Genomic DNA, 288,358 nt, shown 5'->3' with positions numbered 1-288,358 from the left:
AAAGGTTTTAGTTAGGCTCAGAAAAGTTTAGCCAGGGTGTCCCAGGCTAACCCAGGTTCAAAAGCCGGGGGCTAAATCTACCCCGTACAGTCGGTTGCAAGGGAAGCCAGGCGGAACACGGTACCTTATGTGGAAAGGATCCTCCAGCAGGGGGCAGTTGTTCCTGGCAGTGGGTGCAAGTCGCGGCGTCGTCCAGAGGAAGAGAAGATCTCGACGTGGAGGAGAGATGAAGGTCGTTGCACTGCCAGGGAAGAAACCAGCCTCTGAGTTTTCCGGGCAAAGGTACTACCCTTTGATTCACGGTAGTGGTAAAACGTGGTATCCCGGTTGCCGGGGTGCTTGGCACAGGCAAGGCGGCCACGAGATGCTCCAGGAAGTGAAAAAGGAAGCAGACTGGTTATCCCCACCAGTCGAAGGAAGAAGACTCTCCGGGCTGGAGATCTCCTCTGTCGTTGGGAAAAGTGGTGAGACGGTCCAGCAGGGCTCCACCGGTGGTGTCGTCGTAGCAGGTCGGCTCAGCTTCTCCCTCGTCAGATTCTTAGGTCCTGTGGCGACTTCTAAAGTTCCAGTCCCCAAAGCCCTGCTTTTATGCAGAAAATCCCCATTCACTCAGCCTAGCTGTCACTCAAACATGCCACTTGGGCCAATCACAAAAGAGTGTGACTTGAGTTACCAAGGTAACTCAGTCCAGGGTGCCTAAACCCCCTCCCACACCCCCTGTGGTACCCAGACAGAGTGGCACCACTTTTGGAGGCTTCTGTGGAGAAGCCTGCCAAAAAGTGGAACAAAGGGCTCAACTTGGGTTGGAGTCACAGAAGCGAACACAAACGCCATTTTAGAACCGAGTTCTGGCAAAAAATAACAACCAGAGAATTAATATTAAATAAATAAACCGGCGGTATGTTCGAGGCTATAGGAATTAAATAATTAAAGTAGGTAGCCTCGAACAATGGGAAATCCCATAGAGATATATTCGCGGTCGAACATAAAAAGTAGTATCCACTGCCACCAGCCAAAACTCGATCAGGGGGGACTGAGACGTGCCCCCTCGACTAACAGACCCCGGGGCAATCGAATTGCCCTGGCCAGTACATCCACAATATGATGGTTTGTACTGGTTCATGTTCAGAATTTGAGACTAGTAAAGTCAATGGTGACTTTACGTGCCCTGGGAGACAGTAGTCAGTCCCAGGGTATGGAGTCTATATTGGGGGGTCACTATGACACCCCTGTGTTACTGCACTGAGAGTGCTGTGTAACACACATCACAAAAGCACATGAAGCCCTATGGAGTAAAAGACCCCATAGCCCATTAAACACATCTAGAGTCAAAGAAAGACCCTCAAATCATGCACAAGAATGAGGATAAAAGAGTCTCACTCTTGGCAGGAGAAAAAAAAATAAACCCCAAAAATCCAGCAAAGCTGCTGGGGGACTCACTAGGTTAGGAAATTCAGCCTAAAGAGAGAATTCTACCTAACACTGCTCAACCCAGTGGTATTAGTAGAGGCCAGGCCCCTCATGCGTGTGCTAATAATAGCGTTGATTTGGCAAGCTCTGTCTGTCGACCCCACTGACATTAGTAGTGACCAGGCCTCTCTGGGGTGTGCTAAAAGGGTTGATTTGGCAAGGGCTGTCTGCGCTACCCAGTGGTATTAGTAGAGGCCAGGCCTCCTGGCGTGTGCTAATGGGGTTGATTTGGCTAGCGCTGTCAGGCCAACCCACACACCTCGCAAGTATTGGTGCTTGGTGATTTCAACCTAGGCCTGAATGATCCTTCGGATTAAACAGGCTGTGCAAATAGCTAATTCCCTTAATGCACTAGGACTAACTCAAAAGGTGAACGCTCCCACCCATATTAAGGGTAGAACCTTGGACTGAGTGGCCGACCACAATTGTACTGCCACCATCACCTCTATTTCTCCATTTCCTTGTGTCCTTGACACTCTCCACCACCAGACAGAAACTTATAGCACCCCAAGTAGCCCCACCTTGTCTGACCAGATTAAAAAAGAATATAACGGTGGACAGTGTGATCCCCAATATTCTGCCCACCCTAAATTCCCTGCCAGACAACCTTGACCCAAGTACCTTGGTACTAGAATATAATAATATTATGCTCTCTACCTTGGACAAAGTTGCCACCCTCAAACTGAGAGCCAGTAAAGCTAAATTACATCTTAACAAATGGTTCACCCCACAGTTAAAGGACATGAGACTCTTAAAGAGAAAATGTGAAACTGACTGGCGTGCCTGCCCCTCCCACGAGAACAAAAAGAAGCTAGCGACCACTGCATCACTCTATAAAAGAGAAATATGCCAGGCTAAAAGAAACTCTTACAATGAACAAATAGCGAACTCTAACTCTAGTATGAAAGAATTATTTACAATCCTCAAAGAACTAGAGTCCCCTATCTCTCCTCCCGATATTTGCATCAAAGACAAGAACTGGTGCTCAGAAATACAACAAGCACTAACTAATAAAATCAACACTCTCCAAACTAAAATAAAAAACAAGAAAGATTCTCTGAACTTATCTCAACCCGACAACCACCACTCCCCTCCAAATGTAAATATCTCTGACCCAAACACCACATTCAGTTTCACCAAAACCACAATCCTGGAAGTGGAAAAAAAACATCCTCTCTCTCAAACCATCTAACTGCAAAGGAGACATCTGCCCAGTGCACATCTCCAAATTGATCAATGCTTCCTTCGCCTCCGGCACTGTCCCAGATAATCTCAAACAATCTTGGGTGCTCCCGCTTCTGAAGAAGCAAACATTAGACCCACTCATCGCCACCAATTACCGCCCCATCACAACGGTACCATTTTTACTCAAGATCTTAGATAAAATTGCTTATCTACAAATCCAGAAACACCTTGAAAAACATCAACTTCTTGGAGTCTGACAGTCGGGCTTCCGAGCACTGCATGGGACAGAGACCGCACTGATCGACTTGAAAACTCAGATCGATGAGCTGAGAGATCAAGGGAAAACAGCATTATTGCTGCTACTTGATCTTTCAGCTGCATTCGACCTGGTCGACCACAGGGTCCTCTGCAGGCATCTAGTTACAGCAGCCCACTTCTCCACAGGCGCTGTTAAGTGTATAGAATCATTCTTGAGTGATAGAACTAGTAGAGTATTCTCACCCTCTGCAGCTGCTGATCCTACCCCTATTATGTGTGGGTTCCCTCAGGGCTCTTGCGTGTCCCCGACTATCTATAATATATTTACCAAGCCACTGTTCGATGATCTGGACCTTCTGGGTGTCACCTATACTAACTATGCAGATGACACTCAGATTCTCCTCCCTCTTTCTGGGGATCATGGCAGGGACCTGGCCTTGGTGAATAGAATGTATTTCATCATTCAGGCATGGATGGCCACACACGGCCTATGCCTGAATGATGACAAGACAGAGTTGATAATCCTCGGCTCTCCCTCCCACATCTCCAAACTAGGGCACGATTATGCCTCCTTCATCATCGACGGTAATAATACCATTGTCTCTAAAGAGGTAAAAACTTTGGGTTTCCACATTGATGCAACGATGTCCTTTATCAAGCAACTAAACTCCCTGGCGTCCACTACAGCTTACACGTGTAAGCTGATCAGAGCAGGTAGACCTTCCCTCTCTAATGACAACTGCCTTATACTGGCCAGAGCATTAATTCTATCAAGACTAGACTATTGCAACACCCTCTACAGCAGTGCTAACAAAACTATTATCCAAAAACTCCAAATACTACAAAATTACACCATTAGAGCCGCTCTAGGCATCAACAAAAGAGTGCATATCTCTGCCATCAGACGTCACCACAAATGGCTATCCACCCACAACAAAATACAACTAGAAATCGCCTCCCAGACTCATAAGGCATTGCATGCCCAGCCCACCTCCACCAATACCAATCAGAAATGCAGTGCTGTTTCAAGTTCTGTATGTGTGCCACCTCCTCATGCCCAGCCCACCTCCACCAATGCCAATCAGAAATGCAATTCTGTTCCAGATACTGTAGGTGTGCTGCCTCCTTGTGCCCAGCCCACCTCCACCAATGCCAATCAGTAATGCCATGCTGTTCCAAATACTGTATGTGTGCAGCCACCTAATGCCCAGCCCACCTCCCCCAATGCCAATCAGAAATGCCATGCTGCTCCAAATACTGTATGTGTGACACCTCCTCATGCCCAGCCCACCTCCACAATGCCAATCAGAAATGCAATGTTGTTCAAAATACTGTATGCGTGCCGCCTCCTCATGCCCAGCCCACCTCCACCAATGCCAATCAGAAATGCAATTCTGTTCCAGATACTGTAGGTGTGCTGCCTCCTTGTGCCCAGCCCACCTCCACCAATGCCAATCAGTAATGCCATGCTGTTCCAAATACTGTATGTGTGCAGCCACCTAATGCCCAGCCCACCTCCCCCAATGCCAATCAGAAATGCCATGCTGCTCCAAATACTGTATGTGTGACACCTCCTCATGCCCAGCCCACCTCCACAATGCCAATCAGAAATGCAATGTTGTTCAAAATACTGTATGCGTGCCGCCCCCTCATGCCCAGCCCACCTCCACCAATGCCAATCAGAAATGCCATGCTGTTCCAAATACTGTATGCATGCTGCCTCCTCATGCCCAGCCCACCTCCACTAGTGCCAATCAGAAATACAATGCTGTTCCAAATACTGTATGCGTGCCGCCTCCTCATGCCCAGCCCACCTCCCCCAATGCCAATCAGAAATGCAATGCTGTTCCAAATACTGTATGCGTGCCGCCTCCTCGTGCCCAGCCCACCTCCCCCAATGCCAATCAGAAATGCAATGCTGTTCCAAATACTGTATGCGTGCCGCCTCCTCATGCCCAGCCCACCTCCCCCAATGCCAATCAGAAATGCAATGCTGCTCCAAATACTGTATGCGTGCCGCCTCCTCATGCCCAGCCCACCTCCACCAATGCCAATCAGAAATGCCATGCTGTTCCAAATACTGTATGCGTGCCGCCTCCTCATGCCCAGCCCACCTCCACCAATGCCAATCAGAAATGCAATGCTGTTCCAAAAACTGTATGTGTGCCACCTCCTCTTGCCCGGCCCACCTCCACCAATGCCAATCAGAAATGCAATGCTGTTTGCAGTTCTGCATGCATGACGCCTCCTCGTGCCCAGCCCACCTCCACCAATGCCAATCAGTAATGCAATGCTGTTCCAAATACTGTATGCGTGCCACCTCCTCATGCCCAGCCCACCTCCACCAATGCCAATCAGTAATGCAATGCTGTTCCAAATACTGTATGCGTGCCGCCTCCTCATGCCCAGCCCACCTCAACCAATGCCAATCAGAAATGCCATGCTGTTCCAAATACTGTATGCGTGCCGCCTCCTCATGCCCAGCCCACCTCCCCCAATGCCAATCAGAAATGCAATGCTGTTCCAAGTTCTGTATGTGTGCTGCCTCCTCATGCCCAGCCCACCTCCACCAATGCCAATCAGAAATGCCATGCTGTTCCAAGTTCTGTATGTGTGCCGCCTCCTCATGCCCAGCCCACCTCCACCAATGCCAATCAGAAATGCAATGCTGCTCCAAATAATTTATGTGTGCCACCTCCTCATGCCCAGCCTACCTCCCCCAATGCCAATCAGAAATACAGTGCTGTTCCAAATACTGTATGCGTGCAGCCACCTCATACCCAGCCCACCTCCACCAATGCCAATCAGAAATGCAATGCTGTTCCAAGTTCTGTATGTGTGCCGCCTCCTCATGCCCAGCCCACCTCAACCAATGCCAATCAGAAATGCAATGCTGCTCCAAATACTGTCTGTGTGCCGCCTCATCATGCCCAGGCCACCTCCCCCAATGCCAATCAGAAATGCCATGCTGTTCCAAATACTGTATGTGTGCAGCCACCTCATGCCCAGGCCACCTCCCCCAATGCCAATCAGAAATGCCATGCTGCTCCAAATACTGTATGTGTGCCGCCTCCTCATCCCCAGGCCGCCACCACCAATGCCAATCGGAAATGCAATGGTATTTTAGGGCATTGGAGAGGGAGGGGGTGTAAAGAGCACTTCCTGTACCTTCTCAGGCTGAGGCAGGTATGTTAGGGCACTGGAGGAGGGCCAGGGGAGAGGAGGGGTGTAAAGAGCACATCCTGCACCTTCTCGGGCTGAGGCAGGTATGTTAGGGCACTGGAGGAGGGCCAGGGGAGAGGAGGGGTGTAAAGAGCACATCCTTCATCTTCTTGGGCTGAGGCGGGTATTTTAGGGCATCGGAGGAGGGGGGGGGAGGGAGGTAAAGAGCACTTCCTGCACCTTTTTGGGCTGAGGCAGGTATTTTAGGGCATTGGAGGAGGGCCAGGGGAGAGGAGGGGTGTAAAGAGCACATCCTCCACCTTCTCGGGCTGAGGCAGGTATGTTAGGGCACTGGAGGAGGGCCAGGGCAGAGGACGGGTGTAAAGAGCACTTCCTCGACCTTCTCGGGCTGAGGCGGGTATGTTAGGGCACTGGAGGAGGGCCAGGGGAGAGGAGGGGTGTGAAGAGCACTTCCTGCACCTTCTCCAGCTGAGGCAGGTATTTTAGGGCACTGGAGGAGGCCCAGGGGAGAGGAGGGGTGTAAAGAGCACATCCTGCAGCTTCTCGGGCTGAGGCAGGTATTTTAGGGCACTGGAGGAGGGCCAGGGGAGAGGAGGGGTGTGAAGAGCACTTCCTGCACCTTCTCCAGCTGAGGCACGGTCTCTGGGCACCCGCAAACCTCACATGCCATGGATGTAACTCTACCCATCAAACACTTCCATTACGCCAACCCTGCATGACCCATCCTAAGGCGATTCAAAATAGTTACCTCTCTTCGTGTCAACTCTACCCCCCCTCAAACGCCCAAACCCGCACTTCCCTGCACACAACTGCCGTCCCTTTGAACTCATATCCCATTGATCCTGCCACATATCCTTAATTTGTCCACGCACCATCCCCTGTATCTCAGCCACACTCAATGGAACTTTCACATCCACCTCCCCCGCAACGTCGCCCCATACGCAGCCCAATCCACCAACTCATTACCCAAGACCCCACAATGACTGGGAACCCAAGCCAACTCCACCACGGTTCCCCCTGCAACACACTCTTCTAATCGCTGTCTAATGAGCACTACTTTATCTCTCCTATCAGAATTCCCCTCCTTGATAGCCAACAACGCACTCATCGAATCCACAAACACCACCACCACAGCCAGCTGTTTCCCTATAATCTGAAGCACCGCCATATTAATAGCCATTAATTCAGCCGTGGAGATGGATACATCATCCGACAACCTAGCCACCCAAAACTCCTCATCCGCCTGAAAATTGCAAGCCATACCAACCCTGTTCCTCTCCGAATCCCTGGAACCATTCGTATATACTTGAGCGCCAACTTTACCCTCCACATACTGCACCGCAAATCTCTTAATCACCCCTCTATCACCACCCTTCTTGGTCACCACCTTGGCCAGATCCAAACAAACAATTGGATCATGCTGCGTCCAAATCGATCCTACAACCCTATCCACATCTTCCACCATACAAAACCCATCCACCCCCAATCGTTTCACCAGCCTGTCCACATGGAATCCAAAAGCCCCCCTTTTCCTCTCCCAACTCGCACTCTTATAAGCATGCATCCAATTAACCTCCAGACACTTCTTCACAGGATGCCACACACGGAGGGACTTACAACGCAGCCAATACCTAGCACTCAGCTCCTCCCTTCTCAAATCCATTGGCAACATCCCTGACAACACTTGCACAGCCTCTGTGGGGGATGACCGAACAGTCCCAGTCACAATTCTCATTGCTCTTGCCTGGACACCATCCAACACATTAAGCTGAGTCCTGCTATAACTGCACTGCAGCTGAACTCCGAACTCCAGCACACTCCTGACCAACCCCATATACAACATCCTCATACTCCTCTGCCCTCCACCCCACTCCTGAACTGACACCGCCTTCAACAAATTAAGACGCTGTTTACACTTGGCCACAGTCTTTTCCACTTGCAACTTCCATGACAGAGGCTGATCCAAGAGCACACCAAGATACCGATATTTCGTCACTCGAACAACCTACACACCATTTTAGAGGAGCACACCTTAAATCCCCAATCCTGACACCACCTTTCCATTACCTCCGAAGCCTCCTCCAACCTTCCTTGAATCACTCCTCTCACCTTACCCCAAACCCAAATCACTCCATCATCTGCATAGAATCCCACCCGACAACCACACTCCCGAACTCTCTCTATAAGGCCATCCACAGCTGATAACACTACCCTGAGGCGTCCCATTTTCCATCAAAAACTCTCGGGACAAGGCGTCCCCAAAATGCACTATTCATCAGAAAATCCTGAATCCAGGAAAACATCTTCCCTTCAACACCTTTCTTTCGCAACACAAATAGCAACCCGTCCCCCCACACCATATCATACGCCTTCTCCATATCAACAAAGATTGCCCCCACCATTTCCCGACAGGACAATGCCTCCTCCACATCTGTTGCCAATCCCACAACCACATCCATCACAGATCTAGATTTACGAAACCCATGCTGATACACACTCAGTCGCTGCTCCGACTCCAGAAAGTGCTCCAGACGGCCACACACCATTTTTTCCGTCACCTTGCACAACACGGATGTCAGAGCAATGGATCGATAGGACCCGCACAAACCAGCTGGCTTCCCCAATTTCAGAATCGGAAGGATGACAGCCCTCTTCCACCCATTAGGCAATGTACCGTGATCCCACACAACATTAAACAGCCGCAACACCTCCAGCAAGCAAACATCCAGCAAATGCTGCAAATAAATATACCGTCCTCCATCCTCCCCCGGACTTGAATCCCATCAGCCCCTTAGCACAGCCCGCAACTCACTCAAAGTGAAGGACATATCCATACTGGATGTCCATTTGTCTACAACATTCAGCGCACCTTGATTAACAGCCATGAACTCTGCCATTTTCCGTCTGGACACCAGGGAATAATTTTCCGTGCTGTGCACACCGCAAAATACTTTCCCAATGCCTCTGCTTTACCACCATCATCCACCATGTCACACCCCGCATCTGTAATCACTGAAATCCGATTGCCGCCTCTCGCCTGCCCGGACATACGCCGAAACCTTTCCCACACCTTTGATAAACACGTATCACTAGAGAGCGTACTACAAACATTTCTCCAATACATCCGCTTATTACATCGAATCACCCTCTTCACCAGTGCCATAGCCTTTTTATATGCGACAATGTCTGCCACTGCTTTAGTATGCATGGCCTTCCTCTGCTTCCTTTTCCTATCCTGAACTACCACTGTACATTCTGACGACCACCACGGGACCTCAGGTTTCTGGAAGATCTTACCTCGAGCCGGGGCCAATTCTGCCACAACACTCCGAAAGATATCTTGCAGAGCCAAATTCATTGCATCCAGTGGGTGGCACCCCCACCCCCTGAGCATCACCCAAACCCATCATACCCATCAACCTGCTACACCCCTCTCCAAACATCGCCCAACCAAATTACAGAAGTTACACCCCCTTGGGGCAGGACTTGCCGACGTCACCACCCTGCCACCTACATCTACGGATATAGACCCGTGATCACTCCCCATCGTCCTCAGTTTCCAAACACACTTAGAAACCATAGATGCTGATACCCATGTCAAATCCAAACAAGATCCCATGCCGGTATGAACATCCATCCTAGTATGCCCCGACGAGTTCAATAAAACAAGTCCGCACTCATCAGCCAGCACCTCCAAATTAGCCCCATTAACATCTGTCACAGCACTATTCCACAACGTATTGTGACAGTTAAAATCCCCACAAAGAATATATTTGTCACGCTGGCCCAAGGCCTGCTGCAAAGCCCCCACGTCAAGAGGTCTACACAGATTGTAGAAATTCAAAATCACCAACACATCAGAACCCGTAAATAACCTCACTCCAATCAATTCCAACTCCCCTCCAAACTCAAGGACAGAACATTGAATACCAGTCTTCACCAAAATGCATACCCCTCCCCCACGACCCGCCTCTCTATTTTTCCTAAACAACACATATCCCGGAAAACGAAAATTAATACCCTCTCTTAACCATGTCTCCTGAACACATACGACGTCAACATCACCCACTTTCACCAACTCCTTCTTCAACTCCTGCCCATTCACCAACAAACTCCTCGCATTCCATTGCCACAACCTCAGACCCCTGAACCCTCACGCGGGACATCACCACCACTCATCATCTTATGTACATCCTTATCTGTGAGATTTCAAATCCTTAAATACATCTTTGCTGCCTTCACCACCGCCTGTAACCTGTCCAATTTCGACTGACAGCCAGCTATCATGTTAATAGTTGCGATAATAAAACACAACAAATCCGCCATTCTGATATTAACACCCCCTCCAATCACTCCCTCAACCCCCAAAGGCTGAGCCTCCCCTACCTCCACCTGCTTCACCACTGCAGCAGGACTACCCACCATGACCATCTGCTCCTCCCCTACCTTCTGAACTGCTGCTGCATAACTGATATTTTGACTCACCTTAGTGCTCACAACCTTACAGGCCTCCACCTGTGCAGCACACCCCGTAAAAGAAGCAACATGATCCCTACCACAATTGCAACACTTCGGTGTACAATCCATCACACGCTCCTTAATATCATGGGGCCCACCAGACTTCCCACACCTCCTCTCCCTTCTACAAGACCGTGCTACGTGACCATACTTCTGACACTTATAACACCTAAAGGGGGCTGGGACATATGGCTTCACCCGAAAACACTGAAACCTCAAATACACATGCTCCGGCACCTCACTCCCCCTAAACCGAAAAGCCACAGTTGTAGAAATTACACCGCCATCAGGATCTTTCCTCCCCAACCTCCACACCTCCTGCAAGGAATTCACCATATCCCTATCATGCACACAAAGAGGTACTCCATAAATCACTCCCTTACATACCGCACCGCCCTGTTCTGACACAGTAACAGGATATCTCCCAAGACATCCCAAATCCAAAGCCTTGTTCCTAGTCACCTCACCCACACCCTTAACCAACAAACGCCCCCCACTAATTACCTGAACAGACTGCACAGCACCAATTCCTTTCCGGACCCACTCAGATACCACAAAAGGGCTAACACCACTAAGATCTTGTTCGGGCTTCGCCGACTTTATGACCACCTGCCATCATGACTCTGCCTCCGTGGATTCAACCGCAGACCCACTCCTATTCACATACTGCTGTCCACCACCAGAACCCCCACTGCACTCGACCCTCCGATCCACAGGGGATCTACTACGAAGTAATGCCCCACTGTCATCCCCAAGAGACCCCAACTTCCTCCTCCCAACATCAAGACCAACTCCTGCCAAACCCTCCGCCAGAGACTGGTGACCACCACCTGTACCCAACTTCCCTTTCCCACCATCACTATTGCCATTCTTCTTCCCACCTTTCCACCCTGAATTCCTAATGGACCCCTTGTCAGATGCACCACCACCAACCCCTGCAGACCCATCGGTCCCCTTACCCCCCAATTTATCACCCGTCCCAGGCACAGGCCGTACGCCATCTTGCACCCCCACACCACCGCCCGCAGCCGCTGTCTCCAGAGTATTCCCCTGCCCACCGATAACGGCGGGCAGGGACACGCACCACGCACGTACCAACCACCAACTATCATTTCACTCTCACCCTCCCCAACACCGAGCACACGCAGCCCCTCTAGCAACAAAGCAGCCCCTCGGGCAACAAAGCCGCCCCTCGGGCAACAAAGCCGCACCTATAGCAACAAAGCAGCCCCTCTAGCAACAAGGCTGCCCCTCTAGCAACAAGGCCGTCCCTCGTGCAACAAAGCCGCCCCTCGGGCAACAAAGCTGCCCCTCTATTAACAAAGCCGCCCCTCTAGCAACAAAGCAGCCCCTCTAGCAACAGAACCGCCACTCTAGCAACAGAGCCGCCCCTCTAGCAACAGAGCCGCCCCTCTAGCAACAGAGCCGCCCCTCTAGCATCAAAGCAGCCCCTCTAGTAACAGAGCCGCCCCTCTAGCAACAAAGCAGCCCCTCTAGCTACAGAGCCGCCCCTCTAGCAACAGAGCCGCCCCTCTAGCAACAAAGCAGCCCCTCTAGCAACAGAGCAGCCCCTCTAGCAACAAAGCACGCTGCTTTGGCAAACATGCACCTCACCCTTCTTCCAGGAAGGGCTCCCTCCTCGCCTCCCGCGCTCCCAGACGGACTGGAGATCCGCCCACTCTCTCCCCTGAGAATGTGGCCTGCAGCGCCCTCTCTCACACGGCAGCGTCTAGTTCCCTGCCCATGTGAAACTTAATCCTGTGTCATGATCCCTGCTTCCAAAAGGTCAGGACTTACCCAACTCTCTTGGAAGCAGACCCATAACCCAGGTTCCGAGTGCCAGCCAGTCCCAATTGGGACCTTTTGGACCCTGTCCTGGCGCCAGTGGCACCAGGCTCATAAATATGCACAGTCCCAGCGCTGGAAGCGCCGGGCTCATAATGCTTGGGTGGACGTACCTGCAGCAGATCATGCTGCTTACTTACCTGCCAGTTGAGCCCCTGATCCTCTTCTGTTTGGGACTACTTTTCCTGTTGGGTGGGGCAGGAGCCACTCCCTAGGTTCAGAACACTGGAACTCTTCTGGAAAGCAGGAACTCTTTTCTTACTAGGGCGAGGCTGTGGAAGGAGACACCTAAGCACTACAGGAGGCTATTTATACCACACCCGATGGATGAATCTTGCTTTGCGTTATTCTGCATCCTCTGCAGCAGAACGCTCATCGTGTCTTCTGCATCTGATCCTGGGCCTAAGGAAAAAAGGCTTACCATTCAGAATCCAGTCTTCTGCAACATCTATAAAGACAAGAAAGAACAGGTTAGCACTACGGTCTTCTGTGACAGCGCATCTCTTACCTGGTCCATCGGCTGTCACCAACGCCTCGCGCTGCATTCCGGCATCTGGAAGATAAAGGCTTACCTACTCTTCGCATGCTCCGGAGGTCCTCGCACTGCATTCCGGCATCTGAAAGACAAAAGCTTACCAACTCTTCGCACGCTCCGGAGGCCTTCGGCGCTGCATCCCGCATCTGAAAGACAAAAGAAGGTGCGTTTTAAGACATTGGGTAACTTCATTACTCACGTGCCATTACTCCTTCCCACGCTGAATCCAGTGGGTATTCCGGCACCCTTCAGTAGCTCCGAACTTGTACCTGCAAGATAAAAGGACAGTTAGTGCACATCGTGAAGCAGGCAACAAGCGCTTACTTACGTGCTTCCAGGCGCTTCTTTTCCTCACACGGGTTCCATCCTCAACTCACTTCAGCCCGTCATCCGCCATCGCCGGAATCCTGCAAAACAAGGGACAACATTACAAAAGACTTTTAAAGACATTTGAAGTACCCAGAACTTACCGTTCGTGCAGTAAACGACGGATAGCAGTCCTCTGAGGTCAAGAGGCCTGCACCCTTATCCAGTGAGGAAACTGGTTACGGCACCCTGCCCCGAGGCAGATGGAGAGCTCGGCGTTCACTTACCTAAGGTGAGAGCGTTAACCTTTGGGGTACTACAGGAGAAGAGAAAGGGAAGAAGAGAGAGAGACACCCAATAACCCAGTTCATTAATCCCATATTTTCTATCTGCAGACATCTTACTCTTCGAGTCAGACATACAGTGTACAGAGGTCCAGCCCAAAGAGCCAACCGTGTGTTACACATCACCTTTGAAGATACGGTATTCGCCCAGCCAAGACCGGCGCCTCTGCGGGAATCAGGTGAGCGTTACAGAACGCAAAGCCTACCGCAAAACCCCCGCCCAGGCGCTATGGAAACCTCAGATACCGACCAGCTAGCCCAGTTACTTGGGGAACTAAGAGCAGAAGTGCATGCAGCCCGTCAGGAAACGAACGCTCTAAGAAGGGAACTGATTATTTCCAAGGAGCGAACAGACGATCTCGCTAGACAATTGCTACAGTCACAAGCCGGACAGACCCCGTAACCCGCATCAGGGGCAAATCTTCCTTCAACATCCTCTATGAATCCAGTGCAGATCAACCTACCTGGGAATGTACCTCTGGCTCCGCCCGAACGATTTTCTGGTGACCCAAAGAGGTTTGCAGTATTTATTAATCAGTGCCGGTTGCATTTCTTATGCCGGCCAGCAGCCTTTCCAACTGATCAAGCTAAAGTAGCTTTCGTGCTTTCGTACCTTAGTGGCAATGCGGCAGACTGGTCGATCCCTCTAGTTAATCAAGATGATCCGGTTCTCCATGATTTTCAAGCTTTTCAGCTCAGTATGGAAAAACTGTTCGCAAGACATTCACAGGGGCAGGCCTTGGACAATGAGCTTCTTTCGTTGCAACAGGGTAATCAAGACCTTTTGGCTTATATTGCGTCTTTCAACAGACTGATAGTGGAAACTCAATGGCCTGAGGACAAAAGGATTACGCTGTTTTATAGAGGTCTACGTGGAGAGCTCAAAGATGTGTTAGCCCAAGTAGTGAATCCCCCGCAAGACTGTTCGGACTATATAGACTTAGTTGTTCAAATTGATCACAGACTGCAGAACAGGAAGGCCGATCGTTCCAAGTTTGATGCTCGGGTATTTTCCAAACCACCAACTCCTTCCAAAGGGGTAGACTCCGGGAAACCCATGCAAATAGGGGGCCTGAAAGGACCACTAACACAAAAAGAGCGGGAAAGGAGAAAACAGCTGCAATTATGCCTCTATTGCGGAAACTCGGGGCACTTTCTGCGAGACTGTCCGGTGAAACCAGCCAAGAAGGTAGTAGGAGCTGCAGTTACCAAGGTCACAAACTCTGAGCAGGGAAACGACCTCGCCCGACAAGAATAGAGGTCCTCTTGCCGAGCGTTAAAACCAGTTCCGTGACCTCGCATTTCGTGATACCTATGGTCCTCATTAGCCCTGATCATCCGGATCGATTACATGCGATTGAAGCTTACGTCGACAGCGGTGCCATCGGCAATTATGTGGATCATGAAATGGTTTTGAGGATGAATCTGACTCTTTGTCCAAAGGCTGTAAAGGAAGTCATTACTACGGTGGATGGTACGGAGATAGCCTCCGGACCAGTAACGCATACCACCCAAGAAGTGACGCTAGTAAGTCAAGATGGACACCATGAGAAGATCGTGTTCGATGTGATCAAGGCTCCTCAGTTCCAGATTATTCTAGGAATACCTTGGTTAGAGAAGCACAATCCTCAGATCGATTGGCGAGCAAGAACGGTTCAGTTTCCAGAATGTGTCTCTACTTGTCACCCTCAACCTGGTGTTGCACTGGCAGCAATTTCTTCGGAAACTCCCCAGTTACCTCCCGAATACCAAGAATTCCAAGATGTTTTCCGGAAAGATCAGGCTAACTCTCTACCTCCTCATAGGTCTTATGACTGCCAGATAGACCTGATACCTGGATCTACTCCTCCTTGTAGTAGAATTTATGCCCTCACCGAGCCTGAGAATCTGCACCTCCGACAATACCTGGATCAATACCTAGCGAATGGGTTTATTCGTCCTTCCAAGTCCCCTGCTTCCTCAGCTTTGTTCTTCGTTCCAAAAAAGAAGGGGACCTTAGAACTTGTATAGATTATCGCGCCCTGAACCAGATCACCGTTAAGAATAGATATCCGTTACCTTTGATCCCTGAACTCCTGGACCAAGTCAGAAAAGCATGCATATATACAAAGCTGGATCTTAGAGGAGCCTACCACTTGGTACGAGTAAAAGAAGGCGATGAATGGAAGACGGCCTTCCGCACCAAGTATGGGCTATTTGAATATCAGGTCATGCCCTTCGGACTTTGTAATGCCCCGGCCGCCTTTCAATATTTTATGAACGATGTCCTCAGAGAGCTCATAGATGTGTGTGTTGTTGTTTACATTGATGACATCCTCGTTTATTCTTCATCGGAATCTGAACATCGGAAACACGTGAAAATGGTCCTCGAGAGATTGCGTCAACACAAACTTTTCGCTAAGTTGGAAAAATGTGTTTTCAACGTGACTGAAGTTGAATTCTTGGGATTCATATTATCACCTAGCGGAGTGCGAATGGATTCAAAGAAGGTCGATGCAATTCTCAAATGGCCATCGCCATCCTCCGTAAAAGGTGTTCAAAGCATGTTAGGCTTCGCTAACTTTTACCGCAGGTTTATCCCTGAATTCTCTCGAATAGTCCAGCCCATCACCGCCTTGTTAAAGAAAAACAAACGTTTTGAATGGTCTACCGAGGCGGCACAAGCTTTCCAGAATTTGAAGTCAAAATTTATCTCTGCACCAATTTTAAAACATCCTCGCCCAGAACTCCCCTACATCGTGGAAACTGATGCTTCGAGCCTTGCCATGGGGGCAGTTCTATCACAAAAGGACCCAGTAACCAACCAGTTGCATCCCGTGGCATTTTGGTCCCGCAAATTCTCGCCTCCTGAAATCAATTACACCATTACTGATAAGGAACTTCTGGCTATCAAGTCCGCCTTTAAGGCTTGGCGGCATTATCTTCTGGGGGCTCGACACACTGTTACTGTGATTACAGATCACCGAAACCTGCAATATTTGAAAACCGCAAAAGCCCAATCCTCTAGACAACTCCGTTGGGCACTATTCTTTGCCGAGTTTGACTTCATAATTACCTATCGGCCTGGTACAAAAAACGGTAAAGCTGATGCCCTATCTCGGATGGGAGTGGAAGAACACTTGATCAACCCTAAACCTGTACCTATCATTCCCGAACAAAGAATTCTGGGTGTAATCGCCACACAATCCATAGAGGAAGTTAAAGATAAAGCCAGGCAACTTGTAACTCCAACTGACATACAGAATTGGCATCTGCAGGGAAAGGACTTTGTAGTGAAGGACAACTTATTGTATTTCCAAGAACGATTATACCTGCCCAGCACAGATTTACAGAAAAAGGTAATCTCTTGTTATCATGATTCCTTAATGGAAGGACATCCCGGTATGGCCAAAACTTCAGAAAAGATCAAGCGCTACTTCTGGTGGCCGTCTTGGAAAAGAGATATCAGAGACTTTATAATGTCCTGTGGAGTATGCGCCCAAAACAAGAGTCAAAAGGAAAAACCAGCCGGTCTCTTACGCCCTATTGACATCCCACCTCGCCCTTGGCATACGCTTTCTATGGACTTCATCACCGATCTACCTCCATGCTCCGGATACAACACGATCCTAGTAGTCGTGGACCTATTCTCCAAGATGGCACATTTCATTCCACTCAAAGGCTTACCAACAGCAACAACTCTGGCCCGAGAATTTCTCGAAAACATCGTCCGGCTGCATGGTTTTCCTTCAGTTCTAATTTCGGATCGAGGTAGTCAATTTATTTCTCATTTTTGGCGAAGTTGCTGTCGGTCGGCTCAAATTGATGTGAGACTTTCGACCAGTCACCACCCTCAAACCGACGGACAAACCGAGAGGACCAATCAAACTCTGGAGCAGTATTTACGCTGCATGCTGCAACAAACTGAAAAAACTTGGAAAGATATCCTTTGGATAGCCGAATATGCCTACAATAACTCTGTCCACTCGGGAACTGGGAAGACCCCGTTTTTTCTTTTATACGGCAGTCACCCTCGAACCTCAGAATTGGATCCACTCCAAGATCTTGGAACACCAGCAGTAGACCACCTGCATTCTACAATCACCCAAGCCTTTAAGGAAGCCGTTTCTCACCTTCAAAGGGCTAAAGAACAATACAAGAAAGGAGCAGATCAACATCGGAAGGAAGCCCCCCAATATCAAGTAGGAGATCAAGTTTGGTTATCCACCAAATATCTACCTCTAAAAGGACCACGCACATTCAACCCAAGATACCTTGGTCCCTATTCCATCACTACCATAGTAAACCCAGTAGCGGTCAAGTTGGACTTGCCCCCTCACATGAAGATACATCCGGTCTTCCACGTCTCTCTATTAAAACCCGTGCAACCTCAAACCCGACTAACCAAATCTCCAAAACCCATCCTAGTTGATGGAGAACTCGAGTTTGAAGTCAAGAGCATCCTGGATTCCAAGATCTCCAAATCTAAACTATTTTACCTAATTGACTGGAAAGGCTACGGTCCCCAAGAAAGATCCTGGGAACCTGCAGAATATGTCCACGCTCCTCGTCTAATCAAAAGATTTCATCAAACATTTCCTGACAAGCCCAAACCCCCGGAGAAGCCCGGTTTGGGGGGGTGCTGTCATGATCCCTGCTTCCAAAAGGTCAGGACTTACCCAACTCTCTTGGAAGCAGACCCATAACCCAGGTTCCGAGTGCCAGCCAGTCCCAATTGGGACCTTTTGGACCCTGTCCTGGCGCCAGTGGCACCAGGCTCATAAATATGCACAGTCCCAGCGCTGGAAGCGCCGGGCTCATAATGCTTGGGTGGACTTACCTGCAGCAGACCATGCTGCTTACTTACCTGCCAGTTGAGCCCCTGATCCTCTTCTGTTTGGGACTACTTTTCCTGTTGGGTGGGGCAGGAGCCACTCCCTAGGTTCAGAACACTGGAACTCTTCTGGAAAGCAGGAACTCTTTTCTTACTAGGGCGAGGCTGTGGAAGGAGACACCTAAGCACTACAGGAGGCTATTTAAACCACACCCGATGGATGAATCTTGCTTTGCGTTATTCTGCATCCTCTGCAGCAGAACGCTCATCGTGTCTTCTGCATCTGATCCTGGGCCTAAGGAAAAAAGGCTTACCATTCAGAATCCAGTCTTCTGCAACATCTATAAAGACAAGAAAGAACAGGTTAGCACTACGGTCTTCCGTGACAGCCCATCTCTTACCTGGTCCATCGGCTGTCACCAACGCCTCGCGCTGCATTCCGGCATCTGGAAGATAAAGGCTTACCTACTCTTCGCATGCTCCGGAGGTCCTCGCACTGCATTCCGGCATCTGAAAGACAAAAGCTTACCAACTCTTCGCACGCTCCGGAGGCCTTCGGCGCTGCATCCCGCATCTGAAATACAAAAGAAGGTGCGTTTTAAGACATTGGGTAACTTCATTACTCACGTGCCATTACTCCTTCCCACGCCGAATCCAGTGGGTATTCCGGCACCCTTCAGTAGCTCCGAACTTGTACCTGCAAGATAAAAGGACAGTTAGTGCACATCGTGAAGCAGGCAACAAGCGCTTACTTACGTGCTTCCAGGCGTTTCTTTTCCTCACACGGGTTCCATCCTCAACTCACTTCAGCCCGTCATCCGCCATCGCCGGAATCCTGCAAAACAAGGGACAACATTACAAAAGACTTTTAAAGACATTTGAAGTACCCAGAACTTACCGTTCGTGCAGTAAACGACGGATAGCAGTCCTCTGAGGTCAAGAGGCCTGCACCCTTATCCAGTGAGGAAACTGGTTACGGCACCCTGCCCCGAGGCAGATGGAGAGCTCGGCGTTCACTTACCTAAGGTGAGAGCGTTAACCTTTGGGGTACTACAGGAGAAGAGAAAGGGAAGAAGAGAGAGAGACACCCAATAACCCAGTTCATTAATCCCATATTTTCTATCTGCAGACATCTTACTCTTCGAGTCAGACATACAGTGTACAGAGGTCCAGCCCAAAGAGCCAACCGTGTGTTACACATCACCTTTGAAGATACGGTATTCGCCCAGCCAAGACCGGCGCCTCTGCGGGAATCAGGTGAGCGTTACAGAACGCAAAGCCTACCGCAAAACCCCCGCCCAGGCGCTATGGAAACCTCAGATACCGACCAGCTAGCCCAGTTACTTGGGGAACTAAGAGCAGAAGTGCATGCAGCCCGTCAGGAAACGAACGCTCTAAGAAGGGAACTGATTATTTCCAAGGAGCGAACAGACGATCTCGCTAGACAATTGCTACAGTCACAAGCCGGACAGACCCCGTTACCCGCATCAGGGGCAAATCTTCCTTCAACATCCTCTATGAATCCAGTGCAGATCAACCTACCTGGGAATGTACCTCTGGCTCCGCCCGAACGATTTTCTGGTGACCCAAAGAGGTTTGCAGTATTTATTAATCAGTGCCGGTTGCATTTCTTATGCCGGCCAGCAGCCTTTCCAACTGATCAAGCTAAAGTAGCTTTCGTGCTTTCGTACCTTAGTGGCAATGCGGCAGACTGGTCGATCCCTCTAGTTAATCAAGATGATCCGGTTCTCCATGATTTTCAAGCTTTTCAGCTCAGTATGGAAAAACTGTTCGCAAGACATTCACAGGGGCAGGCCTTGGACAATGAGCTTCTTTCGTTGCGACAGGGTAATCAAGACCTTTTGGCTTATATTGCGTCTTTCAACAGACTGATAGTGGAAACTCAATGGCCTGAGGACAAAAGGATTACGCTGTTTTATAGAGGTCTACGTGGAGAGCTCAAAGATGTGTTAGCCCAAGTAGTGAATCCCCCGCAAGACTGTTCGGACTATATAGACTTAGTTGTTCAAATTGATCACAGACTGCAGAACAGGAAGGCCGATCGTTCCAAGTTTGATGCTCGGGTATTTTCCAAACCACCAACTCCTTCCAAAGGGGTAGACTCCGGGGAACCCATGCAAATAGGGGGCCTGAAAGGACCACTAACACAAAAAGATCGGGAAAGGAGAAAACAGCTGCAATTATGCCTCTATTGCGGAAACTCGGGGCACTTTCTGCGAGACTGTCCGGTGAAACCAGCCAAGAAGGTAGTAGGAGCTGCAGTTACCAAGGTCACAAACTCTGAGCAGGGAAACGACCTCGCCCGACAAGAATAGAGGTCCTCTTGCCGAGCGTTAAAACCAGTTCCGTGACCTCGCATTTCGTGATACCTATGGTCCTCATTAGCCCTGATCATCCGGATCGATTACATGCGATTGAAGCTTACGTCGACAGCGGTGCCATCGGCAATTATGTGGATCATGAAATGGTTTTGAGGATGAATCTGACTCTTTGTCCAAAGGCTGTAAAGGACGTCATTACTACGGTGGATGGTACGGAGATAGCCTCCGGACCAGTAACGCATACCACCCAAGAAGTGACGCTAGTAAGTCAAGATGGACACCATGAGAAGATCGTGTTCGATGTGATCAAGGCTCCTCAGTTCCAGATTATTCTAGGAATACCTTGGTTAGAGAAGCACAATCCTCAGATCGATTGGCGAGCAAGAACGGTTCAGTTTCCAGAATGTGTCTCTACTTGTCACCCTCAACCTGGTGTTGCACTGGCAGCAATTTCTTCGGAAACTCACCAGTTACCTCCCGAATATCAAGAATTCCAAGATGTTGTCCGGAAAGATCAGGCTAACTCTCTACCTCCTCATAGGTCTTATGACTGCCAGATAGACCTGATACCTGGATCTACTCCTCCTTGTAGTAGAATTTATGCCCTCACCGAGCCTGAGAATCTGCACCTCCGACAATACCTGGATCAATACCTAGCGAATGGGTTTATTCGTCCTTCCAAGTCCCCTGCTTCCTCAGCTTTGTTCTTCGTTCCAAAAAAAGAAGGGGACCTTAGAACTTGTATAGATTATCGTGCCCTGAACCAGATCACCGTTAAGAATAGATATCCGTTACCTTTGATCCCTGAACTCCTGGACCAAGTCAGAAAAGCATGCATATATACAAAGCTGGATCTTAGAGGAGCCTACCACTTGGTACGAGTAAAAGAAAGCGATGAATGGAAGACAGCCTTCCGCACCAAGTATGGGCTATTTGAATATCAGGTCATGCCCTTCGGACTTTGTAATGCCCCGGCCGCCTTTCAATATTTTATGAACGATGTCCTCAGAGAGCTCATAAATGTGTGTGTTGTTGTTTACATTGATGACATCCTCGTTTATTCTTCATCGGAATCTGAACATCGGAAACACGTGAAAATGGTCCTCGAGAGATTGCGTCAACACAAACTTTTCGCTAAGTTGGAAAAATGTGTTTTCAACGTGACTGAAGTTGAATTCTTGGGATTCATATTATCACCTAGCGGAGTGCGAATGGATTCAAAGAAGGTCGATGCAATTCTCAAATGGCCATCGCCATCCTCCGTAAAAGGTGTTCAAAGCATGTTAGGCTTCGCTAACTTTTACCGCAGGTTTATCCCTGAATTCTCTCGAATAGTCCAGCCCATCACCGCCTTGTTAAAGAAAAACAAACGTTTTGAATGGTCTACCGAGGCGGAACAAGCTTTCCAGAATTTGAAGTCAAAATTTATCTCTGCACCAATTTTAAAACATCCTCGCCCAGAACTCCCCTACATCGTGGAAACTGATGCTTCGAGCCTTGCCATGGGGGCAGTTCTATCACAAAAGGACCCAGTAACCAACCAGTTGCATCCCGTGGCATTTTGGTCCCGCAAATTCTCGCCTCCTGAAATCAATTACACCATTACTGATAAGGAACTTCTGGCTATCAAGTCCGCCTTTAAGGCTTGGCGGCATTATCTTCTGGGGGCTCGACACACTGTTACTGTGATTACAGATCACCGAAACCTGCAATATTTGAAAACCGCAAAAGCCCAATCCTCTAGACAACTCCGTTGGGCACTATTCTTTGCCGAGTTTGACTTCATAATTACCTATCGGCCTGGTACAAAAAACGGTAAAGCTGATGCCCTATCTCGGATGGGAGTGGAAGAACACTTGATCAACCCTAAACCTGTACCTATCATTCCCGAACAAAGAATTCTGGGTGTAATCGCCACACAATCCATAGAGGAAGTTAAAGATAAAGCCAGGCAACTTGTAACTCCAACTGACACACAGATTTGGCATCTGCAGGGAAAGGACTTTGTAGTGAAGGACAACTTATTGTATTTCCAAGAACGATTATACCTGCCCAGCACAGATTTACAGAAAAAGGTAATCTCTTGTTATCATGATTCCTTAATGGAAGGACATCCCGGTATGGCCAAAACTTCAGAAAAGATCAAGCGCTACTTCTGGTGGCCGTCTTGGAAAAGAGATATCAGAGACTTTATAATGTCCTGTGGAGTATGCGCCCAAAACAAGAGTCAAAAGGAAAAACCAGCCGGTCTCTTACGCCCTATTGACATCCCACCTCGCCCTTGGCATACGCTTTCTATGGACTTCATCACCGATCTACCTCCATGCTCCGGATACAACACGATCCTAGTAGTCGTGGACCTATTCTCCAAGATGGCACATTTCATTCCACTCAAAGGCTTACCAACAGCAACAACTCTGGCCCGAGAATTTCTCGAAAACATCGTCCGGCTGCATGGTTTTCCTTCAGTTCTAATTTCGGATCGAGGTAGTCAATTTATTTCTCATTTTTGGCGAAGTTGCTGTCGGTCGGCTCAAATTGATGTGAGACTTTCGACCAGTCACCACCCTCAAACCGACGGACAAACCGAGAGGACCAATCAAACTCTGGAGCAGTATTTACGCTGCATGCTGCAACAAACTTGGAAAGATATCCTTTGGATAGCCGAATATGCCTACAATAACTCTGTCCACTCGGGAACTGGGAAGACCCCGTTTTTTCTTTTATACGGCAGTCACCCTCGAACCTCAGAATTGGATCCACTCCAAGATCTTGGAACACCAGCAGTAGACCACCTGCATTCTACAATCACCCAAGCCTTTAAGGAAGCCGTTTCTCACCTTCAAAGGGCTAAAGAACAATACAAGAAAGGAGCAGATCAACATCGGAAGGAAGCCCCCCAATATCAAGTAGGAGGTCAAGTTTGGTTATCCACCAAATATCTACCTCTAAAAGGACCACACACATTCAACCCAAGATACCTTGGTCCCTATTCCATCACTACCATAGTAAACCCAGTAGCGGTCAAGTTGGACTTGCCCCCTCACATGAAGATACATCCGGTCTTCCACGTCTCTCTATTAAAACCCGTGCAACCTCAAACCCGACTAACCAAATCTCCAAAACCCATCCTAGTTGATGGAGAACTTGAGTTTGAAGTCAAGAGCATCCTGGATTCCAAGATCTCCAAATCTAAACTATTTTACCTAATTGACTGGAAAGGCTATGGTCCCCAAGAAAGATCCTGGGAACCTGCAGAATATGTCCACGCTCCTCGTCTAATCAAAAGATTTCATCAAACATTTCCTGACAAGCCCAAACCCCCGGAGAAGCCCGGTTTGGGAGGGGCCTTGAGGGGGGGTGCTGTCATGATCCCTGCTTCCAAAAGGTCAGGACTTACCCAACTCTCTTGGAAGCAGACCCATAACCCAGGTTCCGAGTGCCAGCCAGTCCCAATTGGGACCTTTTGGACCCTGTCCTGGCACCAGTGGCACCAGGCTCATAAATATGCACAGTCCCAGCGCTGGAAGCGCCGGGCTCATAATGCTTGGGTGGACTTACCTGCAGCAGACCATGCTGCTTACTTACCTGCCAGTTGAGCCCCTGATCCTCTTCTGTTTGGGACTACTTTTCCTGTTGGGTGGGGCAGGAGCCACTCCCTAGGTTCAGAACACTGGAACTCTTCTGGAAAGCAGGAACTCTTTTCTTACTAGGGCGAGGCTGTGGAAGGAGACACCTAAGCACTACAGGAGGCTATTTAAACCACACCCGATGGATGAATCTTGCTTTGCGTTATTCTGCATCCTCTGCAGCAGAACGCTCATCGTGTCTTCTGCATCTGATCCTGGGCCTAAGGAAAAAAGGCTTACCATTCAGAATCCAGTCTTCTGCAACATCTATAAAGACAAGAAAGAACAGGTTAGCATTACGGTCTTCTGTGACAGCGCATCTCTTACCTGGTCCATCGGCTGTCACCAACGCCTCGCGCTGCATTCCGGCATCTGGAAGATAAAGGCTTACCTACTCTTCGCATGCTCCGGAGGTCCTCGCACTGCATTCCGGCATCTGAAAGACAAAAGCTTACCAATTCTTCGCACGCTCCGGAGGCCTTCGGCGCTGCATCCCGCATCTGAAAGACAAAAGAAGGTGCGTTTTAAGACATTGGGTAACTTCATTACTCACGTGCCATTACTCCTTCCCACGCCGAATCCAGTGGGTATTCCGGCACCCTTCAGTAGCTCCGAACTTGTACCTGCAAGATAAAAGGACAGTTAGTGCACATCGTGAAGCAGGCAACAAGCGCTTACTTGCGTGCTTCCAGGCGCTTCTTTTCCTCACACGGGTTCCATCCTCAACTCACTTCAGCCCGTCATCCGCCATCGCCGGAATCCTGCAAAACAAGGGACATCATTACAAAAGACTTTTAAAGACATTTGAAGTAACCAGAACTTACCGTTTGTGCAGTAAATGACGGATAGCAGTCCTCTGAGGTCAAGAGGCCTGCACCCTTATCCAGTGAGGAAACTGGTTACGGCACCCTGCCCCGAGGCAGATGGAGAGCTCGGCGTTCACTTACCTAAGGTGAGAGCGTTAACCTTTGGGGTACTACAGGAGAAGAGAAAGGGAAGAAGAGAGACACCCAATAACCCAGTTCATTAATCCCATATTTTCTATCTGCAGACATCTTACTCTTCGAGTCAGACATACAGTGTACAGAGGTCCAGCCCAAAGAGCCAACCGTGTGTTACACATCACCTTTGAAGATACGGTATTCGCCCAGCCAAGACCGGCGCCTCTGCGGGAATCAGGTGAGCGTTACATCCTGGGACTAAAAGCGACTCTGCAGACAAAGTTTGATGAGGTACGAGGTTAGCAATGTCTCTCCACTGCGCATGCCCAGTACCACATAACTATAATGCGCATGTCCAGTGCACATTATTAGAGTTTGCATGCCCAGTAGCACCGAATTTACTACGCATGCCCAGTACCGCAGACCTGGACTGCATGTGTTCAGAATGAGAAGCCCGCATTGCACATGCGTATTACCACATAACCGTATTGTGCATGTCCAGCAACAGCCTGACTCTGCGCATGCTCCGCATGCTCTCTTTGGAGCACGAACTCGATAGCCAACAGGCGGACGCCTCAAAAGATCAGGACGTGTCTCTCCACTGCGCATACCCAGTATTTCACCAGTCCACGCTGCGCATGCCCAGTATCCAATGACTTCACACTGCGCATGCCCAGTATCCAATGACTTCACACTGCGCATGCCCAGTATCCAATGACTTCACACTGCGCATGCCCGGTATCCCTTGACTTCACAATGCGCATGCTCTGCATTACGCGCACTTCAATGGAAGGGATACGGTGGTGGTTCTACAGGCATGCCTAGCACCTCATACCCCTCACACTGGCATGCTCCTCATTAAGCACACCTCAATGGATGGGATACGATGGTGTTTCTACAGGCATGCCTAGCACCTCATACCCGTCACACTGCGCATGCTCCTCATTAAGCACACCTCAATGGATTGAATATGAAGGTGTTTCTACTGCGCATGCCTAGCACCGCACACCCCTCACACTTTGCATGCTCCTCATTAAGCACACCTCAATGGATGGGATACGAAGGTGTTTCTACTGCGCATGCCTAGCACTTCACACCCCTCACACTGCGCATGCTCCTCATTAAGCACACCTCAATGGATGGGATACGAAGGTGTTTCTACTGCGCATGCCTAGCACCTTATACCCCTCACACTGCGCATGCTCCTCATTAAGCACACCTCAATGGATGCGATACGAAGGTGTTTCTACTGCGCATGCCTAGCACCGCGCACTCCTCACACTGCGCATGCTCCTCATTAAGCACACCTCAATGGATGGGATACGAAGGTGTTTCTACTGCGCATGCCTAGCACCTCATACCCCTCACACTGCGCATGCTCCTCATTAAGCACACCTCAATGGATGCGATACGAAGTTGTTTCTACTGCGCATGCCTAGCACCGCGCACCCCTCACACTGCGCATGCTCCTCATTAAGCATACCTCAATGGATGGGATACGAAGGTGTTTCTACTGCGCATGCCTAGCACCTCATACCCCTCACACTGCGCATGCTCCTCATTAAGCACACCTCAATGGATGGGATACGAAGGTGTTTCTACTGGCATGCCTAGCAACTCACACCCCTCACACTGAGCATGCTCCACATTAAGCACACCTCAATGGATGGGATACAGTGGTGGTTCTACTGCGCATGCCTAGCACCGCACACCCCTCACACTGCGCATGCTCCTCATTAAGCACACCTCAATGGATGGGATACAGTGGTGGTTCTACTGCGCATGCCTAGCACCGCACACCCCTCACACTGTGCATGCTCCTCATTAAGCACACCTCAATGGATGGGATACGGTGGTGGCTCTACTGCGCATGCTTAGCACCGGACACCCCTCACACTGCGCCTGCTCCTCATTAAGCACACTCAATGGAGGGGATATGAAGGTGTTTCTACTGCGCATGCCTAGCACCTCACACTGCGGATGATCCTCATTAAGCACACCTCAATGGATGGGATACGAAGGTGTTTCTACCGCGCATGCCTAGCACTGCATACCCCTCACACTGCGCCTGCTCCTCATTAAGCACACCTCAAAGGAAGGGATACGAAGGTGTTTCTACTGCGCATGCCTAACACCGCACACCCCTCACACTGCGCATGCTCCTCATTAAGCACACCTCAATGGATGGGATACGAAGGTGTTTCTACTGCGCATGCCTAGCACCGCATACCCCTCACACTGGGCATGCTCCTCATTAAGCACACCTCAATGGATGGGATACAGTGGTGGTTCTACTGCGCATGCCTAGCACCGCACACCCCTCACACTGCGCATGCTCCTCATTAAGCACACCTCAATGGATGGGATACGAAGGTGTTTCTACTGCGCATGCCTAGCACCGCATACCCCTCACACTGGGCATGCTCCTCATTAAGCCCACCTCAATGGATGGGATACGAAGGTGTTTCTACTGCGCATGCCTAGCACCGCACACCCCTCACACTGCGCATGCTCCTCATTAAGCACAACTCAATGTATGGGATACAGTGGTGGTTCTACTGCGCATGCCTAGCACGGCCCACCTAATTCAGGATGACTATCTTGATGGCATGTTTGAAATTTTTGTATTTTGTGGCGTGGAATGTTGTGCAATGTGTATGTGGATGGATGTTTAATGTTACTAGACCTGGAATGTCATCTGTGTTGTGTAGCTTATACTTGCATGTCGTTTCATCTCAAGTATGTTGCGGCCTTCCCAGATGGACATTGGTGTACATCTGTATGTGCATTTTGCCGACAGACGACAAGCCACACCCAGTTGGAGTATGTATCCCCCCCCCCAATCACACCCAGTTGGAGTATGTATCTCCCCCCCCAATCATACCCACTTGGAGTATGTATCTCTCCCCCCCCCCCCAAATCACACCAAATCAGTTGGAGTATGTATCTCTCCTCCCCCAATCACACCCAGTTGGAGTATGTATCTCTCTCTCCCCCCAATCACACCCAGTTGGAGTATGTATCTCCCCCCCAATCACACCCAGTTGGAGTATGTATCCCCCCCCCCCAATCACACCCAGTTGGAGTATGTATCCCTCCCCCCCAATCACACCCCGTTGGAGTATGTATCTCTCCCCCCTCAATCACACCCAGTTGGAGTATGTATCTCTCCCCCCCCCAATCACACCCAGTTGGAGTATGTATCTCTCCCCCCCAATCACACTGCCATGTGCTTGCCATGCTACTCACCGAGTAGCCACGAACGTTGTCCGGCTTGTCGCTCCATGTAGCGTGGGATAGTTGATTTCTGCAGGACCATGGAATCATGGGTTGATCCGGGAAATCGGGCACAGCAATGTGTGATTATCTTGTTGACGTCACATACCATTTGGACATTGATGGAGTGGAATTGCTTCCTGTTTCGGTAGACTACTTCATTGTGATGTGGGACCACCAATTCCACATGTGTACAGTTGATGGCCCCGATTCAACTTGGGATGCCTGCCAGTGAATAGAAGCCAACTTTGGTGTTTGCAATCTCCTGGGCAGTCCGTGGCATGGATATGTGTTCAGGTGCATGCTTCAGGAGGGCATCGAGTACCTGGTTCAGTGTGCGGGAGAATACTGGTTGTGAGATGCCATGCATCTGGCCCACTGTATGCTGGTAGGTGCCTGTGGCCAGGAAGTGGAGCACACTCACCACCTTCAGTAGCGGGGGGATGGCAGTTCTGATGTCTATGAGGCTCACAATGTCCTTGTGTATCATGTCCACGATGCTGGTGATGGTATCCCGGTCCAGGGGTTAGGTTAAATGGACTGGCTCTGATCCTGGGGATTGGTGGGTGCCTCTGTGGTATGATTAGGTGCCGTGGTGGTGCTTGCTGTGCATGTCTTGCCCTTCTCCTCCTCCTCCTGCATCTCCTTTGTGCTGCCTGTTGTTGCAGCTGCGCTGCAATCATGTCCTCCAGCCCATGTAATGCTGCTAGTATTGGAACCATCTTGGTGTGGGAAGGGGTGTGGGAAGGGGTGTGGTGTGCTCCTTTTGAGCTGCCACAGTCTCCATTGCCTCCACCTGTGCTGATTGTGTCTACCTGTGGCAGGTGGGAACACTGCTCAGTTCTCTTAACGTGTGGTTCGCGATGCCGGTATTAGCACCATGGCGGTAAGGGGAATGGGGGGCTTTACCATGCCCCTATTGGCATGTCCACTAGCCTTGTGATGCTGTGCTAATAGCGGCATGGCGTAATTTACGGGATGGAGGATTGCGTGCACGCGGCCTGCCCGCTATTAGTGGCACCGTACTTAGCGGTGCCGCTAATAGCGGTGAGCCGGGTCGTAATCCGCCTGGGGATTTAACGTTACCGGTATTCTGTTACCGGTAACGTTAAGTCTAGAAACGACCCTAACCAAGTATAGAAGGTATATTATGTTGGCCTAAAACCAATCGCATCATATGCCCTACATCGCCAACAGAGAATTGTCAGCATTACCATAGGGCGTCCATTTTGTGTAACATCCACCATTTGCTTTCTCTTCCCTTCTGTTAAACGCTCTGCAAAATGTATTTTTTCCGAAAGCTCATGCACGGAGCGAGGCCACAGTCTACATGTTGAGAGATCGGCCCAGACAGAAATGCCAAACAGTACAGAAATACATTGTTTTCCTCCCTCACAAGTCCTTGAAGGCGAGCAGAGAGGTATTTGATCAGTGGCCCAGGTGCCGGCTGGTCTCGCTGAAACTGAAGAAACAGGCCATTAAACATGAATTATACTTTTCTAGCGGCCCTCCTTCGGGGCTCTTCTTAGAGCAGACTGACCCCTAGTTCACGAATAGAAACCAGTAGATAACACGCTTTGGAATGTGTCTTTCCCACAAACACAGTATCCTTGCCGAACAAGTGCCTTATGTTCTTCATAACAAAGAACTATGTCTGCAAGCTGCAAATTGCAACTGTTGCTAAAACGAGTAATATAGATTGAGTAAGAAACATGTCATAATGTGTCATATTTGTCATAATTGTCAATTACCGAACCCTTGCTCGAGAAGGTCCATTATGGGCGGTTTTGATGTGTCACAAAAGATTGTATGATTGCAAGTTCATATACATGATACTGTTGTAGAATGTGCGCTCTCTTGCGTCTCACGAGGTCTGGGTGACACACGTTGCGAGACGTTAGACCCAGTCGGCCGACTGAGAATATATATTTGCTTTGCAATAAACCCTAGTACTTGGAAATCGAACCTTGTGTCTGTTGTATCAATAGTGTATGGTGATTGTGCCTTGTTTCCATATGCGAATGGTCTACAGGGTCTAGCAGTAGTAGCAAAGAAAAAAGGAGAAAAAGGATTGGCAGGGGTAAGGGACAGATGCAGGTGCCCCTAAAATACAAGGAGCAGGATAGGCCGCAGTATGTGCCATGGGCGCGGATGGATACACATCATTTTATAAAGACGCTCCAACCCCTCACGGCGGTCGCTGGTAAGTGGATTTTTGCATTCAAACATCCGACAGCTGGGGGGCCCCTGGCAGTTGACGACATGAAAAGCTTACTGGTAGCGACTATTGGAGACCATGCTGTGAATGTGTGGTTAAAAGCAGGATACCCGGGAGTGACTCTGGGGAACGATGCACATAATGAGCATCATTCAACGAGATCCAGGCACAAATATGGAATGCATTGTGGTGATCGTTCCCTGACAAACCTGATCTACAATCAATAATGCAATGTACCATGGTTGATGACGAAGACCCCTCTCAGTTTACTCTTAAAGTTCAGGAGATGTGGAGAGCGGGAATAGGTGACTCATTGGACCTGTCAATACCCTTTTTCTACTTAATTTTTTTAAAAGGCCTGCCAAAAGAGGTGCAAAAAACAGACAAAATCATGGGCATCGAGCTGGAGGGGTGGGCTGAAAAACAGAGCATAATAGTGCACCATTATAAGAGGATAAAAGAGCATGACAAGGAAACGGCTCAGAGGTGCAAAGCAGACAAAGCAAAACTAGTACAAAATAAAAGTGCCTAAATTGCTGTGGAGGCGCCAGTGTCCACTCCAGTGCATACAGAGATGGCAAGAAACGCCCAAGATTTTGCAAACGCTAGATCAGCTGCAGTTTGGTCAGAAGGTGGGCAAGGACAGTGGGGCGGGGGTCCACAGTACCCTGGCCCACAGTGGCAACAAGGTGGACAGCAGCGAGATAGAGGTGGGTTCTGAGGAGCAAGGAGAGGTGGTTTTGGAGGAATGGGGCCCAGAGGGGGAGGAATGGGGCCATCACAATGCTGGAAGTGTGGGAAGTGGGGGAATTTCTCAAGCGAATACAGGAGCAGACAAGGGATGGGGTATAACTACTGCCCATCACCCCAGGGGGCGACACAAGATGGGCACCGCATGGAACCAGTCTACCGCCCTATTTTATTTCATCATTAAACAAGGCCTCCCAAAGGAAGTACAAAAGGCCCTTGACAGAATAGCTGGGATAGAAGCCAAAGGTTGGCCTGTGATTCAGAGCATTATAGTACAGCACTGCAGGAGGCTCAAAGAGAGGAAAAAGGAAACAATTCAGAGATTAGCTGAAGAAGCGAAGCTGGTGCAGACGAAACTAGTGAAGGTTGCGGCTGTTACAGAGCAGTTAGGAGACGAGGTGGGGGTGTCGGTAGCAACTCAGAACGGACAAAGAAGTATACCGTGTAAGCAAAGTTAAACAAATAATTTGTAAACTGCCAGCATTTACTAGAATGGTTGCTGTAGTGAGTAAATCACATGATTTAATAAAGATATGATACCTGTCATACTATAGTAGTGCAGTATGTGCTTATTGGCACAAGTGCGACAACATAAACAAATCTAGAACACATTCAAACCTATGTTTTATTACACCAATGATCCACAAAAAATGATAACATCCAAGGAGAGATGACAGATATATAAAACAGAGAAATATGTTTAGTTGAAACTAATATAACAAATATGACAAATATACAAAACAGAAGATTGTCTGGAGCTGATGTGTTACAGAAAAACATCAAACAATTCTTAGCAGAGTAAAGAAATGTAATTAGAGAAATGAACTGAATTCAACCAATGTAGCTCAAGTTCACACATCTGTTCGTAGTTCTAGTTGTAGTCCACAGACTAAATTTGTCAGTAGGGCTTCAAGTCTTGGCTGTGCCGTAAAAGCTATCTGTCCCTGACTTAATTAGTGCTGATTTCATCACTCTATAATACCGGATAGTCAGTCAAGGCACTGTTTTGTAGTTTGATGCTACACAAATGCTTATCTCAGAGTTAATAAGAACAAGGCTAATGCACAAGAAGAATGAGGCTGATACACAGTACTACGCCATCCGCTGGTGTGAGTGGTAAAAAGCGTGATGAGCCACGTTCACTTGTCACGGGTGTGATCCAAACCCCCGTGCATGGACAGTGGCAAAACTGGCGTTTCGGAGGTGAAATAGAAAAAGTATACCACCTTCGTCAGGTAAATCGTTTGTTCAGCCCCTAGAGAACAAGCAAACAAAGTTAATAAATGGGTTGTGTCTACATTAATGTACAAACAAATATAAGTATGAGAGGTATCAAAAAAAGGGGTAGTTGGCATTTTGACATGCATAACCGGGCATTCGCAGCTCCTGAAACGGCATCACCAGACCAGTTACCAAAAAGAAAAACACTGCGTTCATTAGATTAAGAGGTCTCGAGAAAGAACCAGTGTAAGCGGCATGCATAGAAGAGCAAAGTACTCTAGGTTATTTGTGAAATACAAATAGAAAGAAAAGATATACCAAAATGGTATTGAACAGGTGCAAAAAATAGCAACTCAAGTAGGGCGCTGTTACCTACCGAAGGTATTGCTCCAGTGTCAGACATACGAGTGCGGTGGTGCCATTTTATAAAGTCCCTCTGAAGTGCCTTTGAAACTCTAATGAGCTTCAGTGTCATCTAATAAAATAGACCAAAAATAGTATTCATTGTTTAAGTATACAAGCGTGCCCTGCGTGTAAAGTCAGGGATCAGTTGTTAATTTAGCCGTAGCCCTCAGTGAACTTAACCTACCTGCTGAAAGTGCTGCAGGCTTGCGACAGGGAATGCCGTCTGTTTTGGATGTGCCCGTGGATAGAGAAACGGCTTCAAATAGCTCACTCCATTGCCGCGGGGAACTGGCAGAAGAAAAAGTAAACAGACCATGGGGAAAGAGTGTACACTTGAGTACGGGAGCTTTACTTAATTTGGAAAAGCTAATAGCACCATGGGTGCCTCCAAACTCGTAATGAGGCCCAATGTATTGTAACATAATGCCAATTAAATGGGATTCACAAATGTTGGATAAAATAATCCCTATACATGATTATTTTAATCCAAGCTCAATTAACTGTAAGGCATTTGGATACGGACAATGAAAGGCTCCAATTAAGATGAGAACTTAATAAACTTTGATAAAACCACAAGGAGTGTATAGTGTCTACAAACTACTCTATTAATTGTATCGGCTTCACAGTAACTCATATTTTTGTTGCTTTTAGCATTACATGAGTTACAGATTTGAATAACAAAATCATCCTGAATGTACTGTATAGAAATTCATAACTTTTAAAAATTCTTCCTTTTATACTTAGAAAACATGCATTTTATAAGATTGTAATTATTGATGAAATTTTCAACAATTGATTTTATGAACTGCTATTTATTTTTAATATATTAGACTTTCTTTTTTCTTTTTTTTCTTCTTTTCATTTTTATTTAATGTATGAAACATTATGCATGATTGATTTGTAAGAAAGAATAATACTGTAAGATTTGTCTGCAAATTGAAAAGGTTGATTTATTCAGCCAAACAATAAAATAAAAAAACTAAAAAAACATGAAGGGCTAAGTGTTCCAAGCTGTGTCCTGAAAGTTGAACACACATTATTGTGGTGTGGGCTCAGGGGTGCAACAAAACCTACATTTCAATGGGGTGGGATGGTAACCCTTCAAATGTTAGGAGAGGCACTAACTTCACAAGACGGTTGGTGAGGGGCATACTTATTGTGTGGGATGCATCTAACTTCTTTATGCATTTTAATGAGACTATTCTTATGGAGCTTCAATGTTACAAGCACTTAAATCTATTCTTTAAGTCTGAAAGCACCCACTTAAGGACTGCTGTGAGAATGAGTGGTCTCTTGTCTCCTCTCTACCCTTGCAATCCCTCCACTGGCTTACAAGTACGAAACGCACATGTCTATTTTGATGCCAATACTAACCTAACCAAACAGATCAATATGACTGCCTCAGCCACCGCCTACACTGGCAAGCTGATCAGGGCTTGTAAACCTCTACTGTCTTCAATAGCTGCCTCATACTGGCCCGAGCACTTATTCAGTCCAAATTGGACTAATTCAATGGCCTTTACCTAGGAGCTGATGAATCCATAATTCACAAACTACAGGTTATGCAAAATAATGCGCTCAGAGCCGCCTTAAACATACAGAGAAGAGAGCACATTTTGCCTACCAGAAAGCTTTGCAAAGGGCTCTCCATACAAGAAAATATTGACCTAAAAACCATCTGCCTCACCTACAAAGCTCTGAACCACAAAGCCCCTCCTTATCTAATGGACAAATTCACTTTGAAACGATCTGCCAGATTCACAAGATCCACTAACACCTCCTGCCCAGGTACAACCTAAAAAGAGCTGGCGGAACTAGTTTCCCGGTTCTAGCCGCCCATCTATGGAATACACTTCCACAGGATATTAAAAACAGCCCTACCTTCAAAAAACTCAGAAGCCATGTCATCACAGGGTTACTGAATAAAAAGTAACTACACCTATCTCACAACTAATGCCCCTGTTACCCTCCTTCATACTTATGTACAGCTCTCTCCCCCTGTTCTTGTATCCCAGCTTTGTATAGTCTTCCCTTTTATATCTATACATTTGCAACATGTATCTGTAAACTTTATCTGTAAATTGTATTTTACTTGTAACTACAATCTGTAATATGTATATATATAATGTCTCCTGTAACCATCATCTTCACCTTAGTGCCCAGATACCCCTGGGTCAGGCGCGCTATATAAATAAAATAAACAAACAAAGAAAACATCACTATTTCAGTTGCCTAAAAAATTATGCTAACAATGAAATGCTTTACATTAGTAATTTCAGGGCCTTTGTTAAGAGTAAATCCCAGGTCTCGTTTAACATCTGTGTCCTGTTCTGTCTGGCAATGGCTGTTTAGGTCAGCCAGGTCGAATCAACATAGCCCACAATTTTGCGCGATTGGTGCTGGGTGCTGAAGCCTGGTCATCTCAATGGTATTGCATCACTGCGTGGGCTTAACTTGTAAAAATATCTTGCCTATATAGGCTTGCTAAGCACACGTGCAAAGCATCAATTTGTAGGGCAGCTGAAGCAAGGCAGCAAATACATTTTAGAATATTGAGAACTGGAGCAGATCAAAGACCGACCTTTCTCTACAAATGCCTAACAGCAAAGGCTATTCACTTCATCATTTGGAAGAATGCTGACTAGGCATTTTTCAGCACGAAGCATGAAGGGTCTCTTTATCTAATGTTGTGTCTCAATTGTTTCCCAGTGCTGTGACTCTGCGCTATATCGCCTCTTCACTAGTCCCTCATGATGCTGGTAGTCAGGCGGCCGGAATACAGGCAGACGCAAGCGTCTTTTTTTTTCTTTTAAATTGAAGGAGTGGGCGAGCACCTGGTGGGGCTCATGGCCGGCCCCTGTTTGAGGCAGGCACTGGCCCGAGAAGGGGGGTTAGGCAGGAGCCCTAGGTGGGGGCTTTACAGTAAAAAATGCCATGTCACAGTGAGACAACATGTCCAAACTGGATGCACAATGCAGGGCAGTCTAGACACATGATAACACTTATCATCAGGCCTTGCTGAAGAGGTATGGGGGCCTATTTTAACGTGATGGTTGGGGGACCCCTTGCTTATAGTGGAAAACAGTCTCAGGCACCTGTGTGGTGGATACATTATAATGGAGAGAAAGAAATATAGCCATGGGTTAATAGCTGTAGCTTTTCATGAGATGGCCAGACAGAGGGAGCTGAAACACTAAATTCCCACTGAAAAGCTGCACATTCTTCTTTGTTAACAAGTGGCTAATGTAGAGAAACCTATGTCAAAGGGCAACAAGGTAATAAGAACACTTCTGTAAACCCTGAGGGAAGTGGCGGACAGAAGGGCTCCAGCAAATGCAGCTTGTAAGACAAGCGCTGAAAAGCACACATTTAAAGCCCCAGAATGAAAGTAAAATAGAAAGGAATATATTTCCATTTTAAAAGACTGCTGGCTAGCAACATGGGGCAGTTGCTGGGGGCTCCCCTGACCACCGCCAGAGCATAGAGTCTAATCAAGGACCAGTTATTGATATTGATAGTTTATTTGTATAGCGGCTATACACAATGGGCCTCATTACGACTTTGGAGGTAGCCATGCCCTTATTAAGGGCATGGCTGCCTCCAAAATCGTGTCCGGGTCCGTGTTCCCTGAATGGGGAAATACCGGGCCATTCCGAGTATGGAGGGCCTGGTATTTCCTCCTTCAGGGAACCCGGGCCCGGTCCTTCCCCATTCCCATGGGGAGGGAGCTAACAACATGCCCATTACGAACGGGCCCGTTGTTATCTACCTGGTCCCCTCGCGGGACCCGCTATGGACGCCTGGATAAACCAGACGTCCAGAGCGGGTCCCGCGAGGGGACCTCGTAATAGTGGGAATGGGTTTAACAGCGCCGGCACCATTACCGGCGCCAGTTAAACCCATTCCGCACTTGTTGTAATGAGGCCCAATGTGTTTCAAAGTGCTTCAAGGTAAGGGAGGGAACAGGGGAACAAACAGTGACATTCTTACTAGTCCTTGATACATTCAAAATGTGAAATTAACTATCACGCTATGCCTGGCGACACTTCAGATAGTGGAAGAGCTTTGACAATGATGAGGAGGGGAGGGAGGGGGAGAAGGAGATGAGGACAGACAGGCGCTACCCTACTAGGCCTGATGACATTTCTGGTAGTGTTGGAAGGGGGGAGGGGGGAAACAACAGTGAAGGAGGGGAAACAAAACAAGCTGCTATCATACTGGGTCAGGTGACATGTCTGATAGAGTAAGTGCATAGTATATAATATGGTGAGGGGGAAGAGGAGAGAGGAGGGGACAACAGAAAAAGGATACAAATAGACAGACAATACATGCATACAACAGGGGGAGCGAGTGTCAGCAGAACAGCATATAGGACAACAGTGGCGGGGAAGAGAAAAGGAGAGAAAGAAAGACGGGTAGGAAAAGGCAAAGAGGATGAGTATGGTGTGAAGAGGTAGGGCAAGTGAGAACAAATCATGACCAGGAGCATATATACAGATGGATGGTGATGCCGGGATAGAGAGAAAACCTCAATACAGAGGTCCATGAAACATAACGAATCTCAGCATTGGTGTTACCTCAATAGTTTAATGTCCGTAATTTAGGCAGTCTTCGAAGGTAGGAGCAGCAGGCTCAGTGCTGATGGGTGAGGCCTGCCGCAGGCGAGAGATCATTCAAAGTGCTCAAAGAGGTCAAGCAGCAAGGCAGCAAGGGGGGAAGAGGACCATAGAGCATATAGTGGCAAGGGGGGAAGAAGTCCAACAGTGCCAGACACAGGAGTTAAGGGGGCATGGCACGCTCAGGCAATGACAAGGGAACAAACAGGGGCCTTAGAAGGTGGGCCTTGGGGAGGGGGGCCAGCGTCCACCTGTCGGTGTTTGGATTGGCCATTTCAGCATATCAATGGCCAATCACGCAACAGCATCAGCTGTGGTAGGGGGGCACAAAGGAAGCATTTCTGCGTGCCCCCATCTTGGAAGTGGTAACATCAGGCAGCAAAACAGGTGATAGCCGTTGCACGCTCTCACCATACAGATTGTAAAATGCTGACAGTCGTGGAGCATTGCACGTGGTGCTATTAAGCACAATGGGGTCATTGAAAGTTTGGCGGTACGGTGACAACGGTGCCGGTACGGCACCGTTGTCACCGTACCGCCAAACTACGAGTTTTGCTGGCGGGTGCCTGACAGCCTGCCAGGTCTGACGTGGCAGGCTGTGCGGCATCTGCGAGCAAAATTTGCGGGTGCACCGGCACCGTTATTAACAGTGCCGATGCATCCATGCTCCCCATTCCCATTCTGCCCTATGCGGCAGAATGGGGATGGGGAGCGCGGCATTACCGGCACCCGCAAATGGGCAATTACCGGTCTGTCAAACTCGTGATGGACCGGTAATTGCCCATTCGCGGATTCCGGTGTCAGATGCGAGTTTGGCGGTAGCCATGCCGGAAAAACAGGCGCGGCTACCACCAAACTCATAATGAGGCCCAATATCATCTCCGGCATTACTGCACGAACGGTAAGTTTCGAGTAATTCTAGTGGAGCCAACCGGGGTCGATGAGAAGTAAGCAGTCGTCATGTATCGACAGATTGGATAGCAGGTCCCCAGGGAATAGAAGGAGGTCCAGATCAGAAGCAGGATGGGGAAGAAGTGGGGAAACAGTGAACAAGCAGGCGCCTTAAAAGGTGGGCCTTGGCGAGGGGGGCCGGAGTCCACCTGCCGGCGTTCGGATTGGACATTTCAGCAAATCAATGGCCAATCACGCAACAGTATCAGCTGCGGCAGCTGGGCGAAGGACCACAAGTGAAGGACCAAAAGCCAATGATGTGCTTTTATAAGTGACACACATTCAAGAAATGAAAATACAAATTGTCAGACAAATAAAATACATTTTTAATAAATGCATTTTATTCTTACATATGGCTGTGTTCTGTTTATGTATGTTGCTGCTATTGTGCTAGGTTTCTTACTTTGGAGACCTATCCACACTGTTTTTAGTACTCATTTGGAGGGGAATCAGCTTGTTTCGGCCTTGTTTTGAAAGGGCGTTCAGCTTATTTTTCCCTGGCGGATTGAGATTGGAGCGTGGGCCAGGGATAATAAAAACAAGCCACAATAAAGGTAATAATACATTTTTGGCCCAATTTATTTGTGATGGTTTAGACCAATAAAATGAGGCAGATGATCAAGATGCCTTCCAGGGGAGTGGGGAGGGTTTGGGGGGTAATCCTGCCCACGTTATTAAACAGAAGGATGACAGCAGCAATTCCAAATTCCTGCCTCTCGCGCTAAATGGAAGTAGAAGACAGGGCTGTAATATAGGTGAAAAGCACCACCATCTCGGCAGAGTGTCTCTTCCAAGTATTACATAAAAATGATAATTATAACAAAAAATGGGGAGGTGAAGACAAACCAACTATGCCTTGTGAGGGTTCAGAATGTGCAAGTGCAGAAGGGAGGGTGAATGGGATAGGTGCTGGGGTACTCAAGGGTGAGCAGCAGGTGCAGTGCCATGTAGGTAAGTTCAAGCCTCCAAGGGTGGAGGGTGAGCAGAGGCAAGTGCTGAGGATAGACAGCAGCTGGGATGATACAGTGTGGGAGGTCTGGGCCCTGAGGATGCATAAGGGCCCTGCACACCAATCAAGCTACTGTGCGATTAGCAGTGGAGAGAGGGTGGGAAGGAAGAGGTAAAAAGTAAGGTCTTGAGGCTCTTCTGGAATTTAAGAAGGTCCTGCTCAGGACAAAGAGGAAGGGGGAGGCTGTACCAAAGAAGGAAGCCAACTGAGGAAAGCGCTCGACCAACAACCTGCTTAGCGAACCGCTTTACACACAAGGAGTTGGTGCCAGAGAAGCACAGAGGTCTAGAGCGGGAATATTTAGTAATTAAGAGTTGCAGATAGTGTGGCCCCCGGCCCCAGGCAGCCTTGTGGATGATGCAGAGGGATTTGAATTTAATCCGTTCAGCAACCGGGAGCCAGTAAAGACTTTGTAGGGCAGGAGAGATGCGGTACCTGGGCTTGAGGGCAAGGATAAGTCTTGCTGCCCTATTCTGGATTAGCTGGATGGGTCGCAGAGAGGATGAATGTAGATTCAGAAGGAGGCTATTGCAATAGTCAAGCCTAGAGAGAACCAGAGCCTGTGTAACAGTGAGCCTCTGGGGGAAGGTGAGAAAAGGGAGAATTCCTTTGAGAAGGAAGAGCTGAAAGTGGGACTTCTTGGCAATGTCCTGAGTGTGTCGGAGGAAGGAGAGTGATGAGTTGAAGATGACTCTGAGGTTTCTGGCTTCAGAAGAGGGAGCAGGGGAGAGCCCATGAAAGAAGGACAGGGTGAAGGGAAGAAGTAGGGTGTAGGGGTCCCAATAGGAAGGATCTCTTGTCCAGTTCCGAGTCCACCTCCCCCTTCTCCTCACCTGTCTCCTCCGAGGCACGTACACTAGTTTCAGTATCAACTTTGCCTTGCTTCTTTACAGTCCTTGGAACCCTGACTTTCGGTTTTCTGGTCTTCTTTTCGTGAAGATAAGGTCTGGCCCCTCCGGAGGCCACCTTGACAGAAGAGTGAACCTATCACCGGGGAACCCCAGGGGGCCAGCCTCAGTTCTAGGGAAAAAGCCCAAAGGCGGAAAAAACCCTAGTCCCTAGATGGGTTCTTTAGATGGTATGTTTCAATGATGTCAGAGTTGATGAAGTAGTCAACGTGTGAGATGGCAGGAACTCAAGAGGCCGGGAACCAGGACACGGAGGGAAGGTATAGAAAAGTAACGGGATACTGTGAGTAGAAGAAAAGAGAAGAAAAGAGAATGAAAGAGAAGGAAAGAGAAGGACTGCCGAGAGAAGGCGTAGTCTGGAATAGTACTAACCCCTGAATCCGGCGAGATGAAGGGAACCCTTCGCCGGCAGGTATACGCCGAAGGGGACGTAAAGGTAGGAAAGGGATAAAGGCTCTAGGAATCTCGGAGGCGACCGGTACCACAACCGGCACAGCGCTTCCGTGAGAGCGGAAGAAACAACCAGTCAGAAGGGCTGAAGGAACAGCAAGTCACGTAAGAAAACTCCTGCCTCCGGACGCGGAACACAGTGCGCGAGCATCTTCGTGGCCGGAGAGCGAGGGTGAAGTTTAAGGTAAGGAGGAAATAGAGAAGCGGAAGGGTACCGCAGCTGTAGTAACCGCGGAAAAAGGTGAGTGCAGAGCAGACCGTAGCAAACACGGGATAAAGGGAAGGTAAGGCAATAGGAGTAAAGAGAGGGAACCAGGGAGTTAAGAGGAGTAGGAGAAATACACAGGAAGGCAATAATCCGAGGTGGGAGCGATGAGAGCGTGAAATAACAGATACAACGCGCCGAAAAGTGGGCGGAGCCGGATATATATAGGCTCCATTGTCCTGTTGGGCGCCATGTTGGATGAGGACTAAACCGTTCACCGTCTGAACCGCCATCGATACCAATGCTTCCAATCTTGGTTCCTGACATCTCTGTTTTGCTGGATTTGAGTCAGAGATCATTGGAAATGCACCAGGATTCGATGCAGAGAGGCAGTCATGGATGACGGAAGATGCAAGAGGGTCAGCAGGAAGTTTGAAGAAGAGTTTGTGTAGAAACCTCTTTGTTCCTGATGATTTTAGGATGACTTGCTGATTACTTTAAGAGCATCAGCATTTTAGAAGACTATTTGTTCCTGATGACTTGGGAAATTGTTTTGGTACAATGGTGAGTACATGAGGTTATTTCACATCCTCTTCCTCCCGCATCCCGTTCCCATTCCTTCATAGGATGCCACACTCGCGGGTGGTATGTGACCTGGGAAACTTTGTGCAGCAAGAAAAGCTTCCAAAATGAAGCATGAGTGTATATGCAGCTTTACCTAAGAGCAGCCCGTCTCTATCTTGTCCTCACACTGGCCCACAACTGGAAAACACAAGCAATTATCTGCAATGCCAGCATATCTGTGCTGAAATGGACCAAAGTCCTCACAACAACAGAAGCCCATTACAAAATAGAATTTAAACTACCACGGGTGGCCACATCTTTCATCCCAAAATGAACACAGCTTTTATCTGCAAATAACCATGAGGAACGTCAACATCCAAAACTCAACCTGCTGAAACAGTTCAGCTGGGAAAACAGCACAACATAGAAAAGTGACTCCACACACTCAGCCCCAAGACCAGTCAGGAACCTGAATACAAGGGTCACAACTCATGCTCACAAAAAGACAAATTCAGAACAATCAGCCAGATCAGAGAAGCTCTCCAGCTGAGAATAGGATGCACTGCCCGTAACCAAACATACTCTGACCGAGCACAACACAGACAGACAAGACCTGCTAATAGAATGGGGAACTGCCATGATCCTCATCACTAGAAGGTGGTAGCACACACAGCCGTCCCAACCATCTTCAAGCTACTACGCATTAATGAAGAAGGAAAAAGACGAAGAGTAATTTCCGTTGTTCATATGGATCAGCTTTGGGTAAGAACACAAATTATCACTCTGCCACTTCAACCTAAACCGATAAACAAATCAATTATTCTTGCTAATTTATCAACGGCCATATGTGGCAAAGCAGAAGGAGTAATCTATCTGTCCCAACCACTATCCAAAAATAACCTAAATGCCAGGACACTCTGCTTCTGGCTAAGGCTGCACTTGGTTGAAGTCACTGGGATTCTTCTCAGGGTAATATGCTAAGCTCCAAAGAAAAAAGGGTTTTTGAAAGTCAATAAAGAAGGTTTCTTAATCTTCCTTGCACACTCCTCATGAGATTCTGTAATTTGTGGTAAACATATTTATATGAAGGAATCCTTCTTCTATCCTTTTTCTTACTTTCTGTATGCTTTTCTTGTGGTTACTCCTGTAATAAGATGAATCCTCCAGATTCTCTTCTAGTAACCACTTCCACAGTATCTCTTATAGGGCTCTCCAGACCCTTGTGATTCCTTATACTTGACAACACTCTGGCCCTTGCCAATGTTCATATTCCGGGTTTCTCGTGCTCCCGTAACTCACTTTCACAGTCAAATCACTTGTTTCCAGTTGCCTCCTTCCCTGCTAACTTCTTCAGCATTGGGTTGGTTCCCAGACTATGGTGTTTCGTCAAGAAGTCTTCCCCGGGTTCCCCTCTTCGTTCTATCTAGTCACTCGGCATTTCTGTTTGTGGGAATAGACAGAGAAGGTCTGTCTTTTTGTTCTTTCCTTCCTACACCAGCGTAGTTCAAGTCTGCACATGTCCACATCAATATAACAACCACATCAGAATCACATCAAATCCATATTACACTTACTCCAAAACCACACCTTCATCACAATCACATCACAAGCGCACCCTATCCACATTGTATTCACATCAAAATATGTGAACACTGTTGGGAAGGGAGCAAGCCAATCCCACCCCCTAGATGCTTTAAGGTTAGGCGAGCCCCATTGAAAGAACTGTAATAGACGAGGGGGGAAAGGGGTGTTCTAAAAATCCCCACACGATCATAATATTGTATGCAATGTAGACATTTAGACATAGTGCATGCATACAAGCAAATAACATTTGTGAGCCATAGTTAAAGCACAGGGCCTGCACAGCCATGCAGTATTTAGTCAGTTAGACGCAGGCTGCAAGCTTGAAGGGGAAATCTGGATAGGCCCAAGCGCTGATGAGAGAGGCCCACACCACCAGCTTCCACAGACACCCGTCTTTGTTTTAAGATTGTTGCCAATCTGTTTGTTTTAAAAAGAATGTGACCTGCAAGGCCATGAGGCAGAACTGGGTGCCCTGGTGTACATGCCATCACAAACAGGCTGAAGCAGGTCTCCAACCCCCACCCAGATAACTATCAGTTATAGTCCCTACAACTGCTCTAGTCCAGAGACCCCGGAATTCCAAGATACTAGTTGATCGCAGACCACCGACCATAAAGATCTGAGAGTATGCTCATCCCACCATTATTTTATAACGACATGGTTTGTAGAGTGAAGTACATCATAGTTCAAAAGCAAGGGTGGAAGCCTGGGGTGCAAATGACACGATCAGGAGTGAGTGAAGTATGTGTGGGTCGGTTTAACCTTGAGACTCCCCCTATGCCAGTCATCGAGCCTGCCAGGTACACTGTATAATGATAGAGTATCATTTTTCACTAAAGTAGCTAATTGATTCTGTGGCCTTGGTACCCTGGAGACGATGTGCCCAGCAGAACCAACGTGATAGAAGATAGATAGACTGGGCTGGGACCAATGACCTGGCATCCCCATGGAGCATACCAACCATGTATAGGGTCGCACCAAGCAGCCACTCAGGTTTGTACTGTATGTGATGATGTCATCTATGACGCTGTGTCTCCTTATAAGATTCTGCTTATATATATTTCGGCAGAACGTTCCGTGGCAGCAGAGTTCTTTGCTGAAGCCCCTATTTTTGTAGAAATAAATACTTGTTTCACTTGCAAGAGCATATTGGGCTTTTTTTTTCCTAGTGGGTTGTATTTTGTCTGGTTTGAGCATTTAGGGCAGTGCCTTCAATGGTGACCCCAACGTTATCCCAGCATCCCTTGTGCCCTCGATGGACCCTGGAGGGGCCGCGCCTACCTACAGCGACCAGTCCCGAAAAACACATATTATCGAGTGGTTTTACAGGAGCCATATTTGCAGAATTCCTGTCTGCTCTTTGAAGCCAGGCACAGCTCCAAGGAGAGTGAAGGCAAGTCCCTTTATGCTCACACCAGAACAAATACAACACTTTAGGTAAACCAGGGCAAGAGATTGCTTGCAAGGATAACAAGGTTTAATTGTTCAAAAGATAAGGGTGTCAGCAGAGGCTGCTCGAGTTCTTCTGCCTGAATTTTCATGAGCAGTACATTGTAAAAGTCCATTGTGTCACTAATGACATCATTAAATATGGTCTAAACCCACACAGCTGATGGTGAGACCATATACATGGTTCTGCTCCATAAGGGATGCCAGGATATGATTGGTTCCAGTCTCTGCTGTCTGTCTTTTCCCGTGTGGGCCAGCTGGGCTCATCTCTCCAGGGACTGAAGGTCAGGCTCTTGCTCTTGCTCTTGCTGTTCCAAGGCTACTATTGTAAGCTAATGCTACTACTGAATCATTATGGCATGCACCTGGGAGTCTCGGGGACTCGCACCAGGGTGAGGGGAGAAACACGATCATGCTGACCCACACATTCTGTGCTCTGACTATATCGCACCCAAGGCTTCCACCCTCGTTTTGATCTATAATTTATCCCTCCCTGTACCTGGTACTACAAATGGTGTATTTACGGGAAGACATGAAATGTGTAACGCTCACCTGATTCCCGTAGAGGCGCCGGTCTTGACTGGGCGTATACCGTATCTTCAAAGGTGATGTGTAACACACGGCTGGCTCTTTGGGCTGGACCTCTGTGCACTGTATGTCTGACTCGAAGGGTAAGATGTCTGCAGATAGAAAATATGGGATTAAGGAACTGGGTTATTGAATGTCTCTCTCTTCTTCCCTTTCTCTTCTCCTGTAGAACCCCAAAGGTTAACGCTCTCACCTTAGATAAGTGAACGCCGTGCTCTCCATCTGCCTCGGGGCAGGGTGCTGTAACCAGTTTCTTCACTGGATAAGGGGAGCAGGCCTCTTGACTTCAGAGGACTGCTGTCCGTCGTTTACTGCACGAACGGTAAGTTTCGAGTAATTCTAATGTCTTTAAAGTCTTTAGTAATGATGTTTCTTGTTTTGCAGGGTTCCGGCGATGGCGGATGACGGGCTGAAGTGAGTTGAAGATGGAGCCCGTGTGATGAATAGAAGCGCCTGGAAGCACGTAAGTAAGCGCTTGTTGCCTGCTTCACGATGCGCTCTAACTGTCTTTTTATTTTGCAGGTACAAGTTCGGAGCGGCTGCAGGGTGCCGGAATACCCACTGGGTTAGATGTGGAAAGGAGTAATGGCACGTGAGTATTAAAGTTCCCCAATGTCTTTAAACGCACCTTGTTTTGTCTTTCAGATGCGGGATGCAGCGCCGAAGGCCTCCGGAGCGTGCGAAGAGTTGGTAAGCTTTTGTCTTTCAGATGCCGGAATGCAGTGTGAAGACCTCCGGAGCGCACGAAGAGTGGGTAAGCCTTTGTCTTTCAGATGCCGGAATGCAGCGCGAGGCGTTGGTGACAGACGATGGACCACGTAAGTGAAGAGCTGTCACTGAAGACCGTAATGCTAACCTGTTCTTTCTTGTCTTTATAGGTGTTGCTGAAGACTGGATTCAGGATGGTAAGCCTTTTTCCTTAGGCCCAGGATCAGATGCAGAAGACACGATGAGCGTTCTGCTGCAGAGGATGCAGAATAACGCAAAGCAAGATTCATCCATCGGGTGTGGTTTAAATAGCCTCCTGTAGTGCTTAGGTGTCTCCTTCCACAGCCACGCCTAGGTAAGAAAAGAGTTCCTGCTTTCCAGAAGAGTTCCAGTGTTCTGAATCTAGGGAGTGGCTCCTGCCCCACCCAACAGGAAAAGTGGTTCCAAACAGAAGAGGATCAGAGGCTCAACTGGCAGGCAAGTAAGCAGCATGGTCTGCTGCAGGTAAGTCCACCCAAGCATTATGAGCCCGGCGCTTCCAGCGCTGGGACTGGGCATATTTATGAGCCTGGTGCCACTGGCGCCAGGACTGGGTCCAAAAGGTCCCAATTGGGACTGGTTGGCACTCGGAACCTGGGTTATGGATCTGCTTCCAAGGGAGTTGGGAAAACCCTGACCTTTTGGAAGCAGAGATCATGACAGTACCCCCCCCCCAAGGCCCCTCCCAAACCAGGCTTCTCCGGGGGTTTTGGCTTGTCAGGAAATGTTTGATGAAATCTTTTGATTAGACGAGGAGCGTGGACATATTCTGCAGGTTTCCAGGATCTTTCTTGGGGACCATAGCCTTTCCAGTCAATTAGGTAAAATAGTTTAGATTTGGAGATCTTGGAATCCAGGATGCTCTTGACTTCAAACTCGAGTTCTCCATCAACTAGGATGGGTTTTGGAGATTTGGTTACTCGGGTTTGAGGTTGCACGGGTTTTAATAGAGAGACGTGGAAGACCGGATGTATCTTCATGTGAGGGGGCAAGTCCAACTTGACCGCTACTGGGTTTACTATGGCAGTGATGGAATAGGGACCAAGGTATCTTGGGTTGAATGTGCGTGGTCCTTTTAGAGGTAGATATTTGGTGGATAACCAAACTTGACCTCCTACTTGATATTGGGGGGCTTCCTTCCGATGTTGATCTGCTCCTTTCTTGTATTGTTCTTTAGCCCTTTGAAGGTGAGAAACAGCTTCCTTAAAGGCTTGGGTGATTGTAGAATGCAGGTGGTCTACTGCTGGTGTTTCAAGATCTTGGAGGGGATCCAATTCTGAGGTTCGAGGGTGACTGCCGTAAAAAAGAAAAAACGGGGTTTTCCCAGTTCCCGAATGGACAGAGTTATTGTAGGCATATTCGGCTATCCAAAGGATGTCTTTCCAAGTTTTTTCAGTTTGTTGCAGCATGCAGCGTAAATACTGTTCCAGAGTTTGATTGGTCCTCTCGGTTTGTCCGTCGGTCTGAGGGTGGTGACTGGTCGATAGTCTCACATCAATTTGAGCCGACTGACAGCAACTTCGCCAAAAATGAGAAATAAATTGACTACCTCGATCCGAAATTAGAACCGAAGGAAAACCGTGCAGTCGGACGATGTTTTCGAGAAATTCTCGGGCCAGAGTTGCTGCTGTTGGCAAGCCTTTGAGCGGAATGAAATGCGCCATCTTGGAGAATAAGTCCACGATTACTAGAATCGTATTGTATCCGGAGCATGGAGGTAGATCGGTGATGAAGTCCATAGAAAGCGTATGCCAAGGGCGAGGTGGGATGTCAATAGGGCGTAAGAGGCCTGCAGGTCTTTCCTTTTGACTCTTGTTTTGGGCGCATACTCCACAGGACATTATAAAGTCTCTGATATCTTTTTTCCATGACGGCCACCAGAAGTAGCGCTTGATCTTTTCTGAGGTCTTGGCCATACCGGGATGTCCTTCCATTAAAGAATCGTGATAACAAGAGATTACTTTTTCCTGTAAATCTGTGCTGGGTAGGTATAATCGTTCTTGGAAATACAATAAGTTGTCCTTTACTGCAAAGTCCTTTCCCTGCAGATGCCAATTCTGTATGTCTGCTGGAGTTACAAGTTGCCTGGCTTTATCCTTAACTTCCTCTATGGATTCTGTGGCGATTACACCCAGAATTCTTTGTTCGGGAATGATTGGTACAGGTTTAGGGTTGATCAAGTGTTCTTCCACTCCCATCCGAGAAAGGGCATCAGCTTTACCGTTCTTTGTACCAGGTCGATAGGTAATTATGAAGTCAAACTCGGCAAAGAATAATGCCCAACGGAGTTGTCTAGAGGATTGCGGTTTTCAAATATTGCAGGTTTCGGTGATCCGTAATCACAGTAACAGTGTGTCGGGCCCCCAGCAGATAATGCCGCCAAGCCTTAAAGGCAGACTTGATAGCCAGAAGTTCCTTGTCAGTAATCGTGTAATTGATTTCAGGAGGCGAGAATTTGCGGGACCAAAATGCCACGGGATGCAACTGATTGGTTACCGGGTCCTTTTGTGATAGAACTGCCCCCATGGCAAGGCTTGAAGCATCAGTTTCCACGATGTAGGGGAGTTCGGGGCGAGGGTGTTTTAAGATTGGTGCAGAGATAAATTTAGTCTTCAAATCCTGGAAAGCTTGTTCCGCCTCGGTAGACCATTCAAAACGTTTGTTTTTCTTTAACAAGGCAGTGATGGGCTGGACTATTCGAGAGAATTCGGGGATAAACCTGCGGTAAAAGTTAGCGAAGCCTAACATGCTTTGCACACCTTTTACGGAGGATGGTGATGGCCATTTGGGAACTGCATCGACCTTCTTTGAATCCATACGCACTCCGCCAGGTGATAATATGAATCCCAAGAATTCAACTTCAGTCACGTTGAAAACACATTTTTCCAACTTAGCGAAAAGTTTGTGTTGACGCAATCTTTCGAGGACCATTTTCACGTGTTTCCGATGTTCAGATTCCGATGAAGAATAAACGAGGATGTCGTCAATGTAAACAACAACACACACATCTATGAGCTCTCTGAGGACATCGTTCATAAAATATTGAAAGGCGGCCGGGGCATTGCAAAGTCCGAAGGGCATGACCTGATATTCAAATAGCCCATACTTGGTGCGGAAGGCCGTCTTCCATTCATCGCCCTCTTTTACTCGTACCAAGTGGTAAGCTCCTCTAAGATCCAGCTTTGTATATATGCATGCTTTTCTGACTTGGTCCAGGAGTTCAGGGATCAAAGGTAACGGATATCTATTCTTAACGGTGATCTGGTTCAGGGAGCGATAATCTATACAAGTTCTAAGGTCTCCTTCCTTTTTTGGAACGAAGAACAAAGCTGAAGAAGCAGGGGACTTGGAAGGACGAATAAACCCATTTGCCAGGTATTGATCCAGGTATTGTCGAAGGTGAAGGTTTGCAGGCTCGGTGAGGGCATAAATTCTACTACAAGGAGGAGTAGATACAGGTATCAGGTTTATCTGGCAGTCATAAGACCTATGAGGAGGTAGAGAGTTAGCCTGATCCTTCCGGAAAACATCTTGGTATTCTAGGTATTCGGGAGGTAACTGGGGAGTCTCTGAAGAAATTGCTGCCAGTGCAACACCAGGTGGAGGGTGACAAGTAGAGACACATTCTGGAAACTGGACCGTTCTTGCTCGCCAATCGATCAGAGGATTGTGTTTCTCTAACCAAGGTATTCCTAGAATAATCTGAAACTGAGGGGCCTTGATCACATCGAACACGATCTTCTCATGATGTCCATCTTGACTTACTAGCGTCACCTCTTGAGTGGTATGCGTTACCGGCCCGGAGGCTATCTCCGTACCATCCACGGTAGTAATGACGTCCTTTACAGCCTTGGGACAAAGAGTTAGATTCATCCTCAAAACCATTTCATGATCCACATAATTGCCGATGGCACCGCTGTCGACGTAAGCTTCAATTGCATGTAATCGATCCGGATTATCAGGGCTAATGAGGACCATAGGTATCACGAAATGCGAGGTCACGGAACTGGTTTTCACGCTCGGCAAGAGGACCTCTATTCTTGTCGGGCGAGGTCGTTTCCCTGCTCAGAGTTTGTAACTTTGGTAACTGCAGCTCCTACTGCCTTCTTGGCAGGTTTCACCGGACAGTCTCGAAGAAAGTGCCCTGAGTTTCCGCAATAGAGGCATAATTGCAACTGTTTTCTCCTTTCCCGCTCCTTTTGTGTTAGAGGACCTTTCAGACCCCCTATTTGCATGGGTTCCCCGGAGTCTACTCCTTTGGAAGGAGTTGGCGGTTTGGAAAATACTCGAGCATCAAACTTGGAACGATCGGCCTTCCTGTTCTGCAGTCTGTGATCTATTTGAACGACTAAGTCTATATAGTCCGAACAATCTTGTGGGGGATTCACTACTTGGGCTAACACATCTTTGAGCTCTCCACGTAGACCTCTATAAAACAGCGTAATCCTTTTGTCCTCAGGCCATTGAGTTTCCACTATCAGTCTGTTGAAAGACGCAATATAAGCCAAAAGGTCTTGATTACCTTGTTGCAACGAAAGAAGCTCATTGTCCAAGGCCTGCCCCTGTGAATGTCTTGCGAACAGTTTTTCCATACTGAGCTGAAAAGCTTGAAAATCATGGAGGACCGGATCATCTTGATTTACTAGAGGGATCGACCAGTCTGCCGCATTGCCACTAAGGTACGAAAGCACTAAAGCTACTTTAGCTTGATCAGTTGGAAAGGCTGCTGGCCGGCATAAGAAATGCAACCGGCACTGATTGATAAATACTGCAAACCTCTTTGGGTCACCAGAAAATCGTTCAGGCGGAGCCAGAGGTACATTCCCAGGTAGGTTGATCTGCACTGGATTCATAGAGGATGTAAAAGGAAGATTTCCCCCAGATGCGGGTAACGGGGTCTGTCCGGCTTGTGACTGTAGCAATTGTCTAGCGAGATCATCTGTTCGCTCCTTGGAAATAATCAGTTCCCTTCTTAGAGCGTTCGTTTCCTGACGGGCTGCATGCACTTCTGCCCTTAGTTCCCCAAGTAACTGGGCTAGCTGGTCGGTATCCGAGGTTTCCATAGCGCCTGGACGGGAGTTTTGTGGTAGGCTTTGCGTTCTGTAACGCTCACCTGATTCCCGTAGAGGCGCCGGTCTTTACTGGGCGTATACCGTATCTTCAAAGGTGATGTGTAACACACGGCTGGCTCTTTGGGCTGGACCTCTGTGCACTGTATGTCTGACTCGAAGGGTAAGATGTCTGCAGATAGAAAATATGGGATTAAGGAACTGGGTTATTGAATGTCTCTCTCTTCTTCCCTTTCTCTTCTCCTGTAGAACCCCAAAGGTTAACGCTCTCACCTTAGGTAAGTGAACGCCGTGCTCTCCATCTGCCTCGGGGCAGGGTGCTGTAACCAGTTTCTTCACTAGATAAGGGGAGCAGGCCTCTTGACTTCAGAGGACTGCTGTCCGTCGTTTACTGCACGAACGGTAAGTTTCGAGTAATTCTAATGTCTTTAAAGTCTTTAGTAATGATGTTTCTTGTTTTGCAGGGTTCCGGCGATGGCGGATGACGGGCTGAAGTGAGTTGAAGATGGAGCCCGTGTGATGAATAGAAGCGCCTGGAAGCACGTAAGTAAGCGCTTGTTGCCTGCTTCACGATGCGCTCTAACTGTCTTTTTATTTTGCAGGTACAAGTTCGGAGCGGCTGCAGGGTGCCGGAATACCCACTGGGTTAGATGTGGAAAGGAGTAATGGCACGTGAGTATTAAAGTTCCCCAATGTCTTTAAACGCACCTTGTTTTGTCTTTCAGATGCGGGATGCAGCGCCGAAGGCCTCCGGAGCGTGCGAAGAGTTGGTAAGCTTTTGTCTTTCAGATGCCGGAATGCAGTGTGAATACCTCCGGAGCGCACGAAGAGTAGGTAAGCCTTTGTCTTTCAGATGCCGGAATGGAGCGTGAGGCGTTGGTGACAGCCGATGGACCAGGTAAGTGAAGAGCTGTCACTGAAGACCGTAATGCTAACCTGTTCTTTCTTGTCTTTATAGGTGTTGCTGAAGACTGGATTCAGGATGGTAAGCCTTTTTCCTTAGGCCCAGGATCAGATGCAGAAGACACGATGAGCGTTCTGCTGCAGAGGATGCAGAATAACGCAAAGCAAGATTCATCCATCGGGTGTGGTTTAAATAGCCTCCTGTAGTGCTTAGGTGTCTCCTCCCACAGCCACGCCTAGGTAAGAAAAGAGTTCCTGCTTTCCAGAAGAGTTTCAGTGTTCTGAATCTAGGGAGTGGCTCCTGCCCCACCCAACAGGAAAAGTAGTTCCAAACAGAAGAGGATCAGAGGCTCAACTGGCAGGCAAGTAAGCAGCATGGTCTGCTGCAGGTAAGTCCACCCAAGCATTATGAGCCCGGCGCTTCCAGCGCTGGGACTGGGCATATTTATGAGCCTGGTGCCACTGGCGCCAGGACTGGGTCCAAAAGGTCCCAATTGGGACTGGTTGGCACTCGGAACCTGGGTTATGGATCTGCTTCCAAGGGAGTTGGGAAAACCCTGACCTTTTGGAAGCAGAGATCATGACAGTGCCCCCCCTCAAGGCCCCTCCCAAACCAGGCTTCTCCGGGGGTTTTGGCTTGTCAGGAAATGTTCGGTGAAATCTTTTGATTAGGCGAGGAGCGTGGACATATTCAGCAGGTTCCCAGGATCTCTCTTGGGGGCCGTAGCCTTTCCAGTCAATTAGGTAAAATAGTTTAGATTTGGAGATCTTGGAGTCCAGAATGCTTTTGACTTCAAACTCGAGTTCTCCATCAACTAGGATAGGTTTTGGAGATTTAGTTAGTCGGGTTTGAGGTTGCACGGGTTTTAATAGAGAGACGTGGAAGACCGGATGTATCTTCATGTAAAGGGGCAAGTCCAACTTGACCGCTACTGGGTTTACTATGGTAGTGATGGAATAGGGACCAAGGTATCTTGGGTTGAATGTGCGTGGCCCTTTTAGAGGTAGATATTTGGTGGATAACCAGACTTGATCCCCTACTTGATATTTAGGGGCTTCCTTCCGATGTTGATCTGCTCCTTTCTTGTATTGTTCTTTAGCCCTTTGAAGGTGAGAAACAGCTTCCTTAAAGGCTTGGGTGATTGTAGAATGCAGGCAGTCTACTGCTGGTGTTTCAAGATCTTGGAGGGGATCCAACTCCGAGGTTCGAGGGTGACTGCCGTACAAAAGAAAAAACGGGGTTTTCCCAGTTCCCGAATGGACAGAGTTATTGTAGGCATATTCGGCTATCCAAAGGATGTCTTTCCAAGTTTTTTCAGTTTGTTGCAGCATGCAGCGTAAATACTGTTCCAGAGTTTGATTGGTCCTCTCGGTTTGTCCGTCGGTCTGAGGGTGGTGACTGGTCGATAGTCTCACATCAATTTGAGCCGACCGACAGCAACTTCGCCAAAAATGAGAAATAAATTGACTACCTCGATCCGAAATTAGAACCGAAGGAAAACCGTGCTGTCGGACGATGTTTTCGAGAAATTCTCGGGCCAGAGTTCCTGCTGTTGGCAAGCCTTTGAGCGGAATGAAATGCGCCATCTTGGAGAATAAGTCCACGATTACTAGAATCGTATTGTATCCGGAGCATGGAGGTAGATCGGTGATGAAGTCCATAGAAAGCGTATGCCAAGGGCGAGGTGGGATGTCAATAGGGCGTAAGAGGCCTGCTGGTCTTTCCTTTTGACTCTTGTTTTGGGCGCATACTCCACAGGACATTATAAAGTCTCTGATATCTTTTTTCCAAGACGGCCACCAGAAGTAGCGCTTGATTTTTTCTGAGGTCTTGGCCATCCCGGATGTCCTTCCATTAAAGAATCGTGATAACAAGAGATTACTTTTTCCTGTAAATCTGTGCTGGGTAGGCATAATCGTTCTTGGAAATACAATAAGTTGTCCTTTACTGCAAAGTCCTTTCCCTGCAGATGCCAATTCTGTATGTCTGCTGGAGTTACAAGTTGCCTGGCTTTATCCTTAACTTCCTCTATGGATTCTGTGGCGATTACACCCAGAATTCTTTGTTCGGGAATGATTGGTACAGGTTTAGGGTTGATCAAGTGTTCTTCCACTCCCATCCGAGAAAGGGCATCAGCTTTACCGTTCTTTGTACCAGGTCGATAGGTAATTATGAAGTCAAACTCGGCAAAGAATAATGCCCAACGGAGTTGTCTAGAGGATTGCGGTTTTCAAATATTGCAGGTTTCGGTGATCCGTAATCACAGTAACAGTATGTCGGGCCCCCAGCAGATAATGCCGCCAAGCCTTAAAGGCAGACTTGATAGCCAGAAGTTCCTTGTCAGTAATCGTGTAATTGATTTCAGGAGGCGAGAATTTGCGGGACCAAAATGCCACGGGATGCAACTGATTGGTTACCGGGTCCTTTTGTGATAGAACTGCCCCCATGGCAAGGCTTGAAGCATCAGTTTCCACGATGTAGGGGAGTTCGGGGCGAGGGTGTTTTAAGATTGGTGCAGAGATAAATTTAGTCTTCAAATCCTGGAAAGCTTGTTCCGCCTCGGTAGACCATTCAAAACGTTTGTTTTTCTTTAACAAGGCAGTGATGGGCTGGACTATTCGAGAGAATTCGGGGATAAACCTGCGGTAAAAGTTAGCGAAGCCTAACATGCTTTGCACACCTTTACGGAGGATGGTGATGGCCATTTGAGAACTGCATCGACCTTCTTTGAATCCATACGCACTCCGCCAGGTGATAATATGAATCCCAAGAATTCAACTTCAGTCACGTTGAAAACACATTTTTCCAACTTAGCGAAAAGTTTGTGTTGACGCAATCTTTCGAGGACCATTTTCACGTGTTTCCGATGTTCAGATTCCGATGAAGAATAAACGAGGATGTCGTCAATGTAAACAACAACACACACATCTATGAGCTCTCTGAGGACATCGTTCATAAAATATTGAAAGGCGGCCGGGGCATTGCAAAGTCCGAAGGGCATGACCTGATATTCAAATAGCCCATACTTGGTGCGGAAGGCCGTCTTCCATTCATCGCCCTCTTTTACTCGTACCAAGTGGTAAGCTCCTCTAAGATCCAGCTTTGTATATATGCATGCTTTTCTGACTTGGTCCAGGAGTTCAGGGATCAAAGGTAACGGATATCTATTCTTAACGGTGATCTGGTTCAGGGAGCGATAATCTATACAAGTTCTAAGGTCTCCTTCCTTTTTTGGAACGAAGAACAAAGCTGAAGAAGCAGGGGACTTAGAAGGAAGAATAAACCCATTTGCCAGGTATTGATCCAGGTATGTCGAAGGTGAAGGTTCGCAGGCTCGGTGAGGGCATAAATTCTACTACAAGGAGGAGTAGATCCAGGTATCAGGTTTATCTGGCAGTCATAAGACTTATGAGGAGGTAGAGAGTTAGCCTGATCCTTCCGGAAAACATCTTGGTATTCTAGGTATTCGGGAGGTAACTGGGGAGTCTCTGAAGAAATTGCTGCCAGTGCAACACCAGGTGGAGGGTGACAAGTAGAGACACATTCTGGAAACTGGACCGTTCTTGCTCGCCAATCGATCAGAGGATTGTGTTTCTCTAACCAAGGTATTCCTAGAATAATCTGAAACTGAGGGGCCTTGATCACATCGAACACGATCTTCTCATGATGTCCATCTTGACTTACTAGCGTCACCTCTTGAGTGGTATGCGTTACTGGCCCGGAGGCTATCTCCGTACCATCCACGGTAGTAATGACGTCCTTTACAGCCTTGGGACAAAGAGTTAGATTCATCCTCAAAACCATTTCCTGATCCACATAATTGCCGATGGCACCGCTGTCGACGTAAGCTTCAATTGCATGTAATGGATCCGGATTATCAGGGCTAATGAGGACCATAGGTATCACGAAATGCGAGGTCACGGAACTGGTTTTCACGCTCGGCAAGAGGACCTCTATTCTTGTCGGGCGAGGTCGTTTCCCTGCTCAGAGTTTGTAACTTTGGTAACTGCAGCTCCTACTGCCTTCTTGGCAGGTTTCACCGGACAGTCTCGAAGAAAGTGCCCTGAGTTTCCGCAGTAGAGGCATAATTGCAACTGTTTTCTCCTTTCCCGCTCCTTTTGTGTTAGAGGACATTTCAGACCTCCTATTTGCATGGGTTCCCCGGAGTCTACTCCTTTGGAAGGAGTTGGCGGTTTGGAAAATACTCGAGCATCAAACTTGGAACGATCGGCCTTCCTGTTCTGCAGTCTGTGATCTATTTGAACGACTAAGTCTATATAGTCCGAACAATCCTGTGGGGGATTCACTACTTGGGCTAACACATCTTTGAGCTCTCCACGTAGACCTCTATAAAACAACGTAATCCTTTTGTCCTCAGGCCATTGAGTTTCCACTATCAGTCTGTTGAAAGACGCAATATAAGCCAAAAGGTCTTGATTACCTTGTTGCAACGAAAGAAGCTCATTGTCCAAGGCCTGCCCCTGTGAATGTCTTGCGAACAGTTTTTCCATACTGAGCTGAAAAGCTTGAAAATCATGGAGGACCGGATCATCTTGATTTACTAGAGGGATCGACCAGTCTGCCGCATTGCCACTAAGGTACGAAAGCACGAAAGCTACTTTAGCTTGATCAGTTGGAAAGGCTGCTGGCCGGCATAAGAAATGCAACCGGCACTGATTGATAAATACTGCAAACCTCTTTGGGTCACCAGAAAATCGTTCAGGCGGAGCCAGAGGTACATTCCCAGGTAGGTTGATCTGCACTGGATTCATAGAGGATGTAGAAGGAAGATTTCCCCCAGATGCGGGTAACGGGGTCTGTCCGGCTTGTGACTGTAGCAATTGTCTAGCGAGATCATCTGTTCGCTCCTTGGAAATAATCAGTTCCCTTCTTAGAGCGTTCGTTTCCTGACGGGCTGCATGCACTTCTGCCCTTAGTTCCCCAAGTAACTGGGCTAGCTGGTCGGTATCCGAGGTTTCCATAGCGCCTGGACGGGAGTTTTGTGGTAGGCTTTGCGTTCTGTAACGCTCACCTGATTCCCGTAGAGGCGCCGGTCTTGACTGGGCGTATACCGTATCTTCAAAGGTGATGTGTAACACACGGCTGGCTCTTTGGGCTGGACCTCTGTGCACTGTATGTCTGACTCGAAGGGTAAGATGTCTGCAGATAGAAAATATGGGATTAAGGAACTGGGTTATTGAATGTCTCTCTCTTCTTCCCTTTCTCTTCTCCTGTAGAACCCCAAAGGTTAACGCTCTCACCTTAGGTAAGTGAACGCCGTGCTCTCCATCTGCCTCGGGGCAGGGTGCTGTAACCAGTTTCTTCACTGGATAAGGGGAGCAGGCCTCTTGACTTCAGAGGACTGCTGTCCGTCGTTTACTGCACGAACGGTAAGTTTCGAGTAATTCTAATGTCTTTAAAGTCTTTAGTAATGATGTTTCTTGTTTTGCAGGGTTCCGGCGATGGCGGATGACGGGCTGAAGTGAGTTGAAGATGGAGCCCGTGTGATGAATAGAAGCGCCTGGAAGCACGTAAGTAAGCGCTTGTTGCCTGCTTCACGATGCGCTCTAACTGTCTTTTTATTTTGCAGGTACAAGTTCGGAGCGGCTGCAGGGTGCCGGAATACCCACTGGGTTAGATGTGGAAAGGAGTAATGGCACGTGAGTATTAAAGTTCCCCAATGTCTTTAAACGCACCTTGTTTTGTCTTTCAGATGCGGGATGCAGCGCCGAAGGCCTCCGGAGTGTGCGAAGAGTTGGTAAGCTTTTGTCTTTCAGATGCCGGAATGCAGTGTGAAGACCTCCGGAGCGCACGAAGCGTAGGTAAGCCTTTGTCTTTCAGATGCCGGAATGGAGCGTGAGGCGTTGGTGACAGCCGATGGACCAGGTAAGTGAAGAGCTGTCACTGAAGACCGTAATGCTAACCTGTTCTTTCTTGTCTTTATAGGTGTTGCTGAAGACTGGATTCAGGATGGTAAGCCTTTTTCCTTAGGCCCAGGATCAGATGCAGAAGACACGATGAGCGTTCTGCTGCAGAGGATGCAGAATAACGCAAAGCAAGATTCATCCATCGGGTGTGGTTTAAATAGCCTCCTGTAGTGCTTAGGTGTCTCCTTCCACAGCCACGCCTAGGTAAGAAAAGAGTTCCTGCTTTCCAGAAGAGTTCCAGTGTTCTGAATCTAGGGAGTGGCTCCTGCCCCACCCAACAGGAAAAGTAGTTCCAAACAGAAGAGGATCAGAGGCTCAACTGGCAGGCAAGTAAGCAGCATGGTCTGCTGCAGGTAAGTCCACCCAAGCATTATGAGCCCGGCGCTTCCAGCGCTGGGACTGGGCATATTTATGAGCCTGGTTCCACTGGCGCCAGGACTGGGTCCAAAAGGTCCCAATTGGGACTGGTTGGCACTCGGAACCTGGGTTATGGATCTGCTTCCAAGGGAGTTGGGAAAACCCTGACCTTTTGGAAGCAGAGATCATGACAAAATGGTCATGCATGTTCAGATCTTTTGTGATCATTGGTTTTATCGCTGGTGGGCTGGGGTCACTCACTATCGTGGAATGTTGGGTTTGAGAGCTGGGTCTGTGATAGGTGCCACCAATCTTGAATTGTTGGTGGAGGTTAGGGGGCCTGCAGTTGGCCTAGCTACGATGAACATGCTTTGAGGAGCCTGGAGGTGTATTCGTGGGCTTGCATGGGGCATCCTTTCTCAGGGATTACATGTAATTGCAACAGTTTAAAAAACAATGGGAGATTTCTGTGGGTATTTAGCAGCGCAACTTTTCTTCCCTCCGTGTTCGAGTCTGCTCACGTCTCTTTTCTAGGCCTAGATTTTACCGCGCAGCCATGTAGGTCTGCCTGTGTCTTCCATGTCTACAAAATGGCATCTCAGTATATATACACCCTACGATTATGGATCTGTTATTTAGCCAATATTATGTGCGTGCTGGGTGTCTTAGCACAGCCTTCTCCCCCATGGTATATCGCATGGCTACCTATGGGATTTGCCACACTCTAAAGTGCCCAGTGGGGTGGGACAGACTAATTTCCATCCCAACATTCCCCCCTTTCGTTACTTCTACAGTAACCAATTCTTCCCCATATATGCACTCTTTTTCCCTTCTTAAAACAGCTTCAAATGGAGGTGTTCCCTTTATTGGCATCCATGTTGTGAGCTTTCTCCTGCTCACGCATACGTTTCAGGAGTACATGTCATATAAATGCAGCCCCCGTCCCCTGTTGAATCTACCCATATTTCCTTATAATTTGTGAAGTCTGCAGAAGGGACAATTGTTGTTTGGTATAGACGGTCAACTTCATCTCCGAACGGGATAGTGACCACTTGGGGAATGGGATGGTCAGTTTGGACTTCTATCTCCCTTGTGCTATGAGGTACTTTTGGACCACCAATAGAAACCATCATCATTGCGCTATTGGGCACTGCTTGGCACAACACCAGAGACCTAACTGGCACGTGCAGAACATGACCAAGATGAGAAAGATGGCAGGTACCAGCTTCTTCACCAGTTCTCCCAGCCATGATGGAGCCCAACTGAAAGTCATTGTGCACCAGTCCTCATCTTAAACGCCAGCATTGTTTTTCATTTTAGCCCCTAGGTCATGCACTGCAGCGATGAAGTCTGGTCATTTTCAGCATCTTTGGAAGGTAGGAATGTGCTAGATGAATGCCCTATCTTTTTGCACACACAACCTTCCATCGCCGTCAGCATATCCAGAATGTACCGGTTCTGCATCGTCATCAGCCTTAGGGCGCGCAGCTGGACCATTATGACATTGAACCCCTGCTCGGTATCGTTAGCCAACTGGACCAGTTCCCAGCGCACAATTTGGGGCCATTTGGTATTAGCTTGCGCGTGTACACCGGGTAGCAATAAGGATGCAAAAATATTCTCTGCTGTGGTCTGCTGTGGTGAAGAGCTTGTGTTCCTCAGTTATTTCTTCAAGCAATTCCGATGAGTCTTTGGATAGATAGTTTGATTTTCTCTTTTTTCTCTTCAGCTGTTTTTTGTTCTGCGATCGTAGGGGGCACTGTTTGTGCTTTGTCGGGCAGTGGCACCCCTTTCAGGTGTTCTTCTGGGACTACTAATAGGGCTGAGTGTAGCGTGGCCAGTGCACAATAGCCCCTCCAAGATGGTGGTAGGTGCAAGAACGCTTATTGGCCACACACCCAATAGTAGTCCATAAGTGCTGATGTGCCCCTCTTTAGATCTGGAATCAACCAGAGTTCGAAGTGGGCGGGAGCAGTGCTCCCATACTTTTTATTTTAAGTTTCACTGTTCCTATACTTTTATTTTAAAAAGAAACCGTTCTGGGATGGTTTCATTTTAAAATAGAAGTGTAGGAAGAAGTTGCAGCTTGCACTTCAGTGCAGTGCACTGCACATTCCCATAAACAGCAGGTGTGTTTGTTACGGGGTTTGGATTCTGTGTGGGTGGGGACGCAGGGATGGGGTTTGTGAGGAGCGGGGCATTGTTCCACTGCTTCTTTTCGTCCACTTCGACCAATGGAATCAACACTGTTCTGTTGCATTGTTCATTTGAGCTGACAAAGACAGTTCCTTTGCTGAAAAAGCACAACTCATAGTTATTTGCTTGGTGCACTTTTACTGGCTTCTCCATTGCTGCAATCCATGATAGTTTTGTGACGTGCTCTGTCCATTTGTGTGCGCACGATGGTTCCACGTGAGCCACAGTTTTATCTTGAAACCCCAGGAGTCCTTCGGCTCAGCAAGTGAGGGTCATTTCCTGCCACCTGTTAACATACTTTGCTCCTTCAATCACGAAATAGGGTTGCTTTAGACAGTTGGGGCCTCATTACGAGGTTGCCGGTAAGCGAAAAACGATGCTGGTAAAGGATTACTGACATTGCTTACCGCTCCAGTGTATTATGACCCGGCAACCCGCTATTAGCGGCACCCTAAAGAACGGTGCCTCTAATAACGGCATGGGCACGTAAACACGCCCCTTCGGGGAGCAAATACCGGCATGCCGGTAATAGGAGGAAATCCCAACCCATGCGGACGTGCAAATACCGGCATCGCGAAGCCAGTAATCACGTTCTGCACGATGCCAGCCATACAGGCATTGCGGATCACCAGCAAACAGCAATCTGGAAACAAGCCAACTGCCACAGGTGCACACAATCCCCACAGGTGAAATCAATGGAGGCTGGGCCAGTATAAAATGAGCACACCCACACACCACACCCCTTCCAACACCAAAATGCTACCACTAGCTGTTACAATCATGGGGCTGGAGGACATGCCAATACTGCTACAACTACAACAACAACAACTACAACTACAGCAGCAACAACAGGCAGCACAGAGGAGATGCAGGAGGAGAAGGAGAGTGAGACAGGCTCAGCAAATACCACCAGCGCAGCCAGCAGTGCCTCGTAGGCAGCCACCAATCCCTGCACCAGACCCAGCCCATTCAACCTAACCCCTGAGCAGATTCACACCCTGTACCAGTTGGACCGGGACACCATCACCACCATAGTGGACATGATACACAACGACATTGGCAGCCTCATAGAAATGCGCACTGCCATCCCCCCGCTACTAAAGGTGGTGTCTGTGCTCCACTTCCTGGCCACAGGCACCTAGCAACACACAGTGGGCCAGCTGCATGGCATTTCACAACCACTATTTTCACGCATGTTAAACCAAGTGCTGGATGCCCTCCTGAAGCACGCAAGCACCCACATATCCCTACCACGGACTGCCCAGGAGATAGCCAACACCAAAGTAGGCTTCCATGCACTGGCAGGCATGCCCAATTTTGTTGGTGCCCTGGACTGCACCCATGTCGAATTGGTAGTCCCCCATGCCATAGAGGCGGTGTACCGCAATCACAAGCAATACCACTCCATCAATGTGCAAATGGTATGAGACTCCAGCAAGATCATCACACATTGCTGCACCCGATTTCCTGGATCAACACATGATGCCATGGTACTGCGCAACTCCAAGCTACCCAGTTACATGGAGCTACATGCTGGACCACGTGCCTGGCTGCTTGGTGAGTTGCACCACTGGCTCAGGGCAGTGCTTTGGGGTACTGATGTGTAGGGATGCATACTGCACCTGGGGGGAAAAGGGGTGGGTTGCATACTCCACCTGGGTGGGAAAGGGGGGGATGCATACTCCACCTGGGTGGCAATTGTTAGTGATTGGAGAATGCATGCAGAGCTAAATACTCCAGACCTGAACCCCCCAAACGGAACATGACACATCACTGGCACAAATATCACAAATCATGCATATCGATGACAACAAGTAAGAGGCACAACCAGGCCACCATGGTGATGGCAAGCAATGCACGACTTTACAGGATGGCAACTGTGCCAATGTGGCTAGTGTGACCATGCATAGAACCAACTGCTTGAATGGGAGGCTAAACATTGTTGTACTACCACAGTACATCCGCCTCAGCATGCATGATTACACCCTGTATCATCTATTGAACACCATCCAGACTACCACACCTCATAACAGTATAGAATGCATCTAGGTGACAACTTTGCTAACGTACAGGGACATGTGCATGTCCACACCAAATAGCTCCCGCCATGACTGTGCTTCCTGAAGGTGGCAGCTCAGAGTGACACAAACCTATTTGTATTTGCTTGCAGGTGATGGAGGATATCCCTTGAGGCCATGGCTACTTACTCCTGTGCGGAACCCGCAGAACAGCCATGAAGAGGAGTACAATCGTGTGCACACCCGTACCCGTGTCGTGATTGAGCAGACCTTTGACCTGTTGAAGGCGCGGTTCCGCTGCCTAAGCAGGTCTGGTGGGGCACTCCTATATAGGCCTGAGAAGGTGGCAAAGATCAACATGGCCTGTGTCATGCTGCACAACATGTGCGTCCGGAGAAATGTACCACTGCCACCTGACATTGACATGCATGCACCGGGTGAGGATGATGAGGGTGGAGACGGAGGTGAAGTAGCCACCCTGCCAGCACGTGATGCACGGGATGGCCATGCAGTACACCAAGCACTAATTCACGAATACTTCTGAACCACAGGGACTATGTCAGGGACATACTGGCTCCATGTGGACATGCAAACTTGGATTGTTGGGAGTTGGCCACTGAACACCATCACACATTAAAAGGATATACACAAAATGAACAATGTCTAGCCATTGAAGTTTTTGGCACACAACGGGTGTATTTTTTCAAACAGGCAAAAATGTGCACACACCCCCGCCAACCCTACAAGCCCCAAAACCCCCCAGTGAACTCCCTAACCCACCCTACAAGCCCCCAAAACCCCCAGCATAGCTCTCAACAATTTGTGTCGCAAAGGCGGGTGAAATCACCCGATTTTGTTTTTGGCGGGTGAGATGCCCATTGGAATGAATGGGCGTGGAGGAGGTTTGGCGGGTGAGTCAGCCCTTTACACGGCGGGTGACACCCGCCAAATGCATATGAGTTGAGAGCTATGCCCCCAGTGAACTCCCTAACCAACCCTACAAGCCCCCAAAACCCCCAGTGAACTCTCTAACCCACCCCACAAACCCCAAATGTACTCCAAGAAATTGTTCCCTTCACCCACAACCATGTGTCCCACTCCCATTGTCAGGGCACTCTACTTCCTGGCCTTTTTGTTGTCCGGGGGTGGCATCTCCGAGTGCTGTGAACTCCTCCGGGTCATCCACACAGGGCTTGTGGGGACTGAGGATGCAGGTGTTGTAGCAGTGGATGTGTCCGAGGCAGGTTCCACACCTGCTCCAAGGCGTGGCCGCTGCATATGGAGCTGGATGGAAGTTAGGACTTGGGTTACTGCCCCCAGGCAGTCCCTCATGAGCAGAGCCGACGCATTCACGGCAGCTGTGTTCGCTGCGATGGCCGCTGTGGTCCCTGCAATGGCAGTTGTGGTCCCTGCAGTGTCCTCCCCATCGGCAATATACTGCCGCATGAGATCCAGCATTGCCTCCTGTCGTGCCTCCACCCTCGACAGGCGTGCCTCCAAGGTGTTGGTGGGAGCTGGAGTGGTAGGAGCTGGAGTGGTGGGAGCTGGAGTGGTGGGAGCTGGAGTGGTGGGAGCTGGAGCAGTTGGAGCTGGAGTGGTTGGAGCTGGAGTGGTGGGAGCTGGAGTGGTGGGAGCTGGAGTGGTGGGGGCTGGAGTGGTGGGAGCTGGAGTGGTGGGAGCTGGAGTGGTGGGAGCTGGAGTAGTTGGAGCTGGAGTGGTTGGAGCTGGAGTGGTGGGAGCTGGAGTGGTGGGAGCTGGAGTGGTGGGGGCTGGAGTGGTGGGAGCTAGAGTGGTGGGGGCTGGAGTGGTGGGAGCTGGAGTGGTGGGAGCTGGAGTGGTGGGGGCTGGAGTGGTGGGAGCTGGAGTGGTGGGAGCTGGAGTGGTGGGGGCTAGAGTGGTGGGAGCTGGAGTGGTGAGGGCTGGAGTGGTGGGAGCTGGAGTGGTGGGAGCTGGAGTGGTGGGGGCTGGAGTGGTGGGAGCTGGAGTGGTGGGGGCTGGAGTGGTGGGAGCTTGAGTGGTGGTGGCTGGAGTGGTGGGGGCTGGAGTGGTAGGAGCTGGAGTGGTGGGGGCTGGAGTGGTGGGGGCTGGAGTGGTTGGAGCTGGAGTGGTGGGGGGCTGGAGTGGTGGGAGCTGGAGTGGTGGGAGCTGGAGTGGTGGGAGCTGGAGTGGTGTGAGCTGGAGTGGTGGGAGCTGGAGTGGTGGGGGCTGGATTGGTGGGAGCTGGAGTGGTGGGGGCTGGAGTGGTGGGGGCTGGAGTGGTGGGAGCTGGAGTGGTGGGGGCTGGAGTGGTGGGAGCTGGAGTGGTGGGAGCTGGAGTGGTGGGGGCTAGAGTGTTGGGAGCTGGAGTGGTGAGGGCTGGAGTGGTGGGAGCTGGAGTGGTGGGGGCTGGAGTGGTGGGGGCTGGAATGGTCCGAGCTTGAGTGGTGGGGGCTGGAGTGGTGGGAGCTGGAGTGGTGGGAGCTGGAGTGGTGGGGGCTAGAGTGGTGGGAGCTGGAGTGGTGAGGGCTGGAGTGGTGGGAGCTGGAGTGGTGGGGGCTTCAGTGGTGGGGGCTGGAGTGGTGGGAGCTGAAGTGGTGGGGGCTGGAGTGGTGGGAGCTGGAGTGGTGGGAGCTGGAGTGGTGGGGGCTGGAGTGGTGGGAGCTGGAGCGGTGGGGGCTGGAGTGGTGGGATCTGGACACTCAGAGAATGGTGCATTGCAACGTATACGTCAGACGCACACAATCCTGCATCCCGCCATCCATTAGAAGCTATTGAAAGGTTGTGGTAAGTTACCACTTACAGGCTACCTGCATTTCACTTGCTATTCAGTAGGGAGGTAAGTTGCTCCTGAAATTTTGCGCACCAGGTGTAAAGTTTTGATTCAATCTCCTGCACATTGATACTGTCTCTCATAGCGGTAAAAGATGTGGACGCATCGTCTTGAAACACAATTGAAATCATGAGAATGCCTCATGTTCTGGTGGCCTTTTTCTAGCCATATCATACACCTGACTAGAATACCTGCAAAGGTCAGTACAGCCATCTATATGATAAGAATGTGTATTTATGCATTGACCACTCACACAGAAGTAGTATATTATCTATATGCCCTTTTTGAAGGGGGAAGTCCTCTTTTTGAACTCATAAAAATAAAGGATTAGTTCCTTGTGCCCAGTGAGGGTCACTACGCAGGATTCCAGGTAGGGCTCGTTGAGTCTTTCCTACTTGTTTAGTACAAAAGAATAAATCAGGAGACATTCATTTTCCATATGTTTCCGATACTTGTTCATGTTTTGTTTTTAGCTATTTGGCCACTTACTACTCGCCTGCCTTTGAGAAAGTTCCACCACTTCGCTTCTAGAAACACATGTGTACAGCCGCGTTATAAATGCCATATATCATATCACGGCCTGATAAGGAACAAAACCTGTTAGGCTGCTCTATGAAGCTGATGGAACATCAATCCCCCTAGAACTTGTAACACTAAGCAGGCTTTGAAGATATTCCATTATATTGGGTTCTACATGAAGCTCATTAAGCCTTGGGACACATAAGCCCAGGCCGGCAAGACATTGTATACAGAGGCAATAACGCAGTCTATGCAATAAATATCTGTTCACTGTCATTTCAAAGTTTACCCTTTTTTCACAACCAATATATGTATAAAAACAAAAATTCTTTCATACACAAAATTTTTGTTATATGTTATACGTCTTTTATAATTATGAATGTGGACTTGTTGAAATAAAGTTTGTTAATGTTAGTACTGAACTCTGGCTTTGAGTAAGCATTCGGCTGAAATTTACCGAAAAACCAGGTATTTAGCTTTTTGGCCGAATACTTACTTGAATCCTTACTCAAAGCCAAAGTTACACCCTGAGGCCCTGATTCATGGAATTATTTGCGTGGAAAATAGGGTACTTGCGCTCCAAACTGCACGCAAATCTGTGTTTGTGGATTAATGGAATGAAATGCACGGTACATTTCCTGGACTTGCGTGGAGTTCGCGCAGGCTCCACACAGAGCATGGGCGTGACTTACACAGGGGGCTGGGAAGGGGGCAGAACACCAAAAATGGGGAAGAACTTGCTAAAAAATGTACGTTCTAAGGGACGGCCTGCATACAACCCATTGCAGGTCCACAATTGCACTGCACCAGACGTATTGATAGATTTGATTGTGCAACCTATCGGCTGGGAAATGGGCATGCAAGGCCTTCACACTTTCCACCACCCAATGGCAGACCTACGTACACCTGCACGTAGGAATCACAGCGCAGAGGTCGGGTTGCATGTCTGATATGGGAATTCATGTACAAAACCGGGGTTCCAATCTAACTTAGGAGTGTGCGTATGCAGTTCAGTGGGTTGCAGAACCGGTTTACGGGGGTTCGTGTGCAGATGTCCCGAGTAATTACATAGGTACAATTTTTTTAATACGTGGTGTCTGGTTGCTGGATACAATAACGGGGTACCCCATGCTGCGTCTCTGAGCTGCAGGCCTGCTTGCGTGCGACTCCACGCACTGTTTAAAGGGTGCATGTATTTGCAGCCGGGGAAGGCACGAAGGTGGCTGTTCTGGCTATTTTTGCTTTGCTTGCAGGCGTTTCGGAAGCATTCCGGCCACTATTTGCGATTACATTTACTTTGCACTGTAAATCCCATTTTACTTCTGCATGCAGGCTGGTGCAGTGTCCTTCTCGGCGCGTGGCCCTTGCAGGATTTCTGCACACATTTCCATGGATCGGGTCCCCAGTATGGATGTTTCTGGTATTTGGCTGCCACCGTCTTGCTCACGTGATGTGTAGAGATCTTAATTTTCTCCTCTCCCACGCCCTGACCTGGCTGCTGGGCTTAGCTGTCACCTAACTAAAGCCAGTGCGCCACTCCAAAAAGAGATGCAGCCGAAGACAGGGGGTGAAGTGAAGACCGCACCCAATCGGGGCAATGGACGCAAGGAGGCAGCGATGCACAGGCTGCACAGATGCATGCGTGGTGATTGATGGACCCGAGGAGGCAGCGATGCACAGGCTGCACAGATGCAGCCGTGCTGATTCATGGACCCGAGGAGGCAGCGATGCACAGGCTGCACAGATGCATGCGTGGTGATTGATGGACCCGAGGAGGCAGCAATGCACAGGCTGCACAGATGCATGCGTGGTGATTGATGGACCCAAGGAGGCAGCGATGCACAGGATGCACAGATGCATGCTTGGTGATTGATGGTAGTACTGCATTATTAAAACTACTCTGGCCGGTCATGCCTGTACAACGCCATGGAGAGCACAACTTTTAGGTGATCCATGTCTAATCTTGTGCCTTACTTATAAAAGGCCATGGATATGTCCATTATCTCTGGCCTTCATAAATCACATTAATGTTTGCAGACAGGCCCTGTAGTTAGGATTGATATGCCAGCACTGCCAATCATCCACTGGCATCCATATTGCTTCCCTTCCCACCTCAGACATTACTGCCCCTACTGCTCCATTACCCTGGCTGGACCGATCACCGCGCCACACCAGTATTATTCTGTTACGCCCACCTGGTTCCCAAGGGGGGATCGACCGGAACTGGGCCGCTGTTATTTCCACCAGCATGACGTGTAGCGCCGAGATGACTGACTGGACTGGCCCGCTCTGCCTAGTTTTCCGGCTCGCAATATTCTTCTGCAAAGGAGAAGAGGAATTAACCACCCGTGGAATTGAGTGTCAACCCACCTTCCCCACTCCCATTGTCTTCCCACTGATCTCTCTTGATGTTCCCTCCTTAGTCTCACCTGATGGTTTGGAAGGATGAGCTCTCCATCCTGCGTCGACCGCAGGGGCGCGTCGATGACCAGTTACTTCACTGGCGTAGAGGAATTGGTGAGTTCCAGTATTGACTCTAAAGTCCAATTGTTCATAAGAGTTCAAATGTCTGCTCTTCACTCTGTCCGATTCCTTGCAGGTTGCCGATTAATCCACTCGAAGATTTCCAAATGGCACTCGGTAAGATTCAGGTAAGTCTATTGTGTTTTTCCCCTTAGGGGCCGGGGTACGGCGATGAAGCAGAGTTGACTGCGCCGACCCGAAATTAGGTGAGTACCCCCCGTGGTAATCAGGTAAGTCCTTGGGGGTAGCTTGTATGGCCTTGGGGAGTCCCCTCGCTCACCTTGCTGTCTTTGTCTCCTTAGGAGTCGGAGGGCGGCCGCGAGATGGAGAGAGCGTGATGGAATGCTGAAGAACCACCAAGCAGGTGAGTTCAGCGCGGCGCCGTAGGAATGTGAAGCGATGCTTCAAAGACTTCTGTCTTTCAATACCGTGGCGAAATGGATCAGGATTCAGGTAAGGATTAAAGTTAAAACTCCTGTTCTAAACCTTTATCCTTCTTTTCTTCTTGTTTCAGGAGTCCCAGGACTGAAGCGGGCGAGGCTGAAGACTGGAGCTGCTGAAAACACAGTGAGCATTACGCTGCAGCAAGCAGAATAACGCGAAGCACGTGTGGCTGTCTGGGCGTGGTTTAAATAGCCTTGGAAGAAGATCCAGGTAAGTATTCTTCCACAGCCCCACCCAAGTAACAAAATAGTCCCTTCAGAAAAATAGTCCCTCCTAAACCTCATTTGGCTTGAGTCTTCATGCAGCATGGTCTGCCTCAGGTGAGTATGCAGCATGGTCTGCTTCAGGTAAGTTATCAATAATGAGCCTGGCGCCCATGGCGCCAGGACTGACTTTATCTTTATGAGCCTGGCGCCATAGGCGCCAGGACTGTACCCAAACAGCCCCTAACTGGGGCTTTTGGACATGCTCCAAGTGGCATGATGCCTGCTTCCGGGGCTGCTGGGCCTGGTTTGCTCTTCCGGGGGCAGGCATCATGACATATTCTGTATTTGCTTAAACTGGCAGCCATCATGAATCATGTCTCTCAATGGTCTTTGAAATGTTGGTCTTGATGATGGCCGCCAGTATGAGCAAATCGATTCTAGCCTCACAGTTTGAGCACCATAGCACCTGGGATTCAGCCTGCCACTTTGCCCACATTTACAAATATCACAATTTTGAGACATTTGCGACAAGTAAACAACAGAAACACGCATGCAAGATCACATGTCCCACCTTCCCACATTCCTAGAGTGTCCCAATGAAAACAGTATCTCACATGTGTGGATGCATTGATCTGGGCGCAAAGGGAACATGCTAAATCACTGGGACACTGATCGTCCTTGAGAAACGATATGTAGCGTGAGTTTGGCCTTTTGGTCAACCCACAAATTTGGGCCTGGGGTTTTGCAGCCACCAAAGGAAACAGGGAAACTCATGCATTTCTGAAATTAAGACAACTGTGGAAATCCAATTAGGTCTCACTTGCATGTGTTGCGCTACAATCTGTTACCCAGGATGCCTTGCAAAGTACAAAATGTACTGAAAAAAACATAATTTGAGACCTTTTTACGACCAACAAACCAGACTGGATTTTGCCTTCTGGGCAACCCTACAGATTTGGGCCTGGCATGTCTCAGCCACCAAGGAAAAAAGGGAAACACATGCATTCCTGGGAAGAAGATACCCGTGGGAATCAGAAGAGGTCCTACTTTCATGTGTCACGCTACAGTGTTTTACCCACAATGCCTTGCAAAGTACGAAATGTAGTGAAAAAAGCTGTTTCGAGATATTTGCGACCAGCAATCCACCGAAACATGCTTATAACTACACATATCCTACCTTCCCATGTTCCCACAGGTGTACCAATGAAAACGGTATCCCACGCATGCGACATGGGCACAAAGGGGAAAGGCTAACTCACTGGTACACCCTGGGGAAGACTGCATTTCACCTTCTGGACAACCCACACATCTGGTCCTGATGTGTTGCAGCCACCAAGAAAAACATGTTACCCAATGCAGTTCTGAAAAGAAGACACCTGTGGTAATCCAAAGAGGTCTCACTTGCATATGTCACTCTACAATGTATTACCCAGAATTCCCAGCAAATTCCAAAATGTAGGGGAAAAAGCACAATTTTGAGAACTTTTCGACCAGGAAGCAACTGAAACACGCCCCCAACAACACATGTCCTACCTTCCCTCGTTCTTACAGGTGTCCCAATGAAAACAATACCTCACATGTGTGGGTGCACTGAGGCACCTGGGGACACATGTCCTACCTTCCCTCGTTCTTACAGGTGTCCCAATGAAAACAATACCTCACATGTGTGGGTGCCCCGAGGCACCTGGGAGCCAAGAGAAAAGGCTACACCAGGGGTACATGGAACACCCTTGGGAGATGATATTTATGGCGTTTTTGGCCTTCTGGATAACCCACAGATTTGAGCCTGGGGTATTGGAGCCACCAAGGAAAACAGGGAAACCCATGCATTTCTGAAAAGAAGATACCCGTGGGAATCCAAAGAGGACTCAGTTGTGTGTGTCGCACTACAATTTATTACATAGAATGCCTTGCAAAGTTCAAAATGTAGGGCAAAAAAGCACAATTTTGAGACATTTGCGACCAGGTGTCCTGATAAAAAATGTTAAAAATGTATCATGTGTGGGTGCATTAACCCAGGCGCAAAGGATGAAGGGCAGAGTGGTGGCGAGTGGCAGTCCTGCAGCTCCCTATTCTTCACAGACCTTTGGTCTGCTTTCCCTGTCTACCGCTGTTCCTGGGAGGAGGTGTGTCTTTCTGCCTCCATAAAGACTGTATTTGTTCGTGGAGGGGACGCGGAGTGGCAGTCCTTCAGCTCCCAATTCTTCACAGACCTTTGGTCTGCTTTCCCTGTCTACCACTGTTCCTGGAAGGAGGTGTGCCTTTCTGCCTCCATAAAGTCTATATTTGTCCGCGGAGCAGACGTGGAGTGGCGGCAAGTGGCAGTCCTGCAGTCTTGGCATGGCTGCCACGGCTGCTGAAACTGCCTCCTTGCGGTCTGGCCAGGAGGAGGAGGGACGCCTGCTTCGTAGCGCGTGCTCTTGTTCAATTCACCAGATCACTATCTGCTGATTCTCACCCGACCCTGGACCGACCAGCTCTATGGCCAAAACACGGAGGGCGCCAGGCTCTAAGAACCACGAGGAAAGAAACACCAACTTTGTCGGCGGCGGCAGAAGAATCCACACAAGCTGCTTCTCTTACCTTGGAAACCGCCGCCGAGGACCATGGGACGGCTGCTCCAGTAAAGACATGAGCCACAGCCGACTTTCCCCTGGAGAGTGGAAAACTCAGGCGACTCGTGGTGGCTGTGGCCCCCGTCGGCCCCATGGTTCCTTCCCCTCCAGCCCGCCCGCCGGACATCTCCGAAGGGGGGCCAAATGGCCAGAGCAGGGGGGGAGGAGCCTGGAGGCAGACGTTGCCTGCGAGGTGCGCCCCATTGACGAGGAACGTCTGGATTCAGTTAAATCCCCCAGCAGTGCCGCGCCAGACACAGGCCGGGAGCAGGAGTTATCCAACAAAATCGCTGCTGAATCGAGGGGTGCTGTGACTGTGCCCCAGTCTGTGCAGTCTTTGGATCTGGCACAGAGAATTAACTCAATGAATTATCTGCTGGCCTGCGGAATGTTATCTCAACGTCACTTCAAGAAACAAACAGAGCCCGCCTAACCCAGCAGAGGCTAGTTGTGAGGACCAAAACTTCAGCAACCCTCGAAACTCATTCAAGGTAAACGTGATGGTTCACGCTGAGTAAACAAATAAGGGTTCCCTCCTTTTAGTCCATCTAAGATTAGATCTCACCAGGGATGGGTGTACTTAAAAAACTCCTTTGCACCAAGCAGCCTTAAATCTACAAAAAACTGGCCCAGGAGAAGGAGGTACTAATACAAATTCCCAAAACAAAAAGCGAAAAAAGAAATCAGATGGACTCCCCTGTTCAGGGGAGGAAGCGACAATTAAAAGCAAAAGTCCAAAGTAAAACTAGTAGACAGCGACTGGGTGTTACACAAAAACACGTACCACCCAAAAATGGGCGGCAGAGTTCCAGCAAAAGAACCTTGAAGTCTGACTCAGGCAAACCATCAGCACTGAGCCTAGTGACAGACTTCTTTAATTCTTACACTCACCAGTCTACAGGAAGTAGAGAGGACCTCTCAGATGCAGAAACCCTGGAACTGGTGAAGGTTTGCCAGCCACTACATAAGCACAGAAGGATGGATCCCACTTCTGAGAAACTACCTATAACCATCTCACCCCTAGCACCCAGCGAGGGGCGACGTTGCAGGCCATGGAAATTGTGGGAGAGGAGGGACCTTTTGAACCCCTCCTACTAACCTGTGAGAGTTTCCGGGACATAGTGCCCCCACTTGCCTCCCCATCAAAATTGCTGAGTCAACAGCAGTCCTACGGGAGGTACCAGTGCCTCTGAGACCATCACTACAGCTCCATCAACGATGCAGGGAGAAGTTGGTTTTACCAACTCAACTCCCTACACTGAGAACGTGTACACCGGAGCCTCAGTTCGAAACGAGTTTTGGAGAAAAACTGAGATGATCAAAACAAGACCCAACTCTCGCCATCTCCAGGTTGTTCTGACACTCCCATCAGGGACAACAGCCATTGGCCACCCCGAGAAAAAACAACAGGTTGGAGAGCTCCGAGCAAAACAAAATCGAAACTCAGTCTGGACAACGACCGTCAAAGTTCACTGGACACCTACCATGGAGTGTCTGTCCGTAATGAGCCAACTCGGGACGTTCAACATCTTACTTGACCTTCTAGAAATCAGACTCGACCTTCTCTAAAGCCAAAAGAAACACCTTAAAAAAATGGACATTCTACCAATTATGTCGGCAGTCACCATCGCCCTGGCACCTTTCACCTAGTTGTACGAGTCAATAAATGAGACTTTAAAGGACCATACAACCATCCAGGCTATGATGCATACAAAACTAATTTACCTGGAGGGTTACATCACCGCGCTAGAAGAACGATTGAAGACTGCCAACATAAATTTGAGCCATCTGTCTGGACACTCGCCTCCCCTAAAAGATGATCCAGTACCTTCGGCGATTGTTCCCATCATCTCAAACATCGCCTCAGAAATTTTTAAAACTACCGCAACATCTGTCACATCTCAGAAAGCCTAAAGAAGATCGACGGGCCGATACATGTGATCTAATCCTCATTGTCGATGACCAGCACCAAAAAGGGGCCTCCAAATCCTCCAGGACAAGTGGCCAGGAGCGGGCTTACTCGATTTTTGCAACAACAAAAGTCAGTCAGGACGAAAACCCTGACACCCTACATAAGACTGGAAGTGCCTCACGGAAAGAGACAAGGACCTTGAGTTCCCGGCGCCCGTCAAACCGAGTAAACACATTGGAAACCACATAGTGCACTTTAAATCGAAAGCAATTGAAAAAGGTGCTCAAAAAGCCACCCTGGCAAAAGTGACAAGCATAAACCTGTGCCTGAATCACCTAAAATGACAGAGGTATTTTTTGCAATTGACCATCTAATGAATATAAGCCAACATCTTGAAAATGCTTCTGTCTTACCTGCTACTGGTCAGGAACAGGAGGAAACAGAAGAGCACAACATGACCACGTGCCCCGAGGCACCTGTTTCAAGCTTGGGCCCTGAAGATAAAGAGGACCCTGTTCCTTCCTTTCTCACATTGGAGGACCATCGTAAAAAACTCTTGCAGGCCAGTAACTGGAGGTTAAAAGATCGAACTCCAGTCAAACAAGTCTCTCAGCCATCCAGAAAAGACAAGTCGCCAGACCACACATGACACCACAGCCACAAAAGAGTTCTGATCATGGTTTGAAGGATAGGAAACGTCAAGGAGTGGAACCTCCCAAAACAAGAAAACCTCTGAGAGCTGACGAAAGACAAAACTCTCCACACAAAACAAAATCCCAAACTTTCCACTATAGGTCCAGAACTGATGCCTACCACAAGCCCCTAGTAAGGCCAGAGAAAACAACATGGGCACTAAAATTGGAGCAGATCCCTGAAATTCATAATGAAATTATTCTAAATAGGAGAGCAGTCTTAGCTCTGTTCTACCTTATTCCAACTCTTCGGCAGATTAAATCAGACGAAATAAAGATTTTGGACTCAAGCAACAGACACCACACAGCCAAAGCCTACCTACATATTCCCTCAACAAGGGTGAAAACTTTAATAAGACAGGAGTCTCATGAGCTTCTAAAGCTGGGCTACGCACTTATGGAACCGACACCCAGAAAACAGGTAGCCCGATTGTCAAGAGCCCAAAGCATACAAAATAGACTAACATCTTAAAATACCCTTCCCACCAACTCAAGGAAGCAAAAATATAAGGAGGAAGAAGACCCTCCTAAGAGTATCCAAGAAAAAGTTTGAACGAAGGAGAGAAAGGACCTTAAAATTAACTCAGTGTCCCCAATGAAAACCGATGCTCACCACACACCTCGCCCAGACCGTCGAGGGTGCAGTGTAAATCAGTTTCACCCTCCCAAACCTGAGGATAGGAAAAACCTAAGCTATTCCAGCCGGCAAGGGTCTGACTGAATTTCAGAAATGAAAAGATCCTTTACACAAAGAATCGGGACAGGAAAGGACCCTGAAACACCAAGGACAAAGGAAAAACTCAGCAAGGCATATGGTCCTGGCTGCCGAAGGCATTGATATTACATCGCAAGAAATAGCAATCCGCCTGTCTGACAGGCGATAAAAGAGACGACTCGTCAGCCCACACACCCCTCAATGACTTAAAACTATGTTCTTGGAACACAAGAGGGCATCACCACTTAACAGCCTTGGGAGACGCAAACCTTGGCTCCTTTGATATTATTTGCCTCCAAGAAACCTGGCTTATAGAAAAGCCAATTTTGGACGGGTATGACCTCGCTGTAGCTCCAGCAAGAAAAGGCCCATTAGGCCGCCACTCGTCAGGCCTGCTCACAGCCTGCCTCAACGGGCAAGGCCTTTTGATAAAAGAAATTCTTCAGTCAAATTTGTCATCCTTGATAGTATTGATAAACTGGTCCCAAACAGCAGCGGCGGCAACAAACCCAACCTCTCACACACCAATTGCAATTGTAAACACCTACTGAAACCCAGCAGCTGTAGACGCAGTGGTCTTCCTCGACATGATCGAGAAGGAGATCAATGAGATCCAGACAATACCTCAGGTATCTTTTTTCTAATCTGTGGCGACCTGAGTGCATCCTGCCAAACGGTAAACACCATAAAGGAGTCAATAAACAAATTAACAGGGACCCCCTACAGAGGCCACTTATGGTCCAAGCTAATGACATTGAGAAACCTGGTCAACCTTTTCTCTGTGTTTGAAAACAAAAACCGCCTACCAACATGGAAGCAGGCTGAAATGAAGGCCACCATAGATTACATTTATGTCTCTCGACCTTTCCTGCAAATGACCATGTCCTTCGAGGTCTGTGGCATGACGGCCAGCGACCACAATCTGCTAGCAATGTCCTGGATGAATAGCGTCAACAAAACTCCAACTTCGAATATCCGGATAGAACCAAACAACCAAGGAAATTGTCTTAAACTCACCTCGGACTCAATCAAAGAGCTGACCAGGAGATATACCAACTTTGGAAGCCCAGATCGCAAAGGCAAACTAGACTACATCCCTTTACTTCTATCTTATACTGCACAGGGCTCAAAAGAAATTGAAACCCAGTGCATATAACCTCCACTCATACGACACCCTGCTAGTAGCTAAAAGACGAGAACTACGCAAAACCAAGAGGCACGCAAAAAACCTAGAACCTGAACAGGCCACAGTAATAACAATGGTAGCCACAAAAATATACCATAACTGGGTGCAAAACCATTGCCGAGAGATTTGGAAAAAATTCCGAAAGCAATCTGCGGCAGAAACGCTAGAGAATTCTGGTCGCTTCGAAGATCTACAACTCCTATGAGTAAAAATTTGATCTTCAATAGTATTGGCGTACCTGTATGGACTAATCACTTCAAGTCGCTCTTCAAATCACCTCACCAATGCACAGAACCAACTTTGGAGTGTGATACTTCTGCATGGGTAATACTTAACGATCATGAAAAGATCTCAGACCAAATAAAAAAACTAAAATATTCCAGATCGGCTGGGCCTGATGGCATTACCAACTTGGACCTTAAAAATCATCCAAACGAATGGGCAATCATCCTAAGTAAAGTCTTCACTAGATGTGCCAAGCAAAAATCAATACCACCATATTGGACTTCGGCAACAATCGTGCCAATTTACAAGAAGGGCAATAATAGCGATCCATCAAATTATCGCCATATATCGCTCCTGGATTGCATTGGGAAAGTTTTTGGAGCCTTATTATTGAAAAAATTTCAGTCATGGGCAACAAGTGCGCCCTGCAATGACATCTTCCAGTCAGGATTAAAAAAAACACAGGCAAAACAGCAAAGGTTTTAACAATAAGTATCCTGAAAAGCAAGGTACTGGGGGGAGGCCAGAAACTATTTGTGGCTTTCATTGACTTAAGACAAGCGTTCCACCTGATCTATTGAACCAGCCTCTCGTCGGAATTGGCAGAGTGGAACTGTCCGAAAGAGATACTTCTCCCTATAAAGGCTTTACACAATGTTATGACTCTTAGAGTGAATTTAACTCAGCAGGGGGTCCTTTCTGCTGAAGTTTCCGCCCCAAGAGGGGTTACACAAGGATGCCCCTTGGCTCCAGCCCTTTTCCTAACCTACATGGGTGAATATATACAAACGGAAGACTCCATCAGATTGTTTCCACCAAAATTGGCCACTACAAAAATCAGCCCACTCCTGTATGCGGGTGATCTTATTCTTTTTGACCAGACGCCTATAGGACCCCAGAGGCAACTCAACGGTCTATTTCACTACATTACAGAAAACAACCTTGAAATGAATAAAGAAAAAACAAAGTAATCATACTCGAGAAGGCACCTAAGAAAACAGAAAACCTTTGGTGGTACCTTTAAGAGAGTGAGATAGACAAAGTAAAAGAGTTCAAATATCTCGGTGTAAACCTCGACAGCTCCAAACAAGAAAGCACGATGCAAGAGGTTTTACAAGGAAAAATAAAGAAATTGGCTACCCAATGCAAAGCGATTGACTTAAAGTTTGGCCGATTTTCCACCATTCCGGCAATTAACTTTTATAAAATGAAAGCCATACCAACTATCACATATGGAGCCGAGGCGATGCCATCAATACCAAATAAAATCTGGCCGAGGTTGGAAGCATACTTTTGGAGGACCGTTCTGTCTCTCCCCACGTCTACACCGTTGTCATCGATACAACGACAGTTAAGCCTCCTCTCCCTATTAGGAACCATCAACTGTAATTCTCGACTGCTCTACAGGAAATGCTTGCTTCAACCCAGACAATCAATCTATACTCTGATAGGAAGCGAAATGCAGGAGGAAAACTGCAAAATGTTAACATCTTGGAGGAATGACAAAAAATTCTTACTGAATTCCGTCGTATGCAACGGAGACGACTTGATTGCCAACCTAGTCAGAGTAATAAAGAAACTTAAAACTTTGGACGAGTGTATGACTGTAGACACAGCTGCAACAAATAAACTTACGACACACCTTCCCCCAAGCACAAGAAAACTCAATGAACTGCAAGGTTACATAGCAAAAATTCAGAGCAGACCGGCACACAACTATCTTCTAAGGGCCAGACTGAATTTATTGGAAACAAATGAAATTCTGACAATATGAGGTCTTTCCTCAACCAGCGATTGCCGGTTCTGCAAAAAAGAAAAAGAAAAAGAGACAATTCGCCACATGCTCCTTTCTTGTCCAGGAACTTGCACTGTAAAATCTGCTTATTTAAAATCGTTCCACATCGATCCTCAATGGACGGAAGAAGAACAGTGGTGGTTTAGGATGATGGGAGGAGACGGAGCTTCTTGGCAAATGGCGCTAGTCAAAATCCTTCAACACATCTTTGCATCTAAGTCCAGAACATCAAAAGGCATAGATAGCACAATCAAGGAAGCTATCTGACTCTTGAATCTGGCTGTCTTCTTGACTTTGACTGCCTTTCTTTTTCTCTGCTGGATCTCCAAGACTCTATTTTTCTACTTGTCTTTTTGTAAAAATCAAATTTTTGATTAAACACAAATAAAATAAAAAATAAAAAAAAGTTATGGGAAACAAGCAAATTTGTGAGACATTTGCGACCAGGAAGCAACTGAAACACGTGTGCAACAACACATGTCCTAACTTCCTAAGTTCCCACAGGTGTCCCGATAAAAAATATATTGAGTGTGGGTGCACTGACCCGGGCGCAAAGGATGAAGGCTAAACCATTGTTATACCGAAAGCCCTGGGAAAAAGTGGATTTGGCCTTCTGGACAACCCACAGATTTGGGCCTGTCATGTTGCAGCCCCAATGGAGCACAGGTAAACCCATGCATTTCTAAAAACATGACGCCCGTCAGATTCAAAAGAGGTCTCACTTCCATGCGTCGCGCTGCAATGTATTACCAAGAATATCTAGCAAAATTCAAAATGTCGGTAATCTAATTTGTTTGAACCTCATCTGGCCATGTTGAAAGGGTGTGAGGTACCTCGACTTCCGGATGGACTGGAATCGAGAAGAATATGGCTTCTTTGGGGATGCTGTATAAAATTGTTGTAGGATTCGGGATGACTGGAAATTCTTTCTGTACCACATCATTTAGGGGGCAGGGCACAAGTCCTGGATCATTCTCCAATTGCCCCCCCCCATTGATTTTTTAACCAGATATATTACCGTATTGCATGGGGACGTAGATGGCACAGTAATCCCCTGGTCCAGTAGCGCCTGTATTGTTTTTCTAATGCCCTCCTCCACCTCCCTTGATAGTGGATATTGTCTCACCTTGGGCAGCACTGCACCTGGCTTCAGGGTTATACGCACAGGCGTTACTTCTTTCCTTAACCCTACATCATGTGAATTTGTAGTCCACAACTGCGAGGGCACGTGCTGTAACTCTTCATCGAAAAATGGGGATGGAGTTAATGCCGCCATCAGGGGGGCGCTGCGCTCTTCGGTACTGCATCATTATGTCACTCGGGACGCACATCTCCAGTATTATTTCCCCCTCTTAGTCGTTATTCTCAAACAGTTCGTCATCCGTCGTCTCCTCTAGCTGAAATATTGGGTCTACACAGAGCACAGTGTGCCACTCACACCCATCCTTATCCATTCCTAATAGGACCGTCCTTCTGTGTGAAACATACAACTCCTGCAGGTCCAGCGACAATATCGTTCCTGACACCGCCTTGGGCGACACAGCTGGGCAATGAATTAAAATCAGTCGGCACTCTCCAGCACTGCTTGGCAATCTGAGGCACCGCCTTCACACGCACTGTAATATTATAGATACACATGTCCGGGTCTACGGGAATCCTGCAGACTACCACCTCCCTTGTCATTGTGTGTATTATTAACATCGCCATAACAGCTCACATCACAGTTGTGGAACAGACTACTCCATGATCTGTAAAGAATATAGTCATGTTCAACTTACTGAGCAGGTCCCTACCCAGTAAATTGACAGGGGAACTCACTGAATATACTAAGGGTGCCAGTATTCCGTTCCCTCCCATCTTTACACCCAACTCCTTAGTGTATGGATCCTTTGAAATCACCCATAGAATCCCTGCGCACCAAGATATGTCCCTTATAGTCGAAAGCTTCCATCCATGATACATGATTTAGTTGCACCAGAGTCCACCATGAATGTGAACTGCTTATTTCCTATCTCTGCCCCCACCAATGGTTCCTCTTCAGGGTGGATAGTTGCCGACAAGACCGGACATGCGTGTGCTCTCTGTGGGCTGTCCTAATCGGGATACGTGTTTGTTCTAGGGAACGAGAAGGGCCTAGCTCCTACTACTGCTGCTCCCCAAAGGGAGCGGCAGTCCCAGCTGTCATCCGAATTAACGGGGCAACACTGTCCTGCTGTTGCTGTGATGGGTGCTGTGCTTGTGTGTCCAGCGCTTGGGCCTGTTGATTATAATTTTGGTATTGTCCCTGTGGGTTCACCTGGTTCTTGTACCCTTGACCCTGTTACTGGTACCCTAATCCTTCGGCCCTTGACCCTGTTGTTGTGGCCCATAATTATACCCGACTGCAGACCTGCTCCTGCACTCCCTTTTGAAATGCCCCCACCTTAAACAATTCCAACATTGAGACTGTCTGAACCGACCTCCCCTGGGTCCAAACCCTCCTCCTCTTGCTCCTCGAAATCCCCCTCTTTCTTGCTGGGGCCCTCCTTGCTGCCACTGTGGGCCGGGGAACTGTTGCCCTGCGCCCCACTGTCCTTGTCCTCCTTCTGCCCAGAGTGCCGCAATAGTGGCACTCATCACTTGCTGGTTACTCTCTGTTCCTTCCACCTGTACTGGTGTCGGCACAGGCACCTGAACTGCCACCTTTGCTAATTATTTCTCCACCAATTTTGCTTCGTCCCTCAGACACCATTGCACTGTTTCCTTCTCCTGCTCCTTAATCCTTTTACAGTGATGCACTATTATACTCTGTGTTTCCACCCATCCATTCGCCTCAATACCCACAATCATATCCAGCGCATTCTGCACTTCCTTCTGTAATCCTCTCTTTACAATAAAATAAAATAATGGTATTGATTGATCCCACGGCCCTCCCATCTCTGCTCTTCATTTCTCTTGCATCTTAAGAATAAATCTAGCTGCAAATCGGGAGTGTCCAGGAAGGCCCTCCCTAGTGCGTCTCATACCATTACCCTAACTCCATTAAATGATGCTCCATCATGTGGTTCATCCACAGGGTTACTCCCGGGTATCCGGCTTTAACCCACACCTCCCCTGCCTGATCCCCAATTACGGCAACAAATAGACTCTTAGGATCTCCTATTGCCAGGGGCACCCCTGCCCCCTGACATATTTTTTGTATTCATGTATCTACTTGCTCACCCCTGCTGTGAGCTGTGGGAGGTCAATTTGGGGCGAGGGCACATGTATGAGGGGCATCTGCCTCTTTGCTCTACTTCCCACATGCTTCTTCACCACTCTTCTCTTTACTAACGCCATCCGACCGGCCCTGTTCCTCAACCTGCCCGCTGCCCATTGACCTCTTACCTGGCGGGTATTTGCAGCCACCTCTTAACCCCTCCCTTCTTCTTCACTCCGATCCTCCATGAACGTACCAGCACCCACTTCCTCCACATCCTCTCCCAACACCATATTTTCATCTCCCAAAATAATCCATCCACCCGGACACCTTACTTTCCCGGACACCTTTCTTTCCCGACCCTTATACGTCTTATACCTTCAGTATCCATCTTAAGCAGCACTTCCCCTGACTTTCACTCTCCTGATCCTTCTCTGAATGCACTTATATCTGTGACAGCTGCAAGCCACCCATCATAGGGTTAAACCACAGCACAGGGCCCTAGCCATGTTTCTTCCCTCTGGCTGCACACCAACCTTAGTGAGCTATGACAGCTGCAAGCCGCCTATCCACAGGTTATACTACAGCACAGGCGCAGGACCGTAGCCATGTTCCTTTCCTCAGGCTGCACACTGCCCTTAGCAAGCTGTGGCAGCTGCAAGCCACCTATCCACAGGTGACACCACAGCACAGACACAGGGCCCTAGGCATATTTCTTCCTTCTGGCTGCATACCACCCTTAGCAACCATTGTCAGCTGCAAGCCATGCATCATACGGTTACACCACAGCACAGGCACAAGGCACTAGCCATGTTTCTTCCCTCTGGCTGCACACGGCCCTTAGCAACCTCTGACAGCTGCAAGCCACCTATCCACAGGTTACACCACAGCTCAGGTACAGGGCCCTCGCCATGTTTCTTCCTTAGGGCTGCATACTGCCCTTAGCAGGCTGTGATAGCTGCAAGCAGCCTATCCACAGGTTAGACCACAACTCAGGCACAGGGCCCTTGCCATGTTTCTTCCTTCTGGCTATACACCACCCTTAGCAGTGCAGGCACAGGGCCCTAGCCATGTTTCTTCCTTCTGGCTGCACACCATCCTTAGGAAGCTTTGACAGCTGCAAGCCGCCTATCCACGGGTTACCCCCCACAGCAAAGGCACAGGGCCTTGCCATGTTTCTTCCCTCTGGCTGCGCCCTGCTGTTAGCAAGCTGTGACAACTGCAAGCCACCTATCCACAGTTAGACCACAGCTCAGGCGCAGGGCCTTAGCATGTTGCTTCCCTCTGGCTGCACACCGCCTCTAGTGAGCTGTAACAGCCGCAAGCCGCCCATCCATAGGTTACAACACAGCACAGGGACAGGGCCCTAGCCATGTTTCTTCCCTTTGGCTGCGCACTGCTGTTAGCAAACTGTGACAGCTGCAAGCGCCTATCCACAGGTTACAACACAGCGCAGGCACAGGGACCTAGCCATTTTTTTTCCCAATGGCTGCAAACCAATGTTAGCAATCTGTGACAGTGGCAAGCTGCCAATCCACAGGTTACAACACAGCGCAGGGACAGGGCCTAGCCATGTTTCTTCCCCCTGGCTGTGCACTGCTGTTAGCAAGTTGTGACAGTGGTAAGCTGCAGATCCACAGGTTACACCACAGAACATGCACAGTGCCCTAGCCATGTTTCTTCGCTCTCGCTGCACACCACACTTAGCAAGCAGTGACAGCTGATAGCTGCCTCTCCACAGGCTGCACCACAGCACAGGCACAGGGCCCTAGCCATGTTCCTGCCCTCTGGCTGTGCACTGCCCATAGCAAGCTGTGACAGATGCAATCCACCTATACCCAGGTTACACCACAACGCTGGCACAGTGCCCTAGCCATGTTTCTTCCCTCTGGCTGCACACTCCCCTTAGCAAGCTGTGACAGCTGCAAGCCGCATATCCTCACTTTACACCATAGCTCAGGCACAGGGCCCTAGCCATGTTTCTTCCCTCTGGTAGCACACGGCCCTTAGCAAGCTGTGACAGCTGCAAGGCACCTATTCCCAGATTACACCACAGCACAGGCTCCTAGCCATGTTTAATCCCTCTGGCTGCACATCACCCTTAGCAAGCTGTGACAATTGAAAGCCGGTTCGCCACAGGTTACACCACAGCACAGTCACAGGACACTAGCCATGTTTCTTCCCTTTAGCTGTACACTGTCCTTCACAAGCTGTGACAAATGCAAGTTGACTATCCCTAGGTTACACCACAGCACAAGCACAGGACCCTAGCCATGTTTCTTCCCTCTTGCTGCATACCACCCTTAGCAAGCTGTGACAGCAGCAAGCCGCCTAGACAAAGGTTATACCACAGCACAGGCACAGGCCCTAGTCATGTTTCTTCCCTCTGGCTGCACACGGCCCTTAGCAAGCTGTAAAAGCCACAAACCACCTATCCACAGGTTACACCACAATACAGGTGCAGGGCCCAAGCAACGTTTTTTCCCTCTGGCTGCACACGGCGGTTAGCAAGGTGTAACAGCTGCAAGTTGCCTATCCACAGGTTACCCCAAGGCACAGGCACAAGGACCTAGCCATGTTTCTTCCCTCTGGCTGCACAGTGCCCATAGAAAGCTGTGACAACTACACTCCGCCTATAAACACGTAACACCACAGCGCAGGAACAGGGCCCTATCCATGTTTCTTCCCTCTGGTTGCACACGGCTCTTAGCAAGCTGTGACAGCTGCAAGCCACCTATTCCCAGATTACACCACAGCACAGGCACAGGTGCCTAGCCATGTTTCATCCCTCTGGCTACACACCGCCCTTAGCAAGCTTTGACAGCTGCAAGCCGCCTATCCACAGGTTACCCCCCACAGCAAAGGCACAAGGCCGTAGCCATGTTTCTTCCTTCTGGCTGCACAGCGCCCCTAAAAAGCTGGGACAACTGCAATCCGCCTATAAACACATAACACCACAGCGCAGGCACAGGGCCCTAGCCATGTTTCTTCCCTCTGGCTGCGCCCTGCTGTTAGCAAGCTGTGACAGCTGCAAACTGCCTATCCCCAGGTTACACCACAGCATAGGCACAGGGCCCTGGCCATGTTTCTTCCCTCTTGCTGCACACCACCCTTAGCAAGCTATAACAGCTGCAAGCCGCCTATCCACAGGTTACACCACAGCGCAGGCACAGGGCCGAAGCCATGATTCTTCCCTATGGCTGCACACCACCCTTAGCAAGCTTTGACAGCTGCAAGCCGCCTATCCACAGGTAACCCCCCACAGCAAAGGTAGAGGGCCCTAGCCATGTTTCTTCCCTCTGGGTGTGCACTGCTGTTACCAAGCTATGACAGCTGCAAGCTGCCTATCCACAGGTTAGACCACAGCTCAGGCACAGGGCCCAAGCCATATTGCTTTCCTCTGGCTGCACACCGCCCTTAGCAAGCTGTAACAGCCGCAAGCCACCTATCCACAGGTTACACCACAGTGCAGGCACATGGCCCTAGCCATGTTTCTTCCCACTGGCTGCACATGGCCCTCAGCAAGCTGTAACAGCCGCAAGCCACCTATCCACAGGTTACACCACAGTGCAGGCACAGGGCCCTAGCCATGTTTCTTCCCTCTGGCTGCACACCACCCTTAGCAAGCTTTGACAGCTGCAAGCTGCCTATCCATAGGTTACCCCAAAGCACAGGCACAGGGCCCTAACCATGTTGCTTCCCTCTGGCTAGACACCGCCTCTAGCGAGCTGTAACAGTCGCAAGCCACCTATCCACAGGTTACACCACAGTGCAGGCACATGGCCCTAGCCATGTTTCTTCCGTCTGGCTGCACATGGCCCTCAGCAAGCTGTAACAGCCGCAAGCCACCTATCCACAGGTTACACCACAGTGCAGGCACAGGGCCCTAGCCATGTTTCTTCCCTCTGGCTGCACACCACCCTTAGCAAGCTTTGACAGCTGCAAGACGCCTATCCATAGGTTACCCCAAAGCACAGGCACAGGGCCCTAACCATGTTGCTTACCTCTTGCTGCACACCGCCTCTAGCGAGCTGTAACAGCTACAAGCCACCTATCCATAGGTTACACCACAGTGCAGGCACAGGGCCCTAGCCATGTTTCATCCCTCTGGCTGCACACCGCCTCTAGCGAGCTGTAACAGCTGCAAGTTTCCTATCCATAGTTTACCCACAGCAAAGGCACAAGGCCCTAGCCATGTTTCTTCCTTCTGGCTGCACAGTGCCCGTAGAAAGCTCGGACAACTGCAATCTGCCTATAAACACGTAACACCACAGCGCAGGCACAGGGCCCTAGCCATGTTTCTTCCCTCTGGCTGCGCCCTGCTGTTAGCAAGCTGTGACAGCTGCAAACTGCCTATCCCCAGGTTACACCACAGCATAGGCACAGGGCCCTGGCCATGTTTCTTCCCTCTGGCTGCACACCACCCTTAGCAAGCTGTAACAGCTGCAAGCCGCCTATCCACAGGTTACACCACAGCGCAGGCACAGGGCCCTGGCCATGTTTCTTCCCTCTGGCTGCACACCACACTTAGCAAGCTATAACAGCTGCAAGCTGCCTATCCACAGGTTACACCACAGCGCAGGCACAGGGCCCAAGCCATGTTTCTTCCCTATGGCTGCGCACCGCCCTTAGCAAGCAGTGACAGCTGCAAGCCGCCTGTCTCCAGTATACACCACCGCTCTTAGCAAGCGGTGACAGTTGCAAACCACCCATACCCAGGTTACACAACAGCACAGGCACAGGGCCCAAGCCATGTTTCTTCCCTCTGGCTGCACACCTCCCTCAGCAAGCTGTGACAGTTGAAAGCCACTTATCCACAGGTTACACCACAGCACAGGCAGGGAGCCCTAGCCATGTTTCTTCCGTCTGGCTGCTCACCACCCTTAATGAGCTGTGACAGCTGCAAGCCACCTATCCAAAGATCACAACACAGCACAGGCACAGGGCCCTAGCCATGTTTATTCCCTCTGGCTGCACACCGCCCTTAGCAAGCTCTAACAGCCGCAAGCCGCCTATCCACAGGTTTCACCACAGTGCAGGCACAGGGCCCTAGCCATGTTTCTTGCCTCTGGTTATGCACTGCTGTTAGCAAGCTGTGCCAGATTCAAGCTGCCTATCCCCAGGTTACACCACTTCACAGACACACAGGGCCCTAGCCATGTTTCTTCTCTCTGGCTGAACACCACACTTAGCAAGCTGTGACAGCTGCAAGCCACCTATCCACAGGTTACTAAACAGATCAGGCACAGGGCCCTAGCCATGTTGCTTCTCTCTGGCTGCACACCTCCCTTGGCAAGCAGTAACAGCCGCAAGCCGCCTATCAACAGGTTACACCACAGCGCAGGCACAGGGCCCAAGCCATGTTTCATCCCTCTGGCTGCACACCCCCCCTTAGCAAGCTGTGACAGCTGCAAGCCGTCTATCTACAGGTTGCACCACAGGCACAAGGCCCTAGCCATGTTCCTACCCACTGGATGCACACCACCCTTAGCAAGCTGTCACAGCTGCAAGCTGCCTAGCCACAGGTTGCACCACAGCACAGGGCCCTCACCATGTTTCTTCCCTCTGGCTGCACACCGCCCTTAGCAAGCTGTGACAGCGGCAATTTGCCTACCCACAGGATACACTACAGCACATGCACAGTGCTCAAGCCATGTTTCTTCGCTCTCGCTGCACACCACACTTAGCAAGCAGTGACAGCTGATAGCTGCCTCTCCACAGGCTGCACCACAGCACAGGCACAGGGCCCTAGCCATGTTCCTGCCCTCTGGCTGTGCACTGCCCATAGCAAGCTGTGACAGATGCAATCCACCTATACCCAGGTTACACCACAACGCTGGCACAGTGCCCTAGCCATGTTTCTTCCCTCTGGCTGCACACTGCCCTTAGCAAGCTGTGACAGCTGCAAGCCGCCCATCCCTAGGTTACACCACAGCACAGCCACAGGGCCCTAGCCATGTTTCTTCCCTCTGGCTGCACACTATCCTTAGCAAGCTGTGTCACCAGCAAGCCACCTATCCCCAGGTTACACCACAGCTCAGGCACAGGGCCCTTGCCATGTTTCTTCCCTCTGGCTGCACACTGCACGTAGAAAGCTGTGACAGTGGCAAGCCGCCTATCACAAGGTTACACCGCAATGCAGGCCCAGTGCCCTAGCCATGTTTCTTCCATCTGGCTGTGCTCTGCCCTTACCAAAGCTGTGACAGCTGCAAGCCACCTATCCCTAGGTTACACCACAACAAGGGCACAGGGCCCTATCCATGTTTCTCCCATCTGGCTGTGCACTGCCTTTAGCAAGCTATGACAGCTGCAAGCCGCCTATCCCCAGGTTTCGTGCACAGGCACAGGGCGCTAGCCATGTTCCTTCCCTCCGGCTGCACACCGCCCTTAGCAAGCTGTGACAGCTGCAAGTCGCCTATTCCTAGGTTATACCAAAACGCAGGCACAGGGCCCTATCCATGTTTCTTCCATCTGGCTGGGCACTGCCTTTAGCAAAGCTGTGATAGCTGCAAGCCGCCTATCCCCAGGTTGCACCACAGCACAAGCACAGGGCCCTAGCCATGTTTCTGCCTTTTGTCTGCACACCTCCCTTAGCGAGCTGTGACAGCTGCATGTCGCCTGTCCCCAGTATACACCACTGCTGTTAGCAAGCTCTGGCAGCTGCAAGCCGGCAATCGCCAGTTTACATCACAGCACAAGCACAGGACCCTAGCCATGTTCCTTCCCTCTGGCTGCACACAGCCCTTAGCAAGCCCTGGCAGCTGCAAGCCACCTATCCCCAGGTTACACCATAGCACAGGCACAGAGCCCTAGCCATGTTTCTTCCCTCTGGCTTCTCACTGTCCTTAGCAATCAGTGACAGCAGCAAGCCGTCTATCCACAGGCTACACTAACAGCACAGGGCCCTATCCATGTTTCTACCCTCTGGCTGCACACCACCCTTAGCAGACTGTGACAGCTGCAAGCCGCCTTTCCCCTGGTTACACCACAGCACAGGCACAGGGCCCAAGCCATGTTTCTTCCCTCTGGCTGCACATGGCCCTCAGCAAGCTGTAACAGCCGCAAGCCACCTATCCACAGGTTACACCACAGTACAGGCACAGGGCCCTAGCCATGTTTCTTCCCTCTGGCTGCGCACCACCCTTAGCAAGCTTTGACAGCTGCAAACCACCTATCCATAGGTTACCCCAAAGCACAGGCACAGGGCCCTAACCATGTTGCTTCCCTCTGGCTAGACACCGCCTCTAGCGAGCTGTAACAGTCGCAAGCCACCTATCCACAGGTTACACCACAGTGCAGGCACATGGCCCTAGCCATGTTTCTTCCCTCTGGCTGCACATGGCCCTCAGCAAGCTGTAACAGCTGCAAACCACCTATACACAAGTTACACCACAGTGCAGGCACAGGGCCCTAGCCATGTTTTTTCCCTCTGGCTGCGCACCACCCTTAGCAAGCTTTGACAGCTGCAAGCCGCCTATCCATAGGTTACCCCCAAAGCACAGGCACAGGGCCCTAACCATGTTGCTTCCCTCTTACTGCACACTGCCTCTAGCGAGCTGTAACAGCTGCAAGCCACCTATCCACAGGTTACACCACAGTGCAGGCACAGGGCCCTAGCCATGTTTATTCCCTCTGGCTGCACACCGCCTCTAGCGAGCTGTAACAGCTGCAAGTTTCCTATCCATAGTTTACCCCAAAGCACAGGCACAGGGCCCTAACCATGTTCCTTCCCTCTGGCTGCACATCACCCTTAGCAAGCTTTGACAGCTGCAAGCCGCCTATCCACAGGTTACCCCCCACAGCAAAGGCACAAGGACCTAGCCATGTTTGTTCCTTCTGGCTGCACAGCGCCCCTAGAAAGCTGGGACAACTGCAATCCGCCTATAAACACGTAACACCACAGCGCAGGCACAGGGCCCTAGCCATGTTTCTTCCCTCTGGCTGCCCCCTGCTGTTAGCAAGCTGTGACAGCTGCAAACTGCCTATCCCCAGATTACACCACAGCATAGGCACAGGGCCCTGGCCATGTTTCTTCCCTCTGGCTGCACACCACCCTTAGCAAGCTGTAACAGCTGCAAGCCGCCTATCCACAGGTTACACCACAGCGCAGGCACAGGGCCCAAGCCATGTTTCTTCCCTATGGCTGTGCACCGCCCTTAGCAAGCTGTGACAGCTGCAAGCCGCCTGTCCCCAGTATACACCACCGCTCTTAGCAAGCGTGACAGCTGCAAACAACCCATACCCAGGTTACACAACAGCACAGGCACAGGGCCCAAGCCATGTTTCTTCCTTCTGGCTGCACACCTCCCTCAGCAAGCTGTTACAGTTGAAAGCCACTTATCCACAGGTTACACCACCACACAGGCAGGGACCCCTAGCCATGTGTCTTCCCACTGGCTGCTCACCACCCTTAATGAGCTGTGACAGCTGCAAGCCACCTATCCACATGTAACCCCCCACAGCACAAGCACAGGGCCCTAGCCATGTTTATTCCCTCTGGCTGCACACCACCCTTAGCAGGCTTTGACAGCTGCAAGCCGCCTATCCACATGTAACCCCCCACAGCAAAGGTAGAGGGCCCTAGCCATGTTTCTTCCCTCTGGGTGTGCACTGCTGTTAGCAAGCTATGACAGCTGCAAGCTGCCTATCCACAGGTTAGACCACAGCTCAGGCACAGGGCCCAAGCCATATTGCTTTCCTCTGGCTGCACACCGCCCTTAGCAAGCTGTAACAGTCGCAAGCCGCCTATCCACAGGTTTCACCACAGTGCAGGCACAGGGCCCTAGCCATGTTTCTTGCCTCTGGTTATTCACTGCTGTTAGCAAGCTGTGCCAGATTCAAGCTGCCTATCCTCAGGTCACACCACCTCACAGACACACAGGGCCCTAGCCATGTTTCTTCTCTCTGGCTGAACACCACACTTAGCAAGCTGTGACAGCTGCAAGCCACCTATCCACAGGTTACTAAACAGATCAGGCACAGGGCCCAAGCCATGTTTCATCCCTCTGGCTGCACACCACCCTTAGCAAGCTGTGACAGCCGCAAGCTGCCTATCCACAGGGTGCACCACAGCACAGGCACAGAGCCCTAGCCATGTTCCTACCCACTGGATGCACACCGCCCTTAGCAAGCTGTCACAGCTGAAAGCCACCTATCCCTAGGTTACACTAAAACAAGGGCACAGGGCCCTATCCATGTTTCTCCCATCTGGCTGTGCACTGCCTTTAGCAAGCTATGACAGCTGCAAGCCGCCTATCCCCAGATTTCCTACAGGCACAGGGCCCTAGCCATGTTCCTTCCCTCTGGCTGCACACCGCCCTTAGCAAGCTGTGACAGCTGCAAGCCGCCTATTCCTAGGTTATACCAAAACACAGGCACAGGGCCCTATCCATGTTTCTTCCATCTGGCTGGGCACTGCCTTTAGCAAAGCTGTGACAGCTGCAAGCCGCCTATCCCCAGGTTACACCACAGCACAAGCACAGGGCCCTAGCCATGTTTCTGCCCTTTGTCTGCACACCTCCCTTAGCAAGCTGTGACAGCTGCATGTCGCCTGTCCCCAGTATACACCACTGCTGTTAGCAAGCTCTGGCAGCTGCAAGCCGGCAATCGCCAGTTTACATCACAGCACAAGCACAGGACCCTAGCCATGTTCCTTCCCTCTGGCTGCACACAGCCCTTAGCAAGCTCTGGCAGCTGCAAGCCACCTATCCCCAGGTTACACCACAGCACAGGCACAGAGCCCTAGCCCTGTTTCTTCCCTCTGGCTTCTCACTGTCCTTAGCAATCAGTGACAGCAGCAAGCCATCTATCCACAGGCTACACTAACAGCACAGGGCCCTATCCATGTTTCTACCCTCTGGCTGCACACCACCCTTAGCAGGCTGTGGCAGCTGCAAGCCGCATATCCCCTGGTTACACCACAGCACAGGCACAGAGCCCTAGCCATGTTTCTTCCCTCTGGCTTCTCACTGTCCTTAGCAATCAGTGACAGCAGCAAGCCATCTATCCACAGGCTACACTAACAGCACAGGGCCCTATCCATGTTTCTACCCTCTGGCTGCACACCACCCGTAGCAGGCTGTGACAGCAGCAAGCTGCCTATCCCGGCGTTACACTAAAGCATAGGCACAGGGCCCTTGCCATGTTTCTTCCTTCTGGCTGCACACCATACTTAGCAAAGCTGTGACAGCAGCAAGCAGCCTATCCCCAGGTTACACCACTGAACAGGCACAGGGCCCTATCCATTTTTCTTCCCTCTTGCTGCATACCACCCTTAGCTAGATATGACAGCTGCAAGCCGCCTATCCACAGGCTACACCACAGCACAGGCACAGAGCCCTATCCATTTTTCTTCCCTCTTGCTGCATACCACCCTTAGCTAGATATGACAGCTGCAAGCCACCTATCCACAGGCTACACCACAGCACAGGCACAGGGCTCTAGCCATGTTTCTTCCCTCTGGCTGCACATGGCCCTTAGCAAGCTGTGACAGCAGCAAGCCGCCTATCCCCAGGTTACACCACTGAACAGGCACAGGGCCCTATCCATTTTTCTTCCCTCTTGCTGCATACCACCCTTAGCTAGATATGACAGCTGCAAGCCGCCTATCCACAGGCTACACCACAGCACAGGCACAGAGCCCTATCCATTTTTCTTCCCTCTTGCTGCATACCACCCTTAGCTAGATATGACAGCTGCAAGCCGCCTATCCACAGGCTACACCACAGCACAGGCACAGAGCCCTATCCATTTTTCTTCCCTCTTGCTGCATACCACCCTTAGCTAGATATGACAGCTGCAAGCCGCCTATCCACAGGCTACACCACAGCACAGGCACAGAGCCCTATCCATTTTTCTTCCCTCTTGCTGCATACCACCCTTAGCTAGATATGACAGCTGCAAGCCGCCTATCCACAGGCTACACCACAGCACAGGCACAGAGCCCTATCCATTTTTCTTCCCTCTTGCTGCATACCACCCTTAGCTAGATATGACAGCTGCAAGCCGCCTATCCACAGGCTACACCACAGCACAGGCACAGAGCCCTATCCATTTTTCTTCCCTCTTGCTGCATACCACCCTTAGCTAGATATGACAGCTGCAAGCCGCCTATCCACAGGCTACACCACAGCACAGGCACAGAGCCCTATCCATTTTTCTTCCCTCTTGCTGCATACCACCCTTAGCTAGATATGACAGCTGCAAGCCGCCTATCCACAGGCTACACCACAGCACAGGCACAGGGCTCTAGCCATGTTTCTTCCCTCTGGCTGCACATGGCCCTTAGCAAGCTGTGACAGCGGCAAGCTGCCTATCCTACTATCCCTCAACTTGTAGACATGTTGAGGATGCTCCACCCATTAGTGGGGGATTACTCACCTCACGTGGTGATGCTCTCTAAACACATGTCAGCTGATGGGTATTCTGTGATATCTAGTGGGTTGGGCCGCCCCTCTGGTGGTCTCGCAATATTGATCAATAATAAGATTAACACACATTACAATGGAAAATATTCATCAACTAATATCTTGGCTGTTGACATCAAACTAATTGTGGGGAAGAAAGAAATGATCTTGTTCATAAACATGTATTTCAACCCACAGATGCAGGAGATTGAAGAATTTATGAATAGTTTGTGAAGCTCTGAAGCCAGACTGATGGTCATGAAGACAACCAACAGATTCAGCATGGAGGTTAAGCTGGGAGATGGCCAGTTTCTCCAGGAGCTTGCCCAGGAAGGGAGTTATGGAGATTGGGCGATAGTTAGCCGGGCAGGAGGGGTCGGCAGAGGGTTTCTTAAGAAGAGGGTGCACAAGGGAATGCTTCAGGGGGGAAGGGAAGACTCCAGTGGCGAAGGAGTGATTGCAGAAATCTGCCAGGGCAGGAGCTATGGAGTTGATGTGACCCTTAATAGTTTTGGAGGAACAGGGGTGAACCTGTTTCGACGAGACTTTCATAGATCGGACTTGTCCAGAAACCTTGTCTGGAGAGAAAAGGGGAAAGGTAGAGAAGGAGGGAGATGGGGTGGCAGCAGAAGGGCCAGAGGAAGAGCAGGGAATAGTGGGAGGGGGGGTGGCTGAGAGGAGGAGAGTGAGGACAGGATGTCCTGAGGTTTAGAAATGAAGTGAGAGGCCAATGCCATGCAGAGGGCCTGGGAAGGGACAGGAGAGGTACAGACTGAGGCAGGATTGGCCAGTTCCTTTCAGATTTTAAAGAGTTCAGCCGAGTTGTTAGATGACGCAGAGACGCGGGCTTGGATATGAGCTCTCTTCTTGGTGAGGACGGAGAGCCGCTATTGCCTTTGCAGAAGGCGGCAGGCCAGTTTGTCAGAGGATGAACTTGAAGCACGCCATTTCCTCTCGGCAACCCTGCACTTACGTTTTAGGCTGACGAGGTCTGAGTCGTACCAGGAGTTGCACTTGGCTTTCGGCTTCAAGCGGATTCTCATGACAGGGGCAAGGATGTGAAGAGTATCAGATATAGCAGAGCGGAGAGTGGAGAGGGCTGCAACAGGGTGTTAGGCGGAAACCTGTGCAGTTCCCTCTGGAACCACTGCAAAAGATTTAGTACTACAGGCGTTGGCGGTGAACCCACTTGGTAGCAGTCTGTACCACACAGATTCACTTGGTAGCTGTGGCTGAGCAGTCAGACTTCTCTCAAGAAAAGTTGAGCAGTATGTGGAGTATACAAAATAGGGCAATTCTTCACAGCAAGACAAGCAAACATGCAACGAGGCTTAGTGTGAAGATATCAAGGTATTTATTTATCACACAACATCTATGGAAAACACTAAAGCAAATCACGGCAAACAAATCAAACACAATTACTCTACGAAGTAGAAAACGATCAATCCCCCTAGCAAAATATCGACAACTCTAGGTTCTACCGGTACCACTTATTTTCAGACAGAGGTGTATACCTCAACCTAGATGACACTTGAATATTAGTTAGGAAGGGAGAGAAAAAGATAGGCAGGTTTTGAAATCAACACAGTTCAATCCTACGTGGACAAAATGCAAGGCAGGAAGGCAAGAATCGCAATAGATCATAAAGTTCAGAGGCCAGGCCCACTCGGAGAGAGACAAGGCCCAATGTCCCGAAAAGTCTCTAGTGGAGATGCATTCAAGTCTTTATAGCAAATTGTTATCGGCAGATTGAACCAGTTCAGAACAAAGAATGAGCAAAGCTTGGAGGCGACCCAGCGGAACGGAGAGGATTAAGACACCTCACTCGAACCGAACGAAAGGGAAGCCAGGCGGACACGGTACCTTGTTGTGGAGGGCAGCTCCGGCGGGGGAGGTTGTTCCTGGTGGTGGATGCACGTCGGGTCTTGGCCAAGAGTAGAGATGATCTCGTCGTCGAAGGAAAGTAAAGTCCGGTGCACCACCAGGGTAGAGACCAGCCGCGGAGTGCTCCGTCACAAGGCACCACCTTTTGGTCGCGGTACAAGGGTAGTGGCTATCCAGTTGCCGAGGTGCTCTGCACGGGCAATTCGACCACTGCGTCCTGAGGCGAATAAAAAGCAAAGGGGACTGGTTGTTCCCACCAGTCAGGGGAAGAGACTCTCCGGCAGGGAGATCTCCTCTGTCGTCGGGAAGTGGTGAGTCGGTTCCATAGGGCTCCACCGGAGGTGTCGTCGTGCAGGTCGGCTCAGCGTTACCCTCGTTGGATTCTTAGGTCCTGTGGCGACTTCTGAAGATCCAGTCCCAAAAGCCCTGCTTTTATGCAGAAAACCCCCATTCATTCAGCCTAGCTGTCAATCAACACATGCTAAGTGGTGCGCGGGAACGCTCACCACTTAGGCCAATCACTCCAGAGTGCGACCTGAGTTGGCAAGGCAACTCGGTCCAGGGTGCCTAAACCCCCTCCCACACCCCTGAGGTAACCCAGACAGAATGGCACCGCTTTGGAGGGACTCTGTACAGAGGCCCGCCAAAAGTGGAACAAAGGGCTCAACCTTTGGTTTAGGAGTCACAGAGACGAACACAGACGCCATTTTAAAACCGAGTTCTGGCAGAAAATGCCACTCGATAAACTTATTTAAGATAAGTAGATCGGTGGTACGTCAGAGATTAATGAGAAAAAGTATCAATCTCCAACAATGGGACGAATCCCATAGGGTTATGTTCGGGATCGAACATAACAAGTAGTTTCCACTGCCACCAGCCAAAACTCGACGAGGGGGGACGGGACAGTGCCCCCTCGAGTAACAGATCCAGGAGTAATCGAATTACCCCTACTAGTACGTCCACAATAGGATGGTTTGTACTAGTTCTGTTAGTAAATTTAGGTCTAGTAAAGCCAATGGTGACTTTACATGCCCGGGGAGACAGTAGTCAGTCCCCGGGTATGGAGTCTATGGTGGGGGACCCGCTAGGGCGCCCCCGTGTTACGACACATAGGGTGCGGTGTAACACACATAGAAAAACATATGAGACCCTATGGAGTAAAAGACCCCATAGCCCATCGAACACATTGACACTTCAAAGGAATTACACACATACATGTCCAAGAGTGGGATAAAAGAGTCTCACTCTTGGCAGGATGGGAAAAAACAAACTCCAGAAATCCAGCAAAGCTGCTGGGGGACTCACTAGGTTAGGAAATTCAGCCTAAACAGAGAATTCTCCCTAACACCCCTGCACCCCCACCCCCCAGCACTGTGGAGCACCCTCCACCAGGCCCCCACTCATGTCCCCCTGCACCCCCACCCCCCAGCACTGTTGTGCACCCTCCACCAGGCCCCCACTCATGTCTCCCAGCACCCCCACCCCCCAGAACTGTGGGGCACCTGCCAGCAGGCCACCATTCATGTCCCACTCATGTCCCCCTGCACCCCCACCAGCCAGCAGTGCAGAGCACCCTCCACAAGGCCCCCACTCATGTCCCCCTGCACCCCCACCCCCAGCACTGTGAGGCACCCTCCACCAGGCCCCCACTCATGTCTCCCAGCACCCCCACCCCCCAGCACTGTGGGGCACCTGCCAGCAGGCCCCCACTCATGTCCCCCTGCACCCCCACCACCCAGCACTGTGGGGCACCCTCCACCAGACCCCCACTCATGTCTCCCAGCACCCCTACCCCCCAGCACTGTGGGGCACCCTCCACCAGGCGCCCACTCATGTCCCCCTGCACCCCCACCCCCCAGCACGGTGGAGCACCCTCCACCAGGCCCCCACTCATGTCCCCCTTCACCCCCTCCCCCCAGCACTGTGGTGCACCCTCCACCAGGCCCCCACTCATGTCTCCCAGCACCCTGTTAGGGAGAATTCTCTGTTTAGGCTGAATTTCCTAACCTAGTGAGTCCCCCAGCAGCTTTGCTGGATTTCTGGAGTTTGTGTTTTTCCATCCTGCCAAGAGTGAGACTCTTTTTCTCCCACTCTTGGACATGAATGTGTGTAATTCCTTTGAATGTCAATGTGTTCTATGGGCTATGGGGTCTTTTACTCCATAGGGTCTCATATGTTTTTCTATGTGTGTTACACCGCACCCTACGTGCCGTAACACTGGAGCGTCCTAGCGGACCTCCATCATAGACTCCATACCCGGGGACCGACTACTGTCTCCCCGGGCATGTAAAGTCACAATTGACTTTACTAGACCTAAATATACTAACAGAACTAGTACAAACCATCCTATTGTGGACATACTAGTAGGGGTAATTCGATTACTCCTGGGTCTGTTATTCGAGGGGGCACTGTCCCGTCCCCCCTCGTCGAGTTTTGGCTGGTGGCAGTGGAAACTACTTGTTATATTCGACCCCAAATATAACCCTATGGGATTCTTCCCATTGTTGGAGATTAATACCTTTTTCCCGTTAATCTCTAACATACCACCGGTTTACTTATCTTAAATAAGTCTATCGGATGGTATTTTCTGCCAGAACTCGTTTTTTTAAATTGGCGTCTGTGTTCGTCTCAGTGACTCCTAAACCAAAGGTTGAGCCCTTCGTTCCACTTTTGGCGGGCCTCTGTACATAGACCCTCCAAAGTGGTGCCATTCTCTCTGGGTTACCACAGGGTGTGTGGGAGGGGGATTAGGCACCCTGGACTGAGTTGCCTTGCCAACTCCGGTCGCACTCTGGTGTGATTGGCCCAAGTGGTGAGCCTCCCCGCTCACCACTTAGCGTGTTTTGAGTGACAGCTAGGCTGAATGAATGGGGGTTTTCTGCGTAAAAGCAGGGCCTTTGGGACTGGATCTTCAGAAGTCGCCACAGGACCTAAGAATCCGACGAGGGTAAAGCTGAGCCGACCTGCAACGACGACACCTCCGGTGGAGCCCTGCTGAACCGACTCACCACTTCCCGACGACAGAGGAGATCTCCCTGCCGGAGAGTCTCTTCCCCTGACTGGTGGGAACAACCAGTCACCTTTGCTTTTTCTTCGCTCCAGGATGCAGTGGTCGAATTGCCCGTGCAGAGCACCTCGGCAACCGGATAGCCACTACCCCTGTACCGCGACCAAAAGGTGGTGCCTTGTGACGGAGCACTCCGCGGCTGGTCTCTTCCCTGGTGGTGCAACGATCTTCAACTTTCCTTCGACGACAAGATCATATCTTCTCTTGGCAAAGACCGGACGTGCATCCACCAGCAGGAACAACTGCCCCCGCCGGAGCTGTCTCTCCACAAACCAGGTACTGTGTCCGCCTGGCTTCCCTTTCTGCCGGATAGAGTGAGGTGTCTGAATCCTCGCCTTTACATTGGGTCGCCTCCAAGCGTTCTTTAACTTTTTGTTCTGAACTGGTCCAATCTGCCTATAACAATTTGCGACAAAGACTCGAAGCGAATTTCCACTAAGATACTTTTTGGGACATATCGCCTTGCCTCGCTCCGAGTGGGCCCGGCCTCTGAACTTTGGAATCTACAGTGGTTCTTGTCTTCTTGCCTTGCATCTTTGTTCTTACAAGTATTGGTATCGAGTTGATTTCTTAACCCGCCTTTTCTCTCCCGTCCTATTGAATACTAGAGTGCCATCTAGGTTAAAGCATACACCTCTGTCTGCAAATAAGTGATGCCGTTGAACCTAGACTTGTCGAACTATTGTTAGGGGGATTGATCTTTTTCTGATAGTAATTGCGATTGAAGTTGTTTTGCCGTATTAGTGCCAGAGTGTTTTCTATAGATGTGTCGTTATAAATAAATACCTTTATATCTTTACACCGAAGCCTTGTTGCGTGTTTGCTTGTCTTACTGTGTAGAATTGCCCTATGTTGTATACTCCACATACTGCCTAACTCTTCTTGAGAGAAGTCTGACTGCTCAGCCACAGCTACCAAGTGAATCTGTGTGATACAGACTGCTACCAAGTGGGTTTACTGCCAAACACCTGTAGTCCTAAATCTTTTGCAGTGGTCCCAGAGGGAACTGCACAGGTTTCCGCCTAACACACCCCCACCCCCCAGCACTGTGGGGCACCTGCCAGCAGGCCCCCACTCATGTCCCACTCATGTCCCCCTGCAACCCCACCACCCAGCAGTGCAAGGCACCCTCCACCAGGCCCCCACTCATGTCCTCCTGCACCCCCACCCCCCAGCACTGTGGGTCACCCTCCACCAGGCCCCCACTCATGTCTCCCAGCACCCCCACCCCCCAGCACTGTGGGGCACCTGCCAGCAGGCCCCCACTCATGTCCCCCTGCACCCCCAACACCCAGCAGTGCAGGGCATCCTCCACCAGGCCCCCACTCATGTCCCCCTGCACCCCCACCCCCCAGCAGTGCAGGGCACCTGCCAGCAGGCCCCCACACATGTCCCCCAGCACCCCCACCCCCAGCAGTGCAGGGAACCTGCCAGCAGGCCCCCACACATGTCTCCCAGCCCCCCCACCCCCCAGCACTGTGGGGCACCCTCCACCAGGCCCCCACTCATATCCCCCTGCACCCCCACCCCCTGGCACTGTGGAGCACCCTCCACCAGGCCCCCTCTCATGTCCCTCTGCACCCCCACCCCCCAGCATTGTGGTGCTCCCACTACCAGGCCCCCACTCATGTCTCCCAGCAGCCCCACCCCCCAGCACTGCGGGGCACCTGCCAGCAGGCCCCCATTCATGTCCTACTCATGTCCCACTCATGTTCCCCTGCACCCCCACCACCCAGCAGTGCAGGGCACCCTCCACCAGGCCCCCACTCATGTCCCCCTGCACCCCCACCCCTCAGCAGTGCAGGGCACCTGCCAGCAGGCCCCCACACATGTCTCCCAGCACCTCCACCACCCAGCACTGTGGGGCACCCTCCACCAGACCCCCACTCATGTCTCCCAGCACCCCCACCCCCCAGCACTGTGGGGCACCCTCCACCAGGCCCCCACTCATGTCCCCCTGCACCCCCACCCCCCAGCACGGTGGACCACCCTCCACCAGGCCCCCACTCATGTCCCCCTGCACCCCCACCCCCCAGCACTGTGGTGCACCCTCCACCAGGCGCCCACTCATGTCTCCCAGCACCCTGTTAGGGAGAATTCTCTGTTTAGGCTGAATTTCCTAACCTAGTGAGTCCCCCAGCAGCTTTGCTGGATTTCTGGAGTTTGTTTTTTTCCATCCTGCCAAGAGTGAGACTCTTTTTCTCCCACTCTTGGACATGAATGTGTGTAATTCCTTTGAATGTCAATGTGTTCTATGGGCTATGGGGTCTTTTACTCCATAGGGTCTTATATGTTTTTCTATGTGTGTTACACCGCGCCCTACGTGCCGTAACACTGGGGCGTCCTAGCGGACCTCCATCATAGACTCCATACCCGGGGACTGACTACTGTCTCCCCGGGCATGTAAAGTCACCATTGGCTTTACTAGACCTAAATTTACTAACAGAACTAGTACAAACCATCCTATTGTGGACATACTAGTAGGGGTAATTCGATTACTCCTGGGTCTGTTATTCGAGGGGGCACTGTCCCGTCCCCCCTCGTCGAGTTTTGGCTGGTGGCAGTGGAAACTACTTGTTATATTCGACCCTGAATATAACCCTATGGGATTCTTCCCATTGTTGGAGATTAATACCTTTTTCCCGTTAATCTCTAACATACCACCGGTTTACTTATCTTAAATAAGTCTATTGGATGGTATTTTCTGCCATAACTCGTTTTTTTAAAATGGCGTCTGTGTTCGTCTCTGTGACTCCTAAACCAAAGGTTGAGCCCTTTGTTCCACTTTTGGCGGGCCTCTGTACAGAGACCCTCCAAAGTGGTGCCATTCTGTCTGGGTTACCACAGGGGATGTGGGAGGGGGTTTAGGCACCCTGGACTGAGTTGCCTTGCCAACTCCGGTCGCACTCTGGTGTGATTGGCCCAAGTGGTGAGCCTCCCCGCTCACCACTTAGCGTGTTTTGAGTGACAGCTAGGCTGAATGAATGGGGGTTTTCTGCATAAAAGCAGGGCTTTTGGGACTGGATCTTCAGAAGTCGCCACAGGACCTAAGAATCCAACAAGGGTAAAGCTGAGCTGACCTTCAACGATGACACCTCCGGTGGAGCCCTGCTGAACCGACTCACCACTTCCCGACGACAGAGGAGATCTCCCTGCCGGAGAGTCTCTTCCCCTGACTGGTGGGAACAACCAGTCACCTTTGCTTTTTCTTCGCTCCAGGATGCAGTGGTCGAATTGCCCGTGCAGAGCACCTCGGCAACCGGATAGCCACTACCACTGTACCGCGACCAAAAGGTGGTGCCTTGTGACGGAGCACTCCGCGGCTGGTCTCTTCCCTGGTGGTGCAACGATCTTCAACTTTCCTTCGACGACAAGATCATCTCTTCTCTTGGCAATGACCGGACATGCATCCACCACCAGGAACAACTGCCCCCGCCGGAGCTGTCTCTCCACAAACCAGGTACCGTGTCCGCCTGGCTTCCCTTTCTGCCGGATAGAGTGAGGTGTCTGAATCCTCGCCTTTCCATTGGATCGCCTCCAAGCGTTCTTTAACTTTTTGTTCTGAACTGGTCCAATCTGCCTATAAAAATTTGCGACACGACTCGAAGCGCATTTCCACTAAGATACTTTTTGGGACATATCGCCTTGCCTCTTTCCGAGTGGGCCCGGCCTCTGAACTTTGGAATCTACAGTGGTTCTTGTCTTCTTGCCTTGCATCTTTGTTCTTACAAGTATTGGTATCGAGTTGATTTCTTAACCCGCCTTTTCTCTCCCATCCTACCGAATACTAGAGTGCCATCTAGGTTAAAGCATACACCTCTGTCTGCAAATAAGTGATGCCGTTGAACCTAGACTTGTCGAACTATTGTTAGGGGGATTGATCTTTTTCTGATAGTAATTGCGATTGAAGTTGTTTTGCGGTATTAGTGCCACAGTGTTTTCTATAGATGTGTCGTTATAAATAAATACCTTTATATCTTTACACCGAAGCCTTGTTGCGTGTTTGCTTGTCTTACTGTGTAGAATTGCCCTATGTTGTATACTCCACATACTGCCTAACTCTTCTTGAGAGAAGTCTGACTGCTCAGCCACAGCTACCAAGTGAATCTGTGTGGTACAGACTGCTACCAAATGGGTTTACTGCCAAACACCTGTAGTCCTAAATCTTTTGCAGTGGTCCGAGAGGGAACTGCACAGGTTACCGCCTAACAAACCCCCACCCCCCAGCACTGTGGGGCACCTGCCAGCAGGCCCCCACTCATGTCCCACTCATGTCCCCCTGCACCCCCACCACCCAGCAGTGCAGGGCACCCTCCACCAGGCCCCCACTCATGTCCTCCTGCACCCCCACCCCCCAGCACTGTGGGGCACCCTCCACCAGGCCCCCACTCATGTCTCCCAGCACCCCCACCCCCCAGCACTGTGGGGCAACTGCCAGCAGGCCCCCACTCATGTCCCCCTGCACCCCCAACACCCAGCAGTGCAGGGCATCCTCCACCAGGCCCCCACTCATTTCCCCCTGCACCCCCACCCCCCAGCAGTGCAGGGCACCTGCCAGCAGGCCCCCACACATGTCTCCCAGCCCCCCCACGCCCCCAGCACTGTGGGGCACCCTTCACCAGGCCCCCACACATGGCTCCCAGCCCCCCCACCCCCCATCACTGTGGGGCACCCTCCACCAGGCCCCCACTCATGTCCCCTGCACCCCCACCCCCCAGCACTGTGGAGCACCCTCCATCAGGCCCCCACTCATGTCCCTCTGCACCCCCACCCCCCAGCATTGTGGTGCACCCTCCACCAGGCCCCCACTCATGTCTCCCAGCAGCCCCACCCCCCAACACTGCGGCACCTGCCAGCAGGCCCCCACTCATGTCCCACTCATGTCCCCTGCACCCCCACCACCCAGCAGTGCAGGGCACCCTCCACCAGGCCCCCACTCATGTCCCCCTGCACCCCCACCCCCAGCATTGTGGGGCACCCTCCACCAGGCCCCCACTCATGTCTCCCAGCACCCCCACCCCCCAGCACTGTGGGGCACCTGCCAGCAGGCCTCCACTCATGTCCCACTCATGTCCCCCTGCACCCCCACCGCCCAGCAGTGCAGGGCACCCTCCACCAGGCCCCCACTCATGTCCCCCTGCACCCCCACCCCCCAGCACGGTGGTGCACCCTCCACCAGGCCCCCACTCATGCCCTCCTGTACCCCCACCCCCCAGCACTGTGGTGCACCCTCCACCAGGCCCCCACTCATGTCTCCCAGCACCCCCACCCCCCAGCACTGTGGGGCACCTGCCAGCAGGCCCCCACTCATGTCCCACTCATGTCCCCCTGCACCCCCACCACCCAGCAGTGCAGGGCACCCTCCACCAGGCCCCCACTCATGTCCCCCTGCACCCCCACCCCCCAGCACTGTGGGGCACCCTCCACCAGGCCCCCACTCATGTCCCCCTGCACCCCCATCCCCCAGCACTGCGGGGCACCTGCCAGCAGGCCCCCACTCATGTCTCCCAGCACCCCCACTCCCCAGCAGTGCGGGGCACCTGCCAGCAGGCCCCCACACATGTCTCCCAGCACCCCCACCCCCAGCACTGTGGGGCACCTGCCAGCAGGCCCCCACTCATGTCCCCCTGCACCCCCACCACCCAGCAGTGCAGGGCACCCTCCACCAGGCCCCCACTCATGTCTCCCAGCACCCCCACCCCCCAGCACTGTGGGGCACCTGCCAGCAGGCCCCCACTCATGTCTCCCAGCACCCCCACCCCCCAGCAGTGCGGGGCACCTGCCAGCAGGCCGCCACACATGTCTCCCAGCCAACACGTCATCACAATCCAGATCCCAGGCTCCTATGCCCACCCAAATCCCACCCCACGCCACCTCAGTCCACACACCCAACCAAGCTTTACATCCATTCAAAATTGAAATACCCATTACATGATAGATAACAAATAAGCAGTATGCGCATGAGTACAAGTCCGTCAGACCCACACAATGGCAACACATGACTGTGAAAACCCACATTGTGACAGGCATGAAACCAATGAGAGAAGTCCACACATTGAAGTAATAAACAAAAAGGTATTACAGTGTAAATGAAGTGAATGAAATCAAAACAAACAATAATAGCAACAAAAATCAAAATGCAGCATGTCCACAAAAATAATAAATAATGAAAATGGGAATCCAAAATAACCGTAATGAAATTGTGTCCAAAGTCACCGTCCAACAAAGCAAATCCAAAGGGAAAGTAAAGTGAAAATCCATTGCTCCATGGTGAAAAAATAATAAAAGATGAAGGCCACAAATCCACTGTCAAACTATGTACAAAGAGCAAATCCAGGGTCCATGATCCCAACGATGTAAATGAAACCTACAATAAAACCCACCTAACTAATAACTATATACAAAAAAGTGGGGCATAGTTCAAGCGCCCCAAATTTAAAAAAATAAATAAAACCTATCACTAATTAACTATATACAATGGCAGCAGGCTAGTCCAACAGCTCACTTCTGGATGTTGCGGGCCAGGGCATCATCGAACTCCTGTCCAATGTCCCGGAGGCGGTCCTGTTCCATGGCCCCGAGGATCCGCAGGGACGACGACATGTTCTCCTCCAACTCCCTGCGGATTGCCTCGAGGCACTCGGCCCGCCTCAGGGCTCTCCGCATGGAGTTCTCCGCCCTGACCATCGTGAGCCGTGCCTCTTCTGCCCGCTACCGCTCCGCATCTATGGCGTGGCCCAACCGCTGCCACACAGAAGACACTTCCCGTCCTGGGTCCTCCTACCCTCTGGCCGATGCCTGCCCCTCTGATGTCGAAGGCCCCGAACCATCGTGGCTCCCACCTACAGCCTCCTGCTGCTGCTGCTGTCCATGTGCCCTGTCCGATGGTGCCTGCACATCCTGCTCCAGCTGGGCCCTGCACTGCTGGGGAGTGGGGGTGCTGGGAGACATGAGTGGGGGCCTGCTGTTGATGTGGCCACCCCTGCTGGACGTCCGACCCCCGACTGTGGCAGGGATCTGTTGTCCACCAGCCTGGCCGCACGGTCAGAGGCAGCTCCATAGGGCACCCAGGTGATACATGGGTGGGAAGATGGCATGGAGGACGACTGGGGCATAGGGGGTTCCGTTGAGGAGGGGGTCGGAACAAGGTCCAGGAAACGGAGGAATCCGGCCATGGTGAGCTATCCCAGTGGGTCAACGCGGTCAACGAGCCATGCGAGAAGACATGCAGTCTCATCATGGAAAGACTGCAGGTCAGCTTGCATGGCCCGTTGACGCAACGCCACCCCACCCTGGACAGGCTCAACCTGTTGCAGGATAGCCACATCTGCAGGTGGAGGAAGGCCAGTTGATGTAAGCCAATACCCTCCCTGAGAACGGGTCTGGAGGTAAGCATCCCTGCTGGTGCAAGATGATGCAGTGACAGGAGCAGGGACAGGATTTCACACAGGCACCTCCGCGGCGGCCTGTGCTGCCACCTGTCCCTGGTCCTGCACTGCACCACTAGCACCAGTGGAATCCCCCCCTCCAGACCCCGCCTCTGTTGCTTGCACGGCCTCCTCCTCCACCAAACCCCCCACCAACCTGGATGACTCCATGCCATCTTCCTCCGTTGGGCCCTGTGGGGTCCCAGCTGACCCTTCTGCTGCCGAGGAGTCCAACTCCAACGTCCGCCTCCTGGACCTCCCCTCGGCAGCTGCAGCCTCGGACGCGGCACCGGACTCCTCACTCCCCGACGAGATCACAACCTGGGAGGGGAGCCGGGCCTTGCGTCTCCGGCTGGTGGTGCGACCCCTGCCGCTGTGCTCCACAGCACCTTCTCCGCCCTCTTCATCAGTTGACGCTGCAGACAGGGAGAAATAAAACACAGGCATCAGGGCACTGTATAATGGACTCATAAACACATGACAGTTGTACATGAGTGGCATTGGCAAACCTCAGACATGGCATCACAATCCCCAACACACATGTCATTTCAACTTGCACACATGAGCTATACCACAGCCATTTCGCAACAGCCAGCACCATCCATACACATACAACAGCATGAGCAGGCAAAGACATCACATGCGACACAGGGAGTGCACTACACATGCACACACACCACCACACTTGCATGCATGTGTACACCTCCGCCAACTGTCGCAGTGTTCAGATCGGCATCCATGTCACACCTGCCAATCATTCTTCCACATCCTTTGCCATGCAAGCCTACACAAACAAGCACCATCCATGTGTCACACATGAGAGCCCTTGCATGTGTTAGCCTCAGGGCCCTGTACCCCCCCCATACTTGGCCACATAGAACCACATGTGCAACCTGCACACTCCTGCCACACCACCACACGCACAGCTTACAATCAGTATGCATGTACACTTACCGCTCGACTCCAGACGGGTCTGCCTCTCAAGGACCTGGACGTGGAGCACTGGGGATATGCGTTCCAGCACCCTCATCTGATCTTCCGACAAGTGGCCCCTTCTTGAGGGTCCTGGACCGGAAGTCCTCCCAGCGCTTCTTCACATGATGGAATAGTCGGACTGCCACACCCTCCGCTTTGATGGCAGTCATGATGTCCGTCCAGATCCGAGTCCGTCTTTCCTTGTCGGCGCGCAACCTTCCGAAGAGGGCATCATACTGCCCCAGGACTTGCTCCACCAGGACTCCAACTTCGGTGGCAGTGAAGCTGGTGCCCCTCTGCCTCTCTGGCCGGGGGTTGCCACTGGTGCCAGATGTTGCAGTGCCCGACATGGCAACCCCAGAGGCAGGAGTGGGTGGGCAACTGGGTCCTGGGGCTGGGCTGTGGAGTGATGGTATCCCAGTCGGGAGCCTACGGTTCCAGCAGGGGTGGTCACAGCAACAGCACCCCTGGCTGATGTGCAGGCAGCAAATGGCAGGACACGTGGGCAGCAGGCAGTCAGGCAGCAGCAGATGGCAGGTGGGAGCATGCTCGGGGCTCTGGGGGGCAGTAATTCAGCCTTCTGGGCAGGAGCGTGGTCTTCCGTGTGCTTACGCATGGCCAGCTTGATACGGAGTGATTTGGCACGTGAAAGTCCAGCACGTCTGCATGTAATTCGAGGAAAGGCCCTTAGCGCGTAGGCGCGTCAGCACACGTACGTTAATTCATTGGCCCAAAGGCCCCCAGGCACGTCTATGACGTCACGCGCATGGCCGTTGAGAATGGCGCGTGTAAAATACACGTCCGAGTGTCAAAGCGTGTAATTGGTGGAAATGGCCCCAGCGCGTATGCGCGTCTGTGACGTGTGTATAAAAGGTACGTGTAGAACACCATTTCCTTGTACGTGCTTTTTGTGGAGAGCAAGTGGGTGAAATCTGTACTTCTTGTCAGTTCACACGCGATTTACTTCACAGCGTTTCAAGTTCGTACTCCCTATTACCTCTAACAGCTTTTTCTCTTTTCCTCTTTTTCCTGGGCCTGTTTCCTCAAACAGCGTTCCCTTCTACTGTTGTCCTGTCTCCTCAGACAGCGTACAATTCTTCTTTTGGCGGGGGTGTTGCCAACGCACACACGCGCGTCTTTTTCATGCTTTGTTTCCTGGCAGACGGTGAGTCGCGCACGTATTTAACATCTGTGCTTGCCCCGTGTGTCGCGCACCCCTTCAGAGGTCATTCTAGGCTGCGTGTGACACGCATACGTTCATTCTTGTGTTTCTGGGTGCCACAGTGTAGTGCAGGTTTATTTTTCCACACACGTGGTCTAGGAGGGGTTGCGTGCACCTTACTTCCCTTTTTTGGGGTGCCTGTGCATTGCGTGACCCGTCATCTTTCCCCAGGGGTGACATACAGCCTTGCTAGAGCTCTAGGGTACGATTACCATCTGGTACTCAACCCCTTTGACCCCCAATTGCCCAGGACAATAGTTTACAGCAACTCCCATACGCACAATAACATCAGTGCCATGGTTGGGAGGCGACCAAGCCGTAAGGGTGGCAAATGTGGCCGAGCCCCAAGTGGTGGCCGTGGTGGATCCGGTAGGGGACGTGGCTGTGACTTGCAGGGTGCCCCTAGCCCCCCCATGTGTGGAGGACCAATCAGGGACACCCATGCCCTCCCCCCCCCGGTTGAGGGTAACGTGGCTGACACCATCCATGCTCAGCCCTTGTTGGACCAGCCCACTGTGGCACCAGACCTGGCACAGGGTGACTCCATGGCTGACTTCCAGGTCAGCAAGTCTAGGCCACGTGTGCCGGTGCACGTTGGTGTCATCAGGCCACGTGGATCAGGGGCAGCTAGGTCATCTGCTGCCCCGAGAAGGCAGGGTGGGGAGGCTGCAGGGGCAGCTGTGGCTCCATCCACCCCACCTCTCACACACCCAGCCAGGACAGTGTTGGTCCTAGTCCATCCTGCTGACATTCCCCCTGACACCATCACACTTGAGCTAATGCCTGCACCAACTCCCATGCTGAGTGTGCAATCCCACACTCCTAGTACAGAGTCCAACGGGGCTCCTGCCCCTAGTGTCCAGAGCAGCGTAGGACACTCAGGATCCCCACCACCTTCCAAGCGGAAGAGGAAGAGTGCTCGTCCAGTAGAGGCTGATGCCCCAGACACGGCTACACAGTCCGGCCCGTTAAGGAAGCCCAGCTTCAATGAGGCCGAACTGAAAGCACTTGTAGAGTATGTGTCCGCACATGACCGCGAAATGGTGATTATTGCAGGATCCAAGACCACACCTGCACAACGTCTGGCACACTGGCAGACCATCGCGGACATCATAAGTGCCCTTGGAATCGTGAGGCACACAGCTACTGAATGCTACAAGCGCTGGAATGACCTGAAGCGCAGGGCAAAGAATAAGCTGGCCTCAAGTCATGCTGCTACTCTAGTGACTGGAGGTGGGTCTCCAGCAGAGGACATAGAACTCACTCCACATGAGCATGTTCCTGGGACCTACGTCACAGAGGACAGATCCAAGGTGTGGGAGAACTGCCAGATTATGAGGCATTGTCCGGTGAGTGCACATGCATGTGTGTGTCATCCTTGTGCATGGTGTGTGTGTGAGGGCTTCTGTTTGGGTGCCAGGTGAGGGTGTGTTTGCCTGAGTGGTTTGGGTCACCCATGTGCTTCATCCAATACATTCTGCGCACCAGCATTTGGGTATAGCAGTATCCCTTCTGCCAACAGTAGACATCTAGCCCAACACCACGCCAGTTGCCCTTGAAGTGTCATCTTGCCACAACATTGTTGCTTATTTTTCTCTGTTCATTCAGGCAGATTGTTTGCATTTCACCACTTTTACTAGGCATTTCTCAGTCCTATTGTCACATGTCTGACATGGCTATGGTAAAGTGGACTGACTTTGTTTCCTGGATATCATTTGTTTAGACATGTCCCTGTGCTATAGGACCATTTTGGACTGGCAGCTCCAGGTTAACCATTTGAACTATTTCAATGAACCTGCCAATCACAGGCCAATGTGTGATGCCACTGCTAGGCAGCATGCGCAAATGTGTTCATCTTCCATCTTGGTGTCATCAATGTGTGCCATCTGCCTCCCCTTCACACGCAGTGACGGTGCATGCATGGGAGGGTTTTAGTCATGTGGGACATGTGTCAATCAAGTACTGGTTCTGTTGCTTCTCAGCCCTAATTTGTGCCATGGTGCTAATGCCTGTTTCCATTTCTTTTCTTTAATGTCTTTGCAGGTGATGACGCACTTGATACTGCTGGGGTTGTGGAGATGGTGCAGACCCAGGAGGGGTCTCAGGGCCGACCGACCACCAGTGAGGGACGTGGTGTGGTGGTGGGTGAGAACCCACAACTGCTGCAGGTCATGCTCTCAAGGGGTGTCTCTGGGTGCACCTCCCCCGAGCTGTATTCGGGTGTCGATTCTGATGATGAGACCTATGTGCCATCGCAGGTGAGTGATCCTGGGAGGGATTCTGTTCTGTCCGACCCACCTGCACCAGGGGTAGAACCCTCAATGGGGATATCAGTGTTGGCAGGTCCGCCTTTGGTGGTTACGGATGCAGGGTCACACTCCGCAACATCTGATCCTGTTCCTGGGCCAGCAGATCAGAGGGGGAATGCAGTCCTGCAGCCTCAGGCAGTGCCGGCACAGCAATGCGCAGTTCGCCTTGCCCCAGACAGGTGTGGTGCGTGCCGACATGGTGGCCGTACGCCACCTGGCAATACCGCATGGGAGCAATCCATATACGGTATGGCAACCCAACAGGCAGCATCATCAGAGATGATTGCTCAGGCCATGGATAGGGTGGCCACTTCCATTGTCCCCCCAGAAAGGCTGATGGAGCGACTCCAGCAGGCAACAGACTCCATCTGCCAGTCACACAGGAAGGACATGTTGGCGTCCGACAGGGACAGGCGGGCGGCACTGGTGACTCTGCGGGAAGCCATTTCCATAGAGTCCCAGGGCCACAGGGAAGCCCTGAGGGTGGAACTCCGTCACCTCAGGATGACTCTTGTTGAGCTTGAGGCTTCAACAAACACAAGGACAGAACAGCAGCTGGAGCGTCTCACACGTACGCTCTCAGCTGAGATGCAGGCAACTCGTGAGGAGGTCCGGTCATCCTGTGAGTTATTGCATGGGGACCTCCGCACAATTATCCTCCAGAACCAGACCTACCACACCCGCATGCTTGCTGCCATGGAGGACCACACTAGGGCTTTGCGTGGGCTGCCTCCCATAGTGCTACCACCTCCTGAGGCAGCTGCTGGGGAGAGCGACAGCAGTGATTCTCTCACAATAGGGTAGCCGTGAAGGCCATGAGCCCATGGAGGTGTTTTTTTTTCCCATAATCCACACAGGTGGGTTTTGGTGTGCATCCTGTCCTCGGACCTCCTGGGTGGCATCCCCCACCCCCTGTGGCCCATACATTGCCATTTTTCATTTTTCTTTTTTTATTTTTCATTTTTGATTTTTCATTTTTGATTTTTGATTTTTCTTACAGTGTGTTGCCTTGTGTGGCTCCCGTGGGCATCCGCTGTATTGTGGCTGGGCACATGCAGGCTTGTCCTGAATTTGGGTTAGATGCTTGGGTTTGTGAGACACACACCCCTCCTGCTTCCCGTTTCCATGGGCTTGCAAAGGGTGTGCCCAAGTGACATTGACTTACACAGTGACGTTGGACTCCCATGACATTTGTGGGTAGTCTGTAGTCAATACTGTGGATACATTCCTAGTGCATATTGTTGTTGTATTGTACACTGCCTGGTGTATTGATATGTAACTCTGCATCCATGTCTTCCTCCTAATTTGCAGGTTCATTGCTCATGTCTTCACAAGGCCCTCTACTTTGGAGATGGAGTCCATGTTGTCAGCAGTGCACCTACACTTTTGCGTGGCGCCAACACTGTACAGGTGGAAGTGGTCGAAGTGCAGGCATTTTCAGGTGGTGAGACTGCCAATTTTTTGCATTCGTACTGTCATGTTAATGGTAGGTTTGAGGGTCAGTTGCTGATTAGTTTTGTTGCTAAATACCTGCTCATGTGTGTTGTTGGTCCTGCATTACTGTGAGCATTTCATGTGTTGCCAGTTACCTTTAGGGACACTGTACTTTGTGACACTTGTTTCATGTTGTAGGGATTACTTTGTTTGCTCTCACATACCATGACATGGCATGGTGTGTCGTGTGGCGGTGCTGGGGAGGGGTTGGGTGACATGGCACTGTCCTCATGTTGCATTTTACAAGTGGGTATACATTTTAGCTGCATAGAAGTGTGTCTTTTAATGAAACTGCATTGGTGGTGTCTGTGTAGGTAGGGATGCACACATTGTAACACTTCCATGTGAACAATCTCAGACTCATATGGTTCTGACAGTTGATTCTCCCTTCATACACGATCATTGTCAGGTCGAGTCATCATTGCTTATCAGATGGTATGTGCCAGGGCTGTGTGCACTCCACAGGGGTGTGATTTCTATGTGAAGTAATTAGCCACCAGCTGCGTACGGGCTGCCTCACCCCGTGCCCTTTCCCCTCCCATGCGCAGCGGGCGTGCATGTGGTTGGGGATGTGGGGGCACCACCATGTCCACAGCCAGGCCCCGGCGTGTTGCAACATTGTGCAGGACACATGCTGCCACTATGATCCTGCACACTACTGGGGGTGCATATAACAGCTGCCCGCCAGAACGGTCAAGGGAGCGAAAGCGTGACTTGAGCACTCCGAATGTGCGCTCCACTATGCCCCGGGTTGCAATATGGGCTGTGTTGTATCTTACCTCGGGAGGCGTGATGTGGCATCATCATGTGGGTGCTCAGAGGGTAGGCACTGTCCCCTGGTGAGGAGGTGATGGGTATCATTAGTGGGGTAGTGACATAACTCTGCATCTGACATGCATGCATGTGCAGTGGCATTCATACTCACCAAGCAGCCATGTATCGCCATGTCGCCCAGCTTATAGGTCCCGGCTTAGGGTAGACATTCAGTAAATGAAGCTGTCGTGGGTGGACCCTGGACAGTTGGCATATACTGAGGTGATGATTCCCTTGGCATTACATACTACCTGCAGGTTGATGGAATGCCAGTGCTTGCGGTTCCTATAGATGTGCTCAGATGCCCTGGGGGGACGTAGTGCCACATGGGTGCAGTCAATGGCACCTAGCACTTTGGGGAATTGTGCCACACCGTAGAAATCCAGGGCGGCAGCCTGCCTTTCTGCAGGTGTTCTGGGCAGGTATATGTGCCTGCGGACTGATGGGTGTGCAGTGATGATGTTCAAGACCTGGTGTAGGCAGCGTGACTGCGCGCCTTGAAACACCTGTGTATAGGCGCGTTACAAATACCATATCATATCATATCATATCATATCACCCCACTTGTCCGCTGAAATGATCCAGTGGCCAAGAAGTGCAATACATTAAGGACCTTCTCCAGGGGGCTGAGTGCTTGGGAGCACAGGGTGGGTGATGTGAGGTCATCCTCCCACTCACTCACCAGGTCCAGTATTATGTGAGGTGGAAACCTGTACCTCCCATACACCTGGTCATCAGGCATCCCAAAAAGGCTGGTTCTGGGTGTGAAAATTCGGGCCCTCACTATCCTCCTCCTCCTCCTTTGGTAACCCACAGCCACTGCTGCTAGGAACGGTATATTCATCCTGGCGTCTGAGCTTGTTTGTTGTTTGCACGCACTTTTATGCTGCGCGGGTCGGCGTACGCCTGCTTCCTGCTGGCGTACTTGTTTCCGGATTAGCACGTTTTTTTTGTGCGCATGCCTTAGCCCCGTTCAATTCCATGGATACGTGTTGTTGGCGAGCGTGTAAAACTTCCTGCGCCCCCCTGTAATACACATACCCAAGCAAATCGCGTGTGAGAATTCCCGTGCACCCCTGCAATACACGTACCCAGGCCAATTGCGTGTACGGCACTTTCCTCCAATTACACGCGATGATACTCTGACGTGCAGTGTTTCCACATGTGCTCTGTCATCACGTGCTATGAGGGAAACACCCGCGCGCGTCACGTCACGGACGCGCTTATGCGCTGAGGGCCTTTGGTCCAATGGAATCGCGTATGCGTGCTGACGCGCTTACGTGCTAAGGCCCTTTCCTCAAATTTCACATTGACGTGCAGGATTTTCACGTGCCAATTCACTTCGTATCAAGCTGGCCACGCGTAAGCACACGGAAGACCATGCTCCTGCCCAGAAGGCCGAATTACTGCCCCCCAGAGCCCCGAGCAGCCTCCCACGAGCCATCTGCTACTGCCTGCCTGCCTGCTGCCACCATGCCCTGCCATTTTGTGCCTGCACATCTGCCATCTGCAGGGGTCCAGTTGCTGTGTCCACCCTTGCTGGAACAGAAGACTCCCGACTGGTATACCATCGCTCCACAGCCCAGCCCCAGGACCCAGTTGCCCACCCACTCCTGCCTCCGGGGTTGCCATGTCGGGCACTGCAACAGCTGGCACCAGTGGCAACCCCCGGCCAGAGAGGCAGAGGGGCATCAGCTTCACTGCCACCGAAGTTGGAGTCCTGGTGGAGCAAGTCCTGGGGCAGTATGATGCCCTCTTCGGATCGTCACGCGCCAACAAGGAAGGACGGGACAGGATCTGGGACGACTTGGTGGTTGCCATCAACGCGGAGGGGGTGGCAACCCGCAACATCCAGAAAGTCAAGAAGCGCTGGGAGGACTTGAGGTCCAGGACCCTCTTGAAGGCCCGGCGCCTCATGGAGGGAGGCTGGGGCCGCATGAGTACCATCCAGCTGAGGGTCCTGGAACGTGTAGACCAAGCGCTCCACGCCCAGATCCTTATGAGGCAGACCCGTCTGGAGTTGAGCGGTAAGTGGGCAAGCATTGCTGTGTGAGACAGGGTATGTTGCAGTGTGCTGGTTGTCTGATACTTGCCTGTATGTGTGACATAGGCCATGTACGTATGTGTGTGTGCAGGGACATCATGGTCATGCATGTGAGACCAGTAATGTGTGAACCACATGGTTGGTGCATGTGTTTAAATGCAACATGGGGAGCCCTATGCGGATTGGACACATGAGAGCATGCCAGTCTCTGTTCCTGGACATGGGTGGGGGTGAGGGATGGGTGCTGATGCCATGTACATGTATGGTATCCATGTCTGTGTGTCTGACCTGCGTGTCTGTGACTTGTAAATGCCATGGATGCATGACACATGTCTGTGACAATGTACAGATTCACAGATGCTGCCTAGTTATCCTTGTATCCACTGTATCTGGGGTGTACAAGGCCAGATGGATGAAACTACAGTGATGTGTGTGCATGTGATAGGCATGACCCATGATGCATGTGAGTTCCATAACAACATTGTATGTTTCAAGAGTCCCTTGGACATGTATGCTAATGTCCATAGCATGCGCCATGCCTGTTACTGCATGTGTTTTGCCTGCACTGACCCATGTGTTGTGGAGGGACATGATGGAAGTGTTCTTTGACAGTGCCACTCATCTGCTATTGCTTCCTGTCTAGGGGACCATTGTACAGTACCCTGATGCCTCTGTTCTATGTCTCCCTCTACACAGCGGCAAGTGAAGAAGAGGGCGGAGACGGCGCTGTGGAGCAAAGCTGGGGGATGCCCCCACGGCTGCAGCGGAAGGGGTGGGTGAGCCCCCACAGGGGCTTGCAATGGCGGAAGACGGTGTGGAGCCATCCAGGTTGGTGGTTTCCACAGAGGAGGAGGAGGCTGCTACTGAGGCGCACATGGGGCCTGGTGGGGGCATCCCTGCTGGTGCAAGTGGTGCTGTCCAGGGGCAGGGGCAGGAGGCAGCACAGGTCGCCGTGGAGGGGCCTGTGCATGTCACTGTCCCTGACACTGTGACTGCACCACCATGCACCGGCAGGGATGCCCCATCCCAGGCCCGTCGGCAGGTAGGGGGGATGTCCATGTCATCTGACTCCCCTCCACCTGCGGACGAGGGGGCCCGTGGCCGTATGGAGAAGGTCCTGATTGGTGTCGCGTTGCACACGGGTGTCATTCGTGATGACGTGCATGCTTCCCGGGTGGAGCTTGCACGTCATCACGAACAGCACCGTGCCGACGTGGCCCAGTTGGGATCGGCCGTGGTCGGGGGTTTCCTACATGTGTCGGCCAATCTGGCGGCCCTCTCCTCCTCTGTTGAGACTATACGCCAGTCGTTCTCCATGCCGTCTTCCAGCCCAGATGCCACCAGGGCCCCCTGTGGACCTGCCCTGACCAACGCAGCCAGCTTGGTGGGGATCCCATCCCTGCCACAGTCGGGAGTCGGAGGTCCAGCATGGGTGGACACCACAGCAACTGGACCCCAGCAGATGGAGGATGTGCCGGCATCATTGGGCAGGGCACGTGCACGACGGCGTCGGTGGATTCCATCAGCCTGGATGCCGTCGTGCTGGCAGAGGCAGTTGCGTGGGAGGCAGCAGCGGAGTCAACGTGGGAGGCATCATGGCTCGGGGCAATCTACATCGGAGGGGCAGGCATCGGCCGGAGGGCAGGAGGACTCAGGACAGGAAGTGTCTTCCGTGTGGCAGCGGTTGGGCCAGCAGATAGGTGCGGAGAGGCGGCGGGCGGAAGAGGCGGGGCTCACGATGGTCAGGGTGGAGAACTCCATGCGGAGGGCCCTGAGGCGGGCCGAGTGCCTCGAGGCAATCCGCAGGGAGTTGGAGGAGGACATGTCGGCATCCCTGCGGACCCTCGGGGCCATGGAACAGGACTGCCTCCGGGACATCGAACAGGAGTTCGATGATGCCCTGGCCCGGGACACCACGGAGTGAGCCGCTGGACTAGCCCGCCGCCTTTGTATATAGTTAATTAGTTCCGGGCAGAGTTCCAGTCTGCTCCAGCTCGCTTCACGGGAGGACGTGTCGGCTGCTTTCTCTGCTTCCTCTGCTTCGTCTTGGACTTTTCCAAAAAACAAGCCCAACCTCCATAAAAACCCCACTTCCGCGCGGAGCGCGCGCGGAGTTCCGGGCAGAGTTCCAGTCTGCTCCAGTCCGCTCCGGGAGCTCCGGGAGCTGCGGGGTGACTAGCTGACCGCTGCATCAAGCGAACTGCAAAAATACAGAGATGGAGGAAGACCCAGATCAACGTCTACTAAGGAGCCATATGAAAAGGACCCCACTTACCTCGAACAAGCCCGAATCTCTCTCCCGCAAGGTCTCCTCAGTCTCAAGCCAGGGTCCTCTCTCAGACCAACGAGAAGGCCCGGCAGCACTATCCGGTGATGGCCGCCCCCTTACCGCCTCGGCGAGTGACCCATGCTGTGCGGGAGCCGGAGGGCCCCTGCCAGGGGGTCTGAGGGTGGCCACACCGGTGACGGCAGCCTCGCACGAAGTGCACCTTTCTCCGCCCCCGGCTATCACCCTAAAGCCAGCGGCCACCTCCGATGGGTTAAGCATCCAAGCAGGAACAGGCGGATTTCCACCGGCCCCGCTTTCCCCAGAAGCCTTGAGCTCTACCCAGCCGAACACCAACCTACCCGACCTGGATCAACACCGTAACCGGCTGAAGAGCCCGACCCTCCAGACCATCACGGCCCAGATCCACCTGGCTCAGGAGGACCAACTGGGCAGACCCGGCCCGGCCGGTGCAGCTCACTTACAGAACCTAACTACATCCAGTGCCACTGAAGAGCCCTTCCTCTGTCCGACACCCAGCTTGCCCGCGTCGCCTTGGATGGCAGAGGCCGCAACGCCCCCCTCAGACTCAGCTGGAATCCTGGATATAAGGGCTTGTCCTGTCACGCCCTTAGATACCCATAACCAACCCTCGTCTACGAACCCCCTGCAAGAGGAGAGTCGCGACTCAGATTCCGACAACTCCCCTGCTGCTTTGGATAATCTCAGCTGCAAACTTTCTACTAATCAAAACAAAAAAAGACCAACATATAGGAACAAAGGCAAATTGACACTTAAGCCAATGGCTGCAGTAGCCACAAACACCAAAGCGGCTGTCTCTACAAAAAAACAGCAAAACCCAGCGGCTAGCCTTCAAAAAGCTAACAGCCAAACTAAAAAGGCTGTTTCACAACAAGGCCAAAGGAAAAAGGGCTACGCAAAATTCGCCCTCTCCACCCCGCTCTTGTCAAATGCATTGATGAACTTTTTCAAGACACAAGGCAAAAGAAAATTATCCAATGATTCCGAACTGTCAGACGCGGAAATCCTGGAAGCTTTTGACGAGACCCCTCCAGCGTCTAAAGCCAGAAAAACTACGGGTCCTATTGACCCTCAACTACTCTCAGTCGGGCAAGCTCCACCACAGTTAACTCCCCTCCTCGGATCCACATCGGACGCGCCAGTCCCGCCCCAACCGGGTCCTGGTCGCCCGCCAAATAACATTTCAACTTCGCCTTTAGATCCGCAGGCGCAGACCCCGCTACCACCTGCCGCTGAGCGGGTGGTCTCCGCAAATGCTGACTCGATTAACACCACCCGTCTGCCACATCAGGGCTTTTCGGACATTTTTGACCTACAGCAACCTATAGCGGGGCCACAAAGAGAACCGCCCCCCATCCGCGGACAAAGATCCATCTAACTCCTGCCTTGTTCGCGGCTAACCAGCAAGTCCCTACATCCCAGTCTTCATGCTGGGATGACCCCAACTTCCAAACGAGACCAGCAGCACCAAGGCCATCCACCTCGCTTGACATTGGAGGCCCTAACCCTACGCGTAGGCACTCCTTGGCGAACCCTGCCTCCCTAGGTATAAGAGACACGCCACTGAAGTCTGGAAGAAGATGGGACCTCCCCTCACCACCTCACAAAGAGTCCCCTAACAACAGAAAGGACCTGACCACAATTATGTCTGCCATAACCATCGCGATGGCCCCATTCTGCAAACTGTATGAAACGCTAAGTGACGTCTCTAAGGACAACACGGCCATCTTAGCAAACATACAGTCAAAGCTTACCTTCTTAGAAGGATACATAACAGCCATTGACTTATTCTTCATCAGACATACTATTGCACAAATCAACCCAGACTTCCCAGCTCAAAAACCCTAACGAATTTGCAACAATATTCGCATCAAAGCAACAACCCTCGTCAAATACAAACACGACCACATGCAAGAAAGTTCTAAAACTAGCAACGACTGACCAACCACCCGCTCCAGCTCGCCACCCAACCCAACGCAAGCTTGAATCTGGAGCTCTGTCGCCGAACCATCATACCGCTCTCGGAACTGCAGCCCAGGGTCCCACTCGAGCGGGCTCCGTGATGGACCTGACCAAGTCCCCGGTCTTAACAGCAGATTCCCTAAACTCAAGTCTTATACTGCCGGCGCCGTCTCACATTGCTCAAGCAGCGCCTGAGAAAGGTCCCTTCAAAGGCAACCTCCCACCAACACCTCCTTCTACCTTCAACCTTAAGTATACAGTAAACCCTTCACTCCAGTCATCGCTGGCCCAATGCCCTCACAAGTCTTCCCTGGGCCCTCACAACAAAGACCCTCCAAGCCCTGCGCCTGTCGCACAAAGACGATCAAGACCAAGAACCAGATCAACGAGATCCCCTACGCCAGGGGCACGCTCAACCCGACATCAAACAGCAAAACATACCGATCACACGAGTGACAATTCCACCCGTCTTTTCAAAATAGAGCAAATTTCCAGTAAAGACAAACACGTCATCTTGAACAGAAGAACAGTGCTAAAGATAACATCGTCTCTACCCTCTCTAAAGAACCTAAATTCGGCAGATTTTAAGTGGATTGAGCCTTACCACAGAGACAACAAGGCTAAAGCTTACTTCACATTTATTCCTCCGCAATACAAGACATATGCCGCCAAGCCGGTGAAGATTTAAAAGCGCAAGGCTGGTTGCTTTCTGAACTACCAACTGAGGATCCCAAGAATTCCATCAGGGAAATATATCCCAATAACGGGAAAATCACCAACCACAGCCCATCTCAACGACATGCAGATCGAAGAAACGAACTGAAATCCTACTTCACATCTCTATCCAGGTCTCCGAAAACGCGTTCAGACTCTCCTGCCCGCCCACTGCGCCCACCACGTGAACATTCAGATCTGAATCGATCACCACAGATAAGCCACTACCGTAGCAATGTCAGACAAGACCTAGCTAAGAACCGCCTGCCCTATTCCCAAATCCACAGATCCCGTCCAGACCAAAGAAAGCAAAGCTGGAGAGAATATTCCCCGCGAAGAGACACGGTCAACCATAGACACCCCCAAATCCAAATCACCCCTGCCGATCGCCAGCACAAACTCAACAACCCCATCCGGCCCATGGGAATGGATAAAGGGTGCCTTATCCTCAAAGCCCCTTAGATAGCAACTACCGAAAGAAGCCGATGCCCAATTTCATCAAAAGTCCTTATCGCTGGCCTCTTGGAACACTAGAGGACACACCCATCTAACTGACCACAACACGTTGACCTGGGCCTATTTGACATATTCTGTCTCCAGGAAACATTGCTCCAGGAAAAACCGTCACTGGACGGATACGACATCGTGATCTCGCCAGCTACTAAAGGTCTGCTAGGCCGCCCCTCAGCAGGCCTTCTGATTGGAATTCGGTCAGATCAAAACCTAAAACTCATCAAAACAACGGCAAGATCATACGAAGTGCTGGCGGTCTTAATTGAATGGAACCATGCGCCTGAATTCCCGAATCAACATGCAAAGCAGCCCTCAGCACTACCGCTCGCTCTGCTTACTACCTACTGGAACCCTCAAAGGTCATCGACACCATCCTTCTGTCAAACTATGGCTGAGGCAATCGACGAGATTCTTACTGAATGGAACACCCCTTATCTACTTATCTGCGGGGACCTCAACGCGAAATGTACCCAACCGCGAAACAGCCCCGTAAAGTCCACCGTCCCTACAGCAGCGGAGCTTAGGGGTCAAGCCTGGATGACCCTAATGACATCCAGGAACATGCACAACGCCGCCTGGATTTTGGAAGGGCAGTCCCACCTACCGACATGGGAGAGAGGCCGGTCTTCAGCTACTCTAGACTACATCTTTGCCTCCCCAGCATTGTGTGCAGTAATCCAAGATTTCCGCGTAGTCAAAACTCTACCAAGCGACCACAACATGCTAACGGTATCATGGCCCTCGACCGGCCGCATTCCATCTCGCTACTCTGCCCTGGTCGAAACGAACGCTCAACAAACACGCCTTCGCTTGACATCGGCAAACATCAGATTCATCACTCAACAGTACGCCTCAGAAATTGAGTCAGATCTGGCTCTTGAGCCACCACCAAGGCCGAATTATCTGCCTATGCTTCTCAAGCACCAGTTTCATGTCACACCGGGCTTGGTGACCCCAAAAGCCTACATTCACCAGTACGACAAACAAATAGCATTGAAAAAAAAAGCACTGAGACAACTCAGAAGACGCGCCAAGGCGGACAACACCATTGCTACATGGGACCGCTGGAAAGACGAAAATAAAATCTACAAATCATGGATCAGAACCCGCCGAGCAGCACTATACCAACACGACGCCGAATCAATGCTGAGAGTCTTAACGACAAAGAAAACAGCGGACTTCTGGTCCCTGATAAACGCCTCTCAAGGACTTACAACCTCAAGTATGATTAACTCAGTCCCGGAGCAAGTCTGGGTCACCTTTTTCACCGACCTTTTCGCCAGTCCGACCTCTGCTACACACACGTTCTTTGATACCACTGTCGCCCCCTGGATCGACTTGTCAGCCCCAGCAGACATAAGTGCAGCTATTCAAAAACTAAAAGCCTCACGAGCCCCGGGCCCCGATGGCCTGACGAACATAGCCCTAAAGAAACATCCTACTGAATGGGCCACCTTTATCGGCATTTTGTTTGATCATTGCAGAACCACCAGAAAGATCCCATCATCATGGTCTAAAGCAACTATCATCCCTATCTTCAAACAAGGCAGCAGGGAAGTGCCCGAAAACTATCGCCCAATCGCCCTACTGGACATCATGGGCAAACTCTTTGCGACTCTTCTCTTGGACCATTTCAATCGTTGGGCGAAATCGGCACCTTGCAGTGACCCATTCCAACTAGGCTTCAAGAAAGATGGTGGCACTGCACTGAACATCCTTATACTCACCATCTTGAAAGCCAAAATAAAACAAGGGTCCCCCACAGTCTATGTGGCGTTCAACGACCTCTCACAGGCCTTCGACAAAGTCGAGAGGTCCAGACTGTGGAGAAAGCTGGAAAATTGGAACTGCCCGAAAGATATCCTACTGCCGATAATAGCCCTCCACACCGATACTACACTTAATGTCCGGCTGAACAGACAGGGAGCTCTGTCCAAAGATATTCAAGCTCACAGAGGAGTAAAACAAGGCTGCCCTCTAGCCCCGGCGCTCTTCGTGGCTTTTTTGTGGGACTACAAAGACTCGGAAGCCCAGGTCCGTAGTTTCCCGCCGAAGTTTGGCAACAGTATCCTCTCCCGTCTTCTCTACGCTGACGACTTGATTCTGTTTGACCAAACCCCGATCGGCCTCCAGCGGCAGCTGGATAATCTGGCAGTCTACATGAGCACCAACAACCTTCAGATCAATCAGACAAAAACGAAAATCATGATCCTTTCCAGATCGGGTCGCTCCCAGAAAAATCCTCGATCTTGGTCAGTGTGCAAAACCAACATCGAAGTGGTCCCGCACTTCAAATATCTAGGAGTGATTATCGACGGGTCCTCACAGGAACTTACAATGCAACAACGGCTGTGGTCTAAAACCAAACAACTAACTTCCCAACTTAAAGCGATTGACAGAAAGTATGGCAAATTCTCGCTAGTGCCGGCCATCAATTTCTATAAAGGAAAAATGGTTCCGGCCCTGACCTACGGCATGGATGCCATGTTCACTGTTCCGTCCAAACTATGGAGGACGCTGGAGAGCTACATTTGGAAATCCCTTCTAGGCCTACCCAACGCCATTCCAATTGAAGCCATCAGACGTGACCTGGGCCTCTTATCACTGTCAGTGGGTCCTCACTTGCCCTTTTCAGGAAGACTCTTATCAAAGACGGCCTGCCAATCTCCAACATCATTGGACAGGAACTCGAATCATCGAACTGTAAGGCTGTCCAACAATGGACAAACCTCCAAAAAACCAAACTGGAGGACTTGCAATGCACACTACACGACCTGATCTCGAACCCGCAAAGAGTCAGTGAAAAACTGAAATTGCAAGACTGGATCAACACTATCGACAAAGCGGTCGCAACCAAGTTCCTCAACCATCTCCCACCAACTTACAATAAATTGAAAATCCCCATGGCGTACTGTCAGATTTCCGGATAAAAGGCTTCGTTCTACATTTCTAAGAGCACGCCTAAACCTGCTCCACACTCGAGAAATCCTAGCGATCAGAAGGCTGTCACCACATGTAGACTGTGTAAAACTCCGGACTCTACCGAGACTATCCGCCACCTTCTCCTAAACTGCCCTGTTTTAACTCAAGTGCGTACAGCCTTTCTGTCTCCCCTATGGCTCGATTCAGTTCTGATCGACGAACAAACATGGTGGTACCGTTTGATATCTGGTGAAAAATCCCGCTGGGCTGTCGCCACGGCCAAAATACTGGAAGCTGCCCTCATCAAAATCAACGCTGCAGCCTAGACGTTTCTCTGGCCATCGAACTTCAGTCCTCGGGCCCCCAGCAACTGACGTCTGCCCCATAGATGACTTTTGAGATCATTTCTCCACCCGATACGTCTGGATCCAGACTGCATAAATTCCAAGCTGTCTTCACTTCATAGAACGCACCCTTGTAAAAATCACTTTCTTTGATTATACACAAGTAATAAAAAAAAAAAAAAAATAGTTAATTAGTGTTAGGTTTTATTTCTTTTTTTTAATTTGGGGCGCTTGGACTATGCCCCACTTTTTTGTACATAGTTATTAGTTAGGTAGGTTTTATTGTAGGTTTCATTTACATCGTTGGGATCATGGACCCTGGATTTGCTCTTTGTACATAGTTTGACAGTGGATTTGTGGCCTTCATCTTTTATTATTTTTTTCACCATGGAGCAATGGATATTGACTTTACTTTCCCTTTGGATTTGCTTTGTTGGATGGTGAATTTGGACACAATTTCTTTGCGGTTAATTTGGATCCCCATTTTCATTATTTATTATTTTTGTGGACATGCTGCATTTTGATATTTGTTGCCATTATTGTTTGTTTAGATTTCATTCACTTCATTTACACTGTAATACATTTTTGTTTCTTACTTCAATGTGTGGACTTCTCTCATTGGTTTCATGCCTGTCAGAATGTGGGTTTTCACAGTCATGTGTTGCCATTGTGTAGGTCTGACGGACTTGTACTCATGCGCATACTGCTTATTTGTTATCTATCATGTAATGGGTATTTCCATTTTGAATGGATGTAAAGCTTGGTTGGGTCTGTGGACTGAGGTGGCGTGGGGTGGGATTTGGGTGGGCATAGGAGCCTGGGATCTGGATTGTGATGACGTGTTGGCTGGGGGACATGTGTGGCGGCCTGCTGGCAGGTGCCCCGCACTGCTGGGGGGTGTGGGTGCAGGGGGACATGAGTGGGGGCCTGGTGGAGGGTGCACCTGACTGATGGGGGTGGGGTGCAGGGGGACATGTGTGGGGGCCTCCTGGCAGGTGCCCCGCACTGCTGGGGGGTGTGGGTGGAGGGGGACATGAGTGGGGGCCTGGTGGAGGGTGCACCTGACTGATGGGGGTGGGGGTGCAGGAGGACATGTGTGGGGGCCTGCTGGCAGGTGCCCCGCACTGTTGGGGGTTGTGGGTGCAGGGGGACATGAGTGGGGGCCTGGTGGAGGGTGCCCCTGACTGCTGGGGGGTGGGGGTGCAGAGGGACATGAGTGGGGGCCTGGTGGAGGGTGCCCCTGACTGCTGGGGGGTGGGGGTGCAGGAGGACATGAGTGGGGGCCTGGTGGAGGGTGGCCCTGACTGCTGGGGGGTGGGGGTGCAGGGGGACATGAGTGGGGGCCTGGTGGAGGGTGCCCCTGGCTGCTGGGGGGTGGGGGTGCAGGGGACATGAGTTGGACATGAGTGGGGGCCTGGTGGAGGCTGCCCCTGACTGCTGGGGGGTGGGGGTGCAGGGGGACATGTGTGGGGGCCTGCTGGCAGGTACCCCACACTGCTGGGGGGTGTGAGTGCAGGGGGACAGGGGTGGGGGCCTGGTGGAGGGTGCACCTGACTGCTGGGGGGTGGGTGCAGGGGGACATGTGTGGGGGCCTGCTGGCAGGTGCCCCGCACTGCTGGGGGTGTGGGTGCAGGGGGACATGAGTGGGGGCCTGGTGGAGGGTGCCCCTGACTGCTGGGGGGTGGGGGTGCAGGGGGACATGAGTGGGGGCCTGGTGGAGGGTGCCCCTGACTGCTGGGGGGTGGGGTGCAGGGGGACATGAGTGGGGGCCTGGTGGAGGGTGCCCCTGACTGCTGGGGGGTGGGGGTGCAGGGGAACATGAGTGGGGGCCTGGTGGAGGGTGCCCCTGGCTGCTGGGGGGTGGGTGTGCAGGGGGACATGAGTTGGACATGGTTGGGGGCCTGGTGGAAGCTGCCCCTGACTGCTGGGGGTGCAGGTGCAGGGGGACATGTGTGTGGGCCTGCTGGCAGGTGCCCCGCACTGCTGGGGGTTGTGGGTGCAGGGGGACATGAGTGGGGGCCTGGTGGAGGGTGCCCCTGACTGCTGGAGGGTGGGGGTGCAGGGGGACATGAGTGGGGGCCTGGTGGAGGGTGCCCCTGACTGCTGGGGGGTGGGGGTGCAGGGGGACATGAGTGGGGGCCTGGTGGAGGGTGCCCCTGACTGCTGGGGGGTGGGGGTGCAGGGGGACATGAGTGGGGGCCTGCTGGAGGGTGCCCCTGACTGCTGGGGGGTGGAGGTGCAGCGGGACATGAGTGGGGGCCTGCTGGAAGGTGCCCCTGACTGCTGGGGGATGGGGGTGCAGGGGGACATGAGTTGGACATGAGTGGGGGCCTGGTGGAGGCTGCCCCTGACTGCTGGGGGGTGTGGGTGCAGGGGGACATGAGTGGGGGCCTGGTGGAGGGTGCACCTGACTGCTGGGGAGGGCGGGTGCAGGGGACTTGAGTGGGGGTCTGCTGGAGGGTGCCCCTGACTGCTGGGGGTGCGGGTGCAGGGGGACATGTGTGTGGGCCTGCTGGCAGGTGCCCCGCACTGCTGAGGGGTGTGGGTGCAGGGGGACATGAGTGGGGGCCTGGTGGAGGGTGCCCCTGACTGCTGGAGGGTGGGGGTGCAGGGGGACATGAGTGGGGGCCTGGTGGAGGGTGCCCCTGACTGCTGGGGGGTGGGGGTGCAGGGGGACATGAGTGGGGGCCTGGTGGAGGGTGCCCCTGACTGCTGGGGGGTGGGGGTGCAGGGGGACATGAGTGGGGGCCTGCTGGAGGGTGCCCCTGACTGCTGGGGGTGGGGGTGCAGGGGGACATGAGTTGGACATGAATAGGGGCCTGGTGGAGGTTGCCCCTGACTGCTGGGGGTGGAGGTGCAGGGGGACATGTGTGGGGGCCTGCTGGCAGGTGCCCCGCACTGCTTTGGGTTGTGGGTGCAGGGGGACAAGAGTGGGGGCCTGGTGGAGGGTGCCCCTGACTGCTGGAGGGTGGGGGTGCAGGGGGACATGAGTGGGGGCCTGGTGGAGGGTGCCCCTGACTGCTGGGGGGTGGGGGTGCAAGGGGACATGAGTGGGGGCCTGGTGGAGGGTGCCCCTGACTGCTGGGGGGTGGGGGTGCAGGGGGACATGAGTGGGGGCCTGCTGGAGGGTGCCCCTGACTGCTGGGGGATGGGGGTGCAGGGGGACATGAGTTGGACATGAGTGGGGGCCTGGTGGAGGCTGCCCCTGACTGCTGGGGGGTGTGGGTGCAGGGGGACATGAGTGGGGGCCTGGTGGAGGGTGCACCTGACTGCTGGGGAAGGGGGGTGCAGGGGGACATATGTGGGGGCCTGCTGGCAGGTGCCCCACACTGCTGGGGGTGTGGGTGCAGGGGGACATGAGTGGGGGCCTGGTGGAGGGTGCCTCTGACTGCTGGGGGGTGGGGTGCAGGGGGACATATGTGGGGGCCTGCTGGCAGGTGCCCCACACTGCTGGGGGTGTGGGTGCAGGGGGACATGAGTGGGGGCCTGGTGGAGGGTGCCCCTGACTGCTGGGGGGTGTGGGTGCAGGGGACATGAGTGGGGGCCTGGTGGAGGGTGCCCCAGACTGCTGGGGGTGGGGGTGCAAAGGGACATGAGTGGGGGCCTGGTGGAGGGTGCCCCTGGCTGCTGGGGGGTGGGGGTGCAGGGGGACATGAGTGGGAGCCTGGTGGAGGGTGCCCCTGACTGCTGGGGGGTGGAGGTGCAGGGGGACATGAGTGGGGGCCTGGTGGAGGGTGCCCCTGACTGCTGGGGGTGCAGGGGGACATGAGTGGGGGCCTGGTGGAGGCTGCCCCGCACTGCTTTGGGTTGTGGGTGCAGGGGGACAAGAGTGGGGGCCTGGTGGAGGGTGCCCCTGACTGCTGGGGGGTGGGGGTGCAGGGGGACATGAGTGGGTGCCTGGTGGAGGCTGCCCCTGACTGCTGGGGGGTGGGGGCGGCGGGGGACATGTGTGGGGGCCTGCTGGCAGGTGCCCCTGACTGCTGGGGGGTGGGGGTGGTGGGAGACATGTGTGGGGGCCTGGTGGAGGGTGCCCCTGGATGCTGGTGGGTGGGGGTGCTGGATGACATGCGTTGGTGATCAGTAGTGCAAGGTGACATGTGGGTTGGCTGGGGGGCATGGCCATGGTGGATGGGCTGCCTGCGGGACATGAGCAGGGGTGCAGGGTAGTCCCCTGTGGTGTGGGCTGCCTGCAGGGGCCGTGGAGGGTGTAGAGGGAACACCTGGGAGGACCCACACGGCCAATTCACGAAATACACGTACCCTGCTGCAATCGCGTGTGGAACTTCCCGTGCACCTCAGAATACACGTACCCTGAAGAATTAGCGTGCGGAACTTCACGCGCACCACGGAATCCACGTACCCTGCTGAAATCGCGTGTGGAACTTCCTGTGCATCCCGGAATACACGTACCCAGGCCAATCGCGTGTGGGACTTCCCGCGCATCCCGGAATACACGGACCCAGGCAATTCGCGCGTGGAACTTCCCGCGCACCCTGGAATACACGTACCCAGGCCAATCGCGTGTGGGACTTCCCGCGCACCCCGGAATAAACAGACCCAGGCAATTTGCATGTGGAACTTCCCCCGCACCCCAGAATACACGTACCCAGGCCAATCGCATGTGGGACTTTCCGCGCACCCCAGAGTACACGTACCCAGGCCAATCGCATGTGGGACTTTCTGTGCACCCCAGAATACACGTACCCAGGCCAATCGCATGTGGAACTTTCCGCGCAGCACAGAATACACGCACACGCTATTTTTCACACAGCGGGTGTCCGTGTTTGTCGCGTACCCCTTTGCACGTCATTTGTCTTAGAGAGCCACAGTATGTGACATTCATCATAGCTGTATATAGGTGCTTTTTGTTGGCGCACATTTTGGCGCACATTTTTTTCAGGGGCAGGGACACTACCGCCTGCTTTCTTGTGGCAGACGTGTTTGGGCCCGTGTGCTGGTTTGACCGTGCGCTGGTTTGCCCTATTGGATTCCATGAATACGTGTTGTAGGCGAGCGTGTGGGCGTTCCGCGCACTTGCCTCCTGTACTTCCCCCGTGATGCCCACATTTTGACGAGTTGTTCCCCATTCCGAGTGTTCCGCCTATTTTTGTTGTGTGCGCCATGCTATGTGCGATTTCGCTGTGGCTGTGGCGCACGCCGTTAGATATCCTATGCGCCGGCGTGTGCCGCGCACTTTTTCAGCGCACATCCGATATTTTTCTCGCGTACGGCCATCCATGAATCGATGTGCGCTGGTTTCCCTGCGATTTTCGCAGTTGCACTGCGATTTTCGCACTTTTACTGCGAATCGCATGTTTTGGCACCCCTGCGCGGGAATTTTCGGCACACATTAATTCCATGAATCGACTCCATAATATCAAAGGAGGACCAAGTCAAATTATCTTTGTTAAACAGATGGGTAAATTCCCCAGTGTTCCAGGAGCCAATCAGGAATGAGTTCCTCATCTCTGTAGCCTTGCATTAATTTTCTTTCACAGAGGCCAGGGCTGTCTGGATCCAGTCCCAGTCTTCACCACTCGGCAAGTCCAAATTGTGATGATTTTTGGTGTCCTGGAAAATGTGATTTTCAGGCGAGTAGCCACCTTGGTCAGAATGTTTGCATTAGGTTCCTCTCCACACCCTTTAGCAAAAGCTCGTCTCTGGGCTACAAGCCCTCTAACGCTTTCCACTTTTGTTTTTGGGGCTTCCCTTTGAAGATCTCTGAATTTATGACTTGGCACGCAACAGGACCCCCCACAGTTTAATTCATGGGTTAACTCATAGCCCAATGACCAGATCTCTGAGGCTGCCTCCCACAAAGTTATTTTGATCCGCTCTGATCTTACATGTAGCAGGACTAAATCAGTGCGAGTTTCTTTCACAAACTCGACCACAGAGATATCATCAGAAGATTTTCCCTGTACTGCAGGTATATGGTGGCGTAGGATCATTACGTTCCTCCTATTCAGTATAGGATCGTCATTTACTTGGGAACAACGCTCTAGAAAGAAAGTACTTGCGACTTGCTTCTGCTTTGTTATTTAGCAGGCTTCTTTTCTATCTTCGTTTGATTGGCCCGCTACTGTTTGGAGAGGTGGCGGTTCGTGGGGAAGCATTTTTTTTCTGCCCTCACTCTTTTTTGGGCCAACGTTAATCACGCTTCCCTAAGAGTGCTTTGAGCCTTACTCCACGTTGGTTTGAAGGGTACCAAAGGCTCCTGCCTGTTCCGTTCCAGGATGACCTCCCACTGCTGTTCATTAGCCTGTCCCTGGCTCCTTTCAAATGCCTCACTGGTCGATTCAATCGAATAAACTGAGAATTCAAGCTCATATATTAATCCATTATCTTCGTTATCCGGACTAACCGGATCAACATCTCTTGAAGAGCAAGGTCCGGGCCGGATGCATTGTCTTGTTACCATTTGAGGGGGCTCCACGGGCTTTACACTACCAGTGATCCCCGGATTGGGCGGCTGGTTAACAGGTTGGGGGAGAATCTTTAGATTATATTTGAAAGATCTTGCAGCGTTAGATTTTGGTTTTTTAGTTGAGACCATATTTTTCTATTTCTTTTGTTGGACGGGGAGTCCAAGCGCATAACTTTCAGGTTTTTCCCAAAAATTGTAAACACTGGCTCTGGGACAATGGGATTGCCAAACCCTTGTCCGCCCTCTTCAGCCTGAGTTCTTTCTATGGTTCCCTGATTGGGTGCCGCAATCATGCATGGCTGAGATGGTAGTATAAAAGTTGCATTGTTGAGATCACGATGGGTTGGCATCACAAGGGGCTCATGGGATCTTACATCGGGTTTCTGCGAGGGATAGCCTCCCTCGCTAGCCTCTTCTACATTGATAATGTCCATTCAGATATGCGGCCACCAGCCGGTTTGCTTTATTTTCGGGATGTGGAACCTGAGGCTTTACGTTGAGGTTTTAGTTTCCTTCCCACGTCCCTATTTCAGATATTTTGTCAGGTTTGGCAATAGATACTGTATCCCTATTGTCTCCCACTTCAGTCATTACTCTGATCCACCTTTGGGATTTGAGGATGGCGTCCATCCTTGATGTTTTATCAGCAGGTCCAGCTGTTGTCAAGTCACAGAGTCTGCTTTGCCATTTATTGGATTGCTCTGCTTCATAATTGAGGCTGTTTTGAATTGTTGTTGTGAAAGCCTCTAAGTATATCAGTTTTGAATGAACCATTGCTAAGAGGGTGGGTTGGTGCTTGAAGTCTTCATTAATTCATTCATACAATTTAATGAAAGGAGACAGTGAAATAATCAGTGCTGAAATGATCATGGATTGAATTTCAGAATTCCGAGCTTTCCCTCCCTGCTTCTCTCTCACTGGAATGTCTGGAGAAAAAAACAACTCATTGAGGCTAGGCTCAGACAATGCAGGCGTGGAGTTCGATGGAATTGCAGATGGCAAGGGAGATCTGCGCAAGTCAACTGTGGTGATGGCAGTGGACTCCATTGGCGAGGAGTTGACAATACGTGGCTCCACCTCTTTTGCCCCATCCGCACTGGCAGATTCGTCTCCCCATTGTCACCCCCTCGTGAAGCTGGGAATGGAGAAGTTAATGAGAAATGTTTCCCCAGGGGATTGGAGAGGCGAGCTCTGTTAACAATTCCACCACTTGAGAAGAATGGTTGTTCAGTTTCCAATTAGCTTTATTTATTTTTTTTGGTTTATTACAAACCTTCAAAAATAACAATAATTTAAATAGTTTTAATACACAATTCCCAATTTGCAGTTTTTCACAGTGTAAATTTTTAAAATCTATCTACACAATGGGCCTCATTACACGGTAGGCGGTGAACCATGGTGCTATTAGCGCCATGGTTCATGCCGGTAAATTACTGGCACCGCCTTGGTGGAAAGGGGAATTACAACCCTATTCCAAGGTTGGCGGGGCGGTAATTCCCCCTTCCCCATTGCCCTTCCCCATTCCCATTTTTGCCCCATAGGGCATAATGGGAATGGTGAAGGCGCTAATTACGGTACCGCAAATTGCGGTACCGTAATTAGCTCCCTGGTCCCTTTGCGGGTTGGTTTTTAACGCCTGCCAAAAGCAGGCGTTAAATTCTCCAATCCGCAAAGGGACCTCGTAGTAAGGCGGTAAGGGTTTACCGGTACCGGTAAAATACCGGTAACGGTAAACCCTTACTGCCTACTGTGTAATGAGGCACAGTGTTTTTATCATCATTTCAGATTTAGAAGACGACATAGGGCCTCATTACGAGTCAGGCGGTAAGGGGTTTACGGCGGCGTAAACAGCGCCGACCCTTACCGCCTGATTCCGAGGTCCCTTAGCGCCATGGAGGACTTAACACCTGCTTTTAGCAGGTGTTAAAATCCATGGCGCTAAGGGACCTTGTTGTTAATTACGCCACCGTAATTTACGGTGGCGTAATTAACGCCTTCCCCACTCCCATTATGCCCTATGGGGCAAAAATGGGAATGGGGAAGGGTAAATGGGGATTGGGGATTTACCGCCCCGCCAACCTCGGAATGGGGCGGTAAGTCCGCCAACCACCATGGCGTAAACATAGTTTACGCCATGGTGGTAAAGGTACGACCCAGGCGGTAACTTACCGCCTAGGTCGTAATGAGGCCCACAGACTCGGACATTTTTTCACAAATTCTTCTATGGAGAATGTCAAAGCAAATGTCGGTTTTCATTCAATTTCATTGAAGCATGCTTGCCACCTCTCTTCCGCATCAAGATTCGGTCTTTCTAACATAAAATGTCCCAAATGTTTAGTTCTTTCTCACCTTAATGCCGGGCAAAACAATGTTAAATGCTTCAATGTCTCAAGTTCCTTTTTACAAAGTCTGCAGCTCAGATGTATTGTATCCTGGCTTACTCACTGGCTTAGAACTTTTGGTTTTAAATTGGTTGAGTCGAAATTTCATGAATATCAATCTTCGGTGTCTATCAGGAAACTTCTCCAAGTCGTTTTGAACTTTGTTTAGAGCTTTCATTTCACTAGGAACATGTTGCATGACTTTGTGTGTTTAATTCTCTGATCTCCTGTACCTATCCGGTCCTGCATCCATTATGTTTTCTTGGCACTATTTGGATTTGTTTGCAAGATGTTATTACCAATCTTAAGATCTACCAGGGGTTTTTCACAGTGCAAGAATGATGTCTCTATTGCCACTACTTGGATCTCGTAAGAGTTTAAATTGAGGGCTTATAGGTTCCATGATCATTTTGCGCATAGCTCTCAACTCACACGCTTTTGGCGGGTGTCACCCGCCTTGTAAAGGGCTGACTCACCCGCCAAGCCTCCTGCACGCCCATTCATTCCAATGCGCGTCTCACCCGCCAAAAACAAAATCGGGTGATTTCACCCGCCTTTGCAACAGAAATGGTTGAGAGCTATATTTTGCGATAGAGTATAAGTGTGTTCCATATTATTCTAGCATTTATGGACACCAGACTTTTGTCCAGAAGATGTGTTCCAACGTGGAACACATATTGTTTAGAGTGGCTTGAATGAGCGCAATGTCATGCGATAAACTTAGGGCCAACATGGAGCTTGACATTGGGGTTTGGTAAAACAGGCAGGCTGCCGCCGGACCCGTAGAGATTTACCGGCTCCGGACTTGCCGGAATTTCCAGGGCATTACAACTACAGTGATCTGGTAATTCCGTAGCGGGCATTCTGTAAATTGTTAGGCAGAATCATGCGCAGTACCCTTTGGGAACACTACACACAATTAAGACTATGGGCCTCATTATGAGTATGAAGGTAGCTATGGTGCTATTAGCGCCATGGCTGCCTCCATACCGGGCTCCAATACCGGGTTCCTGCAATGAGGACTTACCGGGTCATTCCGACATAGGAGGACCTGGTAATTCCTCCATGCAGGAACCCATCCCCATTCCCATTTGAGCCCCCATAGGGCTCAATGGGAATCGGGAGGGAGGTAATAACGGGCACATTACAAATGGCCCGTTATTACCTCCCTCTTCCCCTCGCGGGAGCCGGAAAGGACGCCTGGTTTTACCAGGCGTCCTTACAGGGTCCGGCAAAGGGAACCTCGTAATTGTGCATCCAGTAATGTACAAGTGTAAGTACAATTTCACCTGTGTTACAAGCCTGTACTACACAGTAAAGTGGTAGCGATGGCTGAGCAGCCAGACTTATCTCAAGAGTAAAGTGAGCAGTAGAACAAGTTACACAAAGGACCCACAATTACAGTGATTCAAACAAACACTTACTTAAGGTTTCTTGGTAAAAGAATATACATTTATTTACACAGTCAGTTTGAAAACATTACACTAGCAAGCGCACCTCTATATCACACACTAATAAACCACAAATACACAACCGATAAGTAAATGAACAAGTTTAGCTCCCCTGAAGTGGGAGCAAAATGCACTTCAGATACTTTCAAAAGGGGTAGAAATACAAGGTTATAAGAATTAATTGCACAAATACTTGCATAGGCAGGGCAAAGGGTTTCAGTAAACTACAACCTGCAATTCAGTTCATAGGCCTGGGCCAAAGTCAATGGTTCAGAGTCTTTGTATAGGATAGCACAGTTCTGGTAGTCAACGGTTAAGTCTTTGCCACAGAGTTTAGAAGAATTTGGCTAGGAGAAAAGTTAGATGAATGTTTAGGGAAGGACAAGCCTTCGAAGTTGAGAAAGTTTCTGCGAATTTAAGCAATGGCCGAAATGATTTCCGGACCGCGTTTGCACAGTACCTTGAAAGTGAAGAAGAGCGGTAGCTGAGGCAGTTGTTCCTGGCAGTTCGAGCAGATCTCACCGTTCCTGAGCTTCAGTCGTGGGGACAAGAAGGAGGACGTCGGGAGGTTCCTGCACTGCCCAGGGATGAGGCCAACAGCTTTAGCAAGATGTTGATTTAAGGTGTGAGTGCCTTAAAGTCCAAGTGCTGGTTTTCTTCCCTCTGGCTATCCAGTCTTCAACAGCACTCTATAGAAAATTCGACCAGATGGGGACGGTGTCCAGGTGGCTTGCGAGTTGGTTGTTCCCGCCAAACTCAAGGGAAGAAGTTAACCTTGAAGGGCTTCTGTGTCGATGGAGTTTCAGGCAATTTGGACCTGCAGCAGGACTTCACTGGTCGTCCAGGAGTTGCAGCAGTCCTCTTCATTCAGCTCATCTTCGGTTCTTTCGTTCCAGTGGTCGACTCTGCTTTCCAAGTCCCAGAGACCTGCTTTTAAACAGTTTTCCCCCATTCATTCCAGCCTCGCTGTCACTCACACAGCAGGGTGTGTCCTTGCCAGACAGCCATCTGGCCAATCACGCCAGAGTGCATTCAAGTCTCCTAGCAGACTAAGCACATGGAGTTTCGGGCACCTCCCTCACACCCTGTCCACCCCAGACACTCAGGCGCCAGAGGAGGGCTTCAGCACTGAAGCCTGCCAAAGGCCAATGAACAAAAGGACCAAACCTGGTTTGGCGTGCAGAGACAAACACAAGAAGGACCTTTCTTAAAAGAAATGGGGGAAAAAAGTTGACCAGAGTCTGTTTTTAAAGATAGGTCTTGGGCGCCATATTGAAAAACATGGCTGACCTGATTTTTAGCTACCGTTGTTCGCGGTCAGGAAAAATCATGGTAGTTTGATCTAAACCACTGCCACCAGCCATTTAAAGTAAGAAAGGGTAACATTTGACTGTAACAGGAGTGTTTTGACTCAGGGGAAGCAAGGCAACCCCTCCAGCGCTCTATAGGAAGATAGTGTGTGCTGGGTCTGTAAATTTAAAGAAACTAGTGAAGTCAATTTAACTTTACAGGCTCTGGGAGACAGTAGTCAGTCCCAGAGAAGGTATTTAAACCTTGGGAAGTCTGAAAGACATCCCTGTGCCACTGCACTGAAGGTGCTGTGTGACATACAGAAAAAGATGATGCCGATGGAGATGTTTTAAAACTCCATAACCAAAGAATACAAAAATAAAACACACTGAAAATGAAAAGTTCAAAGCCCCAAAATATAGCAAAAGAGCTGGAGGGCTCTAAGGTAGAGGGAATTTAGCACTTGTGTGAGAAATCTCCCTAACACTCGCCCCCGCCCCCAGACTAAGGGACAGGGGGATCTAATCCCCACCAGGATGGATCTCCTGTTGCAAGTGGGTTAAATGGCCTGCTGAGTACACCAGCAAGCCTTTGTAACCCTTGCTATGACACTTTTTATCATTTGGTTTTCATTTGTAAGCTATTTGACCTACAAACTTGTGGTGGTACATCTCTCTTCTTTAAGGTACAGGGGATCTGAGTTAACAGTCCCTCAGAAGTTGTAACAACCTCTAAACCTACAATAGGCTTTTTCAAGGGGTCATTAGAAAGTAATTCCATAGATCTAGAGGGGCCTCCAGGGTTCCTCTCCACCTCTCTCACAAGAGCAGGTTGGGTCTCAGGTATCATGGTTGGAGGGGCTGTGGTGAAGCATGGTACATGCTGCCACTTGCCTTGAGATCTGTCCTTACCTATTTTAGAAGTTTCCCTCCTAATACTAGGATTTACCTTGGAGTCTTCAGTAGAGGTAGAGTAGAGGTTCCTGCAGTCTAAAGGTGTTTAGCCTTAGACCTATTGTTCCTGGTTTTCCACCAGCTTTGAGAATTACCAGTTCTCACAGTCCTAGAGAGGGGACCAATTTGTCCATCCACCTCTTCCTCAGAAGCAGGGGGGGGGACAAGGACTTTACAATTGGATGGGCAATGATGGAGCTTGGTTGGGGCTCCCATTTCCCTACTATACTAGCCTCAGATTTGCCTGGGTTAGACGTCAACTTACTAACACCAGGGCTTGCAGTGGGGTTCTCTTTAGAAGTTCCCACAGGCTCAGAGTGGTCTCTTAAGGCTGTCTCTTTAGCCAATTTGGTTTGGTTCTGTTTCCTCTGACTGGGAGGCCTGTGGGTACTGGATACTATCCTAGAGTTTTTAAATCATTCCCCAACAGGACTCTCCCAGGCACCTCAGACTGGACACTGACAGGAATCTGCACTGTCATATTATTACAATGAATGAGAGCTGGTAGAATTGGAACCAACTGGACAGGGCCTCCAGAAAATTTAGTGGGACCTTTGGGTGCCTTAGCAACAAACTCAGGCTTGAAAAAGCTTTCATCCACTACTGTTCTGCTGGCCCCAGTGTCTCTCCTGGCAGGGCTATCCTGGCCATTGACAAGAACACTGACCATATAATACCCTCTATAGTTCTCTGGAATGGAGTTGTACACATCCATATTCTGTTTCTTACCCAGAACCATAGACTCTAAGGATACAGTGGCCTGAAGACCCAAGGGTGCTTCAGCAAATAGTTGGAAGTGGGCACTAGCCATTTGTACTTCTTCCTCTGGGGAGAAGGTTAAGGAGGCTGTGCTTATCCCTGCAGGTTTACCATTGCACCTGGGATCTCCGTTCACATGGTCAGTTGAGCCACAGACATAGCATTTATCAAATGCTCTCTGGAAAGGGGGTTTCTGCTAACCTCCCTCTGGTTTGGCACCAGAGGATTCACTAGCCCTATTTGGTTTCCCATGTGGCTTACCCTGGTTATGTTTGGTTGGATAGAATTAGATTTATCTGTGTTCTCACCTGTGTGCTGCTTCCCCCCATCCTTTTTGGGAGTTGCATCAGAATCCTTATGAGTGGCCATGTAGGCTACCCATGAGTCAGCTGCTCTAGATATTTTTTTGGATCTAATTCCTTAGAGTCAGCCAAGCATACATGCCAACATTCAGATGCACCTGGGAGGGAGATTTCCACAGGGAAATCGGGAGACACATATTTCCCCATAAGAATGCATTGGGGCTACAGTTATGTCGGGAGAGTTGGCATGTATGACCAAGTGCTGTCTCAGCTCAGGAGAGCAGGCATCAAAAATAGTTTCCAACATAAACAGATTTCTCATACCTTCGTAAGTGCTAACTAACTCTGTAACCGTTAACCCAACCATCTAAGTTTTTCAAACATTCACACTCCCAGGTAGCCCAAGGGGTACCATCATGCTTCTTGAGGGTTCTAAACCTCTCAAGATACTGAGAAGTGGTCTTCCCAAATCTAGCTATCAAAGCTAGCTTCACAGTTTCATATTCTTTTCTGTCTATATCCCCCAACTCCATTACCACATCAGTTGCAACAGGGGGTAGCCTAGAAAAAGGCCAAGGGGTCTCATTACGGCCTGTGCGGAATGGGTTAACGGGTCCCACTAATGGGTGCGGACCCGTTAACACCATTCCGCAGGATTACAAGGTCCCCTCGCGGGACCCGGTAAGGAACACCTGGTCAAACCAGGCGTCGTTACCGGGTCCCACGAGGGGAAGAGGGAGCTAACAACGGGCCGGTCGCAATCGACCCGTTGTTAGCTCCCTCTCCCATTCCCATTGAGCCCTATGGGGGCTCAGATGTGAATGGGCAAGGTCCGGGCCCGGGTTCCCAGAGGGAGGAATTACCGGGCCCTCCGAACTCGGAATGGGCCGGTAATTCCTCATTCTGGGAACCCGCTAAAGGAGCCCGGTTTGACAGCAGCCATGGAGCTATTAGCTCCATGGCTACCGCCAAACTCGTAATGAGGCCCAAGGAATCAACTAATTCCCTCTAATGTCTTGAATCCCATGGTTATATTCAAAAGCAGCCAGTCAATCCAAAATATCAAGCTTAACCTCATACATACTTACTGGGCCTCATTACGACCCAGGCGGTAAGTTACCGCCTGGGCCGTGACTTTACCACCATGGCGTAAACTACGTTTACGCCATGGTGGTTGGCGGACTTACCGCCCCATTCCGACCTTGGTGGGGCGGTAAGTCCCCAATCCCCATTTACCCTTCCCCATTCCCATTTTTGCCCCATAGGGCATAATGGGAGTGGGGAAGGCGTTAATTACGCCACCGTAAATTACGGTGGCGTAATTAACTCCATGGTCCCTTAGCGCCATGGATTTTAACACCTGCTAAAAGCAGGTGTTAAGTCCTCCATGGCGCTAAGGGACCTCGTAATTGGCGGTAAGGGGTCGGCGCAGCTAACGCTGGCGTAAACCCCTTACCGCCAGGGTCGTAATGAGGCCCACTGCATCTTTGGGCATGTGAGGCCTCTTAAGACTGGAAGACCTAGAGGACCCTGGGAGAGAACCAGTTTCAAGAGACAACTTTTTTCATTTCAAGTGCATGATTCAACTCTATTTATCTGAGTTTAAGTTCTTGGTGTTTGCTTTCAGATTGAGCTTGGATTCTTTTAAACTCTAACTCAAGTCTCATTTTTTCTAAATAGACTAATTCTGGACTTAGGGCCTCATTACGACCCTGGCGCTCCCGTAATGAAGGGGGCCGGTACGGGACCGGCCCCCTTCATTACGGAGCGCCTATTACGAGTTTCCCTTTGCAGCACCCGGATCAGACGTCTGGTAAAACCAGACGTCTTTTCTGGGTCCGGCGAGGGTAAGAGGGAGGTAACAACGGGACACTTGTAATGTGCCCGTTTTTACCTCCCTTCCCATTCCCATTGAGCCCTATGTGGGCTCAAATGGGAATGGGGAATGGTTCCTGCAAGGAGGATTTACCGGGTCCTCCTATGTCGGAATGACCTGGTAAGTCCCCATTGCAGGAACCCGGTAATAGAGCCCGGTTTGGAGGCAGCCATGGTGCTAATAGCACCATGGCTACCGCCAAACTCGTAATGAGGCCCCTAGTGTTGGACCTGATGGGGTCCCTGTGGTCAAAGGTCAAGGCCTATGAGCAGTTAGAGGTAAGACAGGGTCTACATTCTGAGACTCTTCTGCCTCATCTAACTCTTCCATAACATTAGAGCTGGGCTCTGACTTATTATCATCTTCATCAATATTTTCCACATTTGCTGCAGGGGTGGGGGGTTTCAGACCCACTCCTCAGACTTTGGTATTCTAATAACTTTTCTATCAATTTCACCTTCTTGCCTTTTACAGTGAGATTTCTAGCTTTACACATATCCCTCAATTGATCAACTGTTAAAGTGGCTAGGGTCTCCTGTCTGTAGCTTTCCATATCGGGCATGATAAAAACAATTGCTTTTCTAGTGTTGTTTAGCCTTTTGAGGATTATTTGAACAAAGGTAAAAGTAACACTCTAAATGTAACAAGTATACTTTATCCCACCGCTGCCACCAGTGTGTTAGGCAGAATCATGTGCAGTACCCTTTGGGAACACTACACACAATTAAGACTATAGGCCTCATTACGACCCTTGCGCTCCCGTAATGAAGGGGGCCAGTACAGGACTGGCCTCCTTCATTACGGGAGCGCTGATTACGAGGTTCCCTTTGCAGGACCTTGTAAGGACGCCTGGTAAAACCAGGCGTCCTTTCCGGGTCCCGCGAGGGGAAGAGGGAGGTAATAACGTGCCAGTTGTTATGTGCCCGTTATTACCTCCCTCCCCATTCACATTTGAGCTCTATATGGGCTCAAATGGGAATGGGGAATGGTTCCTGCAAGGAGGAATTACTGGGTCCTCCTATGTCGGAATGACCCGGTAAATCCTCATTGCAGGAACCCGGTAATGGAGCCTAGTTTGGAGGCAGCCATGGTGCTTAAAGCACGATGGCTGCCTCCAAACTCGTAATGAGGCCCTAAAAGTGTAAGTAAAATTTCACTTTTGGTACAAGCCTGCACTACACAGTAAAGTGGTAGCAATGGCTGAGCAGCCAGACTTATCTCAAGAGTAAAGTGAGCAGTAGAACAAGTTACACAAAGGACCAATAATTACAGTGATTCAAACAAACACTTACTCAAGGTTTCGTGATAAAAGAATATACATTTATTTACACAGTCAGTTTGAAAACATTACACAAGCAAGAGCAGCTCAATATCACACACTAATAAACCACAAATAGACAACCGATAAGTAAATGAACAAGTTTAGCTCCCCTGAAGTGGGAGCAAAATGGCATTTCAGATAATTTCAAAAGGAGTAAAAAGACAAGGTTATAAGAATTAATAGAACAAATAATTGCATAGGCAGGGGAAAGGGTTTCAGTAAACTACAACCAGCAATTCAGTTCATAGGCCTGGGCCAAAGTCAACGGTTCAGAGTCTTTGTAAAGGATAGCACAGTTCTGGTAGTCAACGGTTAAGTGTTTGCCACAGAGTTTAGAAGAATTTGGCTAGGCGAAAAGTTAGACGAATGTTTAGGGAAGGACAAGCCTTCGAAGTTGAGAAGGTTTCCATTAACTTTCGCAATGGGCGAAAAGATTTCCGGACCGCGTTTGCACAGTAATTTGAAAGTGAAGAAGAGCTGTAGCTGAGGCAGTTGTTCCTGGCAGTTCGATCAGATCTCGCTGTTCCTGAGCTTCAGTCGTGGGGACAAGAAGGAGGACGTCAGGAGGTTCCTGCACTGCCCAGGGATGATGCCAAAAGCTTTAGCAAGACGTCGGTTTAAGGTGCGAGTGCCTTAAAGTCCACGAGCTGGTTTCCTTCCCTCTGGCTATCCGGTTTTCAACAGCACTCTAGAAAATACGACCAGAAGGGGATGGTGTCCAGGTGGCTTGCGAGTTGGTTGTTCCCACCAACCTCAAGGGAAGAAGTTAACCTTGAAGGGCTTCTCTGTCGATGGAGTTTCAGGCAATTCGGACCTGCAGCAGGGCTTCACAGGTCGTCCAGGAATTGCAGCAATCCTCTTCCTTCAGGTCGTCTTCGGTTCTTTCGTTCCTGTGGTCGACTCTGCTTTCCAAGTCCCAGAGGCCTGCTTTTAAACAGTTTTCCACCAGTCATTCCAGCCTGGCTGTCACTCACACAGCAGGGTGGCAGTTCTTGCCGGACAGCCAGCCGGCCAATCACGCCAGAGTGCATTCAGGTCTCCTAGGAGACTAAGCACAGTGAGTTTCGGGCACCTCCCTCACATCCAGTCCACCCCAGACACTCAGGCGCCAGAGGAGGGCTTCAGCACTGAAGCCCGCCAAACGCCAAGAAACAAAGGAACCAAACCTGGTTTGGCGCGTAAAGACAAACACAAGAAGGACCTTTCCTAAAAGAAATGGCGAAAAAAGCTGACCGGAGTCTGTTTTTACAGATAGGTCTTGGGCGCCATATTGAAAAACATGGCTAACCCCATTTTTAGCTACCGTGGTCCCGCGGTCGGGAAAAATCATGGTAGTTTGATCTAAACCACTGCCGCCAGCCATTTAAAGTAGGAAAGGGTAACATTTGACTGTTACATGAAGCTAGGCTACCCCTCCAGCACTCTATAGGAAGATAGTGTTTGCTGGGTCTGTAAATTTAAAGAGACTAGTAAAGTCAATTTAACTTTACATGTTCTGGGAGAAAGTTGTCAGTCCCAGAGAAGGTATTTAAACCTTAGGAAGTCTGAAAGACATCCCTGCGACACTGCACTGAAAGTGCTGTGTGACACACAGAAAAAGATGATGCCGATGGAGATGTTTTAAAACTCCATAACCAAAGAACACAAAAGTAAAACACACTGAAAATGAAAAGTTCAAAGCCCCAAATTATAGCAAAAGAGCTGGAGGGATCTAAGGTAGAGGGAATTTAGCACTTGTGTGAGAAATCTCTCTAACATAAATCTCCATTACATAGCTCTCAACTCACACGCTTTTGGCCCGTGTCACCCGCCGTGTAAAGGCTGACTCACCCGCCAAGCCTCCTGCACGCCCATTCATTCCAATGGCCGTCTCACCCACCAAAAATAAAATCGGGTGATTTCACCCAGCTTTGCGACACAAATGGTTGAGAGCTATGCCATTACCATGGAGTCCCATAGGACTCCATGGGAATGGGGACTGCGGAAACACCGGCACCATGCGGTAATGGTGCTGGTGTTCCCGCGTCCGTCTGCGGCGGGTGGCATCATGCCCGCCAGATCAGACCTGGCGGGTGTAACGCCAACCGCCCGCAGAACTCGTAGTTTGCTGGTCCGGAAAACGGTGCTGGTACGATTTTACTGGCACCGTTAATTCCGGACCGGCAAACGTAGAATGAGGACCATTGTCTTGGGAGTTTCAACCATTTATTTCCCCTTAGGGTTGTGCGCCAAAGGACTCATAGGAACTTGGGAATTAATTCTGAATGATGAAGATCACCTAGAGCCGTCGGGGAGCTGTACGGGGAGATAGAGTTTTGGGGGGGGGGACACCTCTCTGTCCGGGTGTGCGATGGAGGCGATGGCTTGATCATCTATTCGGGGTGTAGAAGTAAGGGGAGATAAACACTTCCCTTTGGATTTGGATCGTCGTCTTGTTGGGCTTGTGTCCAATCTGGGTTGGACATTTCCTTTGCGCAGTGATCACTAATGCCAACCCCCACAGTGGAGCAGTTGGGACCACCTTCCGCCACCAACTGCCACTAACTGCTAGGCTCAGCAGACTCTACGGCGCTCCGTGCCTGAAGGCAGGTTTTGTACTGCCTCCTTGCAGTACCAACAAACATCCAGCGAAAACAGACTGCATACACTGTGGCGCACTGCGTCTGAAGGGAGGTTTTGTACTGCCTCCTTGCAGTACCAACAAACAGCCAGAGAAAACAGACTGCAGCACCTGCGCATTCTTGCCAATCCTACTGATTTAGGCAGTAGACTACCGCTTTTTAAGCCGTCCTACCACCTACATTTTGGGCAACAGATCCTACTGCTTTTTACTGTGGGAGGTAAATTATGTGACTCTAAGGCAATTCATTTGACTGTGCCGCCGGCGGGTAAGTGATACATTTGAGTGATGGGCTAATATCAATCCACTGACCTGACAGCTACATGACTCTGCCCTGCACTCCTGACAGGACAGACCCTAGGGTGCACCACCAGTGAAGGCAACTAGCAGAGTGTACCACCAACACACAGCATCTGCCTATCAGACTGAGGAGGGTATCAATCTCCAATGTCGTTCAGTCTTCAACTTGAACTGCAGGAATACATATGTACTGCCCGGGCTGCTGCTACAGAGCAGTGGCAAGCGTTGCCTTACCAGTTAAGTGTGATTAACTTCTGTGAAGTTAGGAAATTGAATTTGGTGTTAACTTGCCAATCACAAATATACATGTTAAACATTTGAGCATCTTTCCATGTTGTTCTGTTTATGGGTTGTACATTTTAGAATGCTCCAGTGGTGCCAACAATGTATGTTTTGTAATTTCCTGTGATGTCATTGTTATGCTGAGTATTATTTTTGAAACTTGAAATATCCTACATCTTTTTGGTCATAAAATATTGGCAGGTATGCCACGTTCCGACTCCACTAACTGCTAGACTCAGCAGACTCTATTGCAACCTATGGGAAGATTAATTTTTCGCACTTTCTGTGGTGAAATCTTCCTCCCACTTGCCCAGAATGTTGACATGCTCTTTGGATAATTGTGTTGATATTGTATTGTGCTGTGGTGACTTCTGAGTCTGCCCTGGGGCATCACTGCGCATGCTCTTTCCCGCCGCTCCTTACTGCGCATGCGCAGATCTCATAGTCTAGCACTGCGCATGTCCGTGGCTCTCTCCCGAGGCTTAGATCATGATGGAGAGCTCGGCGATCTCCGTGAGGGCATGAGTGAAGATCCCAGCGCGCATGCGCTTTCACTAACCCCTATATGCGCGTGCTCCGATCAGGGTTTCTCAGCACTGTGCATCATGGTTTATAGAAATAATACATTTTTGGATCATATTAGTGTCTCCTCTGATGCCTGCCTTTCCCGTACGGATGATTTCGGAGTCTTATTTAGTAGTAGTGCGTCAATGGGCATGCGCCTCTCCTACCCACTTTCTGCGCATGCCCTTTGCGTCCGTTCCTCTTCCTGTTTATCTGCTCTGCGCATGTCTGTTTCTGTGCCACACCTTATCTGCTCTGCGCATGTCTATCTGCTCTGCCCGTGTCTCTCTCTGTCTGCTCTGCGCATGTCTGTTTACCTGCTCTCCGCGTGTCTGTTTATCTGCTCTGCGCATGTCTATCTGCTCTACCCGTTTCCTTTCTATGCTTTGCGCATGTCTATTTACCTGCTCTGCGCATGTCTGTTTGCTCTACCCGTTTCGTCTGTTTGTCTTCTCTGCGCATGCCCTTTGCGTCCGTTCCTCTTCCTGTTTATCTGTACTGCGCATGTCTGTTTCTGTGCCACGACTTATCTGCTCTGCGCATGTCTCTCTGTCTGCTCTGCGCATGTCTGTTTACCTGCTCTCCGCGTGTCTGTTTATCTGCTCTGCGCATGTCTATCTGCTCTACCCGTTTCCTTTCTATGCTTTGCGCATGTCTATTTACCTGCTCTGCGCATGTCTGTTTGCTCTACCCGTTTCCTTTCTATGCTTTGCGCATGTCTATTTACCTGCTCTGCGCATGTCTGTTTGTTTCCTCTGCGCATGTCTGTTCGTCGGCTCCGCGGCTTGGAGGCGCTGCTGGAGTCACGTGTCACTCTGCGAAGGTCCAGGCGTTGGATTGGTTCCCTCCTCCGGTTTGGCCGTGAATCATCAGCGCGCATGCTCTATCGAGTATCCCCTTTCTACGCATGCGCTGCTGATGTGTGTTCCTGCTCTGCGCATGTGCAGTTATCGGCTCCACCGCGCGGGTTTTCTGCTTTGTCCGGGGTTCTCATCTCAGTCGCTCTGTGAGGGTCTGGACGGCGGGTGCCCGTCCCCCCAGCCCCCCCCCGTCCCTTGCCCCCCCCACCCTCCTGTCCTGCTCATTTACATCTCAAAAGCTGAATTCTGACATGGAAATCACTGCCCAAGTGAAGACCCAGTAATGATGTCATGATTTACTGGGGGTGAGTGACAGGGGGCAATTGTGCACTTTTGCAGTGAGAACATCATATGATATGTGCGGGGAGGGCGGAGGGGGCGGCGGTGGGGGTTGAAGGGAAGGGGGCTGTGCAGTACATGGGATTGACAGTAAAAAACAATAGAATAAATAAAAGCAATAAGTAAAAAGTGCAAGAGTAACTGCACACATCAGGTGTCAAGGGCTGGTAGAAGCTGTAGGGAAACAGTCCCCAAGTGAGGGGGATGCCAGGGAGGCAGTGCAAGGGTGAAACTGGCGGGAGAGGGAAACTGGGCCCGAGATTGGAGGGTTGCCAGGTGACCAGTGCAGTTTCAGTCAGAAGTTCAGCAGTGGAGAGGAGGAGAGAAAGCGGAAGCTAAGAGGAAGGTTTTGAGGTGCTTCCAGAACCGGAGGTGATTCTCGAGTTTGAGGTAGGCTGTTCCAGGGGGAGGCCCCAGCCGAAGAAAGTGATCTACCACCAAGTCGCTGCTTGGATAAGTGACTGACCCTGAAGGAGTTGGTGACGGATGAGCGAAGAGCACGAGAAGGAAGATATTTCGGAAGCGAGAGTTGAAGGTATTGAGGCCACAGGCCCCAGAAGGCCTTGTGGACAATGCAGAGGGTTTTGAACTTAATCCTTGCAGCCACTGGGAGCCAATGCAAAGATTTCAGTCCTGGAGAGATGCGATCCCTTGGCTTGAGGCCAAGGGCAAGTCTTGCAGTCCTGTTCTGGATGAGTTGCAGAGGGCGGAGAGTAGCAGGCAGATTTAGAAAGAGGCTGTTGCAGTAATCCAGCCTAGAGAGAGCAAGAACTCTGGAGACAGTGAACTTCTGCGGGAAGGAGAGGAAAGGAAGAATACCTCAGAGGAGGTGCAGCTGGTACTGTGACTTCTTATAAGCATCAGAGATGTGAGGAGAGAAGGAAAGTGTGGAGTCGAAGATGACCCTGAGGTTTTTAGCCTCACAGGTGAGAGCAGGAAAAGAGCCAAGGGAGGCCGGCCAGAGAGAGACAGGAAAGGAGGGAGCGGGTGTGCCGATGAGGAGAATCTCAGTCTTACTGGCATTAAGGCAGAGATCATTGGTGGCACACCACTCCTAGATAGCAGACAGACAGTCGGAGATGAGGTGGCTGAAGGGAGCCTGAAAATAACCTGAGTATCAACTGCATAACACTGAAAGTTGGGCCAGAGAGCGGCAATGCAGTGGCTAAGCAGTGGCAGGTATTGGTTGAACAGCCAGGGAGAGAGGTTGGACCCCTGGGGAACACCACAGGTAGAGATAGAGATAGAGGAGAGGAAGGACCCAAGTTGGTCCTGGGAGGGTCAATCGGAGAGAAAAGAAGTCAGCCAAGCCAGGGCCTGATCGGTGATACCCAGGTTATCACAGAGATAGTTGAGCTGGAAGGCATGGTTGACCGTGTTAAAGGCAGAAGAGAGATCAAGTAAGATGAGGACACATGGGGTGTTGGAATCAAGGTTGGAGAGCAGGTCTTCACAGATTTTCATGAGAGCAGTTTCTGTGCTTCTGGCAGGTTTGATGTCAGACTGATGGTCATGGAGACAGCCAACAGATTCAGAGTGAAGATTAAGCTGGTAGATGGGCAGCTTTTCCAGGAGTTAGCCCACGAAAGGAGTGATGGAGATTGGGCGATAGGCGGGCACGACGGTTCGGCAGACAGTTTCTTAAGAAGAGGGTGCACAAGGGAGTGCTTCAGGGGGGAAAGGAAGACTCCAGTGGCGAAGGAGTGGTTGCAGAAGTCAGCCAGAGCAGGAGTTAGGGGGTCTATGTAGGCCTTCATGGTTTTGGAGGAAGAGTGGTGAACCTGTTTTGACTAAACTTTCGTAGACCAGACTTGTCTAGAAACCTTGTCTGGGGATAACAGGGGAAAGGCAGAGAAGGAGGGGGGAGAGGTGGCCGAAGAAAGGCTAGAGGAAGAGCAGGGAGTAGAGGTAGGAGGGGGAGAGGAAGAGAGAGAGGCAAGATGTCCTGAGTTTTATAAATGAAATGGGAAGCCAGAACCGTGCAGAGGGCCTGGGTGGGGACAGCTGAGGTAGAGACTGCAGTATGATTTGCCAGCTCCCTGCAGATTCTAAAGAGTTCGGTCAAGTTGTTAGATGCCGCAGAGACGCTGGCTTGGATTTGAGCTATCTTCTTGTTGCGGATAGAGAGCGGGTATTGCCTTTGGAGCAGGCGGCAGGCCAGTTTGCCAGAGGATGTACGGGAAGCACACCATTTCCTCTCAGCCACCTGGCACTTGCGTTTGAGGGTGACAAGGTCTAAGTCGTACTAAGAGTTGCACTTGGCTTTGGGCTTCAAGCGGATCCTCGTGACAGGGGCAAGAACATCAAGAGTATCAGATATAGTGGAGTGGAGCATGGAAAGGGCTGTGTCAGGGTGTGAGTCAGCTGAAGGGGGAGGGGGAGTGAGAAAGTGGCGGCGAAAGCCTCAACTGACATACGCATCATGGTTCGGATAACCGAGAAGGTGGGTGGCAGTGCTGGAGGTGGCTTGGCCTGAGGGGTATAGAGAGTGAGCTGGGAGGAAATGAGAAAGTGATCACTGCAGGAGAGAGGAGTGGTGGGAAGTATAGAAAGGGGAAGGTCTGAAGAGATCAGAACATCCAGAGTGTGCCCTGCAGAGTGAGTCGGGCCAGAGGGGAGAATAGAGAGTGAGAGAGAGAGTTGCAGAGGTCACAAAAGAGTCCAGAGGAAGGACAGGAAGCATCCAGGTGGATGTTAAAGTCTCCAAGAAGGAAGAGGTGAGCGGTCGAGACCAGGAGGGAAGAGGAGAGGTCCGTCCACCCAGAGAGGAAGGAGGAGATCTGACCAGTTGGCCGATAGATGGTAACCACAGGAAGGGAATGGCTAGGAGAGAGAGAGAGCCTGCAGATGAGGCATTCGAAAGAAGAGTAGGCCAATGTAGGAATGACAGAGGCAGGAATCCACTCGGGGAAGATCAGGGCTTCAGCCCCTCCGGAACGGTTGGACCTGGGTGCAGAGAGTATCTTGTAGCCGTCAGGGAGTAGAGTGTCAAAGCTTGTGGCAGAGCTGACCGTGAACCATGTCTCGGTGAGACCGAGGATATCGAGGTCAAGTTCTTCCAGGAGGCGGCATATATCAGAGGAGTGTTTGACAGCTGAGCGAGAATTAAGAGTGGCAATATAGATAAGGTTGCGGTCCTTGAAAGACTTCCAGGGAGGGGTACAGATGAGAGGTACGCCCTGCGGAGGTGTAGAAGAAGCCCGGGGGGGCAAAAGAGGAAGGAGGAGAGGGCAAGGTAGCCAAGCAGGGGAAGGCAAGGAAGCCGGGGACAGCAGCAGCAACAAGAAAGTTGTTGAGGCGTGTTAAGCGTCTATCAAAGAGGAGCCTGAGGGCCTTGGACCAAGACAATACCATTCAGGTAAACATTTATGATGACCTTAGAGGAGTCGGAGGAGATCAGGAGGGCCTCACACCGGGTGCCTCCATTAATGGAAGAAGACGAGAGAGGAAAAAGCACAGATACCATATGTAAAGTCCATAGGTCTGGTGAGGGAACGACAAAGAGGATGTCGGTGAGGGTTTGCCTAGAGGAGGCACTGGTATAGGTGTCAGGGATAGGTAGGCCTGCTTTGGAGACCAGGTTATCCTTTTTAAACTTCTTCCTACCAGATTTAGAGTGGAGAGCAGGGTAGTCGATACAGAAGCAGTTGGAAAAGATAGGAGAGACAGAGAGCACCATAGAGTAGGTGGGGAGAAAAGAGAAGAGGAATGGGGGAGAACACTACAGAAGGACGCAGGGAGGGGCGCAGGCAGGCTAGACAGAGAGAGACAATAAAGTTGGACAAGAGGACATGCGCTCCGACTATGGTAGAAAGTTTGCTAGTTGAATACCTTGCTAAGAAATCAGAACCCCAGAGTGGCACCACTTTCACAATTTAGTTTAGATACTGGAGATAAAACACACCTAAGTCTGAGAGTCCTGTATAGGGGGAAAAGGCCTACGTTTCACAATGCAATTTCAAATACTTTCAGAATACAATTTTGTTTTAACTACTGGAGAAACACACCTAAGTCTGAGAGTCGCTATGTGGCAGGGTTGTCCAGGTAGATAGCAGGCTCTATTCCTAACCTGGGCAACTCCTAACTTGCTTAGTCGCTGCTGGTTGACGGCTGGTCACTGGCTTCCCATGCCAGTGACACAATAAGGAACTGCCTCTGCAGGAGCTGCCCTGTGCCTTGGGGCCCTTTGCATAGGCAGGGAGCTGCCCAGGGGAGTTCGTTAAGTGGAGCAACCAGGCCAATAGGGGGAGGAGGGAGGGGCAGGAGGAAGGAGGGGAAGGGAGCCTAGGTGAAAGAGGGTTGGGGAAAGAGAAGGTGGCTGCCAGGGCTGGGGGCCTCTAACACCTTTACAAATATGGGCAATCAAGACCCTGGAGGGTCAGAAAAAGCGCAGCACTCACCTGGAGGACCAGGCCGAAATGCTGTTCTCGTGGATGTGCATCGTCTTTTCAGGATGCAGCCTCCCTTTCACCACCCACCATTCACACCTCTTAAAGAACATGCCCAGCTACACATACCCCTCTCGTTGCCTGCAAACAAGGCGGGGCCTGCAGCCATTCATACGCAGATTGCTGTAATGCAGTGCTTTGTGGCTGCCTGGGAGTGGGTACAATCTATTGAAATAAATAACCCTGAATCCAGCACCTTTAGATAGCTCAGTCCGCCGGTGCACTGGTTTGCTTTCCTCTGGGCTCTGGTTCGAGTCCCCTGTATATAGTTGAAGTAAACAACACAAGGATTTTTTTTAAGTTGCTTTCCTGGAACAGTATTCTCAGTTGCATAAAGTATGGGAACGATGAAGGATTGCACAGGAAAGTAAGGGAATGTCATACCCTTTAGTTCTCGCCCACTTTGACCTCTGAATGGAGGGGGCGTTATGATAGTGGGGGCAGGAGGTGGGGGGTGAGAAACGCAACTCTTTCTTTGGACATTCCAATGTTCTATTTTCTCTGTCATGTAAATGAATGGAGTATTTAATTAAGATTATTCTTATTGTACATGAAGTAATCATAAGATAATGTTTGCTTTCTCCAGACCTGAACACTTTACTGTTGTGTCCTCGTGTTCAGCAAAACATCAGGATCACAGGCTACAAAAGGTAAATAACTTCTGTGATATGTTTTGCTCTCTGATCTTTGTGTCTGAGGTGGCTTGTCTCCTGGCCTACGTCCCCGTGCCCTCATTGTCTCCTCTTCCCTTTCTGTACAGTAACCCCCTCCCCCACCTATCTTACCCTATCCGTGGACTAGAAACCAAAACACGCCCTGGAAAATCTTTTCAAAGAAGCATAACAAGCAATCCCAACCCTCAAGAGAAAGTTTGGATGAGAGCAATAGTATGGATTTTAAATATTTTAAACTTATTTTAGGGGCCCCTTAGAGACCCATTTCTCTTTCCACTCGATCAAACAAAATGTAGAGATCCAAAATTCTGTCGTCTTACAGTCAAGACTTTGTGTGTGCAATTTATAAATGGTCACTGATATATATATATATATATATATATATATATATATATATATATATATATATATATAATTTGAACAAAGTCACACACTATATAGGGGGGGTCCCAAAATGTGAGTTTTTACCCATAGACACAATGGAAAATTATTTGCTCACACCTACAGCCGAAACCGCTGAATGTTTTTTCACCAAATTGGTTGCAGGAGCAGCGGTTTGGTCCCGAAATTGTGCTTTTGTAAATTTGTTGTACATCCATCCTGTAGTTTTTTTCAAAACGACCAAAAAGTAGGGCTCATTCTTTTGTGATATCTGGGTTTGGTCCGCATACTCACTTCCCTGTTCGGTCCACGAACGGGCCTCCTATTGATACAGGGGCCAGCGTGAGGTCTGCGGACATCGAACGCTCCCACTGATTGAATGGTGAAAAGCATGAGGTGCGTCAGAATTTTGGAAATGCCCGCCCTTGTCTGCGAACATCACAGTAAAAACATATTAAAAAACACAACATTGCACTTGTCAAACTTATCAAACAATCTCTGGGGAGATGAGGGTGGTATGGGATATGGTCTTAAAAAAACAAACAACTGGTGTTTTCCTTCCCCGATGTCTGCTAACGATCCAGGACATTCCTGTGATGTCCGTGAACATCTTGGATGTTCCGGGGCTTCTATGCTTAGTTGTGAATTACATGGTTGGTGAAAAGCCGTTTTTGGATGGCTTATAACTTTGGCACCACTCAATGAAACTGCATGAAATTTTGGAATGTCATTCTTGACCTGATTTTAAATGGTTTTGGAAAGTGTGGTGCTGCCAAGAGGAAACAAAATTAGAGGGGGTGTTCCAAATTTTGTAAAGGCTTATAATCTGGTGCGATTTGCAAATCTGTACAAATGTTTGCAAAAAGATTTTGGGGCCGATTCATGGAACAAACGTGCGCCGAAAATCTTGGCGCAAGCAGGCGCAAGCGTGAAAAAATAGGCGCACGCGTGCAAATCATGGAAGTCCCTGCGCGTGTTTTCCTCGGGATGTGTGCCAAACCCATGCGTGGCGCCCACGGGCGCTCACATTATTGCAACAGCTCGAACGCCATGCACGACGCGCACAGGGAAAGCGTACAACGTCCGTGCACACACCAAAAAGGGGACGGGACACGGGGCGTAACACGCGGAATGGGGAACAACGCGTGAAAAAGAAGGCGTAATCGGGGAAGTACTGCAAGGAAATACATGGAACGCCCACACGCACGCGAACAACCCGTGTTCATGGATTCGAATATGGGAAACAGGCGCACGGCAAAAGACGCGCACAGGCGTCAACACGTCTGCCACACGAAGGCAGGCGGAAGCGTCCCCGCGCAGAGCATAAATGTGCGTGCAAACAACAAACACGTATATACCGCTACGATGGATGCCCCATTTGTCGCAGCACTGATCGTGGGACACCACAGGAGGAGGAGAATAGCCAGAGCCCGCATTTTTTTTCCACGGACCAGCCTTTTTGGGATGCCTAACGACCACGTCTATGACAGGTATAGGTTTCCACCTCATATCATCCTAGACTTCGTCAGGGAGTGGAAAGATGACCTTACATCACCCACCCTGTGCTCCCAAGCATTGAGCCCCTTGGAGAAGGTGCTCAATGTCCTGCATTTTTTGGCCACTGGGTCATTTCAGCGGACAACTGCCATATTGGGGGGGGTCTCACAGGCCCCGCAGTCACGCTGCCTACACCAGGTGTTGGCAATCATCACTGCACGCCCCTCAGTCCGCAGGCACATATACATGCCCAGAACACCCGCAGAAAGGCAGGCCGTGGTCCGGGACTTTTACAGGGTGGCACACTTCCCCAAAGTGCTCGGTGCCATAGATTGCACCCATGTGGCCCTACGTCCACCTAGGGCCACTGAGCACATCTATTGGAACCGCAAGCACTGGCATTCCATCAACATGCAGGTTGTATGCGATGCTAAAGGAATCATCACCTCTGTCTATGCAAACTACCCTGGCTCCAGCCATGACAGTTTCATATACCGAATGTCCGCCCTAAGCCGGGCCCTGGAAGCTGGGCAGCATGGTGACACACGGCTCCTAGGTGAGTACAAATGCCTGTGCACATGCATGCATGTCACACACAGACAAATACCAAAACCCTAATAATCACAACTATTATCACCTCCGCAGGGGACAGTTCCTACCCTCCGAGCAACCGCATGATGACGCCAATCTGGAACCCCACCACACCACCTCAGGTAAGATACAACGATGCCCATATTGCAACCAGGGGCATAGTGGAGCGTGCATTCGGAGTGCTCAAGTCACGCTTTCCCTCCCTTGACCGCTCTGGTGGGCAGCTACTATATGCACCCCCAGTAGTGTGCAGGATCATTGTGGCAGCATGTGTCCTGCACAATGTTGCAACACGGCGGGAGGTACCGGTGGACATGATGGTGCCCCCACATCCCCAACCACAGGTACAGGCACTGCCCATGGGGGGGGGGACAGGGCACGTGGCGAGGCAGCCCGGACCCAGCTTGTGGCCACATTCTTCACCTAAACTCCCACCCCTGCAGAGTGCACACAGGCCTGGCACATACCAGGTGACAATCGATGATGACAAAGAGCCAGTCAACTGTCACAACCTTACTACCCTGAGAATGTTGCCACGGAAGTGCTACAATGTGTGCATCCCAAGCTACTTAAACATAACCATTCCTGTGTGACCAAAAAAGGAACACATGCAAGGTGTGTATCACACTCCCCCTCCCCCAAACAGGCCATGACAATCCCTGGTATGTCACCCAAACCCTCCCAACCCACATCACCCTTGTCTGCCACACCATGACATGGCATGCAATAGCAAAAGCCCAACACATGCCCAATAAGATACGAAGTGACATGTGATAAATGGAAAGTGTCCCGAGACAATGACGCCTGGCATGGAATTAGATTAAATGACTGACCAACAGCCTCCCACCCATACCAAGCCATACACAAATGCTATCCACCAGTCCTACCATGAACACAACACTGAATGCCTGTTCACATGCACATTGGGCAAGCCAAAATCCCTACTCCTGAACCCATGTGCTCTGTGTGTCCCCTGCAACACACTGCTCAGCACACAGCACTTTGAGCAGCCATTGTGTTGCAGATACACCTTGAGCATCACATCACATGAAAAAGACTAATCACATCCACAACCAAATGACACATGTACATGATACACGAATGATAATAGATCATGTGCTGCATGGACACAGCGAGCCTGAGAATGCAATCTGTGTGCACCTGTGGCCATGGAAGAGTGGTTGTACGTGTGGTGGATCATTGTGCAACTGTGTGTGTCATTAGGCACATGCACTCAATATATGCCTGTGAAATCAAGTGACCCCCAGGGTCCTGTACACATCACATGTGAACATTGGCCATGTGATCCCCCCAGCATGTCAAACCACACCAATCCCCTGACACCTGAAAAGTAAACACAACACAGGGACAGGCATTGACCAGCACAACACATCATGTACATAGTACCCCACAATTACAATGCCAGAGTGCCCAAAACACTGTAGCCCAAGCCAACTGTCCAACAACAAGAGGCCCTCCCTTACAGATCACCTTGACCTTCAGAACATCTGTCTCTGGGGCATGTAGCCTTCTTCCCGCAGGTCTACCTGGCTACAGGATCACCCTACCCCTTGCTCTCCATGTTCAAGCTTGCGTGTAAATAGGGTCCAGCCCCCTCAGAGGCCACCTTGACTGGTAAAAATACCAAATCGCAGAGAACTCCAAGTAGCCAAACCCCCAAACCAGGTAAAAAGCCTGTAGGCACCAAAAAACCCAGGAAGAGTTTCCAGTAGATGACTAGAAGTAGCAGGAAATGTCAAAGCACATGTACAAGCACAATGATAGAACAACCAAGGTAGCACAGTTGCACAATGGTCCAACAGGATGGGTACCATTTATGGTACATAACATACAATGATGATGCAATAACTGATGGGTAGTGTCACAGCTCTGGTGTCCAGGCGCTGGAGTTGCACGAACCAAACACCCCCTCCGTGGTCTGTGCGCCTGCAAGGTCAAACTTACACAGGCCTCTGAGACCCCGGCGGGGAAGGAGGGCCAGGGATATGTAGCATGGACAGGCATTGGTAATCAGGAGAACCGGAAAGAGGGGCAATAGAGTGGATGTGGATTTGCAAGGGAAAGTAGGGAAAATACAACTATTCACAAAAACACATACTCAATTAGATAAAACATGTTCATCATGCACATTGTACCAAAACAGTCAAATGCAAGCCAAAGAGAGACTTATCTCTGGGGTGAGTGCTGGCCTCCTGCCTGCGCACTCTCAGGTCTGGTAACAGGAGCACTTCAATGCTGCAAAGAGAGCGTGAGTTACTAATCTGAATGTGTGATTACAACACACACACACAACCCCATCCATGCCCCAAAGTAAGTGACTTCTCCACAAACAAACACCCCTGTGTGCTGCTTTGTACCCATACGTTGGCTTTGCCCACCGATGGTTCATACACTGTCAATGCAGTAAGGCAGGTGCATGTGGCCGTGTGGGAAATTGAGCACCAATGAGTCAATAATCACACATGATACAATGGTCCCTGGGTGAGCTGCTAGACACGTATAACAAGGTGCAACTTCAGTACAAGTTGTGTTCTGTCAGCCGCATATTTCAATAGGTAGTGCACCTGGCAATTAGCACACGCAAATGACATGCACTGGCCACGAGTCTGTGCCTCGCTGGGTGTCCCTGTGCGTCATATCAGTATCTGGCTAGAAATGCTACTACCCTAATAACTATGCTTCAGTGGAGCAGGGGTACTACAGGAAATGTTTGATGGCCCCTGTGTGTGCCCCTGACAACTTGTAAAGCCACATGGCATTTGGCCCTCAACGCATGCCAGCTGTACTGTGTGCTTCTCCAACAATGCCTGGCAAAGCTCCCCAGCACTGGTGCCACTTAGCATGCATGTGCAAATGGCCTGGTGGAAGGTTGGCTGCGTTATCGACCCTTGTGCTGCTCACCTTGGCTGGAGATCCTGGAAACACGTCTGCTTCTGTTGGACGTCTTCGCACAAGCCCTGTGCCTGTGCTTGCGCACACATCCACACGTCTGCACCACCAAATGTGCCCAGTTCTCTGGATTTGTTGTCCCTGTGTCTGCTGGCAAAGGTAGTCTGGAGGCTCATCTTCCTGCAGAAAGGGCATTAGAGAAATCAATAAGACATGAAAGTTCCCTGTGTGTGTGTCTTCATGCTGGTTGTGACTGGTCCATGTTACAGAGCTACATCCAAACTCCTCCCACCATCATTGACAGGCCAAGGGTGCAGGCTACTGTCTACAGCATGAAGTGCATCAAGCACATATACAGGCAAGAAAATGACATACATCACAATCCACATCAATTAATGCATAAATCAATCACATACTCACCCAAATTCATTACAGACATTGGGTGGATGAAACGCAACCAATCCCCACTAGGGGTGTTAACACAAGTACAACAGCAGCAGACAGGCCACAGTTATGAGGCAAGTCCAAAGCCCTTGTGTAATATTTTGTAACACCGAACCATCCTAGCGAGCCCATGGATAAGGGAAGCAGGAGTGGTCTATGTGAGTCAGGACCCCAAGCTGCAAACACATACACAAGACAAGCTTGAAGGGCCCAGCTGGAACAGACAGTGGATGCTTTCAAAAGCCACAAAGCACCACCCTGTCACATGAATGCACAATAGACAAACAATATTAAACTATATTAACTAATTAAACTAACTATGAACAACCTACATAACCTAATTAAAATAACTATCAAATAGTGAATATGAACTAACTAACCTAAAAGGAAAAATCAAAAATGGCCACATACGACCCGGGGGGGGAGGGGTGAGGCACCCAGGAGGGGGAGGTACAGGGTGCACCTCAACACCCACATGCGATGATGTTGAGACAAAAAAAAAACCTCCATGGGCTCAACGCCTGCACACCACGACCTGTGTGGAAGATAATTTGTCGTCCGAGTCTACCTCTTCCTGTAAAGGACGACGTGGGCCAGGAGCCTGAGCACGCCTAGGCGCAGCTTGTCCCTCGTCGGCCGCAAGTCTGCCCGACGGGTGAGCTTGGTTCTGTGCAGCAATGACACGCATGTCTGCATGCAGAACCTCCCTTGATACACGTGCTTCCTCTTGCAAGGTAACACGTGTAGCACAGAGTTCTTCCTGCGTGGTCTGGCTTGACAACCGATGCAACTCCCGGCAAGCATGTAGCTCAGCCGAGATGGTACGCTCAAGCTGCTCAAACCTCTCCTCTGACTGCACCCTCTGGGACATCAAGAGAACACCCAGAGTTGATCGGAGGGACGCATACTCACCCTCCATGGCCTTAATGTGTGCCTCCGTGTGTGCAGCAATTGCTTCACGCAGAGACATTTCAGCCTGGCGTGCCCTGTCAGAGGCTGCCATGCCCAGCCTGAGCGAGCGGGCCTTGGACTGCGCCGCCTGCCGCTGGAGAAGCACCTACCTAGCGGGGGGAGCACGGATTGGGCCACACGTTCCATACTCGCAGCAATGTTATCAAGTGCTGCCCCCTGACGTTCTGAATTGGCAGTCATGTCTTCCTCCCACTCAGTATACCTCGGTGGCACGCGGCCCCCGTGTTGCTGGGCTTGACACCTGCGGGACCCAAGCACTGGCCGTCCTCGTAGGCTTGGCACCGCCTGCGGCTGCACGGCTACATGCCCCCGTCTCCGTGATGCCCCAGGCACATCAGCAACTGGTGTGGAGGGTGACCCTGCGTCCCGATCCATCACAGGCGGAGGTCCCACCACTGACTGGCCCCTCAGTGCAGGTGTCGCGGACAGAGTAGTGTCCATATCAGAATCACTCACCCCTGACGCCTGGACCTGATGCTCATTCAACTCGACATGGCTGTCAGAGTGGTCATCTGGGCTGGACTCATAGCCAGCCAAAGACAAGATGGTCTGAAGCACACGTGTGTTTTCGCGGACTACCACCCCACGACCCTCACTTGTGCCGGGTGGTGGTTGTGATGACAACCCTGTGCCTGGCATGACAACACCATCCTCTGGCTCCATTGCATCATCATCTGAAAAGTGGAGAGAAAGAATACATTAGTACACATGTCAGAAGCACATGACACACATACACATAGACATCACACAGACAGCCAACACATGAAGCAGACATGTCACACTCAAAAGATAACCTGTCATGCATGCCTGGTCAATTTGACATAGTATCAGTGAGTAGGCATGTAGAACAGTGTTACATGGCTCCGAAGCGAGTTGATGCAGTGCACAACATGTGTACGTTACTCACTATCTACATTAACAAGTACTTCATGATGTGTATCAATAACCTTGAAGCCAGTGGAAGGGCTAGTTCAGGCATCACTTGCAATGTGCATGCAATGGGTTGCATGGCTACAAGCAAAGCCCCACGCCCCCAGTGAAAAATCAGGGATGCCTTGCTTGGTAGCAAAAGGCTGAACAGACACCTGTGTATTGGCAGACAGTGTTGACTGGCATCTATGGCATCATCTGAGTCAACTGACAACACAGCAGATGATGATGGGACAGTAAGCAGGACCCATGACAAACCCTCAGTAGTACACCCGAGTGTGCAAAAGCCACTACACCAGTTTTACAGAGTCAGTGGGCCTGAAAGTGGGGGAGGACTGTGCCCCACACAGACTGTGACACCCTAAACATGTGTGTGATGCAGGACAGGGCCAGAGTGGGCATGGGATGGCTGAAGAAATCCCATGAAATGTTGCACATACAAGACACGTACTACAATGATCATCCAGGCGAGGACACATAGGGGCATGCATGGAATGCACATGGAGTATGAATGAGCACTCATGTCCCTGCGGAGCATCTGCCATCTGCACAGTCCAAGTGAGACACCCTGCATGAAGGGCAGAAGATGTACCCCACTGCATGTGACTGGCAGGTTGGCTGGTGGAAGTTAGCATGTACACAGGAGGCTTGAACAGGCCATTGCAGTAGCGCAAAAAGTTAAACAACAGTGCATTGGTGTAATTGGGGTGCAGGTGGGTGGAGGGGCAAGGGGGCATGCCCATGTGGAGTACCCGCATGCAGGCAGAGGGCACATGCACGTCAGTCATGCAATGACATAGTCCCAGTGCTGAGAGGAAAACCACACCAGGCTACATGCAGAAGGGCCAGAGAGCAGGAACATGGACCGGAGGGGCGTCTGAGTGACTAGCATGTGAGTAGGGTGCAAGTGTGGTGATGAGGACAGTCCCCTTCTGCTCTACATGTACACCATCCTGCACAGCAAGCACGCATCTGTGAAGCATTGCAGGACTAGCACATGAGAACCATGTACACATAGCATGTAGTGGCAGTCAAGCACAACACATCACACAGGCAAACCATACATGGGCCGCACATACACGCAACAACACTCACTGGACTGGGCATCAAAGTCCTGCATCTCTCCCACTCTTTCGACCATTTGTTCTGGTATGAACTCTGCAACGAGTGCCTCGTGCGGAGTGAGGTCATCCTCCTCAGGTCGTGGCCCACCGCCAGTCACCAGAGTCATGGTGTAATTAGAGGCACGCTTGGCCTTAGTGCTGCGTTTGAGGTCATCCCAACGCTTCTTGCACTCGGCAGCTGTGCACACCTCATGGCCGAATGCACTTACATTATCCGCAACATGCTTCCAGTGGGTATTACGATGGGCAGCCGTAGTCTGACAATTCAGCCCCACTATCATCTCACGTCTGTGAGCCCGCACGTAGTCCACAAGGAAGTCCAGTTCCTGCCTGCAGAAAGGCTTCTTCCTTGATGTGAAGGAAGCTGTGGCTGTGTCTGGGGTCCCAGCCTGTGCTGCAGATGCAACCTTCCTCCTCTTGGGTAGTGGCGCGGACCTTGGCTGGCGAATGCCGCCCTGATCACTATGGCCAGTGGGACCGTTGGATTGAACCAAGGGAGTGGCAGGTTGAAGGACGACCGAAGGGCTGACTTGCGTCAGTGGCTGCTGGGTGCCCTGGAATGGACCCTGCGCAGCAACATCCGCTGTGCCAGGGTCATTGACCGCGACTGTCCTGGTTGGTAGTCTCACAACCGGGGTGTTGTTGGCTGCATCTGCCCCTGCAGTTGCCAACACCCGGCTGTTCGGGGCAGCAGATGACATTGCTGCCCCAGGGACATGTCTCTCGGTCAGGGCAGCCCTGCATGCACCTATGGTGTTCCTCCTGACCTACTGGAAATCTTCCAGTGACTCTTCAAGTGACAACGCAGCCTGCACTGGCAGACCCTGAGCCTGGGTGGTGGTGTCCACAGCTGCACCTGCAGCTACCACTCCCCTTGGTCCCGTGGCAGTCGATGAAATTGACTGCCGGGTCACATGGGCGCCAGTGCCAGATGCAGAAGCTGCATCTCCCGGAACCACAGGGGGTGGTGGCATGACAGCACCAACACATGGCACATCATTGTGCTCAAGTGGCGCACCCCTGCCTCTTCCACCTCTGCGGCCACCCTGGACACCCTGGAGTCCCCCTACTCCCTGGTCACCCCGGCCGCGTCCCTGTCCATGCCTGCCACAAGGAGTACGCCCAGCAGAGGCGCCCCTCACCTTTGGTGGCCTCCCAACCATGGCACAGATGGAGTAGTGCCGGCACAGATGGAGTAGTGCCAATGGGAGGTGTAGACCACAATTGTCCTGGGCATTTGGGGTGAAGGGGGTGGGATGCAAGATGTTAACAGCACCCCTGCACCTGCAAGGCTGTATGTGACCCCGGTGATGTAGTGACGGGTACTGCAATGCTAAGGCACCCCAAAACTGCAGTAAAACTGTGCATTCAACCCTTGCAGCCTACGTGCGTGGAATTAACCTCCCGCAGTACGCGGTGGCACCCAGGAACACGAAAAACGCGTATGCGTGGGACACGCAGGCTACTATGACCTCGAAAACGGGTGCGATACACAGGGGCACCCACAGTGGGAAAATAGCATGTGCGACTCACCGTCTGACTAGCGCAATGCAGAAAAACACGCGTAGCCAATACCCCCGCCAAAAGAAGAGATACGTCCTTGATAGCTGTGAAGTTGTGATGGTGGCGAAACAACACGAAGTAGCAACACACACGTCGGTCTCCACGAAAGGCACGTACAGCGAACTGGCGGGACCTGCTCATATTTAACCCGCGCTGAGGGAAACGAATGCGCGCGTCACGTCACTTACGCGTTTAGGCCCTTTCCTCAGATTACACACATTCACACGCCGACGTGCAGTTTTTTCACTTGCTGAATCACTATGCACCCATCAAGAGGGAAATGCCTGCGCTCATAACGTCAGAGGCGCTTACGCACTAAGGGCCTTTCCTTGAATTACACGCTGACGTGCAGTTTTTTCACGTGCCAAATCACTCTGTATCAAGCAGGCCACGTGTAAAGACACGGAAGACCACGCTCCTGCCCTGAAGTCCATTTTTCTGCCCCCCAGAGCCCTGAGCACGCTCCACCTGCCATCTGCTGCTGCCTGACTGCCTGCTCTGCCCACGTGCCCTGCTATTTGCTGTCTGCACGTCAGCCAGGGGTGCAGTTGCTGTGACCAACCCTGCTGGAACTGAAGACTCCTGACTGGGATACCATCGCTCCACAGCCCAGCCCAGGACCCAATTGCCCACCCACACCTGCCTCTGGGGTTGCCATGTCGGGCACAACAGCATCTGGCACCACTGGCAACCCCCAGCCAGAGAGGCAGAGGGTCACCAGCTTCACTGCCAGGGAAGTTGGTGTCCTGGTGGAGCAAGTCCTGGGGCAGTATGATGCCCTCTACGGAAGTTTGCGTGCCGACAATGAAGGACGGACCAGGATCTGGATGGACATCTTGACTGCCATCTGCGAGGAGGGGGTGGCAGTCCGCGACATCAAACATGTCTGGAAGCGCTGGGAGGACTTCAGGTCCAGGACCCTCGACAAGGCCCGGCACCTCTTGAAGGCAGCGGATGCCAAGGGGTGCCGGGGCCACCTGTCCGACCAACAAATGGGGGTCCTGGAGCGCATACACCCAGCACTCCACGTCCAGGTCCTTGAGAGGCAGACCTGTCTGGATTCGAGCGGTAAGTGTACATGCATGCTGATTGGGCGCTGTGCGTGTTGTGGTGTGCCAGTAGTGTGCAGGTTGTACATGTGTTTTTGTAGGGCCATGTAGGGATATGTATGAACAGGGGGGTGGGGTGCCACATGTGGGTCCTCTCAGGTGTGAGACACATCGATGGTGTATGTGTTGGTAAGCATGCTGGGCAAATGCAGGTGTGGGAGCACACATGTTTGAATTTCTGTGTATGTACGTTGGCATGGTTGGGGTGTCACACATGGATGGTGGTTCCTGCTGCATGTATCTGAACTGTGTTCATATGCATGTGTGTGTATTTGACAAGTGTGCAACTGTGATGCAACATGGATGCATGTGACACTGACATGTAGAAGGCTGAATGCCAGATGTGACATGGATGGCGATCTCATCACTGCGACAGTTGTTGGAGATGTACACATGCATGTAAGTCTGGTGGCGTGTGTGCATGTGTGGTGCACTCCCCGTGTTTCATGTGACGTCAGGCTCACCTTCGGCTGCTGGTGCTGTTGTTTGTGTATGGATGGTGCTGCCTGGTGCAATATTGCTGTTGAATTGCTCATGTGTGTGAGTTGAAATGACATGTGTGTTGGGGAGTGTGATGCTGTGTCTGAGGTTTGACACTGCCACTCATGTGCAACTGTCATGAGTGTATCAGTCCATTGTACAGTGCCCTGATGCCTGTGTTCTATCTCTCCCTGTCTGCAGCGTCAACTGATGGAGAGGACGGAGAGGGTGCTATGGAGCAAAGCGGCAGGGATCCCACCACCAGCCATAGACACAAGGCCCGGCTCCCCTCCCAGGTTGTCATCTCGTCGGGGAGTGAGGAGTCTGGTGCCGCGTCCCAGGCCGCAGCTGCCGAGGGAAGGTCCAAGAGGCGGAGGTCGGAGGTGGACACCTCAGCAGCAGAAAGGGCAGCTGAGACCCCACAGAGTCCGACGGAGGAAGATGGCACAGAGTCATCCAGGTTGGTGGTGGGTTCGGTGGAGGAGGAGGCCTGGAAAGGACACACACGGGGTCTGGAGGTGGGGATTCCACTGGTGCTAGTAGCGCAGTGCATGGGCCGGGACAGGAGGGAGCACAGGCCGCCGCGGAGGTGCCTGTGTGTAATCCTGTCCCCGATCCTGTGACTGCATCATCCTGCACCAGCAGGGATGCCTACGTCCAGACCCGTTTTCAGGGAGGGGATCCGCTTACAACAACTGGCCTTCCTCCCCATGCGGACGTGGCTATCCGGGAACGGGTTGAGCCAGTCCTGAGTGGGATGGCGTTGCGTCAACAGGGCATGCGAGGTGACCTGCAGTGTTTTCGTGAAGACACTGCACGTCATCTCGAATGCCTCGTTGACCACGTTGACCTACTGGGACTGGTCACCAGGGCTGGATTCCTCCATATGCTGGACCTTTTTCTGACCCCCTCCTCACCTGAACACCCTACGCGCCAGTCGTCCTCCATGCCATCTTCCACCCATGTATCACCTGGGTACCCTGTGGAGCTGCCTCTGACCCAGCGGCCAGGCTGGTGGAGGACACATCCCTGCCATAGTCGGGAGTCAGACGTCCAGCAGGGGTGGCCACCACAACAACTGCACCCCAGCCGGAGGAGGACGTGCAGGCAGCAAGAGCCAGAGCACAGGCACAGCAGCAACAGCAACAAGGTGGGAGCCATGATGGCTCGGGGCCTTCGACATTGGAGGGGCAGGCATCGGCCAGAGGGCAGGAGGACCCAGGATTACAAGTGTCTTCCGTGTGGCAACGGTTGGGCCAGGCCATAGGTGCGGAGCGGCGGCGGGTGGAAGAGGCATGGCTCACAATGGTCAGGGCGAGTGCATCGAGGCAATTCGCAGGGAGTTGGAGGTAAGCATGTCATCGTCCCTGCGAACCCTTGGGGCCATGGAAGAGGACCACCTCCATCGGGAAGTGAGCCGTCGGACTAGCCCGCCGCCATTGTAAATAGTTTTTAGTGTTAGGTTTCATTTTCGTTTTCATTTCTTTTGGGGTGATTGGACTATGCCCCACACATTTGTATATGGTTCTTTTCTTAGGTCGATTTTTAGATAGGTTTAATTTCTTTCGTTGGGCTCATGGACCCTTTCAGAATTCATTGTACATAGTTGGACTTTGGATTTATGTGTTCATTTTCTTTGGATTTAAGCATGGGGTAATGGATTTTGAATTTTACGTTTCCTTTGGATTTCTTTTGGTGGACAATGATTTTGGACCAGTTTCCTTCAGGATTTATTTGGATTGCGTCTACATTTCATTTTTCATATTTTTGGACATGCATTTCTTTTCATGTTTGTTTGATTTTTTTGCCTTTCATATAATTGCATTGATCTTGTTAATAATACATTTTGATATTTTAATTCCATGTGTGGTATTTGCTCATTGGGTTCATGCATGTGAAATTGTGGTTGGGGGACATGAGTCAGGGCCTGAGCCTCACTGCTGGGTGGTTGGGGGTGCGGGGGGACATGAGTCGGGGCCTGCTGGCTGGTGCCCCCCCTCACTGCTGGGTGGGTGAGGGTACGGGGGGACATGAGTCGGGGCCTGCTGGCAGGTGCCCCTCACTGCTGGGTGGGTGGGGGTGCGGGGCGACATGAGTCAAGGCCTGAGCCTCACTGCTGGGTGGGTGGGGGTGCTGGGGGACATGAGTTGGTGATCACTAATGCAAGGTGACATGTGTGCTGGCTGGGGGGGCATGCCCATGGTGGATGGGCTGCGTGGGGAACATGACCAGGGGTGCAGGGTAGTCCCCTGTGGTGTGGGCTGCCTGCAGGGGCCGTGGAGCGGGTAGAGGGCACACCTGGGAGGACCCACACTGCCAATTCACGTGTGGGACTCCCCGTGCACCCCACTGGATACACGTGCCCTGCTCTGACAGTGAAATCGCGTGTGAAATTCCCCTGAACCCCAGTAATACACGTACCCCGCTCGCACAGGGCCAATCGCGTGTGAACCTCCATGCGAACCCCAGTAATACACGTACCCCGCTCGCACAGGGCCAATTGCGTGTGAAACTCCACTCGAACCCCAGTAATACACGTACCCCGCTCGCACAGGGCCAATTGCGTGTGAAACTCCACGCGAACCCCAGTAATACACGTACCCCGCTCGCACAGGCCCAATCGCATGTGAAACTCCACGCGAACCCCAGTAATATACGTACCCGGCTTGCACAGGCCCAATCGTGTGTAAAACTCCACGTGAACCCCAGTAATACACGTACCCGGCTTGCACAGGGCCATTCGCGTGTGAAACTCCACACGAACCCCAGTAATACACGTACCCCGCTCGCACAGGCCCAATTGCGTGTGAAACTCCACGCAAACCCCAGTAATACACGTACCCCACTCGCACAGGCCCAATCGCGTGTGAAACTCCACGCATACCCCAGTAATACACGTGCCCCGCTAGCACAGGCCCAATCGCGTGTGAAACTCCCCGCGCAGGGGTGTACATGTATTTGGAGGGGGCGCAGGGTGTTTTACTGGCGTTTTCGTGGTTGGGGGGCTTTATGCTGGTCCACTGGCCTGTGCGCCATGTACTGGATTTGTGCGCTGTGCATGGTACATGGGGAGGGGTTGGGGGCGTAACTGGCACTGCTGCAGGGTCGCTGCGCCACTCTGTGCCATGGCTGGTAATGGATGTTGGAATCCATGAATACGTTGTGCGTGAAAATTGATGTTGGCGCATGCGGCTGGCACAGACTGTCGCACGCGCACACTGTGCGCCAGCTGCGTGTTAGGGAGAATTCTCTGTTTAGGCTGAATTTCCTAACCTAGTGAGTCCCCCGGCAGCTTTGCTGGATTTCGGGAGTTTGTTTTTTTCCATCCTGCCAAGAGTGAGACACTTTTTCTCCCACTCTTGGACATGTATGTTGGTAATTCCTTTGAATGTCAATGTGTTCTATGGGCTATGGGGTCTTTTACTCCATAGGGTCTCATATGTTTTGACAGAACAGAACTAGTACAAACCATCTTATTGTGGACGTACTAGTAGGGGTAATTCGATTACTCCTGGATCTGTTACTCGAGGGGGCACTGTCCCGTCCCCCCTCGTCGAGTTTTGGCTGGTGGCAGTGGAAACTACTTGTTATGTTCGACCCCGAACATAACCCTATGGGATTCGTCCCATTGTTGGAGATTGATACTTTTTCTCGTTAATCTCTAACGTACCATCAATCTACTTCTCTTAAATAAGTTTATCGGATGGTATTTTCTGCCAGAACTCGGTTTTTAAAATGGCGTCTGTGTTCGTCTCTGTGACTCCTAAACCAAAGGTCGAGCCCTTTGTTCCACTTTTGGCAGGCTCTGTACAGAGACCCTCCAAAGTGGTGCCATTCTGTCTGGGTTACCACAGGGGTGTGGGAGGGGGTTTAGGCACCCTGGACTGAGTTGCCTTGCCAACTCCGGTCGCACTCTGGAGTGATTGGCCCAAGTGGTGAGCCTTCCCGCTCTCCACTTAGCATGTGTTGATTGACAGCTAGGCTGAATGAATGGGGGTTTTCTGCATAAAAGCAGGGCTTTTGGGACTGGATCTTCAGAAGTCGCCACAGGACCTAAGAATCCGACGAGAGTAACGCTGAGCCGACCTGCACGACGACACCTCCGGTGGAGCCCTGCGGAACCGACTCACCACTTCCCGACGACAGAGCAGATCTCCCTGCCGGAGAGTCTCTTCCCCTGGCTGGTGGGAACAACCAGTCCCCTTTGCTTTTTATTCGCCTCAGGACGCAGTGGTTGAATTGCCCGTGCAGAGCACCTCGGCAACCGGATAGCCACTACCCCTGTACCGCGACCAAAAGGTGGTGCCTTGTGACGGAGCACTCCGTGGCTGGTCTCTTCCCTGGTGGTGCACCGGACTTCACTTTTCTTCGACGACGAGAACATCTCTACTCTTGGCAAAGACCCGACGTGCACCCACCACCAGGAACAACTGCCCCCGCCGGAGCTGCCCTCCACAACAAGGTACCGTGTCCGCCTGGCTTCCCTTTCGATTGGTTCGAGTGAGGTGTCTTAATCCTCTCCGTTCCGTTCCGTTGGGTCGCCTCCAAGCTTTTCTCATTTATTGTTCTGAACTGGTTCAATCTGCCTATAACAATTTGCTACAAAGACTTGAATGCATCTCCACTAGAGACTTTTTGGGACATCGCGCCTTGCCTCTCTCCAAGTGGGCCTGGCCTCTGAACTTTATGATCTATTGTGATTCTTGCCTTCCTGCCTTGCATTTTATCCGCGAAGGATTGAACTGTGTTGATTTCATAACCTGCCTATCTTTTTCTCTCCCGTCCTAACTAATGTTCGAGTGTTATCTAGGTTGAGGTATACACCTCTGTCTGAAAATAAGTGGTACCAGTAGAACCTAGACTTGTCGAAATATTGCTAGGGGGATTGATCATGTTCTTCTCCGTAGAGTAATTGTGTTTGATTTGTTTGCCGTGATAGTGCCGTAGTGTTTTTCATAGATGTTTTGTTATAAATAAATACCTTAATATCTTTACACTAAGCCTCGTTGCGTGTTTCCTTGTCTTGCTGTGAAGAATTGCCCTATGTGGGTGCGATTTCTCGCCGTCACCATAACCAGTACAAGAGGGACCCTATAAAACTCAAACAGAAAAGAGTTGAGTAAACATTGCTTTATTAACACACAAGCATTTGCGAATGGGCCACAAGTTCAACCGTCTCGCAAAGCAAGTCGTCAAAGTGCCGCCCTTTTCCCTGCACATCGTGGTCCTTTTATACCCATCTGTTTTACATTGTCATACATTGCTGCACATAGATTATGTCCAGTCATGACTTTGCATCAAGGTCAACAGTTCAACATCTGCTATTGTGGTTTCCTGTTATCTGTTATTCGCTCTCTCTCGTGCCCCTCTGTGTCCTTATCTCTGTGCACGAGGCTGTGCTTACTCATTCCTTCCCCCACCCATATTTTGCAGATCGTTTCAGCATGCTCAGCATGCTTCGACATACAGTGACCAAACACAATTCTTCTGTTAAAAACAAGTTCTTGCCAGGTCAGCAGGTCTCTTTCCAATTGCTATTCATATATGGGCATTAAACGCCGCCGTATAAAAGAGAAGGCCTCTTCTTTTAGCAAAAAGTACATTCATTTAACGCATATGGTGATTAGTACAAACTCCAAGTGTGAGCACAACGTTACATATGCATGCGTACCTTCAATCCACCCTTTGCTCACACTTGAGCATCAATCTAAGCAGTCCTAGCATAAGCAGATGGCAGGAAAGCAACATCATCACATAATGTATGTACCATAATCTTCTCCAGGCCTCCCATGTCAAAAAATTCCTGTTGTACATGGCTTTTGTTTGTTGCATTTAGGCATGTTACGGTGGAGGAACACATGGAAACACAGCACGACACACATACCGGGAAACATTGGATGCAGAGACAAATACCTACAACTATTGCCGCTAGAACCAGTATAGGCGTAAGAAGTTGCCATCCAATTTCTTTCAGGAGCTTCATCCACCAGCTATCTCCTGACCCTTCCTCCTGGTGGATGCTATCCGCCACTTTATGCAGTTTGTTTACTCCATCCAGGATTCATGTACTCCCTTCTGGTATGTAAACACAGCATTGGGATCCCACCAAAAAACAGACTCCGCCCCTTTCTGCAGTGAGTATGTCTAAGACATACCTATTTTGGAGAGCCACTAGCCGAATTGCTTTCATTTCATAAGTGATGTTTTCCATTAGGTCTGCAGATTCTTCGATTACGAACTCAAGGGCCCTGCTTAGCTTTTGGATTTCTTGACTGTTCATAAAGATGCCCGCTGGAGGAACCAGGACCCCCATCAGATCTATAAACGTTTCCCATCCTGTAGGTTGATACGTAGGAATTTTTGGGTTTACTGCTCGTTTATTTCTGCTGTGTGTTTCTTTATGCAGAGTAGACGGGGCATATACCATCACAGCCGGCATTATTCTGGCTATGTAACATACCCCAACAAAATCTTTGGCTAACCACAAATAAGCCCTCTTGTTACAGACGTAGGCATGTCCTTCAATCTGTAACAATCCCTTCGTGTAGTTATTTAGATTCATCATTTGACTGCACCCCGAGATCATTCTTTGATTACCTCTTGCGCTCCTCTTAAAACATATATTCTTTGGCCTAAACTCTTGTGTGATGGTGATAGGGGGAGGAGGTTCTCTTACTATCTGTACCATAGCAGGTGCAAGCCCGATTCCCTCAGTTTTGATTTTATAGCGTATCTTTTCCTTTAGAAGGGTTTTGTTCTCTCCTCTAACATAACAAGCGGTATTCGGTATCATGTATTGCTGTGCTGACACTATTCTCATGTAAATTAATGTACACCCGGCATCCTCAGTAACTGGCGATGCGTACACTGGGATGCCTTCACTGCTATGTCGGGGCATGTGGGTGCAGATCCAGCAATCAGTTTTATTCACTACCCCATATGTTGTGTTTATTATCTTCACGTATTCATTTTTAGCATAGTCTTCCGGGTCGTGTTGGTCATAGGCATCTCGATTCCTGCTCTTGACCCAATCTGTTCTCCCTGTTTCATTTGACTCGGGCAACAGGTTCTTTAATTCATATCTAGATGGATGTTCCAGATACCAGAATATTATGGCAAATGCTATTAGTACTACTATCGTGCATACAGAAAACAAAATGTTGCCTCTTGTGGTACAAACTGGTATTTTCCTCTTACCTTCTGTGTTTGAGGAGCATACACTTATCCGTTCAGGGACTAAACCAGCATACACGGGTGTAGACATAGTTCAGTATATGGCTCAGTATACAGCGTATATCAGTTGCAACCTAGCGATATAGCAATATCCCCTATTTAAAGCACCAGTGTCCTTATTACTCTAGTAGTGGTAGGTCTCACCGAAAACCTTCATCCGATCTGTCCCACGTCTCGTAGTGCCTGTCCCAGGAGGGGAACGCCGAAGGCCCTTCAGGCTACAAGCCCGTCGTCTTCAGTAAGGCACAATTCTGCTAAAACCAACAAGAGAGTCCAAATGTTCATCTCCCTAATGATCAAAGTTCAAAACAGTGTCCTTACACGTTGCTTGGCACATACACGTCACGGGATCGGAGGCGATGGGCACACCTGTCACTGGCATCTGGCAGTACACTTGCAACCTGCGGTTTGTCGGTTCCTTTTTCTGGAGGAATCAATAGTGGCAGCGTCTTCTTAATATGATTCGCGTGGTACAAGTGCGGTTTGGCATCAACATTTACCGCAGTTTGTGTCGCGAGGAGCACCTGAAACGGGCCCTTCCATCTCGGTTGCAGTCCGCTGGTGCGATCGAAGGCTTTTATAACAACCCAGTCACCGGGCTGCACGTCGTGACCTTCTCCTATCAGAGGAGATGGAGCTACTGCGTTCACCTGTGCATTAATAGAAATCAGTCTATTAGTTAACCCAATACAGTACTGTTGTAATGCAGGCCATGCTTGCTCAGACAATCTCTTAGCTGATATGGGGGTCCCAATACTTGGTGGGCGCCCCATAACAATTTCGAAAGGAGATAAACCATGTGTACGCTTAGGCATAGTACGCATACTCAATAATGCAATAGGCAATGCATCCGGCCATTTCAGTCCCGTTTCAGCACAAGCCTTTGCCAGTTTGTTCTTCAGTACCTTATTTGTGCCCTCTATAATCCCAGCTGATTGAGGATGAAAAACTCCATGGAAACGTAGATCAATACCAAGGGCCTTGCAAACTTTGCTTACTACTTCACCAGTAAAATGAGTCCCATTGTCAGACCATAGATATCTGGGGACCGTATACAAGGGCACCCAGTGTTTCAATATGCATTGTGCTGTGGAGGTGGCACTATTGTCCCGCAGGGGATATGCTTCCACCCATCCTGAGAACCCACATTTCATCACCAAACAGTAGGAATGTTTATTTACAGGCTCCAGCTGTATAAAGTCCATATACACCACCTCAAAAGGGCAGGTGGGTAACTTACTGTGGCCCGCCGGGGCCGGTACACCTTTCCCCACATTATATAAAACACATATTTCACATTGTTTTGCCCATTGGCGACAATACATTCCCAATCTTTTGTTGTACCACACAGTACTTAAAACTTCTTCCATAGTTCTTGCGTTAACGTGGGTTGGACCATGAGCCACGCTCACTATCACAGGTAAGTATGCGTCAGGTAGTACCCAGGTGTTCGTTTTGGTATGTGCCCATAGCCCATCTACCGTCTCCTCATATTGATCATCCTTGTGCCAAGATAGTCTTTCTTCGATGGTTGCATCTGCTTGGATTTCCTTTACGCGCTCCTTCGTCCCTTCCATAGTCACATCCCTCCCCACTATGAGCTGTCGGGCTTCCCACCGAGTGTCCCTTGTGGCAGCTAGTTTAGCCATCTGGTCAGCCAAAGAATTTCCCTGCGTGACATAATCCAGTGTTTTTTTATGCGCTGAGCACTTCACTACGGCCACCATTTTGGGCAGCGTAAGGGCTTGCAATAATTCAGCAATCAATCGGGCATGTTTAATAGTATCACCTTGAGAGGTTAAGAAGCCACGCTCTCCCCAGAGTTTACCAAAACTGGAGACCACCCCGTGCGCGTAGGCTGAATCAGTATAAATTGTCACTTTCATGCCGCTGCTTAACACTAATGCTCTAGTTAGCGCAATCAATTCTGCCGCCTGCGCCGATTTCTCACACACTTTCCCACTCTCAATCAACCGTTCCCCTGTAGTTACTGCATACCCTGCTGTTGTCTCCCCATTTGGCAGTTTGAAACAGGAACCATCACAGAATAATATACCCTCATTATCAACCAGCGGGGTGTCTTGCAGGTCTGCTCTACCCTTAGTGTGTTCTTCCATTTGGATCACACAATCATGCCTAATGTCATCACGTGAGGTGGGCAAAGGAAGCAGTGTCGCTGGATTCAAAGTGTTACACCGTTCAATTTTTACATTACTGGCAAACAGGATCATCTCATACTGTGTGAGTCTAGCTGTAGTCAAATGCTGTGTATGCACTCTATTCAGAAGAACATCTACCGTATGTGGAACCTTTACTGTTACTTCACTCCCTAAGATGATACCTGCACTTTGTTTTAGGGCTGTCGCTGCTGCAGCTACTGCTCTCATGCATGGGGGTAGGCCTCGAGCTACTGAGTCCAGAGTGCTAGAAAAATATGCACATGGTCTCTGTTTACCCCCTTGTTCCTGTGTCAAGACTGACACAGCGCAACCTTCCTGTTCATCAACAAAAAGGCAAAATCTCTTAGTATAATCAGGTGTGCCTAAGGCCGGTGCGTGGCATAGAACATAGCTGTCAGGGCTTTTTCCATCTCAGGTGTCCATTCTAATGGGCCGTTTTCTTGTACTTCTTTTAAGGCTTTTAGCATGGGCTGGATCAATACAGAGAATTCAGGAATCCAGTGCCTACAGTAGGATAAAACACCAATTATCCTTCGGAGACCCTTTGCCGTGTCTGGACCTTTTATGGACTGTATCAAAGCAATGCGATCAGTAGACAGGGTTCGCCCCTCTTCGGACAGCTCAAAGCCTAAATAATGGACCTTTTGTTTTACATACTGCATTTTGGCTAGGGCTACCTTGTGCTTATTCTCTGCTAAGTGCATTAGCACCAATCTGGTCACATAATGGCATTCCTCTTCGGTGGCTGCACATAATAGCAAGTCATCAACATATTGTATCAGAGCAGTGTTAGCGGGTAGGGCTAGGTTATCCATCTGTGTTTTTAGTGCTTGGCTGAATATGGCGGGACTTTCTGTATATCCCTGCGGGGCTCTAGTAAATCGATACTGTCTATCTCGAAGAGTGAAGCTAAACAGGTACCTGCTTTCTTCGGCAATAGGAATGCTGAAGAAGGCATTTTTCAAATCAATTACCGTAAACCATTTCGCTGTTTTGGGAATTAAAGTGAGTACACTTGAAATATTAGGGACAACTGGATATCTGGGTTCTACTATTTTGTTTATTTCTCTCAAATCAATAATAAAACGATAGGGTATGGCTTCATCACCTTTCTTGTGTACTGGAAGGATCGAAGAGTTACAAGGGCTATCATTTGTTGGCTCTACCACCCCTAACCGTATCATATCCTGTACTATTCGATATAGTGCCTGCTCTCCCTCGTGTGATATGCGATATTGTTTTATCCTGGGCAACCTGGCACCGGGCTTTAGTTTGATTACTACTGGGGAAACATCCAACACTCCTACATCATTCCCATGAGTGGCCCATAGTTCATTCGGGATGTCTTGGAGTTCCGGGGGCAGGGTTTGCATTACTCCTATCATACTCATAGGTTTGCTTATGGTCATTCTCACTCCCTGGGGGGAGCAATATATTGTGGCCCCTAGCGTTTTTAATGCATCAATACCTAACAAGTTTTCTGGGCAGTGATTGGTCAACAGCCACCCATTCTCCCATTTTACCCCATGAAGTTCCGCTTCTACTATTTCACTTACAGGAGTCTTTATTGGATTTCCCCCAAATCCAACTGATACCTTGCTTTTATCCGATAATGGGACAGCGGGGACGGCTCTGATATTCACGGAACTGTTTCCAGCTCCCGTGTCTACCAGACATCTCAAGTTTCGGTGGGGGCCGATCCTAACAGAGGCATAAGGCCCCCTTTGGTCTATAGGAACCTGCACCACTCCCGCTATCTCATTCCGGCATCCTCAGGACATATCGCTTGTGTTATCCTGAAAATCATCGTTATAGTATACCCCTTCTCCACATTCTTCACCCTGGCATACACCTTGTACTTGTGTTGTTTGTCGTGGCTGATACAGTAGATTGGGGGGAGGCGGGGCCGGCCAGGGAACATCCCCTCTTGCTTGTCCGTCAAAGGCATTGGGTTGAGGGGGTTTAAACATTCTATTGTCTTGGTTGCCATACCCACCAGTCCTATTTCCTGGGGCAAATGTTGTCTGTGAAGGGGGCCATACGCCCCTTCCTCTCCCACCACTCTGGGGACACTGGGATTTCCAGTGTCCGGGTCTCTTGCAGAAGGCACATACATCTTGGGGTAGCCCATCACTCCTCCCATATAGCGCACCTCCTTGCACTGTACCTCTTCCTGTCCCTTGGCCCCCTATCATGTTTCTGCTATAGCCCTGTGACGGGCCGTTATTATTGTAGTTATACCTGCCTTGGGGCCCTTGATGCAACTGTTGCATCAACACTTTGGTTTTTAAATCCTTCTCTTGTCGTGCCTTTTGTTGTCCCTTCACTCTTTCCCCTCTTTCGTAATACCTAGCCATTTCGAGGAGATCCCGGGGGTTTCTAGTCATCCATGTACTTTCTGCCCTCCTAATGTTCTCCTGAATTGGCCCGTGGAGCCCCTCTACAAAGTTTGTGGCAAAGTACCGTTGGCCCGTTTCAGACCGTATCTCTAGCCCACTGTGCGCTTTGAATGCTGCTTCATAATGCAGAAAGTACTGTGCAACTTCCTCACTTGCACCCTGTATCACAGCGGACAGTTTCTCCACATTCACATCAAATGGGGGTAACACCTTTTCTAGAGCCCTCAGGACTGCCATGCCATGCCCTCTTAGGGGTTCAGGATATTCCTCATGCAGTTTTCTATTTTTGCTCGCATCCATTACATCTTTCCATTTTATTGTTTCATTGTCTTTGGCACGAAAGGGGGTCCATATTTCTTCTGGGACAATGGCTAACAATATGTTATCTACATCCTCTACGGTAAATAACCCTGGTCTGAATAACTTTCCTACTTCTTTGTAGAATCCTGCCGGGTCTATACGGGGGTCCGGGATGGACTTGGTGATATGCATTAATTCAATTCGGGATAAAGGGACATACACATAGGTGCGCATCATGTTACCAGTGGCTGCCTCTATGGTGGGTTGGCACTCTCTCATTGGCATTAATAGTAACTTTTCCGTATTTGTTTGTTCACTCACAGGGGCCTGCGCTGGTGGCGAAACAGAGGATTGATGACTAAGAGCTTTCTCTTTTATTTTTTTATAATCTTTTAATAGTTTCTCCACCTTAGCCATCCTCCATTCTTCCGCCCCTGAATCATCCACTCTTATATTAGATAGCAGTTTCTTATCCAATTCCGTCCTAATCCTATTCCACTGGGACACATATCTAGGCTCCTTTTCCTCTTCTATATCATCCACCCTAATAAGAAGATATTTAATTACGTTTACTTGTATAGGCCAGCCAAGGCCCTCCATCAGACTCACCAGGGTGGACATGGACTGCGAGTGTATGGATGCTATCATACGATTAGCTACGTTTTGGCCCGCCTGGTCTGCATCTTTGAGTTTAGCCTCTCTTTCCCTCACCTCTCTTTCCCATGCCCTCTTTTCCTTCTCCCATTCAACACCGCCCCTTATGACTTCCGCTATTATGTCGGACATACATCCCCATAACTGAACACTGGACGCAGTCACTGGTAGTAACGCGACAGCGTCCTGATATGCTGAGGGCAGATCCGCAGTACTCTGTCCTCTCAATTTACAGTTACCCTCATGAAAGGTATATAGTTTAGTGGCCACTGTCCTAAATTCCAAAGGTGTCAAACGCCCCAATTGGTCCCGTAGGCTGTCATTGAGGGGTGTGCCATACAGCCCGGTCATAAGGATTTGCAAGTCTCCATCTCTATCCTTTTCTACAGTAGTCGTTCTCCTATGGTCTATCAACCTATCTGGGTCTCCATACTTCATTGGGAATTCCACCCTTTCACCCTCACTGTCTGCCGGTGGAGCTGTAGCTCCTGGAAACAATAATTCAGTCGTTGTTTGTTCTGCTTCTAGCCCTATCACATCTTCATATCGAGGCACCGGCACGGCAGGATACATACCCCCACTGTTCTTAATCATCATATGTCTATCCAACTGATCTAGCCTCTCACCCTTCTCTTTTATCTCTAGATCATGTAATTTTTGATTTACCGTTCTCTTCTGCTCCTTTGCTTTTTGTTTATTCTGAGCATTGCGCCTGCGCATTGCTTCTACCCTCCATAGTCGTATAGCCTCAAACTGTGCGGGTCTAACCCGTCTTTTTACTAACTCTATTTCTATTTTGGATATGCGGTCTATGTCAAAGGACCCGGTATCTGGCCAATTATGTTCAATCGAATCTTTTGTATATTCAGACCACTCCCTTAAAAACAATGTCGAGTTCAATCCATGTTTAATCAACAGATCAAATGCAGGGGTTCCTTCAAGAGGGGCATAGTGTCTCTTGCCTATACCTCCCTTGTGGGAAGCCGTTTGACCCATCTTGGCGGTATACCGCAATTGCCTAAAACACTCACCTTTCCCAAATATGCACCTATTGGCTAACAATAATAATACATCCTCCTGGCGTATCTAACATATCATATCATCATTTCAACATTACTTCTTCATAGACGGACCTACCACCGTCCTCTTCACAAACCCTGAATCATTATTTCCTTATTCCATCATGCATCCGTCCATACCACTTATCTTAAGGGTCCCGCCAGAGTGTTCCGGACCCGAAGGGCGACAGCCTGCTGTTCCACCGCCGACGGAGCCGGAAAAACAAGGATGACGCGTTGGTTGCAATCAAAGGTGCGGATTCAGTTGTTGGGGCCCCGTGATCAATTCCTTCTCCGGTTCCGCCGCGGCGTTCCTCACCCAGTGACGGACTGTCGCTCCTTCGCATCCCACTTCTGACACCAAAATTGTGGGTGCGATTTCTCGCCGTCACCATAACCAGTACAAGAGGGACCCTATAAAACTCAAACAGAAAAGAGTTGAGTAAACATTGCTTTATTAACACACAAGCATTCGCGAATGGGCCACAAGTTCAACCGTCTCGCAAAGCAAGTCGTCAAAGTGCCGCCCTTTCCCCTGCACATCGTGGTCCTTTTATACCCATCTGTTTTACATTGTCATACATTGCTGCACATAGATTATGTCCACCACAAGGCGGTTCCTCCCAGTCATGACTTTGCATCAAGGTCAACAGTTCAACATCTGCTATTGTGGTTTCCTGTTATCTGTTATTCGCTCTCTCTCGTGCCCCTCTGTGTCCTTATCTCTGTGCACGAGGCTGTGCTTACTCATTCCTTCCCCCACCCGTATTCTGCAGATCGTTTCAGCAGGCTCAGCATGCTTCGACATACAGTGACCAAACACAATTCTTCTGTTAAAAACAAGTTCTTGCCAGGTCAGCAGGTCTCTTTCTAGTTTGCAATTGCTATTCATATATGGGCATTAAACGCCGCCGTATAAAAGAGAAGGCCTCTTCTTTTAGCAAAAAGTACATTCATTTAACGCATATGGTGATTAGTACAAACTCCAAGTGTGAGCACAACGTTACATATGCATGCGTACCTTCACCTATCTTGTATACTCCACATACTGCTCAACTCTTCTTGAGGGAAGTCTGACTGCTCAGCCACAGCTACCAAGTGAATCTGTGTGGTACAGACTGCTACCAAGTGGGTTCACCGCCAAATGCCTGTAGTCCTAAATCTTTTGCAGTGGTCCCAGAGGGAACTGCACAGGTTTCCGCCTAACACTGGTGTACAGCGGTGGGATTTGTATCGAGTATACAGTTTAGAGTGCTTTTCAACACTGTAGGATAACTAACCACAAAACTTTGCACAAAAAGCAACTTTCAAAAAACATGTCTACGATGGAAACTTACAGTCAAGAGTCCTTGTCAGGTGAAAATACTGAGAGTCTGCGAGCTCTCTGTAGGCAAGAGAATCTTCCTGTAAGAGGCAAGAAGTTAGAACTAAACAAGAGATTGCTGGCGAACCAAAGTCTGGGTACTGGTTCAGAGGAACCAATCTCTCCAGCGACTGTAACAGTGATGGTGATGATCTGAATCGTAATTCTGATGATAGCGATGAAAAGGCTGACGAGGACGGAGAGGCTAACGAAATTGTCTCCCCTGCTCCTCTACCTGCCTTACCAGCTGTGCCTACGGGGCCCATACCAGGTCCCACAAGTAACCCTGCTTATTTTGAACTTGAAAAAATGAAGCTCGAACTAGAATACAAACGGTTCTTGGCTCAATCTGAACGAAACCAAGAGCTCGAGTTCAGACGGATGAATGCCCAGGCTGAGCAGAAGCAAGCTGAGTTAAGACTCAGGGAAATAGAACTTAAGCACGAGTTAGAGATGAAAAAGTTGTCTATGGAAAATGCTTCTCTCTCCTCTGGTTCCTCTAGGAGCTCCAGTCCCAAAAGACCCCGGATGCCGAAGGAATTAGTGGGTATGTATGGACCGAGATTGGATGTGTTGGATTGGTTGAAACTGTTTGAATACAATCATGGGCTCCAGGACATCACAGGGAATGCTTTGCTGCCCTGGTTGTTCTCTAGGCTCACTCCTGTTGCGACTGATGTGGTAATGGAGTTGGGGGAGGCGGATAAGACGGATTACGAAAGTGTGAAACTAGCTTTAATAGCTAGATTCGGGAAGAACCCTTCCCAGTATCTTAAGAGGTTTAGAACCCTCAAAAAGCATGATGGTACCCCTTGGGCTACCTGGGTGAGTGAAGGGTTGAAAAACGTAGAAGGATGGATTAAGGGTTACAAAGTGAACACTTATGAGGGTATGAGGAATCTTTTTATGTTGGAGTCTATTTATGATGCCTGTTCTCCTGAGCTCAGACAGCACTTGGCTGATTCGAAGGAATTGGATTCCAGGGAGCTAGCTAAGGCTGCTGACTTGTGGGTTGCCAACAGGGCTACTCATAAGGATTCTGGGGCAACTCAGAAAAAGGATGAGGGAAAACAGCCTAAAAAAGACTCAAAAGAGAATTCTAATAACTCACATTCCAAAGAGGGCCCCAAACAAAACCAGAAGGGTAAGCCACCGGGAAAACCACAGCAGAATAGTGTGTCTTCTAGTGCCAAACCGGAAGGAGGTCAGAACAAGCCACCATTCCAGAAAGCATTCGGTAAATGCTTTGTTTGTGGCTCGACTGACCACGTGAAAGGCGATCCCAGATGTAAGGGTAAACCTTCAGGGGTCCAGCTTGTCTCCTTAGCCTTCGCTCCAGAGGAGGAAGTCCAAATGGCAAGTGGAAACTTTCTACTGCTAGCTGACAAACCCATTGGAGTCTCAGTCAGCGTTTCTTTAGTATCTCTGGGGTTGTGGGAACAACAGAATTTAGATGTCTATAATTCTATCCCCGATAATACTAAAGAGTATTATAAGGACAGTGTCCAGGTGAATGGTCAGGAGACTCCTGCCATTAGGGACACTGGGGCCAGCATAACTGTGGTGGATAAATCGTTTTTTCAGGCTGAGGATGTTGCTAAGGCATCCAAACGCCTCACCAAGTTAGCTGGAGGGCCTGTGCAGATGCTTCCCCAATTACCAGTTCTCATCCAGTGTAACGACATGAATGTGAAGATACCTGTCAGCATACAGAGTGAGGTACCAGGACGCGTACTGTTGGGTAACGATTTGAAACCTCTCGGAGTTGTATCGCATACTCCCAGACCTCCTAGTAAACGGTTACAGGAGCTAACCAGACCTGCAAGAGAGAGGACCATGCACAGTACTCTCCAGGAGATGATGAAGAAAGATATCACTCCTGCTCCACTGGACTTGTCGGCCGCTGTCTCCAAGAAATCAGAAGCGAAAGGGAAACCTAAGACTTCTATCCCGAAACCAGCAGCCAGCATTCCAGTGCAGCCAACACAGACTTCCCCGCGGTTGTCCAAAGTTACACCCGTAACTCCACCTCCAGCCGAGGCTGAGAGGGAGGTACAACCCTGTGTGGTAGAATTAGACTCTGAGGAAGAGCTAATGGAAGGCCAGGAACTCATTGGAGATCTGGATCCTGTTGACCATCCTGAGCTGCAGTCTTTACTGGCAGAAGGTGGACCCAGCAGGGCAGACTTCAGTAAGGGACAGAGAGAATGTCCAACTCTGGAAGGTCTTCACCACCAGGCAGAAGCTCAGGCTGAAGGGCAAGAGCCTGGGAAATACAGGTTGCACTAGGAAGATGGCCTCTTCTACAGTGAACCAACCGAGTCTGCACCTGGAGACTACAAACGACTTGTAGTACCCCAAGAGAACAGACCACAGTTCTTGCAGTTAGCCCACAAGATTCCTTTGGCTGGTCACTTGAGTTTCAAGAAGACTAAGGAAAGGCTCTCTCTCTACTTCTATTGGCCAAAAATGGGGGCCGAAGTAGTAAAACACTGCAGGAGCTGCCGCACCTGCCAGATCTCTGGTAAGGTTGGCTCCAAGAATGGGGCACATTTAGTGCCTCTCCCAGTTGTGGGAGTCCCATTTGAGAGAGTAGGGATTGACATCGTTGGTCCCCTTGATCCTCCAACCTCCTCAGGCAACAGGTTTATCCGTGTTGTAGTAGACCATGCTACTAGGTATCCTGAGGCAATTCCTATGAGGACTGTTACAGCTCCGGCTGTGGCTAAGGCCCTCCTTGGTATTTTCACCAGGGTCGGGTTTCCTAAGGAAGTAATCTCTGACAGGGGGTCAAACTTTATGTCCCACTACATGAAAGCCATGTGGAAAACCTGTGGAGTTACTTACAAGTTCTCTACAGCTTACCACCCACAAACCAATGGGTTGATAGAACGGTTCAACCGAACCATGAAGAGCATGATAGGTGCTTTAGAGGAACCCCTTAAGCGTAAGTGGGACCTTCTACTGCCATGCCTTCTCTTTGCTTATAGGTTACTCGCCCTTCGAACTCCTCTATGGTCATCCCGTCAGAGGTCCATTGGCCCTGATTAAGGAGGGGTTGGAGAGTGCTCCTTCCCCCAAGCCAGTCAGAGTGACTGACTACGTGATAGGTCTCCGGAGGAGAATGTCACACATGATGATGGAAGCAAGCGATAACTTGACCATCCGGGGGCACGATCTCAAAGCTAGTGAACATCCCATCCCCATATCTGCTGGACCACGTACAATTCAGCGAGGAATGAGCATGAGTCTTTATCCACCAAGGCGGTCAATTTGTCCATCAAGAACATGTTCTTAAGTTTTTTTGTCCAATCTTCTTTGTAAGGTGTTTCCAGGCTCTTCCACCTCTGGGCTAGGGCCACTCTGCCTGCTCTCAACATAGTTTCCCACATCCTTGGGTACCGGTGTATTTCCGCTTCCTCCGGGGGGAGGCCCAGCAGCATGGTCAGCGGGTTGAGGGGTAGAGGGTCCTCCGTTACCTCCGCTATCCAGTCTCTCACCGATTCCCAATAGGTCTGCACCTTCGGGCATAGCCACCACATGTGACCTCTAGTCCCTATCTGGCCACAGCCCCTCAGGCATTCAGGTGATACCCCTGTGAAAATGTTCGAGAGTTTTGCCGGGTCTCTGTGCCTCCCCTGCAGGATTTAAAAGTTGTGTTCCATATCTGAGGTGAAGAGATTGCCATGAAACGATATCCTGAAAATGCGAGCCCAGGCATCCTCTGATATCTCCTCCCCCGCCAGATCATTCCAAAAGCCCCGGAAGTCTCGCCTAGCCTGGAGGTCATGGGTGTTTAGGACAGTGTACATACAGGAGACCGCACCCTTTCTGGAGGTCACTGAGTCGAGGAGTTTCTCGAAGGGCGTTAGTTGACTCCGCAGGTTTGGGCCCCATGCAGGGTCCTTGAGGATGCCCTTGAGACGGAGGTATTCGAATATGGAGAGGGTCCCACCACCCAGTCCCTCCCGGAGGTCCTCATAGCTCAAGAATTCTCCCTCCTTGAACAGCTGGCCCGCCCATTCCAGTCCCGCATCAGACCAGCGCTGGGATTGTCTAAACCCCCTGCTGCCCAGTTTCAGGGGGGGGCCCCCACAGGGAGGTCATGGGGACGGCCACGAAGATAGATGCGCCGTCCGGGGCATTCCCTCCAGATGTCCCAGAGAACCCCCAGGGTCGGGTGTGACAATACTTGTTTTGGGATAGACCTGCGAGGGGCCCACAGGAGGTCACAGACTTTTAAGGGGTGGACGTCCATGTCCTCCAGATATGACCAATATGTCCGTAAACCTTCCTTCATGTGTTCTAGGAGGACCCTCAGTTGTGCTGCGTGATAGTACAATTGGAAATCTGGGAGACCAAAACCTCCCTCCTCCCTCGGGAGCGTCAGAGTGGCCCTACCAATCCGCTGGGTTTTCCCCTGCTAAATGAAGTCTTGGACACCCTTGTGTAAATCTATGATGGTTTGAGCGGGTACCCGGGTAGGGAGGGCTGTAAAGAGGTATAAGAGCCGTAGTAGTATGTTCATTTTGACTGCCGTCATCCGACCATACCATGAGAGGATCATTCTTCCCCATCTCCTTAAGTCAGAGGCGATCTCAGTTAGCATGGGTTCGTAGTTGGAAGACCCTAGTTTTGTTAAATCCCTACTGAGGAGAACCCCCAGGTATTTTATAGAGTTCTTGCCCACCGCTATCCCGTGAAACCTAGTCAGGGGGTCTAGTACCGGGTCTACCAGGCGCATCGGAAGGAGGATTGACTTGGCAGTATTTTTCGAAAGAGCTGACCAGGGACAGGAGGGAAGGGATCGAAGAGCTCGGGTCCACTAGGTATGCCAGGATATCGTCTGCAAACAGGGATAGCTTGAATTCCACCTCTCCCCTTCCAATACCCCTGATATCTGGGTGGGACCTAACTGCTATAACCAAAGCCTCTATCGTGAGGACATACAGAAGGGGGGAAAGGGGGCAGCCCTGTCTGGTCCCTCGGGTAAGAGGGAAGGATTCTGACAGCACTCCGTTCTCCTGGACCCTGTCAGGTACTGTCAGGTTGGAGTGACATATTCTTTACATACAGTATCATATACTCACTTACATTGGGTCAGGGGAGACACATATTTAGTATAGAAAGGTTTTAGGAAGTTATTATGGGTTATATTTTTATACAGCCAATTTTGCCCTTAACCTTCATTGCAGTCTATGGAGAATGCCCCAAGCCAAGATGGAGGTTCTCAGTCAAAATTCTGATTGGCTGGAGATTGTTTATAGGGAGGACAATGAACATTCTAAACTGCCTTTCATCGTCCTAGCCCAGCTGAGAGGTTGTGTGCCAAGTTGCTCCTGCTTAACTTTGTCAAGGGTGACAAGTTTCTAGCGGTAGAGCGGAAGATCTGAAAGTGAAACAGGAGTCATGTTTGGAGTTTGGTGGAGACACAGGACAGGAGTCAGAAACTTCTGAGGAAAGAAGTTTTCCAGTCTTTATCAAGATAAGTGACTTTCCAGATTTGTTGAACGTGTAAAAAGGTTATATTTATCTATGAGACTGAAATCAAATCTGTATCAAAAAGATTGAAGCGCATACGTTTGTTTTTATTGCTACAAGTTAAATCAAACTAGCGCAAGAGTTTTTTGTCCGTTACTTTTCACCCGCGCGTGTGTCTCTGTGTTTGAGAGTGAAGCGCAAGCGTGTGCTTTGGACTCGTGGTTACTGTTCGTTTACGCAAGGGTTTTTTTTTTTTCCGCGAGATAATATAAGCGCGTGTGAATGTTGCGCGTGTACTTTATCAATTCGTAAGTTGGACATTAGCGCGAGTGCGTTTACCCGCGAATTGAGTTGTCAGCGCGTGTGCGTGTTTCCCGCGACTAGGAGGAAAGCGTGTGTAATTTTTATTGCGTCTAGGACATCAGCGCGAGTGCGATTTACCCGCGAATTGAGGCGTTAGCGCGTGTGCGAGTTTCCCTCGACTTGGAGGAAAGCGCGTGTAATTTTTATGCGTCTTGGACATTAGCGCGAGTGCGTTTACCCGCGAATTGAGGCGTCAGCGCGTGTGCGTGTTTCCCGCGACTTGGAGGATAGCGCGTGTAATTTTTATCGCATCTTGGACTATAGCGCGAGAGCGTTTTTTACGCGTGTGCGTTTTTCCTGCAATTTGGAGAAGAAGCGCGTGATTTTTTTCCCTTCCCGCGGTTTCTGGCTTTCCACGTGAAGATTTCAGCGCAAGTTTAATTCGTCTAGAGAAAAAGACGCTCTACAAAGAAAACATTAAAGCCAATACCAGAACTAAAAAGAACTTCATTAATCTTACTTGAAGACCTTGTTCAAGAATCTTGATTTGAGCAGACTAAACTACAACTACAAAGTTAATTTACACTCATGGACCTAAGGAGAAGGCTGAGTTTTCTATAAGATTCTGGTCCCCAAGTAAGGAAGTCTTGTCTGCTTTTCACTTCTCTGGGCATTCTGTAGAGAAGAACCAGGTATGGTTTTTAAACTATTTTGATTATGGATTTAGAGTTTAAGGTTAGTATAGTAATCAATGAGTAATGAGGAATATTGCATGTTTGTGTTTTAACTACAGGTGAAGAACCAGCGAGTTGATAGCTTCCAGCCTGGTGTTTGTTTCTTTGTCTCTTCCCCCTTTCCCCTGAAAGTGAGGTAAACTGAGCAGTTATATTTATGTCAGCTCAGAGTGCCACATTTTGGGTGGATTGTCGGGGGTTCAGCAGCTTCTGCAGACACCAGGTTCTCTGCATGACAGACCCTCGCAGTAGGGGCTCTGTTGAGGGCGGCAACCCAGCTCAGGATGTGCGTCCCAAAGCCCATTCGTTGGAGGAGGAGGGTCATGTATCTCCATTCTACTCTGTCGAAGGCTTTTTCCGAGTCCAGGGACAGGATGCATGCCTCGAGGTTTGAATTTTGGGCGAAATGAACCAAGTCTATCGTTTTGCGAATATTATCCGATCCCTGCCTGCCTGCTATGAAGCCCACCTGGTCCCCGTGGACTAACTTCTGCATTATCCCCTCCATCCGCCTGCCCACCACTTTGGCCAAGATTTTGACATCGATGTTGAGCAATGATATGGGTCGGTAGGACGAAGACTCCCTCAGGTCTTTACCTTCCTTGGGGAGGACCACTATAATGGCTCCCATCATGGTGTCGGGGAGAGTGCCCCCTTCCAATACCGAATTGAAAACTTTCGTCAGGTATGGGGACAGGGTAGATCGAAATCTCTTATAGAAATACACCGAAAAGCCATCCTCCCCCGGGGAAGTCCCCACCTTCATCCCGCTGATCGACTTCTCCACCTCATCCTCGGTCACCCGACCCTCCAGCCCCTCTGCCTGCTCCCGTGAGAGAGACGGTATCTGTATGGAGTCGAGAAACTCTTCGATTTGGGCATCACCACCGTCATATTCGGAGGCATATAATGTCTCATAGTATTGACGGAAGGCTTCGCTGATATGGGGGTGTCATAACCTAATGTTCCCCCGCTGTCCCTCACCTCCTTCACCATCCTGCTTCTCTGGACCTCCCTTAATTTCCAGGCCAGGATCCTATCCGCTCTGTCCCCCTTCTTGTAGTATTTCTGTTTAACTATTTGGAGGCTCTTCTCCGTTTTGTGGAGGAGTAGGTCTTTCAATTGGAGCCTGTAGTCCTCCAGGGTGGCCACGTGATCTCGCTCTAGGGGTTGGAGGCGCGCTATTTTATCCCTCAGGTTCCTCTCCTGGGTCTCCCTTTCCCTCTTCTGTCTGGAGCCTATTTTTATAAGCACTCCTCTTAGTGTCGCCTTGAAGGCGTCCCAGAGAGTGTGCGTGCCCACCTCCCCGTTGTCGTTTAGCTCGAAGAATTCTGTAATGGCCTCCAGTACAGTCTGGGCATGGACCTCGTCTCTCACAATAGCGTTGTTACATCTCCAGCGTCCCCTTCGTTCTCTGCACCAGTCCCCCGCTAAGGTGACCTTAACCAAGTCGTGGTCCGACCAGGGGACAGGGTCTATCCTGTAACCCACTATGTGTGGTCGGAGTACCTCGTCCGCGAGGATATAGTCTATTCTGGAGAAGGCTTTGTGGGTGGAGGAGTAGTACGAGAAAGAGGGGGTCCCTGCTCGGGGGGTGGGTAGCGTGTCCACTAAGTTCAGGTCATCATTCACCCTTTGGAAGCAGCGTGACGTGACGTCCCCAGCGGGTCTGGGGTTTGATGCACCCACCCGTCGTCTATCTCTGGATGGGTCTAGGACCATATTGAAATTGCCTCCCACCACCAATGGGCCCTGGACAAAGGTTTTCAGCCTTTCCCCCACTCCCTCCCAGAATTGAGCTTGACCCTCATTTGGGGCGTATACTACCGCCAAGGTTATGGGCGATCCCTGTAGGGAGCCACGTACGAAGAGGTAGCGGCCTTCGGGGTCCCTTAGGATGGAGTCTTTCACGAAACCCAACCCCCTAGCGGTCAGAATTGCGACCCCTCTTTTCTTTCCTTTGTGGGAAGCGTAGAATGTCTCCTCGATTCCGCCCCCCCACAACCTGGGCTCCCTCGCCCAGTGTGTTTCCTGCACGAACAGAAGGTCCATCTTAGCCCTCCTAAACTCTCTGCTGATTAAGGATCTTTTCGTGGGGGTGTTCAAGCCCCGTGCATTCAGGGTTCCCACCCCCAGGGCCGGTCGGTCGTCAGCCATAATCGCTGTCGCCTTTCCCCTTGGTCACCGGTGTTACATAGTCGCTCCATCCCTGCTTACCATGTTTCCTTGTTTGGATCTCTTTGAAACGTTTCCCCAACATCCCCCCAACTCTTTCCCCGCCCTAGAACCCCCAACTTGTAAACAAACCCCCACCCCTCTCCCCGGCGTCCAGCCAATTAGTTTTTCCATTCCTGGATTGTTGGCTGGACCACCAGCCGGTTCCCCTCTGGCCAGGCGTCAGATCCAAAGCTTGCTAACGTGAGCCCCCCCCTTTCCCCTCTCGTCACTCCCCCGAACCTCTCAATTTGGTCCCTCTCCCGGGCCCTGGTTGATGCTTCTCTCAATTCCCACAGTTGTGATCCCCCTTATGCCCCCTTATACTTGCAGTTCGAGGGGGTGCAGCAAACCAAGCGTCTCCAGAGTCCTTCTGGTTTCTAGTCCCAATGATCTGCGTGGGGTCGCTGGAGTCACCCCTCTGAGTCGGCCCGGTCTTCCTCCATTGGTGTTGGTGGTGTGTTCAATGTCTTGAACATCCTCGTGCCGGTTTTTCTCCTTCTGGGGTTGGGTTGCCCGGGGGTGCCCCCATCTCAGCGCCTCCGGACCCACTGGTCCCCTCCGGGGGGCGGGTTCGCCCACATAATCTTGAATGGCGCCCTTAATGTCTTCCTCCGTTACCAGCGTTGTGCGTTGGCCTGAATATTCAAAGGTCAGGGAGAAGGGATATCCCCATCTGTAACTGACGCCCTTCTCTTTCAATTGTTGTGTCAGAGGGCGGCACATCCTCCGTTTGGCTAGGGTGTAAGTGAGAGGTCTTGGAAAATGGCGATCTGTGCGCCGTTGTAGGTTATCGCCCCCGCCTTCCTCGCAGCCTCTTGAATTTTGGCTTTCTCAGTATAATAATGGAAGCGGGCCAGGACCGTTCTGGGGCCCCCCGATATTCCCCGGCCCTGTGCACCCGGTCGAACGTGAGTTCCGTCGTCATTTCCTCAGCAAACAAGAGGGTGATGATGTCTCTCACCACTCGAGTCAGCTCTCTCTCCGTCTCACCCTCCGTCTCTGGGATCCCAAAGAACCTTAGATTGTTCCGCCTTTTCCTGTTTTCATAGTCGTCCATAATCCTGGCTCTCTCTTCATCCCTCTTCTCCAGAGCCGCCAGCCGTGTGTCGAATTGGATTTCCTGAGATGTAGATGACGATTGATAATTTTCCATTTATAGGACTCTATCCTCAATTTTGTCTACCCTTTGGTCCAGTTTCTCGAACTTCTGGGCAATGTCGGATCTCATTTCTCTGATCTCCTGAAGGATGGAGGCAAAGCCCTTTTCCATCATCATTGCGGGTTGGCCTGCGGGTTCCGTGTGGGCCATGGCTCCGGAGACCGTAGGGACCTCGATCGTTTTCTCTGTTTCTTGAAAGCGAAACGTTTGTAGGGCTTTCTTCCAGCTCATGGGGTGTCGTTGATCCTCTGCCACAGGGTCCGCTGCGGGCCGGGGGGCCTTAGGGGGGAATGCTGTGCCGTCCCAGGTCCAGTCCGTAGTGCGTCGCTCCGGTGTGGTTTGTGGTCAATGGATTGTCCCCTGCGGGGAGGGTGGGGCAGCCCTCCAGGCGGGCACTCGCCCCGCCAACTGAGGACGGGGGCCTCTCACCTGGGTTGCAGGCAGCCTGCGAGATCATGGGGGGCTGGGGGAGCGGTGATGCAAAGGACGCCGGAGGTGTGTGTCAGTTCTCTTGAGGGGCGTGATCGTGGGGACTCCTTTCGGGGCTAGGGTGTCTATTGCCCCCCAGTTGCTTGGTGCGTCGTGGCCCAGTGGGCCCCTGGGGTCGTGCTGCGCTGACCCGGGGTCGGGGTCGAGTTGTTATGGTTCTCCGGTGCGTGAGCTCTGGTCCTTATTAAAGGTGGGGCCGCCCCCCAATCGGGCCCGATATGCGGGAAGAGGCCTCTGGGCGGGCACACGCCCTACCGGGTCCTGGTGGGGGCCACACACCCGGGTCTGTCTCCTTGATCAGCCGAGTCCTGGGTGGTTGTGGGCAGGCACACGCCCTGCGAACTAGCACAGGGGCCTCCACCCACTGGGATCGAGCGCCAAGTGAGGCCTTCTCTCCCTCCGACTCCTCTGTGCTGGAGAGGTGGTGTGGATCCTTGGCCTCTTGGGAGGGGGGGCTCCGTGGACGCGGGTCATGGCGTGAAAGCCCGCGGAATCCCAGCCGCCGGCCGCCGATGTTTGTCCTCCCCCTGGCTGCGGGCCACGATAGCCCCGATGCCCCTCTGCAGAGGGGGGGCCGCGCTCCACCCACGAGGGCCGCTGCGTCCTGGGTCTGGCTGTGACGATTTAGCCCTGGGCGGGCTCTCCGCGGCATTTGCTGGGCCCGCTTTAGGTGGGGGGTCGTGGTCACGGGGCTGCTGCGGCCCTGGGTTTGCAGCAAAAGTGAAGCGTGGGGGGGTGCAAATCCCCGACCCGCCCCACCGCCAACAAGTCACCTCTCTGGGCCTCGGGGTAGCGCGAGGATCCCGTGCTCCTTCGTGTCTCCGATGGGGGCGGGGCGGCCAGAGCCCGCAACCCGCTCCGGGACCGTTGTGCCCCGCACTTGTTCCCCCCTGCGGGAATGGGCGATGGGCCGACAGCGGGGGCCCGGCACTCCAACGGGAGTCCCCCGCGTCACCGGGCAGCGCCTCTTCCCTCGGGCCGCGACTGAGGGATCCTCCCTCCAGGCCCGCTCCTCACATCGTCTCCGCGAGGTCCGTTCTCCGTTGTTCCGTTGCCACTGAAGACCGCTCCTTTGAGCCAAGGGGGCACGGGGGGTTCCGTCAGCCGAACCGGCACTTTGTAGTCGCCGAGGGGGGGGTCCGGGGGGGCTCAATCCCCTTCGATGGCTCAGCTTCAGTGGGAGAACTGCGCTCAGGCTGCCATGTCATGCGCGCCCCCTGGTGGCCTCCTGTGTTGTTTTTTTAATGTATAAATAGTAAGTACAAAACATAGTGATATAACCTTGGTGTCGGGGCAATGGGCCTGGCTGTCAGTAAGGAGAAATGTGTACCGTCATTTTCTTATTGGGGCATGTGCATGACCAAAGCGGTAGGTTTGAATAGGACAAAATATTCTGCTTGCGGTTACAGCCTCAAGTGGTGGACTAGAGTACAACAAACCTGCCCGACGATCATTAGCAAGGACCTGCTGGCATGTTTTGGGAAATATGTCTTGTGTTTTATTTTTCCGAAGTGTAATATTGTAAGTAGGAAAACTAGTGATATACATTTGGTAGTTGGGTAGAGGGCCTGGATCTCAGCAAACACAAATGTGTACTCTGATTTGCTTATTGTGGAATGCATCATGGCCGAAGCCTATGCCCTATGGATTTGGAGACTGGCCATCTCTGACATCCAGGAGCACTGGCCAGGTGTCCAGTTAAAGTACCGAATACAAAAGGAACGAATGCCAAAGGGTCGACTCAATTTGACCTAAAACAAAAGGGTTGAATGTTTTTTTTTTAAATATATATTTTTGGGGGTTTCCGTTTTGGAAAAAAAGTGGGTTTTACCACAAAAAAGGGGGCTTGGGGGGTGACCCACCCAAAAAAAAATTAAAAAGAAAAAAAAAATACTACAAAAATTCGACCCTTTGGTTTTCGGTCCTTTTGATTCGACCCTTTGGTCATTCGATCCTATGCATTCGAAACTTTGACCTGTAACCCACTGGCCATTGATTACAATATTATGGTATAGTGACACTGAACTAGGATGCAGGGTAGGTGCAGTGAATAATAGTGGTGGGTTGGTTTGGCTGTGGTCAAGGTGAAGCCTTATGCCGTGGGCAATTTAACAGTGATAGTCACCCCCAGCATGCCCTGCTGATAAAAACAGATATAATTATGTGTTGCAAAATATTTTTTTCTTAATGGAGCTTTATAGTTCTTTTATATATGTGAAAAGCAGAATTATTAATAACTTATATACAGTGATATAACACCATCACACATTTTCACTTATACAAACCTATTAAATTGACAGAAAAAAACTTTGTTAAAGGGATGTTATGGACCATTTCTCCAACCTCTAGAGAAGGAAGAGGGAGGTCGAACCAGCAGGGGATACCATAGTGAACAGAGAGGGTGATAAGAAACTCTTATTCAGAATCGAGGATGTAGCGATAGCCATCAAGCCACAGAAGGCTGGGAAAGCGACAGGCCCAGATAAAATACTGATAGATTTATACAGGGAAGAACCCAGAGAGGGTGATAAGAAACTCTTATTCAGTATCGAGCATGTCGCGATAGCCATCAAGTCACAGAAGGCTGGGAAAGCGGCAGGTCCAGATAAAATACTGATAGATGTATACAGGGAAGAACCCAGAGAGGGTGATAAGAAACTCTTATTCAGTATCGAGGATGTAGCGGTAGCCATCAAGTCACAGAAGGCTGGGAAAGCGGCAGGTCCAGATAAAATACTGATAGATTTATACAGGGAAGAACCCAGAGAGGGTGATCAGAAACTCTTATTCAGTATCGAGGATGTCGCGATAGCCATCAAGTCACAGAAGGCTGGGAAAGCATCAGGCCCAGATAAAATACTGATAGATTTATACAGGGAAGAACCCAGAGAGGGTGATAAGAAACTCTTATTCAGTATCGAGGATGTCGCGATAGCCATCAAGTCACAGAAGGCTGGGAAAGCATCAGGCCCAGATAAAATACTGATAGATTTATACAGGGAAGAACCCAGAGAGGGTGATAAGGAACTCTTATTCAGTATCGAGGATGTAGCGGTAGCCACCAAGTCACAGAAGGCTGGGAAAGCATCAGGCCCAGATAAAATACTGATAGATTTATACAGGGAAGAACCCAGAGAGGGTGATAAGAAACTCTTATTCAGTATTGAGGATGTAGCGGTAGCCATCAAGTCACAGAAGGTTGGGAAAGCGGCAGGCCCAGATAAAATACTGATAGATTTATACAGGGAAGAACCCAGAGAGGGTGATAAGAAACTCTTATTCAGTATCGAGGATGTAGCGGTAGCCATCAAGTCACAGAAGGCTTGGAAAGCGGCAGGTCTGGATAAAATACTGACAGATTTATACAGGGAAGAACCCAGAGAGGGTGATAAGAAACTCTTATTCAGTATCGAGGATGTAGCGGTAGCCATCAAGTCACAGAAGGCTTGGAAAGCGGCAGGTCTGGATAAAATACTGACAGATTTATACAGGGAAGAACCCAGAGAGGGTGATAAGAAACTCTTATTCAGTATCGAGGATGTAGCGGTAGCCATCAAGTAACAGAAGGCTGGGAAAGCGGCAGGTCCAGATAAAATACTGATAGATTTATACAGGGAAGAACCCAGAGAGGGTGATAAGAAACTCTTATTCAGTATCGAGGATGTAGCGGTAGCCATCACCTCACAGAAGGCTGGGAAAGCGGCCGGTCCAGATAAAATACTGATAGATTTATACAGGGAAGAACCCAGAGAGCGTGATAAGAAACTCTTATTCAGTATCGAGGAAGTAGCGGTAGGCATCAAGCCACAGAAGGCTGGGAAAGCATCAGGCCCAGATAAAATACTGATAGATTTATACATGGAAGAACCCAGAGAGAGTGGTAAGAAACTCTTATTCAGTATCGAGTATGTAGCGGTAGCCACCAAGTCACAGAAGGCTGGGAAAGCATCAGGCCCAGATAAAATACTGATAGATTTATACAGGGAAGAACCCAGAGAGGGTGATAAGAAACTCTTATTCAGTATCGAGGATGTAGCGGTAGCCATCAAGTCACAGAAGGCTTGGAAAGCGGCAGGTCTGGATAAAATACTGACAGATTTATACAGGGAAGAACCCAGAGAGGGTGATAAGAAACTCTTATTCAGTATCGAGGATGTAGCGGTAGCCATCAAGTCACAGAAGGCTTGGAAAGCGGCAGGTCTGGATAAAATACTGACAGATTTATACAGGGAAGAACCCAGAGAGGGTGATAAGAAACTCTTATTCAGTATCGAGGATGTAGCGGTAGCCATCAAGTAACAGAAGGCTGGGAAAGCGGCAGGTCCAGATAAAATACTGATAGATTTATACAGGGAAGAACCCAGAGAGGGTGATAAGAAACTCTTATTCAGTATCGAGGATGTAGCGGTAGCCATCACCTCACAGAAGGCTGGGAAAGCGGCCGGTCCAGATAAAATACTGATAGATTTATACAGGGAAGAACCCAGAGAGCGTGATAAGAAACTCTTATTCAGTATCGAGGAAGTAGCGGTAGGCATCAAGCCACAGAAGGCTGGGAAAGCATCAGGCCCAGATAAAATACTGATAGATTTATACATGGAAGAACCCAGAGAGAGTGGTAAGAAACTCTTATTCAGTATCGAGTATGTAGCGGTAGCCACCAAGTCACAGAAGGCTGGGAAAGCATCAGGCCCAGATAAAATACTGATAGATTTATACAGGGAAGAACCCAGAGAGGGTGATAAGAAACTCTTATTCAGTATCGAGGATGTAGCAGTAGCCATCAAGTCACAGAAGGCTGGGAAAGCGGCAGGCCCAGATAAAATACTGATAGATTTATACAGGGAAGAACCCAGAGAGGGTGATAAGAAACTCTTATCCAGTATCGAGGATGTAGCGGTAGCCATCAAGTCACAAAAGGCTGGGAAAGCATCAGGCCCAGATAAAATACTGACATATTTATACAGGGAAGAACCCAGAGGGGGTGATAAGAAACTCTTATTCAGTATCGAGGATGTAGCGGTAGCCATCAAGTCACAGAAGGCTGGGAAAGCGGCAGGTCCAGATAAAATACTGATAGATTTATACAGGGAAGAACCCAGAGAGGGTTATAAGAAACTCTTATTCAGTATCGAGGATGTAGCGGTAGCCATCAAGTCACAGAAGGCTGGGAAAGAGGCAGGTCCAGATAAAATAAAATACTGATAGATTTATACAGGGAAGAACCCAGAGAGGGTGATAAGAAACTCTTATTCAGTATCGAGGATATAGCGGTAGCCATCAAGTCACAGAAGGCTGGGAAAGCGGCAGGTCCAGATAAAATACTGATAGATTTATACAGGGAAGAACCCAGAGAGGGTGATAAGAAACTCTTATTCAGTATCGAGGATGTAGCGGTAGCCATCAAGTCACAGAAGGCTGGGAAAGCGGCAGGTCCAGATAAAATACTGATTGATTTACACAGGGAAGAACCAGTCATATGGGCCCCGATACTCTGGAAGCTTTTTAATGCATGTAGCACAACTAACTCTGTCCCATGCAATGAGTTAAAATTGTACCTGAACTCTCAGAAAAAAATCAATGGTTCTCAGGCCCCGATTTGGTAAAACAATGAATCTGGGGGTCGACGCAGGGGTGCAGCCACTAGAAAAGGTAAGCCACTATGACTACCTGGGCATACGGTTTAGTGATAGTGGCAATGGGACAAGCCAAAGCGCGAGAGCCACTATTACGCTGGAAAAATATAGTGGGGATACCCACTGTTTCTTTAACACACATGGTAGGGGTGCAGTTTCTCCGGCCCTGGACCTGTTCAAGAAGCACGCCACGGCTGTCACACTTTTCATGGGGCAGAGTTATGGGGATTTGTTGACTTAAAATCATTAAAAATAGTAGAAAATAAGTTTCTGAAGAGATTACTCTGCCTCCCCTCATAGATGCCCAATGCATTGTTGCACCTTGAATTGGATCTTTGCCCAATAGATGCAATTGCTGCCACAAATCCAATTCTATATTGGCTGCGACTCTGGGGAACAACAGAACTTGACTCATTTAGAGCAGATGTGATCCACTTGATGAATCAGGAGTGGCCACATCAGAAAAACAAGCATCTTAGACCTAAATGAGCAGGAAGCATGAACCCAACTACAGTTGCTGAACAAATTAAAGTGCAAATGTATAAAGGCAAAAATACATGAAGAATTATACAAAGGGCGTATGGTCACAGCATGTAGCAATCTAAAGTCGCCGCCAGAGTATATATGATTTAAGGCAGACTTTGGCTTCAGAAAATACACAGACTGGATTACACCACCATATGCCTGGACACTTTTTATTAACTTCAGACTGGGTTCCCTAAAGGTAGCTACATTTACTGCCTCATGGAGGCCTGTAAACGCAAGTGAATGCCCCCTGTGTAAAGCAAAAGTTGAAACAGTTGTACATTTCATGTTTATTTTGCCCTGCCACCCATGAATTAAGAAAACAATACATTTTTCTTTGTTTGTAAGAGAGGCTAGAAAGTAAGATGGGGAGAGAAATGAGGGAAGAAGCACCAAGCACTAATATGGAGGGACAGGTGGACAGGGAAAGATGTTGCACGTGTGTTACATCTAAGGTAGGGGGCAGTGTTTCTCATTCTCTTTGATTCCAGCTTCTAAAGCACTCTGAAATTGCTCCCCCCTGCAGAGTGGTGTAACGTTTCAGAAGAATGGATTGGCTGGGCACATATATTGAACCTAGTTCCATAGGGGATGTCTAGGTCTAATTGTTTGGCGTTGTTTCCTTCATTCATGGTGCACGTGGTCAGCTGGGCTCATCTCTGCAGGGTGAAGGTCAGGCTTGCAGATGACTACACAGTTAATCTAACTGACTAATTCTAATCACAGGCGATGAGAATGTAAGAAACCCACACTAATAAACAATAGACTGGAATGAGAGGTGCTTTAGTGTTCACTGACAGTTATATGAGTATGATACAATTTACACCCAAGGATCTAAACCACCGCACCATAGACCCCCGGACTCAAATGCCAGCAGTATGGGGTGATTGATCTACCTGATGTTCCGTGATTTAGATAGACACATGTTATTGCTGGGTTGGAGAATGCAGGCATGGGATTAAGGCTGTGGTGGGTGTTCTGACTTGGTCACTTTGAGGGGGTCAGATGTGTATCGGCATCAACAAGCATGGGGGTGTTGGCAAGGAAGGCTGTGGTCTGGCTGGGTGGGGCTGAGTGGGAACATTGGCAGGTTCATGGAGACGAATGGGCAAACAGGCCAGAGCCCGCTCCGGTCACACACAGGGCAATGATATCAGCGGATATTGAAAAGGGTACTACACATTCGCAACATTACAGGGCCAGACTTCCATGAGAACGGAATCTATGCAGAGCTGACAGGTGGTGGAGGGGGGAGCCAGGGCTGGCTGTGTGCAGCCACGGGGAGAGGGAGAGACAGGCCTTTCAGAAATCATTCCTGGGCCTACCAAAACATGGCGTTCAGGGCGGCACAAAATGGAGTCTGAGTGCAAATGCTTTGTCTCTTGCCTTTGTTTATAATTTTAGTATTAAGTCTGAATCAAGCAAGCAGACAGACAGACAGAGGGGGACATCTCCCACCTTTAGTTGACCACATTTTATGGGGGAATGTCAAGGGGGGTGGGAAGAACCACCTCTTCCTAACATTCCCCTCTTTCATTACTTGTAAAGTAACAAATATCCTCATCGAGAATTTCGACCTTCCTCTTCCCTTCTTATTGCTTCATCCCATGCCAGTGTACCTTTCATTGGCATCCATGCACGATATACACTCCTTAGGCTTTCCCCTCGCAGTGCATATTCATCAGGATTACAGGTCATATAAATACACCCTCCATCCACTGCTAAATCAACCCACACCTCCTTATAATTTTCCAAGTCTTGGGGTTGTTTGATGGTTGTGTGATACAGAGTGCCTACTACAACTCCTGTGTTGTATAATGCTACCATACAGTATTTGGTTTCATCATTCTCCCCTGTTTGTACTTGCGCAACCTTTAGTTGTATATTAATCTCATGATTAGTGGTAACCGTTACCATCATCCTTGTACTCTGGGGGACCGCGCCTGTGCAACATCGTAGCCCTAATTGACACACACAAAAAATCAGCAAAAATAACACGATTATTGGAACCAGCAGCTTCATTGCAGTTGCAAGCCATGAGGGCACCCGGTCGAAAGCCATAGAGAACCAATCTGAAGGCTGTACACAGCCCTCCTTCATGCGTACACCCAGTTTGTGCATAGCTGCGATCACATGTGAGAGTGTCCCGTTATCAGCATCTGAAGAGGGTACGAAAGTGCAACATGCATTCCCGATATTTTGCCAAACCCTGCCCTCCGTTGCAGTGAGGAGGTCGAGGACATACCTGTTTTGCATTGTCATCAAAAGCAGGGCTCTGATTTCTACCTTGATAATGTTAAAACCTTCAGTGTCGTTCGTTGGCTAATTGGATCAGCTCCCATCTAACTATTTGGAGCCATTTGGCGTTTGCTCTTGTTTGAATACTGGGAACCAGTGATGCAAAAAACTTCTCTGCTGAGTTGAATAATTTGTACTGATCCGGTATCTGTGCAAGGAGGTCGGAGGAATCTTGGGAGATGTAGTTGAAGCATCTTTTACGGAACAGATGGTCATGTCGCTCTTCTCTGGCAGGATGCGGAAGAAAGGGGGTTCTTCAGTGAAGGCTACTGTAGGCTTTGCTGACTGCATCTACTGCAATGAGAGTGGATCGTCAGGCAGCAGTGGCCCCCCTTTGAAATGTTCTTCAGTTATTCACCAGCAGTGCAGAGTGCAGAATCACAAGCGCACAGTAACCTATCCATGATGGCGGGAGGTGCACATATGGCTGTTTGCCACACACCCAGTAGTAGTCCATAAGAGTGGCTGTTCCTTTTCTTAGATCTGTTATACCAGATACCAACCCATGGTAGGCATCGTATTTTTCTGGGCGCACGTCCCTCCTCCCCCGTTTGCTCCTTGGGGTGGCGTTCTCATTTCCACCCTTAATTTGCACCACCTTTCTCGGTCACACAATCCTATATACAGGTTATCTGATAATAGAGTAATGAACGTACTTGTGCAAATACTTGCATTTGTGGTGTTGCATATAACATTGCTATCACTCTCGCTGGAATGCTGTATGCCATCTAAAGGGGACGCCGCAGAATAAGAGGGAATGATGTATTATTGGTTTTCATCCATTTTACCCTCCCCCTTTTTTATATGGGTTCCCCAGATAAAAGCACTCCCCAGTAAACTCCAAGCACCAATAGAACAGTAGTAAAGACGATGGCAACAAAATTAAGGCCGCACTCGTAATTGTACGAGCGCGTTGAACCTATTACATTCCTATGTCTATCTAACTGATTGCTAAATATCGTGAGTGGTAGTAGCTCAACCATTGTTGCACCTAAAGAAAGGACGATATAAGGGGCTAATAGACAATGCAAGGGCAAAAAAAGATGCAAGGAAAGCAAAAGATAGGAGGAGGCATGGAGATACACGACACTTGGATATAAGACATTTGCACTTAGTCAATACCCTTTAATTTAACAGTTCATATTAAGGCGTTTCGTATATACATTTACATTTATACATTTTTTCTCCATCATGTAAAACTGTATGTTTTTATTTCTTTTGTTCGTACTAGTATGTTTCTTTTCTGCTCTAAGTTCTGCTTAGAGTAATTAATTTGCACTAAGGTACAGCTACTTCTTGTTCATTCTCCTGTGTGCTTTCTGGTGTCACACTGTCATGGGCTTTTCTGACATCAGTCAGATGCATCCAGTATTTCAGTCCCTTCACTTCTACTGCTTGTGGCGTGCAGTATACTACTTCATAGGGACTGTGGAACCGTGGTGAGTTCCATGTCTGCAAAAAGCTGCGGACATAAACTAGTTCACCTGGCATCAGAGGTTTTGCTGGGAGGGGCCCATTTCATTCTCCCTAGTGAATCGTGGGGCCACCTGTTTTGAAATGCTCCTTACTGCACGTGTAAATTGGGCGAGTTACTCTTTAAACTCCGCTCCTAGCACTGTTGCCGTTCTGCATGCATCTGACATTCTCCTTACTGGTGAGAAGGGTGTTTGCATTCTCCTTCTTGTTACTATTTAGTGGGGGGACAAGTGGTGGTCCTTACTGGGCTGTGTGCGCAGCTGAAACAAAGCCTGGGGTAAACAGTAAACCCAATTGTTCTTGAGACTGTGGCATCATTTAGACAATTTACTTTTAAGAAGCCTGTGTTTCTTTTCTACCACCCCATTCACCTGTTGGTGGTAAATCGAGCACATTTTATGTTCTATCCCAAGCAAGGACGTCACTTCTTTGAAGAGTTCATTAACGAATTGGATGCAGTTGTCAGACTTTATGACGTCACATATTCCCCATCGTAGAAATACTTCTCTGACCAAGAATTTTGCGGCGCATTTCACATCTGGCTGGGCACAGGGCCCTGCTTCCACCCACCGTGAAAAAGGACAGACCACCAGTATTAGGTATCTTGCCCCATTGCACCTTCCTCCCATGTCTGCATAATCAATATGCAGCTCACGGAAAGGTCAAGCGGGGCGTGGCAATGTTCCTCTCAATGTTCTTTGGGTAATTCCTGAGTTAAAGGTTTGACAGGTGATACATTCAATGTACATTTTGGCAAGATGTCCCTGTAGATTTGGAACAAACCAATCTTCCTGAATATCTGCAGCAATGTGTTGTTTCGCCGTGTGAGCTGGGAAAGGCAATTGTTGGAATGCTATTTGTAACAATTCTAGAGGCATTGCTACTTTCCCTGTTGTGTCCTGTCTCCACAGGAGGTCTGTAGGCGACTGAGTGCATCCCCTCTTTGCCCATAACTCCTGTGCTGGGGGCGGTGCTATCTTTTGGAGCTCCATTATCTGTGCTATTGGTAATGCATTGTACCCGTTTTCCTTGGATTCTTCTGGTCTACTTGTAAGCACACATTCTGTGCGTGTATCCTTTTGAAAATATACTGCTTGTTTGGCAGCAGCGTGATATTTTGTCGCTGTTATTTGTGTGAGCTTGGCATTTCACCAGTGCTACCATTGAAGGATCTGCGAGAGCCGCAATTAGCTCACTGAGCAACTTTGCATGTTGAACCGGGGACCCATCTGCTCTCCTGAATCCCCTCCTTCTCCAACGGGATAACCCAGCTTGCTCTGTAGTGGTGACGTATCCTGAGTCTGAGTAAATTGTCACTGTGCACCCTTTTGCTGTATGCAATGCCTCAATAAGTGCTATTAGTTCTGCTGCTTGCACTGAATAATGAATTGGAAGTCATTTTTGCACTATGATCTCATACTCCCTGTCCTCCATTCTTACTACTGCTGCTCCCACATGTTTTTCTCCTGTTTCTGTACAAATAGACGCTGGTCTATCTATGAAGTACACCTCTCCTTTACTCAGGGCGTTCTCGCTTGCTTTAGGAATTTCGTCCTCTTCCCCTTCATAAGTGGCACAATGGTGATTCTGTATGTTTTCTACCGTGCATGACTCTGTAAGGAATGTGGCCGGGTGTAAAGACTTGTGGGGGTGTCTGTGCTCTCCTGCTCTCTATATGGCAGAGGAGAGGCACAGAGGACTCCAGCCAATATTCTCTATAAGGTAGCTATGGTCGAACAATCAAGGCCTAGCTTCTCAGGAGGTGATGCGGGCTGGTTCTCAAGTACAGTGTAGTCCCCAAGCACCCACAAAGGAATGTCCACACACTGTATTAAGGAAAACACAGTCTTTATATAATTAAAGTTCAAGGTTATATACACAATCCTGATAACTCACTTTGTGCTCAGTCAATCTACAATGGCAAATATAGACACAGTTCTACGTGGTACCACAATTACTATTAGATTTCATTAAAGTGCATCAACTGTACGGTGGTCAAATGTCACACAAATCAATTAATAAAGGTAACAAAAAATAGACTTAGGAGGAAAGCAGTTGGTTAGAACAATTGGCAGAATACTGGTGCATACCACTAGGCACAGTTCTGTATGAGGATCTATATTGATCACAAGAGCCGCATTTCCTCCTAAATAGTTCTACCACCCCAATGTACCAGGTGTGGAAGAGTTCTTCATCGGGGAATCGACGGGCCCTTCTTGAGTGCACTCCCTTTAAGGCAGAAGCCACGGGTCGTCGAACATCCAGCAATGAAAAAGGGTCAACCACGACGGTGAGGCGGCAGCTTGGCTCCTAGTGGTGCTTGACGATGATTGAGCGTAGACGTCCTGCGAGGAAGAGGTGTGCGTAGCACTTCATGGTGATAGTTCAGGACCGCAAGTGTCTATGAAGAACTTTGGCCCAGCAAGGGTGTCGGGTCGTCGGCGTCTCTGTGGTCTTCAGGTGGTGGGAAACCCACCGGTGGATGTTCCTCGGCACGTCGGCGTCTTTGACTTTCTCTGGCTGGACAAATCGGTCGACGGTGCAGGCGAGAACGTCCTTGGATCAAATGTACTTAGGCAACGGGAGCACTGCAGCTCCGGTCGGTGATGGCTGTTAAGGATTTCAATCAGGCGACACACACCTTGGTCTCAGCCTAGTATTTAGCGCACAACTGAGATGCCTTCCTCTTTATTTTATGTAGATTCAATTTGAAATGGTACACAACTCGTATCACACCCCTTTTTCAAATACCCCGGGTCACAATGGACCATGAACCAGGCCGGTTGGTGAAAATGCAATATTTTATTTATTTTTAAAATTCAAAGGAAATCAACACAATTTTAATATGGGGTAGCAATCACCAATGGGGGGATCATTACAATGAGCATGGAAGCAATGCACTTAATTAACCTTCTCCTAGAACATATACAAAGCACCAGTGAATAGGAGCACTTTTTGGATTAGGATAGATAGCACCCCAGTTAGGATTTCTCCCTGCAATGTTGCCTCAACCCACAATTGATACAATTCTGGACAGAAAGCAGCAGCAGGTAGTCAGGAATAAGAGACAAAATCTGACATTCCCTCACCAAATAAGAGAAACAACGAAGTTTAAATCCTTTGCAATGGCATGAAATGACACTTGGAAATGGACAAATAAATAATTAATGTTTGGTTAAATGTGTGGGGCAACTATGATTTCTCACACTGGCAGTAATCTACAAACACTAGCAATCGCAAGGCACTGGATCACCAAGAGCATACAATTCAAAAACGAGTGCAAAGTTTAAAACATGCTGCAGCCAAATGACACGTTGGAAAGTTGCAATTTTCTCGATTGCCGCTTTAAATTACCCAAACGTTTTTTATAAAAACGGGTGAAATACTGAAAATCGCAATGCGGTTTTTGGTCTGGGGGACAGATGTATATCTCAGGGACAATATCAAAATGAAAGAATGGTAGTAGCTGAAGATTTGGATGAGATTTTCAGGGTGGAATGGGGTTTAGTTTTACGAAAAATAGAGCAGTTAAAATGAAAACTTTGGTTTTGAAAGAAAGGCAAATGTTACTTAAACTAAATTATCTAGATTATATTGTTAAAGAGGAACGCAGTAAGTTCCAAGGTTGATTCGCAAGGTCAAGCTTTTCACCCCAGCGCCAACCTTAACTGGAAATTAATGTGATTACACAAAATATGACTAAGGGATTAGGATTTACACAAGACAAAATTAAGAGAGATGGCGCTAGCACTTTAGAAAGTCAAGGACAGGGTGCACAGAGAATTCTAACACTTTTATCAAGTTACCAGGGTATAGATATGACTGCTTAGATAGTAGGATAAATACAAAGTGTCAAGATAAGGTAGGCTATGGGCCTCATTACGAGGTGGGAGGTAAGGGATCACCGGCACCGGTAAGGGCACCGGTGCCGGTAATCACTTACCTCCCTACTACGAGTTCCCTTTGCGGGTCCTTCCTTAACGCCTGTTTTCTGCAGGTGTTAAGGATGGGACCCGCAAAGGGACTCTAGAGCTAATAAGGGTACCGCAATTTGCGGTACCGTTAATTGCCCCTTCCCCATTCCCATTGAGCCCTATGGGGTCTCAAATGGGAATGGGGAATGGCCCTGGTGAATGGGGAATTACCGGTCCCTCTGACCTCGGAATGGACCGGTAATTGCTCCATTCACCAGGGCGGAGTCGGAAGGGTTTTGGAGGCAGCCATGGAGCTAACAGCTCCATGGCTACCTCCAACCTCGTAGTGAGGCCCTATGTGTTTCTATGGGGTGGGGATTTATACTCACAGTCCATGCTTATGTTTAGTGATTTTGGACAGTCAACAGGTTCTGGTCTCCAGGGATCGGGTCACCAGGTAGCGGACTCACCTGGCAAAAGACAGCTGGACAGATGGTTGGGAATTAATGCCCAATTACTACTGTTCCCTTTTTGTTGAAAGTTATTGATGATCATAATTAACTAGGTGTTCTCCAGTCAGGGTTTCGTGCCATGCATGTGAGGGAGACTGCTATGTTAAATTTGAGAGAGAATCTTGTTGAGATCACTGAAAGGGGTAAAGTTGCTCTGCAGATGCTGCCCGACCTCTCAGCAGCTTTTGACTTTCTAGATCATTCCAAGCTGCTGGAGAGGCTGAGCAGTCTCAGGAATTGCTCCGGGCAGACTATAGATAGGATGTCATCCTTTCTCAGTTCAAGATCAGCCAGGGTTGCTATTGGTGGCTTCCAGTCACAGCCAGAGATCCTAGCATGTGGCGTCCCACAAGGTGCATGCCTTTCGCCTACCTTATTTAATATCTATGTACGTCCCTTATTTGATATGCTTGATGGTATAGATGTAAAATATACAAATTATGCTGACAAAACTCAGCTTGTGTTTGAGCTTTCTGGAAATGTGAAAATGTGAACAGAGTCTATAACATCGTCCAAACTTGGATGGTCATGAACTCACTTGCTTTGATCAATGATAAAACTGAGCTCATGCTTGTCGGCCCAACTAATCGGCTCAAAAAATTACATAAACATGTCCTACAGATCAAGTCCTCCTGTGCCTATGTAAATAAACTTTTGTGCCAGATCAAACCCTATCTCACAACCACCAACCTTGCATCTGTTGCCTCAGCATAGGTTAATTCCCGTATTGATTATTGCAACAGTTTGACGATTGGCACCACTGAAACCAACGTTAGAACATTGCAGGTGGTTCAGAATGGGGCCATTAGAGCAGTTTTTGGAAAGAACAACAGAGATCACACAACTAAAGCCAGGAGGTCTCTGCACTTGCTGCCAGTACGTCATTGCATCACACACAAGATTCTTACACCTACCCAGGAATGCACTTCTGAACAAGTCTCCAGTTTGATGGGGAGGGAGGCCAACAGGGTCCCATCAATGGCCTCAATAAGGGCAACCTGCGCTTGTTGCTGAGTTAGGATCCTGGTTTTTCTGGTATAATGATCATCAATGTAGTCGCCTGAGGCTGAATATTAGCCACTGAAAGGCTTTATCTCACATGGCTTAACAGGTCAGTCAGGAAGTAATGCCTGAGGCCTCTGAGTCAAGTGGTGGATATTAGCCACAGGAAGGCTTTGCCTCACATGGCTTAACAGGTCAGTCAGGAAGTAATGCCTGAGGCCTCTGAGTCAAGTGGTGGATATTAGCCACAGGAAGGCTTTGCCTCACATGGCTTAACAGGTCGGTCAGGAAGTAATGCCTGAGGCCTCTGTGTGAAGTGGCGGATATTAGCCACAGGTAGGCTTTATCTCACATGGCTTAACTGGTCGCTCTGGAAGTAATGCCTGAGGCCTCTGAGTCAAGCGGTGGATATTAGACACAGGAAGGCTTTATCTCACATGGCTTAACAGGTCGGTCAGGAAGTAATGCCTGAGGCCTCTGAGTCAAGTGGTGGATATTAGCCACAGGAAGGCTTTATCTCACATGGCTTAACAGGTTGGTCAGGAAGTAATTTAGATAGCGGAAAGACATCCAAAGGAAACAATTCAAAAATAACGGTATCAAGGATTTTATTAAACCTGATACTAATTTAATATATCAAACAAATCATGATTAAATCTGCACTTGTAATAACAATTTACATAGCAGGAAACAACTTTTATTAAAAAAGACACATCTATATAATAAAAATCATCTTATTCAATCATCCAAGCATACAACCTCATCCATCCATTTAGACAAACCATTCATACTAAACACCAATCAATGTACGACATAAAATCTATAAGAAAATTCATCATAATTAATTCATCTGAAAGATTTATAGAAAGAACATGAAATCAATTTGACGGGCCACAGCAGATGACATCAGTGGCCTAGGCAATTAAGATGGGTCCCAGAGTTTTCTAACCACGACCTCATCTTAGTCCAAACTCGACCGGTTTCGACGTATATACTTTAGTGTAGTGACGTCTTCATCAGGAGTAACAAAAGTATATTCTAACATCAAGAAAGAAAGAAAATCAAAGATAATACATATCAATGTGTGAAGCCCTTGTACTTGGACAAAAAACATATAACATCCATAATAAAAATATCTATAGTGGAACAATAGGTAATAATATACAAGAGCCTGCTACCAACCCGGGAAAAGTTCCAGGATGGACCTGAGGTGTCTGGCAGAAAGTAGTGCTACCCTCTTGTATTGGTGTCTCCGAGAGGCAGATAAGAGCCAGGCCATAGACAGAATCAATGCTACAGATATACAAATGTACACATAAATATCACAAGGTCAATATGTCAATCCTCCACTACAGCGGCCCACGGACAGGACACGAGAGTCACATACTTAAGATAAACCTAAAGAATATTAACTAACCTTCATTCATGCAATGGAAGGCTGTGCGTCTCTTCCTTAAATTGTACGCTGTGTTCACTTATATTAAACAATAGCTTCTCCGTAGAAGTTCCTGCAGATAGCGAAGTGTATGGACGCCAACGTTCTTCTCGAGAATGTCCAAACGCTCGTTCAACCAGCGGTCATAAATTTGAAGGTGACTCCCCGGATCCAGGGTTGGCTGCACCTGATGTTATATGGGCCTAAACACAACACAAGAGTTTGAGTATGTGAGAGACCGGTTGTTCTTACAATTATATTATTGGCTACACCCAAAGTGAATTACTTCCAATTGAAAATAAATTGATGAATTAATACCACAATTGTGACTAAACAAATACGGCTTGCTGAAAAGCTTACTATTTAGAGAATTTCAAAAAGGTAGGGGGAGAGGGGTTGCATTTGAAAATTGCTCAATATTTCCGACTCCAGATTACTTGACTCGGATGGGGTTTAACGGAAAGCCAAGGATGTAGGGCTCCCTTCTCTAAACAATAAAGGCAAGAAGCGATTTGGAAAACCGCCGTGATTCGAAAGGCCCCCACACGACAGAATGTTTACCTTAAGCGAAAGAACTCGCCAGTTCTCACAGTAGCTAGTCACCCGTATCCCAGCTGGGTCCGATTGAAAGTGGCGTGCAACACAGTATCACCGTTTCAAGGGTATTGATATATGCGTGAAAAACATCATGTGATCACGTAATTAACCACGTGACCACAAACTGAACTGGCCTACGTTCTAAATGGCCGTACCCTCTCAGATGAAAGACGCACGTGATTAGGCAGTATACCAGTGTACTACCCGACATATATAAAATGTTATGACAGGTAGTATTTAGTTACTCGAATTCCATGGTTCCATGGTATTAAGGCCCAATGTTAATGTTTTTAGATTAAATATCCACATTTGTTCCTTGTAATCTAAATTTTTTAATAGTTGGGGTTGGTTTTGTGCATATACTTTTTCTATGCAAAACCATTCCATCTGATCAGCCGTATGGCCCATCTCGACAAAATGGATTACCATTGGGGCATTGAGGTTTCGAGTTCTGATCTTTGAACGATGTTCGTTAATACGGGTACTCACTTCTCTGGTTGTTTTGCCTACATAAAACAACTGGCATGGGCAACGAATGGCATAAATGACATTCTTACTTTTACAAGTGGTAAAGGTACGAAGGGTCCACTTTCTGGTCTGTGAATCAAATGACGTAGTTTTTTTGGAAAACTTACAAGCAACACATGAAGTGCAGGGATAGTGTCCCACCACTGGGTTAGAATTGGTATCGCGGATTGTATGCACTTTAGGAAAAGTTCTACTGGCACGAGTAATCTTTTGCTTCAAATTTTTACTTTTTTTGAAAGCAAATAGAGGTCTGGGTATAGATGTTCCTGATGTATTAAGAATTCGCCAGTTTTTTAAGATGATCCCTCTAATAGCATTACTGTGTTGACAAAAAGTTGAGACACATACTAATTCATCTTTCTTTTCAATGTCTCGCTTGGGTGTCAATAAGAGGTCTCTGTTGATATATCGAGCTCTCTTTTTGGATTTTTTTATAAGTTTCTTTGGATATCCCCGTTCCAATAGTCTTTTTTCCAAAATTGCTGCATGTTTGACAAAATCTGCGATATCTGTGCAGTTACGGCGTAGCCGTAAGAACATCCCATATGGTAAGTTACAAAGTAAACTGGCTGGATGTTGGCTCTCATATTTCAACGTGGTATTTCTCTCTGTGGGTTAAATGCTGACAGGATTTTTTCTTTCCTTTCACTTTTGAATATTCAGTATCTAGAATTCCTTTCTTGGATTTGTCTATTTTTTTCAAAGAAGGGTATCTCTGCACAGAATTACATAGAAAACCCACAGAGAGAAATACCACGTTGAAATATGAGAGCCAACATCCAGCCAGTTTACTTTGTAACTTACCATATGGGATGTTCTTACGGCTACGCCGTAACTGCACAGATATCGCAGATTTTGTCAAACATGCAGCAATTTTGGAAAAAAGACTATTGGAACGGGGATATCCAAAGAAACTTATAAAAAAATCCAAAAAGAGAGCTCGATATATCAACAGAGACCTCTTATTGACACCCAAGCGAGACATTGAAAAGAAAGATGAATTAGTATGTGTCTCAACTTTTTGTCAACACAGTAATGCTATTAGAGGGATCATCTTAAAAAACTGGCGAATTCTTAATACATCAGGAACATCTATACCCAGACCTCTATTTGCTTTCAAAAAAAGTAAAAATTTGAAGCAAAAGATTACTCGTGCCAGTAGAACTTTTCCTAAAGTGCATACAATCCGCGATACCAATTCTAACCCAGTGGTGGGACACTATCCCTGCACTTCATGTGTTGCTTGTAAGTTTTCCAAAAAAACTACGTCATTTGATTCACAGACCAGAAAGTGGACCCTTCGTACCTTTACCACTTGTAAAAGTAAGAATGTCATTTATGCCATTCGTTGCCCATGCCAGTTGTTTTATGTAGGCAAAACAACCAGAGAAGTGAGTACCCGTATTAACGAACATCGTTCAAAGATCAGAACTCGAAACCTCAATGCCCCAATGGTAATCCATTTTGTCGAGATGGGCCATACGGCTGATCAGATGGAATGGTTTTGCATAGAAAAAGTATATGCACAAAACCAACCCCAACTATTAAAAAATTTAGATTACAAGGAACAAATGTGGATATTTAATCTAAAAACATTAACATTGGGCCTTAATACCATGGAACCATGGAATTCGAGTAACTAAATACTACCTGTCATAACATTTTATATATGTCGGGTAGTACACTGGTATACTGCCTAATCACGTGCGTCTTTCATCTGAGAGGGTACGGCCATTTAGAACGTAGGCCAGTTCAGTTTGTGGTCACGTGGTTAATTACGTGATCACATGATGTTTTTCACGCATATATCAATACCCTTGAAACGGTGATACTGTGTTGCACGCCACTTTCAATCGGACCCAGCTGGGATACGGGTGACTAGCTACTGTGAGAACTGGCGAGTTCTTTCGCTTAAGGTAAACATTCTGTCGTGTGGGGGCCTTTCGAATCACGGCGGTTTTCCAAATCGCTTCTTGCCTTTATTGTTTAGAGAAGGGAGCCCTACATCCTTGGCTTTCCGTTAAACCCCATCCGAGTCAAGTAATCTGGAGTCGGAAATATTGAGCAATTTTCAAATGCAACCCCTCTCCCCCTACCTTTTTGAAATTCTCTAAATAGTAAGCTTTTCAGCAAGCCGTATTTGTTTAGTCACAATTGTGGTATTAATTCATCAATTTATTTTCAATTGGAAGTAATTCACTTTGGGTGTAGCCAATAATATAATTGTAAGAACAACCGGTCTCTCACATACTCAAACTCTTGTGTTGTGTTTAGGCCCATATAACATCAGGTGCAGCCAACCCTGGATCCGGGGAGTCACCTTCAAATTTATGACCGCTGGTTGAACGAGCGTTTGGACATTCTCGAGAAGAACGTTGGCGTCCATACACTTCGCTATCTGCAGGAACTTCTACGGAGAAGCTATTGTTTAATATAAGTGAACACAGCGTACAATTTAAGGAAGAGACGCACAGCCTTCCATTGCATGAATGAAGGTTAGTTAATATTCTTTAGGTTTATCTTAAGTATGTGACTCTCGTGTCCTGTCCGTGGGCCGCTGTAGTGGAGGATTGACATATTGACCTTGTGATATTTATGTGTACATTTGTATATCTGTAGCATTGATTCTGTCTATGGCCTGGCTCTTATCTGCCTCTCGGAGACACCAATACAAGAGGGTAGCACTACTTTCTGCCAGACACCTCAGGTCCATCCTGGAACTTTTCCCGGGTTGGTAGCAGGCTCTTGTATATTATTACCTATTGTTCCACTATAGATATTTTTATTATGGATGTTATATGTTTTTTGTCCAAGTACAAGGGCTTCACACATTGATATGTATTATCTTTGATTTTCTTTCTTTCTTGATGTTAGAATATACTTTTGTTACTCCTGATGAAGACGTCACTACACTAAAGTATATACGTCGAAACCGGTCGAGTTTGGACTAAGATGAGGTCGTGGTTAGAAAACTCTGGGACCCATCTTAATTGCCTAGGCCACTGATGTCATCTGCTGTGGCCCGTCAAATTGATTTCATGTTCTTTCTATAAATCTTTCAGATGAATTAATTATGATGAATTTTCTTATAGATTTTATGTCGTACATTGATTGGTGTTTAGTATGAATGGTTTGTCTAAATGGATGGATGAGGTTGTATGCTTGGATGATTGAATAAGATGATTTTTATTATATAGATGTGTCTTTTTTAATAAAAGTTGTTTCCTGCTATGTAAATTGTTATTACAAGTGCAGATTTAATCATGATTTGTTTGATATATTAAATTAGTATCAGGTTTAATAAAATCCTTGATACCGTTATTTTTGAATTGTTTCCTTTGGATGTCTTTCCGCTATCTAAATCTTAATTAATACTCCAATCCAAAGCGTGGGGTTTCCTGTGTCTTTCAGAGAATACATGGTCAGGAAGTAATGCCTGAGGCCTCTGAGTGAAGTGGCGGATATTAGCCACAGGTAGGCTTTATCTCACATGGCTTAACAGGTCACTCAGGAAGTAAGTTGGAAGTCCAGGTTTATACAAACAGCCAGGTTTTTAGGGCTCTGCGCTTGTTGTTGTCTTCTGATTAGACAACAATCCACTTGTGTCCCACTGTCTTGGAGGGTCTGCTTCGACACCCAGCCAGTAAGTGTCCACTGTCTCCACAATCTAAACAAAGCATGTTTGTTCTTCTTTGTTTCTTTTTTGAGATTCTGATAGTGGGCCTCGTACTGCTCCCAATTGCATGGGTTCTGCTCCCGTTCTGATGGGAAAGAACAGTACGGTCATTGGAGGAGGTAGACTTCCAGAGCCTGTATGCCATCTTTCTGCTTGCCTTTCCACATGTCTTTGGTCTAACTAGCTGACATTTTCGATCATGGACTGCAAGGTGTCTGGCTCGTGCAGGAATATACTTGACCATACACTCTTCTGATAGATCCTGCCTGAATAAGATCATGTCAATGTGTTAGGCATCCCCTGTGCTTCCAGAGTTACCAAGTCTTGAGCTACTCCAGAAGCGTAACAAGAATCTGAATATGTTGTGTGGTTTGCAGAAGCAGGGAGACTACTGAATGGGGCACAACCGCCTCAACGAGAGATCCCAACACAATATACTGCCTCTGTTCCAATACCAATGCCAAAGTCAATGCCAATGCCATGGCTGCCACTGATGTGCAGGACCTGTGACTAACTCTATGATGAAGAACACTATTGGTGTATGCTGTGGTTCTGAGACAAAACAGCTTAAGCGAAACCTTTCTGCACATGAAATTATAGCGTGAAGACTTATAATCAGGACCCCATTCCAAATAAGATGTGGAATACCAGTGAGCGTGTCCCTTCTCCTAAATAGCCATGTGTCTGTTCTGAAAGATAACCAGCATTGATAACTCAATCATATAAGATCCAAAGCAAACTTTATATAGGTGATGCAAATACAAGAACATATCTCTGCTCACAGTCTCTTGTTCTCTTTCTGCCTTTGTCAGGCTGAGCTCGCTCCTCCCCCTGCCCCTCACCTGTGGCTTCCATCTGGTTGTCCTTGGAGGATGAAGACTGCTTCCATAAGGCTTTGGAAGGCTCCTTGGTTAGTTTCTCCTTGGACTTCCTGTCATGTAAATAAGGCCTGGCTCCGTCGGAGGCCACCTTGACAGGAAGTGGAACCTATCTCGGGGGGCCTCGAGGAGCCAAGCCAAACTGCGTCAAAAAACCCTGTGGCGTAGTCATTGATACGGTCCTGCTTCTTAACAATGATAACAAGAAGAACTTCAGGTAAGCAGGATCAGTATAACAAATTCCAGGTATAAGTGAAGATTCTGGTAGGAATGGAGACTCCGGTAAGCCCAGTAGCTGCCGTGAAGGATGGCCATTTCTCAGACTTCAGAGACCGCGCTTCACCACCCTCTGTCAATCCTGGCTGTTGGCCAATGTGGCACTTCTTTATTGATTTCTGTGCCAAAGCATGATGTGGGAATGGCCAGTGGGCCACACATTTCATGATATCTGTGTTAATCCTGTTCATGAGATTGTGGATCAGTTATGCTACCCATTTAACAAGTGTCTTCTAAATAATTCAGTAGTGTTCCAGGATTTTGTAAAAATATTTTCTATAAAGCGAAAACATGCCTATTTGCTTTTCACAAATGCGATTTCAAACAAGAAATATGTATTTGTCACTTGTGGAACACTAATCCTGTGTTTCCTTTTTCCTTCAAACAGGGCCATAAAAGTAAGAAGCAAGGAAAATACGGTTTTGAAAATGTTCTGTTAAAAAAAAAAAAAGAATGTTACTCCGGTAGCTGTGTCTTGGGAAAGTCTTCTTCATCATGCCAACCAGTCCCAACGTATAGCTTCTAACCTTGGGACAAATATTCCACAAACTGCAATTGTTAATGGTTTTGGTGGAAATATATGGTTCCTATGTCCAGTAAATACCAGTCACTTGGCAGGTCTTATGTGTCCAACCCATATGATAACTCTGTACATCAAAGGGGGCTATGAGCCATCACATTATGTTCACAATTAAGGTCGCACCAATATGCTCAATGTAGCATTCTGTAACGTAGAGATAAGTAACTGCATATGGGAACATACACGCAGGAAATACTAAGCCCCAGAGAGTCTATAGAAATGTGTTAGGTGGGATGAAACCTCCGCTGTGAAGACTTTGAAGAATACACTAAGGAGAGGCTAACAAGAGCCACCTTACAAATGCCTACACATGCCAAATCATGCAATACAAATGGCCAGCTGTGACAAGTATTCCAGGACTTAGAGCCATCTAACGGTAGACCACTGAATCCATACCGGGGAGAGGAGAGAATGTGAATGGACAGACAAGAGGGAAATGGCACCCACTTTGAAGTAGAGTTTTTGTACCTTCATGCATTTGGACCCTCTTTACGCATTATTGTCTAAGGCAAGAAACTGGTGTGCCACATTCAGTGTGAAAATGGTGCTCAACACCAACTTTGGACTTGATGCTTCAAAATCAATAACACCCCTGATGTGGGGCTAGTACTAGTTACTGATGTTTCTGTAACATATGGCAGCATTTAAAGCCCATAAACCACAAATCTAGAAACCGTGCTCTGAACATAGACCGGTTACAAGCAAAAGCCTTTGTCTATTTTCGGACTTGCCTGCTCTGGCTGAGGATTGCGGATCATGCTTGACACTCGTGTGGAGAAATTCACCTGACCTGGTGAGACCAACAGCGAGATTCAGAACACTATAGAAATATACAGAATTACCATTTAAAAATAACATCCTAATAATGGAGGTACCTTCTGATTTATCGGAATGTGAAGCTACTTTCAAGGAAACAGGTCCTCTATGGAAACAGAAGACATTTCACTCTGAAGAGAGAGAACATAAGCGTTCTGAATGTGCCAAGGCTTTTAAAGAAACAAGTCATCTATTCAATCATCAGAAGAATCACACAAGGAAGAAACCATATGCTTGTTCTGACTGTGATAAGGCTTTCACGCAAAAGGGTAGTCTAGTGAGACATCAGAGGAATCACACTGGGGTGAAGCCATATGCATGTTCTGAATGTGATAAGGCTTTCACGCAAAAGGGCGATCTAGTGAGACATCAGAGGAATCACACTGGGGTGAAGCCATATGCATGTTCTGAATGTGGTAAGGCTTTCAAGCAAAAGGGTGGACTATTGATACATCAGAGAAGTCACACTGGGGTAAAACCATATGCATGTTCTGAATGTGATAAGTCTTTCACGCAAAAGAGTAACCTAGTGAGACATCAGAGGAATCACACTTGTGAGAAACCATATGCATGTTCTGAGTGCGATAAGGCTTTCAAGATAAAGAATAATTTATTATTACACCAGAGAAACCACTCTGGGGTGAAGCCATATGCATGTTCTGAATGTGATATGTCTTTCACGCAAAGGTTTCATTTAATGATTCATCTGAGAAATCACACTGGCGAGAAACCATATACATGTTCTGAATGTGATAATGCTTTCACTGTGAGGAGCCATCTAGTGATGCATCAGAGGAGTCACACTGGAGTGAAACCATTTGCATGTTCTGAATGTGACAAGGCTTTCACTGCAAAGAATACCCTAGTGAGACATCACAGGAATCACAGTGGGGTGAAGCCGTATGCATGTTCTGAATGTGATAATGCTTTCACTGTGAGGGGGCATCTAGTGATACATCAGAGGAGTCACACTGGGGAGAAACCATATGCATGTTCTGAATGTGGTAAGGCTTTCAAGCAAAAGGGTCAACTATTGATACATCAGAGAATTCACACTGGGGTGAAACCATATGCATGTTCTGAATGTGGTAAGCCTTTCAAGCAAAAGGGTCAACTATTGATACATCAGAGAATTCACACTGGGGTGAAACCATATGCATGTTCTGAATGTGATAAGGCTTTCAAGCAAAAGGGTGAACTATTGATACATCAGAGAAGTCACACTGGGGTGAAACCATATGCATGTTCTGAATGTGATAAGGCTTTCAAGCAAAAGGGTGAACTATTGATACATCAGAGAAGTCACACTGGGGTGAAACCATATGCATGTTCTGAATGTGGTAAGGCTTTCAAGCAAAAGGGTGGACTATTGATACATCAGAGAATTCACACTGGGGTGAAACCATATGCATGTTCTGAATGTGATAATGCTTTCACTGTGAGGAGTCATCTAGTGATACATCAGAGGAGTCACACTGGGGAGAAACCATATGCATGTTCTGAATGTGGTAAGGCTTTCAAGCAAAAGGGTCAACTATTGATACATCAGAGAATTCACACTGGGGTGAAACCATATGCATGTTCTGAATGTGATAAGGCTTTCAAGCAAAAGGGTGAACTATTGATACATCAGAGAAGTCACACTGGGGTGAAACCATATGCATGTTCTGAATGTGGTAAGGCTTTCAAGCAAAAGGGTGAACTATTGATACATCAGAGAAGTCACACTGGGGTGAAACCATATGCATGTTCTGAATGTGATGAGGCTTTCAAGCAAAAGGGTGTACTATTGATACATCAGAGAAGTCACACTGGGGAGACAGCAAAAGGGTCAACTATTGATACATCAGAGAAGTCACACTGGGGGGACACCACATGCATATTCTGAATGTGGTAAGGCTTTCAAGCAAAAGGGTCAACAATTGATACATCAGAGAAGTCACACTGGGGGGAAACCATATGCATGTTCTGAATGTGATAAGGCTTTCAAGCAAACAGGTGAACTATTGAAACATCAGAGAAGTCATTCTGGGAAGAAACCATATGCATGTTCTCAATGTGATAAGGCTTTCACTGTGAGGAGTCATCTATTGATACATCAGAGAAGTCACACTGGCGAGAAGCCATATGTATGTTCTGAATGTGATAAGGCTTTCAAGGTAAAGAATCATTTAGTATTACACCAGGAAACCCACTCTGGGGAGAAGCCATATGCATGTTCGTAATGTGATAAGGCTTTCAAGGCAAAGAATAATTTAGTAGTACACCAGAGAAACCACTCTGGGGTGAAGCCATATTCATGTTCTGAATGTGGTAATTCTTTCAAGGTCAAAGGTGATCTGTTGATGCATCAGAGAAGTCACACTGGGGGGTAACGGTATGCATGTCCTCAACGCCCTTGCACTCTCTCACAATATACTGGATACTATTGCAACCCACTTCATCGGTGTCCAGTCAAATGATCGACAAAAAGGGTCGAATGGTCAAAGGATCGACTCCAAAGGACCGAAAACCAAAGAATCACATTTTTTTTAAAATTATATATATTTTTGGGGTTTTCGTTTAGGTAAAAAATGTGGTTTTTACCACAAAAACGGGGGTTGGGGGGAGAACCCCCCCCAAAAAAAATAATTAAATCCTTTGGTTTTCGGTCCTTTGGTGTCGACCCTTTCACCATTCGATCCTTTTACTGTTGATCCTTTGACCCGCAACCCACTTCATCCACACCTGCCCAGCCTCATGACACTACATCCCCCATACCCCCTATATACCACACCACCCTCCTACACCACCATCCAAGAGCCCCGCTGCTCACACGCAACCAGCGCATTTCCTATGCAGAACTCCACCTCCTCCACCAGCAGACACACCAGACTTAGAGCCCGTACTCTTACATCAGAACCGAATGCCAACCCCCTTCCTCCACCTTTCAAAATCTCCAACTAGGTTCCCGATTCACACACAAATTCACTCTGCACCTCAAACATCCTCTCACTCCCACTCACATATCCAGGCCCATCCAAAAACCCTGCCACACCAACACACCCAATACCTCCCACACATCTGGCCTCCACACAACCACCACAACGCCTCCTCACCTCAAATGTGCCCTCCTCAATGCTAGATCACTCACCGTGCACGCCCTAGAAATAAATTATCTCTTAGCCAACAACAACAGGGACCTACTAGCCACCACCGAAACCTTTGGCTGTATGAGGCATCCGGCCCTGCCATCACCCTTGCACTCCAGGAAGGCTCCACCATTCTCAGACAAGACAGACCAACTCGCTTAGGAGGAGGAGTAGCCCTCATATTCAAAGAAACTCATTAGCCACCCATGGCAGAGCAACTCTGATATGCTCTCTGTAAAGCTTTCACTGTCCCCAAATATGGGCATCAATATACGCATGCTATATCCAGGGACACCCACCTACTTAGCAACAAAATCAAAGGATCTACAAAGACTCTCCTTCTTGGAGACCTGAACTTAGGACCACACCCAACCTAACAAATACTGCCCAATAACCACTGTGCCCTTCCTCCTCAAGATCCTGGTCACACCTGCACTTTGCCAAATCCAACAATTCCTTGAAGCCCACTCCATCCTCGGAACTAGACAATCTAGCTTCTGCAAAGGACACAGTACGGAAACTGCCCTAGTTGATTTAAAAAAAAGATCACACAAATCATGGATAAAGGAAAACAAGTCCTCCTGCTACTCCTAGACCTCTTGGCTGCGTTCAATCTGGTGGACCACAAGACTCTCACTTCACACCTCACCCAATCAACAAACTTTTCCAAAGAAGCAGCGCTCTGGATCACCTCCTTCCTGGAGGGTAGGACCATGAAGGTCTTCTCCAACATTGCTAACGCAGCCCCCACCACCATCCACTGTGGAGTCCCACAGGACTCTTGCCAGCACCCATTCCTATACAACTTGTTTGCAAAGCCTCTCTTCGACAAACTTGACACCCTGGGTATCGCATGCACCAACTATGCTGACGATTCCCAGGTACTCCTACCACTCTCTGGAGTATATGACAAAGACGCTGAAGCACTCGACACAATCTATTCCACCATCCAGGCTTGGATGGCGGCCAACGGCCTATGCCTCAATGGTGATAAGACCGAAATCCTCATAATAGGTCAAAAAACAACTCTAACCAAACTCGACAAATTATACTCCAACTTCACCATTGATAAAACCATCATCCCCGTATCTACCTCTGTGAAGACCCTAGGAGTTCATATAGGGCCTCATTACAACTCAGGCGTTAAGGGTTAACGCCGTCGTTAACCCTTAACGCCTGATTCCGATTTTAACGGCTGCTTTTAGCAGCCGTTAAAATCCATGGCGCTAAACCGCCTTGGTGCTAATTACGCCACCGTAATTTACGGTGGCGTAATTAGCGCCTTCCCCACTCCCATTATGCCCTATGGGGCAAAAATGGGAATGGGGAAGGGTAAAATGGGAAATGGGGATTTACCGCCCCACTCACCTTGGAATGGGGCGGTAAATCCGCCATACACCATGGTGTAAACGTAGTTTACACCATGGTGGTAAAGTTGGCGTACTTATGGCCTGGGTCGTAATGACCCCCATAGACTCTACCTTATCCATAACTAAGCAGGTCAGCGCCATTTCCTCCACCTCAGTTTACACCACCAAACTTATAAATGCAATAAAGCCATACCTCTCCAAACCCAACTATCTATAGCCAGAGTAAACATCGGTGCCAAATTGGACTACTGTAATGCCCTCCTAGCAGGTACGTCCGCAAAGAACATTACCCGACTCCAAATCACGCAGAACAATGCACTAAGAGCAGCACTCGGCATCACAAAAAAAGACCACATCACCCATGCCAGACAAGAAGCGCACTGGCTCCCAGTTAAAGAACGCATCACATTCAAAATCCTCACTCTCACTCACAAATGCTTCTCCCGCACAGCACCCTCATACTTAACAGAGACTATAACCAAATCCACCTCCACACGACCTGTCAGGGCTCGCTACGTCAACAAACTACACCCGCCCCCACATAAACAAAGCTAGAGCTGGAGGGTTAGGCTTCCCCCACATACCATCCAAGCTATGGAACTCTTTACCTGCTGACATCAGAGCTGAAAACTCCCTCTTTGCTTTCCAGAAAAAAATAAAAACCACCCTCTTCCCCTAATCCCTATCTTTCGCTTCTTCCCATCTCTGGCTCTATAAAGTGAAAAATGCATATGCTACGTAACTATAAATAAGAAAAATGAATCGTAAATATGAAAAATTATCTGTAACTAAGAAAAATGCTCTGTAACCAGCGCCGCGATGCCTACGGGCTGTTGTGCGCTCAACAAATGTGAATAAATAAATGTGATAAGGCTTTCAAGCAAAATGATCAGCGAGTGTGATAGATGAGTGAACTCACATTGGGGTGAAACAATATTCATGTTCTGAATGTGATAAAGCTTTTATGCTGAAATTGTATCTATTGATAAATCAGAGAAATCATACTGGTTAAAACCATATGCATGTTACATACCATATACATATATTTACCTCTCCACCCCACTTCTACTCGCCTCTTACTCTCCCATATCACCTGATGAGGTTTCTAGACGAGTCCGCTCTATGAAAGCCTCATCAATACAGGTGCTCCCCAGCTTCTCTAGAACTATCAAGGACAGAATTGCCATCCTTCCTCCAGCCTTGGCTGATTTCTGCAATCGCTCCTTTGCCACTGGATCCCTCCTGTTACTCCTCAACCACTCCCTTGTGCATCCTCTCCTCGAAAAGCCAACCCTTCCTGACCAGCAAAATACCACCCTATCTCCATTACCCCCTTCCTGGGCAATCTATTGGAGAAGCTGATCATCTCCCAGCTTATCCACCACACTGACTCTTTTGGGTGTCTTCACGACCATCAGTCTGGCTTCAGAGCTGCCAGAGGCATGGAAACTGCTCTATTGAACACCCGTGATGACTTGCTTTCTAATCTCGATTCCAACTCTCCTTCCATTCTCATCGTTCTTGACCTTTCCTCTGCCTTTGATACAGTCAATCATGCCACCCTTAAAAATCAGCTCTGTGATACCCTTCATCAAAGACCTGGCTCTGGAATGGTTGATCTCTTTCCTCCGTTACCGACCTTCTGATGTTCAACTGGGCCCTTTTCTCTCGTCCATCTCACTCTTCACCTTTGGTGTCCCTCAGGGCTCTATCCTCTCACCTTGGGTTTTCAACATCTACCTTGCCTCCTCTAGCCCATTTGATCTCTTCCTTCTCCCGTAACTTTCAGTGTTATGCAGATGACACTCCGCTCTCCTTCAATCCTTCCTCTGCCTCCTCCTCTTCCTCTCTCATTCCTGACTCTCTGTCTGCTATTCAGGCATGGTGCACTGCTAAAGATCTGTGCCTTAATGTCAGTAAGACTGAGATCCCCAGCTCCCTCCTTCCCTCCTACACTCTGGCCCCCCTCCCCTCACCCCCTTATGAGGCAATGAAAGGTGCATTCCAGGAATCTCCTTTCATTGTCGGCCAATTACTTAAAGCGCACTGGTGCTCTATGAAAAGGGAACAACCAATGGTCTTTTTCCAGATGTGCTCAGGGGCCAGTACAGGGTTAAATCCAGGTAGCAGGCTGACAACCTTCTTCATGATCTAAACCAGATCACTACTCCAGCAACAGGGATCCTGACTGGGCTGAGCTGCCGTTGGACAGATGGGAAGGAGGCAGAATATGCCCCTTCCTCCAGCATGCTACACAACTATCTTCAACTCCTCGGTAACAGAATCAATATGAAGTTTGCAGCACATAAAGTTCAGCAGTTCAACCACTCCTACAACTCGGTGAACAAGACAATCATGAAGAAGGGTGCATGAGATCTGCTCCAGAAAGGCACCATCACCAAGAATGTCTTAAACTGGACAGTGCTTAAGAAAAGTGTCCACACATTTATAGCAGAGTGCATTCTAACTAATTAAAAACATTTTTTTTTTTTATAAAAGCCACACTACAGGGTTAAATTATAAACTTGAATAGACACATCTATGAACTGGTAATCATTTATCATATCATTTTAACTACACAATTAGAATGCTGTTATTTTATGCAGATTTACGTCATAGATCGAGTTCTAAAATAAAATCTTTCATTGCATAATGCCTGTGTAACAGACTGTGATTCTTGATACATTGTTTCTTACACAGCAGTTTCCGTACACATCTTTACTGCATAACTACGATGAAGGTACACACACTCAGATAATGGTGCATTGCAACGTATACGTCAGACTCACAATATCCTGCACCCCGCCAACCATTAGAAGGTTGAGACAGGCTGCTGTTCCAGTTTTGTAGATAAAAGAAGAGAAGAGGCCTCATTACAACCCAGGCGTTAAGTGTTTAACGGCGCCGTCGGCGCCGTTAACCCTTGACGCCTGATTACCATTTTAACGGCTGCTTTTAGCAGGCGTTAAAATGCAAGGCGCTAACCCGCCTTGTTGCTAATTACGGCACCGTAAATTACGGTGCCGTAATTAGCGCCTTCCCCACTCCCATTATGCCCTATGGGGCAAAAATGGGAATGGGAAGGGTAAATGGGGAATGGGGATTTACCGCCCCACTCACCTTGGAATGGGGCTGTAAATCCGCCATCCACCATGGTGTAAACAGAGTTTACACCATGGTGGTAAAGTAGGGAACTTACCACCTGGGTTGTAATGAGACCCCAGGTGTGAGAAGGGTGCAAAGACTGGAGGGGGGTATCTGAACTCCCGCCATCTATAGAAGTACAGTAGAAGTACAGAGCACCCCAGCCATGGTTCTCTATAGGGTAGCTATGGATGAGCAACTAAAGCCTAAGCTCTCAGGAGGTGATGCAGGCTGATCTTATGTACAGTTTAGTCCCCAAGCCCCCCACAAAGTAATGTCCACACACTATGTTATGTGCTAACACAGTTCTTTATCTAAATTCTAATATGACAAATATATACAATGGGCCTCATTCCGACCCTGGCGTTAACCAAGGCGCTATCAGCGCCTTGGTTGACGCTGTTATTTTTCCGACTCCGCCATGGTGAATGCGGAATTACCGCCCCATTCCAAGGTTGGCGGGGTCGGTAATTCCCCATTCACCAAGGGCCCTTCCCCATTCCCATTTTTGCCCCATAGGGCTCAATGGGAATGGGGAAGCGCTAATTACGGCACCGTAAATTACGGTGCCGTAATTAGCTCCTAGGTCCCTTTGCGGGTTGTTTTTTTAACGCCTGCAAAAAGCAGGCGTTAAAGTACCAACCCGCAAAGGGAACTCGGAATAGGGCGGTAAGGGTTTAACGGCACCAGTCTCGTTAACGGTGATCGTTAACCCTTACCGCCCTACTCGGAATGACCCCCAATGTCTATGTGTTATCACACTTAGGGGGTAATTCATAGAAATCGGCGCACAAAAAAACCCATTTCGGCGCAAAGTGTATTCATGGATTTATACATCCATAAGCAGCCGTGGCGCAGAGTGGCGCAGCGACCCTGCAGCAGCCCCAGTTACGCCCCCAACCCCGCCCCGTGCAGCAAAAACATTGCACAAATCCAGTACATGGCGCAAAGGCCAGTGGACCAGCATACAGCCCCCAACCACGAAAACACGTGATTGGCCTGGCGCGAGCGGGATACGTGTATTCTGAGGGGTGCGTGTGAAGTTTTACACGTGATTTGGCAGTGTGTTCCCTCCTGGGTGTGCCCCCCCTCCCCATACCCCTCAGGCAGGCAACACCACAGGGGACCACCCCACACCGCTGGGCATGCCCCGCAGGCAGCCCATCACCCCAGTCCATAGCCTACAGGCAGCCCATCACCCCTTGCATGCCCCACAGGCAGGCCACATGGCACCATGCACTTGATAGCCCCGTCTTATGTCCTCCCCCCCAGTGACAGACACCTGCCAGCAGGCCCTGACTCATGTCCCCACCCCACCCCCAGTGACGGGCACCTGCCAGCAGGCCCCCAACTTATGTCCCCACCCAACACATCATCACAATCCAGATCCATGGCCCTTATGGCCACCCAAATTCCACCCCACGCCACCCCAGTCCAAACACCCAACCAAGCATTCCATCCACTCCACATTGAATTCCCCATGTCATGATAGATCCCAAATAACCAGTATGCGCATGATTATAAGTCTGTCAGACCCACACAATGGCGACACTTGCATGAGAAAACCCACATTGTGAAATGCACAAAACCAATGAGAGAAGACCACACAAATGAAGTTAAAAATAAAAATGTATTATATACAAAAATGAATGAATGAAACGAAATGACACAAGAAATAAATGATAAATAAAAGGAGGTCCGAAATGAAGGAAAAAATATAAATGTTGAAATCAATAGAATGCAAAGAAAAATGTCCATAACATCAAATCCAAAGTCAAAATAAAAACAAAACCATTCCTCCATGGTAAAAATAAATATGTAAAATCAGGTCCATAACTATATACAATGTAATAATTAAGGTTCCATGTGCCCAACAATCCAAAGGAAACCTAAGAAAAAACCTACCTAATAAATAACTTTACAAAAAGGCGGGGCATAGTCCATGCGCCCCAAAGGAAAAAATAAATAAAGGAAAGCTACAACTACATAACTATTTACAAAGGGGGCAGGCTAGTCCCACGGCTCACTGTTTGTTGTTCCGGGCAAGGACATCATCGAACTCCACGTCGATGTTCCAGAGGCGGGCCTGTTCCCTGGCCTCGAGGTCTCGCAGGGATGCAGCCATGGAATCCCTCAACTCCCTGCGAGTTTCCTCGAGGCCCTCCACCCGTCTCAACGCCCGGTGCATGGAGTTCTCTGCACTGACTATCCTGAGCCGTCCCCTCTCCGCCCGTTGCCTCTCCGCATCTATTTGCCAGCCCAACCGCTGCCACACGGAAGACACTCCCAGTCCGGGGTCCTCCTGCCCCTCGGCCGATGCCTGCCCCCGGGGTGTTGATGGCCCCGAGCCATGATGCCTCCCACGCTTAGCCTGCTGCTGCCTCCGACCCAACTGCCTCTGCCACCACCACGGCATCCGGGCTGATGGAATCCCCTGGCGCCCTCGTGCAGGTGCCCTGCCCGATGGTGCCAGCACATCCTCCATCCGCTGGGGTCCAGTTAGTGGGGTGGCCACCCCTGCTGGACCTCCGACTCCCGACTGCGGCAGGGATGGGATCTCCACCTGGCTGGCTGCGTTGGTTGGGGCAGATCCACAGGGGGCCCTGGTGGCATCTGGGCCGGAAGATGGCACAGAGAATGACTGGCGTATATTGTGCACAGAGGAGGAGAGGGCCGCAAGACTGGCCGACACATGGAGGAAACCCCCGACCATGGACCCTCCCAAATGGGCCACATTGGCACACAGCTCTTCGTGATGATGTGCGTGCTCCCCCCAGGAAGCACGCACGTAATCGCGAATGTCACGTGTGCGCAACGTGACACCAATCAGGACGGACTCCATCCGGTCACGGGTCCCCTCGTCCGCAGGTGGAGGAGTGCCAAATGACGTGGACCCCCCCCCTACCTGCAGACGGCCTGGGACGGGGCATCCCTGCTGGTGCATGGTGATGCAGTCACAGTGTCAGGGACAGAGACATGCACAGGCACCTCCACGGCGACCTGTGCTGCCTCCTGCCCCTGCCCCTGGACTGCACACCAGGCCCCATGTGCGGCTCTGTAGCGACCTCCTCCTCTATACACACCACTGACCTGGATGGCTCTGCACCGTCTTCTGCCGTTGCAAGCCCCTGTGGGGGCTCATCCGCCCCTTCCGTTACAGCCGTAGTGGCAGACGCTCCCAGATGATGGAATTACCTTGGAGGGTGACAGGGCCTTGCGTTGCCGGCCGGTGGAGGCATCCCTGCCGCTCTCCTCCACAGCGCTGTCTCCGCCCTCTTCTTCACTCGCCGCTGTTTAAAGGGAGACATTGAACACAAGCATCAGGGTACTGTATAATAGTCCCCTAGACACAAAGCAATAGCACATGAGTGGCAATGTCAAATGTCACTTCCATCATGTCTCCCAACAACACATGGGTCAGTGCAGGCAACACACATGCAGGAACCGGCATGCATGGTACATGCAACAGACATTTGCATCCATGTCCACAGCAGCGTACACACATCCAATGGTGGGCTGTAACTCATATGCATAATGGGACATGCTGATCACATGCACACGCATCCCCGGAGGGTCATGCATCTGTCCCTGTACACCCACAGACACAGTGGATACAAGCATGACTAGGCTGTATCAGTGAATCAACACATCGTCACAGACATGTGTCATGCATCCATTGCGCACACACTACTCAGACACACAGACATGTACATCATGCATGTCCATGACAGCAGCACACATATCTCATACCCCAAACATGTCAAAGTATAGACACAGGCATGCATACATGTGTGCGTTCCGCATGCTGCTCCGCATGATGCATTGTAACACATACACCATCCATGTGGGTCACGCCTGACTGGACTCACATACAGCACCATCATGTCCCTGCACACACACTGCAACATGCCCTTTTTTAAATGGGAATGCATGGCCACTTACCACTTGACTCCTGACGGGCCTACATCCTGAGGATCTGGTGGTGAAGCACCGGGCGAATGTGGTCCAGGACCCTCATCTGATCGGTGGTAATCTGGAATCGGCACCCCACTGCATCCGCTGCCTCCAAGAGGTGCCAGGTCCTCTTGAGGGTCCTGGACTTGTAGTCCTCCCAGCGCTTCTGGACATGTTTGATGTCGTGGGGTGCCACCCCCTCCGTGTTGATGGCACCCACTATGTCCTTCCAGATCCTCTTCCATCCTTCCTTGTCGGTGCGCGATGGTGTGAAGGATTTGGAACCAGAGGAAACTCTGCCTCTACAATCTGGTTAATGGGTCTCATGTCCAGAATTAAATGCCACAACCCCTCTTTTGATTTTTGTTTCAGATACACTGCGGTATTACATGGTGACTCTGACGTCACCAAAATGCCTTGTTCCATCATTTTAATGTTGAAGAATGTTTGTACTGCACACTATCACCACTGGAGTGGTGCCCTGGTTCTCTGCTGGATCTGAAACAAAAGGGGGGTAGGTTAGGGCGTGTTAGTAGGACAATGTTTGGAGAAGAGCAAGGGAGCTGTGAAGTACTGTAGGCAGCTTCAGTTTGGTTAACAGCATTCGCCGTGCTTATAGGTGTGGTATTCAGTTCTGAGTCTGTTGTGTGCTGTTGTGTGAGGGTCTGTGTGGTGTGTTTTTTGTTGCAGTGTGGTGAAGTGTGTGCAGGTTGCTGCAGTTTTAAGAGGTGTGGTTGTGTTTAGTTAGAGTGTGAGAGGTGTGTGAGGAGTGGTGAGGTCTTTAGAAGTTTTGTGGGGATGGTTAGTAGCCTTGTTGTTAGGAGAAATGCATACTCCTATTGTGTGTCTTTCGGGATTTAGAGGAGGTTGTCTTCCTTTCAGTGATTAAGTTTCAGCATGATAAGGCTGTCTCATCTCTCTGTCGTTATGTTACGTTAGCTAGTCTTTGTGTTTCTATCTTTGTATTTGGCCAACCCTACATCCCAATTTGTTGTTGGTGCAAACTAGTCCTTTCGGATCGATTTACTTGCAACCTATGCCCGCACCCTATGCTCTTTCTGAGTGGGTAAGGTTGGAGGTAGTCCCTTTGTGTTATGCATGTTTGCTATTTGTCTGTCCTCATGGGGTTGTTGCTTGTGTTCTGTAGCATCTTCTCTCTCGTTTCTTGTAGGAGTTCCTCTTAGTCAGTCCTAGGTGTAGGTATAGGTCATGGCTGATATAGGGCCTCATCAGGACTTTGGCGGTAACCCTTAAATCCGGCGGTCGCGCTATTACCGCCGGATTTAAGGATTTCGCCCCAGCTTTGAGCTGGGGCAAATCCGCCGAAAATTTGTGCTATTACCGCCGGCGGGAAATCAGCCGGCGGTAAGAGCGCTAACATTCCCCATTGAGCCCAATGGGAAATGGGACATTCCTGAATGGGCTCAATGGGGAATTACTTTACCGCTGAAAACCTGATCCGGCGCTATTAGCGCCGGGGAGTTCGGCGGTAGGGCTAATACCGCCGGCGGTACTGCCAAAGTCGTGATGAAGCCCATGGTCTTAAAAAGGCCCTGGTCTGCCTCTCGAGACATATTATACTGCCTTGCTTGAGGTAACATTGCTCCTGGTTACAACTTAATCTTACCTTCTCCACCCCCTTCAACAGGCCTACGTCTTAGGTGCCCGTAGTCCATAAAGAGGTTGGCACTGTTTCCATGTCTTCATCAAAAAATGTGGGAAACTGCTGCACTATCACCATTCGCTGTGGGATTTCCCTTCTTTCTATCTTGATCCAATAAGTAATGCTCATTTCGAACACCACTTCATCATCTGATGGATAGTCTTTAAACATATCTTTGTCAGTGGCATCAGTCAGTCTGTACCCTTCCCCAATGGCAATCACTGTTCTCCAGGGCCTGCCCACATCATCAAATCCTTCGAGCATGGCCAATTCACCTTACACTATGGCTGCCTGCAATTCTAGGGGAAATAATATGTCCCCCCTCTTCGTCCATAGGTACCTGTGGCCTGAACAGAAATTCGTCATGCATTCTCATAATCTTGCCCACTAAACCGGGTAGCTATGTTTACAAAATGCATATCCCATAGTGAAAAACTTCCGGCTCTAACGGTGTTCCTCACAGAGCTATTTGTCCTGTGAATGCCATGATAAATGTGCCCACATTTAAATAATGTATTCCTGGTGTGGAACACACTATGCCTTTGTCAGTGAAAGAAATCATCATATTTAGCTTCGACATTAAATCTCGGCCCAAAATATTAACTGGTGTCTGCCTTGAATACAATAATGGGACAGAGATATCATACTCTCCTATAGAGAGTGGCAATTTCTCAGTGAAAGGAACTCTACTTGTAGCTCCAGAGAACCCTTGAGCATTCATGGCATTTCCTGACAATGAAAATGTTCACTCTCGTATACATGAGCGAGTTGCCCCAGTGTCTACTAAAAAAGAAAATGATATGACTCCTATGGTAACACCAACCCGTGGTTCCTCATGAGGATTTGGTGTCACGGATAGTACTGAACACATCAAGTCAACCTGTGAGCTGTCCTATGTGGGTAGATGCTTATTCCCGTACTGGTAAAAGGATTCCCTCCCACTACAGTGACACCCCCTACTCTAGGAGTCAATAACTGTCCTGTGTTTGCACTCTGCTGTATCTGCATGGGTGTGTGCTGCGACTGCCCTTGCAGTGGATTCAATGGTGCGTGCTGTGGTTGTACAGCCTGTTGCATTTGCTGTACTTTTGCTTGATACACTGATCTTGGGCGAACCCATCCCTACTTCGTGGGCTATATGCTGGAGGATAAGCTGTCCTCCCTCTTGAGAATTGCCCATTGTGTACATAACCTTGGCTCCAAGATGTTTGCACAATGTGCCCTGTAATTCCACATGTCCAACACACAGGAGGGAGTCTTCTAATTTGCCCTCCCTGCATGCCTTGAGTATCATTCTGCATATTCTGAAAACCAGCATGGTTATTCTGAAAGCCTCCTTGATTATTCTGAATGCCTCCTCTTCCTCGGAAACCTGTTCCCCTGCCTCTCAGCATGAAACTATTCCCTGCTTGATCCAATTGTCTTTGATTATTCGCCTGTGGCCCACCTGCTACTTGCTGTGTCCCCAGCCCCTCTCTGTTTGTCAACATCACTCCTTCTATAGCATTTTTTGACAATTTCTTCTGAACTTACTTGGCTTCCTCAAGTTTTCTAGCATCTTCCCTCTTCCGATTTTTCTCATTCAACAATCTGCAATAGTGCGCAATGGTCAGCTGTATTTCTGCCCACAGTTTTGCTTCCTGCTCTGGTAGTCTCTGACACAGACTATGATAGATTACAGGTATTGATTTCCCACAAGGCTATTGAGTTTCTAAAGACCACCGTACCTTAAAATTCTGAATATAAGCAAGTAGGTCTTTCGCCTTCCTGCATCTTACATGCCATAATTGCACCCCTATCCGATGCATCAGGATATTGTACTCTAAGCACTTTCCAGACTATCACTCTGCAATCATTAAACAGTGCTCCATCAAGCGTTGTGTTCTGTGCTGTGATGCTTGAGTATCCTGCTCTCGTCCAAATGTCGTCAGCCGTTTCCTCAGGGATAGTTGCTAGAAGACCCTTAATATCCCCTATAGCTAAAGTATTTCCTCGTCTCATTCTTTCTAATTCATTAATTCATTTCCCTTCCCCTGCTGTCAAGCTAGGCTATTTGCATAATAAATTATCTTTATCCATTTGGATATACTGCTTCTGGCCCATCCTTTCTCTAACAAATGGAATAGCAAAATCCTAAAATTGCAATCGGCTCCCATTGTCTGTCTATCTATAGTAGGGACAATGGTTCCTGATTGCCTTCTTCCTGGTAATGACCTCAGTCTGCTCACATATGGAAGTGATTCCCCCCTCTCACTATGAGATCCCCTTTTCAGTCTCTCTGGGAATGCCATAGGCTCTGCCATACTTTCTTCAGGTTGGTACAAATCTGACCATCTTACTTCCTTATCTGTCTTGAAACATCCCTCAGGACCGCATGCACTGACACCCTTCTCACGGAAGATTTCCCTGTCTTCGTCTGACATGTCGTGTCCCCAAATAGTATGGCTATCATCTTTCTCGTCTCTGTTTAGAGTGAGCCTGTCCAAAGATAAGGCTCGATGCTTGAGACTAAACAAGCTTCCTTTCTTGCCTCGTGACTGGGCAATTTCAGATCAAACTTCTTTCCCTCTGTTCCTTAATTCACCTTTTGTCCTTATCTCCTGATAAGCTTTTTCGATTCTGTCTCTGATGTTTCCTATCATAAAATTCTCCTCTAGGTCTACCCTGAAGGGTCCTGATATTGCTTCTCTTGGGAGAAACTCCTCTATGTCTCCCCATAATACTACTGGACTTGGTTCCATTAGCTCTTTCTTGATGCGATCAATATCACGTGCCTTCTGCCTTCTCTTTCATTTCATTTCCTCATCAAATTCCGTTTGTTTCTTTGCTTCCCCTCTAACCCTTTGCCCTTCCTTTTTTTTCGATTCTCTCCTTTCATTTGCCCTAAGCACCTCTTCGTCCCTTTGTCTTTGCATTCTTTTATTTTCTCTTAATTTCTGTTTTTCCTCTTTGTCCCTAATCTATCCCATTCTTCGATTGCTCTTTGTCTACTGTCATGTTTTCTTTGCTCTTCTGCTCTTTCTTCCTTTCTTAACTGTTCTTCCTGATACATTGGTTCTCGTCTTTGTCTACTCTTTCTTTTATACTCGTCTTCCTTCATTCGTTTTTCTCATTTCCTGTCTTTTTTATTCTGATCATCTTGATCTTCCTCTTGCCTGACTTCCTCGATGCTATTCTCATTAAGTTTGAGCAATATCTGACCACCCATCCATTCGCTTTGTATAAGCGCTATGTCATCAGCTTTGATTTTTGTCCTTTCCATCTCTTAATTCCCCATTCTATGTCTAGGGTCACACTCGGCCGTTCACTTTTCGCTTTGTCCTGGAAGTATTTAGAGATCACTTGCCTTTCTGGAGTGCTGCTATAAGCTGCTATAAGCAGGCGGTTCATGCATCAGATTACTATATCCTGTCGCTGCTTTTAATTCCCTTAATGGATACAATCCATCTTTTGCAATATCGCCATTTACTTCAGGCGCGGTAGGGGGAGCAGACTGCTCAACAACCCCCTCTTTACACTGCTTAAGTATCCAGTCTTCAGGCGGGGGGTCTTCCCGTTCCTCCAGGTACATCTTCCAAAGCTCTAAGCTGGCTAACCTTTTCTGCAATTTCTTTCCCCTATATGCAGCGTGCAAATATGTGGTCATGTGCTGCAAAACCACTTTTGACAGTGATCCCACTTGTGGCCATGGCATGAACATTTTATCTGCTGTGCCCTTAACCCATTCTGCACTATAGTGCTTAAGCTTGGGTGCGTGTTTTGCCAGTTGCTTACATAGGTGCATAAGTGATGTGTCATCCCCCATCATGACAAGTACCATTCGACTGTCGATACTTACCGTTATTTTACACAAAAACGCTTTTCAGAAGAACAATAAAATAAGAGCGTGCACCAATCGTCACTGCTCCAAACCTCTATGTCCAACTTTACTTCAGTATACCTATTCAGTCGATACCATCAACGACTAAATAAATAAATAATTTACTCTCAACCTCTTAACACAACCCATTACTGTGCCTGAGAATAAAAGGGAGTGTGGCATGGTCTTATGTTTTGGTTTCGGTGTAGCTCGAACCACAGTCTATTTCCATATGACCATGTGACCGGAGAGCATGTTTTCGAGCTTTTCGTTGCATAAAATACTATTAAATGATGAACTCTCAGCACCTCCAGTGTTTTTCCATTTCACCTCAAACAGAAGTTTGTTTCTTTCTCACGTTCATGTAGCTTCTTGACAGACAACTAGGCTATCGGTGGCCTCGACTCTTGGTGCTGGGACAGCCAGCCTTTTTGGATTCTCTTTCACCATCAGCTATATTCAACTGTGCCACACTTCAAGCCTTTTCCATGCATTGTGAAACATCCAGATTCTATACATTCCTATGAGTATACAATGGCACATCACACAATCTATTCACTAGTTAGCCAGCCTCAGGGTGACTTAGTCTACTTGCGTTACAGCTTCTGTACATTTTCTTCAGTGTTTCTTCACATGAGCATCTTCATTTTGATCGTAAAATGTTGCTTTACTTTGACTCCTCATTCTCAGATCTTATAGAATGTCTATATTCTTTCTTCATTTGTGTCTTTTCTGGGTGCATCAGCTCTGTTTTGTGTGATGTCACCTGTCTTTTTTCTCATTCATTTTCATGCTTCTTTCGGGACTCTTTCCAGAGGACCGTTATTTCTTCGTGAATGTATATAGGGTTTTCTTAATGGATACCTTGTCTCAAGGATTCTTTGCGGTATAGGCACCCTCACTGGTAATGCGCATGTTGCAATTTCCGGTTCCCAGCATATAGGCAACTTGGGGGCATAGCTTTTAGCAGGGGTATTTGACTCCTCCTCTACACTTTAATGAAATACCCATGGGCTGCCTAAACCTAACTTGAAAGCATAATATTCCGAGACGTGAAAATCCAGTTATTCAAGTCCACCAAGATGAGAGACGCAAAATGTTTGCTGGAAGCGTCCAGGATCGTAATGGCCTGTACTTGGATGGAATGGTTGGATCCCCTTTTTTAAAAATAGGAATAATTTAGGGCGGAAATATTTTCTGTGTTACCTGTGCACCAGATGTTTGGTTTTGCTGCTCCAAGTTGGTTCCAGGAAGATTGCAGCACTGTGCCTTTAATTCCAACTACCAGCTACATAAACTCACGCCTGCGTGAAGTGCGGGTGCAAAGTGAGAGCGGAAAGTGTTTCCGTGTTTTGGGAGTTTGGGGACTGGTGCTGTTTCAACACTGGAGCGATAACGGTGAGCAGTCTAGGAACACAGTGGGGATCATTACAACATTCGGCACTGTTGTTTCTGGACCGGCAAAGCACAAGTCTGCCCGGCAGGTCTGACTTGCCGGGTGGAACGGCACCCGCCTGCAGACTTTCACAGAAGCACCGGCACCATTATTAATGGTGCCGGTGCTTCCAAGGTCTCCACTCCCATAGAGTCCTATGGCACTCTATGGGACTGGGGATCAACTTTTTACTGGCGCCTAATTTACTGGACCGCCAAGGTTGTAATGCCCTGGTGTTTCCAGCAAGTCAGGCGCCAGTAAATCATTACGGTTGGGAGGCTACCTGCTGGTTTTACCAACACGGTGCAGGCCAATCTTTTTAATCATCAAAGTTTTATTAACATTGAAACTCCTGAATATATGCTTGAGAGCTGACTGATTCTGGCAATTCAATGAAGAGTAACTCGGTTGAAGCAGTAAAGTTACTTTGAGATCAGCTTGACCGGGCTGCAAAGGAATTGTGTGGATGTGTTGTTTCTGGTGAAAGAAACTCATGAGAAATTGACCATGCGTTGGATGGACGCGGACATTGATGTGAACTACTAAGTAGGGGAGTTTGAAGCACATTTTGGGAGATGTGTGGGTAAACGTGGGTATATATGAGAGGACTATATTTGCTACTATTGCAGATGTCGGCATTTTTTGGTAATCAGACAATTGCAAATGTTGATGACAAACTTTTTATAGTACTTTTTAGGCAGAATGCTTGCTACAAAAAGAAAATATCAATTAAAGAGTGCCACCAGAGCACTGTGCAGCCAGAGCACTGTGCAGCCAGAGGACTGCGCAGCCAGAGCACGGTGCCGCCAGAGCACGGTGCCGCCAGAGCACGGTGCCGCCGGAGCACGGTGCCGCCGGAGCACGGTGCAGCCAGAGTACGGTGCCGCCAGTGCACTGTGCCGCCAGAGGACTGTGCCGCCAGAGCACTGTGCCGCCAGAGTACTTTGCAGCCAGAGCACGGTGCCGCCGGAGCACGGTGCCGCCGGAGCACGGTACCGCCGGAGCACGGTACCGCCGGAGCACTGTGCAGCCGGAGCACGGTGCCGCCAGTGCACGGTGCCGCCAGAGCACGGTGCCGCCAGAGCACTGTGCACCCAGAGCACGGTGCCGCCAGAGCACTGTGCAGTCGGACATTGACTATCAGTGTAGGGAAGACACTCAGTAATAAAATCAAAAGCAAATTGCAATCCAAGGGGGCAGCTGTGGCCTTAATACAACCTGTGTGCAAAAAAAGAGGCAAACCATAGGCCGAGGAGAAATCACTGACCTTTTAGAACCGACTATACATAAATCTTCTCCTCTCACCTTTACGAATACGCCCCTAATTGCATGTCACCATCGGAAGCTCTGACATTAATAGAACATCAGAATTGGAGCCGATAGATAACAATTCGCTCTTAAACTTTTATTTGAGTCTGAGGCGCGATACAATCATAAAAAATACAATAGCCCCATTAGAAATGACTGTGAATCCTATTGAGCTTACTACTATGGACATCCAGACTCAGCCAGATCGCCGGATTTAGTTAAAATGGCAGCATGGAGGGGTCACCATTCTCCACTGCAGGTTCATCGGGTGAAGATGATGACAAGGAACCTGAACATTTAAGAATTGTAAAAGCATTGCTCACGTTGTGTTAATCAATGTATAGAGAACAGCAGTCACTCAAAGAGGGCCTCATTAAATTGGTTGATGTGATTTTGTGTAATACAAAATGGCTACAGTTATTTACAGCTATTGAAGGCTGACCAAATAGGGGATGAAAGAAAGAAACTGAATAGCAACAAAAGTGATTTCTCTTATGCAGTATGTAGGGAAAATGACTATTTTAAAATTACACAAGGATATGTCAATATCCCGTGTGGCTATTGCTGAGGAGGAGAGTCAGAGAATTACTAAAGATTCCCAGGCAGGGAAAGGAAAGAAATGTTTGAGTAAAAATAAATCATGTAAAAATAAGATGTAGGAATGAGTGCTGAAAGATATCTCAGACTTTAACTGAAATATCCTCAAAGGCTGTACAATGTAAAGAAACACACAGAAATCCAATTGGTTGAACAAAAATTCAAACTAATAAATAAATAAAAGGGAAAATAAGAGTAGGCAGCAGGGTCCTTTGGTAGCATGGTTAAAGAATAAAGCATGTACCCGAATAGACACTAATCAGGGAGGCGATCTCAACAAATAGATGAAAAGAAACAGCACGAAGATGAAAAGGAGTCGCTAGATTGCACGGAGGATGAATAAGATTGCACAGAGGATGAATAAGATTGCACGGAGGATGAATAAGATTGCACGGAGGATGAATAAGATTGCACGGAGGATGAATAAGATTGCACAGAGGATGAATAAGATTGCACGGAGTATGAATAAGATTGCACGGAGGATGAATAAGATTGCACGGAGGATGAATAAGAATATGATTGCACGGGGGATGAATAAGATTGCACAGAGGATGAATAAGATTGCACAGAGGATGAATAAGATTGCACAGAGGATGAATAAGATTGCACAGAGGATGAATAAGATTGCACGGAGGATGAATAAGAATAAGATTGCACGGAGGATGAATAAGATTGCACAGAGGATGAATAAGATTGCACGGAGGATGAATAAGATTGCACAGAGTATGAATAATATTGCACGGAGGATGAATAAGATTGCACAGAGTATGAATAAGATTGCACAGAGGATGAATAAGATTGCACAGAGGATGAATAAGATTGCACGGAGGATGAATAAGAATAAGATTGCACGGGGGATGAATAAGATTGCACGGAGGATGAATAAGATTGCACAGAGGATGAATAAGATTGCACGGAGGATGAATAAGATTGCACGGAGGATGAATAAGAATAAGATTGCATGGAGGATGAATAAGATTGCACGGAGGATGAATAAGATTGCACGGAGGATGAATAAGAATAAGATTGCACGGAGGATGAATAAGATTGCACGGAGGATGAATAAGAATAAGATTGTACGGAGGATGAATAAGATTGCACGGAGGATGAATAAGATTGCACGGAGGATGAATAAGAATAAGATTGCACGGGGGATGAATAAGATTGCACGGAGGATGAATAAGATTGCACAGAGGATGAATAAGATTGCACGGAGGATGAATAAGATTGCACGGAGGATGAATAAGATTGCACGGAGGATGAATAAGATTGCACGGAGGATGAATAAGAATAAGATTGCACGGAGGATGAATAAGATTGCACGGAGGATGAATAAGATTGCACAGAGGATGAATAAGATTGCACAGAGTATGAATAATATTGCACAGAGGATGAATAAGATTGCACGGAGGATGAATAAGATTGCACAGAGGATGAATAAGATTGCACAGAGAATGAATAAGATTGCACAGAGTATAAATAAGATTGCACAGAGGATGAATAAGATTGCACGGAGGATGAATAAGATTGCACAGAGGATGAATAAGATTGCACGGAGGATGAATACGATTGCACGGAGGATGAATAAGAATAAGATTGCAGAGGATGAATAAGATTGCACGGAGGATGAATAAGATTGCACAGAGTATGAATAATATTGCACAGAGGATGAATAAGATTGCACAGAGGATGAATAAGATTGCACAGAGGATGAATAAGATTGCACAAGGGATGAATAAGATTGCACAGAGTATGAATAAGATTGCACAGAGGATGAATAAGATTGCACGGAGGATGAATAATATTGCACAGAGGATGAATAAGATTGCACAGAGTATGAATAATATTGCACAGAGGATGAATAAGATTGCACGGAGGATGAATAAGATTGCACAGAGTATGAATAAGATTGCACAGAGGATGAATAAGATTGCACAGAGAATGAATAAGATTGCACAGAGTATAAATAAGATTGCACAGAGGATGAATAAGATTGCACGGAGGATGAATAAGATTGCACAGAGGATGAATAAGATTGCACAGAGGATGAATAAGATTGCACGGAGGATGAATACGATTGCACGGAGGATGAATAAGAATAAGATTGCAGAGGATGAATAAGATTGCACAGAGTATGAATAATATTGCACAGAGGATGAATAAGATTGCACAGAGGATGAATAAGATTGCACAGAGGATGAATAAGATTGCACAAGGGATGAATAAGATTGCACAGAGTATGAATAAGATTGCACAGAGGATGAATAAGATTGCACGGAGGATGAATAATATTGCACAGAGGATGAATAAGATTGCACAGAGGATGAATAAGATTGCACGGAGTATGAATAAGATTGCACAGAGGATGAATAATATTGCACAGAGGATGAATAAGATTGCACAGAGTATGAATAAGATTGCACAGAGTATGAATAAGATTGCACGGAGGATGAATAAGATTGCACGGAGGATGAATAATATTGCACAGAGTATGAATACGATTGCACGGAGGATGAATAATATTGCACAGAGGATGAATAAGATTGCACGGAGGAGGAATAAGATTGCACGGAGGATGAATAAGATTGCACAGAGGATGAATAAGATTGCGCAGAGGATGAATAATATTGCACAGAGGATGAATAAGATTGCACAGAGTATGAATAAGATTGCACAGAGTATGAATAAGATTGCACAGAGTAAGAATACACTGGGCCTCATTACGACCCAGGCGGTAACTTACCGCCTGGGTCGTACCCTTACCACCATGGTGTTTAAACAGTATTGAAACAGAGCTATCCGTATACTCGCTGCTTCACAGTTGTTCGCTGTAACTCTGTTTGGCGTCTCGCGTTCATTTGGATTCATTGGACTCGACCTTGGTTTTTGGAATTACGGACTTCTCTTGGAATACCCTATTTGCTACTGGTGATTTGGATGTACTTTGCTGATTGACCACGGACTGTTCTTTTGATTGCTTTTGGATTTCCCCTTTGCACCTTGTTCTTCTGGCTTCCGGATTTAGTCCTTCACGATTACCTGGATCTAGGTTTTGCAATCAGGTGGACCTAATACTGCACAGCTCTGTGGGCTCTGCCGCTGGTTGCTCCACATTGAGGGGCGCTGCCCACATGAGTCCTGGACCCCCAACAACAAAGGGTTAGCAGTATCATCCCTACCCTTTTCTGGTAAGCCCCTTCCACTTTGTTTCATACTGTTGTTAACTGTTTTGGCTTGGTACTTAATCAATAATTTCTTTACAGCGGATTGGGGTCTCCAGAGGTTTGTGGTTCCGGAGTATAACATTTCCCACCTGTGGCCTCAAGGGTTGCACAGGGAGTGAACTTGGGTTCTCTCTGTGTGACACTTGGGGACGGAGGTTTCTTCTGCCTACACGACACTCAAGTCACAACAGACTGTGAAGTCGCCTTGTCGTGTAGTCAATGGAGGGAAACACGGACGACCCCATGTCCGCCATGGTCCAGGCCATCACAGTGTTACGAGCGGATATGGCTGCTGCTACCACAGCCATTCATCAGCGCCTCAATAACATACAAAGGGCCTCATTACAACCCAGGCGGTAAGTTCCCTACTTTACCACCATGGTGTAAACTCTGTTTACACCATGGTGGATGGCGGATTTACCGCCCCATTCCAAGGTGAGTGGGGCGGTAAATCCCCATTTCCCATTTACCCTTCCCCATTCCCATTTTTGCCCCATAGGGCATAATGGGAGTGGGGAAGGCGCTAATTACGCCACCGTAAATTACGGTGGCGTAATTAGCACCATGGTCCCTTAGCGCTATGGATTTTAACGCCTGCAAAAAGCAGGCATTAAACTCACCATGGCGCAAAGGGACCTCGGAATCAGGCGTTAAGGATCGGCGCCGTTTACCGCGCTGTTAACCCCTTAACGCCTGACTCGTAATGAGGCCCACTGAATCTGCGTTTGATCCTCAAATCCTGCTTCTCTCGCACTGGAATGTCTGGAGAAAAAAACGAATCATTGAGGCTAGGCACAGACAATGCAGCGTGGAGTTCGATGGATTGCAGATGGCAAGGGAGATCTGCGCAAGTCAACTGTGATGATAGCAGTGGACTCCATTGGCGAGGAGTTGACAATACGTGGCTCCACCTCTTTTGCCCCATCCGCAATCACTGACAGATTTGGCACCCCATCCCCATTGTCACCCCCTTGTGAAGCAGGGAATGGAGAAGTTAATGTTTCCCCAGGGGGATTGGAGAGGCGAGCTCTGCTAACAATTCCGCCACTTGAGAAGAATGGTTGTTCAGTTTCCAATTAGCTTTATTGTTTAGAGAGGCTTGAATGAGCGCAATGGCCTGCGATAACCTTAGGGCCCACATGGAGCTTGACATTGTCTTGGGAGTTTCAACCCCTTCATTTCCCTTAGGGTTGTGCAGCAAATGACTCATAGGCACTTGGGAATTCTTCCTGAATGAGGAAGATCGCCTCGAGCCTCTCATTCTCCAATGGAACTATCGAATTAGTATCGGCCCTCGATGATGTATTGGAGGGCGGGGGTACTCATTTCAATAGATGTGATGCATTTGGGGATTGAAAGCCCAGTCCCTTTCCTTCCATTGGGGGGACTGGAACAGACTCTTTTGCCACTGGGCTTCCCAAAATGTCCCCTCCTTCAGGGTTCTGAGGTAATTGTGGAAAGGCAGCCCCCCCCACCCCTCCACACCTAGCATCTCCTCATCGGTAATATCTAGGTGGGAAGTCATTGATGTTTTAAGTAGTTCAAAGAGTGTTGCCTTGTTAAAATCTGTATGGGACGATAGGGTTTTGGGGGGCCAGTTGGGGGGACTCACCTCTCTGTCCGGGTGTGCGATGGAGGTGATGGCTTGATCATCTATTCGGGGTGTATGTCACGCCCCCATCCACATGCACAAGCCCTCCTATTGCATCCCGTAATTCCATCAATATACGGCAGAATCATAGTACACAACAAGTCTCCACACGCACCATTGCACATCCTCACCTTCAGGTTTGCCAACAAGGGGCTGGCCGAACTCCGCAGCGCTGGTTTATGCCTCACTCTCCATTCCTGCATTGGCGGTTGCCGTGGAGACGCGCCATGGGCATTCCGCGTCTCCGCTGCCGACGCTTGGATGTTCTTCCTCCACGCGGCCAATCGCGTGTGCGCCAATCACGTGTGTGAGTCACGTGATCACTGGAGCAAGCGTTCAAAAGCGACGCGCGAACTCCCATCCACGCTTCACAGCTGATCTTGGTTGGACTACGGACGCTGTTATCCTTGATCTTGGATTTTGCCTTTGGATTCCAACCCGCTTCCCCTTTTTTACCTCGCCTGGACCTGCTTCTTTCTGGTTTTGACCTCGGCTACTCCCACGGACTGCTTCTTGGACCGCTCCCCCTGGACACGACCATGGCTTTTCTCCTGGACTGCAATTGGATTATCCTTTGGTTTGAACTTTGCTCTCTGCATCACGTGCCATCTAGTTTGGCTCACAGTACCAGGTTCCGTATCAGGTGGTCATTCCATCCTTCAAGTGCTTTGCCAGGCTGCTACCTTGTTGTCAACCCTGCCGGCCCCTCAGACAGACACCCTACATCACATTCCAGACAACCACTCAGGGTAATCTCCTTGTAGATAAACATTTAGGATTGTGCACAGGGTGTAATTGTTATCTAACCCGCGTGTTTGCCTTACAGTGGTCAGGGGAAAACATCTTCCGGCATTCCTGGTACCGGCTGACGACATTCACCACCTGTGGCCTCAAGGGCTGCTCGGGCAGTATATTGACTGTTTGCTTGAGTGGAACTTGGGGACAGAGGTATCATCGCCTACACGACCATCAAGTCTTGACAGACTGTGAAGCCCTTCTGGTCGTTCAGGCGATGGAATCTGCTGCCGGGGATCCTGTGGCCGCTCTAATGCAAGTGGTTGCATCCCTTAGAATGTAAGTGGCGGCTGCCACAACCGCGATTCATCATCGCTTAGACACCATCCAGAGCAACCGCAACCCTTTACCGCCAGATGCCGAATTTGGGGATCCGGCACCGCCTACCCCGGGCACCTCTGCACTACTCACGCCACCTACTCCTGTGGTATTGCCCTCTCAGTTTCCTTTGGCATCCCCTGAGAAGTTCCAGGGGGACCCCAGAAAATACCGTACCTTTATCAATCAATGTAAGCTTCATTTCCTTTGTCGGCCCTTAGTCTTTCATGATTCCACCACAAAAGCCGCTTTTCTGCATTCCCATCTGTCCGGGGTTGCCGCTACTTGGGCTAATCCTTTCCTTGAAAACGATCACCCGGCCCTTTATGATTTCGACCTCCTGGTGAGTGAGTTGGCAAAAATATTTGACACCAGGTATAAAGCCCAGTCCCGGGACCTGGAGCTGCTAGAGCTATCCCAAGGCAGACAATCTTTGATAGAATACATCACACATTTCAACCAGTTGTCAGCTGAAACCTCATGGCCAGAAAACAAGAAAGCCGTGGTGTTCTACAAAGGTTTATGTAATGCTATGAAGGACGCCCTTTCTGTTGTACCTTCCCTTCCTGACACCTATTCTGATCTGGTAGACCTAGCCCTACAGGTAGACGCTCGGAAGTCTGAACGCCGGATGGAGTCAGGCCTTTCTGTAAAAACCTTGCCCTCTACCCCAGATGGTGCTGGTGAACCCATGCAAATAGGAGGTCTACGAAGCCCTATTACCCAAACCGAAAGAGAGCGTCGAAGAACCGACAATGCATGCTTCTATTGTGGCCTCAGTGGACATTTTGTCAAGGAGTGCCCTCGACGTCCAAAGAACAAGGCTTCGGGTTTTCAGAAAGCTCGCCTTTGAGTACAGGGGACAAGGCGAGCTCGGTTTATAACCCCAGGGTTCCTTCATTCGGTCCAATAAGGCCAGTAGTTGTTCAAGCGGTTCTTCAACCGGCCAGAGAGTGTTCACATGAAGTCCACATCGTCATTGATTCAGGAGCTACTGGTTGCTTCATCGACATATCATTGGCCAAGTCACTGAACCTTCCTCTGGTGACCAAGATACATCCCGAACCAGTCCAGACAGTGGACGGGTCCTCCCTCGTATCCGGTCCGATCAAGCAACAAACCGCCCAAATGGACGTGACCATCCAGGGCAACCATAAGGAACAACTGTCCTTTGATCTGATATCAACACCCCAGTTCGGGATAATCTTGGGTCTTCCCTGGTTGAAAAAACATAACCCTCTCATCGATTGGGGTACTGGTCAGGTTTCATTTGAATCTGAGGTATGCCAGCATTTTTGCCTACTGGACGACGATGTTCTCATCAGTCCCGCAAGGGCACTCGGGGGGCTACGCATAGTGGTTGAGAGTCCTCCTGAAGGGGCACACACAGTGGGAGCCACTGTGTCAGGGGTACCCCCGGAATACCACGATTTCCATTCGGTTTTTGACAAAGCCTCTGCCGAAGTATTACCACCCCACAGACCGTATGATTGTCCCATTGATCTGATCGATGGGGCAACGCTTCCCACGGGGCCCATATATTCGCTATCACCATCAGAAGAAATGGCCCTGAAGGAATACATATGTCATGCCCTTCAATTAGGTCACATCAGGCCTTCTTCTTCCCCTGTGGCTAGTCCCATATTCTTTGTTCCGAAGAAGGAGGGAGACCTCCGTCCATGTGTAGATTACAGACGCCTGAATGCGGTCACCATAAAAAACCGCTACCCTCTCCCACTCATATCGACCTTGCTAGACAAGCTGACCAATGCTTCTGTATATACCAAGTTGGATCTACGGGGAGCATACAATCTGGTCCGTATGCGCTCTGGTGATGAGTGGAAAACGGCTTTCTGCTCCCGTCAGGGGTTGTATGAGAATATGGTGATGCCTTTTGGCCTTTGCAATGCCCTCGCCACTTTCCAACGGTTCGTAAACGACATATTCAATGATATTCTGGACATATATGTCGTAGTATATCTAGATGACATACTAGTCTTTTCCCAAACTATGGCCGAGCATGTCCTTCATGTTAGGGAAGTACTCACACGACTCAGAAAACATTCCTTATATGCCAAACCCGAGAAATGCCTATTTCACACAGCCGAAGTCGAATTCCTGGGGTTTCATATATCCCCTGGGGGGCTGACTATGAACCAGTCCAAGGTCCAAGCTATCATAGACTGGCCGATCCCTGTCACTGTGAAACAACTGCAATCTTTCTTGGGGTTCGCTAACTTTTATCAGAGATTCATCGCGAATTTCTCTTCCATTGTGGCACCCCTAACCGCATTGACCAGTCCCGCGGTGTTGTTTGACTGGACCGCTACACATCAGGTAGCCTTTGATACCCTCAAAACCTCGTTCACCATGGCTCCTGTCTTGTAACACCCGGACCCAGAACTCCCGTATGTTGTGGAAGCAGATGCCTCTTCATTCGTTTGGGGGCCATCCTGTCCCAACCATGTCCCTCCACCGGAGCACTACACCCGGTGGCCTACCATTCCAGGAAATTCACACCGACCAAGACACACTATACGGTCACCGAAAAAGAGCTCCTAGCAATCAGGGATGCTTTGCTGGTCTGGAGACATCATCTCCTGGGAGAAAAGCACCAGACCACAGTCTACACTGACCACAAAAACCTACAGGACCTAGCGTCATTGAAATGTGTTAACAGTAGACAAGTTCGTTGGCATCTTTTCTTTTCTGCCTATGATTTCATTGTCAAGCATAGACCTGGGGCGATCCATGGAAAAGCTGACGCCCTGTCTCGTTCACCAGGGGGGGGTGCCCCTTCCTTCGTATCCCGAAATGCTTCTAGGCGAAGGCCATGTAGTTTGTGCTTGCACACCACCCCCACCTATGTTGACTGCTATTCGACAATGGGTTGCACAACATCCCCAGATACTAGCTGACTGGGATCCTGACATACAAGACGGCTTGCCTTTTGTTCAAGGGAAACTATTCCTACCCACCAATGATGCACGTAACCAGGCTTTGGAGTGGTCCCATAATGCTCTCATCAATGGTCACCCAGGTCAACGACGAACCCTGGAATTATTGAAACGCTGGTGCTGGTGGCCATCGATGCGACGAGATGTGGAGACTTATGTCAACACCTGCTCTATATGCGCACAGTGCAAAACACAGAGAGGCCGTCCATTGGGATTACTACAGCCCCTGCCCATACCCCCAAAACCTTGGCATACGGTGTCCATGGATTTGATAACAGAATTACCACGTATTCGGGGTTATGACACAGTTTGGGTAGTAGTGGGCTCATACACCAAAATGGCCCGCTTTATACCATGTAAAGGCATCCCCACCACTCCTTCCTTGGCTCGAATGTTCTTCAGGTCTGTTTTCTGTCTGTTCGGTCTGCCATGTGTCATTGTGTCAGATCGTGGAACACAGTTCATGTCACGTTTATGGGTGGCCCTTACCAAACTACTGGGTATTGACGCACGCTTCTCGTCGGCCTACCATCCCGAAAGCGATGGCCAGACTGAAAGAGTAAATCAGGCCCTGGAACAGTACCTACGTTGTTTAGCCTTGCAATTTCAATACACCTGGCTTGATTCACTACATTACGCAGAATTTGCCTACAACAACACCATGCATTCATCCACTGGGTTCTCCCCTTTTTACTCACTCTATGGCCAGCATCCACGTACTCTCCCTTTTTCTGATTCTGACTTTTCCAATACCCCCGCACTACGGACCAGGACTCCGGCGGCAAATGACTGTGCCCGGGATCTCGCTTCCATACATGCTCAAACCCTTGTCCATCTCCGGGAAGCACAGGAGTCGATGCGGACAGCCGCTAACAAAAGGAGAAAGGAGGCCCCTTCATACTCACCGGGCGATCGGGTGTGGTTGTCTACACGTCACCTACGCATACCAGGTTCACGTAAACTACTACCCCGTTTCGTCGGCCCATATAGGGTCTCCAAGGTCCTGAATCCGGTAGCTTACCATCTTGCTGTCCCCACTTCGTGGAGGCTGCACCCTGTTTTTCACACGTCCCTTCTCAAACCCTGCCCTGATACCACTCGCATGACGCCCACTCCCGGTCCTGTTCCACTGGCCTCCCAGGAGGATTATGAGGTTAGCGCTATTTTGGGGTCCCGGATTGTTAGAGGGCAGTTGCAGTACCTGGTTGACTGGTTGGGCTATGGTCCTGAGGAACGGTCCTGGGTTCCGTCTCCTGACGTCCATGCTCCGTTATTGGTGGCTCGGTTCCACAAGGAGTACCCTTCAAGCCCACGGGGTCGTGGGCCTTTGAGGGGGGGGCTCTGTCACGCCTCCATCCACATCCACAAGCCCTCCTATTGCATCCCGTAATTCCATCAATATACGGCAGAATCATAGTACACAACAAGTCCCCACACGCACCATTGCACATCCTCGCCTTCAGGTTTTCCGACAAGGGGCTGGCCGAACTCAGCGGCGCTGGTTTATGCCTCGCTCTCCATTCCTGCATTGGTGGTTGCCGTGGAGACGCGCCATGGGCATTCCGCGTCTCCGCTGCCGACGCTTGGACGTTCTTCCTCCACGCGTCCAATCGCGTGTGCGCCAATCACGTGTGTGAGTCACGTGATCACTGGAGTGAGCGTTCAAAAGCGATGCGCGAACTCCCATCCACGCTTCACAGCTGATCTTGGTTGGACTACGGACGCTGCTATCCTTGATCTTGGATTTTGCCTTTGGATTCCGACCCGCTTCCCCTTTTGTACCTCGCCTGGACCTGCTTCTTTCTGGTTTTGACCTCGGCTACTCCCACGGACTGCTTCTTGGATTTCCCTTGTTTGGTACCTTGTCTTGAACCGCTCCCCCTGGACACGACCTTGGCTTTTCTCCTGGACTGCAATTGGATTATCCTTTGGTTTGAACTCTGCTCTCTGCATCACGTGCCATCTAGTTTGGCTCACAGTACCAGGTTCCGTATCAGGTGGTGATTCCATCCTTCAAGTGCTTTGCCAGGCTGCTACCTTGTCGTCAACCCTGCCGGCTCCTCAGACAGACACCCGACATCACATTCCAGACAACCATTCAGGGTAAGCTCCTTGTAGATAAACATTTAGGATTGTGCACAGGGTGTAATTGTTATCTAACCCGCGTGTTTACCTTACAGTGGTCAGGGGAAAACATCTTCCGGCATTCCTGGTTCCGGATGACGACATTCACCACCTGTGGCCTCAAGGGCTGCTCGGGCAGTATATTGACTGTTTGCTCGAGTGGAACTTGGGGACAGAGGTATCATCGCCTACACGACCATCAAGTCTTGACAGTGTAGAAGCGGGGGTAGATAGACACTTCCCTTTGGATTCGGGTCTGTCGTCTTGTTTGGTCTCGTGTCAAATCCGGGTTGACATTTCCTTTGTGCGGAGATCACTAATGCCAACGCCCATAGCGGAGCAGCCGGGATCACCTCCCGCCACCAACTGCCACTAACTGCTAGGCTCAGCAGACTCTGCGGCACTCCGTGTCTGAAGGCAGGTTTTGCACTGCCTCCTTGCAGTACCAACAAACAGCCAGAGAAAACAGACTGCAGCACCAGCACATTCTTGCCAATCCTACTGATTTAGGCAGTAGACTACCGCTTTTTAAGCTGTCCTACCACCTACATTTTGGGCAACAGATCCTACTGCTTTTTACAGTGGCAGGTAAAGTATGTGATTCTAAGGCAATTCATTTGACTGTGCCGCGGGCGGGTAAGTGATACATTTGAGTGATGGGCTCATATCAATCCACTGACCTGACAGATACATGACTCTGCCCTGCACTCTTGACAGGACAGACCCTAGGGTGCACCACCAGTGAAGGCAACTAGCAGAGTGTACCACCAACACACAGCATCTGCCTATCAGACTGAGGAGGGTATCAATCTCCAATGTCGTTCAGTCTTCAACTTGCACTGCAGGAATACATATGTACTGCCCGGGCTGCTGCTACAGAGCAGTGGCAAGCGTTGCCTTACCAGTTAAGTGTGATTACCTTCTGTAAAGTTGGTTAATTGAATGCGGTGTTAACTTGCCAATCACAAATATACATGTTAAACATTTGAGCATCTTTCCATGTTGTGCTGTTTATGGGTTGTACATTTTAGAATGCTCCAATGGTGCCAACAATGTATGTTTTGTAATTTCCTGGGATGTCATTGTTATGCTGAGTATTATTTTTGAAACTTAAAAAATCCTACATATTTTTGGTCATAAAATGTTGGCAGGTATGCCACGTTCCGACTCCACTAACTGCTAGACTCAGCAGACTCTATTGCAACCTATGGGAAGATAAATTTCTCGCACTTTCTATGGTGAAATCTTCCTCCCACATGCCCAGAATGTTGACATGCTCTTTCAGATAATTGTGTTGATATTGTATTGTGCTGGGGTGACTTATGAGTCTGCCCTGGGGCATCACTGCGCATGCTCTACCCCGCCTCTCCTTACTGCGCATGCGCAGATCTCATAGTCAAGCAGTGCGCATGTCTGTGGCTATCTCCATAGATCATGATGGAGAGCTCAGTGATCTCCGTGAGGGTCTGAGTGAAGATCCTGTTTCATCACCGCGCATGCGCTTTCACTAACCCCTATATGCGCGTGCTCCGATCAGGGTTTCTCAGCACTGCGCATCATGGTTTATAGAAATAATGCATTTTGGATCATATTAGTGTCTCCTCTGATGCCTGCCTTTCCCGTACGGATGATTTCGGAGTCTAATTTAGTAGTAGTGTGTCAATGGGCATGCTACTCTCAGAACCCACTTTCTGCGCATTGCGCACGTTTGCAGTGAGAACATGATATGATGGCATTAATAACGCGCCTATACAAGTGTTTCGAGGCGCAACGAGGCAATGCAGTGGGCAAGAAGTGGCAGGTATTGGTTGAACAGCCAGGGAGAGTGGTTAGACCCCTCGGGAACACCACAGGTAGAGATAAAGATAGAGGAGAGGAAGGACCCAAGTTGGACCTGGGAGGGTTGATCAGAGAGAAAAGAAGTCAGCCAAGCCAGGGCCTGATCAGTGATACCCAGGTTATCACGGAGACAGTTGAGCTGGATGGCATGGTTGACCGTGTCAAAGGCAGAAGAGAGACGAGGACGCAGGGGGTGTTGGAATCAAGGTTGGAGAGCAGGTCTACACAGATTTTCGTGAGAGCAGTTTATGTGCTTCTGGCAGCTCTGAAGTCAGACTGATGGTCATGGAGGCAACCAACTGATTCGGTGTGAAGATTAAGCTGGGAGATGGCCAGCTTTTCCAGGTGTTTGCCCAGGAAAGGAGTGATGGAGATTGGGCGATAGTCGGCAGAGGGTGCACAGGGAGTGCTTCAGGGGGAAGGGAAGACTCCAGTGGCGAAGGAGTGGTTGCAGAAGTCAGCCAGAGCAGGAGTTAGGGGATCTATGTGGGCCTTCATGATTTTGGAAGAAGAGTGGTGAACCTGTTTTGATGAAAAATTCATAGACCAGACTTGTCTAGAAACCTCGTCTGGGGACAACAGGGGAAAGGCAGAGAAGGAGGGAGGAGAGATGGCCAAAGAAAGGCCAGAGGAAGAGCAGGGAGTAGAGGTAGGAGGGGGAGAGGAAGAGAGAGAGCCAAGATGTCCTGAGTTTTAGAGATGAAATGGGAAGTCAGAACCGTGCAGAGGGCTTGGCAGGGGACAGCAGAGGTAGAGACTGCAGCGTGATTTGCCAGCACCTTGCAGATTTTAAAGAGTTCGGCCAAGTTGTTAGAAACTGCAGAGACGCTGGCTTGGATGTGAGCTCTCTTCTTGGTGCGGACAGAGAGCCGGTATTGCCTTTGGAGCAGGCGGCAGGCCAGTTTGCCAGAGGATGTACAGGAAGCACGCCATTTCCTCTTAGCCACCCTGCACTTGCATTTGAGGGTGACGAGGTTTGAGTCGTACCAAGAGTTGCACTTGGCTTTGGGCTTCAAGCGGATCCTCGTGACACGGGCAAGAACATCAAGAGTATCAGATATAGCAGAGTGGAGCATGGAAAGGGCTGTGTCAGGGTGTGAGTCAGCCGAAGTGGGAGGGGAGTGAGAAAGTGGCGGCAAAAGCCTCAACTGACACACGCTTCATGGTTTGGATAACCGAGAAGGTGGGTGGCAGTGCTGGAGGTGGCTTGGCCTGAGGGGTAGAGAGGGTGAGCTGGGAGGAAATGTTAAAGTGATCACTCCTGGAGAGAGGAGTGGTGAGAGGGACAGAAAGGGGAAGGTCTGAAGAGATCAGAACATCCAGAGTGTGCACTGCAGAGTGAGTCGGGCCAGAGGGGAGAATAGAGAGTGAGAGAGAGTCATAGATGTCACAAAAGAGTCCAGAGGAAGGACAGAAAGCATCCAGGTGGATGTTAAAGTCTCCAAGAAGGAGGAGGTGAGCGGTTGAGACAGGAGGGAAGAGGTCCACCCACCCAGAGAGGAAAGAGGAGATCTGACCAGTTGGCCGATAGATGCTAACCACAGGAAGGGAATGGCCAGGAGAGAGAGAGAGCCTGCAGAGGAGGCATTCGAAAGAAGAGTAGGCCTACGTAAGAATGACAGAGGCAGGAATCCACTCGGGGAAGATCAGGGCTACAGCCCCTCGGGAACAGTTGGACCTGGGTGCAGAGAGGATCTTGTGGCCGTCAGGGAGTAGAGTGTCATAGCTTGTGACAGAGCTGGCCGTGAACCATGTCTCGGTGAGACCGAGGATATCGAGGTCAAGTTCTTCCAGGAGGCGGCAGATGTCAGAGGAGTGTTTGACAGCTGAGCGAGAGTTAAGAGTGGCAATATAGAGAAGGTTGCGGTCCTTGAAAGACTTCCGGGGAGGGATACAGATCAGAGGTACGCTCTGCGGAGGTGTAGAAGAAGCCTGGGGGGGCAAAAGAGGAAGGAGGAGAGAGCAAGGTAGCCAAGCAGAGGGAGGCAAGGAAGCCAGGGGGAGGAGAAGAGGGGACAGCAGGAGCAAGAAGGAAGTTGTTGAGGTGTGTTAAGCATCTATCAAAGAGGAGACGACTTGCCTGAGGGCCTTGGACCAAGACAGTACCATTCAGGTAAACATTTATGATGACCTTAGAGGAGTCGAAGGAGGTCAGGAGCGCCTCACACCGGTAGCCACCATTACTGGAAGAAGAGAGAGGAGAAGCACAGATACCATTTGTAGAGTTAATAATTCTGTCGAGGGAACGACAAAGAGGATGTCGGTGAGGGTTTGCCTAGAGGAGGCACTGGTATAGGTGTCAGCGAAAGGGAGGCCTGGTTTGAAGACCAGGATATCCCTTTTAAACTTCTTCCTACCAGATTTAGAGTGGAGAGCAGGGTAGTCGATAGAGAAGCAGTTGGAAAAGATAGGAGAGACAGAGAACACCATAGAGTAGGTGGGGAGAGAAGGGAAGAGGAATGGGGGAGAACACTACAGAAGGACACAGGGAGTGGTGCAGGCAGGCTAGACAGAGAGAGACAAGAAAGTTGGACAAGATGACATGCGCTCCGACAATGGTAGAAAGTTTGCTAGTTGAATGCCTTGCTAAGAAATCAGAACCCCAGAGTGGCACCACTTTCACAATTTAGTTTAGATACTGGAGATAAAACACACCTAAGTCTGAGAATCCGTATAGGAGGAAAAGGCCTACGTTTCACAATGCAATTTCAAATACTTTCAGAATACAATTTTGTTTTAACTACTGGAGAAACACACTTAAGTCTGAGAGTCGCTATGTGGCAGGTTTGTCCGGGTAGAGAGCAGGCTCTATTCCTAACCCGGCAACTGCTACCTTGCTTAGTCGCTGCTGGTTGACGGCTGGTCACTGGCTTCCCATGCGGATACCTGCAGACACGATAAGGAGCTGCCTCTGCAGGATCCACTCTGTGCCTTGGGGCCCTTTGCCGTAGGGGCTGCACAGGCAGGGAGCTGCCCTGGGGGGTCCGTTAAGTGAAGCAACCAGGCCAGTAGGGGGAGGAGGGAGGGCTGGGAGGCAGGAGGAGGGAGGGGAAGGGAGCCAAGGTGGAAGAGGGTTGGGGAAAGAGAGGGTGGCTTCCGGGGCCGGGGAGCCTCTAACACTTTTACAAATATGGGCAATCAAGACCCTGGAGGGTCGGAAAAAGTGCAGCACTCACCTGGAGGACCAGGCTGAAATGCTGTGCTTGTGGATGTGAATCGTCTTTTCAGGATGCAGTCTCCCTTTCACCACCCACCATTCACACTTCTTAAAGAACGTGCCCAGCTACACACACCCCTCTCATTGCCTGCAAACAAGGCGGGGCCTGCAGCCATTCATACGCAGATTGCTGTAATGCAGTGCTTTGTGGCTGCCTGGGAGCAAAACGTCAGGATCACAGGCTGCAAAAGGTAAACAACTTCTGTGATATATGTTTTGCTCTCTGATCTTTGTGTCTGAAGTGGCTTGTTTCCTGGCCTACGTACTCGTGCCCTCCTTGTCTCCTCTTCCCTTTCTGTACAGTAACCCCCCGCCCCGCCTATCTTACCCTATCCGTGGACTAGTAACCAAAACACACCCTGGAAATTCTTTTCATAGAAGCATAACAAACAATCCCAACCCTCAAGAGAAAGTTTGGATGAGAGCAATAGTATGGATTTCAAATATGTTTAACTTATACTAGGTGCCCCTTAGAGACCCATTTCTCTTTCCACTCAATCAAACGAAATGTAGAGATCTAAAAATCTGTCATCTTACAGTCAAGACTTTGTGTGTGCAATTTATAAATGGTCACTAATATATATATACTATTTGAGTAAAGTCACACTCTATATAGGGGGGTCCCAAAATGTGAGTTTTTACCCATAGACGCAATGGAAAAATATTTGGTCACACCTACAGCTGAAACCGCTGAATGGATTTTCACCAAATTGGTGGCAGGAGCAGCGGCTTGGTCCCGAAATCGTGCTTTTGTAAATTTGTCGTCCAGTAGTTTTTTTCAAAATGACCAAAAAGTAGGTAACTTTTTTGGGGATATCTGGGTTCGGTCCGCATACTCACTTCCCTTTTCGGTCCACAAACGGGCCTCCGATTGATACAGGGGCCAGCGTGAGGTCTGCGGACATCGGACGCTCCCACTGATTGGATGGTGAAAAGCATGAGGTGCGTCAGAATTTTGGACACACCCACCCTTGTCTGCGAACATCACAGTAAAAACATATTAAAAAATACAACATTGCACTTGTCAAACTTATCAAACAATCTCTGGGGTGATGAGGATGGGATGGGATATGGTCTTAAAAAAACAAACAACTGGTGTTTTTCTTCCCCGATGTCTGCTAACGATCCAGGACATTCCTGTGATGTCCGTGAACATCTTGGATGTTCCGGGGCTTCTATGCTTATTTGTGAATTACATGGTTGGTGAAAAGCAGATTTTGGATGGCTTATAACTTTGGCGCCACTCAATGAAACTGCATGACATTTTGGAATTTCATTCTAGCCCTGATTCTGAATGGTATTGGAAAGTGTGGTGCTGCTTTGTGAAGAGTGTACAAAAATTAGAGGGGGTGTTCCAAATATTGTAAAGGCTTATAATCTGGTGCCATTTGACAAATCTGTACAAATGTTTGCAAAAAGGTTTTAGATCTAGATATAAATGTTTTTGCAAAGTTTGGTGGGATTTTGTCAAGAGGGGGCTAAATTAGAGGGAGGGTCTCAACATAGTTAGATGGCTTATAACTTTGTGCCGATTAACGAATGTTGCCACAAGTTTTCAGAAAGATTATAAGCCAACCTTAAATGTTTGTGCAAAGTCTGAATGGATTTTATCAAGTGGGGGCTAAGTTATATGCCTATTGTATGTACGTACATTTTGACACTTTTGAAAAAATAAAACATGGACAGATTTCCAGCAAACCCACGTAAGGAGCATTGGCAAGGACCTGAAAGCATGCTATTGCAAATGTGTCCGTGCTTTACTTTTTGACAAGTTTCCTAATGTAGGTACAAAAATAGTCCTATACCTATGGTGACTGAGTTGTAGCTTTTGGCCACGGGCAGTGGCCAGATTGTCCGGGTAATGCCATAAGGTCATGACCCGGACAATCTGGCTACTGGCCATGATCACAAGGGACGACCAATGGGGTTAAAGTGGCCATGTCCACCAGGGGCCGGCTATGTGGTAAAGTTTTTCGAAATTGGGAAAGGTTTGAAAGGGAAATAAATGTGCTTGTAGGTACAGGTTGAAGTGTTCTATGGGATTGCAGTATATATGCACGGGGAGGGTCAGCAAGAACTGGAAAGCATGGTTTTGCAAATATGTCCTGTGCTGTTTTTTTTTAATGTGTAAATAGTAAGTACAAAATACAGTGATAAAACCTTGGTGTCGGGGCAATGGGTCTGGCTGTCAGTAAGGGGAAATGTGTACTGTCATTTTCTTATTGGGGCATGTGGCATGACCGAAGCGGTAGGTTTGAATAGGAAAAAATAATCTGCTTGCAGTTACAGCCTCAAGTGGTGGACTAGATTACAACAAACCTGCCCGACGATCATTAGCAAGGACCTGCGGGCATGTTTTTGGAAATATGTCTTGTGTTTTATTTTTCCGAAGTGTAATAATGTAAGTAGGAAAACTAGTGATATACATTTGGTAGTTGGGTAGAGGGCCTGGATCTCGGCAAACACAAATGTGTACTCTGATTTGCTTATTGTGGAATGCATCATGGCCGAAGCCTATGCCCTATGGATTTGGAGACTGGCCATCTCTGCAAGCCATGAGCACCGGTCATTGGTTACAATATTATGGTGTAGTGGACACTGAACTAGGATGCAGGGCAGGTGCAGTGAATAATAGGGGTGGTTTGGTTCAGCTGCGGTCAAGGTGGAGCCTTATGCCGTGGGCAATTGAACAGTGATATTCACCCCCAGCATGCCCTGCTGATAACAACAGATATAAGTATGTGTTGCAACAAAATAGGTTTCTTAATGGAGCTTTGTAGTTCTTTCATATATGTGAAAAGCAGAATTATTATTAATTTATATACAGTGATATAACACCATGAAACATTTTCACTTATACAAATCTATTAAATTGACAGAAAAAACTTTGTTAAAGGGAAGTTATGGACCATTTCTCCAACCTCTAGAGAAGAGAGAGGGAGGACGAACCAGCAGGGGATACCATAGTGAACAGAGAGGGTGATAAGAAACTCTTATTCAGTATCGAGGATGTCGCGATAGCCATCAAGCCACAGAAGGCTGGGAAAGCGACAGGCCCAGATAAAATACTGACATATTTATACAGGGAAGAACCCAGAGAGGGTGATAAGAAACTCTTATTCAGTATCGAGGATGTCGTGATAGCCATCAAGTCACAGAAAGCTGGGAAAGCGGCAGGTCCAGATAAAATACTGATAGATTTATACAGGGAAGAACCCAGAGAGGGTGATAAGAAACTCTTATTCAGTATCGAGGAAGTAGCGGTAGCCATCAAGTCACAGAAGGCTGGGAAAGAGCCAGGTCCAGATAAAATACTGATTTATACAGGGAAGAAACCAGAGAGGGTGATAAGAAACTCTTATTCAGTATCGAGGAAGTAGCGGTAGGCATCAAGCCACAGAAGGCTGGGAAAGCATCAGGCCCAGATAAAATACTGATAGATTTATACAGGGAAGAACCCAGAGAGGGTGATAAGAAACTCTTATTCAGTATCGAGGATGTAGCGGTAGCCATCAAGTCACAGCAGGCTGTGAAAGCGGCAGGTCCAGATAAAATACTGATAGATTTATACAGGGAAGAACCCAGAGAGGGTGATAAGGAACTCCTATTCAGTATCGAGGATGTAGCGGTAGCCATCAAGTCACAGAAGGCTGGGAAAGCGGCAGGTCCAGATAAAATACTGATAGATTTATACAGGAAAGAACCCAGAGAGGGTGATAAGAAACTCTTATTCAGTATCGAGGATGTTTCTGATTGCGAGTCACATCTCTCAAAATTCTTTCCCTCCGGTAGTTGGGTCCTGGCCTCAAGATGTTTCAGTATGTGATGGGAAATAATCTGTGATTCAACCGTAGCTCTTGTTACTATTGGTGTAGAGGTAATAGGTTTGACGATGCTCCTTACATCGCATATGTTGCCAAATACTTCTCTCCTCTTCTCATGATTGCTCATGAGTGTTTCGATTTCTGTGATGTCTAAGGATAATCGCTCTGGCCGTAGATTAGTTAACTGATTGTCCAATGGGGTTTGTGGTTCTGACGTAATTGTTGACTATCTTTTTGTTGCCACAGTTTTTTCGCAATAGTCGCTTTGAGTTTGAGAGACACATCGCCTTTAGTGAGAACTGGCAGGGCCTTGTGCTCATAGTCTTGATCACCCAGACAACTTGGGTTGTGTGTCTGTGGTTTGTTATGTTGCTGGATAGATTCAGTATTCATAACCGACTGAGTGTGGGTAGCGGGCTGAACCAGCATGTTTTTGTTCATCAGGCTTTTCGGTTTGACCTCCGGGCGACCTGCAGCCTGTATTTCCACTCCCACATACGGCGGTTTAAAAGCAGTCTCATTCGCCGCATCTGTGACTGGCGGCAACATTTCCCTCCCCTCCTCCCCATCAAGCCCCTGCTTACACAGTACGTCATGGGGTGTAACAGAGGGTGTATCTCCGGTGGGAGTGATAAGGGCACTCACCTTTGATGTTGATCGAATTGCTCTCTTCTTTACTGCCTCATCCCGAGAATGGATCCAGGGTTGAGGATGTCTTGGTCCATTGACGTGTTTGAGGACCAAGTACAGCGACCATGGTCAGGGCCACAGAAGATTATCTCACCAGAATAGGTATCTGCGTGGAGTATGCAAGCAATGTTAAAAAGGACCACTCCTCCGTTTCGTGATCCTACTGTTTCCGCTCGGCTGTAGCAGCGTAATTCAGCTGGTTCAGTGTGTTCTCTGTGATCTCATATGCCTCAGCTCTCTGCCTTCCGAGGAGCAAGGACGTGGATCACGTGTCAAAAATTGTTGTCCCGGCATCGGTCTTTGTTTCTAATGTTATTAATCTCCAATGCTGACAGTTAAGTGCTGTAAAGTTTTTGATGGAATGGGCCTTGTGTCCGTATTGGCAGCAAACAGCAAAAGAGGATAGGATTCCTCAGCAAAACATGTAGCTCTGTAGAACAGCAGGGGCACTGCAGTAATTACATATACCAAGGAACTTTTGCATGTCCTTCACTGTGTGAGGCCTTACTGCCGCCCGCACCATGGCTGCTCTGTCTGGTATGATTCTCTTCCCATCTTTGGAGATTAATTGCCCTAAGTACAATACCTCTGCTAGGCAAAATTAAAGTTTGTTCTTGTCGACCTTGTACCCCTTGCGGGCCAGCAATTTGAGCAATGTTACAGAGTATCACCTGCATACCTCTTCTCCCTCACTGCATACCAAAAGGTCATCAACGTACTGTATTATGGTACTTTCGACATCAATGTTACCAAGATCATCATGCAATACCCTTTTAAATATGCTTGGGCTTTCACAGTAACCTTGGGGCAACTGAGAATGCTCATATCCCCCCCTCCCCCCCAGGGTGAATGCAGTCAGGTATTGGGAGTCTGGATTAAAGGGTACTGAGAAAAAGGCATTTTTCAAATCCACCACAGTGAAATCGGTGGCCTTTTCTGGAATGCTACACAAGATGGATGCCAGGTTTGGGACAAGAGGGATCTCCTTTTGGACAATATCGTTAAGAGGTCGAAGGTCCTGCACCATACTCCAAAATCCCCCTTTCTAATGCGGTAAATTGCAGTATTGCATGGAGAATTGGAAGGTATTATAATGCCCTGCTGTAGTAATGCATGCATAGTGTCTTTTATTCCTTCTTCTGCCTCCCTTGACAAGGGGTACTGCCTTACTCGGGGTCAAGCCGTTCCAGGCTTGAGTTTAATTTTTACAGGGGTCACTTCTCTTAATAACCCAACATCGTGAGGGTTTGTGGTCCATAGATTTGGCGGTACCTATTGTAAATCATCATAACAGAATGAGGGTTGTGCGCCAACAATGGCCATGAGGGGGTTTGCCCCTACTCTGTTTTTTATCATTATGTCACATGGTATGCATATTTCCATTATAATTTCCCCATACTGTCATCGTCAGTGAACAGTTGCTCATCTGTTAGATTGTGCAAAGCGATGTTTGTGTCTATGCACAATACAGTCCTCCACTCGCACCCATGCGTGTCCAGCCCAATTTCCACAATGTGCTTTGCTGACACCTGTACACCTTACAAGTCTAATGAGAGGACAGTCCTAGATAGTATTTCAGGGGTGGCTATTGGACGGAAAACAAAGTCAGATGGAACTCTCCAATCTTTTCGTGTTATCTCTGGCACCACCCTTGCCAGAACTTGTATACCACGGACAAGCATATCAGCGTTGGTGGGGATACCTCGCACCATTACTTCATTCACCACGGTATGTATCAACAACATTGCTCGAAGTGTGCACATCCCTGGGGTAGAACATACAATGCCTCTGTCTGTGAATGCTATGGTCATGTAAAGCTTACTCATCAAATCTCGGCCCAGCAAGTTTATGGGCGACTCTTTGTAGTACAACAGGGGTGCCTGCACTGTCTTTCCCCCTATCTTTACATCCAAATCTTTAGTATAAGGAACCGTGACCACAGCCCCAGAGAATCCCTGCATCTCAAGATTTTCGCCAGAGAGCAGAAAATTGCCTTCACATAGTCATGATTTCTCCGCCACCCCTAAATCCACCATAAAGATGAACTGTTGGTTTCCTATCTCTGCCCTACCAGCGGTTCCTCATCTGGGCGCAAGGTAGTTGATAGGACTGGACACGCAAGAGCTCCCCGTGGGCTGTCCTAATCTGGATGGGTACTTGTCCCCAGGCATGAGGTTTGTTGTGCTACAGAGTTGTGGTTGTGTTTGTTTAGAGTTTGAGAGGTGTATGCAGAGGAAAAAATTGTTAGTGAGTTGGTTATTGATTCACGGTTGTACTCTTGGTCCAGGCTCGGCAGGTGAATCGTATGTCAATCATTGAATCACATTTCTATCTAGAAGTGGTGCAGACTAAATTTAGGAATTCCATCTAAGTTTGGCACATGCCAACATCCACAACATGCACATGCCAACATCCACAATTCTATCCGGACGCCACACAGACTAAATTTAAGAATTCCATCTAAGTGTGGCACATGCTAACATTTATAATTCTACCTGGATGTCACAATATTACTTATGCATTTGTCATTACAAAAACATTGACCACAAGAACATTTTAACATGAGATACCAACGGTTAAACAGACAACATCAAACAAATAACACAAAACTCATAACCATTCCTTATTCCCTGGAGCCTATTTTCCCGTTTAGCCCTTTTTACTATCCCGATTTAAAAATTCTACACTCACATCACTCCTGCCCCTCCTGAGCCTTCCTCCAAAAAGTTAAAGAATACTAAAGAAGAATGAACACTACTATTTTCCAGAGCCTACTAAATATATGAGGCTCCTACTTTTTCCTTTCTTCTTATTTCCTGCACTAGTCGTGACAGTGCAACGCGGCGTCACCTTCCACCCCCTTTCAGAGCTAGGTTCCTGTATCCCCTCTTCTTTCATCACCTTTTTTCATCAATATAAAAACCTAATGACCATGGAAAAAGAAGCTCTTTGTTTCAACCAATCACTCCATTCATTCATATCCAATCCATCCCTTCCATTACCTCTCTATTCAATCTGCTCCAGATCTTCCCCACTTTAATTCTTCTTGCAATCAATACTTACATGCCCGTGGTGTTCCGAGAGCCTCTGTTTGTGGTCTATCCACAAGTAGGGGCCTTCCCGTTCCGGGCCGTACCCGGCTCCGGCGAGCAGTTGGGTTTTCGCAAAGCCTGGACCCGCAGAACCTGTTCAGAAGTGTACGTGTTTAAAACACTGGTCAGCCGTAGGTGGCGGCGGCCCTTCTGGGGAAGCCCTGGCTCTCACTGCAGTACGGGGGACGTCTTGAAACAATCACGTTGGACAGGTCACCAAATGAAAGGACCCATCCCCAAACACAGCATCCAAAACTCTGAATGATGTACACACCCCAGTAGATAGATTGTAAGTTGAACAAAGTTTATATCATGTAAATAATGCACGCAGAGTACTCTGCTGCCTGAGAGCGCTCTGGCCAATGATACACTGACAGCACCAAGCGTCATGTGTGACATTACAAGTAACGTTTCAGAAGAATGGATTGGCTGGACACATATATTGAACCTAGTTCCATAAGGGATGTCTGCATTCCATTGGTTAGCCTTGTCTCCTTCATTTGGGATGCACATGGTAAACTGGGCTTAACTCCGAGGGTTGAAGGTCAGGCTTGCAGATGACTACACAGTTAATCTAACTGACTAATTCTAATCACAGGTGATGAGAACGTAAGAAACCCACACCAATAAACAATAGACTGGAATGAGAGGTACTTTAGAGTTCACTGACAGTCTCCTCTCCTACTCATGCCAAAGGTAGAACCCTAGACTGGATTGCTGATCGGAACTGTAACATCAGCATTACCAACATAATACCACAATCCTGGACCGACCACCACTTAATTGTATTCAATGCCTCACTAGACCTTATCCGACCCAAACCTATACTCATGGCCCCGCCACTCCCCACCAGAAATAAAAAAGACATCACATCTGAACAACTCCTACCCCACCTTCTCCCTACCCTTAATAACTTAGACAACATCACAGACCCCACGTCGCTTGTAGAAGCGTACAGCAGCTCAATGATCAAGGCACTCGACTCGATTGCCCCTACCAAGCTGCGCAAAAGCAAACAACTCTGTCACCTTAACAACTGGTTCACGCCACACCTGAAAGACCTTAGAATCCAAAAAAGAAAGTTGCAGTCAATCTGGCAACACTCACCCACCGAGGAGAACAAAACTAAATTAGCCACCCTCGCCAAACAGTATAAAAAGGAAATCATAAGTACTAAAAAAAATACCTTCAATGACAGAATCTCTAAAGCCAAATCAGACACTAAGGAGCTATTTTCCATCCTCCGTGAAATGGAAACACCCATAACACCACCTGACAACATTCCTAAAAACAAGCCCTGGTGCACTAATATACAAAATGCCCTGGCGGGTAAAATTAGCTTGCTCCAATCTAAAATTGCTATCAAAAAAGCTTCCTTGCTCCTGCCAACACAACCCATATTGCAACATCAGCTCCTCCCAAACCAATCTAACACCCCTCACCCATTTAGCTTCAGAAAAATATCCATATTGGAGACAGAAAAAATCATACTATCTCTAAAACCCTCCAACTGTAAAGGTGACAACTGTCCGGCCCAAATTATAAAAGATGCAGCTCGAGACTTAGCACCCTTCATTTCGAAACTCATTAATGCATCCTTTAAGTCTAATCTAGTACCTAACAACCTCAAACAATCCTGGGTGCTTCCCTTGCTAAAAAAACAAACACTTGACCCTGCCATACCAACCAACTACAGACCCATCACTACCGTCCCTTTCTTACTTAAAATCCTAGACAGAGTAGCATACCTGCAAATCCAGGACTACTTAGAAACTAACAATTTACTAGGATCACGGCAATCTGGCTTCCGTCCCCTTCATGGCACTGAAACAGCCTTGATTGACCTCAAGACCCAAATTGATGAGTTGAAGGACAATGGTAAAACAGCTATGCTACTCCTCCTTGACCTATCTGCGGCCTTCGACTTGGTAGATCATGCTGTCTTATGCAATCACCTAAGCTCGGCCGCTCATTTCTCAAGTGATGCCATAACCTGGGTACAATCCTTCCTTGCAAACCGGACAATGAGAGTCTTCTCCCCCTCAGCTGCCGCTGATCCCATACAAGTTTCATGCGGTGTTCCCCAAGGATCATGTGTTTCTCCGACGATGTATAACATCTTTACTAAGCCCCTGTTTGATAAGTTGGACAGACTGGGTGTTGTCTACACTAATTACGCAGATGACACTCAGATTCTAATCCCCCTTTCGGGTAACTTCTTGGAAGACACGGACTTAGTAAATAAGATATATCTCCTCATTCAGGCTTGGATGGCATCCCATGGCCTCTGCCTGAACGACAACAAGACTGAGCTACTGATCCTTGGCTCAGCGCTGGCCATCAAAAAACTCGGCCCCAACTATGCCTCATTTAACATCGACAATAACGTCATCAAAGTGATGACTGCAGTCAAAACCCTCGGGGTTTATCTTGACTCAGCGCTCACCTTCAAAAAACAAACAAACTCTCTAGCATCCTCCATGGCATATACTTGCAAATTGATCCGAGCATGCAGACCTTTTCTAACTGAGACTAGCTGCATCACATTAGCCAATGCTCTCATCATATCCAAGCTGGATTACTGTAATGCCCTCTATGCTGGTTCTAACAAGTATATCCTTGACAAACTACAAACGCTATCAGAGTAGCTTTAAATATTCCTAACAGAGCCCACATCTCCACCTTTAGGAAAAATATCCATTGGCTAAAAATCAAAGACAGGATCACCCTCAAAATACTTTCCCTTACATCCAAATGTCTTAACAACATTGCCCCCCCTTATCTGGCCAACAGAATCCACAAGAGAACCTCAAACCGTCCCACGAGACTGACCAATGCCTTCACCTTAGTGATGCCTAGATACAAAAAGAGTACAGCCGGCGGCTCTAGTTTCCCAATCATAGCTGCGCAAACTTGGAACAAACTCCCTTTGGATCTCAGAATGGACCAACCTTACTCTAGTTTCAGGCGAAAAGTCCTCACTTGGATCCGTGCCAATGACACTTAACTTGACCTCCCCCTCCCACACAGACACTAGACGTCTGCTACCAGCTGAATGACATCCGATCAACTAGACTGTACCCTAGCTCTGCATATTTTTCTTTTCCTCTGCTTTCTTTCTATACTTACCTTTGATCTAACGTGAACTGTATAAACTGCACTTTTCTTGATTCAATTGCGATCTGCATAAATTGTATTTTTCCTGTAACTAAGTTCTTAAGTAATCTTGCACTGTTTGCGCCCAGCTACCCCTTCGGGTTTGGTTCTGCGCTATACCAAATAAACAAACAATGAGTATGATACACTTTACACCCAAGGGTCTATAAACCACCGCACCCGTAGACCCCCAGACTCAAATGCCAACAATAGGGGGTGATTGATTAACCTGATGTTCTTTTATTTAGATAGACACGTTATTGCTGGGTTGGAGAATGCGGGCATGGGATTAAGGCTGTAGTGGGTGTTTGTTTGTTTGTTTGTTTTATTCGTATTTATATAGCATACAACAGCCCGTGAGCATCGTGGCACTTGTTACAGGAACAAAGCTTAGTTACATACAATTTAAAATAGACATTTGTTACATATTCGGCAATTGAGTGCAGAGGTGCAATATATATACAAGGATTACATTCTAATATATTACATGTGAGTTTATATTACAAATGACATGTTAGGGGCACAGGCAATGGTAGAAGTGTTAGTTAAGGAGAGTGGTCTTAAGTTTATTGTGGAAGACAAAGATGGAATTTTCAGCTCTGAGGGTGGCTGGGAGTGAGTTCCATAGTTTGGGCGCAATGTAAGAAAAGCCTAGCCCTCCTGCTGTGGCTCTCTTAATGTGTGGTATGTGTAGCTGGCTGGAGTACTGAGTTCTGGTAGGGCACGTGGATGTGGTTCTTGATATGGCTTCAGATAGGTATGTGGGAGCAGTGTTGTTGATGCATCTGTGCGCGATAGTAAGGATTTTGCGATTGATGCAGTCTTTGACCTGTAACCATTGTGCTGTTTGTCTGGCTTGGGATATATGGTCTCTTATGGGGATGCTCATAGCGGCTCTTAGGGCATTGCTTTGTGTGGTTTGTAGTCTGTGGATGTTTTTAGTGGAGGTGATAGCTCTGGGTATTGCCAAACAGTTGGGAGCAGACAGGTAGGGTTTAATGGCATTGATAAGTTTGGTACTGTAGGCTGATGCCGAGGCTATGGCGCTGACATGTTTGTTCATCGATGAGTTTGCGTCAATGTAGACACCTAAAGTCTTAACGGAGGACGATACAGTGATGGTGGAGTTATCTATGTTAAAGTTGGCGTATTGGTGGTTTAGCTTTGTTATTGTGTTCTTCTGGCCTAGGATAAGGATTTCAGTTCTTTCCCTGTTAAGACAGAGGCCATTGACTGCCATCCATGCTTGGATGGTTGCATAGATGTCGTGAAGGGCAGTGGCGTCTTGGTGATAGAGACCCGATAGTGGTATGAGTACTTGTGTGTCGTCTGCATAATTGGTATATGCAACACCCAGTGCGTCAAGTAGGTCGAAAAGGGGTTTTGTGAAGAGGTTATAGATGGCGGGAGCTGTGCTTGATCCTTGGTTGACACCGCAACTGATGGTGGTAGGGTCGGCGTTAGCTGTGTTGGGGAAAACCTTCATGGCTCTACCTTCGAGGAAGGATATGATCCATGATGCTGCTTGTTTAGAGAAGTTTGCTGCCTGAGTGAGATGGGTAGTTAGTGTTTTGTGGTCTACCAGGTCAAAAGCTGCTGATAGATCGAGAAGGAGGAGTAGTGCAGGTTTTCCTTTGTCCATTATATATGAGATTTGATTTTTTAAGTCAAGCAGGGCAGATTCTGTTCCATGCCCCGCTCGGAAGCCAGATTACCTTTTACCCAGTATGGAATGGGCTTCAATGTATGATTGTATCTGGTTATGGGCTGCCTTATCCAAGATTTTCAGAAGGAACGGAAATGTTGTTATAGGCCTGTAGTTGTTGGGCTGCACTAGGTCAAGTGTTGTTTTTTTGAGGAGGGGACGCACCCACGCTTCTTTGAGACTATTTGGTACAGATCCTGTTTTGAATGATGCGTTAATGAAGGCAGTAATCAAGGGGGCTAGTTCGTTGGCACATACCTTGATAATTTTAGGGGGGCATATGTCTCCTTTGCAAAGAGATGGTTTGAGGTTTTTGATAAGTTCAAGGACCTCGGATTCGGTAGTATCTCTGAAGGCGAATTGGGTGTGTTTTTGGTTACTACTCTTTGCTTGAGTTAGGTGGTTGGCCTTTTGTTTAGGGAGGGCTTTGCAGTGGTTGTGAATTTTATTTTGGAGGAACTTTATTATATTTAGCATAGCAGACTGGACGCTGTCGCACCAGGCCTTGTCTTTAATTATCTCGTCTGTGGTTGCCGGGGGTGTGACTAATTCGTTAAAGATTGTGAATATTTCTTTGGCTTGCGAGTTTGCAATCCTCTCGTTAAAATAGTTTGATTTAGCTGTGATGATAGCTTTTTTATAAAGTAGTGCTATCTGTTTGAAGAGACTCTTATTGAGGTCACTAGCCTCAGTTTGCCAGTTTTTTTGTGATTGACGCTTTTGTGCGTGTAGCGTTTGGAGTTCGTCTGAGAACCAAGAGTTGCAGTGAAATTATTTTTTTTCTTTCTTGCTTTCAAGTGGTGCTATTGAGTTTATGGCATTGGTGAGAGTGTTGTTGAAGAAGTCTGATAGCACATTGGGATCCTGAGAGAAAGGGGGTGCTAAGCAAGGTGCATTGAGGTGGGGTCGGAGGTTGTCTGCATGAAGTTTTTTTGAGCTTCTTGTTGTTGCAGGTGGCACGTGAGTGAGAGATTTGGGGCTAGGGGTAGTGGATATGAGGAATTCAATGCAAGTGTGGTCTGTCCAAAGATAGGCAGTGTTTGAGATAATGTTGGAAGCACAGTTGTGATCCATGACCCAGTCGAGGGTGCAGCCCTTAGAGTGGGTTGGGGTGAGTACTCCTTGTGAGAATCCTAAGTCTATTAGTTCTTTTGCTAGGGTTGCGGCAGCTTTAACTTTAGGGTCATTATATCCTAAGTTTAGGTCTCCTAGTAGGAGGATCTTAGAATTTTTTTTGATGTTGTTACTGAGACCGTGAGAGAGGTGCTCTTGGAATACGCTGGGAGTCCAGGAGGTCTATACAAGATGTGGATATGAATTACATTGTTTGGAGAGAGCGTAAGCTTAACTTAGAGGATATCCGCGTTTCCATCCCATGTACTAGGGTCTGATAGCCTGATGGATAATGAGTCTTTGTGGATAAGGGCGACTCACCCTCCAATCCTGTCCGGTCTGTCTTGTCTTATGATGGCATAGCCTGGGGGAAAGGCTAGTGCAATAGCTGGGCAAGATGCATCATTTAGCCATGTTTCTGTGATGCTTAGTAGGTCAAGATCGTGGGTAGATAGTAGGTAATTTATCTCTAGGGCATGTGCAGGTAGCGAGCGTACGTTTAGTAGTGCACATTTGAGAGGTGGGTATTGTGTACCTATAAGTATGTTTGTATTAGGGAGCGATGTTGTGTGTTTGTTGTGGTATGCTGTATTGTGGGGTTTGGTGTGTGGTAGTGCTGCGGCAGGTTTAAATGGTGATGAAGTCGAGGCAGTGTTTTTGCGTGTGTTGGTTTGATATGTTGGCGTAGAGCGGGTCCCCAGTCTGGAATTTCTTAAGGTGATGGTCATGGGTGTTAGGGAGAATTCTCTAGGCTGAATTTCCTAACCTAGTGAGTCCCCCAGCAGCTTTGCTGGATTTCTGGAGTTTGTTTTTTTCCATCCTGCCAAGAGTGAGACTCTTTTCTCCGACTCTTGGACATGAATGTGGTTAATTCCTTTGAATGTCCATGTATTCTATGGGCTGTGGGGTCTTTTACTCCATATGGTCTCATATGTTTTGCTATGTGTGTTACACCGCACCCTCCGTGCCGTAACACTGGGTCATCCTAGAGGACCCCCACCATAGACTCCATACCCTGGGACTGACTACTGTCTCCCAGGGCATGTAAAGTCACCATTGGCTTTACTAGACCTAAATTTACTAACAGAACTAGTACAAACCATCCTATTGTGGACATACTGGTAGGGGTAATTCGATCACCCCTGGGTCTGTTATTCGAGGGGGCACTGTCCCGTCCCCCCTCGTCGAGTTTTGGCTGGTGGCAGTGGAAACTACTTGTTATATTCGACCCCGAATATAACTCTATGGGATTCTTCCCATTGTTGGAGGTTAATACTTTTTCTCGTTAGTCTCTAACATACCACCGGTTTATTTGTCTTAAACAAATCTATCGGTTGGTATTTTCTGCCAGAACTCGGTTTTTAAAATGGAGTCTGTGTTCGTCTCTGTGACTCCTAAACCAAAGGTTGAGCCCTTTGTTCCACTTTTGGCGGGCTTCTGCACAGAAGCTCTACAAAGTGGTGCCATTCTGTCTGGGTACCACAGGGGGTGTGGGAGGGGGTTTAGGCACCCTGGACTGAGTTGCCTTGCCAACGCAAGTCGCACTCTGGTGTGATTGGCCCAAGTGGTGAGCCACCCCGCTCACCACTTAGCGTGTTTTGATTGACAGCTAGGTTGAATGAATGGGGGGTTTTCTGCATAAAAGCAGGGATTTTGGGACTGGATCTTCAGAAGTCGCCACAGGACCTAAGAATTCGACGAGGGTAAAGCTGAGCAGACCTGCAATGACGACACCTCCGGTGGAGCCCTGCTGAACCGAATCACCACTTCCCGACGACAGAGGAGATCTCCCAGCTGGAGAGTCTTCTTCCCCTGACTGGTGGGCACAACCATTCCCCTTTGCTTTTTCTTCGCTTCCAGGGCGTAGTGGTCGAATTGCCCGTGCTGAGCACCCCGGCAACCGGATAGCCACTAGCCCATACCATGACCAAAAGGTGGTGCCTTGTGAAGGAGCACTCCGCGGCTGGTCTCTTCCCTGGTGGTGCAACGATCTTCAACTTTCCTTCGACGACGAGATCATTTCTTCTCTTGGCAAAGCCCCGACTTGCATCCACCACCAGGAACAACTGCCCCCGCCGGAGCTGTCTCTCCACATACAAGGTACCGTGTCCGCCTGGCTTCCCTCGTGATGGGTAGCGTGAGGTGTCTTAATCCTCGTACTCTCCATTGGGTCGCCTCCAAGCTTTCTTAACTTTCTGTTCTGAACTGGTCCAGTCTTTCTATAACAATTTGCGACAAAGACTCGAAGTGCATTTCCACTGTGATACTTTTTTTGGGACATATCGCATTGCCTCTCTCCAAGTGGGCCTGGCCTCTGAACTTTGTGATCTACAGTAGACCCTGCCTTACTTGCCTTGTATTTGTTCGTAAAAGTGTTGGTACCGAGTTGATTTCATACCCTGCCTTTTCTCTCCCATCCTAACGAATATTAGAGTGCCATCTAGGTTAAAGCATTTACCTCTGTCTGCAAATAAGTGGTGCCGTTGAACCTAGACTTGTCGAACTATTGCTAGGGGGATTGATTTACTTATAGTAATTGTAATTGAAGTTGTTTGCCGTATTAGTGCCAGAGTGTTTTCCATAGATGTGTTGTTATAAATAAATACCTATATATCTTTACACTCAAGCTCTGTTCCGTGTTTGCTTGTTCTACTGTGTAAATTGCCCTATTTGGTATACTCCACATACTGCCTAACTTTTCTTGAGAGAGGTCTGACTGCTCAGCCATAGCTACCAGGTGAATCTGAGTGGTACAGACAGCTACCAAGCGGGTTTACTGCCAACACCTGTAAGCCTAAATCTTTTGCAGTGGTCCCAGAGGGAACTGCACAGGTTTTCCGCTTAACATTGGTGTACAGCGGTGGGATTTGTATCGAGTATACAGTTTAGAGTGCTTTTCAACACTTTAGGATAACTAACCACAAAGCTTAGCACTAAAAAGCAACTTTCAAAAAACATGTCTACTATGGAAGTTTACAGTCAAGAGTCCTTGTCAGGTGAAAATACTGAGAGGTTGAGAGCTCTCTGTAGACAAGAGAATCTTTCGGTAAGAGGCAAGAAAGTAGAACTGATAGCAAGATTGCTGGAAAAACAAAGTCTGGGTACCAGTTCAGAGGAGCCAACTTCTCTAGCAAATGTAGATAACAGTAATGGTGTTGATCTAAATCCAAGTTCTGATGATAGCGATGAAGAGGCTGAAGAGGAAGGAGAGGCTAACGAAATTGTCTCCCCTGCTCCTCTGTCTGCCTTACCAGCTGTTCCTACAGGGCCTATAACAGGTCCCACACTAAGTCCTCAAGCCCTTGAACTCGAAAAAATGAAAATAGACTTGGAATTCAGAAGGATTACTGCTCAAACTGAACAGAAACACCAATAAATGCAACAAATTCTTAGGCTCTGAGAAATGGAGCTCAAGCATGAGTTAGAAATGAAAAAGTTGTCTGTCGAAACTGCTTCTGTCTCTGGCTCCTCTAGAAGTTACAGTCCCAAAAGACCCCGGATGCCGAAGGAATTAATTGGTATGTATGAACCAAAGTTGGATGTGTTGGATTGGCTGAGTTTGTTTGAGTACAATCATGGGCTCCAGAACATCACAGGTAATGAGTTGCTTACCTGGTTGTTCTCTAGGCTCCCCCCTGTTGCAACTGATGTGGTAATGGAGTTGGGGGAGGAGGATAGGAAAGAGTATGAAAGTGTGAAACTACCTTTGATAGCTAGATTTGGGAAGACCCCTTCCCAGTATCTTAAGAGGTTTAGAACCCTCAAAAAGCATGATGGTACCCCTTGGGCTACCTGGGTGAGTGAAGGGTTGAAAAACAGAGGGATGGATTAAGGGTTACAAGGTGAACACTTATGAGGGTATGAAGAATCTTTTTATGTTGGAGTCCATTTATGATGCCTGTTCTCCTGATCTCAGACAGCACTTGGCTGATTCGAAGGAATTGGATTCCAGGAAGCTAGCGAAGGCTGCTGACTTGTGGGTTGCCAACAGGGCTACTCATAAGGATTCTGGGGCAACTCAGAAAAAGGATGAGGGAAAACAGCCTAAAAAAGACGCAAAAGAGAATTCTAATAACTCAAATTCCAAAGAAGTCCCCAAACAAAACCAGAAGGGTAAGCCACAAGGAAAACTGCAGCAGAATAGTGTGCCTTCTGGTGCCAAACTGGAAGGAGGCCAGAACAAGCCACCATTCCAGAAAGCATTCAGTAAATGCTTTGTTTGTGGCTCGACTGACCACGTGAAAGGAGATCCCAGCTGTAAGGGTAAACCTTCAGGGGTCCAAGCTTGTCTCCTTAGCCTTCGCTCCAGAGGAGGAAGTCCAAATGACAAGTGGAAACTTTCTACTGCTGGCTGATGAACCCATTGGAGTCTCAGCCAGTGTTTCTTTAGTGTCTGTGGGGTTGTGGGAACAACAGAATTTAGATGTCTATAATTCTATCCCCGATAATACTAAAGAGTATTATAAGGACAGTGGTGGTCATTACGACCCAGGCGCTAAGTACGCCAACTTTACCACCATGGTGTAAACTATGTTTACACCATGGTGGATGGCGGATTTACCGCCCCATTCCAAGGTGAGTGGGGCGGTAAATCCCCATTTCCCCTTCCCCATTTCCATTTTTGCCCCATAGGGCATAATGGGAGTGGGGAAGGCGCTAATTACGCCACCGTAAATTACAGTGGCGTAATTAGCATCATGGCGGGTTAGCGTCATGGATTTTAACGGCTGCTAAAAGCAGCCGTTAAAATCAGAATCAGGCGTTAAGGGTTAACGACGGCGTTAACCCTTAACGCCTGGGTCGTAATGAGGCCCAGTGTCCAAGTGAATGGTCAGGAGACTCCTGCCATTAGGGACACTGGGGCCAGCATAACTGTGGTGGATAAATCGTTTTTTCAGGCTGAGGATGTTGCTAAGGCACCCAAACGCCTCACCAAGTTAGCTGGAGGGCCTTTGCAGATGCTTCCCCAATTACCAGTTCTCATCCAGTGTAACGACATGACTGTGAAGATACCTGTCAGCATACAGAGTGAGGTACCGGGACGCGTTCTGTTGGGTAATGACTTGAAAACTCTCGGAGTTGTGTCGCATACCCCCAGACCTCCTAGTAAACGGTTACAGGAGCTAACCAGACCTGCAAGGGAGAGAACCATGCGAGGAACTCTCCAGGAGATGATGAAGAAAGATATCACTCCTGCTCCACTGGAATTGTCAGCTGTTGTCTCAAAGAAATCAGAAGCGAAAGGGAAACCTAAGACTTCTGTACCGAAACTAGCAGCCAGCATTTCCGTGCAGCTAACAAGTACTTTCCCGCGGTTGTCCAAAGTTACACCCGTAACTCCACCTCCAGCTGCGACTGAGAGGGAGGTACAACCCTGTGTGGTAGAGTTAGACTCTGAAGAAGAGCTAATGGAAGGCCAGGAACTCATTGGAGATCTGGATCCTGTTGACCATCCTGAGCTGCAGTCGTTACTGGCAGAAGGTGGACCCAACCGGGCAGACTTCAGTAAGGGACAGAGGGAATGTCCAACTCTGGAAGGTCTTCGCCACCAGGCAGAAGCTCAGGCTGAAGGGCAAGAGCCTGGGAAATACAGGTTGCACTGGGAAGATGGCCTCTTCTACAGTGAACCGATCGAGTCTGCACCTGGAGACTACAAACGACTTGTAGTACCCCAAGAGAACAGACCGTAGTTCTTGCAGTTAGCCCACGAGATTCCTTTGGCTGGTCACTTGAGTTTCAAGAAGACCAAGGAAAGGCTATCTCTCTAATTTTATTGTCCAAAGATAGTGGCCGAAGTAGAAAAACACTGCAGGAGCTACCACACCTGCCAGACCTCTGGTAAGGTTGGCGCCAAGAATGTGGCACCTTTAGTGCCTCTCCCAGTAGTGGGAGTCCCATTTGAGAGAGTAGGGATTGACATTGTTGGTCCCTTTGATCCTCCAACCTCCTCAGGCAACAGGTTTATACGTGTTGTAGTAAACCATGCTACTAGGTTTCTGAGGCAATTCCTATGAGGACTGTTACAGCTCCGGGTGGCTAACGCCCTTCTTGGTATTTTTACCAGGGTCGGGTTTCCTAAGGAAGTAATCTCTGACAGGGGGTCAAACTTTATGTCCCACTACAAGAAAGCCATGTGGAATACCTGTGGAGTTACGTACAAGTTCTCGACAGCCTACCACCCCCAAACCAATGGGTTGGTAGAACGGTTCAACCGAACCATGAAGAGCATGATAGGTGCTTTAGAAGAACCCCTTAAACGAAAGTGGGACCTTCTACTGCCATGCCTTCTCTTTGCTTATAGAGAAGTCCCTCAGGAGGGAGTAGGTTATTCTCCCTTTGAGCTCCTCTATGGTCATCCCGTCAGAGGTCCATTGGCCCTGATTAAGGAGGGGTTGGAGAGTGCTCCTTCCCCCAAGCCAGTCAAAGTGACTGACTATGTGATAGGTATCTGGAGGAGAATGTCGCACATGATGACAGAAGCAAGCGATAACTTGAAAGCTGGACAAACCTTGGCCAAGCACTGGCATGATCAAAAGGCTAACATGGTTGAGTTCACTCAAGACCAGCTAGTTCTCGTTATGATCCCAACAAGGCAGAGAGCCTTGCAAGACAAATGGATGGGACCCTTCAGAGTTGCGGGTAAACTCGGAGAGGTCAACTATCTGGTGGACTTGGGCAATCCCAAGGAGGCTCCGACAGTCTTCCACACCAACCGACTCAAAGCGTATGTCTCGAGACCTGATGTAGGAGCGTTGCTTCTAGCATCATCCGAGGAAGAAGAAGAGAGTGAAGCTCTTCCTGATCTCCTCAGAGGCTTACCTTTAGATGAAAAAATTGAAGGAGTAAATCTCTCTTCAAATCTGACACCTGAGCAACAAGAAGAGTGCAAATCTATGTTGAATCAGTTTGCCTCTCTGTTCTCACTTTCACCAGGCTTGACCCCTTGGGGCCAGCATGACATACTCACTGGTGACTGTCTGCCAGTCAAAAGCAGAGGATACCGAATGTCAGAAAACGTACGAACCCACATCAAAGGTGAGGTCAGCAAGATGCTTGATCTCGGGGTAATAGAGCCCTCTACTGGTCCATGGTATAGCCCAGTTGTGTTAGTACCAAAGGCTGGATCTAAAGAGCTTAGATTCTGCGTGGATTATAGAGCTCTTAATGCAGTCACCAAGACTGATGCCCACCCTTTGCCAAGAACAGATGAGTTGGTGGATAAACTTGGCGCCGCCAAGTTCCTCAGCACATTTGACTTGACGTCAGGCTATTGGCAAATAGCCCTGACAGACCATGCCAAGGAGAAAACTGCATTTTCTACCCCCGTTGGCTTATACCAGTTTAAGGTAATGCCTTTCGGACTGAAGAATGCACCTGCTTCATTTCAACGGATGCTAAACCAGGTTCTGAATGGGATGGAGGACTTCTGAATGGCATACTTGGATGACATAGCAGTGTTCAGCAATTCCTGGGAAGAACATGTAACCCACCTAAGAGATGTTTTGCAGGCTCTTGGACGAGCCAATCTGACCATAAAGGCGAGTAAATGCCAAATTGGACAGAGTAAGGTAGTCTATCTTGGACATGAGGTAGGAGGTAGATAAATAAGGCCTTTGCTCAGTAAGATTGAAGCTGTGCAAAATTGGACAACACCTACTACTCAGACCCAGGTGAGAGCCTTCTTAGGCCTCACCGGGTATTACAGGAATTTCATTGAGAACTATGGGACCATAGCTTCTCCTCTGAATGTCATCTCCTCGCCCAAATTTCCTAAAAAGGTTAGATGGAACGAGGAGTGTAATCAGGCTTTTGAAAACCTGAAAAAGGCTCTTTGCCAAGCCCCAGTACTCAGAGCTCCTGATTACCGCCAAACTTTCATTGTGCAGACAGATGCTTCAAATGTAGGAATATGTGCCGTACTCAGTCAACTGGATGGGAAAGGTAGGGAGCACCCCGTTTGCTTCATCAGCCGCAAGCTGAAGGATCCTGAAACAAGGTGGGCAACAATCGAAAGAGAGTGCTTTGCTATCGTGTGGGCTCTGAAGAAGTTTAGGCCATACTTGTATGGTTCTACTTTTGTCATTCAGACTGACCACCAACCGTTGAGCTGGTTAATGCAAATGAAAGGGGAAAACCCAAAACTACTGAGATGGTCGATCTGCCTGCAAGGGTTTGATTTTACCATTGAGCACAGGTCAGGGTGTCACCACCAAAATGCTGATGGTCTCTCTAGGATGTATGTCATCGACTAGAGGTATGAGATTCATCCAGGAGTGGATTAAATCTTCCTGTCCCTTAGTCTGGGGGGGGCGAGTGTTAGGGAGAATTCTCTGTTTCGGCTGAATTTCCTAACCTAGTGAGTCCCCCAGCAGCATTGCTGGATTTCTGGAGTTTGTTTTTTTCCATCATGCCAAGAGTGGGGCTCTTTTCTCCCACTCTTGGACATAAATGTGGTTAATTCCTTTGAATGTCCATGTGTTCTATGGGCTATGGGGTCTTCTACTCCATAGGGTCTCATATGTTTTGCTATGTGTGTTACACCGCACCCTCCGTGCCGTAACACTGGGGCGTCCTAGAGGACCCCCACCATAGACTCCATACCCTGGGACTGACTACTGTCTCCCAGAGCATGTAAAGTCACCATTGGCTTTACTAGACCTAAATTTACTAACAGAACTAGTACAAACCATCCTATTGTGGACGTACTGGTAGGGGTAATTCGATTACCCCTGGGTCTGTTATTCGAGGGGGCACTGTCCCGTGTCCCCTCTTCGAGTTTTGGCTGGTGGCAGTGGAAACTACTTGTTATATTCGACCCCGAATATAACTCTATGGGATTCTTCCCATTGTTGGAGGTTAATACTTTTTCTCGTTAGTCTCCAACATACCACCAGTTTATTTGTCTTAAACAAATCTATTGGTTGGTATTTTCTGCCAGAACTCGGTTTTTAAAATGGCGTCTGTGTTCATCTCTGTGACTCCTAAACCAAAGGTTGAGCCCTTTGTTCCACTTTTGGCGGGCTTCTGCACAGAAGCTCTCAAAGTGGTGCCATTCTGTCTGGGTACCACAGGGGGTGTGGGAGGGGGTTTAGGCACCCTGGACTGAGTTGCCTTGCCAACTCAAGTCACACTCTGGTGTGATTGGCCCAAGTGGTGAGCCACCCCGCTCACCACTTAGCGTGTTTTGATTGACAGCTAGGCTGAATGAATGGGGGTTTTTCTGCATAAAAGCAGGGCTTTTGGGACTGGATCTTCAGAAGTCGCCACAGGACCTAAGAATCCGACGAGGGTAAAGCTGAGCCGACCTGCAACGATGACACCTCCGGTGGAGCCCTGCTGAACCCACTCACCACTTCCCGACGACAGAGGAGATCTCCCCGCCGGAGAGTCTTCTTCCCCTGACTGGTGGGCACAACCAGTCCCTTTGATTTTTCTTCGCTTCCAGGGCGTAGTGGTCGAATTGCCCGTGCTGAGCACCCCGCCAACCGGATAGCCACTAGCCCATACCGCGACCAAAAGGTGGTGCCTTGTGGAGGAGCACTCCACGGCTGGTCTCTTCCCTGGTGGTGCAACGATCTTCAACTTTTCTTCGACGACGAGATCATCTCTTCTCTTGGCAAAGCCCCAACTTGCATCCACCACCAGGAACAACTGCCCCCGCCGGAGCTGTCTCTCCACATACAAGGTACCGTGTCCGCCTGGCTTCCCTCGTGACGGGTAGCGTGAGGTGTCTTAATCCTCGCCTCTCCAATGGGTCGCCTCCAAGCTTTTTTAACTTTCTGTTCTCAACTGGTCCAATCTTTCTATAACAATTTACGACAAAGACTCGAAGTGCATTTCCACTGTGATACTTTTTTGGGACATATCGCCTTGCCTCTCTCCGAGTGGGCCTGGCCTCTGAACTTTGCGATCTACAGTAGACCCTGCCTTACTTGCCTTGCATTTGTTCGTAAAAGTGTTGTTACAGAGTTGATTTCATACCCTGCCTTTTCTGTCCCATCCTAAAGAATATTAGAGTGCCATATAGGTTGAAGCATTCACCTCTGTCTGCAAATAAGTGGTGCCGTTGAACCTAGACTTGTCGAACTATTGCTAGGGCGATTGATTTACTTATAGTAATTGTAATTGAAGTTGTTTGCCTTATTAGTGCCAGAGTGTTTTCCATAGATGTGTTGTTATAAATAAATACCTTTATATCTTTACACCCAAGCTCTGTTCTGTGTTTGCTTGTTCTACTGTGTAAACTGCCCTATTTTGTATACTCCACATACTGCCTAACTTTTCTTGAGAGAGGTCTGACTGCTCAGCCACAGCTACCAGGTGAATCTGTGTGGTACAGACAGTTACCAAGTGGGTTTACTGCCAACACCTGTAAGCCTAAATCTTTTGCAGTGGTCCTAGAGGGAACTGCACAGCTTTTCCGCTTAACAGTGGGTGAACAAAGGAGATGTCTGGGAAGTTTTTGGGTTCTAAGTCTATGAAGTCTGACTGCTGGAATGGGGGGCTGAGACTGTGTGCTGTTATCGACTGGTAATGTGACGTGTGAGTTCAATGCAGTGCCGTGATTGTGGTGTACCAGGTGTGGGTGAGGAGGAATGGGGGCCATTATTGTGAAGGCTAAAGCGATGGTTGTTAGAATGGTTAGTCTGAGTGTGGCACAGGGAGAGAAGGTGAGTGGCTCTTTATTGTGAATGGAGTATGGTAGCTTGGGCAACATGATAGTGGGGGAGTCACTGAGGTGAGTGCGTGCAGCAGGTGTGTGGCGAGAGAGATTAGTGTGATAATGTATCTATTGAAGCGGAGGAACAGTGGTGGAAGACTGCTCGGTTGGAGTGGGAGGGCTTGTCTGTATAGCACTAACAGCGCTGCCTAGAATCTTTATTCAGTGCTGGCAGGAAATGCTATGTAGTGGTAGGTCATAGATACATTTATACCAATGCCTAGATTTGAATTTCAGAGTATAGGCAGGACATGCTAGGTAGTGTCACAAGTACAGGTTTAACATTTCTACAGTACCTAGATACAATTTTCAGCATATGGGCTCAAAATGCCAGTAGTGGTCGGTAACAGATGCATTTATACCACTGCCTGGATACAAATCTAGGAGTATGGGCTGGAGGAATTCAAGCGGGTAGGAAATAATAGTGGCAATCCACTCGGGCAATCGAGAAGGGGCTTCCCTTCAAACGTTAAATCGACCTGCTGGTTCACATATGTGGCAGTGGGCATCTAACACAGTACATATTTGTCAGGCATAGTGTCGTAAGCAAGTGTTATAGGCAAGTGTATATCAGGGATGAATAGCAATAAACGTCAGGCGGGTTCAGTTTAGTGGCCGGTATTCTAGCTCCAGATAGATGCCGTGGGCCAGTATGTTAAGCTTTTTCGCTTGCCGGTATGTTCAAGTGATGGAGGTTATGGAACACAGTCGAGCACTTTGGCTGAGCAGTTTTACTGTGATTGGGTTGGAATGGGTGAGCATCCCTCACATGGCTGCTAGTGCCCGCTCAGTAGAGGGGCATAAACTGGTCACACGAGCGAGTTAGGGAGTGTGTGGAGGTACGAAGAGGCAGCGTACCGTTGCCTTGCGTCGGTTGCGCACGGTCAGCACCGACTTGTCCTGACTTGGTCACTGTGAGGGGGTCAGATGTGTATCAGCATCAAAGAGCATGGCGGCATTGGCACGAAGGCTGTGGTCTGGCCAGGTGGAGGTGAGGGGGAACATCGGCAGGTTCATGGAGACACATGGGCAAACAGACCGGAGCAGGCTCCAATCACACACAGGGCAGTAATCTCAGCGGACACTGAAAGGATACTAAACATTCACCACATTACAGGGCCAGGCATCTGCGAGAACGAGTTTGTGCGGAGCTGATGGGAGGTGGAGGGGGGAGCCAGGGCTGGCTGTGCACGGCCCTGGGGAGAGTGAGAGACAGGCCTTTTAAAAATCATTCCTGGGCTTAGCAAAACATGGCGTTCGGGACGTCACAAAATGGAGTCTCAGTGTAAAGGCTTTGGTCATTCCGAGTTGGGTGGTTAGGGGTTACAGGTGCCGGTAAGGATGCAGGTGCCGGTAACCCCTTACCGCCCTATTCCGAGGTTACCTAACGGGACCCGCTAAGGACGTCTGGTCCTCAGCGAGTCCGGTTAGGGGACTAGGGCGCAAATAACAGGCCCGCTATTTGCAGGCCCGTTATTAGCGCCTTCCCCATTCCCTTTGAGCCCTACGGGGGTCGAATGGGAATGGGGAATGGTTTTCAGAATGGGGACTTTCCGGGTCGTTCTAGATTGGAATGACCCGGAAAGTCCCCATTCTGTCTACGCAGACCCGGACCCGGGTTTTAATGCAGCCATGGTGTTAATAGCACCATGGCTACCTCCAAACTCGGAATGACCCCCTTTGTCTCTTGCTTTTGTTTATAATTTTAGTATTAAGTCCGAATTAAGCAAGCAGACAAACAGGGGGGGATGTCTCCCACTTTTAGTTGACCCCATTTTACGCTGGAATGTCAAGGAGGATGGGAAGGACCACCTCTCCCTAACATGAGTAAGAATAGGTGTAGGAGCTGTGCGAGGGTACATTTTGAGCTTATAAGTTCCTAGATCAGTAGTAAATGCAGTTCAGAACTGTCCACAAAGTACGTACCTGATTGCAAACACGTCAACATGCCCCACGTGAGGTCACGTGAGACGGTCCGGAAAGTCTGCGATGATGTCAGAAGTTTGCGCATGTCGACAAACTCAAAATCCATGGAAAAAGTTGCAAAAAGTGTATGGAAGTGTTAAAAATGATGCTGAAAGGTGGGAAATGGCAGCGTTTTAAGGTGACATTTTGTAAATTGGACAAAAAATTTGCTATATTGGTGTAAGTATGAAAGTAGGAAGTTGTAGGAAATTAGCATGCGCTGGTGAAAACCCATTTAAATCACTGAAAAAACTTTGTTAAAGGGACGTAGGGACGTTATGGTTAAGTTACACTAATAACCTATGAAATTCACTGAAAAAACTTTGTTAAAGGGGCGTTATGGTTAAGTTACACTAATAACCTATGAAATTCACTGAAAAAACTTTGTTAAAGGGAAGTTATGGTTACAAGTAAAAATGAAAAACCTCAGAAATCAGGCAGTTATGGTAAGCTAAGCAACCATAACTCGCGCCACCACCGTGCACTGCTAAAACTAACACCCAGGACATCAAAAATGACATCACAAATGTCATTGATGACATCGCTGATGTCATCACATGTGAAATTAATTTTGCTGAAAAGTCCCTACAAAGTCCCTGTTTATTTGAGCGCGAGCAGCCGGCGATAGTATAGACATGGGGATGGATTCTAATAGGTCTTTTAGGCCCTGCTCTTCACCCTGTTTTTGTGCTTGATAGAGGGCTCTGTAAAATTGCACAAACATCTCAATAATGGCCTGCTCTGAGTGGCGCTGCACCTGGTGTTCATCCCTAACACCCACTATATGACACCGGCCCCCTTCTAGTCTTACCATATTAGACAGAGTTCTTCCTGGACTCCTCCTTCGACCTATCGTCTCGCTGCAGTGGGTCTGGCAAAATACTTAATTTCCCTGTCTGCCAACTTCCAGAAATCCTCTAATTGAGTTTTAAATGCAGCTAGCTCCAGGGTTTTAAGCTGGTCTTTGTTGTCTGCTATGTCCCTACGTATAGTGCGCAGTACCCAAAAATCACTTGACATAGCCATGCACCTAATGTATACCTTGAACATTTACCATAGCACTGGAAGTTGGGGCAGAGAGCGGCAATGCGGTGGGCACCAAGTGCCAGGTATTGGTTGAACAGCCAGGAGGAGAGGTTAGACCGCTGGGGAACACCACAGATAGAGATGGAGATAGAGGAGATGAAGGACCCAAGTTGGACCTGCGAGGGTCGATCAGAGAGGAAGGAAGTCAGCCAAGCCAGGGCCTGATTGGTGATACCCAGGTTATCACGGAGACGGTTGAGCGGGATGGCATGGTTGACCGTGTCAAAGGCAGAAGAGAGATAAAGTAAGATGAGGACACAGGGGGTGTTGGAATCAAGGTTGGAGAGCAGGTCTTCACGAATGTTCAGGGGAGCAGTTTCTGTGCTTCTGGCAGCTCTGAAGCCAGACTGATGGTCGTGGAGACAACCAACAGATTCAGTGTGAAGATTAAGCTGGGAGATGGCCAGCTTTTCCAGGAGTTTGCCCAGGACAGGAGTGATGGAGATTGGACGATAGTTAGCCAGGCAGGAAGGGTCGGCAGAGGGTTTCTTAAGAAGAGGGTGCTTCAGGGGGGAGGGGAAGACTCCAGTGGCGAAGAAGTGGTTGCAGAAGTCAACCAGAACAGGAGCCAGGGTGTCAATGTGGTCCTTGATGGTTTTGGAGGAACAGGGATGAATTTGTTTTTACAAGACTTTCATAGATCGGACTTGTCTAGAAACCTCGTCTGAGGAGAACAGGGGAAAGGCAGTGAAGGAGGGAGGGAGGTGGCCGAAGAAGGGCCAGAGAAAGAGCAGGGAGTAGAGGGAGGAGGGGGAAAGGAAGAGAGAAGACAGGATGTCCTGAGTTTTAGAGATGAAATGAGAAGCCAGGGCTGTGCAGGGGGCCTGGGAAGGGACAGGAGATGTAGAGACTCCAGCAGGATTGGCCAGCTCCTTGCAGATTTTAAAGAGGTCGGTCGACTTGTTAGATGCCTTGGAGATGCAGGCATGGATGAGGGCTCTCTTCTTGGTACGGACGGAGAGCCGGTATTGCCTGTGTAGCAGGCGGCAGGGCAGTTTGTCAGAGGATGTACCGGAAGCACGCCATTTCCTCTCAGCCACACTGCACTGAATTTAAGGGTGACGAGGTCTGAGTCGTACCAAGAGTTGCACTTGGCTTTGGGCTTCAAGCGGATCCTCATGACAGAGGCAAGAACATCGAGAGTATCAGATATAGCAGAGTGGAGCATGGAAAGGGCTGTGTCAGGGTGTGAGTCAGCCAAGGGGGGTAAGGGGGTGAGAAAGTGGCAGTGAAAGCCTCATCTGACACACGCTTCATAGGGTTAGCAAGTCTGTGTTGAGTAGGCACATCCGATGGTGTATCTGGGTCTGATTACTAGTTTGTGGTGAAATTCAGCTGACGTGGACTCCACCCCATACCACCATTCACCAACAGTTGGGGGTGATTGGTATGTTAGCCTCAATGTATGCAACAGCCTCCTCTGGAATCATAAAAAACAAAATTTTACCCCAGTGCTGTATGCGAACCTTGCCGGAAAAAGCATTGCATAGGAAGTGGCCATCTCACGGAGCATGCGCTTAACACCCATGAAAGATTTTCGTTTCAGCTGGGCTGCAGCAGAGAAATCCAGGTAGATGTGTATTGTCGTGTTTTCATAATTGAGAGGACCCTTCTCCCTGGCAAGCATCACGGTCCCGGTAATTCAGGAGCTTTGCAATAATTGCCCTGGGGGGGGGGGCTCCAGGCAAGCCTGTACAGTTGGTGTTCTATGGGCACCTTCAACAACACACATAGCGGAAAAGCTCTGGTCTCCAAGCAAGTCTTTAAGCAGTTTTTCAATAACCATTTCGATTGTGCCGCTGCCAAAGCCTTCCAACCGTCCCACGATGCGTATGTTACTCCTCCTTGATCCAGACTCGAGGTCGCTTTAGATAGGGCCTTCTTTAGGTCTGTGGCAATTGTCTTCACCTGGGACTTAATCATATGAACATCCTCAGCTGTCACAATTCACGTTTCAGCCTCCATCATTCTGGCCCATAGACCTTACATTTTGCAATTGAGGGTGTTTATGTTTGTTGGAATGCCATCTAACTTGTCCGTCATGGAGGCAAAGCCAGCTTGCATGCTTTCCATCAGCTATTGAACGTTTTGGGCATCAGCAGGCGGATCCATGTGGCTCGCTGTCACCTGGGTCGCAGGGGATGCCTCTGCCTGGGGCTGGCTAGATTGACACACAAATGCCTCTATTTTATTTTGCTTCCTCGGGCTGACTCCCCCCTTGGTCATGGTTACGGGTGTAGGTTTGTAGATGGGCAGGCAGTTGCAAAAGTATGGGGTCTGACATTTCAAGAGGTCCTCTGCCACAAGCAGTACAATGTGATGCCCAGTTCCAGTTGCCAATCTTCTAGTCCTCCCCCTCAAAGTGCTTGGGCTAGATGATACAGCCACCAACAGCTTGCCCGTGGTCCTAATCTGCAGCCCCAAGTAACACCCACTGCAAAATCAGGAGCAACTTCAGAGCGTGCGTGTTCCTGGTGTCCCCGCAGCTGGGCCAGTAAATTGTGCCTCAACTCAGAGAACCAGCCTGCCCGCGTACGTTTGTGTCACTGAGAGGGCAGGGGGCTGTGACAAGCTTCCGGCCCACACGATAGCCCTTCCAACAAACAGCTGTGTAGCATCTCAATTGCATGCCAGACAGTCTAGCTGGAGCGTTTCCTCACCCGCGTTTTACTCCGGTGGAGGGTCACTGGGGTTCTCCTTCCACACGGGCATATAAAGTAGCTGGGATATGTGCAGCACCCAGCTAGAGCGCAATCTCTCTGCTTGTGCCTCTTTCCCCACAGCAGCCACGGACCTTGGCCTCCTTCGCGTTCCCCACCAGGCGGCAGGAGTCTTCGCACCGCACCGGTCCCCAGAGTCGGCTGCCACGTCACCAGCCTGCAGGCCACTCAGACCATGTTACTGAGAGCGGCAAGGCACACCAGCCCCCAGGAACAGATGTTCACCAAAGTTTCAGGACACAAGCAGCGACTCTCCCAGCGTCGGTGGCACATATTATATCACCCCTCCGACCCCTCTAAGCGGAATCCACAGCACATTATGCAAGCGGCATGTTCCGGTGCTCAGAGAAAGGCAGCCATCTTATGCCTGCTCAACAGCGCCCCCATTTGTAGAACATTCTTAAGTGGCAGTTGGTTTGTGGAAGTTGACTATGTTGATAGGCTTTCATATAGAGTCTGTTTAAGGTATCAGGTAATAAAATTGCAGCAAAAATTTCACCAGTAAAAATAATTGCGGCAAAAATGCTGTGGTTTGACCCGGTAAAGGTGTACCCCATTATACCATTTAAGGTGAGCGGGCATTACATGGGTGTCCCCTGCTCACCTTAAATGGCATAATGGGTCCAGGGGTTGCAGGGGTGTCCCCTGCACCTTTTAAATGATCGTGGCAGCAAAACCACAGCATTTTTTGCCGCAATATTTTGTATACACGGCCATTATTCCCGCGATTTTAAGACATGGAACCCTGTTTAACTGATTAGTGGATATTTGTGTGACTGTAAGCAGGCAATGAGGGAGTGTTACAAACATAACAGTAAAAAGGGTAGACGGGCTGTCTTCTGCGATGGTGTGCACGTGCAATCCGGGTTTTTAATGATGCACGGCGTGGAGAGGGAATAGTGCGGAGACTGTGGATAATCATAAAGGTGCATGGATTATGGTCCTTGTATGCTAGAGAAATGTGTTTGGGACAGAAAAGGATTTCTGTGCTTTTTTTCTCTTTCTGTACTATGCAATTGTCTATTATTCCCATTAGCATAGTATAACATGCTAATGGGAATGTTGGAGAATCTTGAGTCAAACATCTGTACTGAAAAATGTAAAGTAGATGGAGAATTATTTTTCATTTTACAGATGTCAGAAATTTGTTTTTTCTTTACAATGTTAGGATTGCATTGAAAACGTTCCTGTAAGAAAATTGTAAGGGAAGATTTACAGTGTACAGTACTACTGTACATAAAAACAAAAAAAAGGCTAAAAGGTATTTGTTAACAAACCCCAAAAAACAATCAAAAAACAAAGGTTCTTCTGAGAGCCACCACCAAATAATAAATAACTGAAATTGAATTTAAACCCCCCAACTCCTTTGAATGGCGGCCCTGATGATTAACATATCCTCTTAACCTGATTGTCACCCACAATGATTTTTGTCCTTATGTTCTTGGATGATAACATCTTCAGATTAAATAAAATACTCACTATTTCTACTGCATGTCATCTCTGTCACATGACATGTTATCATTGGAGCAACACTACTCTGCCAGCTATCGGGGTGCCTATCCCCAACAAATGGCACTCTATTATTCAAAGTTGTGTTAGTTACTATGTGAGCAACTAATGCACAGCAATGTTACTGAGAAGCCGTCTGCCTGTTACATGTGATGCCGGCGACTGTGAACGTGTTGAAACTAATATTGTGCTTCTCCTTTTACTTCAATAGGTGATAGATGGCCCAGAACACGCAACAACAGTGATTGTTAAATTCCCTGGACTATTAAAGAGCAAAGCTTCAAACCAGCATTACAGACTGATGATGGCAACAGTGTTAGATAATGATGGCAACAGTGTTTGAAAACGATGGCAACAGTGTTTGAAAACGATGGCAACAGTGTTTGATAAGGATACCAACAGTGCTTGATAATGATAGCAACAGTGCTTGCTAAGGATAGCAACAGTGCTTGATAAGGATACCAACAGTGCTTGATAACGATGGCAACAGTGCTTGCTAAGAATAGAAACAGTGCTTGCTAAGGATAGCAACAGTGCTTGCTAAGGATAGCGACAGTGCTTGATAAGGATACCGACAGTGCTTGATAATGATAGCAACAGTGCTTGCTAAGGATAGCAACAGTGCTTGCTAATGATGGCAACAGTGTTAGATAATGATGGCAACAGTGTTAGATAATGATGGCAACAGTGTTTGATAATGATGGCAACAGTGATTGCTAAGGATAGCAACAGTGTTTGATAATGATAGCAACAGTGCATGCTAAGGATAGCAACAGTGCTTGATAATGAGAGCAACAGTGCTTGATAATGAGAGCAACAGTGCTTGATAATGAGAGCAACAGTGCTTGCTAAGGATAGCAACAGTGCTTGATAATGATAGCAACAGTGCTTGATAATGAGAGCAACAGTGCTTGCTAAGGATAGCAACAGTGCTTGATAATGATAGCAACAGTGCTTGCTAAGGATAGCAACAGTGCTTGCTAATGATACCAACAGTGCTTGATAATGATGGCAACAGTGTTAGATAATGATGGCAACAGTGATTGCTAAGGATAGCAACAGTGTTTGATAATGATAGCAACAGTGCATGCTAAGGAAAGCAACAGCGCTTGCTAAGGATAGCAACAGCGCTTGATAATGATAGCAACAGTGCTTGCTAAGGATAGCAACAGTGCTTGCTAAGGATAGCAACAGTGCTTGCTAAGGATAGCAACAGTGCTTGCTAAGGATAGCAGCAGTGCTTGCTAAGGATAGCAAGAGTACTAGCTAAGGATAGCAACAGTGTTTGATGTGCAGAAAAGACAAGGTTTTTGACTTTGCCTATTATTTCGGAGAGAACACATACGAGTGCTAGTTTATATACATTCAGAGTGTAAGGCTAGTTTGTTTCAATAATTGTTTTGAAACACCAGTAAATTTAACATACCACTATCCATGCGCTGAATATTTTAAAAGGTTCAGTCAGAGGAAAAAGTGTGTTTGTCACCAGAAAGGATCTACAGATGAAATAGCTCACCTGTGCCCTGAATTTGAGGAAGGGTTCAGTGAAAAGGTTTCACCGGACAAAATAAACTGGCGAGTAACCTTACATGTGCACAGAATGTGGAGACGTTTGCCATCTGAAGAACATACGTATTGCCCACATCAAGACCTAGGTGAAAACCCTTATCGGTGCACTGAATTTGAGAATACTTACCATTTGCATAATGCATTTATCTGCCAACCACAAGTACATACAAGCCAGAGACCTCATGTGTGCACTGAATGTGGGAATGAGTTTCCTGATGAGGGACATCTTACTCACCACCAGAGAACACATACAGGTGGGAAACCTCATGTGTGCAGTGAATGTGGGAAAGGGTTTGCTCAGAAGGTACGTCTTATTAGCCTCCAGAAAAAACATGCAGGTGAGAAACCTCATAAGTGCACTGAATGTGGGAAAGTGTTTGCTCAGAAGGGACATCGTATTCACCACCCAAGAACACATACAGGTGAGAAACCTCATGTTTACATTGAATGTGGAAACGGTGTTGCTAAGAAGGGAAATTGTATTAAGCACCAGAGAACACATACAGCTGAGAAACCTCGTGAGTGCACTAAATTTGGTAAAGGGTTTGCTCAGAAGGAACCTCTTATTAGCCTCCAAAAAACACATACAGGTGAGAAAGCTCATATGTGCACTGAATGTGGGAAAGGGTTTCCTGATGAGGGACATCTTACTCGCCACCAGAGAAAACATACAGGTGTGAAGCCTCATGTGTGCACTGAATGTGGGACAGGGTTTTCTCAGAAGTCAGATCTAACTATCCACCAGAGAACACATACAGGTGAGAAACCTCATGAGTGCACTGAATGTGGGAAAGGGTTTGCGCACGAGGAAGGTCTTATTATGCACCAGAGATTACATACAGGTGTGAAACCTCATGTGTGCACTGAATGTGGGAAAGGGTTTGCTCAGGTGGGACATTTTATTAGCCACCAGAGAACACATACAGGTGAGAAACCTCATGAGTGCACTGAATGTGGGAAAGGGTTTGCTCAGGTGGGACATCTTATTAGCCACCAGAGAACACATACAGGTGAGAAACCTCATGAGTGCACTGAATGTGGGAAAGGGTTTGCTGAGAAGCGACATCTTATTAACCACCAGATAACACATACAGGTGAAAAACCTCATATGTGCACTGAATGTGGGAAAGGGTTTGCTCGGGTGGATAGTCTTAGTATCCACCAGAGAACACATAAAGGTGAGAAACCTCATCTGTGCACTGAATGTGGGATAGGGTTTGCTCAGAAGCGACATCTTATTAACCACCAGATAACACATACAGGTGAAAAACCTCATGTGTGCACTGAATGTGGGAAACGGTTTGCTCGGGTGGATAGTCTTAGTATCCACCAGATAACACATACAGGTGAAAAACCTCATGTGTGCACTGAATGTGGGAAACGGTTTGCTCGGGTGGATAGTCTTAGTATCCACCAGAGAACACATAAATGTGAGAAACCTCATGTGTGCATTGAATGTGGAAAAGGGTTTGCTCAGAAGGGACATCTTATTAACCACCAGATAACACATACAGGTGTGAAACCTCATGTGTGCACTGAGTGTGGGATAGGGTTTGCTCAGAAGGGACATCTTATTAACCACCAGATAACACATACAGTTGTGAAACCTCATGTGTGCACTGAATGTGGGATAGGGTTTGCTCGGATGGATAGGCTTAGTATCCACCAGATAACACATACAGGTGAGAAACCTCATGTGTGCATTGAATGTGGGAAAGGGTTTGCCCGGGTGGATAATCTTAGTATACACCAGAGAACACATACAGGTGTGAAACCCTATGAGTGCATGGAATGTGGGAAAGGGTTTTCTCAGAAGGGAGATCTTAATAGCCACCAGAGAACACATACAGGTGAAAACCTTATGAGTGCAATGAATGTGGGAAAGGGTTTGCTGAGAAGGGACATCTTGCTAGCCACCAGAGAACACATATAGGTGAGAAACCACATGTGTGCACAGAATGTGGAAAAAGCTTCAGTCTGTGCAGTAACCTTATTAGGCACCAGAGTAAACATAAACTTGAGTATCCATTTCAGTGTACCTAATATGGGAAATACTTCTGTGCACCGGATGTTCTTATCCACCAGGAGGGAGGACATGTGGGTGGTGACATCTCTTCTGCAATTGAAAATTCAGAGAGGAAGCAGTGATTCTTCAATGGGACAGCATTTGGCTATTTACTAAAACTGTTATGAGCCTGCCTCCACAGCTGTTCCCAGTTTCCTTTAGCACGCAAATAGTGGCTAATTATGGTTGAATCTCTGCTGGTTGAAAATCATCCCTTCTGGAATATTCCGAAAGGAGGCTGTACCATCTGTGTTAAGGTACCCATCCTATGGAACACTTTGCCTAAATTAATGTGCACCAACATTTTGAAAAAGCTTAAAGACTCAGTCGTTGAATCAATGACTATAGGCCCTCATTGGATATATGGGGCAAACTGTTCCATGATTTGTAGAAACTCTGTAAAGAACAAATGCATATTTTATTTTACATGAATTGTTATATGTAGTGAAGCGTGAATTACAAAGATGTTGCATTTTCTATTACTTTAAAAAGGGCCTCTATTGGGAATGAGAATTCAATTTTTACACCACTACAACATTCCAAATGATGCCCTCTTTATCACAGTCGGAGAAGGTTGTATTCTCACATGGCTAATTAGACTAAGCTTGGCACATCACATGGGAAAAGGCAACGTTTATCAGGGAGAAAACATGGAGAATGGAATCCATAAAACTGGAATTTCCAATATTTCTATGAATGGCACACCTGGAATGCCCTGCGCGCTAAACGCTGCAGTGTTCCACTTTTACAACACATTGTAGGGCACTAGACTCTTTTCCGGATCCCCTCTAGTGTCTTACACTATTGCCTAGCTCTAGTGAAACACCTTTCATCCCCAGCTCCCCTCTAGTGTATTACACTATTGCCTATCTCTAGTGAAACACCTTTCTTCCCCAGCTCCCCTCTAGTGTCTTACACTATTGCCTATCTCTAGAGCAACACTCTTCTCCTCAGCATCCCCTCTAGTGTATTACACTATTGTCTGTCTCTAGTGGAACACTCTTCTCCTCAGGACCCCCGCTAGTGTCTTACACTATTGCCCATCTCTATTGGAGCACACAATATTAGTAGATAGTTGCCTGGCCTGGGGTCAGCATGTGGAGATACAATTGCATAAGGGAGGCTGCATGGCCACTCTCAAAGCACAGTTTTAAAAGAAAGAGCATGGAATAGATGTCAAGTGTCACATTCACATGTAAGTTAATGAATTAAAAAAGGTAACATTTTATGAATAGAGTAGAAAGGGCGAATAGAATTCTTCACTGAGTTGTTAGACAATAAACCCATGCACATTCGGAAATGAAATGGTGCCTTTTAGTCTAAAATGGAAGTGTTGTGGGTGTAACAATATCATAGCCATTATCTCTGAATTACAAGAAGGAAGAGTGAACACAAATGTTTACAAAATGAAATTAGTCCTGGATAAGCTGACACGTTGAATGTAAACCTTACCTGTGTTCATGAACTGAATGAATGCTGATTAAAAGAATATTGAACTTCAGCTTATATGTAAAAATACATTGTTAGTAGTACCTCCATTTATATGTTAAATCTTTGGAATAAACTTCTTCCTGGAACACAGGCACGTTTATTTGTTTTAAGTAGTGTGGTGGCCATCCTTTACTTTTAAGTACTTTAGATGTAAAATACGCACAACATCTTCCCCTGGTTCCTCTTCCCTCAATTCCCTCCCAACCTTACTTTCTGACCTCTCCTGCAATAAAAAAAAAAGGTTCCTTTAGGAACCACCTTTCACAATTAAAAAATAGACTAAAAGAAATAATCTTATAGACTCCATGTACTTTACATTTCTCAAAAAAGTAGATAGACTCAATAAGATTCTCCAACAATTACCGGGTCAACGGGGTAGTAATACCCCGGTGATTCCGGCAATCACGAAGGCGGTAATTCACTACGAGTCTGGCAGCAGCCTGCCGGTTTTTTCGGCACGGCTACCGCCGGACACGTAATGAGGCCCAATGTGTGAATGCAGTTCATGCGCCCAGCTTCTGTTGGTGCCCCTTTCTTGTGAATGCTGCTCCTGCACCCAGCTTCTGTGGGTGCCCCTTTCCTGCAGGGACGTCATTTCACCAAAATGCCAGGAGACCCTTGACCTCTGATGACATCACAGGAAGTGATGTCATTTGACCCCCCTCGGATCCTACCCCCAAGTGACATCACAGGAAGTGATGCCACACAACCTTGCCACGAACACAAGAACACAGTTCACTTTGCCACCGTGCATGCTTGCAAGTAATTCAGACATAATAAATGTCGGGCGAGCAAGTAGTTGACACTAAGAGGCTACTTGCATGGATGCCCATTGCCAGGCCTTTCAGGTTGCACGTTCTTTGGCGGCGATACAGAAAAACTCAGCAATCAAAAGATGACCTCACTGTTAATTGTGAGCCCATAAATTACTGCATTTGCCCCGTTTATGAAATACTGAAAAATGTAACGTTTACCGTGTGTTTTAAACTTGTTCAAATACTTCTCAAAACCAATGGCTTTAAAAAACATATTTGAAAAAAGCCAAGTTGTATTTTATAATGTACAGCCACATTCTGGGCAACTCTCCATCCTTTGGGCCCTGACAGACTATTTGTCAGTTAAACTCCCCTTGTCATGTGTCCCTGCAAAAGAAGTCCTCCAGGTGACCTTTCTATGCTCTGAAGGCGGCTTATGGGTTAAAGTTGAAGCTTCTAGTTTATAAAAAAGAAAAATTCATATATATTTGTGTTCATTTTTAATACTGGGGTTGCAGGGCCGCAGTTGCGACCTCTGGCGACCCCTAAATGACGTCCCTGCTTTCCTGTGAATGTACCTCCTGCGCCCAGCTTCTGTGGATGTCCTGAATATTTGATTGAATTCTGACCCCTTTTCTGTGGTTGCATATCCTGCGCCCAGTGTTAGGGAGAATTCTCACCCAAGTGCTAAATTCCCTCTACCTTAGAGTCCTCCAGCTCTTTTGCTATATTTTGTGACTTTGAACTTTTCATTTTGATGTGTATTTTACTCTTGTGTTCTTTTATTATGTAGTTTTAAAACAACTCCATAGGCTTCTTTTTCTTGTGTGTCACTCAGCACCTTCAGTGCAGTGGCCCAGGGAAGTCTTTCAGACTTCCCAAGGTTTAAATACCTTCTCTGGGACTGACTACTGTCTTCCAGAGCATGTAAAGTTAAATTGGCTTTACTAGTCTTTTTAAATTTACTGACCCAGCACACACTATCTTCCTATAGAGTGCTGGAGGGGTTGCCTAGCTTCCCTGATTCAAAACACTCGTGTAACAGTCAAATGTTACCCTTTGCTACTTTATATGGCTGGTGGCAGGGGTTTAGATCAACTACTGTGATTTTTCCCGACTGCTAACAACGGTAGCTAAAAATCAGGTCAGCCATATTTTTCAATATGGCGCCCCAGACCTATCTGTAAAAACAGACTCTGATCATCTTTTTTCGCCATTTCTTTTAGGAAAGGTGTTAGGGAGAATTTTCTGTTTAGGCTGAATTTCCTAACCTAGTGAGTCCCCCAGCAGCTTTGCTGGATTTCTGGAGTTTGTTTTTTTCCATCATGCCAAGAGTGAGACTCTTTTCTCCCACTCTTGGACATGAATGTGGTTAATTCCTTTGAATGTCAATGTGTTCTATGGGCTATGGGGTCTTTTACTCCATAGGGTCTCATATGTTTTGCTATGTGTGTCACAACGCACCCTCTGTGCCGTAACACCAGGGGCGTCCTAGAGGACCCCCACCATAGACTCCATACCCTGGGACTGACTACTGTCTCCCAGGGCATGTAAAGTCACCATTGGCTTTACTAGACCTAAATTTACTAACAGAACTAGTACAAACCATCCTATTGTGGACGTACTGGTAGGGGTAATTCGATTACCCCTGGGTCTGTTATTCGAGGGGGCACTGTCCCGTCCCCCTTCGTCGAGTTTTGGCTGGTGGCAGTGGAAACTACTTGTTATATTCGACCCCGAATGTAACTCTATAGGATTCTTCCCATTGTTGGAGGTTAATACTTTTTCTCGTTAGTCTCTATCATACCACCGGTTTATTTGTCTTAAACAAATCTATCGGTTGGTATTTTCTGCCAGAACTCGGTTTTTAAAATGGCGTCTGTGTTCGTCTCTGTAACTCCTAAACCAAAGGTTGAGCCCTTTGTTCCACTTTTGGCGGGCTTCTGCACAGAGGCCCTCCAAAGTGGTGCCATTCTGTCTGGGTACCACAGGGGGTGTGGGAGGGAGTTTAGGCACCCTGGACTGAGTTGCCTTGCCAACTCAAGTCACACTCTGGTGTGATTGGCCCAAGTGGTGAGCCACCCCGCTCACCACTTAGCGTGTTTTGATTGACAGCTAGGCTGAATGAATGGGGGTTTTCTGCATAAAAGCAGGGCTTTTGGGACTGGATCTTCAGAAGTCGTCACAGGACCTAAGAATCCGAGGAGGGTAAAGCTGAGCCGACCTGCAACGACGACACCTCCGGTGGAGCCCTGCTGAACCGACTCACCACTTCCCGACGACAGAGGAGATCTCCCTGCCGGAGAGTCTACTTCCCCTGACTGGTGGGCACAACCAGTCCCCTTTGCTTTTTCTTCGCTTCCAGGGCCTAGTGGTCGAATTGCCCATGCTGAGCACCCCGGCAACCGGATAGCCACTAGCCCATACCGCGACCAAAAGGTGGTGCCTTGTGATGGAGCACTCCGCGGCTGGTCTCTTACCTGGTGGTGCAACGATCTTCAACTTTCCTTCGACGACGAGATCATCTCTTCTCTTGGCAAAGCCCCGACTTGCATCCACCACCAGGAACAACTGCCCCCGCCTGAGCTGTCTCTCCACAAACAAGGTACCGTGTCCGCCTGGCTTCCCTCGTGACAGGTAGCGTGAGGGGTCTTAATCCTCGCCTCTCCATTGGGTCGCCTCCAAGCTTTCTTAACTTTCTGTTCTGAACCGGTCCAATCTTTCTATAACAATTTGCGACAA

The 288,358-nt window shown here is 48.9% G+C and overlaps 1 protein-coding gene and 1 long non-coding RNA gene across 3 annotated transcripts; one reads left to right on the top strand and one right to left on the bottom strand.

Moving 5' to 3' along the window:
• The first annotated feature begins 144,481 nt into the window (after positions 1 to 144,481).
• LOC138551897 (zinc finger protein 268-like) lies at positions 144,482 to 284,947 on the top strand. Of its 2 annotated transcripts, none has more exons than XM_069642508.1 (3): positions 144,482 to 144,694; positions 149,763 to 149,826; positions 279,948 to 284,947. In XM_069642508.1, exon 3 carries the CDS (start codon positions 281,337 to 281,339, stop codon positions 283,236 to 283,238), a length of 1,902 nt encoding a protein of 633 aa, XP_069498609.1. In that variant the 5' UTR covers positions 144,482 to 144,694; positions 149,763 to 149,826; positions 279,948 to 281,336; the 3' UTR covers positions 283,239 to 284,947. The 2 variants fall into 2 exon arrangements, with proteins under 2 accessions (XP_069498609.1, XP_069498610.1); XM_069642509.1 differs by lacking the exon at positions 279,948 to 284,947 and adding an exon at positions 210,563 to 218,724 and having other exon boundaries at positions 144,484 to 144,694.
• On the bottom strand, positions 203,376 to 204,594 carry LOC138551923 (uncharacterized). Its single transcript, XR_011295630.1, has 2 exons — positions 204,202 to 204,594; positions 203,376 to 203,822 (listed from the first exon to the last, which is right to left on the bottom strand). It is a non-coding gene; the product is annotated as an uncharacterized lncRNA (long non-coding RNA).
• Positions 284,948 to 288,358: the final 3,411 nt, after the last annotated feature.

The sequence above is a fragment of the Ambystoma mexicanum genome, chromosome 1q (assembly GCF_040938575.1).
Source record: "Ambystoma mexicanum isolate Mex_15411 chromosome 1q, UKY_AmexF1_1, whole genome shotgun sequence".
NCBI lineage: Eukaryota > Metazoa > Chordata > Amphibia > Caudata > Ambystomatidae > Ambystoma > Ambystoma mexicanum.
Note: the sequence above shows the minus strand (reverse complement) of the source record. Positions and strands in the feature narration are given on the sequence as shown.

What these genes read in the sequence shown, in the direction of transcription:
- LOC138551897 (XM_069642508.1), top strand. Translation starts at nt 281,337, where the DNA reads ATGTGGAGACGTTTGCCATCTGAAGAACATACGTATTGCCCACATCAA.